At 37.1% G+C, this 288358-nt stretch overlaps 1 pseudogene; it reads left to right on the top strand.

Moving 5' to 3' along the window:
• The first annotated feature begins 49271 nt into the window (after positions 1-49271).
• LOC117035464 (60S ribosomal protein L4-like) lies at positions 49272-50570 on the top strand (annotated as a pseudogene).
• The last annotated feature ends 237788 nt before the right edge of the window (positions 50571-288358 follow it).

The following is a 288358-nucleotide window of genomic DNA, read 5'->3' as shown; positions in this document are numbered from 1 at the left end:
TTAATACTGTCCACATTTGACACATGATATGCTGTCCAGTTTCAGGACTTGCCCCTTTTCACCTCGATGAGCCATTGACATCACCATCTGTTGGTCACTGCCTGGCAGTGAGACAAATCATATCATTTCCAAAACACAATGGGAAGCTTTTTTGTCCCTCTGGCAGTCACCAAATCTCATGGGTGAACCAGCGTGGATCCCTCTTCCTTTCCACACATTCTCTTTTTTCCTTTACTGGTCTGTCTTTGTCTTGCCTATAGCCAGCAACCTCCTTTTTAAAACCTTCTGTTCTGAACAATGACCCTCAAACAAATTTCCAGCTCCACATCTTGGTACAAACCTGGATGAAAAGGGGAGGGCTGACACTCTTTTGAATCTAATGCTTGGAAATTTAGTGTTTGGTTCTTTGTTCTCCCATATGGAAGTTCAGCTTGCGCCCTACATTCCATCCTCTCATCTTACTTTAACACTTCACAACAGCCCTAAAGAGATTTCATTATGCATACGACCACATTTCAGATGTCTAATCTGAAACTCACATAGGAGGTCAAGTATTTTGATGATGATGAATTGGTACTGTCCTATCTAAATCTTTACAGATTTGTTTGTTTTCCATACTGTGTTGACTCTAAGGTAAGCATCATATTTCTTAGCCACAGATGCTCTCCAGATGATAAATGAGGTGGGACTTAAATTTGGAATAATACAAAAAGTACCAAATATCAATCTCGGTTGCCATCTATGCAGATAACCAAACTTCTTGGTAATAAGAGAGAGTACTATTCAGTGGATTTCTTGGTGGAAATGGGACTTGAATTGGACATTAAAGGTGGCTGGGGATTTCAACAAAACCCTAGAAGTATCAGTCATAGGTATGCTTTCCAGCACCATCACAAATACCTTGACGATGAGGAAATTATTTAACCCTCATTGACTCGCATTTCCTCCTCTGTATTCCCGCCTTTGGGGATAGCCCGTCATGCCTAGCGCAATGCCTGACACATTGTAGTCTTCCGATAGACATGTGTTGAACAAACATGAGCTGCTATAAATTTATAATGCAGCTGTCCTCATTATTGTAGTCTAACTCTTATATCTGGCTTTCTATTTACCATATTGCGTAAGACTGTATCACAGATGTCAATACTAGAAGATTTGTTTTAGGTACCCATAGCCTTATCTTTAATGGAGTGGAAACTCAAGCTCAGATCGTGGGTGTCGATGACTTAACAGTTTCTAGGTCAGTGCTAAAAGAGACATGTAAGAACACTGAGGTCAGAAGGTACGCAGAAGTCAGTTTACCAATTTGTTAAGTCTCAAATCAGAGGATTTCCCTGGAAGACATTGAAAAATACCAAAATAAATAAATAAATAAAGTACAAGTGTGAAAGGGAGCAGGAGAAAGAATGTGGAAGAAAATGAACAACCAAATGAGCACGTAAATCAAACAGTGATTTATCTCCATTTTTACTTATTTTAGATTTCCCCCATTCAAACAAGCTTTCTATTTAAGAGAGGCTTACAAACCATAACTCTGTGTATCCTCATTGGATTAATAGTATGATGCCATTAGTAATGACTAGAGGGCAAGGGTCCTCTATAATATATGGTTCTTATTAAACACGAAATTAAAACAGAGCTTAAAATGATACCAACTCGTACCAATGTAAGGGGAGCTGAGAAGACAGATCATCTTCTACTGAAAACTCTGCTTCCTTTATTCATGCACATAGGACAGCCTTTCAAATCTTACTGCACGCCTAGTCTTCTTCTTAGCTCTGGGAATGCAGTGGGGACAACAATTAGATAGAATACCTCTCACCTGGAAGAATCTAATGAGGGAGAGAGACATGAGTGAATTAATCATATGAATAAGGGTATAAAGACAAACTGAGATGAGCATGAGAAATTATAGGAGAGAGACTCTATAAATGCCCAAGGAAAAAAATTCCTTACATTTGCATTTTAGTGGTAGTAGCCAGGAAGTCTTCTTGAAAAGTGATATGAGCTGAAACCTACATTATGAGTAGGACTAATTTGGTGAAAATTATATGTAGTTAATGTATGTGGGCGGGTTTAGCTTAGTTTAGAATAACATATGGAACATAAAATTTTGTTTGGTTTTGCATTTAGAGCAAGAAAGATGGTCTTTTTTTTTTAATAAGAAAGTATAGTGCTTGTTCACCAGGAGGCATTCAGTTTCGTGATTAACTTGCATACTGATTTAATGGAATTGCTTTGAGATCCACACCCTTTCAACTCCAGGTATGTGTGTTTAGCAAAAGGCACCCAAGGTTGCTAGTATCTTCTCCAAGATAGAGCAGTAGCTAAATCTGCTGAAGCAGAGGGGAAGCATTTTTTAAAACACAAGAGAGAAACAATGAGAAGTATTAGTATATAACCTCTCAAAATATCATTTTGCTTTCCACAATGATAAGAGTCAGAAAGCAATATACTCCTTAATAAAAAGGAATTTCTAAACAATGGAAGCATCCCAAATTCTTGTATTTACATATATGAATAGCCTCACATTTTAAAATCAGTTTGGAATTCCTTAATAAGAAGATTAAAATCACTAGTTGCAGAGTTCAGAGGAAAATGTACTTATAAGCACCCTTGTAATCATTCCTGGTGAAAGTCTTTCTGGAACTCAATGCATAAATTACTTACTGGACTGAAAACAGAGGGCATTGTTAAAAAGGGGATATTTGGGACCTCAGCCAAATATTTTTAATGTACAGAAAGATGGGTGTCAAAGGATCTTGGAAAGCCCCGTGAGACCAACAGTGTTAATCAAAAACATGTTCATTCATACATATTTAAGATGCACATTCTTATGAAGACAGTTTTTTCCTTAAAATCCCTGAATATTAAATCCTAAGAAAAATCCATAGTCTCAGTAAAAGACAAACGGATCGATTCCAAGTTGAAGTTATTGCTGTGTATTTGTGTTTGAAGGGGAAATTCATATCTTAAATGTTTGTCCCCAAAATAGAGCCAATCACATAAATTGCATCTGAATAAGACACTTAGAGTTGGTAAGCATAAATTCACAGTGAAATACCATTTCCCTAGGAACCACTTTATTTGTTGCTCTTGCTTGCCCTAGAAATACTAATGCAATGATAATAAGAAAGCATACTTGTATTTCCCACTAAATTTAGAATTTTAGTAATTGAAGCACAGATGTAGTGGCTTTGACAGGAAATTAATTTGGTGTTAAGTACCCTGCTAGTGTTAGATATGCACAGTTACTCAGCATGGGCATATTGTTTATACCACTGGTGATATGCACGTAATACCACACACTCACTCACACACACACACACACACACTCTCACACACTCTCACACACTCACTCACACACACACACACAGGAGTAAAACTGAAAACCCAAGATAAATGTTGTTGATAAACGTGGAAGTATTTTGAATTATATAAAATATTAACTCATTACTTATTATCCATTGTAATATTCTTCAAACTGTTCTGTGTATTTTTTTCAGTGATTCTGCAGCATGTACCTTGGTAGCTAACATCAACTAAACATGCTATATTTTTGAACCAGTATTCTTTTGCTACTTAAATTTTTTCTCTTTCATATACATGAAAGAAGAAGAAAATATGGGTTGAAATCTCAGTTTTTCTTTACCTTACAGAACCTTCAATGTGTTTGTTCCCTTAACTTCCTTCCTTCCGTCTTTCCAAAAAAAAAAAAAAAAAAAAAATACTTATTTGGAGTCTATTGTAATCTGGTCACCACACCATGTATTGAAAAGTCAGTGAAATGTCTAATGAGATGGCTTTGTACCCTCATTATGTTTATGGTGTAGTAATACAGATGTGAAAAAATAATCTCACTGCATAATTAATCTCAAAGGAAATTTTACAGTGGTCCAATATTTAGAGAGGTCATGGCACAGTCTGAAGGGTTGAGAATTTCAGAGATCTTCCTGAAGAAGTACCTTTGGGCTGAGGCTTGAGGAATGTAAAGTGTGTTGGGGTGAGGGTATTCCAGACAGTGTAAATAACCTGCACAAGGACCTAAAGTGACAAAATACACGGCAAGTTTTGATATGTTCGCTATCTAGAGAAAAATAAGATGAGAAAATAGAACTACAGAGGATAAGCCCTGCACAGATAATAGGTCATGTTAAAGAGTTTGGCCTTTAGCCTGAGAAAAATTGAAAAAAAAAATCTTTAAAGGGTTATATTCATGGGAATGGTGTAAATAGATTTGCATTTTTAAAGGATCATTCTATCTTCTCTGTAGAAAACAGATTACATGATACAGGAATGCACTCTAGGAGTTACAGTGCTGTTCTACAGATCCAGCCCAGATATAATGTACCTAGTTTTAGAGTAATAGCAGGACATACAGAGAGAAGAGTGGGAGTTTGAGATATTTATGAAATAAAATCGATGGGAATTATTGCTACATGAGGCAAAGAGAGATGACTAGAATGTCTCCTAGTTTTCCAAATTTCTTAAATCACATAAGAAAAATTGGATAACAGGTGGTTCTAGATGGAAGATAGATAAAGTTAAATATGTTAGAAAAGAAATGGGACATAAAATATAAAATGCCAATCATCATAGAATGCTGGAAGCCATAGACATACGTGTTTGCCTGGGTAAAGCACATACAGAATATTAATCAGGATAGCCTCTCCAGCAGTAACACACAACTCCTAAATCTCATTCGTGTAACATAAAGGTTATTATTATTATTTCTTTTTAAAATGGATGTGTGTGTGTGTGTGTGTGTGTGTTATTTCATGGGTGTTGCGCACTATAGATGATGGAGGTGCTCAGATCCATTTAGTTTCTCTAAGAACTAGGCTGATGGGAGGTACAGTATCTTGTAGTTCAGTGGGTCTCCAATGGGTCAGTACCCGCCCCCGCCACCTCCACCCCGAGCATGTTGGTCAATGTCAGAATGTATTGTTCATTGTCATAACTGGAAACAATAATACTAGAAGCTAAAGTGTAGAGGCCAGAGATGCTATTAAACATCCTACAATGCAGAAGACATACCCTGTGCCTGCCCCACCCCCACCCTAGAATTACCTAGTTCAAAATGTCCAGTGTCAAGATTGCAGTTACACCAGCAGCAGCACATTCTTGGATCCCACAGCAGGGAAGAAGACTGGCGGCTCTTCAGTGTTTTACTCTGAGAATCACCTGCATCACCTCTGTCCACAGCCCACTTACCATAAGAAGTCACATGCTCCTGCTTAAGGAGGAGGAATGAGACATGTGATGCAGTAGATGGCTTAGTTCACAAGCACCCCTGGAACTGCTGTGGTACCCAGCTGGCAATGCACTGTGCCCTGAGAGTCACATCTTTAGGTTATTGTATCGGACTGGTGGGTGGTGGGGATGGGTATGAGTGACATCTGATCCACGTGCTGGGAAGATGAATGTGAGTCTGCCAATGATTTCAGACTGAATTCTGCTTTCACATCGCAGTGTTCACTGAAACCCAGCAAAAGGCAATATATTAACTTTCCAATGTAATTTTCTCAGATATGTGTGAAAATGGAGTTCATTATACTTGCGAATTGAATATTAAGGGTAATTAATGAATTTGGCAGCTCTTTTATTCTCAGCATTAGCTGGGAAAATTCCAAGTACTCACCAAACGAAGCAAGTTTTCTAGTTTCCAAGTCATTTCTTCAAGTGGAACAAGTGACTGAGAAACTATAGACATTTCTTTGGAATTCCAGAAGATTCTTTATCTTCTGCAATAAGAATAAAATAATTTCAGAACACATTATAATGAAATAAAATTCATCATTTGATGGTCTTCTTTTTCTAGCAGATATTGCTTCAAAATTAATATCTTTACACTTATAGTGAAAGACACCTTTAAAAAAAAATACAGTTGTGAAGAGAACAGGCTTTAGAGTCACTTGTCTAATGTTCTGACTGCTTCTTTGTAGCTAGCTGTATGGCCCTTGGCCCTCAGCCCTTTAAAAGATAAGGGTGTTTCTTTATCTTTGAAATGACTACTCACTTCAAAGGAGAAATTTGAGCATGTTTTATCTCATACAAAAGATCTAGCCCTGTCCCTTATTTATAATAAACACTTACTGCAGGTTTTTACTGGCATTATTATAATTATTGTTATTTTAATTCCAGGTTAAACTGTCCTTTGGAGGGTTCTGCAGAGTATCAAGAACCCTTGGTGCAGGCCTTGGGTGTGCTACTGGGGCCTTTTTGATGAAAGGTAAGAGATTGGCATCCTTCTCTTTATTCCTTTGTTTATTATATTAAGTCCGTGCATGAGTCAGTGATCAGAAAGGAAATAGAAACCACACTAGTCATTCAAACAGTGTGACGGTGTGATGAATTTAGTACATCCACTAAATTTATTACTAAAAGAGGTTAAAAAAAGGCTCTAACAGGTCCAAAAATAATGAATATATCTAGGCTGAGGGAAAGTGAACAAGGGAAGAACTAAGAATTTAGAAGATAGCTCCCCCACCACCATCCAAGACTGAGATGTATTTCTTGTTGAAGAGAGTATGGCTGCCACACACAGACTGCCAGTGACAATGCAAGGCCCCAAAGGGGAGGGGCCGGTGGTGTGTAGAAACCACTTGTCACGTGGCAGAGAAACTTTCCATTCTGACTGCTTACCTTTCTCTTACCAATCTGTTTGCTGAAAGAAAGCATGTTGGAATCAGAGGAAAACCTGGTTCTCCCATTTGGGTCGTCTCTGCATCTCCAGTGCCCTGTATCCACAAAGCCTAACATCGAGCTAGGTGGTGAAAAAGAAATGTTGACAGGGTCCAGTTCTAGTGTAATTAAGTGGGAGCTGAGAGCTAATAATTGATAACGTGCACAACCTCTGGTGTGCTGGGGCTGGCTGTACCAGCTTATGCGAGCCGATGGTCTGCATCTCCCCACATTTCATAACACCATGTAGAGAGCTTATAATTGGTGGAAGTATGTACGAAACAGAAATCAGCAAACATCCCAGTTCCGTGCTTGTTGTCATTGTTGGGGAGCCAGTTTACGAACAGGGTACCACTGGATGCAGCCCATTTTACAGAGAACAGACATGCTACAAAAGACAGAATCCAATTTTTAAAATGTACTGGAATGTATAAATAAACAGAATAGCTCAGTTTTAAAATGTTATCAGCTCTGGAGTGTGGCAGCATAGATTCTATTCCCTACCGTTTGTTATCTGTTTGGCAAGAAATATCATCTCTTTTAACTAAAGTTTCCTCATCTGCAAAATAGAGAAAATAATAAGATCTCATTTAGGATTCTTCTGAAAATTGAGGTACATCAGGTAAAGAGACAGGCACAGAGTAAGCACATAAGAAGCCCTCTCTAAGGATGCGGGATGATGGGATTTAACACCATATAACATTCTAAGGAAATTTATTCAGTGTTTTAATATTAAAACTGAGCTAAATGTATCATGCATAGACTGACAGAGATACTAATTACAGTCTTCAAAAAGTTTGCATTACAATTTGTTAAAATCTGTTTAAAATAGTCTAAAGGGGTTATTAGTCATTTGAAAGTTACTATTCATAGATTAAAAATCTGTTAAAATATTTATATTACTTAAGCCAAGAGCTCAATTTCTGGAAAACTATCATAAGGGGCTGGCCACAACATGAAGGAAAACATTTTATACTCAAATATTTTCATCATGTTATTTATAATGGTGAAAAAATCATAAAATAGGAGATAGGTTCAGTAAGTTTTAGAATAGTAGACAATATTTGGTATATTGTGCAATGCTTCAAATAATGTTTATTGAGTACTGGCATAAACATAGAAAATGCAAATAACACAAAAAAAGATGGGGAAAATGACTACATGTTATGACTACAACTGCGAAAATATGATTTTTAAATGCTTAAAGAAATTGCTTTTGGAAACGGTGATAAATGGATCTTGCATAATGAAATAAGAGAAATTGTTTTCATTGTATGCTAATATTTTTCTGCTACCTCGTGACTAAATAGTGGTTACTAAATAGACCCAGAAGCAAAGGGAAGGGAAAAGAAGTCTATAATTCATTGATGTATCTCCTTATGCATCTATCTGTCTCAGAGTCAACAAATGTCTATATTTCTGTCTATGAATTTCTTTCTGTTTGCAGAAATGTTATAGGGAAAATGGGGGTAAAATCATCTTGAGATTCTTTCCTATGTATAAGACATTGAGTTTTCACCAAATATGAGACGTCTGTTGAAGGTTAAGAATTCAGTAATCTATGGCCCTTGAACTATAGCCCTTCCTAGTTTCTCTTCATGTAACCATCACTCCTTACCGTTAATATATCCAGTGATTTTGAATCCATTACCCATGGAAAGCGCATCCCAATCTGGATTGTGGGGGTTTTCTGTTTGTTTTTGTTTGTTTGTTTTTCATGGACACTCTTCTGTGTGGAAGTGTTATTCTCCAGTCTTCTCTAGAAGACTGGACTAAACAGCCTCAAGTTTATACAGAATCTCTCATTCAGCATGAGGTTTCAAATCTATTCCGTGTCGCGGTTGTTCCTTTTCCTTACACTTTAGGTTGCCAGCGTTCATTTCACAATTTGTTAGTGCGGATTGAACTCAGAACCCTGGCAGTGAAGTGTAGACAGGGTTACTGTGGGGACAGAGCCCCAAAAAGCAGTTTCCAGGCTCTCGGCCTCACATAGAAAAGTGCTGGCTCAGGTAGTAAATGGCCATCGACTGCGATCAAATGGCCATCAGCTGTTGCTAGTTGGCCGTCAGCTGTAACCAGTGAGCCATTGGGCAATAATATAACTTCCGTGGCTAGGCTAGCAAAAAAGAAAAAGGGGGGAGCTAGCAAGAAGATGGTGGCTGAGTCTGCAAGCGGCGCAGTGAGGGTTGAGAATTGTGTTGCTCCTGGTTCCTGTGTCTCCAACCCAGCCGCCAGTGAGAGTATAATGGTATGACTCCCCTACCTATGGCTCCGTGGGTGTTCCTTTTTGGCCTCACCATGTCCTGCGTTCTTGTGCGGGGAGTGGGACCAGAGACCCTGGAGACCCCGCCGGATGCCCTGCACGACACATGGCACAGCAAGCAGAGTCCCCTGCACTGCAGTTACCTATCCAGTGTTGGCGAGAAACACATTCTACGTAGGTCATTATTCTAGTCACATGGATGTTCACATCCAACTCCACTCGTGTTTCTCCCTAAGACTTTAAACTTTCAAGACATAAGACAAGGTAAGTAAAATGGATACAGGTATCCATTTTCTATATCATAGAAAATGTCTCTGTGGTGGTGTACGTTGTATGCTTCCCCTGGTATTAAGAAACATGAGAATTGATAATTAAATGGAATACAATTCGATTCCATTTAGATGTCCAATTAGACGTGACCCTCCGTAAACCTTTATTTTAATTCATTGCTTTTAAGTATTGTCCACTGCCATTGTAGAGTCTCTAGGAAATGAAGTTAATGGAGTAAAGGGTTTGGGTCTGTGTTTATTTCAGTATTTAGTAGTCATACCTATTTGGAGAGGACCTTCTTGTGATTTCAGGATTCTTTTTTAGCCCATTACCAAATACAAGGAACATGTGTGCACTAAGAAAGCATTGATTACATGCAAGATGAATTAACACTGGCTATTTATATACTGATAAACGGTCACAGAAATAAGGATGCATACTTGAATAACATAGCCTAGTCTCTTCCTCAACATTTAGTGACTCTTTATCATGACCTCTGCAGGATGTAGCCCCTGGTTACACTTAGAAAATATTTTTCTATAATTTCTCTCTTTGTTCATTGTGATCCAGCCATGCTGGCTTTCCTATTTTTTATTTTTTTTGATCACACCATGCACACCCCTACCTGATTCTCAATGTCACCTACTCAGTGAGCACTCTGATAGAGTATGCAAATTGCATGAACCGTCACTTGTGGTTTTCTTTCTCTCTTTTTTTTAAATACTCTTTCTATCTAATATTTTAGTACGTCCCCATGAGTCATTCAACCTCACTGTATTAAAACTTCATGTAGACTTTTTTCATATACTCTTTTTTTTTTTAATTACTGTACCCACATTGCCTGGAGCACAATAGGTACTAAGTAAATAATGAATGAATGGATGAATGAATAAACAAATAAATGAATGAATGAGTGAACAATGCTAACAATTACAGACCTGAGGCCTAACGTGCTTAAATACTACATTAACTTGACAGGACTAGAAAGTGGCAGATCTAAATGATGGGGATTATTAGCTGTTCCAGATACACCCTTGTGACCTGTGCTCAGTGCCCATTAGAAACAGTTGGTGTTTAGGGTAAAATCACAGTTTTTCAAATTAGGAGAATGTTTAAAAATCTCTGGGGTGAAAAGCGAAGTCCAAAGTCCTCTTCCTACTGGGAACTGAAAAATCTCTCTGTGGTTTCTAAATTAGTCCCCATCAATTCAGGTAGAAATCTTAATCTCATCAGTGCTAAGTGCCTGTACAATAGACATCCTGGAACACTTAGAATTGAATGTGGTGGCCCCAGGAAGAATGGGCTTGGTTTTGCCTGGGTTTCTCTCCTATTTTACTGATTAGTTGTGTCTCATTTACAATCAGATTCCGTAGGAGTTGCATCAAGATTGGACACTTTTTTTTTTCAGGATTCTTATTAATGGTTCAGGATTATTAATAGTTTCTGATAAGTGTACATCTGTTATATGTTTATTTCTAGGCCTATATTTAAATTGGGGGGGGCAAAGGATTTTTATAAAATATTTTCCTCTCACATGTTCTGAATAATGGTGCTTCTCTTATAAAACTGTCGAATCTTCCAAATTGGGCATTTTCTACACTATAAGAATTCTTTACTCTGATGTGCTAATGGGAGAATTCTTCTTCCCTCTCTCCCTCCCTTTCTGTTCCCCTTCCTCCCTCTTTCCTTCTTTCTTCCTTCCTTTCTCTCCCTTATTTCTTCCTTCCTTTCTCTCCCTTATTTAAGATGAGTTGTTTCTTAGATTCTGATTGAAAAAAAAAAAAAAAGATACACTTGATTGTTATTAAAATGAGGTAATTTATTTTTAAAAAGCATCTCATATACTTGGGTATTTTAAGTAGAAATGTTGTATTAGAATTTTCAAGATGATGTTATTAATGCCCAACTCCTACAATGGGTCAAAACATGATATAATAGAAAGAATATTTGCCTTGCAAAGCCCGAGCCAAGACTTGATTCCCATCCTAAGGACAAAATGCTTAAAATTTCTCATCCTCAGGCTCTGTATTCTAAAATAGAATAGATACACTGATCTGAAAAATTCTTCTATGGCTTTTATGAGACAAAGTAAAAACAGTGGCTGGCAGGAATATTTTATGAACATTACCTGAGTTTCGCTTTAATGTGTCCTCATCGAGAATCCCAGCTTACTTGTTCTGCTTTCAATCTATTGTTTTGTTTTTCTTCTACTTTATCACACCAGAATTGATCAGATTAAAACATTCTAAGGCCTGTTTCTTCCATGCTTTGGAGGGAAAAGATACTACAGATAATTGTCAAATAATGGATAAATACCTCCTTTCAAGTGTAACTGCTAGTGTATAATAATGCCACAGTCTTTTGCCTACAAGTATCAAAATTATTTCAGCAAAGCCAAGATGGCTAAAGCCATGTTATCAATGACATAGTCCAAGTTGAAAGAGCAGCAAGTAACAAAGAGTGAATCCACAAGTAAAACGTCAGTGTGTCTATGTTTTATTAACATCTCTTGTGAAGACTGCGTTTCTACTTATATATTTGAAATTACCCTGATGGAACCAGTTTTTAGAGAATAGCTTTGCATCAAACAACAAAAATAAAATGAATGTTGGAGAAATTTATTGTACCTATATATATTAAATATTTCCAGCTGTGATAATTGTTAGACCAAAATTTCACTTCCCTTCTTCTCTAAACCTCCAATTGACATTTTCTTCTAATGTAAGCCTTTAGAAGTCAGAGGTCCTACCTTGTTTGTTATTTTATCAAATGCACCTAACACAAATACTGATATATTTTAAGTGATCAAAAATGTGGTTCAGTGATTCTTGGTAGTCCTCTGGATCATTTCAAATACCACTGCTTTAAAATCCTAAATCAGATCTACCTTTTTTGTTATTTATTCATCATCTTTGAAATAAATTGCAAATATACGGTTATGCAGCATTTACAACATTTTATCCTATATTGTGTAAGAGTGTGAGGCATGTGATGTACATTAAATACGATAATTAAGTACATCTGACATTTCTTCTAAGGGTTCCGACATACTTTTAAAATATTAATTAACTAAAAAGAAGGAAGCTATTTTATAAGGTGATCAGGAAAGAGACAATAAATGAATTTCGTGGAAATGGATTCACTTTCTAGTGACAGAATTTATTAGGAGAATGAAAAAGGCCAGGGGAAAATCTACTGAAATTATTCAGTTACTGCATTATTGGCTGACTATTACAATAAAAATAATATCTGCATCACCTTTTGAAAATCACAAATCTGTTTTGCATCAATTGCCACATTTGGTCCTGATCACAATCCAGAGTTGTTTGGAAAACAGATGTATTTTACTGATTTTAAACTTGCTCAGAGTGGATATTAAATGCTTCAGTATCTTTATTTAATATCTTTATTTAAAGGAAGAACTGTCTCTCCTCACTTAGGCTGGGACCGCCTGTGCACTAAGCTCTTATTGGTGGAAACATCTGATATGATAATGGCACCCATGGCTTTGGCAGTGGATGATTAAGAAACATTTCTCAAGTAAATTCTGTAATAGTTGTCCTGTTCTCAGTCTGTAGCAAATTCGACCATATTTAATGATTTCTGGTTTTATCGTGAAACTCTAGTCAGTACAATTGGAAAATGGTAACAGGAGGAACAAGCTAAGTGTACGGGGAAAATTGGAATAAGGTACATGCACGTGACTGTGGATCCAACTAATCAACTATGTCTGTCAGATTCTGAGAATTCACCAAACGTGTGTTTCATTTTATGCTATACATTCAAAGGAACTTTGAATCATTTGGAGAAAAAGAAAATGCTTATTTATTCTCAAAGTATATACTTTAAATTGAAAGAAGTTTGTCAAATTGTCTCACTTGGAGAGCATAGGGTGCAACTTTCTAGTTCTGCTAAAAACCATCATATGTATTGCACAAACCCAATGACGACTCTGATAAAAATAATAATGAAGGAGCCATTCCCATAATAAGCTCATTACTTTAACAAATATAAGTGTTCTACATTTACACACCTCTTACCAGACCCTCTGGATACATATGCTTTGAACATTGGTATGCCCCCTGTGTGGATGACATTTTGTATTCTCAGGTTTTTTTTTCTTTTTGCTTAATATGATATAAGACATGTTTTTCAATACTACATAGCCTTAGAAAGTGTGATTTTAATATCCAAAGTGCTGTGTTTTCCTTTTAAATGCATTGATAGCAAAACAAGCCTGAAGACCTAGAATTAAACTCTAGGCTTCAGGGCCAAATATTTGAAATGGTTATCAGAATCTGTGATCTGATTTCAAATTTATTCTCCTACCCTCTCAGTCCCATTTGCAGTTTTAATTATTTTGACCTTGAAACTCCAGTCTCTTTCCTTTTTTTTTTTTTTTTCAATTTTCCAAGTTGAGTGGTAAAACTAAACTGTACTTTGGGAACATATTTTTAGGGGATGGAGGAATGCGGAATAAGTTCAGCCAAAGAAGTCTGTAGAGGTAAAAAGAAGTCTCTACAGTGGTCCCCTGCCAATCCCTCTTCACTATGCCAGAGTAAGGAGCTTCTTTCTTTTTACGTAGTTCTGTGCGTCTTCCTGACAAATAGCAACTGTCTTCTGTTATCCTGACTCACTCAGAATCAAATATTTGCTATTCTCCTCTGAAATGATTCTTGACAGATTATTCCTGATTGTTCTTGATTTGCAAACTGTTTTGCTTCCTTGTAGCTTGGAGTTTTCAAATAAAATAACTTCTTACTTTAGAGTAGCTACTTATATTCCATTTTATTTTATTTTTTAAAAATAATCCTTTCCTCCATGCTTTAGGCTTCATTACATTAAAGCAATCAATTCAATTAGATCACAAAGTGGCTCTTTCAGTGATTGGGTTAAAAAGTAAATGTGATGGAAACTTCAGATACAATCAGAGTTCTGTAAGTAACCAGCTGTGTGGTCTTACTATCTTGATATACCGCCATGGAGCTTAGCTTCTCTGTAAAATTCCTTCTTAATCAGTGTTGATGGGAATAAATATCTGAAGTATTTAGCACAGTTCTGACACTTATTGAGCATTCGAAAAATGTCATTCTTGTTCCATTTAGTCTACATTTATTGAACATCAATGTGTGTCAGCTCAGCATTCCCCAAATAGTCAAATATGAATAAAATGGCTACCACATGGTGCCTATCCTAGAGAAGCTTCCATTTTAGGATTAATGTCCAATCCTGGTTGGGGATTGGACATTAAATTAATGTGATTTTTGTTTGCTTGAATAAGGCCAAGTATTAAAAGGGAGTAAGTGCAGGAAATGTATTACAGATGCAGACAGCACAAAAGTAATGTTTGACAGACTTTGTGGGATATTGTGTTTTGTTTTGTTTTTTCATCTAAAGTGGCTGGATAATCCTGACAAATGTTCAGTCCTGAAATGCATACAGACTCAACCATTTAATTGCTAAGAGAGTTTATGGTGATTGCCAACCCGTCATTCTCTGACTCACTCTCCCTGACCTTCAATAACAGATAGAACCCGTATCCTGCAACACCTTGGCAGAAAACAGGTCCCAGTGCCATCATCAAGTAGCTTGGCGTGAATATGTAGGAGATTAAAATCTGTACCAAAGAATTGATGCCATTTTTCTTGTACCGAGTTTTGGAACACATTTTCTACCAACTGTATAGCATATTTGACATAAAAATTGCCCATCACTATTTACTCCTTTGAGCTACTCCTACCCATTCACATACATTATACCCTAGAAAGATAAGCCATAACAAAATTCACCTCCATTCTGACAATAGCTTAAGACTTTAAGCTCCCACCAACTACATTTTCCAAATTTTTGCCTCTGGGATTTGTGTCCAGTTTTGAATCCTACGTGTCTCCTTAGACATGTCGCTTGATTGTGATTTCCCTGATTGTGATCTCTCACCTCTTCTCGAAGGACTCTGTTCGTCTCACCTGTGTGGATCCTGTTCTTTGTCAATGCCTAAGATCGAGTCTATTCAACCGGTTCAAATCGATCCCAACCGTGCAAGTGTTATCTCATTTATTTCCATGCTTAGGTTGCATGTGACTGAATCAGTTCCTGCGGAGGAGCTATAACTCTCCCCAGAAGTGAAATGTTAGATGGATTTAAGTGGTATTTACACAAATCTAAATATATGATACAATTTCATACACACACACAGACGTGCATGAAAAATGGGTGAAATCTGAGTACATTTTGTTAACAGTATGGTGCCAGTGTTAATCTCTTGGTTTTGATAACTGACTGTGTTTACCTGAGACAGTAGCCTTGGGGGAAGTTGGTAAAGCTTAGGAAAAACTCAGCAGAGTCACTAAGAAAAGGGACTATGAGTTCAGATTACCAGCAAGATTCAAATCCAGCTCCACAACTTAATAGCTATATGAGCTTGAACAAGCTCTTTTATGTTTCCAAATCTGAGCTCCTCACTTCTAAAACTGGAGTAAAAATATCTGTCTACTTCACAGGAATTTTATGAGAATTGAGTTAAAAAATTAATGCAAAGAATGTGGCATAGCCCTTGGCATATAGCCAAAGCCCAACTAATCTTTCTTTAGGTTGTTTAGTATAAGGATGATGTTAGAAATCTGAGTCAAGAAATGCACTGTCTGCGGAACATTTCTTTACAAAATCCAGCCAATCAAACTCTGTCAATTGAAATCTCCAGATTAGTTTAAGGAAAAGTCTACACAGACTCAGTGCACTTTGAAACGACTTATGTGTAGTTGGTGTTGTGATGCAACACTGGAAACGTAATGAAATAACTGCAGAAAAGTCAACTGCCTGATTTACAAAGAAAAATGGTTAGTGCTACAGAGTCTACAAGTAGTTCTTATTGTACTATCCCCATTTTTCTGCTATACATTTGAGCTCTGATTTCATACTAACATCCAGAGGTGATTTTAATCTGATCTCCTGAGAATGACAAATTAGGTGTACAATCTGAATTTTAAAACAAAGGGATCAACTTCTCAAAAACTTGGACTTTGATTGGTATTCCAGTCCTTAGAACAAAAAGTGACTCTGTTCTGTAATGGCCAGCATGTGAAATGTTACAAAAGCTATATGATAAAGCTGTAGTGCATATAATATATTTCACAGTGAATAGGCAGTTGTCCTACTATTTCTATTTATAAAACTGCCCCTGTCTCCTGACATCCTTGGAGGAAAACAAATTCAGGTCTCCAAAAAAAAAAAGACAAAATAGTTGCTAAAGCAATTTCCTGGATGGTTCTGTTAAAAGTGGGTTTGAGTCTCCCATGAACCTATGGAGACCCGGTTTAGAAATGCCACTTAGAGTAACACAGACAGCAGAGTCATTTTAAAAACAATCAAATAATGTTATTAATATCTAGTGAAAAGATTACTCGCTACTTTATTAATACTGCATTCAACATATAGGGGAAAAAATGTACCTTTGTTCTGTGAGAAAGTCCCATTTTCAGTATTCTTTGTTGTTTCCCTGAGTCTCAGATGCTTCTAAAGGCAAGCTTAATAACTAGGTTAAAAAATAAATAACAACAAAAGAATAATGAAACATAATGAATGAGAAAGTCAAAAAATTTTATGTCCATATGGTTGGATTATCATCGACTCATTTATATATAATGTTATTAAATAATTATGGTATACAACCAAAGAAAAATAACTGAAAAGGTGTGTGTGTGTGTGTGTGTGTGTGTGTGGCAGGGGTTCCCTAACTTTTTAGGGAACCATGAATAGAAAGTAGACATGACAAATATATTAACAATGTTAATATCAACTCCTAAGTGTTAAAGTTTGGGGAATTTGCAGACTTTTTATATGTTTTTCAATTCTTAATTTTATAGAAAGAGCACATATACACATCCGTACACACACACAAACACATTGCATATGATATATTTAAATCAAAAAGGAAATATTTAAATCAAAAAGCATAGCCATGCTACTTGTCGACATAAGAAACATCCAAACCTGTAGAGAATTTTTATGAGTTTATTTGAGCCAAACTGACAATTGCTGGGAAGCAAAATCTCAACAGATAGAAAAAAATGTCCCTAAGAATGGCAGTTTTGCAGCATATTTTATACATTAGAATCAAAGGAGGAGATGTAAAGAGGGTTATATGAAATCCATTGCTTGTAGATTAAGGGGGAAGGAGAAAGCAAAGCAGGGACATTTCTGGGATTGGATAAAAAGTGAAACAGAGAGACACATACTTATTTTTTATCGGTGGGTACAGGATAGTTATTAATTAACATTTCCAGTAATATAGAGATGGTATGGAGAGAACGAGAGAATAATGAGGGGGTTCTATAGTCTCGCGCTCTGGTACAGTGAGTTGTGCCCAGCGGAGTCTGGAAGAGGAGATTACTCTGACATTGCAGAGGTGTGTTATCTTAGGTGCAAAAAGACAATCGACAGGCTCACTTAAGGTAAAGATTGACCTTCGTCAAGGAAGCTACAGGTCTAGGATGTGAGACCTGCCATGACCCACTTTTAGTTAGGAGATTTATGCTCATACCGTCCTATGTGGTTACTTTCAATCTCTGAGTTTTGAAGCCCACCATGCTGGTCTCCCTGAGTTCATAGGTTGAGTATGCGGCCCCCTTTTTTCATCCACACGCTGAAGAATAGGTCAACATAAAGAAAAGTGGAATCAATTGTTCCATAGCCTACAAAACGTTTCTACATAACTTATTAGAGCCCAATGAAAAATGAAAGTGTGCGGCTTTCTGTTCAAAATGTATCAAGAATTTCAAAGCAGTGACGTGACAGCAAAGCACTAAAATGAGCATGAATCTCTGTGTGGCTGTACAGGTGCAGCCCGTGAACATGGCCCTGCTTCCTGCTTAGCATATTCATGCTTACTTCCTGCAGAGATGTGCAGACTGCTTCCAATCACTTAGGAATGAATGCTTTTCTTGATGGTAAACTTCCCAGGCAATAGGAATAATTGAATTCTACATAACAGGAGAGTGTAATTACACACCAATATTTTGAATGGAGTCAGTGGAAAAAGACTGCCCACCTTCCAATGAGTGAGATGTTAGCGGAACCCAAATGTACAGTGAGGCAGACCAAAGAGAATACCTTCAGTCTTTTCTTGTTAGTAAATATCGGGTCTCAATACGTGACTTTGTTCAAGATGTGCTAACGGGTGACAGTAAGCCATCCTCCACATATGATTATTAGGTCAATTGATGCTTCCTTTGGCCTAGGTAAATATTTTGCTACCACAAATTTTCTGACTCAAAAATCTGATGTTATGGGGTCATGCACAAATCAAGAGCGAAGCTCCCCTTCCCTTCTCTCTTGTTGGCTAGGTAGGTAGGTAAACAGACAAATAGGTGGATATATATATAATAGAAAAATATAGTTTTGGGTTGAAAATTGCTTTTCTGTTCCCTGATTTTCTAGATACAGGACCGTGAGCGGCAATAAATCCTAGAGAAAATATCTAGTAGCTATAGGGACACTTTGTAAGGAGGTGTTTTTTTTTGGTTTGTTTTTTTAATAGTGGATTAGAATATCAAATAAGATTGTTTTACATTGAAAAACACAAACAATCTTGGATCTTTGAACAGGTGTTTGTGTGTACATATACACAAACAACGTTTCATTTCCTACAATCCACATGTATTTTCCAGCTACGACTTTGTACTTCAAAACATAGCCTCCTTGTTTTAGAACAACCAATCTTAGTGTTGCCTATACGTTTGAGTAGGCTGGGAAGTTTTACAAACTACTGATGCTTGAATCCCACCTCAAAAGGGTTTTATTTAATTGTTTTGGGTTGTGACTTTGATATTAGAATCTCCCTAGGTGGTATCATTGTTTAGCTAAGGTTGAGAACCACAGTTTTAAGGTTTTGCTTTCTGAAATACTTGAACATAAAGTGTGTAACTTTCTTGTAGCTGTTCCCATTGGCCTGCATTTCCTTATCCATTATTCATGAAGAATAGAAGTGATGACTAAGATACTCCAGACCCAAAGTCAACTCCAGTATGTTGCATAAAGCATATAAAGGTGCTGCCTGCCGTACTCTCAACAGACTCTTTACTTACCTGGCACGCTCAGATTTTCAGTGGAACTAATAGAGATTGCATTGGGGGGGGGGGGGAAGGAAAACCCTCTGCTATCCTCGGTCATCTGGGGGGAACAGCTAAGGCAACTGATATAAAACACCCAACAAAATAAATGCACCATAAATGTCCGTTTTTATCTAATCTTCAAAAGCAGTGTATTCATCAAATTATATACATTAAATGTGTGCCTTTTATATACGTAATAAATGTGCAGTGCATCTCTCCTAGGCAATGTCCTTTTGGATCTCACAAAAGGATTTCCCTCAAACAGCAGTCAGCTACTTGCAGCCCAGGGGCCAAATCCAACACACTATTTGTTTCTGTATTGTTTGTGAGCCAATAGTTTTATGTTTTTTAAATTGTTGTAAAAAGAAAAAAAGGGTTAATTATATAAAATTCACATTCCAGTGTTCATGAACTTTTATTGGAACAAAGCCATGTACATTATCTCCACATTGTCTGTGGCTACTTAAATGCTAAAGTGGCAGGGTTGGGTACACAGTTGTAACAAAGACCATATGGCCCTGAAAGCCTAAAATGTTTATGATGTGGTCCTTTACAGGATAACTGTGGCAACCCCTAATCTAAAGGCAGTTGTCAATCCTTGGCTCATACCCTAGAAATTAGGATCCAAAACATTTAACCCATTCTGGCCTCATCGTGCCCAGGAGAAATCTAGCAATTTGAGGGTAGCAAGTGCCACTTTAAATTTGTGCAAAATAAAGTTGATGAGCTAATAAGGAAATTTCAGATGGGGGTGGTGGGGGGGGAATCTGATGCCACGCAGCAGCCTACCCGTCTATCCCCTCGTATCTGCCCCTAAAGAGAGTCTGTGAGATGGATTCTTTCAGGGACTTTTCTTCACCTTTGTGCTTACACCTTATGTCTCCCTGTTTGGCCCCAAAGGATGGCTAATTAGTCAATGACAGGTAAGATTCCCCACAGGGGGAATGATGTAAGACAGACACAGTCGTGTGGGGACCATCTGGAGAACTTGCAGGGTCCATAGAGGTAGGCATAGCTCCCCACCTTCCCCCATCCAAGGAGAGCCTCTGTCTCTGTGGCTGCATTCCTTCCCACAACCTGCAGGGGAAGTGACTCAATGATGTGCTCTCCGTCTATTCATATGCATAAAGGTTTTGTCCCTTGGGGAGATACATACATCCTGAGACTTACAGTTCTGGCTGCCTGCAGGCAAGGGTGATTGGTTTGAATCAGTTTCCTAGTATAATGTGTAAGATTCACAGATCTTGAGATTAACAAACTTTACTTCTCACTTAACTAATAAAAGCTATGTATTGGCCCGATTCAGGGCTTAATCCCTTGAGGCTGAAGTCGCTTGGCCCCACTTGCACTCTATTCTTGGATACTGTCTTTCTTAACTCTGCGCTGCCCTTCTCGCTTCCCACAACTCTTGTTGCACGGGACCCCCCGGCAGGAATCAGCATAGCTTGTCTTTCAAAACAAAGCAAATGAAGAAATATAAAAAACCTTGGTGTGATTTACATCCCTATTCAGATGCAAGCAACAGAGTTTGGGTGTTAAGAGTTTCTTTCTGCTAGGAAACAAATTGCTGTTTGGCAGTAGATAGAGACTATCTGGAAAAACAAACTGGAGTCTGAAATAGCTGAGGTAGCAGCTAAAGAAAATCATACTGTTGCTTAAGAAGGGGTTCCGGTGTCATCAGAGAAAAGAATGCAAGCGTGCACCAAATAATTCAAGCAAAGCCAAGCAAGCAGTAGATTTATTGAAAACAAGGGAATAGTACACTCTCAGGATGGCGTGAGTGCAGGCAGGCCCAGAAGATGAGCAACTGCCCCAAAGAACAAAGAAAGAGGCATAGGATTTTATTAGAATGAGGGCACTAAATAGTCATGATTTAGGGGTGGTGTTATAAGCGTTTCCCAGGCAGCTCCTCATTGACCACTCCTTCTGGTCAGGAGGTGGGATTCTCTTGTCTTTATTTGGCAACACAGGGGGTGGAGATTTTTCCCTGCCTGTAATACAAGTAATATTATGATAATTGACTAAAGTTCACCTGGAGGGGCAAGATGGCGTCCTGGATCTGCTGTCAGCCACCAAATGTAGTTCTGGCTGCTCTGGTAGCTGCACCCTTTCTTAAGAATGATCTAATTTCCTCCCTCCTTTGTCTCCCCTTACTTCCACCTTCCTTCTTTCCCTCACTTCTCTCCCCGTGGCCCTATTCTTCCTGCCTACAGTAACAATACTAACAAAGAAAACACCTTTCTTTAAAAAAAAAAAAAAAATCTTTATTTGGTATCCCAGAATACATGTGCACACCACTTTTATAGAGAACAATGATGGATTGTCTAAATTAAATCTAGATGTCAAAAGCTATTTCAAATTTTCCGCTTCGAGAAATGCATGCAAAAGAGACATTAATGAAATACAGAATTAAAACTCACTGGTTCAAAGTCTGTGCCTGATGCTTCTAAAGGCCCAAACTCAAAACAAAATTTCAGTTTCAAGGAAAGGTTGACTGATGAGGAGGCATCAGCCAGGAAGATGGGAGACCTAATCCTCAAATCCATCTTAAGAAAGTACAGAGTTCCGGCTTCTTTTATGTCAAGGGCAGTGGGAAACGAGAAGGGCTGTTTTTGTAAAACTCAAACTCCAAGCAGAATTCCTCTAGGGAGTAGCGTGTCTAAAGCAGGAGCTTTTCACCTGAAGGCATTGGGAACAACACAATTTGAGCAAGATGGAGTCAGAGAGAGACAGAGCATTTCACTGTGTTACACAACTGATTTTGAGGCCACGCCCCAATCAAGCAGATTGCAGATGTCCTTGGGTAGTGCTAAACCGTCTATTTTTCCACTACCCTAGATTCATGTGCACAACAGAATTTGAAGAATTGTGATGGAGTGCATGTCACATGGCAAATTAATGCTGGAAGACACAGGATCAGATCTTAAATCTACCAGTCACTAGCTTTTTTAGCTCTAGAAACATACCGAACTTCCTCATTTAATGTAGAGCTTTGCAAAATACAGCTATTAATAGTACTACTTGGAAAAATTAAGTGAAAGCATGTAAAAATTAAAAATTATGAGAAAAAGTTTTGTAGCATTCTAAATGTCAGGTATCGTTTCAGAAATATTGCCTACCTCTGTACTTGTGGGTGTCAGTGGTGCCTAGGAGGAAAAGGATATCTAGAGAGCCTGTCCTTTCCAGACGATGTCAAGAGGTTCCCTGAACCTGGGGCTCATGGTTGAATTTCACTACGAGGAAGCCAAGGCGAAAGACCAAAGGGAGTATTTGTGACGGTTAAATTTTGTGTCAACTTGGCTAGACTATGGTGCCTGGTTGGTTTGGTCTAACATTAATCTAGATGATGGTGTGAAGGTATTTTGTAGATATGATTAACATCTACCATCAGTTGACTGAAGTAAAGAAGAACCTCCCTAATGTGGGTGGACCTCATCCAATCAGCTGCAGACCTGAAGAGCAAAAAGTGAGGTTTTTTAGAGAAGAAGGAATTCGGCCTCATGACTGTAATATAGAAATTGGGCCTGAGATTCCTGCTTGCCCGCGTGCCCTACACATTTTGGATTTGCCTGCTCTCCCAACCCCTCATCACATTAGCCAATTTCTTGGATAACTCCCTTACTATGTATACTCTATTGGTTCTCTGGGGAACCCTGGGTGATGCAGTATTAGTTCCACTGGATCCAGCTGTCTTGTAGGGTTAATGCAGGCATCTGCATGGCTCCACTCTGGTCTCAGCTTCCAGGACGGGGCCCACTCTCCCTCCCCTCTCTATATGCTGTATCAGTCATGATTTCCATTCCTGCCCTTTCAGCACTAGGGGCAGCAGCAAAGCTCACTTTTTTCTAGTCTAGTGGTACTGCACTGCATCTTCTGGTTTCCTAGAGCTTAGGCACACCTTTGTAAAGAGGGCCTCGGTTCATCTCTTGTCAAATTTCTCTTAATTGAGTGTCCTATGCATGTCCTACTTAGACCTTGACTGAGAGAGCACTTTACGGAATTGTCAGAATAAAATAAGAAAGTCTCTGTAAAGTGCTGAAAACTCTGTTCTGTATTAAAGTCCTGAGTAAAATGTTAGCCATCGTTGGCCAGATTGCTCAGATTTAATCTTCATTGCAGTGGCTTCTAAACACTCAATTTCTGTACTGATAAATATTTCTGAACATATTAAAAGTCCCTCCTCATCTTTCCTAGGTCCTGCTAAGTGTCTCTCTAGGGGACTCCAGCAGTATCTTGGCAGTCATTCAAAGTCTATAGCAGCTCCAGGTCAAAGATCCTGTCTCTCCAGAGGCCAGGGTCACTTCACCTTTTCAAACACGGCCAGTTCCCTCCAGACCATGTGGGAAAAAACATCTTTCCAGAAGCAGAAATAGGGAGGGGAGGGGGGGACAACTTCTGATTTAACTGGGGTGGGAATGGAGATGGTGTGCAGCGATCGACTCCACGCTGTTGAACAAACAAAGCAAGTCGCACCATTTGGGGAAGGAACGCAAATATTACTTTCAATTTGGGCCCACCAAAAATTTATTTTGTACTTCAATGTGACACTTCATTAAAAAAATAAACACTTTTTTTTTAAAAGTATCTTTTGGGGGAACATATGTTCATTCTTCCTCATCCATGACTCCAGCACAACCACCAACACTTTCCCATCTATAGTAACCATTGCCACAGTGAGGCTCGGGTCAAATTACTCCACTGCATTATCTAATGAGGTTTCTCCCCAGCTTAATATTAGATGCATGGTTCCCCCTGTTTGCAGGATAAAGTAGAAGTTGCTCAGCATGACATACAAATACATTTCTAGCCTCATGTTACATTCAACTCAAACCCTTGGAGTTCCCTGGGCCTCTGGATGTGCTTTATACTGTTATATTGTGGAATGTTCATTTATTTATGTTTCTTTCTTTCTTGTCTTAGTTACCCTCCGTACTTCCATCCCCTGTTCATCTAGCCAACACCTACTGTTCTTTCAAGTTTCAGCTCAATCAGGAGGAAGTCGTGTCTGTCCCTCAAATCTATGTAGTAGATACCTGTTTGGTGTCACCATAGCTCCCTGAATATTTATATCACTACCCCTGCCACAACAATGGGGTCCTCAGTTTACCTCCCTGCACTGTACCTCTATTTATCCCTGAATATCACAATTGTTTTAGCAGAGAGTCAGGCTGAATCAAGACTTAGCAAATAGATGGAAGGTAAATAGATGAGAACACAGGTGAGCCAAGAAATGCAAACCCACATTGGCTTTTGTAATTCTTATCAGTATTGTTAAATTTAGATTTTTTTCTATCAAAAGCTGTTCATGAATGGCACTTTCTGAAAGTCTTTGTCTCAGCCTAGTAATTTTCCCAAACCAACCCAAATTCCTCAACTCACGTCTTACTCTCTGGTCAGAGTCCTCTGGATTCAACTGGTAGTCCCTAAAACCTCTTATTTTTGTCTTTTTTCATGTTCTTCTTTAATTTAAATTTCTTTAACCTTGATCTACATATTTCAAAGTCTAAATCAGATCAATCGATCATAGCCTTTACTACATTTTCATCACTATTAATCTCTCTAAACTTTCTTACCCTATTATACGAAGTTACTATTCAAGAAAGGCTATATAATCTAATGATGACTAGATTTGACTGATGTCTCAACCAACTGTGTACCTTTAACCTTGGAAAGTATTTTAATCCTTTCTGAAACTCTATTTTTTCATCTGAAATGTGATTGGTTACAGTCCACTTAGTTTGCCTCTGGGTTATTAGGACCACATGCAAATAGGTGTGTGAAAGCAACTAGTACAACTTTGGCATATAGGGAGGGAGGGAACATTTATTACATATATACACCCTGAAATCAAATCATTCTGGAAATTAATTTGTCAATCTATTGTAACTTAAATTTTTAAATAAGTCTCCTTTTCATTTAAAATGATTAGCTATTTAAAATGCCTAATATTTTAAATGAAGTTTACATTAATACTTCTTCATAAACATCTTTTCTATAAAAAGCAACAATATAGTAATTGTGTTGGCAGCCCTACATTTGGGAAGTACCAGTCTCTTTGACACGCAATCACCATCTGCTTGCTGTTCACACTCAGTTCCCCTCTGCTGCTTGACCTCTGTTAACTTGACACATCCATTTTCATCTTCCGGCTTTATTCATCGTATGAGGTCACTGACTGCATTAGCAATGTGTCTGACCAGTGAGAACTGCTCATGCCCAAGACAGGCTAAACTAGGAAACAGTGGTTCCGCATCTTCAGGCCCTAATGCAGGAAAGAGGAAACAGAAGGATAAAAAAAAGAAGAGTCAGAGGAAACAGGCCCTCAGCCAAGTCCACGAAGAAGAGATTGGACCAGTTTGTCTGGAAGCTGATCAAGTTCTTAAACCTTTAACCCTGAGCACATTTAGGGCAAAATGACAAATTATTTTGCAAGCAAAAGCAATAGCTGATGACAGATTTTTTTGTTGTCGTTATTTTCCAGCCATTTTAATTAATGCAACACAAAATGACTAACGTGTCAACTATATTTCTTTTCCTGAAACTCAATGTCTTCTTTATTTGGAATCGAGGGGTTGAAAATATTAGAAATTATCTTTTCTTTCAAGCTTTCTAATTACTACCCTAGAATACTTTCATATGCCAAAAAAATAAAATCTTGCTTTTGCAATTTTGATAACAGGATGAAGGAAGGGATGCCTTTCCTGGGGAAAAAAGCAAAGGAAATCTGTCTAAAGATAAATATACCGTACATTCTGTCTGCAGCGAGCTAAAAACAATGATTTCGTAATTAATTTGGTAAATATAATTTGTAAAGAAAGTTTATTGGTAATTCTCCAGTAGGTTTTAGTTTGGTCTGGAAAATGATGAAAGACTCAGGTAATTTCTAAAACCTAGATATTTCTTTTGGAAACATATATATTCCTGAAGTTGTCAAAGTTGTTTTGTTTTTGAATTTCAGATTATCATTGGCATATTATGGTTAGCAGCAGGAATCTTCTTTGAAAAAAATCTCATGTAGAACCCATATGTTAAAATAGAAAAAGAAAAGAAAGAAAGGCTCTATTGCAATCAAAGCTATTTTAAATGAAATTGGGTGGGGACCTTGGGATGCATTTATTTTTAAAACATTTGAAATTCCATTTTATTTCTCTCTCAGAACCCTAAGTAAGAAACTGTACATGCGTCTGCAAAGTTGTTCGGCTACAGAGCAAATTTAGAACTTTTAACTTGTAGTTTAATACTCTCCCCAAATGTGTTGCGAAGGAAGTTGCTAGATCAGATTCATCAGATTCACCTAGAACGATTGTTAAACATATGCTAAAGTATCCAGAGGCCCATCTGAGATTTACTGAGTCAAAATCATGTAGAGCAGGGCCCAGGATTTTGTATTTTATTAACATGTCATAATATTTTCAGTGTACATGACAAATTAGGAAGTCTTGCACTTTTTACTGTAGCAGAGAGTCAGTTTCCTTTAACTCGTTGTTTCCTAGGCACTGCCTGAAACTTGCTTTCATTCATTTACTCATTTCACAATTTTTTTTTTTTTTAATCCTCGAGTATGTTGGGTATATCAGATGCTGGCTCTACAATGTCAAGGAAAAGATTCAAAGTCTCTTCCCTCGTGGAGCATGAAGTGAACATTAATGGGACTATTCAAGCAATTTGACAGACAACCAGTAGGGTTCTTCGCTATATTTCTCTGATAAAGGGACAATTAGGAGCCCTGTACTGAAATGAAGGATTTCTTTGATAGCCGTCTTCCTTTCCTAGATAAGTTGCAGCTTTTTTCATGGTGGTACATAAGAACGGCTTTACATTTATAGTAATCTCTATTGTTTTTTTTTTTTCTTTGTTTCTTCCTTTTTTTTTTTTTTTTTATTATAGCCACCAAGAACTTCTATCTCTTTGTAGCATTGGCACTACATGAGTTACCATGGTAACAATGCATTTTGGGCGATACAAAAGTAAATATGCATTTCCTATGTCAGCACATCAGTTGCTAATTCCTGGTAGAGGTCTGAAATTATGTACAGCAGGCTTTGCTTTGAAAATGGTCCAAGTTTTTGTTTTTAAATATATTTTGTTAATTGAATTGTTGTAGTTTATTATTGACACTCAAGAAAGATACTTTTTAACAGCCAATTAAGAAGGGCCGGAGAGAGTAAAAATATATATCCTTTAAAGATAAAAATGGTTTAATGAATCTAACAGAAGGGGTTAAATTAGGCATGGTAAAGGCTCAAAATGACATGCAACTTTAAATCTTGTACTCAAAAGAGGCTTTTGCATTCATCATTTAAACGAGGGAGCAAAGAAAACACAGAATAAATATTTATTAAATATTAACATGTTAAAATAGCTTGCGCTCTTTCCTCTCACTCTAAGTCCATTTTTCCGCCATGAAACTTGGAATGGATATTACCTTCTTGCAAACAGAGCAGAGTAATCAGGGCTCTCGTCTCCTTTCAGTTCCTCATCCTGCTTTCATGGCTACCACCTCCTCACCTATTCTCTATACTATTTCAACAAGCTCCAAATTCTTTCTTGACCCCCTCGACCTATCTCCACACTTTCAGAGGAAAATGTCAGGTTCTCAAAGCATGTGGCACAATCCAAGCGGTTTGTTTGGCCTTTGAAGGCCTTTCCTGGGGTGGACCCAGCCTTGCTCTGTAGGATAATCTCCCACTATGTGTCCCTACAGCCTCTTTGCTTCTTTTACCAAGTTACCTGCTGCTCATCAACACTCCAGTTCTTTCTCCCATTTCTGTAGTTGTACTTAATCCATTGTTCAATGCATGCCACTTTTATCATGCTAGGAAACCTATGCATTATTTAGTGTACTGTACTGAGAACTCCTTCTCTTTCGTGTCTCTCCTGAATTCATCCCAGGTGCCAGCATGAGTAGCTGTTTTTGTTTTTTTCAGATTACATCGCACTTTGTACATACCTCTCTTAACTTTTCACCGTGTTGCAATTATGGGTTTACAATTCCGTCTCTCCCTCCAGACGATACTCAGGAGAAAATCCCATGTCTGACTCACCTTTATGTACCCAGGGATAAGCCTGGGACACAGAACACATGATGGTGAAAGACTGAATGAATAGCCAAACCTTCTGAGGTGTAGAATGATTGTTCTTGACACCTACCAGGCAAGAAATTGTACATAAAAAAACAAACAAAAATTCTTTTATTCTCTCCCTTGCTGTAGACCTCAAGAGAGTATGCTGATGGGGAGAAAACAAATACTGCTTCACCTCTTTCCTCATTGACTGGTTTTTGTAATGGACCCATTCTCCCAGGGTCAAAGTTACTGTAGACCTGTGTGAAATGCACAAAGGAAAGACTGACTTTGCTCCTTGGGTAATTGCATTACTAGACAACTGCTTTAGTAAAGCTATCTTTCTACACAGAACTGATATTCTACTCTGTCCCTCTAGCTTCACATTCTGACATCTGGAATCACAGAGTTGAAATCTTGTCTCTCTTCCACATGAGGACTTTTAAGTGCTTGTTCATATTAATTGTCCAGACTCCACTCTTAGCCCCATCAGCTCTTTCTCCCTAAGCATGACATGTAGTTGCTTCACCACCCTGATTGTACTACCTATACGCATTACCCTTTAGTAGTGTCTCTAGTGATCAATTTTAGCTACAATGATAAATCTTAGAAATATTACCGTGTTTCCCTGAAAATAAGACCTAGCCGGACTATCAGCTCTAATGCGTCTTTTAGAGTAAAAATTAATATAAGACCCCATCTTATTTTGCTATAAGACGGGGTCTTATATAATATAATGTAATATAAGACGAGGTCTTATATTAATTTTTGCTCTAAGAGATGCATTAGAGCTGATTGTCCAGCTAGGTCTTATTTTGGGGGAAACACGGTATGTCTTTTTAATAAAGAGAAGTAGAAAACTATTAGTATCATTTCTGATGACAGCATGAAGTAATAATAGCCAGTTATTGATTTTTTTCTATCTACCAGTGCCTGTACTAATCTCTGTTCATATATTGTCTCATTCAAACCTCCAAACAATCAGTCTGAAGGAGATACGATTTCCCTAATTTAACGTATGAGAAAACTGAGCCTCGTGTTAAAATATCATGCCCAAGTCCCTAACATCTTGAGCTTTCTGACTCTAAACTATGTGTTGTCACAAAAACTCAAAATCAACTCCTAGACCTTCTTTCTTTATTCTACTTTTATTTTTAATTTACCAAAGCAAAGCCAAATACTGTATTAAAATAATGAAATCACTACACTAGCTCCATTGCAGAAATTCAGATGCCTCATCAGATGCCAACAAGGACCTGGATACATAGGAATATAAGGAAAACAAATACTATAAATACCGGAAGAATGAATTCTGTTCATTCTCGACTGAGATCTGGCACAATAGTTTGTGTATGCTCTCGTTTTCTGTGACAAAGGCTGCCTCAAAAGGCATGTTGGAAAAAAAATATCATTTTGATTGTGCTGCAAAATACATTTTTCATCTGCAGTATACTATGTTTCAGTGAAGACTAACCTAAGAAACCTAGTCCTGGAATTCTGATTATTGTTTCAGATGAAACAGTGGAAAGATAGTGTTTGTAAGTGCCATGGAATTTTAAAAGTTCTGATTCAACTTTGCCTTCCTGAGGTATTTCACACCCAGAGGCAAGAAAATGATACCTTTTACACGTTTATCCTTCACTCAGACCCAACGACTGGCTTCATTTCGTAAAAATAAAGCAACGATTACATGTTTTTCTGCATATTTACCATTTCATTTTCAAACTCCAGCCTTTAATCGTTGCTTTCTATTGGCAAAACATGTGACGGAAGGCATAAATAAATAAATAGAATTTATATAATATAATATTATTATCTTATGCTCAAGGTTATCTAATCAACAAAGTTAGATTTAAATTTCAGATTATCTGATGTAACTGCATGCCCCTCATATATATTATTTAGAGTTTGAATTCTTTAGATGTATGTATTTTTGCTGTGTGTGTATGTGTTTGTGCATGTATGAAGTGAGAAAAATAATTAGTGTACAAGTATGATTGGTAATGTTTTTTATGTTTTATGCTTTTTAAAGAGCAACACAAATGAAAGATCATGTTAACACCAAAATGTGGAAAGGCATGAATTTTAAAATGACAGTTGTTTTTTAAGCTGAATAAACGTGTGTATATATTATCGGATTGCAGGGAACGCCTGTTGTGTACCACTTTATGTCTCCTTGGCCTCACCTGTCACTCCAGCCACCGCCCTGGGAACCACTCTGCTGGAGAAGCCAGTACCACCTCCCGGAGTCTTTGTTTCTGCCTCCTGCGTCCTGCCTCAGGGCTTCCCCAACCCCAAAGCACAGGAAGCCAGAACAAACTCACTCAGCAATAAGGGAATAAGGAGTCTGAGTCACCCGGCCATAGACAGGCATCCTAGAGCAGCAGTGGAGCTGGCCAAAGGTGAGGGAGATAGAAAAGGAGTGCTGGCGTAGACCGATGACACATTTCAGGATTCGGTCCTCTGAATCAACCATAGCACTGGACATAGAAAATGGCTCTATTAAACGCCCATAATGAGTCTTGGCAGAGACTGGCTACTCTGAAGGGGACTCTCTGAGAGACTGGACTTAATGAACAAGTCAGCCAGTCTGGGAGCTGCAAAATGTACTGTTTTTTTGACACGTCTTATTCCGGCCAGTATTGAGGCAACTGATTCCACGCAAGCTCCATCAGCGTTTCAAAGTGAAACTCCAGTGCCTAGGAAGTCTATCTTTCTACGTAAGAACTTTTTTTGATATCACCATATAAGATGCTCAAGGGAACTCTAGTGACTTTCATGCAAGTGCACCCCAAAAATATATGGGAGTTAAAGCATGGAGCTCCATTGACCAATGTGGGATTCACACTCATGGATAAATAAATGCCTTTCCCTTTGGTGTCAGGTAGTCACTTTTATGAGTGATTGTACCAGGCTCCGCCTAAGTCCAGACCAAGAATTAGCAGCACAGAGCAATGACCAATGATGCATGTCATTGGTTTTTCTTTTTTCTTAGTTGTATTCTAGGTTACTCAATCCTGTACTCTGCAATGAATTCACAAATAAACCACCAGCCTGCAAGCCTTTTGTCTCAGGCACTGATTTGAGGGAACTTTGATTAAAATAGTTAAATTTAAGTCTGTCTTTTTAAAAAAATATGCATATGTACTTTTATATTATCTTCAGTTTGCTGTTGTTAGTGGGAATTCCATCCTGGACTCCCCTGTACTGTGCACCTAGTCCAGACCAGTGTATTTCATTGAAGAATTTGCATTCGATTTGGTCTCTGCATGTGCTGGCTTTCAGCAGAGTTTTGGAATGCTGTCCTCCTATGGGTTAATCATATTAATTTCTGGAAAGCTGCCTTTCTCTGTCTTGCCTTAGATGGTGCATACAAACGTGTGGCTAATGGATATTAGGCTTTGGGAAAAAGCTGCTGTTGTGCGTTCAAGGAGGATTGTGTGTGAGCCCAGTCGCTGAAAGAATTTCATCAGAATCCATTTTAATTAATACTTGTCATGGTCCTACGAAGTACTTGATGGGAAGGTATATATATATATATATATATATATATATGTTCTGTCTCTTTTCAGCTTTACAATACTTTAAGTTAGTCATTATAATTAACATATCCAAAGCCAGGCATTCAACTGAAGAATTGAGATTTGAACCCAGCCCTCTGGGCTCTAATGACGAAATTTGCTTTAATAGCATACACCCTTTCCCTAGACCACTTTCTTTTACCAGGGCCTATTCCAGCCATGAAGCACACTTAGGGATGTAGAGAAGGTTGCAGTCATGCCTGAAGGGTAGAAAAAAAGGCTTGTGCATCAGGAAAATTACATCACATTTCATTTAAATACCTTGCCGGTCGATATTTTATAGAGTATATAAAATGGCAGTAAAAGATAATGGAGAAAATAAAGATAATTCATTTTCTCAGAGGCATTGATCATCAGGAGAGGCCTATTTTCTTTCTCTCTTTTGTACCAAATGGGGGGATTTGTTCAATATCCTTAATTTACATAAAATATACAATGTAGTTCGACACTTTAAGTGCTCCTTGCATTTAGTTCATGACTATAAAATCGTTTCCAGAAAGGAGAAATGTCTCTGTGTGCTTTATTTACATTTTCCCAAGTCCAACTTTGAAGGCACTAAATGAATAATTCACCAGACTTGATGTGTAATGACTTTGTACACGGCTTTTTATTTCGGCTTCTCACTTAGTGCACACACTTGCCATGGACTCATCAATAGTCACTTGAGGATTCAGCTCCTTCGTCCCATAACATAAGGGTTGAAGCTCAGAAGAGTTTCCCCCCATTACACACAGACATTAACCATTTTATGTCATAGTGAATAGGAAACTAGTCCTATCCTCCACCTTCCTTTAATGTTTGCCGTAGAAGTCAATTAAGTTTCAGGCACAATGACGCAGTGCCTGTAATCCACACAGAAGCAGCTCACTGAAGTGGAACAGCACGTGCAGAAAAGTAAGAATACGGAAATAATGGATTTAATAGAGAAATGACTAAGAACGTACAAGGATGTTTTAGAAAGCGATGGCTTAGTGCTGGGTACAGAAATTAAGTGACTGTGTGAAATGTATGACACTTCTACGGAATGCTTCCGGTATTTGGGGCACCCAGGAAGTGCTCCAAAAGAATAGCTGTAAATCTAAAACCGTGATCCTCTTATCAATAAGGTTTAAGGGAGGGAACAAGGAATTAGGAAAGAATTTGGGAAACATTGAATTTGGAAGGAATTTGGGAAAAACTGAGTAAGACTTCCTTTACATTATTTCTAGCAACTATAGAAAAGAGGCCCACTTGTTGGCCACACACTCTTGTAGAGCCGTCTGTGGAATGGAGGTCTAAGAGAAGGTCATTGTTACACTCTGGTGGGATTCCAATTCTACATAGAAATTGTCTAGGGTTCTCTTTAAAACAGAAATATCCAAACTCCTTCTGCAGATACCGCGATGAAGTGGATGCTAGAAAGACACACAGGCATCTGGATTTTTACAGAAGCCCTACAGTAATTTTGACTTGTACCCGAGTTGAAAATAACAGATATGCTACTAATAATTATTATAGTAGTAACTAATATTTTGAATATAAAGTTCTAAAGCCTATGCGAAATATGTTACACATATTATCTCATAGAATCTTTAAATATTATTGGTCAGCTTATAATCATCACTTTATAAGTCAGGAAACTGAGGTTCAGAAACATTAAATAACTTGCTCAAGGACTCAGTGTGTGACACAGATGATGTTCAAACCCAAGTCAGCTGAGTCCTTAGAAGGTGCCACTCCCAGCAAACGTATCCTGTGTTTGTGCCGTGAAAGGATTTTCCCTGATATAGAGTTTAGTTTCAAGCTCTCCAGCTTTGAACAGTCAGAATTAACGCTAATCTTGTACTTGAGCTCTGGCAGTTTCAAATACACTTTTTTCACACCTAATATGTGTCCTTCTCATTCAAGTGCATGGCCCTTAAAAACAAAAAAAAAGAAAGAAAGAAAATGAAAGAAAGAAAAAAAAAAGAAAAGAAAAGGAAAAAGCAAGTTAGAGCAAATCTGCAGAGCATCTTATCCATTTTTGTCCTAGTCCTTGAATCTGGAGCTCCTGAGTGACATTGATTTTTAAATGACATTTTTTAAAAAGCCTTCAAACCTATTAGTCTTTCTTCTTGAAACACAAAACTCTTAACACCATTTTATTAACTTCTGCCTTATTATATCCTATATCTCAAGACTCCATTCACTAATTACTTTCTCCAAGTAGTGTTTCCTGAGCTTCCAAAACAGCAGAAGTCTCCCGTGTTCTTACTGTACCCTGCACACACCTCTAATAACATAATTGTTTCTCATGAGACTGTTGAGCAGTTGACTCTTAGATACTTGTACATAAAAGTTTTTAGGAGGAAGGAAGCAAGATGAAAAAAAAAAAAGGTTCAGAAAGAAGGAACAGAAGTGTGGGTTCATGGAGAATCTACTCTCTGAGGGAAAAATCTACAAGTTATAAAGATGGTGATTTCTAGACAATTTTGGGGATCAGGCAGGGGTTAGAAAAATGCCAGAAATGTAACTTAAACATGGACAATATTAGACTTGTTTGTATCTTTCTAATTTTATTTGTATGTGATTCCTTAGAAAGATGTGTGTTTCCTCATTCTACAGTGTTGTGATAAAGTACTGGATGCTACTAGAGCGAGATATGAGTATATAAGTGAATCAGACAAAGTCCCCCTCCAAAAGCCAACAGTCTTTGCAGAGGAGAGAGTCACAGAAGCAACTAAGCATGACCTCTGATGGGATTAAATGACATCATTTCATGAATCATGTCATCAGATTGAGCAGAATCACAGATGTTCAGGTATGGGAGAGAACTGAAAGGAAAACTGCAAGCTTCCTCTGGGGTCAAGAAGTAAGGGAGGACTCTATTGTAGAAAGGACAGATTTTGGAATAAGACCAATTCAAAGTTAAATCTCAGCTCTCTGCTTTCTTGTAAGCTGTGACTCTTAGTAAGTCCTTTAATTTCTTTTAGCCACAGTTTGCAGTGCTGAAAAATAAGGGCAATAAAACAAACCAGAAAAGCTTTTGTGAGGACATGAGATAGTATTTGTGAAGTATCTGGTACACAGTAGACAATTAGTAAATGATGTCATGTTCTGTTAGCTGATACATTAAATAATATTATCAGTCAGTATTGGATGGTATCATTGAATATCTGCTGTCCCCACCCCAATTAACTATGTGTGTGTATGTGGAAAGGGGAAGAGGGAGGGAGGGAGGGAGGGAGAGAGAGAGAGAGAGAGAGAGAGAGAGAGAGAGAGAGAGAGAGAGAGAGAGAGAGAGAGAATGAATATGAGAATCAGACTGAGTTGGTCTAGTGTGTTTCTAACCTAGCTTGCATTTATATTTAATGATAATTCCACTTCATTTTCTCTAACTGCTACACATTTAGAGAGTGAGTGTGTGTGTGCATGCATGCGTGTGTGTTAATGTGTGTTATGTATAAGCTAAATGAGATTGATGGAGAAGATGGATTCCTGAATAGTTGCTAATGGTCTAGACATTTCACTGTTTTGTCAACAAAGCCCTATTGTTGAAAGCAATGTTTTCTCACTATGTCAATATCTCTGCCATGTGGTGTTGATATTAATGGAACTGCCAGGAAAGAGATTTAATTAATCAGTTCCCAGAATTGGTACTGTCAGCATTTGTTTCCCAGCTGAAGGTGTTCAGGCCAGCAGGGAGGGTCTCTTAGCACATGTTCAGGCACCATACTTTTGTGGTGAGAACGTGTTTGTGCAAGTGGTGCTGAGATGCTGAGATGGATGTTTGGTGTCCTCAATCAATGAACCAGTGATAGGTTGTTTCAATAACAGTTATTTGCAGTAATATATTGTACTGCTACTTTGCAAGGAAAGTACTTTGTAGCACCAGTTCTTACCTATAATGTACCAGAGAATAATTATTTCAATCCAGTGCAAGTACAGTGTTTCATAGTATCCTAGTTCTTTGCCTAAAACAAAACAAAACAAGCAAACAAGCAACAGAAACAATCAAATCAAAAAAGAAGACAAAAAAAATGGTGCTTGGGTCTTCAGTATATTTTACATTTTGAAGATTCAAAGAACGGGGCTGAATGAGGAGTGCGGCATTAACATGTGGGCTCCCTCCCCGTTGATTTTCATATGCTTCCTTCCAAAGGAAACTGAATCCTTTCCAGGGTCCTGTCTGAGCCAAATGTATGACCAGGTCTCGCTCCGCCATCAGTGTGGTTTAGAGGATGACTAAAACAAAAGCCTGCCCTGTGTGTATCGGGGCCCTTTGGACTCCATGCCTTGGCATTCTCACACCTTTGTTCTTTTGTTCCTCATGCAAACTAGGCGCTGCTAATATCTAGAGTTTCAAATTGGGGCTTGGAGAGAATAGGTGATATTTAGGGCTTATCCCTATGCAACAAGCTATATCCTCCAGCTCAGTCTCCCAGAGCTCTGCATGAAGCTTTTGGGCAGTAACCCAACTAATAATAAAGTAGTATTTAGATGTGATACTTCCTTTCTGTGTCTCTTCCTTAAGGATCTCAGGAGGAAGAGGGTAGCAGGGCTAAGATAAAGCTAGATATTCCAAAATGAAGTGAAGTCCATTGACTATCATCCCTAAACTTATGTTAACACACACACACACACACAAACACACACAATGCCAAAAGAACTAACTCTTTAAATGAAATGACACCCCTCTCTCTCTTTCAGCGCCTATCTCTTACTTACTAAAAGTTATTTTGTCCTAGTGTGAATTTATTTATAATTTATAACCATCACCCAAACCCAAACATATTTCCCAGAAAGAGACAATCTGTTACATACAAAGATATTTATTAATTTTTGAAGGAACACTGAGAACACGACCTTTACTATTTTTCACTCAAATCATTAAATACGGGCATACTTGAGTCATCCAGTGATTAGCACCAGAATGTATTGGAGAAATTGTCCTATGCCAACTGGGAAAGTAAATGCAAACCCAGATCCCACAGTAAATACAAGTATTTTTTTAATATAACTAAAATATACCCTATAAAAATTGATAAATGAGCGCAGCAATCAGTTCTGTTGTGACCAAGGCTGTGTTCATTTTTCTGTCTGCTTTCAAATATTCTGAAATAATAAAGTGATTCTCGGAGGCCTCCAAATTCATATGTTCCTGCTATAGCTGAACTCTGACGGAGATTATATGAATGCATGTTGTTATATGTTGGAATTCACTTGACAGGAGGAGGAAAGTAAAGAAGGGGGAGTCAGTTCAGTGTCGCTAATTATCTGTGAAACTTGGATGTTGAAACGTGTAGGAAAAAATAGATATCAGCAACTAGAACCAAGGCACTTGAGGAGAGAAATTTGAAGTAAACAATTTATTGGCAGCAAGTCTGGCGGCTTCTCTCTAGGAGGTAGATTGCCTTTGATCTCCTTTTAGGACAGTCATTAACTAAGTTCCTGGAAGAAAATAACCTACCTGAAAACTTGTGATTCTACAAATGTAAGAACCCTTAGGTGACAACATAGGACATCACTGGCTCATCATGCTGGCGGTATTTCCCACCTCATATTTGGTAAGTATTCTTATAGCTACACCACAAAACGAGGAAAATCAGGACAGTCATTTGAGCACACCATTCAAATATTTATCCTCCTTGTGTTTGTAAGTAGTAAAGAATGCATTATTATTATTATTATTATTATATTATTATTTTACTTGTAGCATCTCATCATGCAATACTGTTTCAAAATCAAAAGTTATACTCAGAATACTTTACTTGAGGTTAGGTTTACGAACTTGAACAACTAAACTTCTGCAGCCACTTTATAACTGTTTTTGTTGAATCCAAATCCAGTAATAAGAATTGGCATTAGATATTATCCCATTACTTTAGCAGGTAATATACCAAATGTTGATCATGCATTGATGAAGGAAGGAATGTCTTCAGCCTCTCAGAGTTGTCGATCTAATGAAAGAAGTAAACAATGAACAAATGGCCCCCAAAATACACATAAGATTATAGTTTCGGTTATATACTCAAAAGGAAACATGTAGGATGCAGTGAAAGATAAAAATGGTGATTGGCAAAAGGGGAATATGGTTAGAATGACAGAAAGAGAATGATTCCCTAAAGAGGCATTCTTTAGATGGAAGGTATGTGGATAAAAAATCAATGGGTCAGTAGGTTCCCAGCCTAGGGAAGAACTGAAAGAAAGCCCAGGTAAGGAAGAATGAAATGAGCGAAATTTGACATCAGGGTCCCCATCTTAGAGGACAGGAGGGATCCTCATCGAGAGCCTCTATTTTAGTGCAAATGCAACGAGAAGTAAGAGAATGACATAATTGAAGAGATGCCTTAGGAACAAAGGAAGGAAGAAAAGAGGAGAGGTAGGGCAGAAAGGAAGCATGAAGGAAAAAACACTCCAATTGCTTTGTAGAAAATAGTTTCAATGGTGTTAAAATAGAAGCAGGACACAGAAGACACTGAAGACTTTGAGGTAAGTAATGGTGCTGAGTTAGGCAAGGGTTGGCTTAGTGGATGGAGAGTGGAATAGCTGCCTTTGAGATATATTTTGGAGATGAAAATGGGTGGACTTGTGATTAGGTTGGCCATGGATATAAATGGAGTGTTGCAAGGAAGAATTATTTTCTCAAAAGCCACTGATTGAGGCACTCGAGTATTTCTGATTCAATTAGCATTTATCATGTCTCTTAATATGCTAACCATTGCCAAAGCAAGTTCACTTACTGGTACAACAAAAAATCACCCCATGATGGCACTTCATCAGTATATTTGATTTACAAGTTAGAAGGTCAATGCACTCATCTAAGACTTCACAGGCAACTTCATTGATTTTGCTCCTGCTAAATTTATTCTAGAACCCAATCCTTATTCCTAAACTTCTCTCTGACCTATATCACTCATTTACTCTTATATTTACTCTAATTTTATGCCAGGGAATATTATTTGTATTGTTTGCTCAGTATGAGACGGTGACACATGTGTTATATCTCTGCCATGTCTCTGATTATAGGTTGGTCAACTTGTTAAGCCAACAGCAGGTATAAGAAAAAAACAAACATTGTGTGAGTAACTTCTAAGGGCTGGTGGGCATCAAACCTGCCCTTTGATTTATAATATTTTTAATTTGGGTAGTTGGGTAAAACGCTCATCTTTGGAATTACGAATCCTTATTAGCAAAATGGGTAGGTTGAATTTAGGTATTTTCCATCTAACTCTAAACTTTAGGATTATATATAAATATATTTTCAACGTCAAAGTCTGCTAGGGATAACTTAAAAAGTGGGTTTCTGGTGTATAAAAAATGTACACTGGTCTTTGAATCATAGAAATGGTTGGAATGAATGTAACTAAAAGATGGGTCATTCCCATCCTAGAAAATGCTCCTTGTATAGGTAGAATTAAAATACTTTTCTGAACATGGAATTAAAATATATGCTTAAGGTACAATTCTAAAAATGTGCTTCATGTAATTATTTTTCATATTGGTGTGATTTACCACTTAGAAAGCAATTGATCTCATTTCATATTTATTACAATCCGAGGAGGTGATTATTAGTTCCCCTACGCTATAGATGCAGGTCATAGCATTTAAGTCGCAGAGCTAAACTCCTTTGTTGTAAATGTATGGATTTGTTGTTTCAAACATAATGCTCTGCACCTGGAAGAATCTTGTGACATCCAATTCTACTCTCTAAGGTGCTCTTAAAATCAGTCTGATACACATACAAAGGTTAGGTCTCTCTCATTCTACATGAGTAATTTTATGAAAGAAAATATGAAATCTTGGTGCAAAACAGGTGTATCCTACACACTATGGCTAACCCTGTTTTCCTATAATATATTCTCATCAGGAAATGCAACACCTGCCATGTTATCTTTGCATACATAATTTTATTCTTGTTCACTATGTATCAAATCCATATACAGAGCTCATCAATATGCCAATTTAAATTATAGACTACTCTAGTATTTTTGTATAGAGTCATTTCCCTACACATAACTATAAGTCAAAAGTAAATTTAGGGCCCAGATTCTGTTTTAAAAGGCACAGCCAGCATATGATTCTACTAAAAATCTTTCTATGATGAGTTGGAATATACCATGTATGAATGATTTATAAATAAAAATGAGAGTGAATTACACAGATACACGTTAATGTGTGAACCAAATTGCAATGAGCGTACATATTTTTATTATTGGTTCTTGAATAGGTTTTCATTTTTCATTTTATTTTAATGTAATTTATTGTTCTCAAAGCTAGAGGCCAAAAATCACTGGTGTTTTATAAGGAAGATGAACTTAATTCATTGGTTTACAGAAATTTTATACAATAAGGCAGTTTCTAAGCCACAGTTTGTAATTATTAATATTGAAATCATGAGAAATGTTATCCCAGAGTCCTAAAAATACTTGGTGAGTTAAAATTTAGTCTTTACTCATACTATTTATGTTCACAGAACCGTGTATACACACATTCACACACTTACGTGTATTCTCTTTTTTACGAGGTATGATAAAAGAATATAGTGAATGTTTAAATAAAAAAATGTATTACAATAAAAGACACATTGCCATTAATCCCCCTCAAAATACTCCCCTCTCTTTAAACACACTTATCCCATCATTCTTGCCACTTTCTGAAGCAGTTCTGGAAGTCCTCTTTCTCATGTTTTTACTTCATCCTCCATCATGACAACACTCTATCATATCACTTCTGGTATGACAATTTGTGTCAAATAAAAATTGTCTCCTCATTCACCTTATTCACCGGATCTGGCACTGTGCAACTTCTGGCTTTTCCCCAAAGGCAAAATGACCGTGGAAGGTAAACGTTTTGAATCAACTCATGACATCGAGGCAGCCACAACAGCACAACTAGACACTCACAAATGAGGACTTCCAGAACTGCTTCAGAAAGTATTTTTGATCATACCTTGTATAGTTTGATATTTCATATGACTGCTAGTCTTGTGATTAAAAAAAAATGCTAAGAAAAGCCTTTCAAGTATAACATCTTGTCCTCACTTGATTGTATCTACACTATAGTGTAATTGCCTATTTACCCTATAAAGGTAAGGACAACACCTTCAGGAAGACTGTACACTTCTTGAGGATCAAGACCAAACCTAGATCATCCATTTATCATTGACAGTGTCAGATTGCCTGACATGTAAAGTTCAATCAAAATATTTTTATTGAGGGGAAAAGAACTTAAAAGAAACCCATGCATAAATGAAACAAAATGGTATGAGGGCAGTTTATGGCATGGATAAAAATATATTACCTTTAGAGTCAGATAGACCTGGATTCTGTATGAAACCTTTATTTAACATGTATAAGGAAATAAGTGACCTCTCTGTTACTTGTAAAAAATGGTTAATCAAAAATGTATAAGTAGGTAGTTTAATGGTTAGAGTTAGCAGCTCCAGGCACATCCCTCCACAGAAATATTAAAAACCAAGCAGTAATTGTTGGAAGCAACTTTGTCCAAATTCAGAAAAACAGTCAAAGTGTTCTAATAACCAAGATAATTCTGAATTTAAAAAAATGCAACTTAAAAATAATAGAAAAGGCTTCATGGCATTTTTACTTTCTCTTGCTCCTCCCCCTTCTCAGCAACAGTCCTAAAGACTACAGCCCGTGTTCCCAGCATGGGACCTTGGTCCATGTTTTCAGAGAAAACAAAGCACACTTACATGCAAATTATTGTGTGTATCTGCTCTGATCCAGGAGAGGGCTACCTGATGGATGAATACAAGGTACTCGTCTCTGTTTGCCTTGCTCAGAACTATCTCAGGGCAGAAAAATAACGACATTGCTCAAAAACATTGTGAGGGAGATAAAAATCCTGCAGCTACCTGCCGCAAAAGATTATTGTTGAACACACAGTAGACTTCCTACAACCTGGAGAAAAAGTTAGAGAGAGAGTGTCTTTGGGAAATCAAAAGTATCTGTGCATAATGGGGAATTTAGAAAGCCTCACACATGCCCAAGATAAGACACATACTCAGGAAAGATCTGAGAAAATGATAAGCATTCACTTATGGTCCATTTGTAGCCTCAGTGCAAGCAGGAAGTGAAGACTACACTTATTTTCACAAAGAAATTGTATATATGTATATATGCTTATGCATACAATTTATATATAGTATATATGTACCATGTTTCCCCGAAAATAAGACTTAGCCGGACAATCAGCTCTAATGCGTCTTTTGGAGCAAAAATTAATATAAGACCTGGTATATTACATTATATTATATTATATTATATTATATTATATTATATTATATTATATTATATTAGTAGTAGTAAAATAAGACCGGGTCTTATATTAATTTTTGCTCCAAAAGACGCATTAGAGCTGATTGTCTGTCTAAGTCTCATTTTCGTGGAAACATGGTATATTATATATATTATAATGTGTAAAATATATCCCTTCTTCCCTAAAAGCAGTTAATATCAAGAATATCAAGAAATTACTGTGTAGAATTCCATTCATGTCTTAATATGTTTAATACCTATGCATCATTTTTATAAATGCGTGTTTTCATAAACTATATTTTAGAGTATGTTTTTACAATTTATATAAATGGTATCTTCTAGAGATTATCTTATTAGTACTTTTATGTTTCACTCAATGTTATGTTTTAAAGACTCAGCCACATTTATGAGTATTTGAAGGTAATTCATGCATCTTCATTGCCATATTACATTGTATTGTACAAATATGCTTCAATTTATTTATTCTCCCTATTTACGACTTATATGTTCCTTATTGTGAGCTACCAGTGATGCTTTGGAAGGAGACAGGTTTTACACTAACAACCACTTGATGACTTATTGATTCAATATCTTGGGAAAGGAATCTGTCTCCATTGTACAGAAGCAAGAGTATAATCTCATTTCTCTAGTTGAAATTCAGATTAATGCCTTCTGTATTTTGTAAGTTATAGAAAATAATAAGCTCAATACTACTGTTTTGTTTTTTTAGCAAACTAACTATATTGTACTCTAAGATGGAAACTCAATCAGCATTTTCTGCATGTATTTATGGTCTCAGCAGTCTAATAGGAACCAGGGACATGGGTGAAGAGGAAGAAAAAAAACAGTTTCATCTCCATTTTTCCAGAAATTCATGGTCTGCTTGAGATGGCTCATATAAAGAAGAAGAATAAAGTGTACCTGCAGAAGAATGTTGACCTGATAGGGGTTTGCGTGTGATAGAATAGTTTCAAGAGGGCTTTGTCTCTCACATATTTTGTAGGAATCAGGAAGTTGGTAGCACTTTGTGATAAGCACTGAAAATAAAACTAAAGGATATTGGGATTCTGAAGTGGGATATCCCATATACAGAATAGATCAGTATTTGAATTTTCTTGAGAATAATCTCACGACACATATTCTCTCCTATATGGTGCATATTAAACTCTAACAATCTTGAGTATGACAGCTGAATCACTTTTCCAACTTTTTGTGCAGCCACATTTAGAGGACCTGAAAAGTTGTAGGTATTCTATAAATAGCTGGTGAATAAATAAATAAAGAATGAAACATCATCCTCACATCACAAAAGTAAAATAGAGTTAAAAAAAAGAAAAAGGAGGCTAATAAAAAAAAGTCTTGAGGGCATTACTTTTTCAGAAGCCATTTCCTATCTTCTCCTGTTTAGTTCATATAACAGGAGACAAAACTGTGTTGTCAAAAGGTCAATTAATCCTGATGAACCAAGAACAGTGTTTTCTCATGGATGATGTTTAAGGTGATTCAACAAGAAAAATAAAAGGCAGAGGACAAAACACATTAGAAACATTAAAGATGCATTTAAAAAAGTGTATCAAAAACAAAGAAAACCCTTAAAATAATATCTAAAATGTAAAGCCTTTTCAAAATTGTCATCAGTGCTCTATTTCAAAGCAAGATTGAAAGGAATTAGGGAAAAAATGCAATTTATAAACCTTGTAGCATGAATGTAAAATCAATTGATACATACAGTTGTCTCAAAAGAAAAATAAAATCTGACAATAATTGCATTTTGGCATATTTAAAAAGCATAGAATTTGTGACTTTTAGCAAGTAAAACCAGCATTCATGAATATATTGCTTATTACTATAATTGCAGAGTGTTTTCTACCACACAAATAATCTCAAATGACTGCCTTTACCTCTACTTGAAGTCCCAACCTGTTTTCTAGGTATTTGACATTGTTCATGATTTGCTTACAAGCCTTTTTTACTTAATTTTGTGCTTTTCTATGCACTTTATTTCACAGGAAGACCTGACTTCTCACTGTTTGGACCATCAGATCTTGTTGTTATGCCAATGTTATTTTCAACTTCCCCTGCTTCTTTAATCGGTCACAACCTAGCTCCTTCCACTCCTGCATGGCACCTTCTTTAACCCCATTCTCACATGCTCACTGCCCTTCACTTTTACCTCCCTCATTCTTCTGTGCCTCTGTAGCATTTGACATGTATCACCAATGATTTTGTGCATTATTCTCGTTTCCAATAGACACAGTACTTCCTTGAAGATTTTATATTTTATTATTATTAGTATTACTATTATTTTAGCAATTGGAATTTTTCAGTGAGGATTTTCCTTCTCCTCCATTTATTTAGTTGCTAGTTATATCAGTGTAGGCTCCTCGGTATTTATTTTAGTCCCTGGGTAATAATCCAATACTTGCACTACTTATTTCCTTGGTCGCTTTTTTTAAATATCAACTTGGCCACTGGGAACTCGTTCATGTTAGTTCCTATGCTCTTTAGACATACCCTGCCCACTCCATTATATATATAAAATATTTAGCATTTCTTTGCAATCTGGCACCACAAAATGCTCTAGCCAGCACAGTACTTTGAATAATGGCAAGAGCACAATTTGGAAACAGGTAAATTTAAGTTCAAATCTGGATCCTTCTAACTTACTGTTCTAATATATATTATCTTATTTCTTTAAGTTTCAGTTTCTTTACTTGTAAAATGAGCCTAACCATATTAATAAATTTGACAGTGGTCAATAAATTGCTTTCAGTATGTATTTGATAATTTCTATATTATTAAATGTTCAATATTGAAAAGCATATCTTTGAATTGACAGCAGGAACAACTCCACAGACTCTCCCCAATGAAACAAACATAAGTAGTGAAAATTATTAAAAATACAGTAACTGGAAATTCTTTGAAGGGCATACAACAAATAAATAAAACTTTATTTAATTAAGGAAGTCTAATAAAATCTGGTAAGAACAGTGAGAACCTGTGGCATTTGAGCCACTGTCCACTTGCTCCCTGTACCCCGCTAATCTTGACTGTGTCTCCAATTAGGCTGGATACATCCAAGACAGAGTTTCCTCTTTCTTCAGCCCTTAATCAAGGCTTACTGTGTCTTACTTGGGAGGGCAAACCATGAGTATTTCTTATCCTATTCACTTCTAAGCCGAAGAAGCTAAGTTCTTGGTAAGTGCAGCCAATAGGTCAGGAACTCCCTTCCTCTAGCCAGTCCTTACTCATAAGTACAGCAGCCTGAGAATATTGGGGCCCTAATCACCCCATCTTGTTCTTAGGACAGAGGTGCCACAATGGCAGTAGCAAGACAAGAAGTCTAGAAGCTACCAGTGCCTATAGTAATGGCTCAGAGAGTTTCATCAGAGGGAGAGATAGTTCATAAGAAAAAGAATGCCTCAGCTCTCCCCCAAAATATTGATTTGAAACAAATTATGGGAAATTCAATCCTAAGGATGTCTCAGAAACAATAACTCCTCTTAATTAAGAGAAGCAAGTTAAACCATAGAGCAGCTAGTTTAATAGAGCGAACAAGAAAATAGAGAGCCAAGGAGAACACTACAGGGGTCAGTACTGACCTCAAAGACTGGCTTAAGAAACACCCCTGCCTGAATTTAACTGGATCAGGCAGCTCACCAATTTATGTCCCAGGGCATAAATTGTTAAAAACAGTAGAGCAATTGGCCTGTAATTAGTGGAGTCTAACTGGCTGAGTTAAGTGGAAGAAATCAAGGCAAGGATGCAAAAGAGAGATTATCATCCTAACATGACTGTGCACATTTCTAAGATGTCACCCTCTGAAAAATGAGACCAAAGACTTCAGGCTATAGGCTACAGGGGAAATACACATCACTGAAATAATCTACCTAAGCTTCTCTCTCTCTCTCTCTCTCTGGAAAAACAGTTTAAATGCATATTTTTTCTTTTTTCTTAACTGGTACAAAATGCAATTATATGAAAATACATATGCAGTTGTATTGCTGGACCTATAACATGTAGAAACATACTGTATTTGACAATGATAACACAGTGGAAGTGAGAAGGAGCAGAGTTGTGTTGGAGTAAGGAAGTGACTCCAGAGAGTAACCTGCACCCCAAGGAACAAATGGAGAGAATCAGAAATAGTAAGTACAAATATAAATAGAATAAATTCCATAAATACATTCCTGTTCGTGTTCCTTTTCTCAGCTTATTTAATGGAAAATTTATGAACAATGCTTAAAGCAAGGTCGTTGGGTTTGTAACATATACAGACATAATATGTATAACAATAATAGCACAAAAAGGGGTAAGAAAAAATGGACTTATGCAGGAGTAATATTTCCAATTTCACTGTAATTTAGTTATAAATTTGATGTAAATTCCAATAAGTTAATATGTATATAGTAAGCCCTAGAACTACAACTAAGAAAATAACACTACCACCACCACCACCAACAACAACAACAACAACAAAATAGTGAAAGAAAATCATTAAAGGACTTTAAATGTTAAACTAGAAAAATTTACTCAATGCAAAGAAAGACAGTAAAAGAGAAATTGAAAAAAAAAAAAGAACATTAGACAAATAAAAAAACAAAGATTAAAATTGCAAAGTAAATTCAACTATACCAATAATAAAATTAAATGTGGATGGATTAAAAATCAAGTGAAAAACGGTGGGACTGTAAAATGATGTTGACACCAATTTTATTGCTATAAATATACCCAAGAGAAATCACATGTCCACAGAAAAATTTGTTCTCGGATGTTCAGAGCAGTATAATTCATAATAGCCAAAATTGGAAGCAACTCAAATATCCATCAACTGATGAAAGGACAAATAAAAATTATATCCATACGAAGCAATATTATTCTGCAATAAAAAAAAAGAAGTAGTGATACGTGTCGCAGCCTAAATGAACACTAAAAACATGCTAAGTGAAAAAAGTCAGTAACAAAGAACCACATATTGTATGATCCCTTTACGTAAAATACTCAGAATAAGCAAATCTGTACAGACAGAAAGAAAGTGGACTAATGGTTGCTCTAGTCTGGGGAAGGTGGGGTAAAGGGACTTGGGAAATAACTATTAAATGGTTTAGGGTAACTCAATGTTCTAAAATTGATTGTGTTAATAGATGCAAACTCTGTGAATATACTACTCTATACATTAGTGCATTAATTGTATGTTATGTGAATTATCTCTTATTAAAATTAAAAATATGTTTAAACAAATTTAAAATACATAAATACATATTTTTTTAATATTATGATTTTATAAAAATGATTTGTTCTGACATGTACAAAGAACCTAAATAAGGATTCAAGGATACAAAGCACTGAAAGAGTCCTATATTTAACTATTAATACAGCTATCTGAAGAAAGGATTGGCTGCTAAGAGAATTGCTAAGAGAATCAATGTTAATTCCCTGATGAAGTTAAAAAAATACAAAACTACATAACACTGGGAAAGTAGTAAGAAGGAGAAGGCGAAGGAGATGAAGAAGGAGACGATTCAATGTTTTTTTAGAAGGATTTGAAAGTTCCAAGGAAATTTGAGGTCCTCAAATTTTATGTTTTTCTTTTGGCAAGTCTTTAATTATTTGTGATATTTTTAAGGAAAAACAATGTTTGTACCATTTCAATAAAAGGTACTGTGCAATATGGAGAAAAAAGATATTCTTAATAACATATACTTTAAAAGTTGAATGATACCATATGACAGGAAATTGGACAGAATAGAACTTAACACTGATGTTTTACACTGGGTCCCTGAATGGTCTTATAGAATTTTAAAAGTCTCTCCTTGACCTTGGTACTTATATAATTTTATAGGAACAAAGTATAGAAAGAAAAACTAGAGCTGATTCAACTTAAAGGAAATCTAAAAATAATTATCAAAGTTTTTGAAAACTTATGCATGTTTAGACATTGAGATGCCTGTAGAGGATAAGAACATGGGTTCTTGAATTACAGTACTGAGATTTGAATCCTATTCTACACCTCATTACTGGCAATACTTAACTAATCAGAGCTTCTATTTCCTTGCCCTTATAGTAAGAAAATAATGAAGAAAATATCCTTCCTCACTGGAATACTGTGAGGTTAAATGAGATAATGCATATGAAACATTCAATAATGTTAATAGTAGCTATCATTATCCATTTGATAGATACTATTTGAAGTGTGGACTAATTTCATAGACTCTTTAATGTATTTTGATCCAATTCATTCAGGAGTGATCTCTTGATTAATCTTATCTATTCCCTGAAACAAGCTTATTACTTAATTGAAATAACCTTTAAAAAAATTAGTGTGTGAGAGTGTGTGTGTGTGTGTGTGTGTATCTGTGTAAGTAAATATTAGCTAACCATGAGTCATTCACAAAGTCACAAACCTCTGAAAAAAATCATGGAACCAATGTTGTCATGGTGGTTTTCTCTCCATCACAAAAGCTGAATCATATTGATCTTTCAGAGAGGAAAGAATAACAGAGGACTCTGTAATACATTGTATAGGGGAAAGTTATAGAAAAATGTCTGGATCTTATAAAAAAGATATTCATAGCCATTTGAGACCGATATTTGAATTCCTACTGTGCTACCTATGAGTTGAATTATATCAGGAAAACAAATCATTTAATCAGTCAATACAAGCCTCCTCACTTTATATGTTAGGCCAATAGTTTATATAATTGTTTACTACAAAAACAATATAAGTATGGTACTTTGCCTGATATATAAATAATATTAAACAAAGGTCCCATTTCTCATTCCCCATTCCTTCTCTTTCTATGACAAAATACTGTCTTACTAGTTATAAAAGGGAATGGATCTAGTCTGACATAATCCATTTCTTGGTTGAGCTAGTATTGTTTCCTGGGAACCATTGATTCCTTTTCTAAGAAATTATATATTATCTTGTGAATCATATTTTCTCTGGATGATTTCAAGTATATGGATCTCAAAATTTGCCTTCTGTTCAACTCAAAACAACCTGATAAGGTATGTCTGTGATCCTCAAAAGTGGTTGATAAGCTTTTCCTCTGGGAGCCACTGGGTTGGGAGGAGCGTAGCCGTCTCCTCTCCCTGCCATGACATGTGGTCGTCCACTGATATCAGTGTACTCCGAAAAGGAGGAATCACCTTGCAGAAATGTCACTGCCTGCTGTGTTCAAGGCTCCCATTTGACCACATATTGTGAACTTTGTTCACACCAAGTTGCAGAAAAACAATAGATAGCTCTGTTTTGTCAGTGGTAGCAGGTCATCAAACCAGTGTTGAGTCGAGGGTCCTGGCAGAGTTGTGGCTGGAATTCCCAGAATTTGAGGCAGTAGGACTTATCGTTCTGGCCAGGGTGCCTTTGGCAGTACATGTCGCGGAGGCCGCATGTTTGCACCAACCAAAACCTGGCTCCGTTGGCACCTCAGAATAAACACAACATGGACACGATATGCCATCTGCTCTGTCCTGGCTGCCTCGGCCTTCCCAGTACTAGTCATGTCTAAAGGTCATTGTATTGAGGAGGTTCCTGAATGTCCCGTGGTGGTTGAAGGTAAAGTTGAAGGCTACAGGAAGATCAAGGAGGCTCTTTAGCTTCTTAAGAAGCTTAAGGCCTGGAATGATATCAGAAAGGTCTGTGCCTCTCAGTGAATGAGAGCTGGCAAGGGCAAAATGAGAAACTGTCATCGTATCCAGTGCAGGGGACCTTGCATCATCTCTAATGAGGACAATGGCGTCATTAAAGCCTTCAGAAACATCCCTGGAATGACTCTGCTTAATGTAAGCAAACTGAACACTTTGAAACTTCCTCCTGGTGGGCATATCGGCCAATTCTGCTTTTGGACTGAAGGTGCTTCCCACAACTTAGATAATCTGTGTGGCACTTGGCGCAAAGCTGCCTCCCTCAAGAGTAACTACAACCTTCCCATGCACAGGACGCTCAATACAGACCTTCGCAGAATCTTGAAAAGCCCAGAGATTCAAAGAGCCCTTCGAGCACCATGCAAGACGATTTATCACAGAGTCCTGAAGAAGAATCCACTGAAAAACCTGAGAATCATTTTGAAGCTAAACCCACCTACAAAGACCATGTGCCGGAACACCATTCATCATCAGGCCAAGAACCACCAGCTCCAGGGGATAAAGCAGCAGCAGCGCTAGAAGACGTATCAGACGAGAAGGGGGTTCCAGGCAAGAAGCCAGTGGTAGGGAAGAAAGGAAAGAAGGCTGTCGGCGTTATAAAGCAGGAGAAGACTTTGGGGCGACAACAGGCTACAGCTACCAAGAAAGCAGCAGGTGAGAAGAAGCCCGCAGGAAAGCATCCCACCATGGAAGAAAAGAAGCCTGCGGCATAACCTTAAAATTTCTTTATTCCATAAAGGTCAAATCACATTGGACAGCTAATTTTGAGTAAAAGCCTGATCAAAGAGGCAGAGAGAAAACATGGAAAAAAGAAAAAAAAAAAAGGTTGATAAATAGATTGTTGCGGTAGCTTGAGTTGTGATTTCCAAAAATCAAGAAAGCTAACTTATAGCTTGATGCCACTTCACCCAGGTACAGTTCATTCTGAGAGAACAAGCCAATCCTTTAGCCTTCTGGGGACCACGTAGGGCAGGGGAAATGCAAATCCAATGATGTTAAGTAGGTGTGGCTATGTCTTTTTTGGTCCTAGCATTTGAATTTCTGAATTCATTCCTCAGCAGTCTCAGCTTCCATTGTGTATAATGATGTGATATATATCAATAGCTAACCTCATAGAGCTCACATGTATATTTGGAAGAAGCAGGCATAAGCAATTAAAATAGTACATGGTCAGAACAGTAAGGCTAATGAGCCCTTGCTCCACCTGAGGAAGAAAGGTCATGAGGTTGGGAGACCTCAGGACATAAGGCCTTTGAAATAGGTATTGAAGAAATCATAGAAAATCTCAAATGGACATAGAAAGGAGATTACTTCTGGCAGAGCAATGGGCCTGTGCAAGAGAAGGCATTTGGGAGCATGGCGTATCTAAAGAACCACAGAAAGTTTAGTATGAATTTGACAAGTTAGGTACCAATTCCTGAGGGACCTATAAATCTTAACAGCCATCCATGTATGTGGACCAGAAATATATGTTTAGTTTGGACAACACAACACAGAATTACTTTGAAACACAGAAAGGGGAGGAAATCACAGAATAGAGAGAGGCATTGACAGTACATTTTCCCTTCAACAATTATGGTTTTCCAGGGAATAGTCAATCAGTGTTGTCAAGAGATGGTTGTTGTAGTCAATACAGTATGCACAATATGTGCTTGATGCCAAAATGCTGTAATTTCTGGTTCTTGTAAATTGAATGGCCAATTCTAAATATCTGTGATCTGTCACTTAAAAGGTGCTCCATATCCAAAGGTTTCACTAATTTTTCTCTCAGATTCAGTGACATCTTTAGCAACCAGCTTAGGATCCGCTTAAGAAGCTTCCTCTATAGTTTAGCCCATGATTAAGCAAATCTTTTTTTCAATCTGTATAAAAATAATTTCCATGGTTATAAAGTTTGTGGGTCAGGTATATTTGAACAATGGAGTTAGAATGCGTTGGCTATTAAGAACTACACAACTCTCTCTCAACACAAATGGTTTCATCCAACCTCCTGCGCTAAGGGACTTGACCACTCTAGCATGGCTTCTACCAGACAAAGACCCAAAACTATGTCCCTAGGATGATGCCGTGCCCTCTTAAAATGCCTGCTTAAGAAAGCTCAACACTGCCAAAATAATTCACTGTGTTCCAGCCAAAACCTGACTACTCTATAGGACCTTGACCTTTTTCAAAGATCATTTACTTTAGAAAGTTTGCAATTATTAATCCTTCCTCTTCCCCTTTATGAAGTCAATCCTCTACTACCCTGAAAGGTCTCCTCAAGGGTGGGGGCCATCTCTTTGAAATGCAAACCTCCAGGAAGGAATCTCTCCTAAGTCCCAGCTCTTGTGGGCACCAGACAAGTGCAGTTAACAAACCCAGATGGCTTCATCACACAGGCCAACTCGCCTTGATCAATTTCAGTACTTTCCCCAGCATTTTAAATGCTTATGTGGAGTGGAACTCATTTCTGTGCTGAAGTCTCTCTCCCCTACTGCAATAGTCTGAATAAAATCTCACCCCTTTTACCAAGCATCTGGCTTCGATTCTCTTTGACACTTTCAGGGGTAAAAAACGAGAGAGAGAGAGAGAGAGAGAGAGAGAGAGAGAGAAGAGAGAAACATACTAAGTCTCTTTTCTGTTTGTTTTATTCTTTTTAAGTTGCTGATTTTGTGCAATTGTCTACTAGGGTTTACAGGAAGCATATCTCTAAATAGAAGTTAGGGTTTGTGAGTGCCTCAGCAGTTTGCTGTCAATTTTAGTGCAGGATATTGCCAATTTCTAGTCAGTTGATGGAGATTATAACATTCATGCCTCTCCAGGTTCTGGGACCTCCCTATGCATCATTGTGTTCTGCTTATGTCTTTCTGTTACCTATAGAGAGAAGCAAGGAAGAGAACTTGGGTTTAGTATAAGACTGAAATTGAAACTTGGTTGTGTGACCTGACTAAGCCATCATTTGCTTTTGTGTTAAATAGGAACAATATACTTTCTTCATTTAGTGCCTACAAAGATGATGATACTCTTTGTAGATGATACCTTCCAGATGCCACGAAGTTTATTTTTGTTGTGAAAAGAAGCTTGTAGGAAACTTAGAAAACTTGTAGGTCCTGATGCTGCTGCAAAGTGGTGGTGTCCAAGTTTGAGTGCTCCTTGGCTATAAAATGCAAGAATAAATGAAATGCCCCACAAGCATTAAGGAAAAGCTTCCCCCGCCCCCCAAGATCTAGAGCATGGGGAGGGTATTGGATCTGGTCTGGGCCAGTGACTAAGAAGCCCAATCACATTTCATCTTGTATAGCACTAGGTTGGCATTGCCACAGATGAGAAAGTCAGGGTATACTCATAAGTAGCAGAGCTTTTCTATGTCCATGGTGAAATGAAAGCCTTCAAGTTTATGTTTGAGCCATTAAGAGGTGGCCTATGATCTGTCTCCCAGGCAAGTAAAGAACTATGTTGTCAGTTGTGAGAATACTTATAAAACGATGGGGGATGCAGTATCCCCTGGTCCCTCATGCCCTTCTAACATGCTTTCCTGCTGAAGGAAAGGCTGTAGGAAGCTGAGGGGAACATCCCCAAGCTCTGTCCTCTGTTCACTACAGCTGCATGACTCAGCCTTGACAAGAACTCCAGAAGGAGTTAATACGCTCAGAAGCTGGGCACAGTGGAAATCACAGTAAAGAGCTAATGAAACAATAGCTACTGGTCCCAAATAATCTGTTTATCCCTAGAATGGGATAATCATTCCTGTGTTTTTTTGAGCATAAGATGTGCTGTTACAGCTCTGTAAGGTACAATAAGATTCATAAAACAGAAGTCCATAATATTAAATCAAGTAACATGCTCAGTAAAAAGTAATTCTCTTTGCGCAAGAAGGGGAATGTGCTCATCTGGGCACAATCAGAGAGGACAGAATAGCCCCATTGGGAGCATCGTTTCTTGTGATGGCTGCTATTTGGAAAAGGTGAACAAAGCAGATGATTGCTTTAAATATATCGTTTGTGTGTTTCAAAGGAATGCTAATCTGAGTTCTGAAGCCTCCTGGAAATTTTTTTAAATGAAAACCGGCTACTGTTAGCATAATTCTCATCCTTTACGAACAGATAATAACGGTACATCGTTGTTAGTCTGTGTAAGAGAAGATTTATGGTTATTCAGAGCAATAGATTACATTTCCAATATTTTTCTACAGAAAACTAATCCCCAGAGATGCACTAGAAGAAAAATATCAATAGCTTTATGATCAAATGTATCATAATGTATTGCTTGACAGGAGGGAGAATATCTGATAGCATAGGAAAAGCTCTAGAAGTCCGAAAATAAAGTACCTCTATAATCATGTTTAATCCAGATTGTTCCTAACACATCAATCTAGAATGTTTTAATAACAGTAAGAAATATTAATAATAATGAAATAGACCCTTAAAAATAATAATAATAAAAGAAACCCTCAAAAATGTTCTTCAGATCATTTTTCTGGAAATCCTGCCTCATTCTACTTATTGTTAAATTCTACTGATAAGTTTATAACCACTGCAAGTTTAATTACTAAATGGTAATGGTCTCATTTTATTCTCTAGTGCACTAAAATACGTTATGAAGGTACAATGTCCAAACTGGTAATGATACAAGGACATACAAATGCGTAGGTCATTACCTGTATCCTTGGCAATTGATTTTTAAGTAAATCGATAGTCAAAGTTGTGCATAATAAAGGAAACAAAACAAAGGCTAGAAAAAATGTTTTCTGTATCATTACAGCATAATTAACTAGTTACTTGTTAAAATAATTAGTTTTATTATTTTTTTTTATGTTTATTTCACACCAGTATACCAAATACATGTTCAGGTAACTTGATAATTAAATTCAATCATAGAAAAAAAAGACATATTTGTTATTCCTTTTTTGTGGAACTTGATGATTCTGCAACTATTTATACATATTTCTTATCTTCCCTGGAAGTTTCCTAGTAGTGAAATTATTAATGTACAGGTCACAACAGGCTTTTAGGTTTTAAATATGGTTTATCGTGTTTATGACAAACCATAGATGAGAATATTTGTTTTATCTCCTACGTTGTCCTCCTTTTTGTAACCAAGAAAAGGTTCCAAATGTTTACTGTCTTATGAACTGATCCATCATGCATTCATTCCTGCATGCACTGACTCACACACGCATTCATCCATTTAGCTCCTTGATGGTCCTGACGCTGCTGCTTCATAACAGTTATGTGCATGGAAATCAGAAACAAATTGTTTGGACTCAAGCTCATTCTATAGAACACAAACTGTCTGAGGGCAGGTCACTGATGTTCTCTAAGCCTCATATATAAATGGGGGAATGAAGGTAGTGCCTGCATGGAATTTTGAACAATGTACTCTGTCAATCCATTAAAGGGCTAAGGACAAAACCTGCCATACAGTAAGCACTCAATTAATCCTATGTTTAATAAGTGCTGATGTCCACTGAGCCCTTAGTATATGTCAAACTCTATGCTAAGAAGTTTTCATGACTCATGAATGTGCACACACACAAACACACCACTTTGGGTTTTGCAATAATTTTATAGATGATAAAATAGAGAATTTAAGGAAATTATATAAGGCCAAGCATTCAGAAGATGATCAGACCAAAATTAAAACCAGGCAATCTAACTCTGAAGCATGTGCTTTCTATGATTACATTCTACTTCTCGATGTTGATTTGCTGATGAGATTCACCTAGTTCAAAAATATTTGTAGGTATGAATATGTCACCTCCAAGTGCATCTAGCAGAAGAAGAAATTCTCCTTGATAGAGGCATTTCGATTCCTTTTACATATTCTTCCCATAAGCAGTTCAAAACAAACACTGAAGTAAAGTGCAAGCATTTAATCAATCCTAACATCCATTTATTGCTGCTTAAACTACAAAGCAATAGAGACTAGCCCTTTAATATTTAATACATTCATAAATCTGCGCCAGAAAATCTGTCCCTTTCTGTGTCTGTACTTCTTCCCCTATGGTTTATTGCTTTTTAGAAGTTTGCTGTATGAAAGTTCTATAAGACTAAATCACTTCTGAGCAGAAGAGACAGTAGCCATGCTATAATTAGAAATAAAGCAGATTATAACATGTATCAACCGTTATTATTAACATGTATCTATTATATGTCTATATTTCTCTGATGCTGGAAAAGCCTTTGCCATTACTGAGCATGTAGGTTTCTGTGGAAGACACAAATACTTTACAACTCATCTGTATGATTTCTAAACCATGTGAGACAGTGCTGTAACAAAAGGGTGTACGTAAGACTATAAAATCCACAAAGGCAAGAATTGTGTTGTGGTTTTCTGTAATGTATCTCAGCACTTAGAACAGATGCTTGGCATACATTGGTGCATATATTGGTGATCGATAGGTAGTTGTGTAATGAATTCATAAGTGAATGGATGAATGAACAAAAGCTGTGGAAGCATGCAGAAGGAGTAACTTAGGTGTAGGATGGGTTTCACAAAGAAAGTTTGAGGTAGGTTTTGCTCTTCCAAATGGAAAAGGAAAAAGAAAATGGTGGCACTACATTATTAGTGGAAACAGTATAATTTTATTATTGGAATCCCTCTACCCAGTGTCTGATGATATTTTGCAGGAAGAGACTTGGTTTGAGTGCCCTTGTAATACCTGAGAAGTCATAGTTTGTCCGTGCCTCTTCCCAGGAGGTACAAGGAAGATGCTCAAACACAAGTGTCAGTCAAAGATGGAACCTCATACCCTTATTTATTTTCTGGTTCTTTTATCACATTTTTGGCCCAGACCCCACTTATATGTCAAACTTCTCATATCTGTCCTCTACTAAAAGGAACAAGTTGTGTGTGTGTGTGTGTGTGTGTAAGTGTAATAAAATGCACTCTTCTTCACCCTGCCAAATATAATTTGATTATTTCCCATTGCCCACAAAAGGAAAGTTAAAGAGATTACCATAGCTGTGAATAATTTGGCATCAGTCTATCTTTCCAATCTGATCTTGGCCCTTCTCTTCTCCCCACACTGCAGCCACATTCACTTTCTTGGTTTTTAGGCTGTCTTCAGTATTTCCCTACAAACATGACTTAAGATGGGTGTTCTACATTTATTGGTGGTGTGCTTGCAGAATATCTGAGGAGAGTAGAAAGATCTAGGGGAAAATGCTAAACAATAATGTGGTCTCAGATGGAGACTAGCTTCTGAATAATCTCACAAGAAAGTTCTGGATTGCCAAATAATAGGGTCAGACGTTTACACTTAGTCAGATTATGTCTTTGCCTATAGGTGAGAGAGGGAGACACTTTCCAGGTGAGTCTGAGGGCTATTTCCTTTGTTTGAAGACTATTCTCCAGAGAAAGGAGCAACTGTGAAGTGTTAGCAGCCAACACTCACCACACGTAGTGATGGGTGAAGCACTCCAGTAAAGGGAATTGGGGTGGTATCACAAGTGTGGATTCTACGGGACATTTCTTGTTCTGTTCATATCCACTTGTTTCTTATAGTAAGTTTATTCCACATCGTCACAGCTTCTCTGGTAGTGTAGTTAGTCTAAATCTGGGACAATTTCTAAGTGGAGGCTTAGTGGGGCAAACTGCAGCCCTATGCTGCAATTCTCCCGAAGTTATTATTGAAATCTGTCGTCTCCCTTCACCACATATCCAATATCCCCATCCTCCTCGGCTACAATTTTTCAGATCTTCGTCCTGGAGGATGTGCTGGTTAGCAGATTCTGAATCAGGAATGGTTGTTGTACTTGGCTGTTTTCTATTAAAACCATCCTGGGAGTACCAAGTAATGCTATAAGGGGGTCAATTAAGTGCCTGCTGGGTCTTCTGTTTGGCTAAGGATGCTTATCCAGAGAAGGGAGCAGCTCTGAATTGTTAGCAAATATCACAAAAGCTAGGGAATGAGTACACCAGCCAGACAAGGAGATCTGGGAGGGACTTACAAAATGCACCATGCAATCTAAGGTCTTTACTGCCTTGGTGCCTTTGCACTTCTCATCCTTTGACTTAGAACCTATGTCCTGGTTAAGGGGCTTCTTATTCAGAGATGCCATCACCAGTCCTCCCCCTTAGAACTTATTATTTTCCATAGCAAGCCGGTGTTTTCCTCTTTCCAATACTTGGGTAGATTTATCATAACTGGCTTGATTTGACAATTTTATTTGATTTTCCCCACTATTTTTACCATTAAAATGTATGCTCGGTGAAGATAAAAGTAAACAAATGTTTCTTGTTCACTTCTGTATCACTACTCCCTAGGATACAGATGGAAACAGAAACAGAGCAGATATTAGACAAATATTTGTTGAGCGCATATTTGAATGCATTGATTGTGTATAAAGGCCTTAATGGGCCACTACATCCATCTTTTTTTTTTTTTTAATGTTCCATTGTTTGTTAAGTAAAATAAAGTTTGTTTGGAAACTTCAAATTCTGTTTTCCATTTCTGATATAGGTTTTAATAACTGTCATCTGTAAAAAGCCAAGTGATTAGATTGTAGTGATCATCACTTTCAACATAATAGACACCTTTAAATGGGTAATATAAATTATCTACTACATAGAGATAAGTCATTCTGATTTTACATCCATCTTTTATATTGACCTCGTACCTCTCTCCACTATGTTAGGACCCAAAGATCACATTATATTTATCTACCTGCTTTACCTTCCCAAAATACAATGTTGTTCCCATTGTAATGCCTTCCATACCCACTGTCAGGAACATCTCAGGCCTTTACTCACCTCCCCAATGTTGTTTTCTTTTTTGTTTGCGCTCTCACAAAAGACACATTTAATTGCAGTCAGTCGACCTAGCCCTATCCCCCACCTTTTTTTACTGAAAAAAAAATCTAATCACTCCTGATCACGATAGTGGGACCCAATACATTAAGTCTAACCCAAAGCCAAAAGATGTGTCTTGACCATTCATTGTCCAACAGATGTATCTTTATATATATATATATAGTTACTATTGTATCTGACTTCAATAGCTTGAGTATGTCTATCCATCTTTAGAAACGCATTCAAAAAGTTTTATCTTGATTCTTAGTGATTAGTTTTGGAAGCTAAATGTAGGACAATATAAATCCCTTGATTTTATAGAGTAGTAAAATATAAGAAAGGTTAGAACAGTCCCAGAGACAGGACTTTATGTAGTGTGGTCTATTAATTCTATACAACAGAAAACCTATGTAATTTATTTGGAAAGAAAAGTCAAGTTGTTGTGTTATTTTTTATACACACACATGTTTGTATGCATCCATGTATGCATGTATATATGTATATGCATATGTGTACATATTTATACATGCACACACATATGTATGCATATGTGTGTACATATATGTAATATAAAGTCATACATAATGTGACCTTTAATATTGGATACATTTGGATGCGACTAAAAATGGTGGTGTTAATATCTTATTCCCATCAGTGCTACTCTTTAATTAAGTTTTCGCTTCTCTTATAAAAATACAAAAGTCATCTAACACTGTTTGCTTTCATATCCTTAGTCTTATCGATTTTGAACACTGCATATGTTGTCTTTTGTATCTCTGAAGATAAGATGTAATTATTGAAAAAACTGGATCAATAAAATAAGAAATTTAGGTGCTTCTTAGTTTATCTCATTCTGTCTCAAGCTGGATTTTTCAAAGAAAGCAAGCCATTTGCATGTACTTTCTTGGAAAGGAAAATTAAATGGAGTCAGTATTCTGGGAAAACTCTTGAAATTTTACTTTAAGCATTGTATAATATCTGATGACCAAAGTATCTTTAAAAATTAACATGACTGTGAACTCTGAAGGAAATTTTGAATAGTTTGCCATTCTGTAACATCTCAGATATGAATGGCATTTCAAAGGACTTAGCATAGAATCTGTTCTAGACATTCCAAAAATAGGATATACAACTGCACTTTGATAATTATTTAAATCGGGCTGTGGCCGTGCTTATTCTGTGTGGATATAATTCAGTTACTCAACTGTAATGCAAACCAATCAAGCCTTTAGAGTGACCAAGATATCATCCTCCTTGTAAGACAATATAGTCACATCTTATCAGCTCAGCGCTTACTGAAATAACAAAAGCCAGGCCTCTTCTCAGAACCAGGCTTTGAGGCTTAAAAGGTATTCATTTCCAACACGCATAGTCATGAGTTTCCTTTCTTTTAATTTATCTGCTCCTTCTTTTACTTTCCTAAATCTGATTTTAGCTTGTGTATAATACTCCAGTATTTTGAGTGTACCCCTGGAAAAGACTAATGCATGAAGAAACATAAATAATCCTTTTAGACTTAGTTGTGTCCCAAACCATCTATCTGAAATCTGGTCTTCTATTTGATTGGTGCGACAAATTCCGTAATTTTGGAGACTTCTAGACCTGACCCAGTGAAAACAAATAACTTTTAAGGTAGAAAGATAGATAAGTAGATAGATAAGGTAGAAAGTAGGAAGGTATTCCCTGGAATTTTCTAAACTTAGCATCACAGACTCTTTGAATAGATAGAAAAACATCTCACCTGAAGGTTTTATGACATTAGCATAGTACTTATTTGTTCCTTCAACTCTTTGCATCTTCACTTGCATCTTCACTTTGTAGTCTCTTCTTTCCCTTGCATTTCTCTCAGTGACTTGCACCTCTGCAGAAGGGAAGTTAGACGGTTTACCTATCACTAGCATAAATGAGACCAGGGACACCAATCTCGGCCAATCAAGTGCCTGATGCTTGAAATCTCTTGTAAATATTTCCAACAAATACCTATTATCCACTATTTGTTGTATCATTTCTAGTAGCAAAACATAATTAGGGATAAAAATAACTATAATTGCTTAAAAGTATATTGTTATTTATACCCTTATTGAGTGCTTTGATGTCCCACTTTTATATACATTACCTCTGCTCCTTATATTTAGCATTCAAAGATGCTGTTGCTGTTTTTCAGAGAAAGTCACTGAGATTTAAAGAAACAAAGTGACTTTCACAAAGTCATACAGGTGGTATTCCAAATTAGGTCTGTAGGTCTGTCTACATCCACTGAAGTACATTTCTTGAACAACTCCAGTGACGTGAGAATTCTCATATTTTTAGTATCTATATATATAATAGAGATGATTATTCAGGAGCATAATGGTATTTCTGAGAATATTTCTCATACATAGAGTGAAATAATCAAATTTAGATGTTAACCTAATACCTCGTAATAAATATACAAGTATTTCTCATTTATTCATTTATTAATTTAGTTTGGTGAGGATTTAGATTCACATAAAAATTAATACTTGCTCTAACAGATTACATATACACATATATGTACGTATATATGTATATATACGTACATATATGTGTATATATACACATATGTGTGTGTGTATATATATACATATGTATATATACATACATACATATGTGTGTGTGTGTGTGTGTGTGTGTGTGTGTATATATGTATATATATATATATATATATATATATATATATATATATATATATATAATGCAGCCCAATTAGCTCAGCAGAATGCCATGCCCCAACAACCAAAGTGGTTTGAGTTCTTCCTTTGTTGCTGTGAAGACACAGATCACTACATTTAGTTTTGGCAAGTTTTGGAAAGTTCTGACACAAAAGAAAGTAGCGCCCACACAGGCCAGTTGTACAGAAATCATTAGGGTATGGAAATTTAGGAATCATATCAAAAATGCATGGGATAAAAGACAATTATTTCATTTCATTTTTTTAAACTTATTTATTGAGTATATATTATTGACACCTATGCTTGGCACACATGGTACCAGGACCTGGCAGTGCCTAAGGAAATACTGTCTGGTCCTTAGAAGGAGTTTGTGCTCTCATGGAAAGATAGATGATTTTGTCATAATGTAGCATTTGCCGCTGGGGTAAAGAGGATATCAGAAGAAGCTGGGTCTGATTTTGCAGAGGAAGTGATGTTTGCACTAAGGTTTGGATCCAGATTAGTAGGCAAGTCTGGGAAGAGAAACAGGCACAGAGAGCAAGAGGCAGGCAAAGACAACATCATACGTTTGTTTGAAGCCTTGCAAATGTGGGAATTTTGTTTTCTAAAAGAATAAGGATTTTTGAAGAAGTATAAGCAAAATGGCACTAATAACCATAATAATATCATCAGGTTTTAACTGTCTTGGAGATGATATAGTAAATAGATGGGAACTGGGTAAACTGGAAGGTAGATTAAAACATTCTACATAAGAATTGAAGTGGGCTTACTAAAGGAGTAGCAGTTAAAATAGAGACAGGAGATACAATGGCTGTTTTCTTCTCTGCAAACCATCTTTGCCACATTCTCAAACAACCATGCACAGGTATGATCATTAAATGCCTCATCCTGGCCTGTGCAGTATACCTCTCCATTTCTATCTAGGGTTCTTTTGACTAGGGTTTCCAGGCCGGAATTCCCATCCAGTTCTCAGGAATTTTTTTCACTTTCTTTTTCCCAAATCCTGAGATATAAACTGTTTTCTGTTCTCCACGATGAATTGTTTCCACAAAGTAACAGCTGATACTACCAACCACCTGGGTTCAAGGAGCAGATTTTCCCGATTTCCTGACCAACTTTTCTCAGGATCTGGGAACGGAAAAGGGAAAAACATTCCTGAGAATGGGCGGGAATGCCCGCTTGGAAACCCTAGTGATAAATAGGAACGATGTCTAAGAGATACATTGTGCGTAGTCTGTTTATTTCCCATTGTGGGTATTACTGGATTCAAGGAGCCCATTTTCCCGATTTCCCTGATTTCCTGACCAACTTTTCTTGGGATTTGGGAATGGGAAAGCGAATAAAAAATTTCTAAGAATGGGCAGGAATTCCCTCCTAGAAACTCTACTTCTGACCTTGTGGCAAGGGACACCTGCAGAACCTGATCTGCACTCACATACAAGTATGTACAACTCAAAAGTGGGAAGTTGATGCCCACAGAGCCAACCATGACAAGAGGGAGATGATAGATAAATGCTTCTTCCCTTCATCCCTAAAGCAGGCACTACTGAGACACATTTCATTAAGCAACTGAGAAGGTCTCAGGTGAGGGAGCATCTTCTCACCCATAGCAATGACCGACACCATAATACTATTTGCACTAGCTTTTATGTCTTCTCTATGTCACTCCCCTTGTCCTGCACACCCATCCCCTGCAGGTCATTCCCCAAACAAACAATCTGCATGCAAGTCTTTGTATTAGGTTCTGCTTTGATGGGCAGCTAGGACAAGGTACTGGTTGATATGGAATATCTGAGGAGGTATACCATGTTTATAAGTTTTCCATCCGTATTCCTAATCCAGGGGAAACTCTATGAAGACCATATGACTATATTCCTACAGACTCAGCAGATAACATGAGTTGATGTTTCAGAGAGTAGATGAAAAGAGCCACTTAATAAACTGATTCCCCTAAGATGTGTCCCAGCATGACAGAATTAGGTAGGCCAATCAGATTCTCAGTGAGAACTTACATGAGAAAAAATTAGAAGAAAAAGACAAAATAAATAAATAAATAAATAAATAAATAAATAAATAAATAAATAAAGTAAAATCAAACAAACAAAAAAACATTGGAAGCCTCTAGAGAAATGGTAGGGATAGATAGAGAATAGCCATTAATTAGAATTCTGCACGTGTGAGTCTAAAAGCCACAGTCATGAGGAAGTACAAACCATGAGTAAATAGAGGACATGAAATAATAAAAAGATCCCCAAACTATAAAGGAAATATCAGCTGGCAGTGAGAAAAAAAAAAGAGCAGATGGCACAACAAGACCGCATAAGAAAGAGAGAGAACAGAAGTTCCTGTTTGTAACATCTCTATTTCTTGTTTCAGTGCTTTACCATGAGTATTCTTGCAGTAAACTCCAGTTTTTAAAAGCGTTCTATGTAATCCTCTGACTCTTGTAACTAACCAGAAGAGCAATACTAAAACTTTGCCTGTGCTGCTTTCTCTGGTAAGATACAACAAAATCTTCACACAGTCCAGAACTAAAAGAAGTTCCACCCAGACCTCCCACATACTTCTTTGAAAATCTTCCCCTTTAATTTCAGCACATTTTCATTGATTCCCCTATCAAGTGTACAACCAGACTAATTTATCTAAGATTCATGACATTATGCAGTAACTTGGAAAATACCAAGCACTTTAATGTAATTATCTTGTCTGAAACAGTTTAGCAAACAGAAAGTCAAGCTTCTGATGGTTTATGCTAATAGGTCTCAGAAGCAATTACACTGGTTATTTTATTATTTTTCTTTTCCATGTATCTCTCTGTTAGTACATTTTACTTGAGTCAGACAGACAGAATTTTTCTTTGTGTCTAAAAAGTTGATATTAAATCCATAGTATTATGCAAAAGCAATTAATAATAGAAGTAATCTCAGTGGTTATGGACTTGGAAGTGGGAGGGGCTGATGTAGTCTTGTTATTCAAATACATAATCAGTAAACATAAAAATTCATAGTAGAATGAAATGAAAAGAGAATGCTGCACTGAAACCTTCCATCTGTGGGAATATTTGTACACTGTAGAAGGGACATCATCTAAATCAAATCAGGGATTGGAAAATTTTCACTGTAAAGGACCAAAGAATAAATACTTCTGGCTTGGGAGCCATGCAGCCCGTCTGTCATAACTAATGAAATCAGCAGAGTATTCAAAGTTGATAGAGTTGAAAGACATCGAGTCATTCAGAACATGGCCAGTTGGAAGAGAGGGACAGGATGAGTAATTCTGTGTGATGGAGAAGGGATGTTGCAGATTGAGTGAGCTAGGACGCAGAATCCGAAATAGAAATTGGTGTCCCGGAGATTTCTAGAAGAGTGCTCTTTGGAGTGACCACCTGTGGAAGGGAATGGAAGAAAGCCAGACTGGACAGAGGAAGATGTTAGGCTATAATGCAGTCTCCACAAAAGGTCTCAGACCATCATATGAGGAGCTCTGAAGCTGGAATGACCCATTCAGGGTCATCCCAAGTTGAGTCATAGGAATAAAGCATTAATCCTTCCACGTTAGGCAAGGGATGACTGTGGATTGGAAGTTATCTTTAAAGGAGAGGACTATATTCAGCCAAAGTGATCCCCAAAGAGGTATGAGAACTGAGGGCTGTCTGATAGCATTCCCAGCTGTTCCTTCATTCCAGAAAGAGGATCTGTTGACATATCTCAGTATACAGTACAGTCTACCCATCACCCTGACCTTATGTACAATTGACTATATGTACGCAAATGCCCCAGTTTTCCAAGAAAAGGGTGCAAGGAAGGTCAGTGAGATGCATTAAAAGAGCTGGTGCCAGGGATACATCTGACATTCTGGGTCTCCCTCCTTTATATCCATCCTAGATTCCTCCTGTCTTCAGCTAGTACCTCCAGCTGGCTTACCTGGTGGCATAACCGGATCTGTATTCTTGAGACATCTGAGCTCATGTTCACCATAACTGTCATAGGCAGGAGTTATTGAACTTGCCCAGCTACTATCAAAACTGAGCAAAAGAGTTCAAAGAGGCACCCAAGTGAATCGTATGTGTCTTCCAAATCCATTCATTCTGCCCCTTTTGACAATTGCACTGATAACAGCAGCCCTGCCTTCTTCTGATGACTAGTGTTAATGTTAATCACTCCTGTCAAGATAATTGTTTTGCTTCTTGAGTACTGGTCATTTTTCATGAAACCTGAAGTACCAACATGGAAGCTGTAGTGTGTATCTCAGTAGGACTCTGGTGTTCTGTAGTGGAAGCATTTTCCCTTTGGAAATGAGGATCTTTAAATTTAGAGCCCAAAGTTTCAAAGCTAATAAGGCTAAGTCAGAAATCTTTTTTTTTTTCTTTCTTTCTTAATTTCTTTCTTTTTTTTTCTTTCTTTCTTTTCTTTCTTTTCTTTTCTTTCTTTCCTTTTCTTTCCTTTATTTCTTTCCTTCTTTCTTTCCTTCTTTCTTTCCTTCTTTCTTTCCTTCCTTCTTTCCTTCCTTCCTTCCTTCTTTCCTTCCTTCCTTCCTTCCTTCCTTCCTTCCTTCCTTCCTTCCTTCCTTCTTTCCTTCTCTCTCTCTCTCTCTCTCTCTCTCTCTCTTTCTTTCCTTCCTTATAAGTGTGAGTAATGGGAACTGGGACCATTCCTGGGTTCCTGGATCTACAGTTTAAAATGTATACCACATCCTGGAGGATGGCTCTCCATCGTCTCAAGATATTATCCCCAGGCTAGTAACTTTAAGTGACTATTTCATCACTCTGTTTGTCTGGCAGCTTCTGGGCAGTGTGGTGTATCATATGACTTGTGGGACCCATAGTCAAGGGCCCACTCCTATACCACCTTTGCTATAAAGTGGGTCCCTTGAATTGAGGTGATGTGATGTGGGATTCCATACTGATGTGTTAAATACTCTGTAAGACAGCGGTGATGGCCGAAGCCCTACTGACAGATAACGCAAACACAGAAATGTAGGTGGATTCTTTCTACTTACTTTGTGCCATTTCAGTGGTGGATGCGCTTTAGTGGGTGTTAAAGTATAATTTGAAGATCTTCACACTTTATGTCTACTTCCTTTTGTTTTCCGTGTGTTCCTACTTCAAGTTTCGTCGCCTCTCACCTTCTAAACTTTATTCATATTCACGTAAATTCTAAACCCAGGCTACTAATCTTTCCAAACAGTAGAATACACTCAGCCTTTCATCACTGACAATCACCGTCCCCTACGTGTTGTCTTTTTCCAAACCAATCAAGATTAGCAATGGTCACCCAACGGGCTGTTCTTACACTTACTAGTTCTCACCTTCCTGATACATGGAAGCAACAAATATATTTTCTTAAACCAGTGCAATATCTCAGTTCATTTCTGGTGAAAATTTTGACAATTGCTTTGATATGTTGTTCCAGGAACAATCTGTGCTCCACCTACAGTCAGTAGTGGGTCTCTTATTGCCAGCTGGGTGGCAAGTGACCCAGATCCAAAATCCCATCCCAGAATCTGCTCTGTGAGAATATTCCTGGCACCAACAAAAATAGGTTGAGTTCCCCAAGAAAGCAAACACTAATATGAAAATGAGTTTGCCAGAGATTTATTGGGAAACACTCTTGGACTCACCACCTGTAAAATGGAAGGAAAAAAAGTAGTAGTAGGATTGGCCATAGGGAGAAAATGAACTGCCAATCAGACGCAAAAGAGACTTCAAGCCTTTCCATGAAGTAGTCTGAAACTCGGGTGGGCCTTCAGAATTGTTCCAAAAACTGGCAAAGGTGCCAGATCTTTGAATTGGTATCGTGATCAGTCATTGGATGAGGACTGCCCTGGGAAACTTGTTATAGGAATATGATCGGTAACGAATTTAAAAGGATAAACAATATAGTATTAATACATGTAGTTAATTTTTTAAATGTACTCCCATACCTCTGATCTGCATGACCTTAAGTATATTAAAAAAGCTATTCACTTCATCACTTATTTAAAGAACAGATATTTAATGGCTATATGTGTACCAGGTAACATGCTAGACTGGAGAAATAATAGTGTACAAAATTTATGGGTATTACCCTCAGATTTGATTACAAATATTAGACAATTTGACATGTAACATTTTTTTTTTTCCTCTAGAGAGAATTTGGAAACTTCTTTAGGTCTTACTGAATTCACTCAATGAAGATAGAGTTTCTCTGTTTTTCAGGGCTTATTGATGGCTGTAGTGGAGGGCAAGTGGAAGATAAACACAAATTTAAAATTATGTTAATGAATGATAAAAAATGAGTTAATATTTACATAGTAATTACAAAACTGTGCGGCCTAGAGTAAGTGCTGCAAATAAACCAAGTAAATTATGATAAATACTAAACAAAGCTGATATTTAGACAGAGTTGAAAGTGGCTTCTATTAAATAGTAGATGGCCAAAGATGTGATTTAGGGGAAAGATCTTGGCATTTAGAGAAACTATAAGGAGGCCAAATGTTGTGTATTTAAGGAATAACTGAATCTAAAATTCCTGGTTTCCTCCTAAATACGTCTACATATTTTGAGAGCATTTGGTGCAATTTCATGTGTTGTTATACTTTGAAGTCAAGCCCACATGCAACTTTTATAACCCCCAACCCTCCTTGGCACTCATCAGGGGGCTAGTCATATTATTGGAATTAGATGGGCTTTTGATTACATAACAATAAAATTCATTAATTTCAAATGCAAGAGAATGGTTCTTTTTTGGGACTATTCTATAATCAAACTATCATTCTTCTCTGATTTAAATTTAGAATAAAGTACAGTGGGTACATTTCATTGTTTTTAAACAGTATGAACCCTGGCCAAAAGTACTCTAAGGAACTAATCTGAGTGAGTCACCTGCACTTTCTAGTGAAATTTCAGCAGGAAGAAAAAATAAATACATGAAACCTCAAGGTATTAATTAACTTGCTGAAGGTACCACATAGGTAAATGACAGAGCCTACAATCTCTTAGATTTTCTTCGTTTCTCTAATTAACCATAAAACACCATCATGAGAGGAACAATGGTTTTGGTCCTTTTCTTTCTTTCTTTCTTTTTTTTTTTTTTTTTGAATCTTGCCAGATCATTGTTGGCGGGTGTTAAGTTTTTATTGATAATCATCAGATCATTCATGGGAAGCATTAGCTTTTTTATTATTTTTTTAAATTTCTTTCTTGGTATCTTCTTTTGTAAAGGGCTCACTATCACTTTTAGTAGAACAGATTGTCAATAAATCCTGAATACTTTGGGTAATCTCTTAATCTATTAGATCAATCTTTCTTTGGGGGAAAAAATGGAATTTACTGGGAGGCTTTTGTTGTTACTAATCATAAGTTATTTCTATCCAAAGCTATAAAGTAGAACAAATTGGAGTCAGAAATATGGGGTTCTAAATTTGGTTCTTCTATGAGTAGTGAATGTTTTCCCCATCAGGGAACTCACTTTTCCAACCTGAAGAGAGAGAAATAGATTAAAGTTTGCGTTCTTTTCCACTCTGTCTTATCTATCCAATATAAATCAGTTGCATCTTCTTAAGTCTCATTTCTATTTTAAGCTATCATTTAAAGTCCAATAGGACATATCAAATCTACAAAATCAAAGGCAGCAAAGCTTTGGGGGACTATCAGTGCATTCAGTTGCATCTGGCAGAAAATGCGCCCATCTTCAGAGGCTGAATGCCTGACGAGTACTGGACACATGATAGATGACAGAAATGGTGACTTTATACTTATTTTATTACTTTGTTTGAATAGAAGGTGACATTGAGTATGTCAGAATGTGACGTTGAATATACAAGTGAGCCAGTCAAGTTCATATTCGTATTTGGACTTGTGCCTAAATAAGTCCCCTGTCATTACAGTGAAGGGGCGGGGGGTGGGAGGGGTCAAACAAAAAGATGACCCTCTGTTTTCTTCCAAAGCCAAACAAAGTCCCATGGGTTCTCCCAGAAGATTTTCTCCTGGATCTCTTTTTCTTAGTTCTCTCACCAAACCAAAATAGGTGCTATGGTAGATAGAAAAGTGGTTCTCAAAGATGTCTATGCCCTGATCCCCAGAACCTGTGTATATGTTACTTTGCATGACAAAAGTCACTTTACAGCTATGGTTAAATTAAGGATCTTGAGGTGGGAAGATTATGCTGGATTACTCAGGGGGCCTAATGCAATCACAGGAGACTTTATAAGAAGGCCACAGGAGGGTCAGAATCACAGTGGAGATGTGATGATAGAAATAGAGATCGGAGAACAAAAGAGAGATTTAAAGGTGTGCTGCTGCTGGCTTTGAAGATGTAGGAACAGACTAAGAGCCAAAGAAAGCAGGTAGCTTCTAGGAGCTGGAATATCCAAGGGAACAAATTCATCATCATTCACTCTAGAAGGAACGTAGCCCTGCTAACCCATTTTAGACTTCTGGTGTGAACAGTAATGAATTTGTGTAATAAATTTGTGTTGTGTTAAGCCACCAAGTTTGTGGTAATTTGTTACAGTAATAGTAGAAAATTGATACAAGTCCCAATCTCCACTTATAAAGAAAGAATATCCTATCTTAAATTAGTCTAAGAATGAATAAAAGGATTCAAACTATCAACTCTCTATAGGTTGCAAAGATTAAATGTTATTAAGATAATACAGCAAGATTTATATTTTGGTTGCCATAGCAATTATTAGATCTGTATCTACATAATGTATTATTTTGAGCAACATGAACCATTTTGAATAAAACAAGATAATGCAATGTATTCCTATGGTTAATTACAAATATATAACCCTCTGAAATAGGCATTTCAGGTTCAGTTTCAATAACTTAAAAAATATATATATATGTATATTTACTGTGTCCTATGTGTGTGTGTGTGTGTGTGTGTGTGTTTCGATTCTATGTGAAAAGCATTATCCCCTAATTTCTTTCTTGTGGCAGTAATTTCTAATTATGTATTAATTAATTTGTCATTTGCAAATATTTATAGCATAATTTAAATAGATTCATAACTACAGTATATTTGGAAATGTTACTTGCTTTTGACTAATAGGCGAGATAAGGCATGAGTTTCCAAACATTTTGAATCTTTACTTCCCCTTCACCTTTATTTCATAAAACATCACTTTTGTTATTCTTTATCTGCCTCTTCTCCCTTTCAAATGAGCTCCTTCCTTAACACCGAGATGCCAGGAGTTGATGGAATTAAAACTGGTGCATTTCTCTAAGAAATTACATTATCAAAGTTTTCAGAAAATTACATTCTAAACATAAAGCTCCATTGGTAGAATTACTAATGTCCATAATCTTTGGCATTTTAAACTTTCATTTATAATAAAATTTTAAGTTTACAAAGCACTATCCTTTGGGAAGAACACACGGTTCAGGGTTATCAGGTTCTGAAACCACCTGTGCCACTGACAAGCACTGGCAACTTGCATAATGTTTCTGAGGCTCAGTTTTCTTATCTAAAACAAAATAATAGTGGAAATGATAACGTTTATTTCATATGGTTATTTTGAAGATAAGGTAACATGTAAACATAATGTTAAACTATAAAACACTGCAAAAAACGGTAACAATTCTTAATACTACTATTACTATATTGGCTACCTATTGATGAATGAAAAGTTAGCTTAAAACACAGTGGCTTGCAACAATAGACATATATGACCTCATAGCTTCTGTGACTCAGGAATCATGATGTGTCTTAGCTGAGTTTTCTGGCTCCAGGCGTCTTAGGGACTGTAATCACAGTACAGTCATCTCAACACCTCCAAGCTCGCCCACATGACTGTTGGCATAATCAATTAGTTGAGGGCAGTTGGAATGAGGCCTCAGTTCCTGGGTAGCTGTTGCACCCCAGGACTGCCTTCAATTCCTTGTTTTGTGGTTAGCTCCATAGGGCAGCTTACAACACGGCAGTGGATTTCCCTCAGAGCAAGCAAGCAAAAGTGGAAGACACGGTATCCACCATAGAAGCCACTGTCTCTTAGCAACTTAATCTGGCAAGTGACATCCCATGGTTTTTAATGTATGCTATTCATTAGAAGCAATTCATAAATCCACCTCACACTCAGCTGAAGGACATTGTTCTAGGGTGTGAATTCCAAGAAGTGGAGGTTATTGGGGGCCATCTTGGAGGCTACTCTCCATCATCATTTTTAAGCAGTACTTAAAATTGTCCTTCCTTAAAATTCTGGGCATGGGTCAAGGCATTTTCCTTTAAAAAGAGTCTCAAATAGTTAACAAAAGGCAAAATAGACACTCAAATCCAGTTTTAAAGCTCTATTTCATTATCTATTTGAATGTTTATTTTCCTGATTACATTGGAATATAAGGAATATTTTATAACTTCTCTTACAGGAAGCTCTTATCTAAGGCTGGGCCTGGGTAATAGAATATGCCGAGTTACAAAGTTCTGCAAAACACTTGGTTGTAGAGGAAAAACAGATTAACGCTCTCTTAACTATGACTGCACTAGTGGGTACAGCATGCAATCACAATTTCCAAAACAATTATTTTGAATTTAATAGCTCTCCAACTCCTTCACTGGTGCTGCGACAAGACTACTGATTTCACGGTGCACCAAGCTGCTAGAAAGCAGAGGTTAAAACCCGTGGTTAAATGATTTGGGTGAAAGGTATTGAAAACTGTCACCATGTGGACAGTTCTCAGGCTCCAGGAAGGGGGAAGGGAAGGATGGTATGGGGAAGGGGATAAAGAGGAAAATAGAACAAAACAGGAAAAACCAACAGGCAGCTGGGGCTTTCAGTAGCACTCAGATACTGCCAATTGTTCCTTTTTGTTTCCTTTCTTGCTTTCTTTTTTTTCTCTCTCTTTTTTTTTTTTTTTTTTTGCGCTCCAAATGTTAAACTAAGGTGATTATAAATGTCGTGTTTGTTTTGTTTTGCTTTCAGTTAAAAAGTGAAAATTAAAAGACAGTGGAAATAAAGTGTGGGGAAAGCTTTTGACAGCTGAAGGATGGAAAGCCCATTACCCATAATCATAATAATAGAAACCCAGCTGGACAATGCTGAGGGAGGGAACCTCTCACAGGAGAGGTGCTGGAAATGACCCAGGCCTGCCTGGCAGGCCCTGGGGCCATCACAGAAATGAGATTGCAAAATCCCAGGGGGAAGCATTTGAAGGCTGCCAACATGGCGGGCTCTGAAAGCAGCACTCTGCAGTGACAATGGGAGGCAGGAGAATTGACAGTGCCCTGACTGGCAGTGGGTGGGACAATGCAGGAATAGCCTGCCTGCCCAGAGGGCCAGAGACCTGGTAGGAGGGGGGTGTGAGGGGCAGACAGAGCTACAATAGAACCTGAATGCCAGAGAAAAATATATCTAATCAGAAATCAGTTGAAGGAATGGATTGGGGCTTTATATCCAGAACATGAAATAGAAAACTGGGGAAAAGCAGAAAAAGGTTAAGAAACAAACTTCTCCGTGTAATAAAAATAAACTTAATTTTGTCTAAACGTGGAGGAGCTGTTTTCATTTTTACAAATTTACTGACATACAGGAAAGGACGCAAATCATAATTTAATAGCTCAATGAATTTTCAAAGTAAAGACACCTTTTAGTCAACAACCCAATATAAATAAAAGACAATTACCTGCCCTCAGAAAGTCCCTCTTACCTTCTTTCATTTATTACGCACCTCCCATCGCCAAGGGTAATCGCCATGCTACCACCTAACAGCATAGATTGGTGTTTATGTTATACTTTATATAAATGAAACCTTACAGTAGGCTCCTTTGTGTGGCCTGTTTGGCTCAGCATTGTTCCTGAGACTCATCCATGTCAAAGATTTTTCATATTCATTGTTATATAGAATCCAGTGTGTGAATATATCACAAACTAATTATGTGTGTCTACTTTTGAAGGGTCTGTGAGTTGTTTCTATTTGGGGGCTCCTACTGATAGCATTGTGACCCTTCTAGTACTGGTCTTGCACTGCCATAGCTCTTGTTTTAACCCTGCAGGTGCAATTGAGAGTAATAGGGGATGTAAACATTGGGTAGATATTGCTAACCGCTTTCCTAAAGTGATTATTGTAACAGTTTACACACCTGCCAGCTGTGTATAAGAGTTTCTCTTGCTGCACATACTTGCTTACACACAGCATTGTTTGTATTTACCATCATAGCTATTATAGTAGGTATGCATGGATACCACTTAAAAGTACTAGCTAATGAGTGTCTCTTCCTCGCCTACCTCTTGAACCCCAAGCCGTGTACCTTTACCCAGGTTCCTAGTCATCTCCCATGACAACTACATGCATAGTAACCTGAATGTATAAGATGGTGGAGATGAGTGAAACGAAAGAGCTCACCTGTCCCCGGAAGGACCACAGGAGATAGGTTGAGCTGAGACAATGGCAAGAGGGCTCTTCCCGATTAAAATGTTAATTCCAATGGCAGCACTCCCTACTTCCCCTCCCCCATCCATACAGACGGTGTCTCTCACTTAAATACTAGGAATGGATAAATAGCAGTGTAGTGACAAGGTGGAGATGAATTAAAATACCCTAGGCATGGAGAAGGAAACAGAAGTGAACCCCAGCTATGGTCTAAAAGATAGAATGGCATTTGGCCAGTCACTGGAGTTCTCTGAGCCCCAAGTTTCTAATCTGTAAATGCCAGAGACAGTTCTTTATGATGTGCAATATATTCAAGTAGCTCCTTAAAAGATTCCTTTAGTACCGTTATTTTTTCATTTTGTGAAGTAGCATATCAAAAACTGTTCTCTATCTGTGTGTGCGTCTTTCTGCTCATCTGTTGTTCCTTAGCTTTTAACTTCAGTTAACCATTGGAATTGGAATTAGATTATCAATGATATCACAAATCAGGAAGAGTTAGAATTCCATATTTACATTTCTCTAATAAAGCAAATTCTAAAAAGTCTAAATGTTTTATGTTTTTACAAAGAACATTTCAAGTTTTATATGCACAATATTAAGGAGTAAATCTAAAGAGACAAAGTCCTATAATATTTCATGATTATTTAAAAAAATATGCCTCAAAATGTTGATATGACATAACAATTGAGATGAAATATTAGATCAATGTATGTTAATCTTCAGTATGAATGAAAAAAAATTGGTTAGGATTTCCTCTCAGAATTTTCCTGTTTGCTTTCTAGATTCATTCTAGATACACATATAGCTAGCTAGCTGAATTTAGAACATAACTATAGAGTGCAGACATTATATTCATATTTACTTAATTGTGAAAAATAAATGAATAGGTTTTCCTCAAAGAAAACCAGTTTGGTCTCCAAGCCATTGGTCTTATCTTGATTCCTCAGAAAAATCTGAGGTAACCAAGAGACTCTCTAAGGAGGATAGGGAAATTATCTTTAGCCAAAGTTAGAGAAGGACTAGGAAAGGCAAAGCTTGGAAATATCAATAGGAAGAAAACCATCTCTCCAGAGAGTCTATGCACATAGTACCTGCCCAAGTTCCTTGTCAAGAAGTCAGAAAACCCATGAGGATTTTTCCATCATTAGGTTTTGAAAGTAGACATTCATTTAAATGGAAGTCTGAGAAAACTCACAAGTAAAAATTAAGTTTTAGCCTTAATTGAAGTAATTAATATTTCAAGTGCCTGAATAACTCATATACAAATTGAAAAGATGAGTGTGATTCTTGAAAAAGTCAACATCAGAGTGACTCATACTATGTTTCCCCGAAAATAAGACCTCGCCAGACAATCAGCTCTACTGCATCTTTTTGAGCAAAAATTAATATAAGACCCGGTCTTATTTTACTATATATTACATAAGACCGGGTCTTATGTAATATGATACGATATGATATGATATAATTATAATATAATATAACATAATATAATACCGGGTCTTATATTAATTTTTGCTCCAAAAGATACATTAGAGCTGATTGCCTAGCTAGGTCTTATCTTCAGGGAGACAGGGTATCTCTCTAACAAGCACCTAAATCAAGAATAACCCTAAAGGGACAAAAGATGCTTAGAGGGGTCCTGACCAAAGTTTATTACAAGTTTTTCTTTCACTATGTGGTCTGAAAATAAAATGCTAGAAAGTTAACAACTATTTTTTTTTTTTTCCAACATAGTGCTGCCCATTTGTTTCCGGTCAGAATTGCTATATTTCTTTGTTGTATTTCTTTAAAAGTAAGTATTTATTATAGAGAAATATGTAAAGATGAGAAAGATGTCTATGATATGTATATATGCTTTATTTCAACCTAAACTTCACATTGATTCTGAGGTATGAAATAAGTCTATCTTTTTTAAAGTGCCAACTGGACATGTAGGCCTTTCTAAATAAGAAAACAATAAACAATAAATAGTCCCAGATTATGTGATATAAATAAATATTTAATTTCATTTGAAAGTTGACTTGCTTTCCTCCATTAGCTAGAATTCACTCAATGTAAGTCAGTCCACTGGTTTTTACTTTTTAAGTGCTCAACGACTATCATGAATGAGAAACTCAGTAACCTGTGGGAAAGCTGTTAGATTTCACAGGAGTATTAATATTAATGCAACCATAATGAGCGCTACATAACAACATACATTGGGTGTGGACTGCATGCGAAACATACTAAGTGCTTCACATATGACGGTGCATTTAACTTACACAACAGTCCTATTAGGTTGGCACAATTATTTTCTTCCATTGTATAGATGAGAAAGCTAAGGCCAAAGGAGATTCAGAATCTTGTCCAAGGTCTTACAATACTGATGAAACCCAGAACAATCTGATGCAAATATGCTCTTTAAAATGATGCCATGCTTCCTTAGAAAAGGAAAACAAAGATCTGTTTCTGTAACCCAAATAACAAGCCAATGAGGACCACAGATGGCATCCCAGCTGTGTTTAATATACACCTGGGACAGCAGTGTCACCTGAAACCATTTCACATCACACATGCAGAAACAATGTTTTGCCAATTATCTGGTTAATCCTGTTAATTTCAGTGAAGCAATGAGGTTTCAAAGTAAATTTTATCTGGCCTGAAATTTAGATTTGGCTGTCTGAATTTACTGAAGGAACTGGATAATCAGGAAATCATCACTAAACCCTGCTTAGCCACATCCGACTGTACATCATTAAATTATCTCTTTTTCAATGCAGTGCAAAATTTGCATAGCCTGTCTTAAATATTGTATGTACTTGTTATCATACATTATTTTGGATCATATGTAGAGTGCTACTTAACCAGTTTCAAAGATTATGTGGCATATACTTGAGCAGATGGTAGGATTAGAACTGGAGGTATCAGAGTAGCAGGTTAGATGATGAGCGAGGTGGGAGGAGGAAGGTCAGAAGGCTGGAAAGTGAGTTGCTTCCTTTGTAATTGAACACCTCTTTTTCTCAATCTGGAGAGACCTTAAGTGATGAGTGTATTTTATTTTAAACATCACTTGGGAAGATGCTGTTAACTGTCATCAAATACATTTCATCTGATCATTTTTACATCCATTTATTTCCGGTGCATTCTGAAATAGAAAAGACAGCTTCATGTTGTCATTCTCTATACCAAATATTAATTCCTAGATGAGTTTTTTTTTTCTTTTGCAGTTGAATGGTGATAAAATGAAGCTATTTTGAAGCACATTAAATCTGCAAATTTGAACACTTTGATGCCAATGTTCATTTTATTGCAAGGTATCCTATTTTCACCTTCATAAAATTGAATGCTTCCATGTACCATATAATTAAATTTAGCCATACCAAAAGCTCAAGTCTATGCATTTATTAACTCTTGACTGCATCACTGCCTACGAACTTTGATAAAGTTTACTACAATTTTCTTAGTCTCTGATGTAACTTATGTAGTAGGTATGTAGTTCAATTCTGGAGTCTTGGGAATTGTAAAACATCGCTTTCCTATTTTCATTGTTTCTGTCACACTAACGTTGTATTGTTCTGGCAGAGACACCCATGATGGGGAAGGAATTATTTTCTTCCAGAATACAGAACGCTCCTCAACGTTGGCTCTAACATCTGCCCCAAGGAACAGCATTACTCTTCTGAGGGAAGTAGGAATTGTTGTTGCTCTTCAAGATTGAGACTTATAAAATACATCGTGGCTAGTCACCAGAAAAAGAAAATTTTGCAAATCTTAGAAAGTTTGAAGCTACATTTTAAAGGTGGCCTTTGCAGTCTGTTCCTTCAGCAAGATCAGTTCTACAGGAAAGCTAGAAGGTATAATAAGCAAAGGACAAGGAGGAACAGATTCACTGGCATTGAAACTCAAGGATCCCAACACAGAACTTTTAAAAGATAGATGTGCTTTTCAAGTCAAAGAGCCACAGCCCATCTAATCTGTTAAACTAATTGCTGATAGATATATGTTTGCTGTCTCTAGCATTTCCAAAATAAACTCCCAATGTTGTCTGCCTTATCTCCACTCCCCACCATGTCTACTCTCTGATCAAAATAGGTGACAAACACTTTCCCAAAGATACGTCTGGTTTACACCTCTGCTTCCTTACTTACCCTATGTTCTCTGTTTAGATTACCCATTATATGCTCACTGGTTAATTACAATCCAGAAGTTAAATCTTAGATGTCATTACTTTTGTGAATACCCTCTGCTATCTGTCATAGTCTTCTCAAGTCCTGTCTATCTACATATGATTATCTCCATTTATTTACACCCCTTTCACTCTTCAACACATTCTGATATAGTCTTATTAGTTTATTCTGCTGAAACTGTTTTTATAAAGTCACTAAAGCCTTCCATGCAGCCAAATGAATGGTTCTCTCTGTCCTCATCACACTAGATTTTTCATTAGCTTTCAAAAGAGTAAACCATTGGTTTCTTTTTGAAACGCTCTTCTATCTTTATTTTTGGAATTCCCTTCTGTACTGATTTTCCCATTAATTTCTTGGCTTTTCTTTCTCATGTGCTCTGCTCTGTCTACTCTAACCTGAATCTATATGTTGAGTTTCTCTGGGGCTTAGTTTTAGTCACTTTTTCAGACTGAACTTCCCCCACAATAATGTCATTCATTCCAGAGGATTCAAACACCATTGGTATACTAATCAGGTCTAGATTTATAAATTCAGACCACACCTCTCTGTGATTTTCATGTTTGCATATCTAAACTTCCTACTTCATATCTTTCCTGTAATAATCTCCCATTTATCTCAAACATAACTCTTCAGAATTTATCTTTTGATTTGCACCACCACACCTGTCTTCCACCTAATTCTCCAAGGAGACATCCTATTTACTCCCTTACCCCCCACCCCATACACTCCATATAACTATAGGTCATGAGCAAGTTCCAGAAATCTTGATGCAAAAGAGATCTCAAATCTGTCAAGTTCTCTCTATCTCCGTTACTACCACCTTAATTTAGCACATGTATAGGTACACACACAGATTTATACACATACTACACATGTACATAATATTATATAACATTTTACCAACTATATAGTTTTATATTCAGAATAGTATACCCATTGTATTTAATGAAATTACATGTGCAAAACATCAAGTGTGATATTTTTAGCTTTTTAAATTATATCATGCTACATATTGTATTCCACTTATTGAAATCCAAATACAAACAAAACTAATTGTAATAAACAAAATCAGAATCATGGTAGCTATGAGAGAGATGGTGGTTAGTTAGTGTATGAATGGTGAGAAAGAAATTTATTGGAATGGGTTCTTAGGGAACTTCCTGTGATGGTCGTAATTTTCTATATCTTTTTTTAGATAGTGGTTACATGGGTATTGGTAAGTATCAAAATTCACCTATCTGAATGCTTAAAATCTGATCACTTTATATTAATTGTATGACAAGTAAATTAAAGCAAGCTGTAAATTAAAGGTTTTAGTAGCTTCACAGTGAACATGGAGCTAAATCTTACCCCCCACCCCCAAAAGCTCTGAGGGTCTTGCCTCTGTTTACCTCTTCGACTGCATTGCGTGCTACTATCCTTTGCTCATATTACTCAACACTTACTCATCTTCTTTTACTTTCTTGAATATATGAGACTCTTCTCTGTATGTGGATCATCTCTATCACCACCATCAACTATGCACCAACACTTTGGAAGTTGAGAGTACCTGACACTCAATTAATGATGATCAAAAATAGATCATCCTTCTTTTTATCTATATAATTTTTTAATTTACTTTTTAATATTTACACAATCTATCATTGTTTTATTTATTTATTCTGTGGGGTTTTTTTGTTTGTTTCTTTGTTTGTTTTTTACTCTGTCTCTTCCATTACAAAATAAGGTCTTTGGAGCAAAGCCTGAATCTCTCTCAATTATTGTTGTATCCTTAGCCAACCTAACATATTGCTTGGAACAAAGAAAACATTTATATTTACTTATCTATTTTTTTTAATTTATATGTATCTTTTGCTGTTCCACAAATAAAATGAGGTAACATTATTACACAGAGTTCTAAAAGTTGAGTATATTTCATTTGGTTGACAGTGTAGGAATAGTATTTTAGGCAGTGGATATGGGTGGAGGACAAAAACAGAAACAAAATAATTGCATGTGTAGTATAACTGGCCTGGATGGAAATGAAGCTGCCAGAAGGCAGGGAAGTGAGATAAAGGAAATAAAAGAGAAAATCTTATCAACAATAGCTTTTTCTTATTAAAATTGATTTTAATAGGTGTTCACTCCTACAACTTTTTTAGAGTTGATAGAGTCTCTATCTATTAATGTCTCTATAGTGAGAGAGCTGGCCAATTTATCCACGTTTTGTCTTCTCTGTAAATAACAACAGTTTTCTATGTTACTCTCTAAGGACAGAACTTTGTGGGGCAGTCTCCCCACAAATGTCTACAGACTGATTAGCTGGCATCCTTTTTATATTGGTCATCTGTATTAGTCAGGGTTCTCCAGAAAAAAATAAAACACACAAACAAACAAAAACATGATAGATAGATCGATAGATGATAGATAGATAGATAGATAGATAGATAGATAGATAGATAGATAGATAAACAAGATTTAGTTTGGGGAATTGGCTCACATGATTATGAAGGTCCAAAAGCCCCACAGTCTTCCATCTGCAGGCTGGAGACCCAGGAATACAGAAGGCATAGTGAGAAGGCCTGAGAGCTGGAGAGCTTGATGGTGTAAAATGCAATCTGGGTCTGAAGGCCTGAGAACCAGGAGTCTCTGGGACAGCTACTGGATGCCTCAGCTCCACAGAGAGGTAGGGAGAGAATGTGGCTCCTCCCTGATTCCACCTGTTTGTTCTATTCAGGCCTTCAGTGCATCCGATGAGGCCCAACTCCCTGGGGGATGGCAACCCACTGTACTCAGTCTTCTAATTCAAATGCCAGTCTCATCCAGGAACACGTTCACAGACACAGCCAGAAACTATGTTTAACCAGATCTCTGGACAGCTCCTGATCCAGTCAGATGGTCACATTAACTATCGCATCATCCAAAGGAATAAGAACCAAGCCAATGTTCATCTCACCTTATCCCTAAGATATCAGGGAACATGATGATACCGTGTGCTAATATCTTGGTAGATGAGTCAGCAGCACTACCCAGCCATAGCACAATAAGAAACATGTATGGGCTGCGATTTAAATCAGCAGTAAGGATAACTGACCAGAGAAAAATTCTCTGACGCTAACTCAGGAAACAGTGTTTCACAAGAGCACAGGGAAGCAAACAGCCAGATGGTTTTGATGTACCGGGCTAGGAAGGGGATATGCACTGTTTCAAAATGATCATCATTCTGAAGCCTGGCATCCCTACCTTATGGGATTTTGTCATCTGAATCTCCAAAGGGTGAAGAGCCATCTTTGGAGCTTGAGATAAAAAGCTGCTTTAGGACTTTAGAGCCGCTCAGGCACACAGTCTTCTCGGTTGTCAGATAAGCAGCTGTTCCCCGTGGAAAAGCAGCAGCTGATGTTTTCTGACATGGTCTTCTGTTTATATCATGGAGTAATGTGTTTGTTCCATGTTGAAAATGAAGCCATGTCAACGGGCACAAAAGTGGTGCTATTGGTCTTGTCATGGGATCACAGAATCTCGTAACTGCAAAGGTTCTTGGACTGTATGAAGCCCAAGCATTCATCAGATCCTGGCATCAAATTAAATGTGCAGTTGCCATTTTTATTGTGTTCAGAGCTTCCTACTTTAAGGAGAAAACTAAAATATTACAATATGTCCGTATCTGAAAAATTTGCCTCATGAGAGGTTTGGGGGAAACATGAACAATGGAATAGCTGAAGTCAGTAGGGATGTTTAAGCAGTAAAAAGAGTGACATGGTGAGAGTGTAGAGGACATGAAAAGTAGATTCAACTATTATAGTTTTAAAAACGATCACTATTGTCATTGGATATATGAGTTGTGACAATTAAGTTCGTGAACTCATCCTAGAAAAGCTGCTACCTACCTCATTGCGGAATGTCACTACGGTCACCTTCGAAGTGCTCCCCTTGGGAAGCTATGCACTGATGCCAGTGCCTAGTCCACCCTTCAAAGCAATTTTGGAACTCTTTTTCTGGAATGGCATCAGAGCTGTCGTCATATTACCCCTAACGTCCTGAATGTCATCAAAATGCCTTCCTTTCAATATTGTCTTTACTTTTGGGTAAAGAAAGAAGTTCATTGGGGGCCAGATCAAGTGAATAGGGAGGGTGTTCCAATACTGGCTAAACACTCCCTCACAGACAGTACCGTGTGAGCTGGTACATTGTCACGATGCAAAAGCCATGAATTGTTGGCGAAAAGTTCAGGTCGTCTAACTTTTTCACGCAGGCTTTTCAGCACTTCCAAAATAAACTTGGTTAACTGTTTGTCCAGTTGGTACAAATTCATAATGAACAATTGATATCAAGAAAAGGTTAGCAACATTATTGCAAGAAGTTTCCGAACTTAATTGTCAGACCTTATGTGTGTGTGTGTGTGTGTGTGTGTGTGTGTGTGATTTTAATATAATTAATACAGACAGATACATAATATTCAAGAAAAATAATTTTTCCAGTATTTTGCAGGAATACTGATTTAGGTCCAATAGCAAAAAGAATGTTCTGAGCCAGAATTGTCCAGAGACAGAGTGAGCTTCTTGGGGATGCAATAACTTGCATGTCTCTGCTCAGACATATAACAAAGCTGTTTCAGAGGGGCTTACCATGCAGTTGGATGTGTATCAATGAATCTAGGGTCTTGACATTTATAACGTGGGAATTGCCTAGACATTTATAACGTGGGAGTTGCCCAGAGATAAACACATTTGAAAGACCATTATGTTTAAAAATATTCTAAAATTGTGACTTAGAAAAAAAATAAGCTTTGTGTAGACACGCTAGGGACAAATGTGGCTTTCTAAGAGCTATTTCTTCATGGTTGTAACTTGTTATGAAACCTACTTTCCCATTCACTATATTTTTGCCAAGGAAATAAGACAGTTCACACTCAAGGAGAAATAACCAAGGTTTATACCCAGAAACTTCATATTCAATACAGCTATTCAAATATCAGCTTAATTATTCACTTTCTTTGTATCTAAACTTTTAGATTAAAATACTTCGTATTACTATTTTACTTTCTGTCTTGTAGGTGTTCAAAACCTGAATGAGTCAGATCAAAGTGTTGTTATTAGATACTTCAGGCCAATGGATTCCAGTCATTAGCACCAGGCTAAACTAGAAGATTGAAAAATGTTCTGCTGAAATATATACTGGGCGCCCCCCCCCCCCCCCGGCCTCCAGTATCTAGCATCTCTATCCAGTTTCCAAGTTCTTGGACATTCCATATCACTAGTTGGACTCTTTTAAGTATTATCTTTTATCTACAATGGGGGAGGGTGGATAAAACCAAAATGTCTAATAATTTTTGTCTCTGCGCCCTTTTCCAACTGCATTTACTGTCACTTTCTCACCTGTCCTTCTGAATATCTTCTCAAAGAATTGCCATCTCAGCGTGCATTAACTAGGTAGGGGACCGTGTTTCCCTGTCTGAGCCCCTATAGTCTTGTGACCTAGCGAGGAGCCTGTGACCCAAACCAAGCACATCTGATTTTCAGAAATTTGGAATTGATAGTCAGGAATGCTTTTTTTTTTTTTTTTTCCTGTTTGTTTGTCTTGAGAGAAACTCTAAGACTGATGGAATGGTTTTCTGCAAAGAAAAGCAAGGAAGCAATCAAGGAAGGGAAAAGAATAAAAAAACAGATAAAGACCAGAAAATAGAGACAGCTCATGGTGAGACCGGGGTTGTTATAGGACCGAGAAGGGGAAGGGAAAGGTAAGAGAGAAAGGGGAAAGGGGGGCCTTCATCTCTGCTTGAGTCTCTGCTTCCAGACGCTAGGAGACCTGCCTTTATGTACTAACCAAGGCTCTATTGAACCATTTGTCTTTCCTCTCAGTAAATTATAACTTTTTGCTGTAGCTTGTTTGAATGAGTTTGAGTTTTTGAAGCCCCAGAATTCCTGAATAAGACAATCTTCTTTAAATCATTCCCTCTCCTAGAATATCCTTTTCCTGTTGTCCATTTGGTGTTTTCCTTCATCCTTCAAAATCCCCTTTTCATGTGGCCCTCCCCAACTTTTTTTGCTCATACTTGTCTCTCTTTCATGTACACATCCTTTTATGGTGTTCCCCTGCTCTTTGAAATTTATTTCTTATTAGTGGTAATATAGGTGATCAATTGTTTGGGTAGTGCTGCTTCATGTGTATTTGAAAATATTGAGTATTTTTAGTTTGGGAAGAAATGACATGATTACATACAGTTTGCATGCAGTTATATGTACAAATATACACACATATGTGTGGACACATGCATGTATGTGTATAGACATAAATATTACTAAATCTTGTTGAATTATTTAAATCTTCCACATCTTATCTTCTCATGTAATTGTCAGTCTACCTGAATTATTGAATTTTAGAGAGATACGTTAAGAATAAGTATACATTTTTAAAATTGTTTGTGATTTATTGAAGCTACTGAATATAAATGAAGTCAGTCATATTATGTCTTCTTCATGTATTCAATTTTTATATATTTAAAATACTCTATGCCATCCCACTTAATGCCTTTTACATTACTTTCTTGTGTCTGATACTAATATTGTTTATAACAGTTTATTTTTTTAGACATTTCTGTATTCTTTTTCTAATCTTTCCCCCGTTCGCATCTTTTATAGATTATTCACTGTGCTTTGGTATGTGGGTGGCATCTGTCTGGTGACTGCAGATTGACTGTGGCAACGGATCTTCCAGTGGCTCTTTCTTCTGTGTGAAGATTTACCACGCGTTGCAATCATTACTTCTCTGGGGCATGGCCCCACCTTCTGGGACCTACCCTCACTACATTAGTCATGGAAAAAGGCAATGGCGCCTGCATCTTTGCTGTTCTGAGGACAGCCCCTCTTTTAATAATGCCGTGGATGCCCCATTACTTCAGTTAAAAAACTAAAATTCAAGTAAGTAATTTTAAAGATGGTATTGGCTTTATTTAGTAATTTGTGAGTCAGGCAACATCTAGTCTAGGACGCAGAAAGGAACTCTGAGGAGCTAGAGAAGGCAAAAGGTTTTATAGGCAGGAGGGAACAGGAACAGGAAGTTGTACTACACCCCCCCCCCAAAAAAAAAAAGTTACTTCAAAGTGACTTTCCTCAGAGGGGGTGGCAGTGATTCATGAGGTGGATTGACTAACTAGTGCTGATCAGATGATTCCTGATTGGCTGCTTTGATTCCATTTCTGGGAAAGCCGAAACTGTAACTAAGTCTCAGTTGGGTGGTGTGAAACTCAGCATAAGATTCCATTTGGGGCCTGTTGTCTTGTCTTTAACACCTCCCACCTTGCAATGTCTTAACTGTAGGCTTAGAGTTCTCCCACACAACTACTCATTCTGTACCATGCTTCTCTGGAAAATATCTGAGACAATTTCTCCACTTCTATCTGTTCCAATTTACTTTTTATAATTGAGGGGTTTCCCACAAATTTCTGGTCATTGATGATGTTTCTTCCCTGCCTATATCCTACTGTCTCCATCTACATACCTCTGTATCAGTATGTACCCCACCAAGTTGTAATGATGTCTCCCCCTATCTTCCTGTGAACATATGGAAAGGGGGAATGGTTTCACATTCTCCCATTTTAATGCCTATTACTGTGCTGTCACTGCAACGCTTTAATGAATATCCTTTGAATGAATAAATGAATGAATGTTTTATTAAAAAATAATGCAAGACCTCTGCTTTCATTCTCATTTGTCAATTAACATTTTCCCTAAAGATGTTTTTCCTCAACTCTCCTAAAAGAAAAAGAAAAAGAAAAAGAAAAAATATAGGTTTGTCATGAGACAATCCCCATTAGAATGTAGCCTTAGAAAATTTCACTTGATGAAAAACATGAAACATAAAAAGCATAGTTTTTATATTGGAACGCCTTTCATGACCTTGGCAATAGCTTTGTGATTGTGGAATTATAATGTGTATAAACAGGTAGCAAAATATCGTTGTGCTGTAAGAAACTGTCCTTTTCCCAAAGGCCTCGGCTGTTCACCCAGCATCCCAGAGCTGGCTGCAAATAGTTCCTCCAACCGTATCAAACCAACAGAAGACTAAATAGAAGATGGATAGATTCTGTGAGATCAACATGTGATGAAAGTACGTTTCAATTAGTGGGGAATGAGGAGAAGAAGTGACAAGGGAGAAAATGTGTGCAGAGCCTCAGCCTCTCTAATCTTGGAAAACAGAGCTTCTCCTCGGAGCTGAGCTGATGTTGACTAATCACAGAAATCACAGAAACTCCTGAGGAAGCAGGGATCTAACAAACTCCCCCGAAAACCTGACTGCCTGGACACAAGAACGGGTCTGGACTTGGAGAGTGAAAGGAAACCTGCCTGGGAAACAAGCTGAAACTACAGACAGTTTAATTAAAGGTGGGCTATGAAAAGTGGGGAATAATTAAGGCCACAAGAAAAGAGAAAAAAAGAAACAAGAAGATGATGAAAGGCAGGCTCTGGAGGCATGGAGTTACCTGGAGAGCATTCTGTTGACAACTGTTAAACATGAATTTGATGTTTTCTGCCTAGTGCCAGTTTACATGTTTGATTTGCAGTGTGTATGTGTATGTATGTATGTATTTGTTTATGTATGTGTGTGTTACCCCCTATTATCTGTATTTTTCCTTGGCTACCAGCTTGGTGGGAATGAAAAGGTACCAGGATCCAAACTGGATTTTAATGAGGACGGCTCACTGCCTGCCAAGTCCTCAGGCATGAAGTTGGCGGACTGGACCCACTGGTCCTGGAGGGTCCCTGCTCTGGAGCTCTAAGCCCCTCTGTTAAAAACTTGGCAGCCCATCCACCGTCTCTCTTCCCCTCTGCCAAGCAGATGAAGGCAGCGTCTGGCTCTGAACACGCAACACTGCAAGTTGCCGCGACTGTCAAGGCCCAAGGAAGGAGCACTTCCTTTCTCTGACATTAGGCAGCTTCAAATCCAACCCAGGGACCCTCTGCTGTTGTCACCTTTCCTGAGAGATAGCGACATTTTTATTCTTCATAAACACCAACGATGACAGTTTCTACATTTAGTTTGGTAAAGACCCAAGAACAAAATTTCACTTTAAAAAGCTGTCCTTATGAAGGGCACTGTTACTTGCTGGTATGTCTATAGACAAGAGTTTCTGTGGGAGAGTATCAGGCTGTGAAGCTACAGTTTTAAGCAAGAGTGGATTCTACGCTGTCCATCTGACACCCTTTGGGTGTGTCACTTGTAGGTCAAACCAGGTAGTGCTCTGGTTTGGTCAGAAGCTGGCCTCTAGGTGCGTTGATTCTCATGACGCCTGAAACAAATAAAAATAAAAATGTAAACACACGAGCAACAACAAAAGAGTAGATTCTAAACCTGCTGTATATGAGCTAAAGAAAGGATTTAAATATTTTTTATATGGAATGTTATGGGGGAGCAACTAAGCTCTCTAACCAGGAGAGTAACATGAATACTACTACTACTAATTATTATTATTATCAACAATGATTAATTTACATTAGAAAAATTATTCTTGCAGGCTGTGAGAGATGGATGTGAGATACATGTATCAGGGACAGAGATAGGTAATATAGATGCTATTTCAGTTGTATACAGGATAAAAATAAAGCCTTGGAAGTGGGAATTAAAAAAAAAAGTATACATATTCGAGAGTTATTAAGGAGATAGGATCAATAAGACTCAGTGGTTGGGAGATTGGTTGGGCATGGTTTCTGGTAGGGGGAGAAAGAAGGCATGATGATGACACCACTTTTCAGGGGTGAACATCTAAATGGGTGTTAGTATCAATCTCAAGGGCTGAAAATTTAGGACAAGAAAGTTAGCTGGCTCCTTTGGGAATGATCAGAAATTTGGGATTATTTATAAACATGCTTTTCAAAAATATGAGTATATCTACAAAGATTTCTAGTAGTTTTCCCAAAGAACAAACAATATTCTTTGCCACGAATCTGCGGAAAGTCCTCAAGATTTGGTCTTTCATCTTTATATTTTAACAATAGTGAAAGAAAATAGAATTATAAATACCCATCATTCCAACTATCATGCAGTACGACTCAAAGCATTTTCAGTTTTGAATACTGCTTTCCAGTTTTGTTCTATGGTTATTGTCCAAAATTCGTTAAACTAGTACCGTATCAATTTTATTTAGTTTCTTTTTGTATACACATACACACAATTTATATGTATTTAAGTCTGTTTTTAAAATAGTCATGATTGTAATTTTTTGTTCCTCTTAAGTGTTTTCCTTATATTAAATCCCCAATAGGAGGATGACTATGTTAAGGAATATTAGTACATTTGATGTTTATAGATAAGTAGGCATAAAGATAAATAGATGGGTCGATCTGTGTATACACAAATAGAGGATAATAAATGCTTCTTATGAAAGAGTTTTAATAATTTCCAGTTCCTTTCAATTTCTAAAATTGCTTCAGGAAAATTAAAGAAAAAAAAATGTGTGTGTGAGTGTGTGTGTGTGTGTTTCCATATTTTGTTTGCTGACCAACAGATTACCTTGTATCTCTTGGTTAACTTCACTAATCAAGGTATAATTCAATGAAGTTTTAAGTTGGATTTTTTATTAATAGTCAACATTATAAATTCTCAATAAAATTTTGGGAAATGGATGTTTTAGGTTTGTTTACATACTGTTTATATTTCATCTTAAGTAATTCCCTTGTACTCGAATCTTTTAATTTAAAAGTCCATGCTTTATGTGATACCTGGTTAATGTTGAAAGGTCAGGTGGGGGACATGCAATTTAGGATAAAAATAATCTTTTTTTCTCTCAGTTTTTTACTCTTCATTAAATTTGGACCCATTAACTTAGTTATCTTACCATAGGAATTAACAGCCAATAGGTAGCTTTTTCTCTGTCAATGTTTAAAAAGGTTGAGAAAAACTAAATGACATCTTGACATACATGATTTTTTCCATAGTAGATACCTAAGAAGTGATTCACCATTAGTTAGTGTTTTGTGACGCCCAAACATCTTTTTAAACTTTTTAACTCCAATTTAGCTTCCTAAAATGGAAATTTCTGATGCTTCATTGCCCTTAGAATAAATCAAGATGTATCTAAATCACTACCAAGCCAAAGCCATGATTATTATTATTTTTTTTTTTTTGAAAAGCAGATGGACTTAACAAGTTGTTTATTCAAACGAAGTTACTCTTGATTTTTCAGTTGTTATAGTCCTGCTTTGGCTATTCATCTGAAATCACTTTGCCTTTGAGACAGAGTCATTTATAAAGTGATTTGAAAATACTTCTTACCATGAAAATATTCTAATAAGTAGCCCTGATGAAAGGGTAGTTTGCTTAATTGAAGGGCCATTGAACAGAGTTAAAATGTGGATTTCAATCTTAGTACTGTATAATATGTTCTGTGTGGCCAGAGCCAAGTCTTTTTGCTTCTCTGCAACGTACTTTACTTATATGTAAAATGAATGAGTTGGTCTAAAACAATGGTGGAGACATGGGCTATAATTCATACAAAGAATAATGATTAGAGGTTGTATTATTTTTTTCTTCAAAATTAAATATATATTTATGTAGGATAGTGGAGGAAATGTGTATTCATTGATAATAGATCGCCTGCTATATTTAATACAAAGATGCTACAATTAAAATGAGACACTGTATTAGCCAATGTGTTAAATGTGTTTTCCAAAGAGAGTTGTAACAACATTTTCCCTCCATATACTCCTCTATAATGTTAGCTTGACATGCTTCCCATTGAGAGATCGGGTATATGAGGTCTGACAGGTTCATGAACTCATCCTAGAAAAAGTGCTACCTACCTCATTGCTGAATATCACTACGGTCACCTTCAAAGTGCTGCCCCTGGGAAACTATGCAGGGATGCCAGCGCCTAGTCCACCCTTCAAAGCGATTTTGGAACTCTTTTTCGGGAATGGCCATCAGAGCTATCGTTGCATTGCCCTTGATTTCCTGAGTGTCATCAAAATGCCTACCTTTCAATATTTTCTTTATCTGCAAGTAAAGAAAGAAGTCATTGGAGGCCAGATCAGATGAGTAGAGAGGGTGTTCCAATACAGTTATGTGTTTACTGGTTAAAAACTCCCTCACAGACAGTGCCGTGTGAGTTGCTGTATTGTCGTGATGCAAGAGCCATGAATTGTTGGCGAAAAGTTCAGGTCATCTAACTTTTTAATGCAGCCTTTTCAACGCTTCTAAATAGTAAATTTGGTTAACCATTTGTCCAGTTGGTACAAATTCATAATGAGTAGTCCCTCTGATATCAAAAAAGGTTAGCAATAGCGTTGCAACAAGTTTGCAAACCTAATTGTCTGACCTCGCATCATTCTTTTTTAGTCTGGTTGGACACATGTCTGCTTTGGACAATAGAGGACAATAGTGGAAATGACACTATGTAACGTCAGTTTGGGGGTTATAAAAATCAGCGTAGCTTCTAGAACACTTGCTTTTAGAGACGATAACTCCAGCTTTCCTGGGTTCTTCATACCACGTGCAGGGTCCATTTGCAGGTATTTGGGTTTATAGGCCCAGCTCAGATCCCAGTGAATAGCCAAACATGTGAGTCAAGGCACCTCCGATGTGTTTGCCCCCACACTTCAAGTCTTACCATCTGAGACTGCATCTATCGTGAAGCAAAAATAAGCTCCATCACTCTCTTGAGTCCAAATTCCTGACCCACAAAATCCCTGGTGACGGTAAAGTGGTTGTCCTTTGTCACTAAGTACTGGGTAGGTTGCTAAACAACAGTAATAAACAAAGATAAATTTTGAATTTGGAAGTCCTCTAAAACATCGTATATTATATACAGTACTTTACTATAGCAAACTCACTATCCATAATAAAAACATAAAGCCTGTGGCATTGGCGTTGGCACCAAGTCGAAGTAGGAAAAGCCTTGAGGAAACCTATGGTGAAAGCTAGAAGGACCTTCAGTGGTCAAGGCTTAGAAGACTGGGGAAAAAATATTATAAAAAGCTGTAGGAATAGAAACACTGTATGAAGTTGCAGAAAAGTTAGTAACACTGTCACCTCGAATCATGCAGAAATGTGAAATGGACTCAAGTTGACAAGAGGTAGTGATGGGAATTTCCAGACGGAATATAGAAGGTGTATCTGCCTTCTTCTGTAATAAAATAAGACAGAGGTGAACTGAAGAATAAACCGTTCCGTTCTCAAGTATAATTGGAAGGATATATAAAGTGATCAGAAAAGTCTTTCAGACAGCAGCGGGTTCACGAATGAAGAAAGGGCCTGTGGACCAAGATCAATACCAGATTGGAAATGTATGATCCATCATGAAGACCTTAGAAAGATCTTAGGTGATATCTCATAGAACATTTCAGGGAGACAAAACTTAAGAGTAAACATTAAAGATTCATTTCATTAAGAAACAGGGTTTTTTGTTTTTAATTTATTTTTCTATTTTTTAAAAATTTTATTTATGTGTTTTTTTCTGAAGCAGAAGCTGAAGAAACAGGGTTTTTAACAGACTACGAGCATGGCAATACTCACCCTAAGCTTATACATTACATTTATAGCCACAAAGGATTTGCTCAACTTGCCCTATTTCTTAATTCCAAATAGCAAAAAAAAAAAAAAAAAAAAAAAAAAAAAAAGTTGTAAACTAATGGTTAAAATGAGTATGAACTAAATGGCTGTTTTTTGTCCAACTGTATCAAATAGTAGTAACACATTCATCCAATACACTCCAGAGAATTATGCCAGGGGGTGAACACACCCAGTGCAAACAATCTCTCCAGGAAACTATTCCTATTGAGGAAGCTGAAGGGATTAGTACCTAGAGGAAAAAGTGATCTTAGCTTTTGGACTAGTCAGACACCACGGAAAGTGTGCTTACGCAACCATATACAAAAGACAAACAAAACAAAAAACACACATACGAGAAAAAAAAGAAAGGACAATTAAGAGAATGTTACATTTTGGAATGAGTTCTGTTTGTACCATCAAAAAAATAATAATAATGATAGTAAAAATAATAATGTCTTCTATAGCATATAATACTAGTCCCGTGTCCCATTTTCAGTCAGAAGCCTTCCTCTGATAGCTCTGCGTAACATTGCTCATAGATGATGGCCTACCTGATTAGGCAGTGTTCCAGCTAAATTACAGTAGTATTAATCCTACAAATAAGTGCTCTTGTGTTGTAGGGGCCACACACTGGGAGACTTCAGCAGGCCTCAGCTGTGAGGAGATCACTAGAAAATGAATGAGTTTGTTTCCATACACACAATAGTGCTGCTTATTAAATATCAGGGAGAGATTATTACAAAGTATAATAAAGTAACCACAAGCTGGTAGAAATTAATAAAGTGCGATTCAGAGAAGATGCTGCTTAAAGTTAAAAGATACCCAACCTGACGCTGGTTATCCCAAAGGATAGAGCACAACCTTGTCTTCGAGCCAAGTGTTTGGATCCTGTCTCTTTTTAGAAAAATAATACGATTTACTTGGGAGAGTTGCCACTGAATTATAATGCATTTCAAAGAGAAAGTGAGCCTTTCACTTTCAAATGTGAAGGTGAAATTATAAGCTTCGATACAGTTTGTACCACTGACAGAGAATCACAGTTGCCTCTTATTGCAAATTTCCAAGGAAATCTAGTCTCTGCCCCTTTACAAAGAAGCATTGTAAAACTGTCAGACAGGAAGCCGTCCCTTGAGCAGAGAGACATTTACAGTATGACCCAACTGTTGTTGCAGGAATCTCCCAGCAGTAATATTGACCAGGTATTGTTGGTGCCAGTCATGCTGCAAATTCAGTGCCAAACACCGTTATCAAAGCGAATGGTTAACTGGATATGAATTAAATTGCTGTTTTCGCAGTAATTGGATCGAATCACATAATATACTCATGTACTCAGGAAGCCGGAAGCCTCCTCCTCCTTAGAGCAACAGTGCTGACAGGCTTCTGTCTGCTAGGATGGTGTGTTATGCATTTTTCTGGCCACACTCAGAGAAGTTGCTTTCCCATGCGAGGTGGGACACAGTGGCACATCGCCCTGGGAAACACAGTGTGTCACCCTAGGGATGAGAAGACCAAATGCCACGGCTGGTAAGCCTTTAAAATGCAGGCACTTTTCAACTTGCATTATAGGTTGTTAGAGTGCCCAAGTATGAAAAAACTCACACGTGCAAGCAAAAGTTAAAGAAATTCACACACACACACACACACACACATGCAGAGCCTTTGACTCATTGAGTTGTGCTTCTAATCTAGGCAAAATATATGTATTTGGAGGTTAAAATTAGCAACATACAAGCTAAGTGAATCCTACTATACCAATCTGCAACCACAAAGCTAGCTAGCTCTTAGAAGATTTATGCTGTCATTCTGGCCTGTTGAAAATCTTGATGCCGTCATGCTATGTCCAGTATTTGACATATTTCCTTGTCCTTCCTCTGCCTTTCATAATTTCATGATCACATTACTTTCTCTCAACATCTTTCTTTCTATGCTATTCTCTTTTTTCCTCCCTCTTTTTCTCCCCTCCCCCAGTCTTCCCCCCTGAATGAAACATAAAGAATACATATTACCAATTAATTTTATTTGTTTCTTTTTGTTTGTCTGTTTGGTCTGCATTCATTGCCCTTTCAAAATTCTAAAAATCACTATTATTTCCAAGGCTGACTCTCAAAACTAATTTCACCATTTTTCCAACTGTCTAAGGGAGTCATGTCATCCTCTCAATGCATTGTATCAAGAAAGAAGTTATAATAAATATTAAAGGAAAAAGAGAATTTGGGATTCCAAATAATAACTTATAACATTATTAGGAAAAAAAAAAAAAAAAGAGGGGAGAGTGTGCAAACTAGCATAGGTTGGCCAGATAGAGTGAATACTGAGGAGAAGAAAAAAATCTATCATCTACTATCTCTACCCACATCTTTTTTCTAAAAGAAAATACTCTTGATTTCACGGAAATAATAGGTATATAATCTTAGATATAAATAGACTTTTCAAAAAGTAATCTGAACAACTTTCAAAAAAATAATTAGGTATATATGTGTGTGTGTGTGTATGTGTGTGTATATGTGTGTATACATATATATACACACACACATATACACACACATACGCACACACACATATATACCTAAATATATATATATATATATATATATATATATATATATGACTGTTTATTATCTACCTGTCATCAATTTAATGATCATTCAAGCCATGCCTAAAGGCCATTTCTTTTACATCCGTGAAGCATTGCTTAAATCTCTCTAGACAGGATAAATAGAGGAAGTATGCTGAAGTATCAAAAGCATGGATTTTACTGCTAAAAACATTGGGCTAGAATCCCAGCTGTGTGACCTCAGGAAATCAATCTCTTAGAGTTTCAGTTTGTTCCCCTCCAAGAGGACAACAGTACCAACTTCCTAAGAGGCAGTGCATGTGATATCAAAGAGTGTGAGGTACAGTGTCTAGCACACGTGAAGGGTTCTGAAAATGTATTTTTTCCGTCGGTCTTCTAGGCTACACTCTGAGCAGAGCATATGTAACTGGCATATCACCCATCCTGTTGTGATTTAGTATAGATTCCTTTTGGAATCCAATCTCTCTGCCCGCTTCACAGGGTCTACAATATGCCCATAATAGCAATAACATTTACTGGATGCATTGTGTATATGCACTAATGTGTGTGTATGTGTGTGTCAGACATGATACTAAACATTGTTGTGTGTGTCATTTAATCTTTTCAATATCTTTCAAAGGAGATGTTATTAAAATTCCCTGATGAGGAAACTGGGCCCAGGGGTTACATCATGTTGCTCACGTCACATATGAGGGAAGTAGCCAAAATGTGAATCTTGCAATACATTCCAAATATCCATCTCTTCATCATATCACTACACTGCCTTTTACCCTGGACAGGCATAGTTCATCTCTGACAACTGAAGTTACAAAGAGGCATAATAAAACCAGAGGTCCTGCATGGTCCCAGGAAACAGAAGTAATGCTACAGGAGTATTCCTGCTAACTTACTTTCAGAGTAATTCTGGTAGAGTTGGCACATGTAGAGTTACTTTTTGCATCTTGCTGAACTCTGAGTGCAACTAACCTAAGAATACCTGATTGATGGTGGAGACACAGCTTTATGTGCAGTGAGAGAGAATATGGAAGCTTGCAGCATCTCATCAACTCTCTAATTTCCTACATTAAAGCATCACAAAGTGATTAGATTGAAAAGGCACATTACCATTTGACACAGGAAAAGCTGCTTGATTTTATTTCCAGAGAAATCAGCCCCTTCTTATTCCCTTTTTGTCTTTGGAAAATAGAAGGGGAGGCAAGCACTACATTGACAGGCTTTGTAAGAAGTCTATGGCATAGGAGAAAATAAGAACTAAGTTTAAATCTCATGTAAGACGACAGTTCTTGTACCAGTTTTAACAGAAGCAACAACAACATTCAACAAGTATTTGTGCAGAGACAGGCTTGGGATAAACACCTGCACCATTTCCTCCCTCCTCACCATCATCTACTGGGATGCTTGTGGTTATCTTTATTTTCATATGAGGCGATGGAGGCGCCCATAATTAACAAGTACACAAAGTCAGGGATTAGTGTTGAAGATGAGATCTGTATCCAGACAATTTAATCCCAGCCTCTGTACTATTAACTCTTATATTCCACCAACAGAAAAGTGTAGCCAGAAGGGGTGTGGACGTAGAGAGGAGTTTGGAAACTTTGGAGAGTGGTGTTTGGATTAAGTGTCATCCAGTGGTTTGCAGACCCTCCATGTAGCTTAGGGGGATTTTGACTGATTTTGGTTTCACATAAGGAAGCTTTTCATAACACACAGTATTTGTTAAATCAAATCGCATCAATATGATCATTGTAGAACAATTCAAAATGGCATAGTTGTAAGGTAGTAAATTCCTTTCCTCCGATATTTTCTCAAGTGGATGACTCTAAATGGTCTCTTCCAAATATCAATCAATACATGGACAGTCTTGTTATTACTCCTTAATACTCTTTCAATAATTTTAGTCCATTAAGGCTGTGATAACAAATATCATAGACTGTGTGGCTTATTAAACAGCAAAAATTTATTTCTCAGGGTTCTAGAGGCTGGAAAGTCCAAGATTGAATAACTGGCAGACTCAGTGTCTGGTAAAAGCCCCCTTCCCGGTTCATAGACCATCATCTTCTAGCTGAGTCCTCACATAGCAGAAGGGGCAAGTTAGCTCTCTGGAGTCTCTTTCATAAGGACACTAACCCCATTCATAAGGGCTGTGCCCTCATGACCTAATCACCTCCTGAAAGCCTACTTCCTAATATTACAGCATTGGGGATTAGGTTTCAATATATAACTTTTGATGGGGACACAGCCATCCGTCTGTAGTATTCTGCATAAACAAATATTGCTAATTCCTACTTCTAGTCTCTCATTTCCAAAGAAGACTCTTTCCTAATGAAACTTACAGTAAACTCTTTTTGGTAAGAACATACGAGTTCCTGGAATCAGAAAGCATTTCCCTTATCAGCTGTGATATTATGATTTTTAATAAGAAATATATACAGAGGTTGCCCCCCAAAAAAATGTACACACACTTTAAGAAAGGAAATAACTGTATTAAAATTGTACTACTCAATATATCGATAACAAAAGATGAATGTAAGTCATGTGTATACACTGTTTTGGAACCCCCAGTCTTTTGTCTCCAGTCCCATTTCTGGCACAAAGCTCCTAAAACCCTTGGAATGTCCTGTGATGAGAGTGATAAAGGTGTCTTTTGTTCTGTTAATGAGATGATTTTTAGAAATCAACTAAGGATGAGGACTGGTTGCCAGTGGAGAGATGGAATTTTCAGCAGTAGCCCCCAACCTCTGGGGAAGGGAGAGGCTGGAGGTTGAGTTCAAGCACCAGTGGTCAGTGATTTAATCAGTCATGCCTCTGTAATGTGGCCGCCATAAAAACCCAAGAGGACAGGGTTGGGAGAGCTTCCAGGTTGGTGAACACGGGGAGACTGCTGTACTTGGGAGGGCATGGAAGCTCAATATATCTGCTCATATCCCTTGCCCTCTGAATATTTTCCATCAGGTTGTTTCTGAGTTGTCTGCTATAAGAAACTGCTAATCTACTACGTAAGTGTTTTCTGAATTCTGTGAGCTGCTCTAGAAAATTAATGGAACCTGAGGAAGGGGTGATGGGAGCTTCTGATCTATAACTGGTGGGTCAGAGCTTAGATGCCAACCTGGACTTGCGATTGGCATCTGAATTGGGGAGAGTCGGCAAATCTTGTAAGACTGAACCCTTAACTTGTGGGATTCGATGCTGTCTTCAAGTAAATAGTGTCAGAATTTAGTTGAATTGTAGAACTGGTGTTGGAGAATTGCTTGGTGTGGGGGGAAATCCCACACATTAGAACTGGCATCAGAATGGTATCAGCTAATCCTTTCCCTCTCCCCACCTTTCTCTGACCCATGTTTCAGGACCTGGGTCAAGTATCACCTCCTTCAGTGTTTCCTCATCAAGCTTCCTCACCAACATCTTTGAGCTGCACAACGGTCCTCATTGGACCACTTATTACAGTTTTTAGCATTCTGGGTGGTTCGATTTTTGCCATACTGATGAGATAGCAAACTCACCGAGAACAAGAGGTGTGGACAAATTAGTGCAGCAGTTCCCAAACTTCTTTTAAAACACAAAAGTGTGCAGAATTTTGATACAGAAAATAGATGGAAGCAGGAAACCTCTGGTTGAAGTGGAAGTACTGGTGGCCACACCTGCTTATGTAGTTTCCCTGCCCTCTCCCATTCGTTTTTCAAGAAATAAGCAGGGAACTCATAATCAGAAGGGCTGGATTCAAACTCAGACCTGCTGGGTGGCTTCAGATGAGTCCCCATTTGTCTGGGCCTCTGTCCTTTATCTTTGAAATGAGAATACGACAAGCCCAAGGGTTGTATTAAGGCTTCAAGGAGAAAAACAGCCAGACATGGTTCCCTTTCTTCATTTAGTTCTTTACAATCCTTTCTCCAGACTCTGTTTTTTTCTTTTTTTTTTTTCTTTTCTTTCATTCTCCCTACCCGTCCCTTTCTACAATATCTTTCTTTCTTTCTCTTTTTTTAAATTAAAGTTTATTGGGGTGACAATTGTTAGTAAAGTTACATAGATTTCAGGTGTACAATTCTGTATTACATCATCCATATCTCACATTATGTGTTCACCTCTCAGAGTCAGTTCTCCTTCCATCACCATATATTTGATCCCCCTTACCCTCATCTCCCACCCCCGTCCCCCCTTACCCTCTGGTAACCACTAAACTATTGTCTGTGTCTATGAGTTTCTGTTTTTCTTGTTCTTTTGTTGTTTTTAGTTTATATACCACATACCAGTGAAATCGTACGGTTCTCTGCTTTTTCTGTCTGACTTATTTCACTTAGCATTATAATCTCAAGACCCATCCATGTAGTCGCAAATGGTCCTATTTCATCTTTTCTTACCGCCAAATAGTATTCCACTGTGTATATATACCATAACTTCTTTATCCATTCATCTATCGAAGGACATTTTGGTTGTTTCCCATGTCTTGGCCACCATAAACAAAGCTGCAATGAACATCGGAGCACACGTGTCTTTATCTATATATGTTTTCAGATTTTTTGGGTAGATACCCAGGAGAGGGATTGCTGGGTCATACGGTAATTCTATTCGTAATTTTTGAGGAACCTCCACACTGCCTTCCATAGCGGCTGCACCAGTCTGCATTCCCACCGACAGTGTATGAGGGTTCCTTTTTCTCCACAGCCTCTCTAACAGTTGTTACTATTTTTCTTGTTGATGATAGCCATTCTAACTGGGGTGAGGTGATATCTCATTGTGGTTTTTATTTGCATTTCTCTGATGATTAGTGATGTTGAGCATTTTTTCATATGTCTATTTGCAATTTATATGTCCTCTTTGGAGAAATGTCTCTTCAGGTCCTCTGCCCATTTTTCAATTGGGTTGTTTGTTTTCTGTTGTTGAGTTGCGTGAGTTCCTTGTATATTTTGGATATTAGCCCCTTATCAGAGGCACTGTTTGCAAAAATCTTCTCCCATTCAGTTGGTTGCCTCTTTATTTTGTCGATGGTTTCTTTTGCTGTGCAGAAGCTTTTAAGTTTGATATAGAAAGATACACAATATCTTTTGAAAGATACACAATATCTTTCTTAATACAGTATCTATGCTATGTCCCCAGTGTACATTTCTTCATTTCTGAATAGCAAAGATTCAATTTGAATATATTATAATTATAAGTATATGCAACATGAGGTATGCGCAGAAAATAATATAACAGCTACCATGTTGGTGTTGCTGGACATATATTTATAGAGCTCTTTTTTATGTATGGATATAGTTTGCATATTCATGGAGTATGTTTTCCATTTCACAATACCACGTTAGGCAATATATTACATCGCCTGGCCTGCTTGATATTCATTGCTAATAAAGTCTTATAGAAATAAAGCTATGTGGTAATAGAATGACAGCTTTTTATTACAGAGATGTTTCTATTATGCTAATTTATGATTTAGATGATTTATACTAATAAGTGTAATTTCTTAATATAAACAAAGCTATAGTCAAATTTCAAAATGCTTCTACCTCTGGCTGGCAAATTTACATACCTCATGGTTTTATTAAACATTCTGTGGAGATAAAAACATTTTTTACATAACAATCACCTCCAGCTTTTCCATGGAGTATTTGATGGCATAAAACAGCTGCACATCTATAATTGTTTTGCCACCTGTTCTATGGAAGTGAAGGTTCGTTCCCTACAGTGGTGATTGGATGATGTTTTGCTTGCATTTCAAGGTCATGAATTCCTCTACCTTCGTCCTTTGATACTTTTCGAAGTGTGGGGTGGGGGTTGATTTTTGATGGCTTTGATTTTCCAAGGTTTGATTAGAAATTTTCCAGAAGAAATGAATTAAATAGGGATTTGTTCAAAATCAGCCAGATGACCAAATAAGAAGAGACACCCACCATCTGTGATGAGCTTTAATTTCTAATTTCCAAAGGACAGCTGTTTTAGTCTTATTTCAATTCAGAAAAATAAACAAAGTGATTGAGTTCAAAAGAAACAGAGGCCTTTTGTTTAGGTGAAAAAATATGAGGATGTGACAATGTTATATAAATAATGATTGGCTTCTCTCTGTCTCTCTCAAACATACACTAACACACACACACACACACACAAATACACACACACAGACACACACATACCAACTATATTAATCCATGAATTTGAATTGTATAATATTAAAGCACATTGACCAATCTATGTCAAAGAAAATAATAAAGGTAATGTCTTTTGAACTCATTCTGCGCAAATGCCATTAACTTTATCAAATCACCAAAGCACTTAAATCTGCCTGTCATAAGATTAATGTAGCTGATCCATGTGTTTTTACCAACAAAATGACTTTGGGGTGTCTTAAAGGGATATTCACAGTCACTCACTGTGATGAAGTGGTATTGGATTCTGGTGCAAATCCCAATGGAGGGACAGTCCACAAAATACTTGCAATACTTCTCAAAAGTGTCAAGCTCATTGTCACCCCAATAAATTAAAAAAAAAAAAATTAAAAAAAAAAAGAAGGAAGAAAAAAAAGTCAAGATCATTAAAAATTAGGAAAGTCTAAGAAATTGTCACACTCAGAAGAGTGCAATGAGACATAATGACAAAATGCAATTGGTATGGGGTTCTGGAACAGAAAAGGGGTATCAGGTGAAAACTAGGGAAATCTGAATAAATTAGGAAATTTAGTTAATAATAAAGTATCAATATTGGTTTATTATTTGTAATAATCATAACATACCTAAATATATCATAAAGTAAAATGCTAATAGGGAAATTGGCAGAGAGTATATAGGAAATCTGTACTATCTTTGCAAATTCCTGTAAATTCCATACTGTTCTTAAATTAGGAAGTTTATATTTTAAAAAGGAAGCCCATAAACAACTAAAAAAAAATACTTATTGGAGTACCCTATTATCTTCTGACTCAAAGATCCATTTCAATTTCTAATACATTGGGTTCTGCAAATTCGTTGTTTTTCTTTTTTCTTTTTTTTTTAAATTAAAGTTTATTGGGGTGACAGTAGTTAGTAAAGTTACATAGGTTTCAGGTGTATAATTCTGTAATACATCATCTATATATCATATAGTGTGTTCACCACCCAGAGTAAGTTCTCCTTCCATCACCATACATTTGATCCCCTTTATCCTCATCTAACACCCCCTTTCCCATCTAACACCTCCTATGCCCCTTACCGTCTTGACTTGGACTCATATCCAATTGTTTGTCTCCTGTGGTTTTCTTCCTTAATTCTGGATGTCTGGCCATTGAACGCGCTCTACTTTCCACAGATGGTCTGATATTTGTGGCCTGATGCATCTTTCCCTGATCTCTCTTGCACTTACTGGTTTCAGCCTATCCACTCTTCCATCACCACTGGTATGTAGTTGATCCTCCTGCCACACATTCCACCTGATGAAATTATTGATAAGTAGCTGAAGTTTAACTATAACTTTAATTGGGGGCACAGTGAAAAATATTAGTCTAATCCTTTCGTTTCTTATTGTATGTTATCGTAAGAACTGATCAAGAACATAATATTCATTGCACACCTGAAATCTATGTAATTTTACTAACAATTGTCACCCCAATAAATTAAAATAAATAAATAAATAAATAAATAAAAGTCACCATTGATTGTAAAAAAAAAAAAAAGAACATAATATTCAAGGCACTAACTTCCACAATTCTCATACCTAACACTTTTTTATAAAAGCTGTTTTCTCAAAGATACATTCTTTAGCCTAGTTATTTCATTATATTGACATAAGAAAAAAAAGAAAACCTCAAAACGCTATACTTATGACATTACTAACTTTGTAATAGTTAAAACAGGACCTCTTTGAAAAGGTTTGCAGCTACTATATGCATATTTATATTTCTTTTAGCAGACTCTCTTCTCTCACTCCATATTGATTATTTTTCTTACGAGAATCTTTCCACTTAATTTTTTCTTCATTAGTTCTCATGAATTGGAGGAAATAAGCTTATTAGACAAAATGATAAATGTGTGAATACAGTGATGATCAGGAGGAATAGAAAACCAACTCAAAGTGTGTAAGGAAGGGAGTTTATTGTCTAATGAGCCAAACATAAAAAATGGCTGCAGGTCTATCGAGAAACTCACATGATGCTATCTAGACACTTTCTGTCAGACTATCTCTTTTTTTCTATTGGTTTCTGTTCTAAGCACAGTTTTACTTGGCATCTGTAAAAGTAATGATCAACTATGCCAAACATAGTAACCCAATCGCTATCCATCAGTTCAAAGCGAAAGCACACTTTTTTTTTTTTTTTTTTTTTTGATGAGACTAATAGAAGTTCCAGAGAAGACTGCAATTGGCTCAGTCTGGATTGTTTTCCCATTTCAGGATCAATTATGGTATAAGAGAATGGATAGAAGGACCAGTCATCCCAATTTTCTGTGACTGTCCAGTTGTACTACGGAAAGTCTGGGTCCTGGGCCCTAGTCACATATCTGCCTCAGAATGAAGAGTGGATGATAGGACAGCACCATCTAAAACATATGAAAGACAGGTGTTCCCCCAAAAGAATTCACTCCACAAAGAAGTTAATATACGTAAAGCACTTTGAATAGTGCCTAGAATGACATATTAAACAATAAATATTAGTATACCCACTTGTTCCCCAAAATTCATCAAATATGAAGTGAATATCTATTGCAAAATCAATGACTGTTTTGCTTACCTCTGAGAAAGAAGAATATGCTGTAAATTTAACTTTGATATGCCATCAATTTTAACACATCTGAATTTCAGTGATATTAAAATGTGAATAATTTGTGCAGATCACATTCAAAAAATGTTAAATGTGCATCCCTATATACGTCCCCACCACAAAGTACTAACGTATATGTAGTTCTTCCTCTATAATATGTATTTTTTTATTTCTAAGTAATCATTTATATTTTTCTTACATATCCAAGATTTAAATATATTTCCAGAAAGTATGAGACATATATCTGAAACCGAGTAAAATATTTTAAAAACATATATTATGGCCATCAACATCCTAAAGGCCTCTCAGCGATTTCTACTGCTCAGAGGACTAGGTAGGCCGCTTAAAACATCTCATTAGCACCTGCATGGTTTGACCCATGCTTATTTGACTTCCTCTTTCCAACACAAGACATCGATTTCTTTGTTAGTGTCTTTGCACTTGTGTTTTCTCTGCCTAGGATGCTTATGGCTGCTTCCTTCTGCCTCCTAGGAGACAATCACTTTTAATAAGGCATTTCTTAGCCACCCAGACCTCCGGGGACCCCCACCCCTGGCCTTTATACCAGTGCCCCTTTATTGTTACTGTTCTCACAGTACATCCTTGTCAACAAATGGAAGTATGTGTTTACCTCTGTCTGTTTCCTCCCCCACTCTAGAAAAGACTCCCTGTGAAAATAGGGATAACAATGCCTAGCACATAAAGTTGCCTAAAATTCATGGTGACTAAATGAATTAATCAATTTAGTCACCATTTTCAATTTAGTCACCTATTTTCTTAAATATGTGACTACAGAATCAGATGCCCAGACTGAGAAGAGTGGGTAACAGCATGTCTTTTTAGAAGGATGACTTAACTAGGCTTGTTGCTTAAAAGTTTGCTACAGACTACAGTCATGCTTGCTGAGTGTAAAAACGATATGTGTCTTAGAAAGAATGAAATTTTGTAAAAAGGTTAAGAAGAGCAGGAGAGGTATAATATTGTTTCCAACTTCCCTGGTTGATGAAAGAAAGACCCTGGAAAGCCGTTTAATGTTATTTATTCCATTTGTAATGTTTTACTATTGTATTTGGCCAGAGTGTTGAAAACAAAACAGATAATAATAACACACAAGTGCCCTTGGCTGTAAGAATGTGATAAATTCACGTACATCTGGAAAGTCTATCAGACTTTCAAAGTTTCCTAAGCAAAATTCAGGAAGCTTTCCAAATTTGTAATAATTTGGACTTTCTGTTTTGCTATAAGCATTTGGATACATTTGCATGGGGATTTAGAATTACTCCTGAAGAGTTAGTTTCTATGCTGATAAAACTAGGATAAGTGAAGAAATATAAAATTACTGGGCAAAATGCACACATACATGAAAGGATAGCATAGTGACTTTAATATCTATCTAAAACAAAGGCAGGCAGGCAAAAAGGAGTAGAAGAAAGGGAAAAGGAAGAGAAAAAGAGAAAGAAGGAAAAAGGAAAAGAAAATTTTAAAGTAGCATGATTAAATTGGTAGCAACTAGAGAGGGAAGCCTCTGCCTGTCAGAGTATGGGCCGTCCCTGCTCAACAACCAGAAAGGGATTTATAGAGAGATACAACCCTTATCTAAAATTGAAGTTCTGTACTCTTCAAAGAAGATGAGGCCCTTTTAATCTCTAACATGTGCCCTTCCTAAAAATCTGAGTACCCCTCTCTCTAACTCAAGAACATTCTTCCTGATATAAGGGAAGTGATTTATTTATTTATTTATTTTACAGAAAGCATAATCTAAAAATGGAATTTCTGTTATTAAATCTTGAATTGTTTTCATCATCACTGTACAAATGGACTTAGAGATCATTATATTCTGCCCTCTCCTTAACCTGGGTCGTATCCAGTGTCCTGTCCCATTTCTGTACCTCACTCTAGCTTCAAGCTCTTGGCTCTGCCAAATCAATTTTGTTTCTCATCTTACTCTCCTGAGTTTGGTATGTATATCAGACATCCACGTGGCATGCTCTTATTTTATCCCCCAACCAGCAAGGTCGTGGGTTGATTGATTCATTACAATATGATCTTTATGTTTCAGGTCTTATGTTCTTCATAAGAATGCAAGTGCTTTGCTCTCTAGTTATTTTCACATACCTTGTTCTTTCCATCCTCCTACAAAGTCATCCCTTAACAGGTGTGGACTGTTACATTATCTGTAAAAGTGGATTAGGTGAAATCAGTATTACTTAGGTGCATTCCAGGAAACACTCGTCACATAAAATATTGCATGAAAGTGAAAATGGGTGGAAGAAAGGAGAGAAAGAAGAAGGTAAATTTACTCATACATATCACTGAATACTATGTACTCAAATCTTCACTTCAAATCTTATCATTGTGTAAGAACTTAAGCACTGAGAGAGCACAATAAAGAAACAGGTTTACCTTTAGTTAAATATTCCTGATTTATTTGGTCACATACTGTCCTATGTTTCTTTACGGTCCCATCTATTAATAGGCTAAGAAAATAGCATTTGTGGCAAACACTTAGGTATAATCCTGCCTAGATGTATTTATGGTCCCTTTTAACCCCGACAAAATTCGAGTTATAGAATTTCAGTCCGTTGAGTTCTATTTACAATTTGACCAATGTAATTCAGCATTTATCAATGCCATTCCAACAAAGTCCACATACCAATAAAGACCTTGCTACTTCAAGTGTAGCAGAGTATAGCAACTTGATCACCAGGGGAAATTAAATCGCTCCAGGTCACAAAAGGTGCCATTCCTTTAAACAAACAAACAAAGGAACTGCTTAGATTTTATTAATGTCTTACATATGACATATATAGATTGTCATCATTGATATTAATCTTTGTAATATAAACCATGTAATTTTTCATTTTACTTCATTAACTTGCCAGCAAAGAGTACTTAAGTTCATATTTACATAGCATCAATTTTGCTACACATTTATTTTAGGGGATTTCTATAGTAAAGCTGTTCAGGAAACAAAATAATATTGAAACTTTAAAGAATAAAGTCACACTTTTGCTAGCAGTAGTGTATCAGAATTATAAATCCAGTTAAAGACATTGAACAAAAGCGATCAGCTCTTTAAGTCTATTAAAAAGACAATTTATGAATAAAATAAATATTTAACTCTTAGCAAATATGAAAAATCATTAAAACAAAAATAAAGAGGTCATCTTATGGGAGGACCACATAACATCTCATATCTGAAACCATGGCATTAGACAGAAAAAGGAAATGCACATAGGAAGACATCGAATTCAGTGATGTTATTATAGAAGACCCAAAGTGTGTTAACATCAAAATGATTAGTGCCTTGTGATTGGATCATATTGGCTACTGAGACACTCCTGGTCCTAAAACTTACCTAACTGAACGACTGCCAGTGTGTAACCTCTCCCTGGCAAAGCTTAAGTTTAGTCCATTACGACATGGTAGCTTCCCTAGAGCCATGCATTTATGCTTCCTCATTTCCCCCAGTGATCCATGTAATTCAGACTCAAGCTGCTCAAACTTATAACAGTCATCAGTGGAGACTTTCAGTCTCAGTTTCATAACTCATTCAGATCTCTCAATGTATGAAAGTCACATTATGTTTAAACTGAGAAATCTGACCATGCATCACTTTTCACTTATCAATCCTACTTTGACCCTCTCCTATCTAGTGCACACTATTTAAAAGATTCCCATTTGATAAATAAGGGAAATCTCAGGTTTATGCATAGCTGGTATTTTTCCTTAGAGCATAACTTCACAAAGAAGGCTATCTTCCAGGAAGATAGCCTCTTAGGAAAGACTGCCTACCAGGAGAGCAACTGTTGTGAAAACAAACAAATAATTTTAATTAAAAAAGAAAAAAAGTCCAAACACCTTAAAATGTTTTCCCTAATGACCTCAACTTTTGGGAGGCTTTTATTTGCATCTATTCTTTCTATATTGCTTTGACATAATTAGAGCAAAGTATCACAAATGTCGGGCAGAATTTTTCTGTTTTTAATTCTGGGCTGAGGTTTACCAGATGTCTAAATCACCCACTATGAATTATTAACATTTTTCAAAAAATTGTTCTGGGAACATCGATCTACCTCAGGAGTCCCAGGCACTAATCAAACCCCTCCCAGCTCTTTGAGTGTGTATGAATTCAAATATGATTGAATTTTGATTTATAAATAAGTACCTCTGGTAAACCCTGTATTATTTTATGAAATCTTAAAAATATGTACACCATAAACATTATACTATTGGCCTAAGATCCAAAGTGTGTGACTTATTGGAAATAATAAATGCCAAAGTAATTTCAAACTACAAGCACGTAAACTTTCATAAAACTGGCATTCATCTCTGATGATACCTTATTGGCTAATTAGTTATGTTTGAGGAATTAATGGTTTTTATGAGGAAAAGCAAAAATGTTTTACTTTTAAATATCCAGATTTTAAAAGAGATTAAACAGACTGTTTTGCATAAAACAATGTAGATTAAAAGCTCAATTAATTTAATCAGTTATCTGAATGTCAAATTAATTTGCCAATGAAATTTTATGTAGGCGTAAACTTGTCCCGAATATGCCATTTTCCAATAGGAGATAAAAAGCTGTGTGTACCATCTGGGATTCTGGACAGGGACCGGGCTTCGGTGATCACATCAGCTATGCAATGCCAGTTTCAGAGAGAAGTGTTTTGGGGCGAAGGGAGGAAGAAGCGAATGTGTAAGATTTATGCATATCACCTCCTGCTCATGGTAGTAAGAGCTGAAAATTTGTTTAACACTATGAAATAACATGGGTGAGAACAAGGCCAAGATAAATTAGCATCAGCATCCTCTTACATCCCTGGCAAGGATTTATAGAGGAGATGATTTGAGGATGGGAGTGGTAGAGGGAGGAGAGATGAAAATCCAAGAGAAATGAATTAAGTCTGACAGAGAAACACATTACTCTGAAAGACTCCTAGGATTACAAAATGCGTTCACCAAAAATCCCATTTGTAATGCTAATCAGAGAGACTGCACACTCAAACCCTGTTCCTTCCTGGTCTGGGCTCTCTCAACAGTCTCTTACCTATCCTCTGCACCTGCATTTTCTCTCAAAATGTTTTAAGAATTGTTATTTTCAATGTAAATCCAACTACATCTCCCTAACTTTTCTGGTTTCCATGGGCACAGAAAATAAAGTCTGAACTCCTGAGCTCCTCTAGAACGTCCCGTGTGTGCTTCTCCCATGCAGCACCTGTCTCGCTGAAGCCTCATTCTCCAAATAACATGCACTCTGCTTCTTAATCTATTTTCAGTCTCTCTAACCCCAATTCATCCTGCAAGACTCAACACAATGTTCCCAATCGACTGAAAGACTCCCAGACTCAACCAGGAAGAGATGTACTCCTTGTTCTATTTTTCCAATGGGTTTCTGACAAAGTTTTCTTTGAGTTCTTACTAGCCTTGCATTAAACTCCCGGGGAATTAAATACCACATACATATTGACATCCTTATCCCTTAAAGAGATGTGAACCCCAAAAGATTAAAAAAAAAAACGGAGGAAGAAAAAACAGCAGACAAAAGAGGATACCTTGTGGGAAAATGAAAATCAGATGGGAGACGAGTAACTTCTCAAAACAGAGAAAGCTGAATCCAAATTGTGTGGAGGAAGAGACAGATGTGAAGAAGAAGTATTTGTTTATATATTGATCTATCTCTCTAGAAATTGAGTTTCCCATGCCTAGAACAAAGCTTGACCTAATACGTGCTTGCACAATACTTTTTTACATGAATGAATGATTTAATAATTATCATTATGATTACTATTGATTTGAACATCTACAAATTATTCTATAAATCACTTTTTAAAAATGTTTCCTTTAATTCTTATAACAACTTCCTGAAGTAGGTATTACTTACTCTCGCTTAGCAGACAGGGGGACTGTTACTTAGAGAGGTTAAATAGCTCAGACAAGGTCATAACCTGACTTGGAGCAGAGGTACAATTGGAACTCAGATTAGTCTGAACTCAAAGTCAGTGGTTTTCACCCATGTGTTCTATTGCCTTCCTGTTAAACTACATTAGTCTGTTTGTTTTGATATGTTTCCCCCTTACCCACCCACCCAGGAATTATGTATTTGTAAACACAAGCAATCTGAGAAGGTGGGGGAAGGGTGGGTTTCAAAAATACTTTCTAGGAAATAATACAAGTGTCCAAAGTAAGTGAAAATGTAGCGTGAGAACAAGCTTAGAGCCTACACTAGAGAAAAAATCACCAGCCCTCTTTCTATGATACTGTGACGACAAAAACAAGAATTCATATGGTTCCTCTTTGGCAGTAATATTCTGACTTTGATATTATCCAACCTGTAAGTCTTATCAAGCTTGTTTATTCACCTAATAGAATCCCAACAAATTAATTGGAAGGAGTATGAAGGGTTTTATAGAAGTGAGAAGTGTCAGGTAACAGTGAAAAAAAGAAAGGATGCAATGAAAGATTAATAAGTAACTTTCTATTTGTCTTAACACAGAATAAAAATTGTGTTTATATATGCCAGCAGTAGTTGTGCCTATTTTGAAAATGAAGTGCTTCTAAATGAAATGTTATATTATACAACTGAAGTCCTGTAGTTACTCTAGATGGTTACTCTAGATAGCAGTGACTGAAGACATCTGTTTTGGGGGAGCGGGCAAGGGTCTATTTTTCACATGTTCAAATTTTTGTCCTTCTACCTGCAAACTGTCAAGCACACACAAGACGAGGCTAAGCCTTGACTGATTTGACCAATATATTTACAGTAAGCCTCTTTTAGATTTAGCATTATTTACATAAACAGTGGGAGTGAGGAAAACCCAACATGCTAACTCCCCATGGTCCACGTGCCACATACCAAAATGAATGTTGAGAAAAATGGGGGGGCTGGGTAACTGCAAGATAATTTGAGGGATACCCATTTATTGAGGAGCTATTTCTAGTCTGCATCTCGCAGTTTTATATTCTGCAGATGATTAGGGGGCGGGGAGCGTGTAAGACAGAAAGCACCATGCTTCGCCAGTCCACAGGAAGCTGTGGGAAACTATCTCCTGGGAGTCTTGCATAGATGAGAGGAGGCAGACCTCCCGTCCCCCAGTGTTTCAGTGGACCCACAGAGTGTCCCGCCAAGGCTCGTATCAGTTGTGATTCAAGCCTTTGTCTCCATGGCCTACGTGGCCTATGTGCGAAGTTACCAGGGCGCCACAGCAGATCCATTTCCTTATACAACAATTGAGAAATGAGCTAGAATGTTGAGCAGAGACTTTTTCTGATAGCATTTTACAGGTACTTCTTCTGTTGAGAATAGATAATCAAAAAGTAAATAAATGACTTACTGGTCATATCCTTCATTTGTCCAAAAGTTTTAATACATAACAGATTACATACAATATCTTGTTTAGTCAAGTAAAATAAAATGATCTTCAATGATTCTGTTTAAGAATAAAGAGAATTAACCTGTGTTGAGAATCTACTGTATAACAGGTTCTCTTGCTAAGCAATTTGAATAGACTATTTCATGTACTTTTTACCACAACTCCACGAAGCAAGTCGATGTATTTATGTGTATATGATAAATCTTAGGCTCAGAGTGATTAAGATTTTTAACCAAGTTTGCACAGGATGCCAGCATTAAGGGAGAACACAATATAAACCCAAGCCTTTCTTATTGATCTAGTTGTGTCTTAAGAAAACAAACAGCACTAATTTACTTTAGAAAAAACTCATAATGGTTAAAATAAGCAATGTTACTGTGTTTAGAAGAAACTAACCTCAATATTGGAGAAAACAAGTTCTATTTTATCTCTGTATGTCCAAAAGAATTAGGTTATTATTAGAGCAAAGGAAGGTAGAAGCTGAGGTGATTAGCTTCCATATTGATCTGACAGGTTATCAAGGTCTTCATATTTCAGTTGCCTGGAAATGCTTATATACAGCCTAGAGGAACCAATTTCCCCCCTTAATATTTTCCAAAATAATTTGTTTCTACAATAATAAGAAGGAATGTTCTAAACTGGATTACATCCAAGAAAGAATGACCATAATGGTGGAACGTCTCCAACCTTGTTAAGTGTTGGCAGATGGAATTGGGGTCATTTAGTCTGTGAGAGAAGACAAAAAGAAACTGGGAAATATTTTCAATGATCTGAAGGACAATTCTGAGAAAGCTGGATAATATATATATTCAGATGTTTTAGTTGCTGGGATGGAAGCAAGTGGCTAGAAATTAGAGGGGGGCATATTTCTGTTGATACTAAGGAAGAGAAGAATAGTTACATGAACTGTTGGACAACAGAATCAGCCGCCTTTTGACATACTGAGTGCCCGCTCACTAGAAGTGTTTAAACAAAAATCTTTCACTGATGTTGTAGATGTAATTTAAATAGTAAAAGAAAAAAAAAATGCAGCTAAATGAAATTGAAATAGGTCTACATATTCCTAATTGACATCACAGTTCATTTATTCTTACTCCTTAGCAGCCTTCCAAACTAATTCCGTCTGATGAAACCCTACTAATTTTTCAGTGTCCCTCTAAAAGCTACCTGATTGGTCAAGCACTTCCTGATAATCCAAAAGTGACTTTTTGTTCTTCCCTGCTATTATTTTCCTGGTAGGAATTATTATATCTACTTTGCATTAGAGGTTTTATATGATCACAGATCTACTGTGAAACTCTTTATCCCAAATGCCAGTATTATCTTAATGCTGGTGAGGTCTGTAAACCTAACGGAAGCTTGGCAAACATTTACTAGATCAACAGGCAAAATAACTCTGTGAACCAGAAGGTATTCTTTCTTCCTATACAAAAGAACACTTGCAAGGAGTGAAAGAGTCTTATTTTAACTCATTTGTAGAAATTTCAAGAGATTTTTATTCGAAGAGTGGGATGCTCTTACAAATCCCCGGTTTGTCTGTGAAGGACTGTATTCATTATCTATTGTGTTTTCTCTTACCATAAACCTAGTGACTTAAATAACACACACACACACACACACACACATGTTAATTATATATATATATATATATATATATATATATATATATATATAATCTATGTATATATGTATAATATATATGTATATATATATATGTGTGTGTGTGTGTATATATATATAAAATTTTGTGTTTCTGTAGATCAGAAGCTTCTTATGGGTCTCACTGGACTAAAATCAAGGTATCAGCAGGCTGCACTTTTTCTGGAGGCTCTGGGGAGAATCCATTTCCTAGTCATTCAGATTGTTAGCAGAATTCAGACCCTTCTTGTGGTACAGCTGAGGTCCCATTTTTCTTGCTGGCTGTAAACTGAGATCTGTTTCCAGCTTCTAGAGGATTCCACATTTCTTGACTAGTGGTCTTCTTCCTTTATTTTCAAAACCAGCAATGGTAGGTCTGGTCAGTTGGGACTTTATCAAGTCAGCTCTTTATGATACAATTTTCTAGCTCCCTCTTCTTCTTTGAAGAATTTATGTGATTAGATGGGGCCCATGAGCTATTCTGTGACAATCTCCTTCTCTTAAAGTCATCTGATGAGCAACCCTGATTTCACCTGTAACCTTAACTCCTATTTGTCATACAAAGTAACATGAACACAGGTTCCAGGGATTAGGACATAGAGAACTTTGGGAGGCTATAATATGCATGCCTCCCCCCACCCCCAGTAGCCTTTTCTTTCCTCATTTTCATAAATTCAAAAGATTGTTATTCCATGAGTGAAACAATTGTAGAAGTATGTAGAGTTTGTCCTTTAAGTATCAAACCTATATACCATTGACTGAAAAAGGAAGTTATTACCTGTCTTCATTATCTCCTAAAAAATGCCTTTGGAGTTACTGTAATATTCTAAGTGATTAAAATGATTTGGAATTATGGTAATTTTCTCAGTAATACAAGCAAATGTATACTGAGGTTTACTAGAAAATCTCAGTATACGTTAGCTATCGCTTCTAACGCAGTTCAGTATTACTTAAAAAAAAAAAAAGAGTAATCTTTTAAAAAATCAACAACTCTTATTTTCATTCACTTTTAAGCCAGCAGGCTTTAAACTGTGTTCATGAGAGTGATTTTAATACTTTGCCTTAGAATAAAGCACGTGGGCTTTGTGTCGACTGTTTTTGCTTGATGTTTGGATGGTATACGTGTTTATTTGGACTCTACGAGTAGGTTAACTAGATGACTGAGTTTGCTGTTTTACTTGTCATTATAATATATTCCACTTACCTGAATATCATGTTTAAAAAGTAAAATGAACCTAGATGATATAGATTGTGTGGGGTGTTCAGAAACTAATCAGTTTAAGCAAAGGGGACTTCAATGGAGGAACAGAGAGAAATAAACAGAGTATAATAAATGGGTAGTTTCTTTGTAAGTCTTCAGGTTACATGAAACCCTGACTCGAAGATCAACTTTTAAAAAATATCTTCAGATTTATTTATTTATATTTATTTCTGTACTTATTAAGTACACCTTATTGCAAAATGTTTTCCCAACTTCCGGGATTAGAAAGTTGCAAACACATTGCTTGATGTTTTCAAAGGAGAATTGATGGCCATCTATTAGCCAGGCATTTTATAAGGCATTTTTATTATATCTTTCAAAATCTGGACATTTTTAAACATTTACTAAATTCTTATGTTCCAGATATATTTTTAGGCATGCTATATGTATTAATTACTGAATCCTCACCACAATTGAAGGAAATAGGTTTTAGTGTGATTCCAATTTACAGATGGAAAACAAGCCAGGGAGAGTTTCAGATACCCATCAAAAGTCACACAGCCTTTATATGGCAGATTGACGATTTCTACAATGATGTAGGATTTCAGAGTTCTCTTAGCAGCTATGCACCAAGGTCTCTGAAGCACTAGCTAGCTACCAGTTGTTTTCTAGATTTTACAAATAATGTAAATAGTTCATGAAGTTAAAAAAACAAACAGAAACAAAAAAACAAACAAACAAAAACAGTGACCAAGAGCTCATGATTAGTAATAGGTGGTAGAGCTTAGAATTAAACTTCAGCCTGTTTGCCTCCAAAGAAAATGTTATCTTCATTAAGTCACCATATATCTAGTAGGTAAAGATACACAGATACTTTAGAAACAAAACAACAAAAGAGATGCACAACATAAAGAGGTCCAAACCACGTAGAATTAGAAAGGAGTCATTGAAAAATTTCTTCAACCAAAAACGTGGTTGATATTGGGCATCGAGGTATCTAGGTGATTCCCTTTGTCATATTGGCTTGCATCCATACACCGTGTAGACAGATGGTATGGGTGTGTCTGACTGAGTCTCTGCTGATGGATTCTGAAATGTTTGCTCAGTGTTTTCCCATCACAACTATACTCACAGCCAATCACTTGAGATTTGGTTTCTCAAGATATCATTTCTCTCCTGATTGAATATTCAAATTAGAAATGATAATGTTTCCAATACAGATTTGAACTGTATGTCTATTTTTTTCTGTTTCAGTGACCAAATTTGATTAATTTACTAAAGAAAAGTTGGATCTTAAAAGCAATTCTCTATCATAGGAGGAAAAAAAATAAAATTAAATTAAATAAAACCAGGAATATCTTTCTCTGAAAAGCAGAATTAGAACTAGTATAAAATGATCTGTGGTTTCATATGCTTTGAAAGACTGACAAAGAAATAAACAAGAATGTCTATAATCTAAAATTCTACATAATAGAAAAGCCATACAAAATGAGATTTGGGGGAATAAAGATAATATTAAAACAGAGTCCCTCATGTGACATTCCATATCCACTAATTTTATTATCATCTCAGTGTGAAACCTCCTTATGTTCAAAGTATAAAGACACAATTCAGAAGCTTGGACATTAAAGATATTAAAATATAATTGTTTTCTTTGTATACTTAGGTTAACCACACGGTTTTTACTTTTATTAATTAACATATTATGAACACCAAACATTTAAAAACCATCTAACTCACTTCCCTAATCTGCATCATAAAAGAATTAGTATGAATAAGAATTCTAAAGTCATTTGTGAAGTCATTTATAACCTTTATGTATTTCCTAGTCTCCTGATTAAATTACATGTCTGAGTGATCCTTAATTATATTTTGCCAAATGATTTGAAAGCTTTCTATCATAAGGTCTGTTAGTAAACAAATGAATGTGAAAAACTAGAATATGTCCAATATAATTCATATAATGTAAGAGCTTTGTCATTGTCACAGGCATCCTAGTGCAAATGGTTACTGCTAATAAAGTCAACTCCAGCAGGAGTACCTTGGCAAACGGGAGGCTGGCGAAAGATATATTGTAGACATCTCCTTGAAATTTATGCTCCATACAGATTATCTTCTATTAACTGGTGAGCTTGAACCTTGAAAGGAATTTCAAGTTTCAGATAAGTTAACACACATCGCTGAACATTACGTCTGCCACCTGGTAATGGATAATATAAATACAGCACATTTATTCAGCAGGGAAGAGAAGCTGCTTCTATGGCCAATTCTCAATTATTTGGGGTAATGGGGGAAAACCTCCAAGTGGTTACCATAAATACAGATAATTGGCAGACTATGTAAATGAGGTCCCATTTCACAATGTTTATGAACATTTTGGCTGAATGGTGATAAAAGCAGAAATTAAAAATTATTAAAGCCCCATAATTATTATGAAGTGTTTGACAGAGTCACTCTTGCCTAATACCCCTCCCATTTCTCTGACTTTCCCTCCTCCATCTCCTCCTCTGTCCAATCTCAAAGGCATACTTTCCTCTGGGGTCTGCATTCAGCTTTCTTCTCTGTTTCACATCCAGATTCCATCTGGTTCATCTCACCCACTCTCACCATGGCTACAGATAATAGCAAGAGAGCAGATGCTTAATCCGTGCTGGTTGAATGAACAAACTGCTACGATACCTTCCCTCTTGCCGATTCAATTGACTCAAATGCTTTCTGTATAGTAGGTGAGGCTGGCACACCTCCACGCGTGTCACAGTTACCTGGGGAGTTTTGTTTTAATGCAGAAACCTAAGGCATTCCCACATCTCTGAAATCAGAATCTTGAGGGCATTTGGGGACAGAGAAGAAGAAAATTCTCACTAGGTAGAAATAACCAGCTTACCAAACACAGAAACACAGATTAAGCCATGAGAAAAGTTTAAGAAACAATGCAGAATAGTATGGCTTCCGTGCAAGTAGACTGTTCTGTGTTTTGAAGTGTCTGTAGTGAGTACTTTTAGTCTGTGTCATTGAAAATTCTTACTCAAAATGGGAGCTCTAACTCTGAGAGAACCAAGCCCCAGGCTTGTCCTCACGTGTGACCAGCTCTAACCACGCACATAGCGATGGTAGGGATCTCAAGATGGGTGAATGTACTGAACCATAAGGAGTTGGCAGCACCAATTTGGTCATCATCAGATCTGTATCAGTCAGTGTGAACCTCACACATATCATTTTTTCAGCGGAACTCACTCTGTGTTTGGCATGATGATGTCAGATGGATAGTTGGATACTCCTTACTGCTTGGGGGATAGCATTTTCCAAAAGGACCTTGACGTATGAAAATGACTGAGACAGGTTTTCAAAGAACAGCAATCTCATCACCTGCCCACAGAATTAGTTGTTTGTTTTTATCTTTGTTCCTTCCCCCAGTGACCTTTCAAAACTCTGACTTAAATCTTTTAATAGTGCTTAGAATTATGACCTGTATCCTTAGACTCTTGTCACCGGCCCCTCCAGAATCTGGCAGGCCCTTTTCATTCGTAACACTCTTTCTCCTTTGTGTGCAAGTCTCCAGGAATAATGGATTATCTTTGCATTTCTCAAAATGATCACACCCTCCTGTTCAGCCTGGTTACTTCTGCCTAGACTGCTTCTACTGCTCTTCCCCCAACTTCCCCATTTTCCTTTCAAGCCTAGTGTCACGCCCATCAACCTTCACGTTGATTGCCACAGCTCAGGGATGGGTCTTCTCCTCTGTTCTTGCTGAAGCAGTCACTGAACGGTGATCTGTTTCCAAAAGCAGATCCAGTCATGCACCCTGGACCTCAAAGCCTCCAAGCATCTGCCATCACTTTCAGAATAAAAGCACAAGCTGCACCTGGCCTCCAAGGCCCTTCCTTGGTGGTGTGCTCTCTGCGAACCTTCATGCAGCATGCTCATGCTTTGCCTTCCTGCTCCATGGGCCTTTGGAGATTTAGGGCCTGTCTCATTTCCTTCTTCCAGAAGGTATTTACACACATGCTTCCCTCTGCTCGAACTACTCTTCCTCTGACTTTTCCTGTGAAGTTCTTTCCCCCTCACCACCCAGCTCCATCATGATTTCTGCAGAGATGTTATTTTTCCTAATCTATCTCTAGACCTGCCTTCTCATAGTGTAATTTATTACAGCTGGAATTGAATCATTTTTGTTTTTCTCATCATCAATGTATTTCATTGCCCAGCTTAGTGTCTGGCTAGGTGCTGAATACATATTTAAGGAAAGAATTACTAACCAAGATACATGCCTATTCCCCTAGGTTTGATTGAATGTCTTTGTTCTATGACTCAGAAATTTGTCCTACTACTCTTACTCTTATAATTACTGGTTCATCGTGTGTCTTGAATTACTAGAATGTAAGTGTTCTGAAGGCAGAGGATTTGTCTGGTATATCCTTAGTGCCCTATGTAATACCTAGTGCATGAGATACAATTAAAAAATAAGCGACGTTGAAATAACTACATAAAACTATGATTAATGTGAGTTCCCCATATACATTTTTTGAATCAATACAGCCTTAAACAATCCTAGTGGTTATTAAGTCAATCATTCTCGCTTCCAAAAATGTTCCCACTATACCCTCATCCTGTCTGCCCCAAATAGCAGAATACACAGGTTCTTAGTTCCAAAGTATTCTTGTAAACCATCCAGTGTGCCTGCATATGTCCAGGCAACCTCAGATATCAAACAATGTCCCTAATTAGAGATGTCTATCTTGTGTCTAAGTTTGGACTTGCCAGGGTTTCATAATCACACTGATAATAGCTAATATCACTGAGGACATACTCAGGACCAGCCACTCTGTTAATTATTTTCTGTAATTTAATTTAATATCCTCTGCAAAATCTGTATGACCAGTGATAACTTCCCCAAGGTTACAGAAATTAAATCTTAGACTGGTATTCAAACCCAAAAGGTTAATGCCTGAACCTGAGTGCTGAATCACCTTCTGAATTCCCTGTAGATCCTTAGGTTTATGTTTGCTGCTCTCCCACAACCATTCTCCATGCATCCATTTAACTGATCCCACGTATATTTGAACTACTCCATATCCTCGAGTGCACAAGGCACTCAAGAGAAAGCTCCATCCATCGTACTTCTTTTCATCATTTTCTTCACCCACGCCCCCAACCACACTTATTTGTATGGGCCTGTTTCTTGATCACACCAAACTCTTGGAAAAATCCAATTTTTTAATTTTGAATTTCCTCATTGTAAAGAACTTGTTGATACACTGCATATGTTTCCTTGGCACATTTGACTGGGATTTGGAGGATAAATAGCCCCGCTTCTTTAGCTCCCAATTGGATCAACTCTGAGTTACGTTCTAGACTGTCCCCTAGAGTTCTCCAGTGGGACTAAACCTCAGTTCTTCACAGCCATTAACCAACTAACTCAATCATACACCCTGTACAGATGACCTCCTGTCTCTCCCTGTCTCACTTTCCCATTCCCTTCCTGATGTTTCCTAGGATGGCCTTCCAAATTCACTGTTTGCATTCAAATCCTTTTTTCAGAGTCTGCTTTGTGGCAACTCTCCTTAAGATCTGCTTGCATTCAAGGAGGTCTGCTTTTCCACATTCCTTCAACTACAGCAGCCTGACTTGGACGTGGCTTGCATGGAATGTAGGATTTCTGTTTAGTAAGTTCCCATAACAGGCTCCAGCTTTACCTGCATTATTAAAAATATAATCTCGCATAACTACTTCTAATTGCCTCTCCCCTAACTTCTATATGTTTTATACCCACTGTGCCATACAGTCAGGATGGCTGAGAGGTTTGTACCAGCCTTCTTGTGAAACTGGCTTTGGGGCCACTGACTTTAAAGTTGAATATTCTATTATCCAGCATCACTGACCAGGTAACTGTTAGTCATGGTTTGAGTCCTCTGTGATTTTCAGAAAATTGGCCCAAGGGAAATAGTCTCTGTAAGTAAAGATTATATCCATGTGCTCCCACCAGCTCATCTGAGGATAAGATTTAATACTATTTCAGACTCACATTGTAAATTCATTTTTCCAGCCTGTCATATAAGGCATTCTTTAAAAAATCTGTGGCTCTTGGGAGCTGATCTCAACTCAAAGAAATGTTTCTAGCATAGTTTCCAAATTTCTGATTTCCACTTTAAAAGATATATATATTAACAAGGCCTCAAACTCAGTCCAATTCATTTACTTTAGTATCTAGGTAAGATGCTTGAATGCCTGAAAATTTATATACATACATATATATATATATATATATATATATACATACACATATATATACACATATATATATGTATACGTGTGTGTATACACACACACACACACACACATATATATGTGTGTGTGTGTGTGTGTGTGTGTGTGTGTATATATATATATATATATATATATATACCTGGTGCCAAAACAATGTATACAAGTGGATACTTTGGTCAGCGTTGCTCAGGAAGTAGTTCGCCATAATCAGAAGTGTCCGGACACTGATGGTAACCACTTTGAGAATCTCTTGTAATTGCGGAAGTCAAATGTGACTTGTATTCATCTTTTGTTGTTGGTATACATTAAGTATTACAATTTTAATACAGTTTTTTCCTTTCTTAAAATGTGTATTCATTTTTGCGGTCACTCTCCGTGTGTGTGTGTGTGTGTGTGTGTGTGTGTGTATAATGATTCAATATTGATTCTTCAATCTTTCATGCTGAATATTTTTCCTTTTACAAACTAGACTTCTTACTTTCTTTTCACAGGATTCCTGTTGGGCAAGTATAATTTTTTCAATAGCAGATAAATATTTCACAATTTTTTGTCATAACTGTGTAATAATACCTCTCTCATTTCCACATTCTCCAAGCCACTTAAACAGTATCAGTTTATTAACCAAGCTATTTATCAATATTTATTCATGATGCCAATGGCAGACATCTTGTCATAAATAATTATTGAGGTAATACATAGTTTTATTATTAAAAACTGATGACAAGAGCAGAGTGATTACCCTGATAAAGACTGATGACAGTTCTTAGTTTCTGATGCGGCACTCAGAACACGGTGCAGATTGAATCTAAGGCCTCCTGCATGGATAATAAATTGTTATTTCAGAGACTAAAATGATTGATACATTTGCTTGCTGTGGAAAAAGCATTGGGGAGAAGATTCTACTCCCTAACTTATTTAAACGGGCCATGGTGAAATTTTCTTTCTCTGTGACAAATTTAACTTCCCAAGAAAGTGACAGCTCTTTGGCAGCTAGATGAGCAGAGAAGCATTCCTTTTTAGAAGCTCCTAAAAGCCAAATTCATTTTGGGATTTCTCTAGATGTTCTCTGGCCTCCGCGGTGCCCTCACCAGGTAGCAGCTGGAGCAGAGGTGGGAGGAGCAAGGCAGGAGCATGGTGGGAAGTCACGACATGTGATACCATGACTAGCTCAACAAGGAGACAAATGAAGTCTGTCAGATACTTTTGGAGAAACTGCCACTGACTCTTGCACTGCCTGGCTCAATGCACAAGCTCATTGTATTTTTTTCTATTGGTTTGATCTTACCTTTTATGACAAACTAGCCCTGGAGACCATCCATCTTTTGACACCCTGGAAAATGGCTGTATTGGGAGGAGGGAAGTGGGAGGAAAAGAGAGAGAGAAAGAGAGATTGAGTCAGACTGAAAATGTATGCCAATGCATTTGTAAAAGTTTTATTCATAACTATTACTACACATTAAAATGCAATGACAAATATTATGAAAATTCCCTCAAAGGGAGTAGCTAAAATTTAAAATGTATTCTCTTTTCTCAATCCACTTATGCTACAAAAGACAAGGGAAAGAATGACAAAGATGTAATTTGAAATGTCACCCAGTAACAGCAGTGGGGAACTAAAGTCAGAGAATCATTATATTTTCCAATTTGTATTTTAAGAGAACAGTTGAAACATCAAATATGATGTATATTCAGTGATTTTGGATCAATTCTAAATGAACTGCTTGTTTGTGAAACCCAAGTATCCACCTTTGAGTCTGAATGTATTAGATGTCTTCATTCTTTATTCTGCACATGCTTAACAATGTCAGCTAAAGCAAATTTTTAAAATGATTGTTGTGCAAATGAGTGTTTTTCAGCTTTCCTTTGTTGAAACTTTCTTAGCATATATAAAAATATAAATTGTATTATGTCCATATTATTGGAAACATGTTTTTTGTTTGTTTGTTTTTTTCAACTAGTAGCTGTTTTCTGGAATGTGGACTTGATAAGAAAAATCACAAAACTTCACAACCCAATTACTTTAAATGTCTGGTTAAAATCTTGTTGAATATATTTGTAAAAAGCTGTAGGTATCTATTCCTCTTTTTTTTTCTTACCATACAATTGTGTTTTCTTGCAGATGTTCATTTCAAAGTTACTTTTTAGCGTCTCAGTAGTGATAAAGACATTTGCATCAGTTAAAAAAAAAGTGACAATGTGATACCTTATAATTGCCAATCTTACATTTACAACACAAAGCAGGAACTATAGGATAACAGTGGAGAGGTTTTAATTTTTTCTGTGATACAGGTTTAATTCCCTAAGACAGAATATACATAATGTTCCGATTTTGACAGTTATCAGGTTAGATTCAATAAACATTTATAGCAACCCCACAGGACGTGTTATGCGTTTCAGGTGGAGCCATGGCTTAAAATACATTCTCTGTTTTCATGAAATATATGAGGTTATGAAGACATGATAGGTAAACAAATAGTATAGCGAACTAGATAAAGGACTGGTTTGCAAACATCTATGAATGTTCCATGCAAAAAGGTGAGGATGGCATCAGCTCAGCTAAGTAGAGCTTCTTCCCATTCTATGCATGGGGCATCATTGAGATTCCTTAGGTGCAAAACACCACACTGGGCCCCGGTGACATAGACTTCCACAGCCTTGCATTGATTCAGCAAGCATATACTGACACCAAATTTGCCCAAACCTAAGCTAGGTGCTGAGGATATTAAAATAGGTCAGTAGAAGTTTCTGCCTCGAAGAACTCGGAGAGGGAACACACATGTACATAAATAGAATACCAAGAAGTGTGGAAGTTACTGTGACAGGGGTTTGCATAAGACACAAAGCTAAGAAATGCACAATCTTGATAATTGTATCTGAAAGAGTAGGGCTTTCGTGGAAAGACATGATGAAGCCATCTTCAAAGATGGTTTGGTTTTCAATAAGAAATGAGAAGGAGGGTGGTATGTCTGGCCTGGGTAGCTCGATTGCTAATAAACAAAAACAGAAGCCAAATAAAAACAGAAGGAACTTGTTGGAAAAACATTTCATAAACCACAGAATTGAAAAATCAACTAGTGAATAACGGTAAAAATATCCCTAGCTTGTTCAATTAAGTTTCAGGTATGATATGGTGACTCTATACTTACTGAATCATTTACAACAGTAGAGTATCAGGAGCACCATTGAAACTGACAAACAATGATTCAATGAGATGGAGAGACTTTCTCAAATTCCTGTGTTGTTTTAGTAATCAGTGTGCATGTTCTTTACCATGCTCTGTGTGGCCTACCAATGAAGCAGTGCCTACTTCAGGGAGTGTCACTTTAGGTGCCGTATTGCAGGAACTTTCACTCCCGTGGAAGTGAGTGCAGCATGGAAACAGACAGTAGGGGCTGCGGACAACGGGAAAGGCTTTGGGCAATGCAGTTTCTTCCCTCGTGTGGACATTTGCACTCTCCACTTTGCGCTTTTGGTCCGTATTTGCACATCTTTTTTATTTCTTTCTTTTTTTAATTTCTTCCTTCCTTCCTTTTTTCCTTCCTTCCTTCCTTCTTTCCTTCCTTCCTTCCTTCCTTCCTTCCTTCCTTCATTCCTTCCTTCCTTCCTTCTCTCTGTCTCTCTTTCCACAACTACTTGCTACTATGAAAGACAAAATAAATAAATTAATTAATTAATCAATTAATTAATTTTAAACAACATAGTCTGCCCACTTAGAACCCTGACTCTTGGCACTGAGAACATGAGATCTAAATTCAACAGACTAAACATTTTTTGACCAGGACTTTGAATCTAAAGGGGGTGATTCAGAGGATCAGATGATTGTTTATAAATAATCCTTCATGGGGTAGAAGTAATTTTCCTGTCTAGTGGCAGCAGGGTCAATAACAACCTCCTGGTTTGGGATGATGGCAGCTGGTCTCATCCTGAAATGCACTTCTGGACGTGATCTGCTTGTCAGCCCCGCTCCGGTTCCGGCCCATTGCCTTAGCCTTGCCCTCTGGCCTCCTCAATTCTGTGGGCTCTATCCTGTGTCCACCATCAAATTCCATTACCTCTTAATCTGAATCAACTATTCCCAACCAAAACTCTGACTAGCAAAGTCAATGTTCTAATATGAATATCTCCTTAATTTTTCTACTCTGTAGACAGTTCATTTTTCCTCTGTAGTGAAAATAGTTGCAAGAAACCTTTATACGCAATGAACATGCTGCACAGATCCGATGTTAATGAGGCTGTTGACCAAGGACTCAAAATCTGGTTTTCCTTGCCAAAGTTTATGCCAAGCCTGTCACTATGCATTTGGTACCTCCTGCCTTTCGAAAGCGTAACTCCAAGCTCATCTGTGGATTCTGTGACACAGAACATGGCACTCCATTCAAATACTGTAGGATCTTTGACAACTTGTTTTGAAAGGATTATTGGTCCACCTTTCATGGCTCTTACGACACCATGATCTGAGCAAGAATAGAAAAAAAGGAGGCACTTACATGTTCTTGACTGTGTCAACCAACTTAATAAAACCTCTGCCAGAGACATCAACTTTCTTCTTATACGCTGACCCATCACGTCGTTTCTTTGGCATTCATGTCTGGGGAAAATGCCTCATTCTTGATGGCTTTGTCACTTTTACTTATCTTTCTTTAATAAGACAAATGTGATGGTTTCACCCTGGTTGTTAGGAAGATGGGAATAAAGTGACTTTTATCATATGTTCTCTTACTTAGAGTTATTTACAATAAGGTAACACATGGAGCAATGGCAGAAACTTATCTACTTCATTAAGTCCAGTTTCTAAAAACCTATTTATATAGAGCAAATCTATTTCCTTTAAAATGTACTGTTGTTATGCCCTTAAGAAATGTAATGTTTCTTGACGCATTCAGAAAGTGTTTCATTGTTATTTAACTGCTTCAAAATCAATAACCACATGCAGGTGTTTTATGGTGGTATGGTTCTGTGTTTTCTACTTATGGCCATCAAAACTTTGTAGTCAGAAAGGGTGACACATATCTCCAATTTTTATTCTCAGTGTGCCAGGGTCTTGGGCTCAGTAAATATTTGTTGATTGAATAAAGAAAAATAGACACAGTGCACATGGTCAAAATAGGGGACAATTATAACACTTATGGTGCCACCATACCACAAAAAGCTTTGTAGCTATTGAAAAAATATGATTTAGGATAATAGTGATAGGGAAAAAAGGCATACTATATTCTTATCTTTTTCCACCAAATTATGGAACAGTGTGCATATTGCAATGTTATTAACATGGATTATATATTACATATAATTATCATATATGTAAATTATATATACTATAATTATATATAATAGAGATTCCTTTACTAGTGTTTGAAAAGTACGGGGTATAACTTATATGTCTCCAGCAGATACAGAGTGCGGAGCTCAGGATCCATCTTCTAATTATAGTTGAAATTCAATATAGCCCTACCCAGGTCTCCAAATCCTCCTTGTGAGTTCACAGGAATTTTTGTGCAGATACTCTTGTCTGTGTGAGGAAGAAGAGTACATTCTTGCTCACATTCATCTTCGTGTGCAGGGGATGGACGTAAGCATCCTGAATGCTAGAATATGTTATAAAGAATCAAAGATTCTCTCTATCCCTCCCCTCTGACCACCACCCCTTTCATCTAATTCCATGGAGGCCAAGGACACTGTTATGCTTATTTAAGCTTTACAACATTATGGATATACAGGAAAGGAGAGACGGTCCCTAGACTTAAGAGCAGGTTTATGAGTGGAAATTCATAAGAAAAAGCAGAGGAAAGTCTGCAAAGAGGCATGAACTATCTAGTCATATTTAGCGTGGAGGAGACTCACTGGGCCAAGTGTCCCAGTTTCCAAGACAAAGACATAGCATCTTCTATCACCTTACTTTTTCAGGAAAAGGCAATAACCGAATGTGTTAACCTCAGTCAAGTTGTTACCGTGATAAAGGTCTGGCTGCTCTCCACACAAAAGCCAAAACTCTTGAGGTGAAGTTGGTAGAAAGAAAAGCAGGTTTATTCCAAAATGCCAGCATTGAGGGAAGACCGTGGATTCCTTGTCTTACGAAGACTGCCTTCCTGTTCCTCTAAAACTGCCAAAAGGTTTTAGAGGCATGCAAGGAGGGGCAGAACAAAGGAAGGTGCAGTTGGTCAGGCAACTCCTGAAAAAGGGGTGTCCCAGAAACTGGTTTGTTTCAGGGATAGGAGTGGATCTGCAGATGTAAAAACTTCTTTCAGGTCCTTGGGTCAGGTATGCATAAGGTCTGAAGTAAACAGAACCACGGAAACAGGTATGCAAAGTAAATGTTTAATAAACAGAATCATTAAAGTTTGGTAGGAGGGAAGGAAGCAAAGAAAAGAAAAATTTTCAAAAAATCCCAAACTAAACTGATGGAGAAACTGACATAAAATGGTTCCCTGCCACGTGGAACTGACCTAATATGGTGGCCCGAGCGGACAGAGAAGTCCCCAACCTAAGCCCCAGCCCACTTCTGCACAGCCCCCTCCAAGCCACACCCCGAGCCAATCACCAGATGTCACCTACCCCTCAAGGAAGTCCCCAACCCATAAAAACCTGCTCAAAACCTTGCTGGGGCTTCGTCTTTTGGGAAAGATCCCGCTGAGCCCGCCGGGGTAATAAAGCTGACTCTCCTAACTCTCTGGGTTCTTTCCGGTCCTGGTATGCGTAACAAAACTACACTGTTACATCAAATTGCACTATAGGTTTAAATCTCAAAATAGAAGTTATAGGGTCACTGTTACAAAGGCGGTACCATGGCTTGGTAGGTACCTCCTTTGTATATAAGCATTACTTATATACAATATATACTTATATACTGTCCAATTCTTTCATTACACACACACACAGACACACACACACACCTCCAAGAAGTCAAGTTGTCAGCATAAAGAGTACTTTTCCTATCGCCTATTCATGGTTTCAGAATAACATACACGCTTTATCTCTCATGGTTAACACCAATTCCCCATGTTTCTCTAATAGGACCGCTAAGTCATTTGCAAGACCCACTGTAAAATAAAAAGGCAGAGACCCTAGTTTGCAATTTAGAAACTTTAAGAGCACAACAGCGGGGCATTAAAACAGCGGGGCATTAAAACAGTAGGTTCCTTATGAGAGAGGGCACTGTGTGACTGCATAGGTCACATACCCCTGAACCCTGCTCTCTACACTTACGGTGACTTCCAGGGCCTGTTGGCTTTTACCTGCTATCGGATCTTGTTTTGTTTCAAACTTGTCCTACTTGATTGCTGCCTTTTCCTGAGAGAAGGGTGAGATTTACCAAATACCTCCCTAAAAAAAAAATAAATAAAATAAATAAAATAAAATCTCTTCACTTCTTATGCAAATTGTTTTCTCTTCACATTTAGATGTGCTACAAACAGGGAGAACTGGACTTTGATAAGCCAAAGGTTTCTTTTATGCATTTCCTTAAGGCAGAGGTTTGCCTGGCATAAATCTGCATAACTGAGTAGTGCCCTCAAGATATGCTCCAGGTTGAATTTCTAAGTCTACCTCTTCAGAGAGGAGCTGGTGGTCTCTTTTGCTGAAAGGTCAAAGCAATTGCGTCTTCTTTATCTCTTGTAGAACAAGTTTAAATTTATTTTTATTTCTGTATTTATTTGCATCAGAAATATCAGAAATGATTAACTAAGTTATCTCTGGGTGAGTGAAGTTTTGGAATTATTATTGTTAGCTTTTTACTTTTCTACGAAATCCATGCTTCTCATTTTTTTATTAGAGAAATTATATATATATATATATATAAAGATGAACATAATTATCCTTTCAAAAAGGAATTTTATGGGAGATGAGAAACTTCTTGTTAAGCTTAGAATATGTATTAAAAAAAAAAAACGATTTTATGATACTGACAATTTTGCCCAATGTTGGGATGAAAATCATTAAGTTGTAAGAAAAATGGCTACTATATTTATACCTGCCCAGGTACCCTAATATGCAAGACAGTGGCTATTAGCCCAGTGGAAATTGGTTCAGATGTCTTGACAAATGGGAACCATTATTCTGAGGCCTATGAGTGGTCTAGGTTCTGTTTAGTCATCATCCCAAGATTATGTAAAGTTGTTTATTCAAGACTATATCTTTCCAAAACTTCTCTACGTTAATCATCATTCTTGGTCATAAAAGATATTGAACTCCTTACATAAAAACAAATCTAGACAAAGGTGATGAATGGTTACAAATATCACAAAACAGAGATAAGTACGCATGATGACCTTTGTGATGGAAGTATGTACATCACTACTGAGAATGTAGTCTCTTCTTTCTTTTTATATGTATATATCTATCATCTATCTATCTATCTATCTATCTATCTATCTATCTATCTATCTATCTATCTAGCTATCTATCTAGCTATCTATCTAGCTATCTATCTAGCTATCTATCATCAAGCCTTTTTTTCTAACTGCCAATGTGTTGAACATCAACACAAAAAGAAAATTAACAAATATTTTGATGGCAAAACGAAGTCTGTGTGTGTATATGTGTGTGTACCAGGGGTGTCAGAAAAGTGTAGACACATGACTTATATTCATCTTTTGTTATCAGTATATATTGAGTATTACAGTTTTAATAGTTTTTTTTCTTTCCTTTCTTAAAATGTGTACACGGTTTTTGGCACCCTTTGTATATCTATCTCTGCATCTCTCTCCTCTCTCTTGTTAAGGTAATTTAAAAAGAAGGCCAATAAACTGAGGTGGCTCTAATGCCTTGGCAACCTATTGTGTTTCTTTGAAAATAAGATCTAACCAGACAATCAGCTCTAATGCATCTTTTGGAGCAAATATTAATATAAGACCCGGTCTTATTTTACTATAAGACCAGGTATAATATAATGTAATATAATATAATATAATATAATATAAAACAAGGTCTTATATTATTTTTTGCTCCAAAAGATGCATTAGACCTGATGGTCCGGCTAGGTCTCATTTTCGGGGAAACATGGAATGTAAGCAACCCAAAACTTAAGCGAGTCAATTTCTGTAAATGCCTCAAGGTTAAGAAATCAAAACTTAAGAACAACCAATCATAGACATCCAGCAAGCCATTTCCAAATAAGGCAACCACTTGAGCTGTAGCTAATCCCACAATTCCTTTGCTTTGCTTCTGATCTGCTCTGTAAAAGCCTTTCACTTAGCTCCTGCCAATGGAGTGCCCCAAGCGCTTTTGATTTGGGGCTGCCTGATTCAAATCAATGTTTGATCAAATAAGCTCAAAACTTTGATATGCCTCAGTGTATCTTTTAACACTTTCTGTCAATATATGTGCGTGTATATATATATATATATATACACACACATATATATGTATGTATGTATGTATGTATGTATGTATATATGTATGTATATATCTTTCCTCACCTCTGTGATCATAAATATTGATCACAATTAAGCATTTCCTCTATGATGGGCCATATAGGAAGTGTTTTACTGGCATCATTTTATTTAGTCCAATCAATACTCCTACAAGGTGGATGTTGTATCTCTCTGTATTGTAGATGAGATTTACACAGATAAAGTAACTTCTGGTTGCATAGCTAGTAAAGGATAGACCTGCCTCTACCCAGGAATTTAGTAATAAAACACTTGATTTTTCATAAGGTTTTCTGAAGTAAAAACCTGAAGTAGAGAGCTCCTGTCTTTCTACCCTGGGATTGAATATCAGCTCTTCCACTTTACTTTTAAGTGTATTTTATTTTTTACTCCCTGACCTTGTGTAACACTACAAACTCTCTGGATGCTCTATTTTATTTTTATAGGTATAATGATGCATACCTCATATGTTTGTTGCCATTGCTGTGTTTATAATAAAATAAACTAATCCCTGTAACTTATTTGCTTCGAATCAAGCCCAAGAGAGAAGGGCAATATTCCTTTCTCTTTTTCTTTTCTTCTGTCTTTTTTTTTTTTAATTGATGTGGTGTGTGTGTGTGTGTGTGTGTGTGTGTGTGTGTGTGTGTGTGTGTGTGTTTGTTGTCAAAAAAATGAACGCTTTGGAGGGACTACTTCCCCAAAGTTATTTTAAACACAAGAAGTTGGAACTACAATCCAGACAAGACAGCCAGACAAAATCTTGTTGGCAGACACAATTTCTGCTGACCCCTTCTTGCCCCGGCCCCAGGGGCGAGACAGCACTTGAGCACAGCAGTCAGTAGTCCTGTTTCCTCACTTCTCAGTGGACTGGAGAGGCTAATTGCCTGATAGTCCCTCCCATTCCACCCGAGAGCCTCTTTCTAAAAGCTCTTTTCATTATACCTGTTGTTTGTGACCAAACCAATGTGTCGTATTTAGAAATGTAAGAAGATCTTCCCCACCCGCCACCTCCACCCTGATACTTTGAAGTTTGTTAAGTAGTTCAACAATGAATAAGAGAAATCGGTTCAGTTAAAAATGGGGGGGGGGGGGTTTGCAGGGGCCGGGGGAATCAGTGGCCTGTAATCTCAAGCTGGCTTTTTCACTGGAAACCATGAATAATGTAGTTATGGTAATGGAGCCACTCCTTGTGGTTATGAGCACTTCATCCTTCCACATGCTCTCATGTCACACAGAGCAGCTGGTGAGATGTTGTCTGCCTCTGATTGTCCTTGCTGTGTTTTGCATTATACATTATATTCTACTCCACTGTAGCTCCCCCAACGGTAGGACAGTCATTGGTGACATTGTACTCAACGACAGCCAGTCTCTTCACCTACCCTGTAGGGCGGAATGCGTCTCTTAAGTTGGAGCTTGGAGTTTTGCCTTAATCAAGAGTTAGATCTGGAGCACAATGAATCCCTTCATCACTATTTGAGAAAGAAAAAGAGATATTCCTGTGAAATTATGTGTGATAGACTTTTCCTTGCCTGCGCCCTTCTGAAGCCCTGCGAGAAATCCTAGCTATTTACTAGTCACGGTGTTTGTTGAATTTTTATAACGTAATAGGAAAGATTGTGGATGTTGACATCAGTCACATTAGGCTATAAATCTGCCACGTAGTGGACCTGCCATTAGTAGACCGTTATATAATACTGTCGATACTTTATATTTTTGTGAGAATGAAATGTTCACACCTCTTTAATGCTCTTAGCACATATCTAGCACTAAATATTCAAAAGGTGTTTGTAAAAAGAAACTTTTAAAATAATGATTAAAATCAATAGCCATCTCACAACTCTGTGAGTTTTGATTTTATTTGCTCAAATCTGAAACTCAGAAAACTTCACGTTTTAATGTCTCTATAATTACTTTTTTGTTTTAAGGTCCTTATGTACATTTAACATATAGTTTCCTTTTGCTCCTGAAAATTGGCTAAACTGATAGCATATCTCAAAAAATAATGCTGTATTTGAATCTCTAGGCTCTCTTGAGAATATTGTTTTTACTGATGAGAGTGATGTGTGTCTTTGATTTTGAGTAGTTATCTGACATGCATAAATTCATACAACCAGTTAATCACAAGATTGGGCAGTGGTTGGATTGGTTGTTCAACTGAATCAGTACTGGTTCCAAGAACTTTCATAGTTCTTGAACAAATAGAAATTTGAAAATTAAATAACTAAAAGGGACACTGACATGGGATTTTCCGGGGAAAAACCTTAAATAGCAAGAGGAGGGAGGGGAAAGGAAGAAGGAAGGATGGAAGGAAAGAAGAAAGAAAGGATAACAGTGAGGGAGGGCGGGAAGACAGGAATAAAAAGCATTAAGAAATGCACATTTAACCCATAACAACACAAGCTAATACTAAAATTTAGAAACACTATTCATCACATTTGAAAATATGTATACAAGGGCATTTTTTCTTTATATGAACTGAGACTGTTATATTTTATTCTTTGGTCCTGTTATTTTCATGGTACATAGTACTTAAATAAATAGTAAACTTCATCATAAATCTTGTGCAGTTACTACCTGGTCATTTCAGTGAAATAGCCAATAGGAGGATTATTTAGAATTTGACTTTAAATGTTCTGACTATATGCCTAGGCATAGACAATATTAGGCTAAAATTTCCTGATTTCCATCATTCTTCTATCTCCTTTGCCTTTCTTCCTTCTAGATGCCCTCCCTCCTTCTGCAAAGTAAGTCTTTCTTCCTCAAGCACGTAAACCATTAAAACAGAAGCCCTGGTTCTCTCTGAGGTAAAAGATGAACGAGGAAGTAGGGTTCTATTCAACCACATTCAGAAACATTACTACAACGATGGCTATTGATTGCCTATTGAGTAAAAGACACTTTGCTTGGCTTTCTAAGTAAATTAATATTTAAAGAGTTTGAGATACAATGTAGTAAGCCAAGGATAGAGAATATGTAAACAGTACCAGCCCTGTATGCAAAATTATACTTTGGCTAAATTTTCAATGGAAAACAGAACCTTGGATCTCAACTTGCTACATGGTTACCAGCTGTGTTACTTGGAGCAAGTTCTTAACCTCTTTGAGCTTCAGTTTTCTTAAATGTAAAACGGATGCTAATGATGCTTATCTCTTTGCTTTACTGTGAGAATTAAATGAGAAAAAAACGACAAAAAAAGTAAAGTGCTTAGGTACTAAATAAATGCTAATTTACTTACCCCTGCTAAATACCCTGACCCCTGGCCTTATCTTTCCTTTCTCAAGTTTCTTGCCTTCAGACATAAATGTAAACTTTCTTTCACTTTTTCTAAACTTACAAGCAGATTCCTTGATGAAAACCAAATTTTAGGTGATTGATGTAAACTTGAAGTGTTACCCTGGGGATCATGATTACATTTCAAACACACGCAAATTTATTTAATTAGTGAATAATTAGTAATGCACTTTTTCCTAAATCTTTAGTGCTAATATTTCTTAAAAAAAAAAAAAAAGAAAGAAAGAGAAAGAAAAAGAAAAAGGTTTACACTGACCATGCAAGTGTTACAGGGGAGCTTGCTTTATAAATAACAACAACACTTGAAATTATACCTGCCAACTATTGAATCAACAAAATCCCAAGAATAGAGATTTGCATCTTCTGGAGATCAGGAACCAGAAAAAAAAAGATTTAAGTGACATATTTCCTAAGGGATACCAACTCCATGCCTTATTCTCCTTGAAGAGGCCTTATTTCCAGGTATTACCACTGAAGAAGTCACCACTGGCAAATTAAGAGTTTTCAAAATTCCAAGATGGTACTCATCATATCTTCCTGTGGACACAATGCTAGAAATCAGGGCATTTGTGTTCGAAAGGGAATCCGTGTTTTATGTCTTTGGTGTGTTTGGACGCAATCGGCTTTTGAGGAACAATCTAGTTAATAAGCTTCGTTTCTCAGGGGCCACAGCTCTGGGGTACTTCTCATCTCAGCCTGGAGACATGTGGTCGTACTCCTTTTCATCTGTGGCCAGGTTCTCTCCTTTACTGTATAAAGACAAGGGGGAAACTACCTCCCTGACTGGGTGAGTCTTTTACATGAAGGAAGGCTATCGCAGGGTCATGTGTAAACCAAACAAACCTGCCTGGCTGAGTTCCCTATTTCAGATAATGCGATGGCTATCCATGTCAGTCATTTACGGTTTGCCTGTTTTACAGAGAAATTGAGTGAAAAGTAGCTTATGGGTGAGGTTTGGGAAAAGAACCAGCATTTATGAATTGCTGGCCAGATTTTGAGCTGGAAACTTTTTTTTTTCTTTTTTCTTATTTCATGTAATCCTCACAACTTTACTGCAAGGTAGATGTTTTCAATTCTATTTCACAAATAAAGAAGCTGATCATCAGAGGTGATATTCAGAGAAATGAAGTAACTTATTTGAGGTCACTCAGCTGGGGGGGAGGGCGGTGATGAAGTCTTTGCAATCCAGGTCATAATTCCAAACAGAATAGGACCAGATTAGGATCACAGACCTGAGTTTGCATCTATTTTCACATTTAGCCGAGTGACTCTCTTTCTCAAGGTCCACACTGTAAAATCAAGGTAAGAATCACATCCACCTTCATAATAGCATGAGGTGATGCAGAGCTAAAGCCGTCGGCACACTTTCTGGTGCATACTCAATAAATAGCATCTACATTTATTATAATTATTATTATTGCTATGCTTATTTTCCATTTAAGCAGAAGATCCATAGGGATAGGAAATTTGTTTTTCCTATTGACTACTCTATTCCCAGTGTCTAGCATAGTGGCACATAATAGGTGCTAACTAAATATTTGTCAAATAACAGAACTAAAGAATCACCTCTGCTCTTGTGGTATTCTTACTGTAGTGACCTCCCCTATAATGCGCTGAAATGAGAAAGCCAGTGAAGCCAACAATTAAGTTATGTTAAATATTCCAACTCTACCTTCTGTCAGTTCAGCAAGAAGAGCAGATTCAAGAAATGTCCTCAGATACTTGAGCAAACAGAACCTCAACAGGGTGTGAATAGCCAGTGCAAGCCCTAGCAGGAAAGGAATCATAGCAGAATGAAGAAAAAAGTGCTGAGAATTGTGCTGTATGTGTCACCAGGAGAGCCATCACCCTTCTTTCGTTCCTCGTCACATCATGCTTTTTTTCTTTTTGTGGACTGTTATGTTATTGCTGTGGCACACACACCTGAGCCCTGAAATTATCTCACCATGGTTAAAAGATAAACTGAGGCATGTTAAAAAATTTTTTTTAAGTTTACCTGAACAAGTATTGGTTAAAACTGGGAAGTGTTAAACTGGCAATGGTTAGCAATGTTTCACCAACATGAACGAGGGGAAAGACTTTTATACAGAAAAGGTGGAAGCAAAGCACAAGAATTATATGATTGGCTACAGCTTAAGCACTGGCCTTGTTTGGAAAAAACTAGTTGGCTATTTGTGGTTGATTGCTCTTAGGTTTTGATTTCTTAACCTTGAAGCATTTACAGGCTTAAGTTGGTGTTTATTTAATGTAGGCTGCTGAGGTATTAGAAATACCTCATTCTAACGGCCTCCTTGTTAATTAACTTAATACCACTATAAAACACTTTCAGATTCGTAGAACGACAATGATTTGGATGAGGAAAAGAATCCTAAAACTAGAAGGAATCTCAGATAGAATCTATTCTGACACACCAGCTATAGTAGAATCACCTGGAGATTCTGTAAAATCAATGAATTCCTGCCTACCAACATTTATACACACGTATCCTAAAAGCACATCATCATTTCAGTTATTCTGGAAAGTGGGATCAGGGGACAATATTTAACAAGCCTCTCTGGTGATTCTGGTGCTCCAGCAGATTTTGGAACCACTAGTATAATAAAAAAAAATATTAATTTTACATATGGAAGTCCAGGAAAAAAATAAGATTCTAATTATTGGTAGAGCCTGCCTTTGGTATAGTTGTATTTGTATGACACAAGGCAATATCGGTATAATTGTGCCACCCTTCTTTCACTTTCGATGGCATGGTAGTTTCGAGAACCCAGAATGCCCTGTCTCCCCATCAATCTCAGACTTCCAACAATTTGTGGTATTTACATTTCTATACAATTATAATTTTATAAAGATATGCATGCTTTAGCTGAAATATATTTCAAACAAGATCAAAGGATAGTGTAGAAACAGGATTTAGAAGAACTTGGAAAAATGGAATGAATATATATTGTTCTTAGTAGTGTGAACTGTGACAATAAAATTTTTCCTTGAATTGATGCTGTTAATAAAAGATGAATTACTACATAGTAGTACTCTATGGTTCATACAGTATTGAAATTAACAAGAAAGTCCCATTGCACACATAGTTCATTATTACTTAAAATGTTATGAAAGTACCCTGTGGATTTAAACAAAAAAAAAAAAAAAGGAATTCATATAATACTTTCATTATGAGATGCTCATGGTACATTTTGACAAGAAGCAGGTACCCACAGGGGGTAGCAAGGACTGTTGAATGCTCTAGAATATTTGTTTTGTGCATTAGGACAAGACCTTGAGAGAGATGCCCAATGGTATAGAGCTGACATAGAAGTCAGAGGATTTGTTAGATATGGAAATTGGAATTCAGTTGTCCCTTCATTTGTAATCCTAGGTTCCTATTTACTAGCTTCAGTGGCCTTCAGACAGGTACTGAACACCTATGGCCGTCTATTTTTATCTATACTACTTCATAGTGGTGTTGCAAAGGTTAAAGGAGGCACTACATACACATGTTTTAGAATGGTGTTTACCATTTGGTAAATGTTTATTGATGTCATTACTATTTTATTAGTATTATTAGATTGACTAAAATGGAAAGAAAAAGATATGTGCTTTGTTGAAGAATTGAGCCTTTTCCTTCAGTGGTTGATACAGTTATGAAACCTTCCTGCCATTTCTGCCATTGTGCTTCAATGTTATTTCTCAGCTTTAAGGTATGTGGATGGGTGTCCATTTGATGGATAAGCCCTTTGGATGCTGTCAAGTAGCCATTTGTTTTTATGTATGTATATATGTATGTATTTTTGTATTTGAGACCAGCGCTGCGTATTACACTAACAGGTTCAGATTCAAATTACACATTATTTTTAGCCCCCCAAAACACCATTTTGAATCCTCAGTAAAACTAAATTTCCACCACATGAAAAAAAAAAAAAATCTAGATACAGACCTTACACTCTTCACAAAAATTAACTCAAAAGGGACCTAAATGTAAAACAGAAAACTATAAAGCTTCTAGAAATTGGTATAGAAGAAAGTCTATGATGCCTTCTTTAAATATCAGAAGAGATCACATTTAGATATGCTACAATGGTGAAAGCTACAAAATGCCAAATGTAGGCCTTTCAAGAAAAATAGAACAGGATGTTTAGAATCGGAATTCTCCATTTCTATGCGATTTCAAAAGGCCTAATGTTAAAATAGTTACTTCTGGATAATGGAAAATAAGGGCAGCTCATCCCTCCCTCCTTCCCTCCCTCCCTCCCTTCCTTCCTTCCTGTTCTTTTCTCTCTGCCTTCCACTCTTACTTGTTCCCTCTCTACTTCCTTTTTTCTTTTCTATTTATTTCAACTTTTTAATGCATATATACAGAGGGTGCCAAAAAAATGTATACACATTTTAAGAAAGGAAAAAACTGCATTAAAATTGTAATACTCAATATATACTGACAACAAAAGATGAATACAAGTCATGTGCATGTTTTTTGTTTTTTGTTTTTTGGTTTTTTTTGGGGGGACACCCCCAATGTTTTTAAGTGCTTAACATCATTTTTTTAAAAATCTAAAATGTAAATAACTTATTGGTGGGAATGATGCTGAGGACAATGCCCATATCGCGAGCTTTTGGAGAAGGTGACTCCTATGTCCCTGCCACTCCTGGGATTTAAAGACCCCTCTACTCACAACATATATTCTCTCCTCTGTATCGAACTGCTTCTTTGAGTGGAATGGGGAAATTAAAATCTGTTCTTGGTCATGTTTGGGCCCTTCAATAAAGCAAGTTGGACTAGGAAAAGAGAATACTACAGTTATCCAAAAAGTGCGATGTCAGACTCCTTAAGTATAATGGAAACAGGCATACTGGTCAGATAGAAATGATCAAATATAATATAACCAAAAAACATTTCTTTTTAGTTTCAAGTTTTGTAGCTGCAAGTCAAGCTGTGTCTCTAAAATGAAATGGCTTCCAATGTAGTGTACAACACTATTAACCTAACTTCCTAAAATAAAAATCAGGGTCCTCTGATCAAAGGCATTATTCTTTTATTCAGAGAACCACCATGGGAACAATCAGGAAGTAAAATATAATGCTATCAGAAGTTTAGAACCATGATTTGAGAAGCAATAAAATCCTGCCAGTGATATGCTGATTAGGGAGACAAGAGAGAAAAAGTCTTCTAAGCGAACTTAAATGACGAAAGATAAGACAAGATCTGTCCTGCATATAGAAGTAATAAATAGACTGGTTAGTGGCATTTGAGGCTGTCACTTGATAACAGTTTTGTTTTCTGTAACAGTTAAACATGATTCATGTGTGCTCAATTATTCAAATCCTCTTGGCTAAGGAACATACGATTTGTAATATACTGGACAAGTTTGAAATCTGACTTTCGTAGATTATTTTCTAATGTTTGGATATGGATTTAGGCCAAGAGTTCATGATAGATGACCTTACTTGGAGGTCACATGTCTGGCCTTTCATCTTGTAGCTAGAAATCCAGTCTTCTCATTGCTCTATAGTTCACTGGATCTGACGTCATTTCACCCTAACAAACATCACTAGAGATTGATCTTGTTCACCTAAAAATGAAAGGCCATAGTGAGAGACAATGATTTTTCTTTTTTCAGATCAACAGAATAGTTATTCAGGAAGTACTGATTCAGGCAGCAACCCAAATAGGGTTCCAACTAGGGTGTGATGGCAAGGGCGGGGTGGGGTTGTAAAAAATGGATGAGAAATAATTACATGAATAGAAAGAAGATATTTCTACAGGTGCAAATAAGCTAAGTTATTTTTCAGTTATAGATGGTGGTACTAATTCTAAAGAATGTCTTTAATTTTCAGTTCCATAGCCAGGATGTCTATTTTCCTGTTAGCTTTGCATGAAGATGTTTGAATTACAATGTTGATTTGGCCTAGTCCAAAGTTTATTTTATCCTTTTCAAATATTCCAAAGGTTTGAAGAGTAGGATGTGCAAGGCTGTTCCTCAGGAATGGCTGCCCTAGCTCTCTTTTAAAATGGCTCCTCTTAGAACTTACTCTGGGTGGTGAACACACAATGTGATATATGGATGATGTATTACATACAGAATTGTACACTTGAAACCTATTTAACTGTACTAACCATTGTCACCCCAATAAACTTTAATTTAAAAAAATAAGTAAAATAACATGGCTCCTCTTATGTCAGGTATTCACAACCGATACAAACTAGAATGCATATGTAGCCATTCATTTTTTTCCTCAGATGATAATTATTGAGCACCCACTGTACCCCTTATAATGAACCACAAAATACTCTCTTCATATACCATGTATTTTCCAATCATGTAAGTCTACCCTCAGAGGAAAAACATGTGGGAAGCAAAATTATCAAAGACCCTTGGTGAGTAGGAAAAAAAAACTGTATGTGAAAAACAGTTACATGATTTTAATGTCTCAAGAAAACAGGCTATGATCACCTGAAGTTTTCATTCTCTAAAACAGTCCTAGTTTTCTTGGGCAAACCAGCGATGATTATCATTTTGATTGCATTTCTTCTGTCTTGTTCAATGTTCATTCGCCACCGCCCTGTGACAATCCCTTGTGTATCTTTCAGTGTAATCCTGGTGTGAATCAAAGAAATGTAACTAATACCTTCAATTTGATCATTTAGCCAGAACATCTAATGATTAGGTCGTTTTATTTCTTTTTGCTGAATTTTTCCAGATGAAAGATTAACCAAAAAATGAGGGTAGTCTTGAAAAATTCATTTAGCTTCCTTTCTGACAGCCTGTGAGTCTGGACACGTGACTGGGTTTTTACCTCAAACATGGAGAGTATAGATGCATTTGTATAACAGTGTGGGTCTTTGAAATGCCTATTCCAGCTGCATTTCAGAGAAAGCTTGCCCCAGCTGTAGAATGAATGCCTCAATCAAAGCTACAGCTGGGGTCCTTTCAGGAAGAATGGAGTCTTTCTGGAAAGAGGAAGGCCAGAAGGAGGTGCTCCATGGGACCAACAGATACTTTTTGCATTTTGTTAAAAGCCCAGACAAATGGCCAGGAATCGACCAAAACACACCGAGGAGAACATGCAGTAAGGTACTGTTCATTTTCACATGACTTGTAGCTGCATTCTGTTAATACCCAAGGAAATAACAATTTTTTTCCTGGCAGTTTGCTTTGAAACAAAGGGGAATTCTCATTTTTCATAAAGTCGTCTGTTTACACACAAAAATCAGTGGGTTGGATCATTTTGGTGAAATCACGGGCTCTTCAGTAGATTTATTCCCACGTATGTATATCTATTTGTGTTTATGAGAAAATAGAAGCTAGATTCAACACATCATAGAACAAGAATACAATTTAGCCACATAGGAAGGAAAAAAAGTAATTAATGAAGAAAAGATACAACGAGATACGGATTCAGAAGTGTTCATTTTCATTAAATCAGAGAGTGATAGGACTTAGACACCTTCACCTGAAAACTTGAATTTATAATAACAACTGAATTTATTCCCAGTTGATACCAGTACGGAGAGTGAATTCCTGTTAACCTACAAATATTTAGGCATTATTTTTTCTGAATTGGGATTCTGAGGGAAAGGTCAGATTCATTCTACCAAAGATGAAGTAACAAAAACCCTGAATAATAAAGTAATTGTCTTTCTATTTTAATCAACAAGAAAAGTATTTCTCAAACTTGAATATGCATAGGATTATGTGAGAATCTTGTTAACACACCTTCTGATTCCTTGGGCCTGGGGTAGGACCTGAGTGACTATACTTTTAACAAACACCTAAGTGAGGTTGGTGGGACCGATCCACAAACCACAATTTAAATAGCAAGGAACTACAAGACTATTCTCTTCTTTAAATTATAATAAAAACATAAAATAGTTCAACTTTTCAGAAATGTATCTACAAAACATTACAAAAAGACACGGAAACCTGTCAGCTTTGAAGCATCTACTTATTGGAAGTAAAGTTATCTTTGAAGACATCAACTGAGATGTATTGACACTAAATAAAGTCAAATTTGAAGTTTATTTTAAATTTTCACTTACATTAGAATTTTTAACAACTAAGATTTTCCCCACGTCCGCATGAAAAAGTTTGTCAGCATGGTTGTCCGTATGCAATCAGGGTTCTTGAAATATCAAACTAATTAAAGTAGTGTCACTGGGGATTAGTATTTATTATTTACATACCTGAGGCTTTATACATACTCTGCCTCTGCTCCTCCTCATTCCTGCCAGAAACATGTAAATTTTTCAACACTCAAATCAACTAAAACTTCTCCTTACATTCCTTGGGTGTCAGGGTCAACATCATCTCTACTCCACTTCTCTAGTTCCCTAGATATGGCTTCAGTATTCCTCTAGTTATGTGGTTATCTCTAGTTCAGTAAGTATTCTATCTCTCTGAATTGTATATACATATTTCTTTTGAATGTTGCACCAACACTTTCATGGCTGAAAGCTTCTCTGGAAGAAAGGGTTTATTGAGTCAAATGCTAGTTAGAACAGGGCCAGGTCCTGGGGCGTGCAATCTAAACCACCACTAGCCAGGGTAAGTAGAAAAGAAACATTTCTCTTGTTCTGGAGTTCACATACTCATATATACCTTATGTTTGGGGAAGGAAGATGTAATTTGTTTTGAAAGATTTTCACTGGCTACAGCAAAGGGGGGCAGGGTAAGGTGAGGCTGGGGCAGTTCTAGGATAGGTGCACAGTCCTTAGGAAGAAACGTTTACTACTTTTGATTGGTTGCAGGTGACAGTCTTGGGTGTTCCTGCATAAGCAGGATGAGGTGGCATCTGGTGGTTGCTACAGAAGGTGAAAGTAAATATAAGAATATAAAAATTAGTTAATACATGAAACAGTAGAATTTAACTTTCGTTTTTACTGTGATAACTTAGAGGTGCATTTTGCAATCGCTAGAGCAAGCACTAAAAACAACAAATAAAGCAAACAAATTAGAAAAAAATAGAAACATAGCTAAAAAGTCAAAGTAAGAGAAAAATAGAAAAAAATGTCAAATGTTGGCAATTTTATCAAGAACAGGGACTCTTACATATTTCTGCTGGGAATATAAAATAGTACTAAGCCTTGGAAAGCTCTTTGGCATTTTCTTATATAGTTAAACGAACTGCTATACTGTGGCCTAGCATCCTGACTCCCAGAATTGAACATATTTGTCCAAAAGATTTATACATGAGTCTTTATAGAAGCCTTAGCGCAAAACTAGAACAATCCCAAATTCTCATCTATAGGTTACTTAGTATTAAAAAAAAAAAAAAAAGTGGTGATATTTTTATTTAACAGACTACTTTTCAACAATAAAAATAAATAAAATACATGGGTAAATCTTGAAATATCACTTTGAACAAGAGAAGCCACATGCAAAAATTATAGAAATGATAGGAGTCCTCTGCATTTGAACAACAGGCAACATTAATCTCAGCTAATTTATGTCCATAGAAAACCGGAGAGTGGTTATGGCTCTAGGGTGACAGTAAGGGAATGAGTGCCAACGGAAAAGCAATGCAAATAAAGGTATTTTATGAGATGATGGAAATGTTCTATATCTTTACATCCTAATTTAGGGTTTGATAGCATGGGTGTATACACTTGCAAAACTTATCTAACTATACACTTCAGATTTATGCATTTTTACTAGTCAATATACGTGTATATTTAAAGTGTGTATATACATATGTATATATATTTAAAGTTAATATATATATATATTTAATATATGTGTATTTAAATATATATATAGTAAATATACATGTGTGTGAATGTATATAGAGTATATATTTGAATATATACAGAGAGTGCCAAAAAAATGTATACACATTTTAAGCAAGGAAAAAAAACGGTATTAAAATCATAGTACTCAATATATACTGATAACAAAAGATGAATACCAGTCACATGTATAAGGTTTTTGAAAGTAAGTAGTAAAAGAATTAAAAGGATATTAAGAAAAAAACCTCCCCCTGCCTCTCAGCTCATCTCTGTCCACCCCTCCTTCAGTTACACTCCAACCTCTGATATTTCAGGACTTCTGTTCATGTTGTTCTCTCTTTTTGATGATCTTAGTGCAGCTCTTCATATCACTGGCTCTTCCTCATTCTTCAACCTTGAGATTAATTTTCACTATGCCAGAGAGTTCTTCAGACAAAAGTAGAATTATAGAGCTCTGTGTGAATTCTTCTGTGATTTCTTCACATTTTGAAATCACACACACACCCACACACACACACAGAGCTCGATTTGTAATTTAGTTCTCTAGTGACTGTGTCTGTTTCCTTCACCATCATAGAGAACCTTCCTTGTATAGTGCCGGTCACCTCAGAAAGAGTCAAATAAACCTGAAGAGCTAAGGGGACTGAGGCTCATGGACGCTCACTCTAAGTCACAAAGGGACCGTCCTCCATAACAGTTTAGATCTCCTGATGATATTGTTGAGTATAGACTCTTCCTACATGGGGGGGGAAGTCAAACTGAGCTTTGGCTAACCCCGATTTTATTCCTTGTCTCCTTTTGCACAGAGGTAGGTGCCAAGAGAAAGAAAACCATATGTCCACATGAAGACATATACAGAAATGTTCACAATGCCTGTATTCACAATCTCCAAAAACCTGAAGAAGAAGACCATCGATAGGTAAATGAATAAACAAACTGGAGGATCTATATCTATATGGATGTGATGAAAAGGTAATAAGGTTTAAATAGAGTAAAAAACATGAATGAATCTCAAAAACAAGCCAAACAAAATAAGTTGAACACACAAGAAAATATGTTGCAAGTTACCATTTATATGAAATTTCAGAAAAGGTCAAATTAATCTGAAGTAGAAAATGACAAAATAAACTAGTGGTTGCTTGGGCCAGGGGTGGGTGGGATTGATGGAGAAGGGGCACAAGCAAAACTCATGCAGTGATGAAAATGCACTATAGAATGGTAATGTGGTGTCTACCTTTGTTAAAACTCAGAGAACTCTTACCTACTTAAATTGGATACATTTTGTAATATGCAAATTATACCGCAATAGATGTGATTCTTTTTTTCCCTTAAGCAGCAGATTTATTTTCTCATGCTTATGGAGGCTAAGTCCGAAATTAAGTTATCAGCAGGGTTGCGTTTCATGAGGGCTGTGAAGGAGAATCTGTTTCAGGTCTTACTTCTAACTCATGGTAGCCTCAGCCATTCCTTGGCTTGTAGGTGATATCCTTCTGTGTCTCAAGTTGTCTTCCCTCTGTGTGTTCCTCACTGTGTCCAATTTCCCCGTTTTATAAAGACACGAGTCACATTGGATTAGGGCCCACCCTAGTGACTTCCTCTTACCTTGATTACCTCTTCGAAGACTAATTCCAAACGAGGCCACATTCTGAGGTACTGGCGATTAGGGCATCAACATATCTTCTCTGGAGAGAGGGAAGGGCAAGACACAACTTAACCCACAACAAATGGCTATATTTTAAATAGTTATATAAGTACCAACATAATATCCTCAATTTTGTCTCTTGGTCCACAAAGCCTACAATATTTGCTCTCCAGCTCTTTAGTAAAAAGTTTCTCACCTCCTATCTACATCACCTCCGATCTAGCTCTCAGGTTTTAGGATGCATCTGTCACTTTGATAACCTCACTCCCAGAGTTTCGAGAATTTGCTAATGATGGTGATGTTCCTAGTCAAGACAGTGGTCCTTGGCTGAGCCACATCATCCGGGGGACTTGACAATACAGGTTCCTGGCGCGCCAGGCTTAGTCAGAATTTCCATGGGTGAGGCCAGACATGATTCTGGTATACAGCCAGGTGTGGAAACGGTTGGTCCAGTTCAATTATGTTGGTCAGGAAGAGTGACTGGATTATTCCTTTCTGACGGAATTGGTTGGTTGGGCTTCATCTGTCTATGAGCGATCAGGGCAATCGGGGAATCTTGTTCTTCTTGTCAAGACTTGTGCTAAAGGAAAACTTCATCAAGAAATGTCGAGCCTGGATTCTTCCAAGGCCAGAGATCTTTGTTTAGGCTGTTTCCTAAATAGCATTGTCATTAAGTGGCTTGTCAGGAGCTCATGGGAAAAAAAAAAAAAAAAAAAAAAAAAATGTTGTATTGACTGCAAACTCAGTTGGAGCCAACAAGAATGTGAGCCTTCCCCTGAGAGAACTCAGTCCTCTGGGCTGCTTGGAGAGAGTTGATTTTTATTTATTTATTTGTTTATTTACTCATTCATTCATTCATTTTTTCATAAAAAGGTTGGACTCTATGATCTCTAGATAGCTTTCAACTCCATCATTTTGGTTCTATTATGGATAGCAATATTGTGTGAGAAAGCACTTAACTGGTTTAAAAAATGCTGAATACATATTAAGGATAATTATTAGCAATCACGGTGGCATTCATTCAGTACTTTCTGAAATGAACGTACTTATTAAAGGGGACAAAACACACTTTCCCAATGTTCCAACATCTGTCTGATTTTGGGCAGAGTAAGAGGAAAGATAAGTTTGTGTGATTATGTTAGTGTATGAGAGTTTGTATATGTTCTTGTTTGTTTTGGCAGACTCTGGGAATCTGGGATATTGATCAGATCAGCACATCGGTGACTTCACGTAACTATAAATGCATCAGCACCATCTTTTGCAATTTCTCTTAACATTCACATTGTTTTCCCAATTAGAGAGGAAACGTGTTTGACAAACTGCATTTGGGGTTTCATCAAATTTGCAGTGTTTGAAGAACAGATCAAGATGTTTGATGAAAATAAACAGCAGCTGGATTTGCCCTTCCCTGCCACACACACACACAGAGTTTGTTGGGAATAGCTCATAAATCCTTGCAGCTCACTGACTCTGGGAACAGATGGCTCTTGGAGGCCATATTACTATCATGAAAAGCATCTTCCACTCTTCATTTAGATGAATGGTGCACTGGTATTTCTATCCCAAAGAGGTGCAAACTGAAGTGGAAAGAACTTTTTTTTTTTTTTTATTGACTCTTGATGTGAATCGAGCATCACCCAAAGATTTCCAAGCCCCCACTTTGTGACACTTGATTTTAATCTGCAACTTTAAATTTCTAACTAAAACTAGACATGTTGTTCCCCATCTGTCATGCGACCTTCCAAACATCTATCATCAACCATATCACAGATGCTAGAGGAAAAATGGGAGAGGAACTAGCTGTATTGAGTGCAAGATAATTTATATGCATTATTACACCCTTTTTACATAAAGATGGAAATGCTTTGGCAATCGATGAGCGTATGAAAGCTTTAAGACAAGTTTCAAACAAATTTAAAACTAGTTCTGAAAATTCGCTTTGCTTTAAAAATAGCCACGGCAGTTTGGTTTAATACAACGTAAATGGACTTTGGAATCTCACTGACCTGGGTTCAATTCATCGTTCTACTCTTGCTACTTGTTTAACCATGGGGAAATCTCTTACCTTCCTAAACATTAAGCTTTTCATCTTTGAGAAATAATATATCTATATATTTTAGTGTTACAAAAATTTAATGAGCAAGCATGCATGTGAATGCATAAAAATGAAGGTGGTGCAAAATTAGCATTTATTAATACTGCATGCTCTTTTGTTGAAGAGCTTGGTGCTAATCAAATCAACCAGCAAAGTAGCAAATTGTGATATTAATAGGCTGATTTTAAGTCCTAGCTAAGTTGACTAATTTCAGCAACTTCTTAGAGGCTTGAAACAGGGGAAAAGATGATGACTTGAAAAGTTAACAGTAACAAAAGTCTTGGGTTCAAGAGGCAGGTTGGTGGGTAATTATGCTGACATGATAAAATTGTGGTAAGACTGGGATGAGCTCTGTGTGTCACATTGAGATTTAGACTTTATATATAATAAGATCAGTATTATTAATCTTCACAATGGCCTTATGAATTAGACAGGGAGGATATTATCCTATTGGTAAGATAGACCAATACACATAGAGTAATTTCTATTTTCTCTGTACATTGTGGGTAATAAAGGGAAAGCCTTTTACCATTATTTTCAGGTTTGGTGTGATTTGTCTATGGCTCAGCGGTTAATAATAGTAACTTTGAAGTTGGGATATACATGTTCAGAATTTGCAACTTAAGTAGTTTATAAACATGAACAAGTGACTTATCCCCATTAAGCTTTTTAAAAAATCATTATCCTTATATCTACCTCCTGCGGTTGATGTGAGTTTTCGATGCTCAGTAAGGTATGGCGAACCAAGCCAACCCTTAACAAGTTTTTAGCTACATTACAATCATTACCTTGCAAAGTGGTTTTCCAAAGTAGCCTTTTGAATCAGATAGTTTGACTTCCAATTTTATAATTTTTAGAACTTGGTCAACTTAACTCTTGAAAGCCATATCCTCCCATTTTAAAACAAGGAAAAATAATACAACATTTTTCACTAGCTAGATGAATTAATTAAATGAGAGATTTTATTTAAAATGCTCATCACTGTGCCTGGAAACTAATAAGTATTGTTTTCTCATGATGCTGAGAATCATTTTACTTATTCTACCACACAACCTTTGCTTGAAGATATCACTAGTTTGTCAACACCTATTGTTCTTTTGTCTTGAACCCTCTTAATTCCACTCATCGCCTCACTTCCCTTCCTAATTCTTTAAACTTCAGCTTTAAAATAACTAGATTCCTAAGAAATGTTATCTAAAAACTTGAAGAAATGTTGGAATACTCTATTTCCTTGTCTCAGGTCTGGTTACTTGTTCATAACTGCCAGTGGGGCAATTATGCCACACCATCCTTAGTGCCTAGGTTAGTTCCTGGCTCTTACAGACACAGTGTAGTTTTATTGTGTGGCTACATGAATATAAAGAAATAAAAAGCCCAGATCATCATGTTATACATTTTATCTTAGAATTTTGTCAATTATATCTCCATGAAGTTGAATAAAAATAAAGTGAACAAGACATATCTATTGATAAAACAACTAAGAATTAAAAGTAGGCAAGAATGAATGCACTGAGAAATACAGATATGAGGCTTTGGAAGATTCAGTGACTCTTTCTTAGGTAAACCATCAGTTTCTTGAATACGTAATTGAGTTTTTTTGTGTGTGATAAACATATTAAAATTGAAGGCATTCTTATTTCTACCTCTCCCAGCAGGTATTAGTTTGTTGCTCCATCCACCCATCTATCCACCTAACAAATCTTTAACTCTTACAAGGGTGCCTGGCATTGGGAAGAGCATTTGAGCTACAGAGAAAAATGAGATGAACGATCACAGAATATCAGGACGCCCCAGACTCTTCCCCTAAAATGCTAAGAGTGGTAGAGGTAAATGGAAGAGTGCTTTGAGGCTTACCTGCTTTATTATTATTATTATTATTATTATTATTATTATTATTATTATTATTATTTATTTTGAATTTTATCTTAAAACCATGATAATTTGGTGCCATTCTCTTAGGTAAAATATCAAAATGTGCTTTTTGATAATTAAAAACATACAAAATGTTTTTAATTAACTTATCAACAAAGTTTTCTCACATACTGAAATACTTTTCCCTATCCCTTCATATTCTCTGAGCAGACATGACAAGCAACAGCCACATATTGAAAAGAGAGGTTCTTGCTGTACCTCAACCGTCATGCTCTTAGGTCATGATTTTGTGCACTTCTATATACAGCTGTTTGCATCAAAAGACGTTAAATTTAATTCAGGTCAGTTTGCCAAACAGTTATTGTGCCATGCTTCTGAACCAGGTGCCAATCCTTGGGAAATACTAAAATGAAAGGGACACAGTTCCTTGCCCTGAAGGGATTTATATCCCAATGCTGGAGATAAATATAGACACAAATAAGTAAGTTATCTGAGCGGATCTGTGCTGTCTGATAAATATGTCAAATATGTCAAACAGAAGACCACTAGCACATGTTCTTATTTTTTTTCCTCATGAGTTGTAAACTAACACAGATATTTAAAGGACATAAAAAAAGATAATAGCAACTATGGAAATTAACAAAGCAAAACTATTCGTATATGAGGAAATCTTAAAGTCCAGAAATTAATGCCTTCCCGAATTACCACTTTTACATGTTTCCTGTCTTTCTTTTTATTTTAACCATGCTTACTTTACAACTTCCCTGGTATCTTAGATCATTTGAGAAATTCAATGGGAAGGGTCATTTGTTCCTAATTGGTTTTCAAATGTAGGTACTTTTGAAAATATAGGTCTTGGGGAAACTGTGTTTAATTTACATCAACATAATAAAACATCAAAAACCAAAATACAGATATTACAGAATGATTTCATGGAGTCAGACGCTGACTGCTTCTTAACTGACATGGTTTTACACTGCATTAAAAAGCAGAATATCATTCCTCTTTGCAATGTGCATTTCCTGTACTATCCATCAGAAACCGCTGTGTAACAAGCCTCTCCAAATCTTCAGTGGCGTGTACCACAAAGGATTTAGTTCTTGTTAGCTTCGAGGTTCAGTTGAAATAGCTGAGGGGCAACTGCCATTTCCTAGTCTCACTGAAATTTCTGCATGTCTGTTGGGCTGCACATGAGTCTGTGGGCTGGCTGGTTATTATGCTTCCAATGTCTCTCATTTTCTTTCTCAGGCCAGCCAGGTAACCCTTGGTATGCCCTTCTTATGGTGGTAGCAGTGTCCTAAGAGTAAGAACGAGACCCAAAGTAGGTGCCCTTACAAGCCTTTGCTTATGTCACATCTACTAATATCTCATTGGCCAAAGCATGTCACGTGGTCAAGCCCAGAGCTAGACTGGGCTGCAATGTGCTGTATCAAAGTGAAGGCACATGTGGAATAGTGAAGAATTGGGACAGTGTTACAAACTTTCATACTTTTTCTCACAGTGAATTCACTGACAGATGGTTTTAGATGGCCACAGTCCTAAATTAAAAATACAGTATAACTTATAAAGTATTAAATAAAATAAATTTTAAAATGGAGAATGAAATAGAATAGTAAAGTATTTTAGATTTAGGAAAATGTCTCAGGTCATTAACACATTTGTCTTCTCATTTGCTAAGTTACCCACTGAGGTAGTTCATTGCCCTACATCATAGAATGATTGGCAGTCTAAAACTGGAAGTGTGTCTCCAGATTAAAGTATGATGAGCCATACATCCACTCATTCATTTCTCATTCAACTGCAATTATCTAATTTGTCTAAGCACCAGTGTTAGAATTTTCTAATTGCATTTTTATAAAAAAGCAGAAACAAAGAACAAACAAAAAACACCTTCAAATGTACATTATTAAAGATTTATGAATTCTAAGATACATTCAGAAATAATTTCATGTCTGCTCTATAGTGATGTATCTGCCTAATTGCTTTTGGTACTTAGAATAAACTTGAAATCTGTCCCTTCTCTCTGCTAACAAGATTGTTCCCCTCTACCCCTTCCCCCGTTCTTCCATACAAAAGTTTATTGTTTCCCAGGGTCAGCTAAGGTGCTGCGAAATAAAGAGTGAATAAAAAGGACACAGGCCCTGCTCTTTGGTGTTTGTATTGTAGTGTGTAGGAAAGAAAACAACAGTATAAATAAGTGTAAATTGTGACTAATCCACACAAGAAAAAGAGAAAAAAACAGACCTACTCTGAAAGGGTGCTTTAGAAAGTTATAATTAGTCTGAGTAATAGAAAAAAAGAAAAGGTCAGAAATGTGGAGTGGAACAGAGGGAATATTCGAGGCAAAGAGAGCACCAAGAACAAAGACCCTATGTAAGGAAGGATGTGATCAGTTTGTGTAACTGGAATGAGACCCACATGGCTAGACTGTAATGAGTAAGCAGGTTTATGACTCAAAGTGTATACTTATTACAAGATGACTTTTGAGACAAGAGTAGAAATCTATGAGAAACTTATTCATTTCTTTTTTTCCTAATTCCTTCTGGGTTTTTTCGTTTTGTTTTGTTTTTCTGTCTAGAAATCCAAGCTTTCCAGGAGAAAAACCCTCCCTGTCTCTTTTGCAATTATTGCCGAGACTTACTTTACAACTCCTCTTTCCCCCTGAAAGTAGACTCTTAGCCCCACCCTTACACTGGCAGTCACTCTTCATGCTAAAGGGAAAACCTATTAGTTGTCTATTGCCATGTAACAGATTATTCTAAAACTTAGTCACTTAACCGTATTTATTTTCTCAATTTCTGTAGTTTAGTAATTCTAGTGTGGCATAGCTTTCAGGACCTCACAGGTTGCAGTCAAGGTGACGGCTGGGGCTGCAGTCACCTCAAGGCTTGACTGGGGAAGGATCTCCTTCTATGATCATTCGTGGAAGGTTGTTGAAAGGATCAGTTCCTCAGGAGCTAATAAACTGAGGGTGTTGGTTCCTTGCAGGCTATTGGCTGAATGTTACTGTTATCTACAGTTGCTTGTTACATGGGCCTCTCCATGCGGCAGCTCACAGCATGGCCACTTGCTTCCTCAGAGCCCGCAAGTAAGAAGAGCCAGCGAGACAGTATGTGAGCCAAGATGGAAGAAAAAAACCTTTTATAACTTAATCTTGGAAGTGTCATCTCGTTACTTTTGCCATATTCTATGTATTAGATCAAGTCACTAAATTTGTCCCACATGCAAAAGGAAGAGATTATATAAAAACACGAATACCAGAAGGTGAAATCACTTGGGAGTCATCTTAGAAACTGTCTATCATAGCAAATTTCTCAAATACTTCCAATATTAGACATCTGTCACAGTTCCTTTTCAAATAACTTTAAAAAAGTTAGAAGGACTCTGTAATTGTTGAAACCAGTAAGAATTACATGAACCAATATTTTATTTATGTTGACTACAATTACAGCTACCCTAAAAGGCTAATGGAAAATGTCTTTGTCATCTCTATCCAAGAGACTTACATAGATAATAATCTCTAGTACATGACATGGTAAATTTGTTTCTGTAGAATACTGTTTGTCATACAACCATACACTGACAGAACTGAACAAGAAGCGAGAGATAGTTTAAGTAGCCCACTCACATTCTATACATGAGAAAAATACATGGATATCCACAGAAAGGAATCATATCTCCCATTGTCTAAAATTTTAAAACTTGAGGCAGAACCAATACTAGGTCTCTTTAAGTTCCAGTGGCTTTCTCTTTTTACCATATTACAACATTTTGTTGTGCTTTAAAGACCAACATAGACAATGAAATCCCACAGTACTTATTTTCACAGGTACAGACTAATGAAAGGACAGGCAAATATGTGACTTAAAATTCTATGAATAAACAGACTGTTTCATTTGCTAATGTTATTCTGATATTCTTGATAGAAATCACTTTCAGTCAGAATACATTCACATTACTTATTCTAAGAAATGCATTAAAGAAAAATGAAAATTTGTGGACCCTTAAGCTGGAATAATGAACTAATTTGGTCTATGCATAAGGAAAGAATGGCACAAATTCTCAAAGTTACTCTCAAACAGACTTTAATATTTTATTGCTTAGACCAGAAGATGTATGCATGGAGGACTACTGAAAAATCTGTAGCAAAACACACGCATACACACAGACACATATGTATGCCCATATGCATACATGTGCATACACTTTCAGGGTCACTGAAATCACTGCCTTTCTAAATTGTTTTGTGTTAATAGAGATGTCATACCCAAATGGGTAACTTTCATCACCTGAAAGTGATACTTGACATTTCTCAAATCTTTAAACTGGTGTTTTCATAGGGTGAAGACAAGAGAAGCAAAATTATGTGAAAAGTGCGAAGGAAAGGGTGCAAATGTGGACGTGTGTCAGCACATCCATTCTAGTAATCACTTTCTAAAGCAACTTAACCTGACTTTTGGCGAATGATGGTCATATTAGACTTTAAAGCAAATACAGATCTCCTTATCATCATTGAGTGAGGAATTTGGAGTGACAGGTCAATATATGGTGCTATATTTTATTTATAATTCACAAATGGCTTTGAAATTTTGACTTTACCCTTTCTACCAGTTCCTGTCAGTTTCCATTACAGCTGGTGTCTAAAGGACAGATCGGGTACCTCAGTGAAAAATAACATTTTTGCTACAAATAGTTTTGATGATGTCATGAGCTTATCAGACAAATATGTACCTTTTTACTTCTAAAGGTCAAATCAAACAGATCTATGTCTTGCTGCTAGATATTAATGATGCCTTTATTTTTAAAGCCTTTAATTAGCTCTTAATCCATATGTAGTTTTTAGCTTTTTTTTTTTTTTTTTTTGGTCTTATTCCCAAATCTGTAAAATTTGGACACATCCAACACTGGCAAAATTTCATAAATACTGTACTGAATTTCAGGAAGAGCAGGGCAGCAGTTTAACATGATGGGGGTCCTGACAGGAAAGAGAAGGCACACTCAAGAGAAATAAACACAAGAGTGGAATGAAAAGAGAATATGCAAAGATGTAAGTACAGTTTATGGAAACCAGCAAGATGGTGAAACACATGTGGGCAAAAGGAGGTGTCACTTACCACTTTGAGGCATAAATAAACAAGGGCAGGAGTTGGGTTATGGACTGAATTATGTCCCTCCAAAAAACGTAAGTCGAAGTCCTCAGCTCCAGTACTTTACAATGTGATCTAATAATAATTTCTTTGTAAATGGGATTAGTTAAGATGAGGTCATACTCGCGTAGCATGAGCCCCCTACACTAATGTGACAAATGTAAAAAAAATATGACCATGTGACACAGAGAGACACGAGGAGGCAGAGTCATAGGGGGAACATGTGATGGTTGAGGCAGAGACTGGAAGAGATGAATCTACAAGCCAAGCGACAGCATGAAATAAATGACTGGGGCTACCGGAAGCTGGAAGAGGCAAGGAAGGACTCTTTCCTTCAGATTTCAGAAGTAACATGGCCCTGCTGATACTTTGATTTTAGACATCTAGCCTCCAGAACCATACATTTGCAGACAATAAATTTCTGTTTTAAGCAGCCCAAATTATGGTAGTTTGTTATGACAGCCCTAGGAAGTTCTCCCATGTTGGTTACTGTGCCTCAGTTGCCATGTATCTGTGTAGGGAAAGGAAGCTTGTGACAGGAGCAGTGGTGTTTAATAAAAGAACACATGGCCTATTGGTACAGGAATGGGGTAATACATACTCTGACCTACCCCTACCTCTCCATCACTTTCTCATCTCCTGTCAATGAATTAGATTCATTGGCTGAATCTAACAGGAAGCTAGGACAGCTCTGCCGAGTGGATGTAGACTAACAGGTCAGCCTCCTAGGGACCAAATAAGGGTGGAGGATAGAAAAGGATCTGGAGAAAGAAATATTAAGGGTATAAAAAGTGGGTGCCTCCTAAATGAAGCAATGTAATCCATGCTACCAAAAACAAACAAAAAAACTATCGCATATTTTAGCATTTTTTCATACGCACATTGGTTTCCTTAAACAATGTGTGTTAAGATCAACTATATGTCAGCCACGTCTTTGGGTACTGGAATGCAGAGATAAACAAGATGATTGAGGCCCTGGCATCATGACACTTAGACTGTAGTGAGAGATAGACATTGTACAAATAATTATACAGATAATTAATTAAATTATTATCAGTGTCCCAAAATAGTTCAGAGAATTGTGAAGGTTTGTGGATAGGTCTGTAGATTTAAGAGTCTGTAGCATTATCTGCAACAGGCTTCTTCAGCATGACTTTATTGGAGAGATAAATGAAAATAGAGTAACTAAGAACATAAACTTTAGGTCAGAAGAGTGTAGAATGTAAATCAGACAAGAATTTGAATTCAGGCTTTGCCATTTATTTGCTTTATGATTTTTCCCAGCCATTTAACCTCATTCATTTTTCTTCTGTAGAAGTGGGAAAAATTCCCTATACCAGAATTTGATTGAAAAGTATGTGAGAAAATAACTGTTAAAAGTTCAGCACAATTGTTGTTTCATAGTAAGTGCTTAATACATGGCGTAAAGGAAGTAACTGTTTCATGTATTTTCCAGAAAAGCTGGTTGCATTAGAGTCTAGAGTTGATGGCCCTGGCCCAGAACTATAGGCAACACCCAGGGGAAGGAAGGAAATGGAGTGTGGAGAATAAAATAGGAGAAAAGAAACATCTTTCAGAGGTTAAGGATCATGAGGCATTCAATCAAGAGTTCTCAAATCATGATCACTTTTCTGATCCATTGTGTATACTCGTAGAATAGAAAACAGATTTGGAGTGAGGAACTTAATTTTACATGTGCATTTACAACTTCTGCCTAAGTGAACTTGGCCTGTTATGAACTTCTGTGAGCCCAGTGTCCTCAAGTGTAGGGTGAATTATCACCCCGGGACAGTAAAGCCTGGAACTGTGGAAGGTACGGAACAAATGCAACCACTTCATGTTAAACAGTAAAAGTAACTCACGGTACTATCAGATAGGGACCTGCTTTCCCCTCACGTCCAATCAAGGGCATTAATCTTGGGCAACGGAAATGGAATTAAGCACTCTGGTCAGGAATGTCCCATCAACCCCAGTGGCTCAGCCAGCATCTACGTTCTCTTTTTCTTCCTTGCAGCCCAGAATCTTCCCCTAGTTCTCTCAGCACAGAAACTCTGCACATCATCATTTCAAGTTTCCTCTTGCCCCAGCTTTGCCCCATGTGTCTGTCCACGTGTCTGTGCATTGGACATGTTCTTACCAGTCTCCTCTTTCTTTTTGGTCCCAAAGGAAAACCTGTGAGTTATTTTACTGCTATTTACCTCCTTTCTTCTATTGAGAAAACCAAGAATGAAAATACCTGCTTGGGAGAATTCACTATAAAATCAGAAATGTGACGTGTCACAAGTTCATCAAGTCCTGGTTCCTAGTCTATTGTTTCTAAGTCTATTCTCAGGATCCTCTGTTGTGATACGGCTCTCTGCTTTTAATTTCGAACATGGTACTTATCCAACCCTTCTACGTTTACCTTACCCAAATAAAGCATATGGATCCTACTGCCATGTGCGCTACTTCTGTCCAGACCAAGAGGCAGAGGATGATAATCCAGGTCACAAAGGAAAAACATGCACCTGTGAGGCTCTCAAGATTTTCTTAGTCTTTGATGGCGAGAGGGATCGTGTTTGGCATGTCATGTGGAAGAGGGAGTCAGTCCCTAGCTTTTAGAATTCCTAAGGAAAAAAAAATATACTTCTTCATTTTATTGGTGAAGTTTTGTTTTGTTTTGTTTTTTTCTTTGCAATTTGGATCTGTGGCAGTTAGCTTGTATTCTTTTATTTTATTTTATTGAGATAATAGTTAACATATAACATTATGTTAATTTCAAGTGTATAATATGATGGTTCAATATTTGCATATTTAAAGTGTTTTTTAAATTAACTTAAGGAATAAAGTAATGAGCAGACTATGGCATTTCTACCAATAATGACAAACGTACATACACACTCACACACACGGACTCTAACGAAAGACAGTGAAATTAATGAGAGTCAGGGAAATTAAGTATCAGCAGGACCTAAATACTGCAAGAAGAAAATACACATGTCATACATAGTCCTTTTTTTTTTTTTTTTTACCCAAGTGTGACTGATAATATTCATTAGTTCTGTGGAGAAGACACTAAGTTCATGTCACAACCACATTCGGTAATACTTTGTAGATTGGAGTACATTATTATGTTGAGGTGTGGAACAAAGGGAAAATTTTATAGTTCTCAAGTTCTCACCCTGGTGAGTGAATGCTGTCCTCTCGCTTTCCTTTCATTGGTTCATAAATCTGGCCTATATTTACTGCCCCCATCTCTGTTTCCTCAAAACCTGTTGATTTCAAGCTTCTTGTTACTGGGCAACTTTTAGCGGCTCCTTTGAAAACAGTGATTTTAAAAGAGCTCTTTTGTCTGAGCATGCCCCTGTGACAAAATCACAGAGTAGGCACTCAGCTAATGTTAGGTGATTCTGGATCTGACAAAGAAATATACAAGAAGCTACATGGAAAATAAGAAAAATACGTTTTTTTGCTCTTGCCAACAGCTGTTCTAAAAGGAAGCCAACGATCAGGAAAAAGTTCACAACAAGAATGTGGTATAATAAAAAGAAAGCCAACTGCATAACTACAAAAAAGGCCATAAATATGCCAATTTGAACAGTAACCAGTGTAAGTAATATATAGCTTCAATAACCTAATACAAATAAGACAAAATCGATATTGCTGTAATCAACATATATTTTAAAAATAATCAGATTTTATTACTAACCCTAATAACTACTATATATTTATTTGGATTTTTATTGCACCATGTTTCATAAACTATCAGAGATTTCATGAATTTTATGAAGCATTCCATCCTGTTAATATATTTATTTCATAGAATTTGAAATAATTACCAAGTATATTTGAACTACATTTATGTGAATAAATCCATCAGTTATGTGTGGCTGAAAGCTTGGCCACATTTTCTACCACTTTTGAAATGTTAAACTTTCTGATTTAATTTGTTAATTCATTGGAAAAATACCTTAGAATGTGAAAAGTGAGAGTTTTTCTTGTCCTTTTGATGACTGCAGTCTGTCCAGTCCTTTTACCTGCAAAGCGTTCCACTCCTTCGTTTTTCTTTTCTTTGGCCACTAATCCCCTTTAGGGCAGAGTGTTTCTTCCAGTGATCTAAATTACTTCAGTAATTTCCTAACTTCATTTCCTGTGTTCAGGAACTAGCCACTAAAGCCAGGCTTCATATGGTCACCAGATTTATCTTTGACGATATCACTCTGTTTTCAAACAGCATAAAACACATTTCACTATCTGGAGAATCACATCTAATCCTGTTAGAATGCAGTCAAGAATATAATTTGATAGTGATCTCTATTGCCATTAAAATACTTTGTCTCCTTAGCGAACCCTCAGTTAACTCCAAACACTTGTGGGAAGGCTCTTCAGTATTGTGTTAAAACCCTGTACCTGCCACTTAGTTGCTCTTCAGACTTGTCAAATACCCTGTTTCATTCATAAAATGTAGAGAACCATTCCTGTTGTTGTTGTGAAGATTAAAGGAGACAAACATGGTAAGTGTCCAGTAATTGTTAGTTTCTGTTATTCAAACCATTTTACCTCAGGCTTCTATTCATGGTGTCTTGTCTAGTTTCAATACCCTCTTATATCTCTTCCCACCTTAATCTTATTATTTTAAACTCAGATCTGTTTTTTCCTTCTCGAAGAAGAAAAATCTCAATATTTACACTCTGAGTTCCTTCTTTGAATTTTTTTATAATTTGGTTCATGCTTTTGATTCCCAAATATGCAGTTCTTAAGGAGGTGATTTATTTTTCTTTAACAGACCTTTGTGTTTTTTGTGTGTCATAAAGAGATAGTACTTGCATTACTTGGGGATTTAAAAAGTATATGTAAATAAAATACTTATAATATTTGGTCAAATTAAGTAATTTCTCTGAGTTTCAGTTTCCTTGTCTGTGAGTAGATGAGACTATGTTCTATGCTCAAGGAAGAAAAAAGAGAGTAAGCCCTGTCCAGTGTCAGTCTCCATACCCAGTTTATAGTAACTATTCAGCAAACATTGGTTCTCTATTGTTGCCTCTGTTCATAGCACAACTCTCAAAAAAACAAAGAAACAAAAAAGAAAACCAGAAAAACTTTAAATCTTTATTGATTTTCAGCTACCTATTGTGTGGCAAATGTGTCTCAAAGCAAAAGGTCTATAAATGATACCACAGTGACACTTAACGTCCATTGCTCACTGGACTGCCTGTCAGTGTTGTAGCTGGCACTTTCTTTTGCATTTCTCTGTCAGGGAATTTCTGTCAATATGGGCACATAAGAAATGGGTAGGTTTTATACTCTCCCTCTCAGGAACCTGGATCATGTGCTATGCATCCATTATTGACAAGCTATTAGTGCTCAGCGTCTTTAATGGTGGAATAAAGTACTTAGGATCTGCTATTATTTCTGATGATATGAAAAGCAAAGTGGGGAAAGGAAGAAAGTTTAGAGCCTATGAAATGGTCTCTCAAAATAAAGGAATGTATTATCTCATGACAACTTTGTAAAGTATGACTTCGTATAATGTGCCTATTTGCATCATGTTAATTTTAGCTTACAGAAGAATGGCCTAAAAGATATCCAAGGATACCATCAAAGTTCATAAAGTTTAAGAAACTATTTTTGAAGTAGTGATCCTATGGAAACAATGAGTAATAATTATGCATTTTAACAAACTGATAAATGTGAATAGCCTATTTCACCTTGTAAAAACCCTTTGAACCAAAGGTTTTATACTAGGAGTGGAAATTCCTATCAAAATTTGATATTCTTTGGTATCAAGATATTAATGTGTGTGTTTGGGGAGAAAATGGCATGAGTTTACAACATGATGTCATAAAAATTTGAACTCGCTATCATGCTTATCAATAAAATACATTTCCCTTCTCTACCTAAATCCTGCAATTCAAACAAAATCTAACAAAATCTTTGAACAGGTCACCATCCATCTTTGAACTTTGTTTCCTCAACTATATCTCTTATTATAACTAATTTTCTTCTACTTCACTTTCATTCTAGATATTTATATTCCAAATACAGTTTCCAATAAATCCAAATCCAAATTTCATGTGTTGCTTGAGGAAAAGGGGGCATGGCACGATGATTGTACAAATTACAGGACTTATCAGATATGAGTCACATACATTACTTCCTTGAGATTGTAAGAGACTGTTAGCATGAGAACTGCTATCTTCAGGTCAGGGTTAACAGCCCCTAGCCTGAAACAACATAATTATAAAATTCCAGGATGTGGGCAGTTGCAGCATGGCGTATTGGTTCTGCTGGCCTTGAAAGGAAAAGTGTCTCCTTAAATCCACAGCTTGTTGTTTCCATAGTCCAGATCAAGGAACAAATTTGTGATATGGTATCTCCAAAGCATGCCTTCTTTCAATTTTAGAGTTTTTTAGGAGAAAACATATAACCATTATCCCAGTGGAGACGCTGGCTTAGTATAATTCAGACAGTGTCTTCATATTCAATCAAAGATTCTAATCAGGTGCATTATTGAGGCCAAAGAGAATAGGTACATCTGAACAAATAATGGTAACACTAACAAGTCAAAACATATGCCTGTTGAAGTTAGAAATTTTATATAAAGTACGTGGAATGGATAGAAGAGTTACACTTCCTAGAAGATGAGATAGACACACTTTCCCTATTCTTTTCACTAGGTGCCATATCTCTGGACATTATACATATAACCAACATAATGATATTTTGGAATGTAGAAAGAACAAGGTGGACTAGCACAGATCTCAGGATTCAAGCAATGACATGGTGGTGAATTACCTGGATTTCAATTTTCTTCATGTATCCAAGATTATGAGCTGAAATAGCTAGTATAGAAAATGCAAACAAGTGGAGAGGGAAAAAAGTCAAATCCCCACAAAAGCTTATTCACTGTACACAAATAAACAGGAGTATGGGAGCCTACCAAGAAAGAAAACTTTTAGAAAGCTACTGCTCTACTCCAGCCCAACAGCACAGAAAAGTCTCTAGCCCTAATGCCCACCCTCTCCAGAACAGGCCAAGTAGAGAGCTATACCTTCATTCTCACCAGGATGCGCTCACACCTATCAGTGGTGTCAGAATGGCCAACGTATGAGTTATGACTTTCAACACTGCTGGTCAGTGGTAATGAATTTATACAACTGAAAATGTACAAATGGAAAAAAATACTAATTTTCAGCAAAGAAATAGAATATACAAAGAAAAACAAAATAAAAAATATTACACTAAAAAGTACAATGATTAAAAACAATAAGAACACAACGAATGGGCTCAAAATTTGAAAGGAGGGGACAGAGGAAATTATCAGTGAAGTTGAAGATAAAAAACATAGAAATTATCCAATATAAGCAACGAGGAGGCTATGGACCAATAAATAAAGTGACTTGTGACGTTATAGTAAAAGATCTAACATTCTTGTCATTGGAGTCCTAAAAGGAGAAGATAAAGAGGAAGGGGTTTAAAAGTACCCAAAGAAACAATGTGTGAAAACTTCCGAAGTGAGTAAAAGACACAAACTTAAAGAATCAAGAGGGCAAGAAAATCCTATATAGTATGAATACAAAGAAATCCATACAAAGACACACCACAGTAAAATTTATTTTTTAAAAAAGTGAAAGCAGGAAATGCCTAACACCTTACCTACAGGTAAAACAACTCAAATGACAGAGGGTTTTTCATCAGAAACAATGGAGGTTAGCAGGAAGAGGTAAACATTTTTTAAGTGCTGAAAGAAAAGGACTGTCAACCTAGAGGCCTATGTTTGCAAAAGTATCCTCTAGGAATAAGGGGGAAATAATGACATTAGCAGTTGTAGGAAAACTAAGAGCATTTGACACTAGCAGATGGACAATAAAAGAATGGATAAAGGAAGTTTTCTAAACAGAAGGGAAATAATCAAAGAAGAAACCCCAGAATATCAGAAAGAAAGAAATCAATAAGCAAGACTATCAATAAATGAAAATAGTTACTTCTTCTCCTCTTGACTTGTCTAAATTATTTTTGTCACTTGAAGCAAAATTTATAACACTCTCTGATGGTGTTCTAAATACATGTGGAGGAAATATTTAAGAAAATTATATTACGAGCAGGTAGGATAAAGAGACGTAAAAGAAGGTAATGATTGTATACTTCACTCACAATGACACCCGTGGACTAGGATAAAATGTGTGTGTGATGTAATAATTTTAGCAATCACTAAAAAAGGTATACAAAGACAGAAACTCATAAACTCTTAAACAATTCATAGACAAATCATAGTGGATTTCTAAAAATTGTCCAAGTAACCCATAAAAAAGCAGGAAGAAGAAAACAAATGACAAAAAAAAAAAAGAGAACCAATAGTATCCAAAAATGAAACAGCAGACTGAGCCCTTTATATCAATAATTAGATTAAATTATGGACCTTGGGTTTAAAGAGCATTTTATGAATTTGACTCCAGAGGCAAGGGAAGTAAAAGCTAAAATAAATGAAAGAGACTATATCAAACTAAACAGCTTCTGCACAGCAAAAGAAACCATCGAGAAAATAAAGAGGCAACTAACTGAGTGGGAGAAGATTTTTGCAAACAACACCTCCGATAAGGGGCTACTTTCAAAAATATATAAGGAACTCATACAACTCAACAACAAAAACCAAACAACCCAATTAAGAAACGGTCATTGGACCTGAAGAGACATTTCTCCAAAGAGGACATACAAATGGGCAGTAGACATGTGTAAAATGCTCAACATCACTAATCATCAGAGAGATGTAAATAAAAACCACAATGAGATATCACCTCACCCCAGTCAGGATGGCTATCATCAACAAGACAAATAGTAGTAAGTGTTGGAGAGGCTGTGGAGAAAAAGGAACCCTCATTCACTGTTGGTGGGAATGCAGATTGGTGCAGCTGCTATGAAAGGCAGTGTGGAGGTTCCTCAAAAAATTAAGAGTAGAATTGCCATGTGACCCAGCAATCCCTCTCCTGGGTATCTACCCCCAAAATCTGAAAACATTTATACATAAAGACACGTGTGCTTCAATGTTCATTGCAGCTTTATTTACAGTGGCCAAGACATGGAAACAACCAAAATGGCCTTCGATAGATGAATGGATAAAGAAGTGGTATATATACACAATGGAATGCTATTCAGAGGTAAGAAAAGATGAATAATACCATTTCCAACAACATGGATGGATCTTGAGATTATAATGTCAAGCGAAATAAGTCAGAAAATGTAGAGAACCACATGATTTCACTGATATGTGGTATATAAAACTGAAAACAACAAAAGAACAAGACGAACAAATGAAGAAACAAACTCTCATAGACACAGATAATAGTGTAGCTGTAACCAGAGATTAAGTGGGGTGAGGGGTGTTAAATGAGGGTAAAGGGGATCAAATATATGGTGATGGAAAGAGAACTGACTCTGGGTGGTGAACATACAATGTGATATATAAATGATGTATTACAGAATTGTACACTTGAAATCTATATAATTTTACTAACAATTGTTACCGCAATAAGCTTTAATTTAAAAAAAGAAGAAAAATAGTAAAAATAATTAGATTAAATTTAAGTGGTCTAAATACACCAATTAAAAGACAAAGATTAGAAGGTATAAAGGAAATTTAAAAAGCACTTTGGATTGAGTGAAATTAGAAATACAACGTCAAAATGTGTGGGGCACAACTAAAGCATTGCTAGAGAGAATTTATAGTATTTAATTTATACATTAGAAAAAAGGAAACATTTCAAATCAATAATATAGCTCATTCCTTAAGATCTAAGAAAAAGAAGAACAAATAAACCTGAAAGTAAATAAAGGAAAAATATAATAAAATTAAAATCCAAGATCAATAATATTTAAAACAGAAAACAATAGAGAAATCAATGAAACAAAGAGATGATTATTTCAAAAATAATTTCAAATCTCCATTAAGTGTGATAAAAGAGAGAGAGAGAGATAGAGAGAGAAAAAGAGAGAGACAGAGAGAGACAGAGAGAGAGAAGACACAAATTACCGATATCTAGAATAACAAGGAATATACTACTGATTTTACAGACCACAAAAGGATAATAAGGGATACTCTGAGAACACTGTACTTATAAATTGGACAACTTAGATGAAACGGACCAATTTGTAAAAACGCACAAACTGCCGTAACTCAATATGATATAAATAATTTGAATAGCCCTCTATCTATTAAAGCAGTTGAATTTAAAATTAAAATTTTTAAAATAGAAATCTCCACACTCAGTTTCACTGGAGAATTTTAAGACATGTTAAAAAAAAAAAAAGTGACACCAATTCAGAAAGTAGAAGAAACAATTCTCAATTTAATTTATGAAGCTAGTGTTATTCTAATAAAAGATGCAGACAAACACAGTACAAAATAAGAAATTACATACATACTAATGTCTCACAATAATATAAATGGAAACAATAATTAACTATTAGAAAATGAAATTCAGAAATATGTGAAAAGAATTAAATGCAGTGATAAAGTGGGATTTATTCCAATGAAGTAAATCTGGTTCAATACTCAAAAAAAAAAAATCAGTGAAAGAAATCCACCATGTTCACAGGCTGAAAATGCAAAAAATCACATGATTGTATTAAATAACATAGAAAAAACATCAAAATTTAATACCCATTCATAAGAAAAATCTCAGAGGGGGAACTTCTTCAACCTGATAAATAGTGTCTGCCAAAATCCTGCCACTGGCATTATATTTAATGATGTTCAGAAGTAAGGCAAGGATGTCTTCTCTAAGCACTCTTATTTAGGTTAGTGCCAGAGGTTCTAACCACTGTAATACAAAAGAAATGGAAATAGAAGTTATGCTAATTTGAAAGGAAGAAAGAAATTTGACTGTATTTGCAGAAACATGATTGTATGCATAGAAAATCCCAAGGAATTCCTCCCCCCAAATTCTTTAGCAATAACAAATAAGGGAAGTAAAGTAACTGGTTACAAGATAAGCATACAGATATCAATTGTATTTCTACAGCAATGAAGATGATGTGTATACAGGAATTAAGAATATGATATTGTTTATAATAAATAATCAGAAAATGAAATACTTAACTATAAATCTAACAAAATGTGTATAGGACTTTTTGTTGAAAACTATAAACTGTGAAGGAAAGAAATTAAAGATCTAAGTAAAAAAGTACATCATGTTAATTGGTTAGAAGACAATAAAGGTGTCATTTATCCCCAAATTGATACGGTAAGTACAATTTCTATCATATGTTGGAAAAATAAAATTTGTAGATAGAGCTGATATTACTCAGAACAACTAGAACAATTTTGAAAAAGTAAAGTGAGAGGTATCTGATTTCAATACTTATTATATAGCTATAGTAATGAAGACTATGTGGTATTGTTGAAAGAATAGAGAACCAAAAACTAGACCTACACAGATATGCTCATATGGTTTTTGAAGAAGGTGCAACAGAAATTCAGTGGAGGAAAGATAGCCTCTTCAACAAATGATGCTGGAGCAACTGGCCACTGATAGGCCAAATCGTGAACCTGAGGCTAAATCTCACACCTCACACAAACATTAACGCAAAGCGATTATGGATTAACTGTAGAAATGTAAACTTTATTTTGAAAAGTAGAATGAATTCTTCAGTATCTAGGGCTAGGCAAAGATTTCAGTCCATGTCTCTTAATGGCCTTGTATCCAAACTATAAACAGAACTTTTGAATTTGGTTTGCTAGTGCTGAGAATATTGGCATCTGTGTTCATCAGGGATATTGGCCAGAAATTCTCTTTCTTTGTAGCATCTTTGTCTAGTTTCGATATCAGGGTAATGTTGGCCAGTATTAATATCTCATGTACTTGGTTACTGTTCTGGTCCCCAAATGATCTGTTCTTGCAGCTGGAATGAGAACATTACTTTGTGTCTCTTTGTCTCTATGTCTCTTTCTGTGTTTATCTTTAGTAGATGCTCATAAATGTTTGTTATTGACAGCGGAAGGGAAGATATGTTACTGTTTTTAATTTATAGATACACCTTCCCTTAAAGAAAGTAGTTTCTTACACTAAGAGTGCCAGAACATTCTGTTCTTATACCTTCTATATCTGTTCTAGAAAATAATATTCTGAGTATTATCCTGTGCTGAATGTTTGTCCTCAACTCCTCACTTAAAGAGGTTTCTGCCATTTCTTTCTATTAGGTTGGTGTAAAAGTCATTGCGGTTTAAAAGGTTAAAAACAATTGCAAAAGCCGCAATAACTTTTGCACCAGCCTAATATTTCCTCTGTCTTTACTACTGAAAGGACAACCTCTGGAGTCTGCTTGAGATTAACAGGGTGTTTTTGGTCCAACTTTTGATTGTGAAACGCAGCTTTTGTTTTCAGGCTTGGCTTGTCCGATTTCCTCCTGTGTTTGTGTGTGTATGTGTGTGTGTGTTTCCCATTTGGCTTTTTAAATTAAAGTGCTGGTCCCTGGGGTTGTATCTCTTGCCTGGAGCTGTCATCCTGTCCAAAGATAACAACACTGTATTTACCGTCACAAAAAAGGAGAAAATAACATGAGAATGAGAGAATGTTTGACCTATTAGTGATAGTGTCTTTTCATTATAAAATAATAAACTGTTTAACTGATAGATTCTGCCAGAGATTTTACAACTTCTAAACCCATTTCCACATCTCTGCTTTCAGTTCATTTTGCTGAGGTTTCTGGAATAAATGGACATTTTAATCAGTACAAAGAGATTACCTCCTGGTTAAAATGAAGTTCCACAATGACCCCCAAACAGTCTGTGTATGGTCAGAGCTATATTTTTAAGAGAAATAGTAAAACAAGCAAACAAACAAAAAAACAGATGACAAAAATGGATGAGTTTATTTTTGAACTCTGTTTTGTCGAAATTCTAATATGCTAAGTTAAAGGGCGTATTTTATGAACTGTGACATTATATAGTAATTGTAGACTCTGGGTGTGGGAGGGATAGCTGGGGGTATTAAATGAATATCTATTTATAGAAAAATAAAATAAAATTCCACTAATTACATTCCTTTGTTTTAATTGGGTACAGAAGTGTGTTAGGTATATTTGGAAGTATTTTAATTGCAAACAAAATGCCAAGACTTTTTTACATGTAGTCATTTGATATCTGCATGCTTCTTGTGTTTAGTTTCACATTTCAAATATTTCTGAAGGCATAACAGCCCACATGGCCAAATGACAGACTTAGACGATAGAGCTATAATCTGTAGTATACATCAGGATAATGATGTTAAGAATATATATTCCAACAGAGATAACAGAAGCATAGGGAGGTACTACTAACAGGGCTGAGTAGGAAGAAAGAAAAACGCCCTAATAACCTGAAGGATATTGTTTTGTCCTTCATGAACCAGAGAAATATTGAGAAAGAAATACCTTTATTTGTCTCTGAAACCACTCTTATCTCTGTATTATGTCTCAACTCCAGTTGAGGTCAATTTTGGGTTTACTTATGTAAGTGATGCTTCTTTAATCAGCACAAATTGAGGTATGTGTCCTTATAGCGAACATTAAGAAAAAACACCTGGATCATATTATGTTGACTAAAGATTGGGCCTACGAAAAGAATATACACAAAAAGTGACCCAGAACATGAATGGTGAGGTGTGTGTGTGTGTGTGTGTGTGTGTGTGTGTGTGTCCCCTGACACCTGAGTCGAGGAAGAATGTAAGAACATTATATCTCCAACCCTATTTCAATAGTAAGTTAAGAAATATAGAAACACGTAGCCATTTTTCCTATTGCCACCAGAATAGCACCAGACTTGGCGACATTAGACTTTGTAGGGAGACTGGCCAAGAGCACAGCCACCACCGCCGTCTCCACCAGCAACTGTGCCACGATGCGATGTCTTCATACTGTGGTGATGCTTGTGGTGGTTTGCCACAATAGTCAAGACAATCTCTGTTCCACAGAATCTTGTCATTTCATAAGGCACTCATGTTGCAAGTCGCAAGCAAGAGGAGGAGAAAGCAGCAGGAGGCCATGAGGTATTCCATCATTGCTGGTGTCACATACAGTTTGGCTTTGAAGGTAGAGACCTAGTTTTCAGTTCTGACTTTGTGCCATGGTAGTTATGTGAACTTGAGCAATCCATTTAACCTCATTGGGATATGATATAGTAGACCTTGTCAAATGGAGATGGTAACAACCGATCTCACCAAATTGTCTAAAGGACGAGATGAGATATAGTATGCCCCTTATAGTACGTCAGGACTGGTGAATTTCCATACATGTGACACTACTTTATTGGTGAGATTTCTGGCCAGGGTACCCATTGGCCTTTCTCTATTTCCCTGGTGTCTCCCAACTTCGTACACACCCACAGCAGAAATCCAATGCACCATCAGCACTTCAAGGAATAAGTTAGCATGTCAGTGGGGAGGAACGCTGGGCTTGGAATCAGACACTGCAGATTTAAATCTTTGGTGGGTTCCCTGTGGCATATGTGTGCGTGTGTATCCTCATTCTAGCCTTCTCAAACACCCACAGCCAGCATTTAATCAGAACATACTCGAGGCAGTACGGCCGTATTCATGATCCAATTCTTATACATGCTGGGCAACTCAAATGGCATTTGTGTTTGTATCTTGTTCTGTATCCTTGGAACTAACCCCTCCCCCCACTCCCCTCAAAGTGTGTTGGTAATAATTAGCAGCAAATTAAGAACTGATATTCTATATGGAAATAGCCAGACTACAGTACAGGCCACTACAGTCTTTTTGTCATGTGTTTTCAATTAATTTTGGTATACGTAGATTTTCAGATATCCTTCTATCCCTACCTGTCTTCCAAAACTAAGAGTCAAGGTGGAGGTACGAGCAGAAAGATCTACTTTAGGGCACGGTGGCTGAAGTTATTTGCTTTCTTGTTGTGTTCACTGTCTCAGCCCAGTTTCAGCCCATTGTCAGGTAGTCTCTCTCTTTTCCTTCTCCTCACCCTCAGTTCAGTGAAACTGGTATGATATCTTAGGCTTTACGAAAAACTCGTAATTTTATCTTTGTCTTTTAGACTAAATATAGGTGTTGTCTTAGGATAAGTAGCTATTTGGAGATATAGCTAGCCACATAGAACATCTAACACAGTCCAAAAAGCCCGTATGTGATGTCACCTAACTCATTATCAGTTTATTACTTTGAGCAGTTGCCCCATATTATTACTTTGGGCTCAGCTCCCTGAAATGCATCACCTTAGTAGTTACATAGATCTGTGTCTGATTTCTAGTTATGTTACTTTATGCACCAACCATTCGCGGTTGCTTAATATAATTTACTAAGGTAAGTATTGGGTTCGTCATATCTGAGAAAGCGTTATTTCTGACTTCAATGAGTTAATCCCTGCCTTCTATTAAGTTAAATTGAGAAATGACCAAACTGTTACTATCATGTTTTATAAATTCTAAGATGACAATGCAAGGTGGTCTGGAAATACCACTTGGATATCTATGTCATATTGAATGGTGGTGGTTATGGATTGCTATCCAAAGAGGCACTATTTAAATTTGATTTTGAAAGACAAATAAAAAGAACCTCTAAGGAGAAAGAGTGTGGAAATAATTCATTCTAGCTACACAGAAAGGTGCTTCCTATTCAAATGATCTCAAGTATGTTTCCTAACTTCCCTGGGCTTTATTCACATGGGAAATAGAACATATAACTCATAGTATTTTACTTAGATTTGAATGAAATATACAGTTTCTGGTTCTATGCATGAAAAATTGAATAAAAACATGCTATATGTCTTTTCTCCCTTCTTTTTGCAACAGATTGTTTTTACATTATGCTTTAGCATTGATCATTGCTAATCCCTATAATATCTACTTTAGACTCTTAAATCATATGCCAGCACATTTTCCCCAGGACAAGAGAGAATCACTTGAAGCTAGAATTAAGGAACTTTAACTGGGAATTAAGCAAGAGTAATAGATGTAAGACAAATGTCTACTGCAGTTTCATTGCTGAGATTTGGAATTTAATATGCTAGAAAATTTCTCAGAGATGTCAAATAGCCAACAATTTCAGAGACAATCCATTTTTTACTTCTTTCGACATTCAATGAAAGCTATGGCCAAGTACTTTCCTTAGATCATAATTTAGACGCCAATCTTTACTACTCTAAAATAGTGGCCCTGGAGTTTTAGCTCTACTTAAGACCAGCTTCCAAATATAATAAAAAATAGCTATGAAATCAGAAACCTCTTAGTAATTCTACTGGCTCACGGCAGGACCACTTGAAAAGTCACTCAATACAGGAAAGAAATAAAATGTGCAAGGTTCAGAAGGCAATGCCAAAAATGAAAGTTGAAAGGGTTGGAAATATTGTTTTATACCACTGCCTCTTTAACTCCTTTGTGACATGTCAATGAAAAGCTGTATTTGAAGCTCCAAATCGTATTGCATAGAATATTGCAGCTTACAGAATATTTCTCTCATGCGAGTGACTTTCTGTTGACTCGTGGTCATGACCTAGAGCAGAGGTGTGCCCAGACAAGTGTGGTTAATTTAGTGTAACATGGCCCTTCCCATTTTGAATTTTGAACTTTGGGGATGATGTAGTTTCACCTTCCCATTTTAATCACAAAAAGTGGCGACATGGCACATCCATTAAGCCAATATAGAGTCTGGCACTAGCTGGTCATTTTCAGAAGGTGATCACATTGAAAGTGGGGAGAAGATAGAGGCCACGAGTCAGGGCAAGTGGAAACTACCTAGTCGCTCCTGCAGTTAGGGGCAGAGTCCAACTAGGAATGAATCAAAGTGCAGTGCCTTTTTCCTTCTCAATTAGATACTTTTAACATGGTTAAACAAGGAATGTCAGTTGAGGTGACATTAAGAATAAGAATGTGCATAACTTATGACATATTTTATAAGAAATGTGCACAAGTGAATTGGCTGCATTTAAAGGTGACTATTCCTCCTACATAGTTCTTAATTTGTTCTTTAGTGTTAAAGTAATATGGTTTGTTATTTCTCATTAAAAATATCTAAAATTTATATCAGGATTCATGCTTCTTTTATTTACAAGAGCAGAAGAAATAGGATGTATTGGAGCCAGAAAACTTTGTGCAAGTCTCAGCTTCTACTTGACTAGTCTAGTGGGCAAATTGCTAATTTCTGTTAATTTAATCTTTAACAGGCATAGAGCAAAAAGGTCTGTTTTCCAGGAATTTTTGCTGCCATTGATGAAAAATAAAAACTAATAAAGTCGTGTTTTTTTGTTTTTTTTTTTTTTTTTGTTTACATTTCAGTCATAATTATGACAAATAATTACTACATATTCTAGTAAGCTCATAGCCTGAGAAGCAACTAAGGCACGACGGTCACTTTTCCCTACACTGTTTAACTCCAAATAAAGAGGGAGACATTATGTGATTTCTTGTGATTCTTTTGTTCAGCATAGGCTGTTATTAAAGCAGTTATGGAAAGTTACATCGTAGACACGTGAGAGCAATTATTTCAAACATTCATGGCATACAATATGGCAAATAAAACCAAGATCGGAAGACCTTGGTATGAGAAAGAGGAGGCATTAGTGTCAAATGCTTTTAATTTCTTTTAGAACAAACAAAAATAAGGCATTTTTTATTTTCTCTTACATTACTTTTGGTTGCTAAATTATGATAGACACTTTTGAAAGGGGGCTGGAGATAACATTTTAAGCTATGTTGGTGTTGAAATATAATAGAGCTAGGATCCAAAGAGAATGCTGTTTAACTAATGGATTTATTATGTACTGTGGATACACTTTTTAAAGAGAGAAAAATAAAATCTGTAGCTATTAATACCAGCCGGATTGAAATTATTGCAAATGGAAATCAAATTGGTGAACTATAAGTGGTTCAGATCGTTGTTGAAAGGCTGTAAAGAGTTTATTAAATACACAGTTTTATGTACAGTTCGATGAATTATGTGGTGTACTTTCAAATAAAAACGTTAAAATATTGAATACTTTCAATACTATTTCTTTTGGAAGTTACTTTTAGAGGGTATGCACACACACATACACGACAGAGTACCTCTTCTCAAAGAGTCATTCAGAACGTGAGAATGTATGACATGTCAAATAACAATACTGACATAATACAAAGATTTCACAAATTGTTATTAAATAGGTTGCAAAAATAAATGATATATAATGCCACACAGAGGGACATTGTCTGAACCCAGAAGAGAATTTCAAATTGCCTCTGACACACTATATAGATTTGAATATTTATAGGCTTCAACTAACTGCAAACATGTCCTCAGAGATTTCAGAAGGAGGATTATCACATTCTTTGTAATTATCTGTTAATCTATTAACCTTTCCACTGGATTTTGGCTCCTTGAAGGCAAGGATTGTATCTTAATGACTCTTACCGTTCCAAATTCCTAACCCTGTACTTGACATATAAAAGGCTCTAACCAGATAATTTAAAAAATGAATGAATGATTGTGTCTCATGCAGGCAAAGAAAGGGATTACATCATAGCAATCACTAATTACCTTTGTTCAAGACCATATAAAATATGATATCAAACAATGGCAGAGGCCTAGGTAAAACGCTTGCTTTGTAGTCCTGTCTCCAAAAAGAAAGGAGAAGGGCATCCTAGATGAGGATAATAGCATGAAGACTGGTGTTGCAGATTGAAGAAGTAGTAGAGAGCAGAGTTCCGTTCCCCTGACTCTTTATATAAAATGTGGACTATTCTGGAACCCTGGGACATCTCAGATTCTTGTATAGTGCAGACTGTAGAGAATCTTATTATGCTCAGCAGATCAGGGTCTGTGGGTGTTAATGATTCCACTGTGGCATCAGGAAATAAGCAGATTTCAAGGCCTCTGTCACGGAACTACAGTCCTTGAGTCGGGACAAGTCCGAGTTCAAGCATGTATCATTTCCAGGACAGCCAAGGGCAGTCTGGTGTATTATAAAGAGCACAAGATTAAGAGTGAGGATGTTTGATTTCTAGATTTGATTCTGCATTTTCCAAGTGGGATGACTTGGGTTCCTTTCTTATAGAATAGGAGGCAGCGGGTTCCATGATCCCAGTTAGATATGTCACAAATTGCTCTATGAGTCTGTGAATAGGTGACTCTTGCAATCATGCAAAGGAGGGAAGTCAAGTCTATGACTTTAATGTCATCAAATTGTCCACAGAAACCGCTGGCAGGTGAACATGTGGTAAACTGGTTAATAGCACTGGTTTCAGAATAAAAAGAATCTAGGTTCTGGGCTCAAATACCATATCCACTCTTACTAGTTGTCAGATCTTCTGTAAAGTGAAGATAGAAAAGTCTGCCTCTCAGGGCTGCCTGAGTGTTAAATGGGTTCAAACCATGACGTGCCTGTCATAGCGTGGGAAATACAGTCATGGTACTCATGACACTGTGTGACTTCTTCTCCCGAGATGACCCCTCCCTGCATCTCCCTAAACATCTCCTGTCCGTTTCTAGAACAGAAAAGTATCTCATTTCAATTATCTTAAAACATGTAAAAAAAATATTGCAAAGCATGTGGGGTGGGGACAGAAAAGCTATTTTCTTACCAGAAGAAGTTATAGTAGGAACTCAGAAGATGGGTCTGGTGACTTGGAATACAAATTTTGGGGTTCCCTCAAATGCTTTTGTCTGTTAAGGAGCCATTAGAGGCAACAGACAGGGCAGAAAAAGATGACGTTCTGATGATGGAGGGAAAGAAAAAAACAAACAAATAAAAAACCCACAACACAAAACCCAAATCTCAGACAAAAACTCTCAAGATTATAGCGATCCCTTTTTTTTGTTTTTACTGATGGAGAAGTGTGGCTCCACCTCTGATGGTCTCTCTTTCCCACTTCTATTCAAAGTTGTTCTGATAACCTCCCCTACTTAATCAATCCCAAACCATCACCCATTACAAAGGAGAACAAAATTCAAACTCTTCCCTGTACCTGAAAAGGCTATGCCCAATACGCTCCTGGCTTCCTCTTTGTCCCATCTCTACCACTTTCCTCTTTGCTTCCCCACTTTAGCCCTTCTGATCTCCTAAGCTGCTCCTTTGATATTCTGGACCTTATCTCAGGGAGCTGGTACTTGTGCCTTCAGCCTGGAAGATTTCTCTCAGACCTCTGCTGGATAGGCGCCTGCTGATAATTCAAGTTACAGCTCACATGTCATTCTGCTCAGATGCCCTCCTTGGCTCTCCTTTCTATAGCACCTATTCGTTCCAGACATTTTCAATGATCGTGAAAGTGTTGTGTTTAGTTCACAGCATTTCCCATTTTCTGAAGATGATCTGTCCAACTGATTCATCGGTTTGTTCACTACTTTACTTTCTGTCTTTCCCACCAGATGGCACGCTCTCTGATGATAGGAGCCTTCTCTATGTGTTTCACTGCTACATTGGGGGTGTCTGGAACGTGCTTGGCACATGGTATGTCTTCAATTAATATTTTCCAAATAAATGCATGGATGGATGGATGTTCATTTTCATATTGTCCTGTCTTGTCTCAGAGGTGACGAACTAACTCATCCCCCTTCAGCCCAAGCCACTTAGGCGCATCCGGGAAAGAGAGAATGAACTAGTCCCTTAACTTCAAAGTGGTTCTCTCTGCCTGGCTGCAAAACAGCATATTTGTGAAGCTGTGGAAGCAGAGATGCCAGTATTCCATCCACCAATTAAATCAGAATCCTGTGGGTGGGGCTTGAGTCAAGATAAAAACACACAAAATAAGTAAACTCAAACTCCCTGGGTGTTTTTGTTGTTTTGTGTTTTTTTTTTTTTTGTCATGCAAAACGATTTGACAACAACTGGCCTACCTTACTCTTTCCAAAAAGAGCTGTAAAGTAATCTGCTTTTAAGATTTCATGAAATGACATTTGGACATAAAGTTTTACATGGGAATCTACAAAGAATAACAGACTAGAAAACAACACACTATTCTTAACTAAAACAAGAGAGGAAAAGGAGTCTGAAATCCGACCTCTGTGGATTGGATCGTCCACCTCAGATATCCTGTCCTTCACTTTCTTGCACCTGTGGTCCATGTATCTGCCGTTCTACTTCCAACTTTCTCTAAGGGACGCCCGGACTTCCTTTACTAAGTGTTGGTACAATAGTTGGAGCTCCTTGGACAAAGTGGCTTTGGGCTATAACATATTTCAGGCAGAGACATTGATAGGATTTGAGTGGGAGTTGTGTGACATTGTTGAAAGAGCCTAGATGTTTGAAGCAACTATGGCAGAGCCTATTGAGAGAATAAAGTCCAATAGAATTTAACAAACCAACTTATTCCTAATATGAAGATTATTATCTCTGTATCAGGTTCTCCCATAAAGTCCCCAAGCACATGAGTCCTATTCTTCATGCATGTATATATATTACTTTATATTGACTCTTGAAGACAGAAACAGTTACATTTACATATCAGTCAATCCAGATGCAATGAGCCACTGTAATTACCATTTGAAATCCAAATTTTGCTGATAAGAATTCTGAAATGACAATTTATTAGTAGAGCATAACAATTTCAAATGATTTCCTCAAGAGAATCCTCCCATTATTAATGATTAGCCAAAGTTATTTCCTACTAGCTCCCCAAAGGAGGTTGGAAAGGGAAAAAAAAAATCAAAAAAAGTGCATAAAGAGGCAGAGAAGTTGTAATTGTACTTAGTGTGCTATGCATCATGACCAAAAAACATCTTTCATATCTCTCATTAAAAAAGAAAAGCACTAATTTAATTTTAAATATCTATGAGGAAAATAAAAAACATTATAAAGCAGAAAACTGCAAACAGTTATAGGCATTGCCAGACATGAGACCTCGTCTGTTTTGTGACATGAACCTGTTAAGAGTCTGCCTTGCTCCCTGCACCTGCCATGAATTTTCCCCAGTGGTTCTTCAACCATGCCACTTAAAATTAGATAAATATGATCGATTTGTCTCTGCCCTGCTCTGAAAAGACACACTGCAGAGGGGCTTTGATCTGATCACCCAGGGCGGTCTCCGTATGGTCCAGTCCTACTGAGTTGGAATCAGAGCAAAGGCTCATATGATTATATGTCTCATTGTTAATTGAGCACTAATGTCAGTGTTCATTAGGGGCAAAGGAAAATGAGGCATTGTCGCCAGGGCTTAATTTTCTCATTATCTGTATAACATCAAGTGCTACCTGAGATACCAAAATCACAGTGTAACTTCATGGAAAGAGCATATTGTATTTGCATGGGGTTATGTTCTTTCAAAGGGCTGGAAAAGGAAATACTAGAAATCCATCTGGTATTATTAAGTAGCCATTTGAATGTATTAGTTTAGGATCATGCTTATTGCAGAAATGGCTATTTGCCTGCAATAAACACAATTTAAATCACAGTTAGTGATTTGTATGTTTTCCTTGCACTGGTGATCACAGGCTGGTTTTCTTGGCATTTGAGACTTTCATGCACATCAACCTCTCCCACCCCCATTCACACCCCAAAGCTTTTGTGACAGATTACCAAGCCTGTGTCTTCCAACTGTACCTCTCTCTGCCACTTACCTTTATCCTTAATACCAGTGGCAGCGATGAGTTATAAGCTGCTTTGAAGCATTGCCTCGCAAGCCTGTGATTTTGCAAATTTGAAAGAAGTATTCTTTCCGATGACAGCAATGGGTGACACAAGTTCCAATGTATAGGGATATGCCTGGGCTATCAGGTGAAATCCGTCTCCCCTGGGACAACTTAGGACAGGATTGTGATGAGCGCTTGGTAAAATGCCTTTATGCTGAGTGATCTAATTTGGGTTTTAAAAATCCAAATAAACATCACATCCAGTTCTGCACTCAGCTTGAGGTCACATCAATGAAATGGGTAGGTTCTGGGGTGAGAGGTGGGAGGGGGGAATTAGGATTTAAATATCCATTTCCCTGGAGGGAAAAAGATGTCAAGAGAGATTTTGTCTGTGAAGGGACATAAAACCAGATGACTTTGAAGATTGTCTTTGAATCCCCGAGTACTAGAAATGGGAAAAGAAAGACTTTCTTGCAACTTAACTTGAGTTGTGATTAGAAATAGACAACCTTTGTAAAGGGACAAGTTAGTCTGGCAGAAAGGTTGGGGTGAGGTTTGGGGGTGAATGGGGTGAATGATGGTAATTCAGAAAAGCAGGTAGGACTGCTAGATTTCTAAGTCTGTCGAAGGGGTTTTTAGGAGAAACTGCCTGCCCTCATCCTTAAAAGGAAGGGGATGAATGAGGCATAGAAGGTAGGCATAGGTAGTCTACAGCTTCCTAATTCCTGGCTTGTCTGAAGTCATTGAAGAGACTAGATCTCCAGTGCAGTCATTGGAATTAGGGAAGAGAGGGGAAGGAAAGGATGGGAAGGGAAAGGAAAGGAAGGGAAGGGGAGGGAAGAGAAAGGAAGGGAAGAGAAGGGAAAATAAAAAAAAGAAAAACGGGAACGGAAGGGAAGGAAAGGGAAGGGGAGGAGAGAAGAGAGGAGCGAACAGGAGAGGAGAGGAGAGGAAAAAATATAACCAAAGCTGCTCCAGCTTAACCTGAAATAGAGTTGCTCACTATGTGTACTCGCCCAATAAGCCTTTCTTAATATCTTCACCCACATGTTTAGGTGACACCTTTTTGGCCACCCTGCACACATGCACAACATGTTCAAACCACCAGAGTAAAGGGAGGACTAGTCAATACTTGCTCTACAAGTTTACATTTCAAAGGTGAGGTCTAGGTTACAGTCATCAGTGGGTGTATGGATGCTACTTGATGACACCGGTTTGAGTAAGAATTTTAGAGATGAAATTGAAAGGAGCTATCAGCGTGAAAGGGGAATATTGAAAGGATGTGTGTGAGAAACTGATCTAGAAAGGGACCAGAGATGGGAAATGTGGGAATGCAGGAGAAAAACCAGAAACATGTACTATACAAAGGGGCAGAAACAGATAACTGACTACATCTGAGACTGTTGAGAGGTTAACTCCATCGAGGACTGACAATGCTACCATGTTTCCCTGAAAATAAGACCCAGCCTGACAATCAGCTCTAATGCGTCTTTTGGAGAAAAAACTATTATAAGATCCAGTCTTATATATTATGTTATGTTATGTTATACCCAGTCTTATATAATAGTAAAATAAGACTGGGTCTTACATTAATTTTTGCCCAAAAGACTCAGGAGAGCTGATTGTCCGGCTAGGTTTTATTTTCGGGGAACCACAGAAACTTTATAGCATGGTATCATTGTGGATTTCTTGTTTTGGAATCTTTAGTTTTATCTCTGTAAAAAGAAGGATTGACTCTTCAACATGGAGATATTCATAAAAGTGAATAAACATGTAGAACTTTAGTGCAACTAACACAATTTCAACATCACATATAATTTCGTCAGTATTCAAAAGTTTTTTGAAACATGACATGGAACTGGGATATTTAAATATGTCTTTTTGGTATTGTGTTAATAATAGCAATGACGATTATTATAGATATGATGATTATACTATCTGCCGTATTTTACTGGGCATGCAATTGATATTGAGAGGATTTTAACTTCCTGGGCTTTGTATATGATGTTCACCATTCAGTATCTGCGTAGACGCTAAGGGGTAACAGTGAGGGATCTGCAGATGAGCGGCCCTGCTCTGAACCCTGACTCTACAAAACACTGATGTTACCTCGAGGTCTTCTATAAAGAATGGCAATAAGAGAAAGGTCTGATAAAGCAGGCTGAAAGGGAGCAAGAGATAAAGTACCTACTTCATAGAGCTTTTGTGAGGAGTGAAATACATAGAAAATACTTAAAACAGGTCTTGACATATGGTAAGCACTCAATATATGTGGGCTCTCATTATTATGATGATTCCGTTATTGTAACAATTCTGTAAAAAGAATCTCTCCCTATTCATATTCTTTAGAGACGAAAACTGGAGTTTAGAGAGAAAAAGGTACTTATGCAAAGTAAACACAATGTATGTGTGATTCTACTGTGTTTCCCCGAAAAGAAGACCTAGCCGGACCATCAGCTCTAATGCATCTTTTGGAGCAAAAATTAATATAAGGCTGGGTATTATATTATATTATGTTATGTTATATTATACTATATTGTATTATGTCATATTGTATTATATTATATCGGGTCTTATATTAAAATAAGACCGGGACTTATATTAATTTTTGCTCCAAAAGACGCATTAGAACTGATGGTCCAGCTAGGTCTTCTATTCAGGGAAACAGAGTCACAGGACAAGAATTCTAATCACTTTGACTCCAAAATCCAACACATTGGGAGTTTCCAAACTCTGTTGTGTTGACCAGAGAATGAATTTAAGGGGTCCTCTGTATGGGGGATTCAGGAGGAAGTAGGTGGGAGAATTCAAGAAGCCAAGAGAGAAAAGCTCTTGCTTTACTTATTTGAAGCTTCTATTTTCTGTTATGTAAATTACGTTTCAATGTCAGAGTTCCTAGAATAAGCACTCTGCTTCTAGGAAGGATAATAAGAGTAAGATTTTGGAAAAACTCATAAGCTGTACACCCAAATAAGATATAGATATACACCCAAAGCCTTTCCCCATCTCCCACCATAATAATCCAGATTTCAATTTGACCATGTTGACAATTCATCAGTAGGTTGTTACACAGTGCCAAGGTTCTCAGATTTAAAAGGAAATGAGACCTTATACAATTTTATACTCTCTGGGCTACTTTATGACTTTTCTTAAGGAAGAAAGCAACTCTCAGCTTTTAAGGGATTTGTTTCTAGGTATTTGCTGTGCCTTAGTTTAGATCCTGGTGGTCCAAACAAAGCAAATTCTTGTGAAAATTGAGCCAAACAGTGGCTTTCCTGGATCTCTCCCTGATACCAACTGACAAGTCTAGAAGCGATACTGAATTGTTTTTACAAGGTTTCTAAGGAAAAAAAGAAAAGAAAGAAAAAAAAATACATACATATATATATATATAATTAGTCAAGAAATGAGAAATTTATACAGATTAATTTGCTACTCCTTTATTCTTGTGAGCGCAATATTCCTTTCACAGTAAGCCTTTTTTGGTGCTATCTTTTGTGTACAAGATCCCCTGCCACCCAATGATGTAGTTATTTTAATCTATATTTTGCAAGGTCAGAAAGTTTAAGTTACTTACCCCCAAAAGCAAAAGGCTAATATGTGAGGGCCATGACATTCAAAACCAGCTCTTTCATATCTTAAGGTCATTGCTAAGGATTTCTGTACTTCTCAAATCCTCCTTTCCCACACTCCCTCTGTTTTTCCTTGTATGACACGACATATATGGTTCAAGCCCGAGGGAAGCCCAGCATATTTACGCATTCCCTTAATATGAAGCATTACCTGTTGAGAATGTGTATGCAGGCTCATGCAACGTTTCCTGTATTTTAAGCCTCTCTTTCTATAAATCCCAAGGGTTTGTGGTGTCCTGGGCGATGTGAGGGGCAGGGAAAGCTGCATGTGGGTACCCAGGAAGACTTTTCAGAGGAGGTGGCATTTGATACAGGTCTTGAATTGTAAGCAAGTCTTTCCAGAAGAGAAGAAAAGGGAGGGAATTCCAAATGGGAGGAAGCGTATATGCAAAACCAAGGAGGTATGGGTTTGCATATTATACCGGGGAAACACCTGAGCAATTCTGGAAGGAGAGCAATGTGTGCCTGGGGAAGTTTGGCAGGAGCTAAAACTGGAAATATAGCTTCAAATCAGATTTTGAAGAACCTTAAGTGCCAGGCTAAGATGTTTGCACTTCATTCTGTAGGAAGTAGATAACCGTCCTAGGGTTTCGAGCATGAGTCTGCGGTGTTTAGATTGGTTTGAAAAGATAAATGTGGCTCTGTGTGGAGGAAAAACCAGAATCCAGAGTAGAAAGAGACAAGAAGGAGAAGAAAAATGATCATGTTCTCCTCCTGAGAGCAAAGTGCCACATTTAGTGGGTAGAATATTAGAATATTGATTCATCTCATTGAGCCCTATCTCGTAGTTCTTAACATGCCTCATGTTAGTTTAAATGTGAGTGCTGCTTTGGAAATGAAAGGCTTTTAGCTAGCTGGTTATGGGTCTTAATGAAATAAAACCTAATTTATAAGAATACACAATCTTTAAAATACTTCAAAATGCAAGCACTTTGATAAGCCTGATGGATAAATTCATAAGCAATGTACAGAAAAAACAAAAATATCCATAGAGGAGCTTCAAAAGCATGCTACTTCACAAAGGTTTGATCTGGGTAGGAGACCTGATGTGATTTAGCAGCGAGGCAAACCAATCTCGGAGATATTTAGTGGCTAACGGTGGGCAGGAGTATCAAGAACAGACCTCACATTTATAAGTTAGAGGACCCATTATAAATTGTGCAACTTTGGCCCTGGAACAGAAGGAAACTTCATGGAATCCACATACTACTTTGATGAGGTGTGGGTGTATTTTTACTGTGGTCCAGCAAGAAGAGTTTCGTGTGTCACCACCTTTCTGAGGCTGAGTATTTGTCTTAATCCACTGTCTCCTGTCTCTTTAGGTTTTGTGGGTATGCAGCTTTTTTAGCTTATTTCTCTTCTCCAGGTTAGCATCTGTGTGTCTACTGCAGTGGAAGTTTTGCTCTGCTCAACTGACGTGTCAAGGGCTTATATTTGCTCTCACTACAATCATGCTGTGGCACATTGGAAATGTTCTTATGTCCTATTTCATGTATGGCATGAATACTCCTCTTTCTCAGAGTTGACCGTTTGGCTGTCTACTCGATCTGCTCCATCCATATAAAGCTCTTGACAATTACAGCCTCGCATCCATTCTCACCCTTTTTAATGGCTCTTCTTTGCCATAAAGAAAAGTGATGACTTCCAAATGCACATCTGAGGAAAATTAATGGATATCTTCTTATCACGCATGTAACAAAAACAAAACTCCTTACCATGGGCTTTCTTATCCTGCGTCTGTATCTCTCAGGTTCATTTTAGACCACTTTATTCCTTTTTCTCAATGAGGAAGTTACAGGATTATTTATTTATTTATGTATTTATTACCATGCTAACCTCTGTTACAGGACCTTTGCACATACCATTTATGTCTTTTCTTTTCTTCTTTATTTGCCTAGACGAATATTATTCAACCTTTAGCTATCTGAAGAAAATGTTTTTTTTTCACTAAAACCTTTCTATAACCTCCTGCATAAACTATTCAAAATTTCCCTTTATAGATTACCCTGACAAGACGCGCCTCTTCTTAGATGCAACAAGTTGTGACTTCTTGAAATTTTATTATTTGGGAAATATCAGTTTTCCCCACTAGACCATAAGTCTCCCAGAGGCAAGAGGGTGTGGAAGGGTATGTTTCTGCTTTCATGACTTTTCCCCATCCACCTACTCAGGGGCTAGTATAGCATTTGGCATAAATTAAACACTCATTGAATCACCTCTGATATTTTTAAATGAATACGAGTGCATAAATGAGTGCTGGGCTCCTAGAGTTGAAGTCTTCCCCGTATTTTCACTTTACAACTTGCCAATTGTGTGACTTTATGTGATTTTTCTCTGAATTTCACTATCCTTTGATGTAAAATAGGAATATGCATATAATACCAGTATTTATTGTAAAGGACTGCTAGAGAATCAGAGGAAACAAACCAATAGCAAGAGGGAAAACCAACCATCTAGCACCTGCAACATGGTAGTTACTCAGAATCACAGCCCGGGTTCTTCAGGAACAGAAGACAATGCAGCTTGGGGTATAGAGATGTCTTAGGGATCATTACATGTGAAAGGAAGATGAAGGAAGCAGCGTAGGGCAGAAAGAGAAGTCGTACTGCAATGCAAGCCCAGCAAAACCGCCCCCATTCCAGTGCTGTCCCACAACGAACTAAAAAGGCTTGACCTCTACAGTCCGCCTCTCTCTGTCACTGGACACAGGCCACCTAGGAAGGGAGTGAGCTCAGTGCAGCAGCTGCGTGGGCCTGAGGCTGACGTGACAGAACCCACCACATTCCCGGCCACTGGACAGAGAGTCCTTCTTCGAAGGCAGGTCCATGCAGCACATATGCACACCTACACTCCCACTCAGGGCTTTTATCGTGGACAGTCAGTCCATCGGTCCATCTTTCATAAAATACCCCAATGTGCTCCCACAGCACCTGCATTTTACAGGGTTCAAAACGAGCAGTCAAGAGAGCTGCTATTAAACCTTTCCTGATCAATGACACATGCACACTGGAGACACAGAAGGAAATGATGGATGCTGAGAAGAGGGAATTAGGGAGAAAAAGTGTCAATTAATCTGAGATTGGAGATCACACAGCGTAGCGGAAAGTGAATGACTCTGTTTTTGAGGAGACTGGAGAGTAAACTCAACTTTACCACTAGAAGTGATTATTAACATTTGCCACGTACTTGTTTCAAAGGGAGGGACAAAACAAAAACACCCTTCCCCCCCAAAAGAAACATAACCCATGCTGATTTAAATTAATTTTACTATGAGATTATTTATGCAATAAACATAAAACTAGATAGAAAATTCATAGACTTACAGCTGATAAACAAGTATAAAACCACAAATTTGTAATTAACACAAAACACTGCACATTAAAAAAATGCACAATAACGAGGATGAATTTGTCTTGACAGGTGATATTGTTTGGCTTGAAATAAAGTCGCCTTTTGCTCCATGATTGCTACAGCACAGGTTGTTTTGCAATTGAAATGTCGATTCTTGCACATACAGGGGGGAATTAAAGCTGTGATCATTTTTCCCTATTCAAATTATTATAAAACTGTTGTTCCTATAGTGTGGTGTGATGTAATTTGACCTTCATTTGGCATGTGTGTATCACTCCTGTAGAATTGCTTTCATTATGAATGCCTAACAAAACTGTACTATTTACTGACAATTTTATAAGCAAGAATACCAATGAGTCTTAAAATATTAAGAAAATATGTTTAGAAATTGGCCATCCCGATTATCCATAACATATAGCATTACTATTTTCTAAGTTATTTTTAAAATGAAAGTAATTTGCGATGATTTTGGGGGGGATCATTTTCTTTAGATTATGTGGTATCTATTGCTGGTGGTTTTCAATATCCATTCTCCCCTTAATCTTTAGATACAGAATTATACTTTTCAAATGGGTTCATTGCTTCCCACATAATAGGGCATTTTCCCTGGTGTTTCTTGAACTATTAATAGAAGAAGCCATATGCCAACAATAGAGATTATGACTGAAAGGTTTAGGAGGTACAGCCATCAAGGATATTAAAGAAAATGATGCGTTCTTTAGTTTTTTTCTCCACCCTGCCACCTGGAATATGGATCTGATGGCTGGAGAGCTGGAAAGTATCTTGGATTGTGAGAGCAAGAGGCATACAATAGGGATGCTGTAGAAAGCTGAGATTTTCATGAACCCCCGGGACCATGGAGCTGCCACCCAAGTTTTGGCTTTCCTTTACATGAGAGACAAATACAATTTTATTTTTCAAGTTTCTGTAAGACTCCTTATCCTCATACAAAATTATGATACTGACTTCTTTAAGTTTGATTATTTTATCCAGCAAATGCCTCAAAAATGTGTGTTGTCTTCCCCTATCCACATAGAATACAGACAAGAACCTATGCTACAGAGTCAGGATCAAAAGCCAAGCTCAGCCCTCTGTTAGCCGTGTGATCTTGAGGAAGCTGCTTAATTTCTGTAAGCACTAGACTCCTGATCTGTAAAATGGGGATAAAAATCTCATAATGGTGTTCTGAAACTTAAATACAATCATGCACATAACATGGCTATCAGACAAGCTGGCAGAAATAAGTAAAGAATGGCTTGAAACTGATGGTGATATTGATGACAGTGGTGAGGAGCTCTGCATAAACAGGGACTATTCCCTCTCATCACACTTCCATCCACCCCAAACATGGACACAATATCTGAGGAACATTGTTGACAGTCTTTCTGAAGATTTCTAGAGAGTTGCCTGAAGAACTCTGTACTTAGCTTAACAATAAGCACTTTGAGTCTTTATTGAATTTTAATACAGAACTATAACCTTTCCAATTGTACGAGAGAGGATGCACAATTCTCTTTCTGCATATAATCCCCCCCGAGAGCACATGTGCTATGATGCCATCCAATGCATATGTTGCCAATGGCCTGGCATGTCCTTAACAAGCACACAAGCCCCTCTCACTGTACCTTGAGGAATTTAGCATATGGTCCTCAACATCCTGGGATTGTCCAGAATGCAATTCCACATGAATCTCTGTTAAACTGCAACCGATTAGACATTACGTGGCATAATATTGCATCTAATGGAATTAGGATGCCCTTCCTCAAAAAAAAAACAAAAACAAATACAAAACTTTCAGTTGTTTTTGCTGACATAACAGATTTTGGAAGATGTACAGACTTCATTAAGCTTCCACTATATATCTGGAAGAAAAAAGGCATTGTAAAAATCTATTGAATTTCAGCATTTTACTAATCTGGTAGCAAATGAATCTTACAACATAGTACTTACAACTCAAATTATTTACAACTTAACATACAGAGATGAGATGACTCTAGTTATTACCTGCAAACATGCATGTGACAAATTATTTATTTCTACAGTTATAAAATTTTTAAATTGGAGGCAAAGAGAGCTAATAGTTTTCACATGTCTTAATGAGCCGTATGCAGTGCTAAGTGATATACAAATAAAATACTGCCCCTTTTACTATTTAAAATAATTGGAAGAGAGGCATTATTTTGCCAGCTTTGTAAGAAAGCTTCTCAAGGCTCATTTCTAGTAATGGACTGTGATCTCACAACCAGTAAATGATGCAGGCAGAAATTAAATATGTGTTTATTGGAATTCCAAGATTTTATTTCATGTATGCCATGGTATAAGTAGTAACTGAGAGATAAGAAGACAGATTAAACTGAAATTTCATGTTTATTACATCCTAACACAAAATTGTTATTAAAGTTTAGAGAAAGAGATGGGTCAAAGGATCACTCATGTTATACTTGATGGTTTATTAGGCCCTGTCTAAGGCATTTTCACAAGTGATTCCCAAAGCAATCCTCCAGGATGTTTTCATCATCCTCAGTTTATGGATGAAGAAATTGAGATGACATCCTGGTGGTACCCAGCATATCTATTAGAAAATCTTTCAACCTTCAAAAAGTTTCAGGACTAAGTATTATTCCCCATGCTAGGAAATGGATTTCTCCTCAGATATTGTCAGAGAGTCCTTTGCCATATGTTGTCCTCTTATGTCTCTGCCATCACTATGAATGACATATGCCCCAGGTAGCTCATGGTCCCAAAAGGTGAAGCATATACAGCCGAACTTTAGCTTGGAGACTCACCCAGCCAAACTTAGTTGAGATTAGCTAATCCTCAGCTGACCTGCTGACCCCAACTAGATTCTAGCAGGTGGAAAGAAAGAATTATTTTTGTGTTTGTTTGTTTTTATTGAGTTATAATTGACATACAACATTGTATTAGTTTCAGGTGTGCAACATAATGATTCAAAATCTATCTCTATATTGTGAAGTGATCATCACAATAAATCTAGTTAACATCTATCGTTATACATAGTTATGAAATATTTTTTTGTGATCAGATCTTTTAAGATCTACTTTATTAGCGACTTTTAAATATGCAATAGAGTATTATTACCTATAGTCACCATGCTGTACACTATGTCCCCAGGTCTTATTTATTATTTATTTTATAGATGGAAGTCTGTGTTTTTTAAAACACTGTAATGGGTGTGTTTCTTTCTCTCTCTCTCTCTATCTCTCTCTCTCTCTGAAGATTTCTGGCACTGGGCTAGAATCCTACATTCAAAGGCATATTATTGTTTTGTGGGGAGAGGATACAGTATCTAATATTGCCTCTTTCAGGAGGAAATGCCTTTCTGGAAATAGAGATGGATTTATCTTATGAAAACAAATTGCATCCTAAAACTAAGGCACTGAGTTGTCAAAAAGATCCTTTAAGAAATGTCTCATTGCTGCATTTACTAAGGAGAGGGTCAAAGGCTACAGAGTTCAGGTGATGGCATTCAATTCATTTAAAATAATGTCATCAGTTGTCTTTACACAATATATTTAATCCCATGTGAGTCGAGTAAATCAGAAGTTGTTTTGTTATTTTATTGCCTAATTACCTGTCCGCCTTTTGCTTCTTGTGTTTTTAAAATGCACACTTATATACAGACCCAAAATAATCAATAAAAAAAATAAAAATAAGCCTAATCCTTTGTAGTAAGGAAAAAAAACTGGATGAAACCCAGCTGTATTTTAAGAGTCTCCTGTAAGATTTTGTTTTTGTTAAAAGGCTTCAAGGAAAAGGTGTTTTTCATTTTTTGTTTCCTCAGCAAAGGAGTTTAAATGATTCAGACAGTTGTTACTATGTGCTGAGTGCCTTTTGTGGTTTGGCCTCGTGTATGTGTGTGTGTGTGCCAGCAAAAGTGTAGAGACTCTTAGGCATTCTTTGCCCCTTTGTTCTGTGTGCGAGGCTCACCAACAACAGTAATCCAAAACGGGTTTTACTACTTCAAGGAATCAGGTGATGTAGCACTCTGGGAAATGGAGATTTGGCACATGTGCATGCTTGGATCAGTGGGAACACGAGTCCACTCAACACCCTAACACAGAGATTAAGACCTCTGTAAATTCCTCTAGAGGCGCCAGTGCATTGATTGACTGGTGTTTATATTTGCTAGGCCACTGTTTCTCAGACACCACTTATGTATCACCGGAAGCTCTGATTTCTGTAAGTTGGTTTTGTAACTTGCCAATTTACTGAAATTATTGAGTCTAACAGTTTTTTGATTGACTCTTTGGGATTTTCAATATGTAAAATCATATCATCAGCAAATACTAGCAACAATTTTGCTTTTTTCTTCCCAATTTGGATGGCTTTTATTCCTGGGTCTTGCCTAATTGTCCATCTAGGACTTCCAGGACTATATTGCGTAGGAACGGTGAGGGTGGGCACCCTTGTCTTGTTCCTGATCTCAAAGGAAACCCTTTCAATTATTCTCCATGGAATATAATGCTAGATGTGGGGTTGTCGCGTGTGGCCACCATTATGTTGAGCTGTTTTCTTTCTGTATTCCTATCTGTTAAGAGTTTGTTGTTGTTGTTTGTTTGTTTTGGTTTGGTTTTTTTATGGTTTTTTAATCATGAAAGGAAGTTGCATTTTGTTAAATGTTTTTCTACATCTATTGAAATGGTCATGTGATTTTTATCTTTCATTTATTGTTGTGATGAGTTACATTTATTGATTTTCATTATTTTGAACCATTCTTGCATCCCAGTGATAAATTCCACTTCATCAGGGTATATAATCTTTTTAATGCCTTCTTGAATTTGGTTTGCTTATATTTTGTTGAAAATTTTTCCATCTATCTTCATCAGGAGTACGGTAAACTAGATTTGAATAAATATTTTATGTGACAAAATATTTTGTATATTTAAAAATGAATATTTCAATTATAGATACATTTTTAGCTTTGTTTTCTTGTTAAAAAGATGTGTTTACATTTGTGTGTGTGTGTTTTTGAGCTGCTTAGGGCAAGAGTCTAATGATATTTAAAAATATCTATGAGGTCTGACAATTGAGTTCATGAACTTGCTGCAACGTTGTTGCTAACTTGTTTTGATATCAGAGGGATGATTCATTATGAATTTGTACCAACTGGACAGTTTACCAAGTTTACTATTTGGAAGTGCTGAAAAAGCCGTGTGAAAAATTTAGACGACCTTAACTTTCTGCCAACAATTCATGGCTCTTGCATAACAACAATGCACCAGCTCACATGGCACTGTCTGAGAGGGAGTTGTTAGCCAGTAAACAAATAACCGTATTGGAACACCTTCCCTACTCGCCTGATCTGCCCTCCAGTGACTTCTTTCTTTACGTGAAGCTAAAGGAAATATGGAAAGGAAGACATTTTAATGACATTCAGGACATCAGGGGTAATATGACCACAGCTCTGAAGATCATTCCAGAAAAAGAGTTCCAAAATTGCTTTGAGGAGTGGGCTAGGCACTGGCATCAGTGCATAGCTTCCCAAGCGCAGTATTTCAAAAGTGACCTTAGTGATATTCAGCAATGAAATATGTAGCACTTTTTCTAGGCTGACTTCAGGAACATAATTTGGCAGACTTCATATATACCTGTCAACCAAAGTAAACGAATATCAATATTTCCACAATTTGCTTTAGTAAGCCTTATAAAATCTCATTGTGTTCCTTCCCCAGAAAAAGGTGAAACTGAGGAAGCTTTCAGTCATTAATATTATGGCCCAATTTAAACCATCGCAAATCAATTATTTTAAACCAAGCGTCATTAGATTTATACAATAGGGCAGATTCAAGTTATCAATGTAATAACATCAATCACCTGTAAAGTTGCAAATTATGTGTGTGTTTTTTTTAATAGAAGACAAAAGGAGGGGTATTAAAGATAGGATGTGGGAAAATGTATGTAACTTACATGTTTGGCGATTCCACATGCTTAGACACAAACACTGTTATACTGTTAATAGCTGTTGAAATTTCTAATTGTACAGTTTATTTCCTTGAAAAGCTATTGTCAATTTTGTTAACATCCATAAGAATTATTACTCTTATGTGAACTTCATCATGTCTGAAAAGGCAGCAATAATTAGTAAGAATGTCTGGGAAAACACAATTTATCTTCTTTTCCAGAAATCAGTATTTTTATAAGTAGAGTAGCTTTATCAGCTTCATATGCCTTGTTTTGTTACACTGTTGTTTCAACCTTAAACTTCTGTGCAAAAGAACAGAAAAAATATAGAATCAAAGGAAGATTGGCCAGTGACCTTATTTTTCAGCAGTGTAGTTTTGCTCTAGAAGTTTTTCTCCTTTAGAAACTAGGATAACAGATTTTGGAGGTGGTCTAATTTATTTCAAGACCAATATTTCTATTTTGAAAACAGGGGTTAATACGCCTGTAGTCTCAGTCCTTAAATATAGCCACATAGTTATCCATGACAAACCAACTTCCCTTTTCTTTACATTTCTAAACTTCAGCACGTCTTCAACAATTTTGTCTTCTGATTTTCTTTATGAGTTAGGAGACTCTTTCCTTGCAGCCATCCTCGAGGCCAACGATGACAACTTATCCTATTTCTGTTTCTCTACTGCGATACCAATCATGCATGCAATTCCTCTTAATTAATACATTCCCTCCTTCCTCGTGGATTCTTGAAGTTCTCAAACTTAACCTCCATTTGCATAGTCAGCAGCACACACTCTGGCTGCTCACCGTCTTAGTTTTTCATGAGTATTTTAACACTCTGTATCTTACCTCCCCAATTACCTCCCCTCCCAAGCTGATCGTAATTCCTTTCCTTCCTGTGCGTTTCTGGCTTCTCATTGCTCTTAGTTTGGTTTTGTTCTTTGCGCCCGATGTGATGCCCATGATTTGTTTCTCCTTTTCTTGTAGTTTCTTAGAAGGACTCACCCCCAGTCCCTCCTCCACACCCCAGTTCTATGGATGGTATCGCAACTCAATTAATTTGCTTTAGTACCAGATGTGGCTCTCAGTTACTCTCTGTTGACAAGAAAAAAATAAAATACTTATTCATTAATCAAACGTATATTTAGTACATGCTTTTTGTCAAGCACTCATACTTTTGTAACAGAGGGTTTCCTACTTGACTTTAATTGCAAATTTCCTACTCAGCTCTCACACCCTAATGTCACATCAAGTTTAGATAAACTCTAACTTCCTAAAAACATGCATTTCATTTATGTATTTTAGCCAATAATACACGAAATGTGTCAACATGAATGCATGTACCTAGAGCATTTCTGTATTGCCTATTGGTCTAAAATTGACACTAAACGTAGCAATGTCTTGTTTGTGATGTCCCCTGATTTTGACACAAGGCTTATTATATGTTCAGTAACAGTTATGGATGTACAAATTATGGGGGCTTATGAAAAATCAATTTACACAAATTGATTCTACATAGTAGAAAACCCTCTTTTTCACTACATGAATTATTCTGTAATGCATATGCATGTACAAAGACATCTAAAGTTGGTTTTTTCCAACCACACTTTTCAAGGCACTCAACCGTTACACTCTGAGACAGCTAAGCTCCTGGCTTCTTGGGTCTACACAGGTATCATATTTGTAACCATTAATATGCAGACAGGAGATGATTAAATGCAGGCATGATAAAATGTGACACCCCATAATAAATGAGAACGAAAAAATGAATTTGTAACCATAAATCATGTATTAAAATTTATGTCACAGGCTTACATTGATGAAGACAATGTAAAAATAAGGAAATATGAGATAGAGCTATTTAAAAAATTATAATGAAAGACATTTAAATTTTATGATTTTTTTCAACTCTTTATCTTAGGTAGAAAATTTGACTTCTTGGCCCTGAAGGTATAATGCTTGAACTTTGTGGTTTAGAATAGGATATTGGACAGTTACCAGTTTCATTATAATGGAAATCTTTAACTTTAGCATTTTAAATATGAGTGTTCTTATGCATCAAAGAAAATGAGCTTCTACCATTTTCTTGAGGAAAGAAAAAAGAAATAAAAAGTCTATTTTAAAGACACATAATTATTGAAGTTTAGTCTACCACTTAGTGTATCTAAAAAGAATTTCACTATGCTATTGTATGCCCTGTTTTGTAAAGTTTCACAATAATTGTAAAACTTTTAATCATAAAACTTTAAGAGCAGAACCTCACGAATTAAATGATATGAAATCCTGAAAAAAAAAATGAGTACAAAACTTAAGTTTCCAGGAATCCGAAATATAATCAGGAATCCCATTTAAAAAACTGCAATATCCACACCACATCATGATTATAAAATAACAGGACTTATATTTCAAAAAACTAGCCATAATTTGAATTTCAGATGGATGTTGTTCCTTCAAATGTACCTCATTTGGCAGGATAAAAATTTTTCCAGTGCTATTGAAATAATTTTGGAAGTTAATTACATATGCAATACCTGGGTTGTGTTAAAAAACGGATTTCAGAATAAAAATGATTGCCTTGTGATTTGCGAAAAGTAAAGAAACTACTCTTATCATCCATTAATACCTCGCCAAATCTTTACCTTTTTCTCTATCCCCTACATCCAAGAGCTGTCTTGTGCAATGGAGTATATTTGGGGTCCTTCCAAGGAACTTTCATAACACAGAGTGATTTTCTGATGTCATATTTGTTATCTGCTGTGATCAGTTGAATTTTGTCCCCTAAAATAGGTACATTGGAGTCCTAACACCCAGTATCTCAGAATGGGACCTTATTTAGAGATAGGGTATTTGCAGAAGTAACCATAGGTCAGGCATCCCAACCTTTTGTAGACTCTTTTTTGACTCCAGCCAAGGAGATTTTCTTAATTGTCCCCTCTTGTTCGGTTCATAGGTTTTAGGCTCCCGGCATCTCATTTGTTCCCTAATTTCTCTATGATTCTATGGCTTCTTCTTGTTTCTCCCTGTGGTCCCTCTTGCTATGGATGGAATTGTGTCCCCCACAAATTCATTTGTGGAAGCCCTGTCCCTCCATCCCCCACAATATGGTGTTATTTGGAGATGGAGCTTTTGGAAGTGAGTTAGGTTTAGATGAGGATGTGAGGGGTAGGGCCTCGAATTGTGGTGTGATTCGTGTTCTTCTAAGAAGACAAACCAGAGAGGTCGCTTTCTCTTTCTCCTACACACATGTGGGAAAGGCCAAGTGAGGACACAGGGGGATGGCGGGTAACTACAAGCCAGGAAGAGAGCTCTCACCAGACCCCACGGTACCGACACCCTGATATGGATTCTCAGCTTCCGGAAAATAAATGCCTGTTGTTTAAGCCACTCCGTCTGTGCTATTTAGTTATGGCAGGCAGAACGGACTGAGACACCTCTGTTCTGGGTTTACTAGAAATTCAGTCCCCTTTCCTTCATTTTGCTAAGAAACTTAGCTCTTTACCCATCATAGATACATACCTGCCTCTGGAAATCCAGAGAGTCAATAAGAAGCTATACTAAGCAGTGGTCATCTGTTTTTGGTGTTGTCTCTTAGCCATGCAGAAAAACAAACAAAAATGACAAAACTTCTATATTTCTGTATTCACCTCTAATTCTCTGCAGGGAAGTTAATCTGGGAACATTAATCCATGTTAATAGATTTTTTTTTAATGATATAAATGATGCAGCTCTGCTTAGAAGTAAAGAGTGCTAAATTAGTTTGGATTGCGAATAAAAACTATATACGTGTTTAACAAATACACGATGCAAGACCTGAATAAATAACTTAGCAAATAAATAATAGCAGTGATGAAAGAATGTCGATAACTGAATCAAACAGACCTGAATGCAAATTGATATTTAGCTCTTTTGTGACCTTTGGAGTAACTTTCTTCAACCATGTTTCTCATTTGGAAAATTAAGTTAAAAATGTTTGTCTCAAAGCATTGCTGAAAATTAGATAAGATAGTACAGCGGATGTTGTTCTCTGGTTAGTTATAGATGCTCCAACTCAAACAAACAGAAAATGAATGTTATTTACTATTGAAAGTCTAATCCTTCTCATCCTCATTTCGTGGCACTGTTAGTGCTAATGATTTATAATAGCATACATGCACACATTGAAGACAGCACGAAGGCATACATTTATGTGTGTGTGTATATTTATGTATTTTTTTTCTGTCACTATTTGTATTTTTATGTGAGACAAACATACATCAACTTAGGAGAGATAAAGAAATTTTAAAAAACAATTCAGAGCCACGGGATCATGCTTGACGGTGTGGGTGAACCCACATGCACAGGGAGGTTTGTGAAAGGAAAAAAAGAGAAGATGTCCTTGCTCTATATATAGTGTTTACATTTGTACTTTCAAAACCACGATGTTAAAGGTGGTATTAGTTGAGCAAAACAACATTTTCTCAGCTACTCTGGAAGCTAGTTGACAATAAGTAGTCCCCTGAGGCAAGATCCTTCCCAGTGGCATTCTTCGCCGCAATGTTTGTTCAAAACTGAGGAGTGATTTGTAAGATCTGTCTCTTCAGGAAAAAGTGATATTGATGCCATGAAGCTAATGTAGAACCACCCCCCCGACACCCCCACCCCCACCGCCACCCCCCAAAAACAAACAAACAAACAAAAAACAAAAAAAAAAAAACAGCAAAATGATGAACACATTGCCAGTTCCCATTTCTCCTTTGAGGGGAAGTTTCATTTTGTAGCATGGGAAGTAATCCCCAGTGTGGTCTAGCTGAAGTACAATAGGAAAAAAACAGAGAAAGAAAAGAAGAGTAAGTTTTCATTGCAAGAGCTCTGGATTACTTAGTGAGTACTGCTTATTATTTCTTCAGCATTTTGAGTTCTCTTGATTGTAATCAAAGAACTCCATCAACCACCCGTGCCAAGTCTCCTGTCAGACGGTGGAGCAGCTGTGACCAGCAGCGTGTTTTGGTCATCGACTCTACAACACAGACCTCAAGCAGCTCATTGTTGTGATTCCCAAGTTACAGAAGAGAAACCAAAGGTCAGATAATGGAAATGATTTTCAGGGCAAAACTTCTCATAGGCAGCCGAGCTCGGCCCAGAAACACCTGGGTACATTGCAAAGACAGAAGGAAGCCTCTGCAGTTAATTTTAAGAACACAAGGGCCAAATGAGAAGCAAAGAAAATGCTTGTCCTCAGGGTCACTTAAAGACCATGATTTAAGATGCAAGTTTACGTTGTCCAAACTGCTACATGAGAGGTGATGCAGTGGAATGGGTAAGTATAAGACTGCTTGTATTCAAAGCTCAGCTCACTCAGGTGCTTTAATCTGAGGAGAGTATGCAATCTGCGTAGACTCCTAGTTTACTGCATGTAAAATTAGAATTATGAGACAATAGTGCACGCATTATAGTTGTGTGGTAAAGATGAATTCTGTTAATGTGTGTGCGGGAGAGTGCCCGGCTATTACAGGTTTTCTGCAACTCCTAGTGGTCAATGGTGGTGTTATTTGAGTCTTCCCTGCCACAGTTCTCTCAGTTTTGGTTTGTCATTTTATTTTCTTACGGCTGTGGCTTACTTTCTTTACCCCATATATCTGCTGCTTTGGACACACAAATATCACTTTGTATGCCTCTTATTAAAATTCCTCAAGGAAGTGGATATGTTTGGATCGGTTAGTCATTATCCAGTATAGACTGTCTCTTTAGAGCAGACATCTTTACTTCTGTAAACGTGCACCGAAGGATCAGAGACACCAGTCATAAGGGAGTCAGTTCTCGCTAGGATTGTGTTATCCTATAGAATAAGACATGACAAAATATAGGTTAGTAAAGCCAGCAGCGGATTTTCCTTAATATGCACCTTAAGCTTTGATATGTCTCCAGTATATTCTGCCTCCCTGTACCCTTGCCCTGTGGAACACACTGCAATTGATATTCTTTCAATTGTGCATCTTTGATGATGCACATCAAAGAGGAACCCAATGGCCCTCTCCTACTTCAAACCCAAGATCAATTGAAAATAGGTGATATAAAGAGGGGGACATGATAAGGCAGCAGGTGCTACATTTCCAAAGCGAGCAATGAGATAGGTACTTGCAGAATAGTGATTGGCTCTATCCCTTATGGTGTTTTATCTGGAGTAGAGACTACAGTAATGGTGATTTTATGTAGCAGGTATATTGGTACATTCCGCTCATCTATTGCAGTGTCGGCGCTTGTGCTGACGAAATAAAGATGTGTCTAATTTCTTCTTACAAGCTAAGAAGGCATTTCTCAACTCTCCTTGAAAATGTCAGGGTTCTATAGTCTCAATCTGGCCCGTAAATTACGTTCGATTCTTAGGGAAGTCTCAGCTGAGTTGCCTGTCTCCTCGCAGATGCCACGAACTTGCAGTTCTGTTTCATGGTTCTTTACCTGCAGCTTCCTTAGTTACTCTGTAGGTCCCATGGCAAATAACTGTACCTGTTTTCTACCTATCGTGTACGTCTGTGTTTACTCTCTAGCAGCTCTGATATACATTTTTATTGTACTTACAGTTCAAAGAATTGACTGATGAATTGCATAAATTGGAAACAAAATTGATAACAATAACCAGGGATAAAACTATATAATTCAACTAAGAGCATTTTCAAAGTAAATTTTTCTTAAAGTGACTTAAACCACTGATTTTTTTTTTCTGATTTAACAAGAAGTCTGTTGGTGGGTGATTGCTGATAGCTGTTGAGTAGTTTATTGATGTACAAGTTTAATGATGGCAATTCCAATTCTCTTGGACTTATGTTTGTACTTCACAGTCACACTATGACTGCTGTAGTTGATGTTCAAAGCTCAAAACACTGGGGGGATGTTTGATGGAAAGAAGATGGCTTCCCAGAAACCCCAAGTGATTTCTCCTTACATCTCATTGGCCTGGACTGTATCGTATGGCTTCTCACATCTACAAGGAAAACTGGAAATGTTAAAATCTCTGCTAGAGCTCAGCGTATTATTTTTTTTTAACCAAATAGGTTGCTGTTTTCAAGAAAGAAGATAATGTATTAATCATGGGTGGCTAGGCAACTGACAATGACTATTATATTATGATGGAATTTTGAGTAAGAAGAACTAGGATTTGGCAAAAGTTCACTGCATAATAAATGGTCAAATTTGCAGCAATAACTGAAAACATGCTATGACTTCAGAGAGGGAATGCATTTGATATGTCTGAATCATACAGGGAAAACTGTATTTAAAAAGTTAAGCTTGCACGAATCTACACAGGTGATAAAATTGTATAGAAAATGTGTATGAAACTCACAAGTACACACACACACACACACACACACACACACACACACACACACAAAGCCCTCATGTGCCAGGGCTCATCAGATGGTAGAAGTTGCCTGGATAGATGTATTTGTAAGTGCTCTGAAGCTCTTTTTCGACTCAGAGAGGAAGGGTCTTGTGATCCATTATTGCTGGCAACCATTGGAGTGATGAGCCAGAGACATATGAATTATGTATATCAACTTAAGGGGTTTTACCTTGTACACAACTAACTCAACACTTATGGCAATTTAACCATCCAAGTCCTACCATGGAGAATACAATGCAACACCACACAACATAGTACAATATAACACAATTATCTTGCTCTGGATTGAGCTCTTTGATTTTGAAAATAGTGGACATTTTCTTCTCAGACACATATTCACAGAAAGCTACTTTTTTATTTTCCTGATTGTGGACATGACAGAGAAGGAACTACCAACATCAGCAGATAAAATGTGCAGTGTGTAGCCCTATAAATGGTTTTGGAGAATATCCCGTGACACTCTCAGGAGAGGAGAGAAAGACGGAGTTAGTGTAGGAGCTTGAGTAATTACAACTCGTAGATGCTTCTGTTCAAAATTCCACCTTAAAATATGGAAAGATGTTAACCAAGTGCTTCTATCTTTGTTCTGCTCCAAATTCCTCCCTACTCTTGATGTTGTTGTCACTGGATTTGTTCACTGAGGTTGCCACTGGGCCTGCCAGTGTCGTTGCAGTAGGTGCTCCCTTTAAGGAAGGGACACTGCAAACACATCCACTGGGCCTGGACCTTTTATACCGTTGCTATTTTCTTCAAGTGGAGGAAATTAACTTTTGTCTAGCATCCAAGAGGTCTTAGTCCTCTCAAACTGCTATAACATAATCCCATAGACTGGATGGCTTATGAGGAAGAAAAAATTATTTTTTTGTAGTTCTGGAGGCTGGAAAGTCCAAGATCAAGGTGCCAGCAAATTCAGTGTCTGGTGAGAACCTGCTTCCTGGGTCATGGATGACCATGCTCTCACTGTGCCCTCACTAGCAGAAGGGGCAAGGGAGCTCTCTGCAGTCTCTTTTACAAGGATACTAATCCCATTCGTGAGGGCTCCATCCTAAATCACCTCCCAAATACCCCACCTTCTGATGGAATCACATTGGGGTTTAGTTTCAACATATGAATTTTGAGGGGGACACAAACATTCGGTCCATAGTACAAGGTTTACCAGGCTCCATGCTACACATTTTATAAGGGCTCACAGGTCCTGTATCCTCCACAGGGGTTTTAACCCAGATCTCTCCGAATCCAAAGTATGTTCTCTTTCTGTTGGACATGACATTTCAAAACTACACTGTATATGGTACCCACAGACACACACAGACACACAGACACACACAGACACAGACACACACACACACACTCACATTAATTTAACTATTTATATCCAGGTTTTTCCCATCTTAATTTGAAACTCCTGATGACAGGGAGAGCTCTGTTTATGTTTTTATGTATCAAAATGCCTAACAACATGCTCAATAAATGAACAGTCTTAATAAATAAATCAGTTCTGACGTGTTCCAATGTGAAATATGAAAGGTCCACACTCTGGTTACCTAAGTACGTTCTGTTTTGTAAAAATTCATGGAACTATGAACTTATGGGTTGTGTATATAAAGTACATTTATTAAACATCAGTAAATCACTATAAAGGTAATCACTTTCTGGCATTTGCATATTAACAATGAGAATATAACACACTGTACAAAAGACTAATTTCAGGTTAAGAAACAAACTTCATATCTGACATGTGTAGAGAAAATTACATTAACTATGGAATTCTTAAAATAACAGGCTATGAAGCATAACCAAATCTGTAAAATTAGGGGCAATTTACATTCTATAAAGACTGTTGAAGTTGTTTTTGCCATAAATATCTATGAATATCTTCAGTAAGACTGATATAAATGTGTCAATTTGTCTACTGTGGATTTATATGCCACATACTGCCTTGGAGAACTTACAGCACTTGACAATGTTAACAATACATCTCTGAGAATCTTAATTGTATTTAGCTTTTAAATTAAATCAACAGATTTCAATTTCTTGACTACATCCACAGTAAGAAAATATATTGCCTCCAAACCCAAGACACATGCACTCTCAACTAAAATAACTGTTTTACAGAAATAGTAATTATCACTGTTACATTCTTTTTATATCATCACTTCTATTTATTTCACATTTCTCCGTTTTCTTTAACTCTTTTCTCCATTTTCTAGGACTGCTGGTCCAAAACCACAAATTTAATTTCATGGCTCACAGAATCAAGAGTTGGCAAACATTTTTCTCTAAAGGACCAGAGAGTAAATATTATTGGCTTTGCGAGCCATGTGGATCTCCAGCTATGCTGCAGCTATCAACTCTGCCATTGTTGCATGAAAGCAGCCATAAGTAATATGCGAACAATTGGGCATGTTTGTGTTCCAATAAAACTTTATTTGCAAAAGCAAACAGTTGGTCAGCTCTGACCCGCGAACAGTAGTTTTCCCACTGTGGGATCATAGTGATTAAGGGATCGGGATCATAAGGTTTGGTTTGAAAAATATCGCTTAAAAAAGTAGCTATTCTCAAACATTAGATCTCACAAACTGCTTTATACTCTTAAAATTATTGAAGCAAACAAATAGATTTCTATATGGATTATGTCCATCAGTGTGTATCATATTAGAAATTTAAAACGAGAAATTTAAAAATATGTTTAGTCATTAATTCAGTTAAAATAATAAATTTAATATTAATGGAAATGATATATGTTTGTGAAAAGATAACTGTTTCACAAAACAGAAAAAAAATAATAACGGATAAGAGCAGTTACATTTAACAGATCTCTTTAATATCTGGCTTAAAATAATATAATAAGTTCTCATTTCTATTTTTGCATTCAATCTGGTGAAAGCACAACACATTATTTTCATTAAATTATATGAAGAGAATATAACCTGACACTCATATTTATTAGAAAAGGTAGGGGTATTTTCATAGTCTTATCACATAATTATTGAAATTCTTTTTTAATACTTTACCAAAATTCGATAAGTGGTAATTTCTTAAATGTTAGTTATAAATTAGAATCTGAAAATCATATCAATGAGCATTTGTTGATATTTTCACTGATCTCTTCTGAAAAGTCTCTAAATATTAGAAGCTGTCAAACTCATGGTAGGGCATACACATTTTCCAAAGTGTAATGTTTACTTGGAATTTGATTTTTTTTTTTTTTTTTTTTTTTTGGAATTTGATTTTATTTGTTTGTTTTTTGTAACACATATTGTCACTTATTTTCCTTGAAGTGACAAGATTATTCATTTTTGAGGAAATAATCTGCCAAATACCCAAGCTTCAATAACTGTAATTTATTCATGTGTAGTAAAGAATGTAATTTTGTTCCCAAAGAGATCTGACCTGTGTCCTCAGGTTCTTGGAGATAATTTCCAAGCCCTTGAAATGTCATGCCCATATGAGTGTCTTTATCTACTTTGGGGCCTTGGATCATGCCAGATAATAACAATGTGATTTGGCTCGTGGATTTGGGCCACACCAACAATGTGATTTAGGGGTTTCAGGTCATGCTATATTAGCTCGACCTTCAGAAGGCTGGAGATTGCGTTTACCCATGTGGGCCAGCCACCAGGTTTGGGTGACCAAGCCCCAATAAAGAATGGACCCTAAGGCAAGAGTGTCCCTGGGTGGAAATATCCCATGCATTTTGCCACAAGTTGATGCCAGAAAATCATTCTGTCCTCAACTACATGGGGAGAAGACAGTAGAAGAGTGTGTGGAATTTTCCTGAACTCTACTATATGTACCTCTTCTCTTGGATGATTTTTATTTGTATCCTTTAGTGCTAATGAACTATAACCATGAGTAGAACAGGTTTTAGTGAATCCTTTGTGATTTTCTAGAAAATTATTAGACCTAAGAGTGATCTTGGGGAACCCCTAAACTTAAAATTTGTCTCAAACTGGGTGGTCTTGTAGATGAATGGCAATGAAGAATAAATTGGCCACTAGTATAGCTTGACATCAGAATTTATCTGCACCAAGGCCACAGTAGTGGTACCCACTAGTGCTTTTGCACCATCGGCACAGGTGTCAATTCAGTAAAAAGAGAGAATAATGTCTTAATTTCATTATTAATATAATTCTGAACTCACGGAACACCTACAGTGATGTCAGGACTCCCAAGTATCTGTGTACCTTACTTTGAAAATTATTTCTATAAAAATAATGCTACATATAGTATATATATATATATATATATATATATATATATATATATATATATATATATAAAATATCAAGAATTTTCTTCTTAATAGTCAGGAATCCACCTAAGGTACAAGATACAAGAGAGAAGCTCAATAGTAAACTTATTTGGAATCTTTCCCACTAATTTCATGTTTCTGGATTTATTCACTATTGATCTGGATCTTTCATTGTCATTCATTTTAATGTCTTTCATTTCCCGGTATTTTCTCACCTGCCTCAAGACTTGGCACCATTGATTGCAATGTGGATCTCTTACTTCCCATACCATCATGTGTTCATTCATCCATACACGATCTCAAGTTTACACACACTCATTCATGCTCTAACACACTTCATCTGTCTTTGTTCCTCTTAGTCTCCACGTCTCCTCTTCATGCTTTATGTTACAACTTTAAATACCTCCTTCTCAAAGAGGCCTTCTGTGATTATCCCGGTCGTTTTATCTCGGATGTTTTACTATATTTCTTTCCCATTACCTAGCATAATGCCTGGTAGGTATAAAGAACCTGATAAATTCAGTTGTCAACTATCATTTTGCAGCCAGATGAAGTGTTCTAAAATCCAGCATACTGCCCTCTAATTGAAGGTGTATGCCTTCACTTATTGATGCATAGATAGATAGATAGATAGATAGATGACAAATAGAAGGTAGATACCCTGTTTCCCCCAAAATAAGACCTAGCCGGACCATCAGCTCTACTGCATGTTTTGGAGCAAAAATTAATATAAGATCCAGTCTTATTTTACTATAATATAAGACCCGGTCTTATCTAACATAATATAATATAAGACCGGGTCTTATATTAATTTTTGCTCCAAAAGAGAGCTGATGGTCCGGCTAGGTCTTATTTTCGGGGAAACATGGTAGTTGACACATACGTATACTCACTAGCTGGCACAAGGTGAGCATTCGTCACAAACTTGTTAAATGTATGCAGAAAGGAATTTTAGCCATATATTAAAGGCTATTTAGTTTATGATTCAGCAGAGTCATCAAACATGCTTTCAGATCATTCCCAGGTGCTTCTTGACGTTTTGCCTTAGAGAATCACACTATAGTTAATACACTTTTCCCTTTAAAATAATTAAACAATTAGGATTCTACCTTTTGGGGGTATTTTCTGCGACCTTGTCTTTCAAATCCCTGATTCAGTCCTCTGCTTCACTAGATTCCTTCTAATGCCTTCTTCATTTCAGTTACCGTATCCTTCACTTCTGACTGGCTCTTTTCGTACGATTGCTGTGTCCTTTTTTATGCTTGCTATCTCTTTGTTGACGTTCTCACTAAGTTCCTTGAACATCTTTATAACCATGGTTTTGAATTCTGTCTCTGGTGGATTGCTTACCTTCATTTTGTTTAGTTCTTTTTCTGGATTTTTCTCCTGTTCTTTCATTTGGGACACATTTCTTTTTCTTTCTTTCTTTTTTTTCTTTCCCTAATTTTGGCTGCCTCTCTGTGTTTGTTCCTATTTATTAGGTAGATCTGCTATGTCTCCCAGTCTTGGCCAGGTGGTGTTAGGTAGTAGCTGTCCTGTGAGGCCCATTGGCACAGTCTCCGTGGTCACCTGCTCCAGGTTCTCCAGAAGTATTCTTGTGTGGTTTGTCTGTGCTCTCCTTGATTGCTATAGGCACTTCAGTAAGTAGGATTGACCCTCGGACTGACTGGCTCTGGGATTTGGCCATGTCCACAACTGCTATGTGGGGGGCTTATCTCAGTGAGTGGGATTTGCCCCAGCAGGCTCTGGTGCCTGTTGAGACCACTCTTTGTGTGTGCTGCTTGTGGGGTTAATTGGGTGGTTTCTGTGGTTAGAAGCCAACCTTGCATATGTTGCTTCTGGGGCCTCCCAGGAGATGTTCTGGTGCAGGCCCAGGTCACCTACTGCCTGTGACTGTTCGGGGACTACCTGGTAGGAGCAACAAAGTGATCTGCTGTTGTTTGCTGCCTGTGCTAAACCTGGAGGTGCGTGGGAGAGGCCACACTAAGAACCGAGGATGGCTGCCACTAGTACCAGGCCTGGGGTAGCTCCTCAGAAAGCCAGAACACCTTGAGGTCTGCTGCCACCTGCCAGCTCCCTTAAGGTTCAACTGCTGAGAGAGCCTCATGAGGTATGGAAATTGGGTGAGGCAGGTGACTCAGTTGCTAGAGTGGGAAGAGCTGTGGTTACCAGGTTTATATAAATTCAGGTTTGGTGCCAGTGCTGAGCCTGGAGCTACTCAGAAAAAGTCTCAGAGCACTCAGAGGCCAGTCACTGTCCACAAGCCACCAGGGGTCAGCCAGACTCTGAAAGTTTTTCAAGAAAGAATGCAATGTGGGTGGAGCTGGCTGCTCTTGGAGAGAGTGCCTCCAGCGCTGGGGGAATCAGGTGGATGGGGTCCAGGTGAGTCAGCAGAATGTAGCAGCTGTGCTCACCAGGCCAATCGGATTTATATTTGGTGGTGGTGGGGGCGGGCTCAACACAGGAAAGATGGCGCCCGCCTGCCGGCTGCAAAGGAGGAGGAGCTCACACCGGGGAAATGCTGACTTCCTCAGTCCTCCCCACAGCCACACACCTCAGCCTGCCCCCCCCACACACCCCAACTCGTCTCCGACGCTTCCCGAGTCACCATCCCTCCGCTGGAGCCCAAGGTGAGTGCCTGTGAGCCAGTGAGTCTGTTTGTGGGCTGTTTGAAAGGATGTTTGGGTTTTCCGTAGCCTTCCATTCCACCAGATGGTCTGAATCCCCACTGTTGTTCCCAGCCAGATGTTGTGGAGGCTCCTCTTCCCGGCAGCAGGACTCTGGGACTGTGGGTGCTGTGAATGTGGGGCTGGGGTTCCTTGCTCCTCCAGGGGGAGCCTCTGTGGCTGAGATTCCCTCCTGATTCTCAACCACCACACGGAGGTTTGGGGCCTGTTCTGCGTCTCCACCTCTCCTACCAATCTTGATGTCGCTTCTTTTTTATATTGTGTTTTTCATAGGACTTCTGTTCGGCTAGACGTGCGATGGTTGTCCAGGTTGTTCATTCTATAATTTAGTTGTAATTTTAATGTGTTCATGGAAGGACGCAGGCATAGTGTTTACTCTGCCATCTTGGATCTCTCTGGAACCAATTTTCTTGATGCCTAGTTGGAGCTAGTGTTTAGTGTTAATGGTCTGTGCTGCATTCATTATGCTATAATAACTACATTCCTACATTAATTTTATGCATTTGTGTAATAGTTTTTTATTTGTTTGTTTCATTTTGTTTTGTTTCCTGAGGCTCTGAGTCTCAGTCACATTGGGAGGAAGCTGCAATGTAGCAGATAGAGACATTTGCTATTCATCCCTTACACTTCCTCCTAAACTGACTGCCGTGGAGAAATCCATCCCTGCACATGCCTGTCATGACACAAAAGGCTCCCACGGGCCCTGTATTTTTACAGGTGAGGGAAAAGCCAGAGAATCAGATTTGGATAAGACACAAGACACGATATGACTGATACCTGAAATCTGGTTTCCTCTGACAGCTCTCCATTTGCTCTTGGGGATCTCTTGCCATGCAAATAAAGACCTCTTTTTACAAAATAGTAGGAGACAGGGAGAGATAAGAGGAATTTCCAAGTGTCTTGGATAAAGCTAGAAAAACTTTTCTGTACTCTGTTTTCTATTTGCAGATAAGTAACCTAAAGTCCAACATTACACAATCACCCAGATTTTTTCATTCCCAAAAGAGTGCTCCTTTCACATCCCCCAAGACTTCATTATTTCTCTATGTGTGATAAAAGACTTTGACTTTCTTCTGCTAAAGAAGAGTATTCCTTAAATTGTTTCCTACTTTGTAAATCTCTTAATGCTTCTGTTAGACAAAAACAACAGAGCCCTACATTTTGGGTAAGAATATTTTAATTTTAAGTAAAATTTTAATTTCCATATCAATTTGAAAATTAAAATGAGATAAATTAAAATACTTACTGTAATCTACAACCTTCTGATTTAAACATTTTTACCATGGTTGTACATGCTATGGGATTCAGTTATGGATAAATAACTTAATAAAAATAAGGAAATATTCTAACCTGTTCACAACATTTAATTTTTCTTTCTCACATTGTTCCTTGAATTTTTCTCTCTCCCTCCTCCCCACCCAGTTCAATTTTGTATTTTTACTTCCTTGATTCTACCGATTTGTGACACTTCTCACCTTCAGCACACCTTCTCAGTAGCACCTGGATAACCTGACTTTCACCTCCTTGAAAACAAACAAACAGACCAAAAAACAAACAGCATTCAAATCCTGTCTCTTGGCTGCACTGTAAACTCCTGAGGAGTCCAGTGTGAGACAAAGTTAATTTGTGTCCTCTAAGAAAGAATGATGCAGAAGATACTCAGGTCTAAGAAAACCAGGGCTAGAATTAATGATCCATTTCGACATGGCAAGTCTCCCTCTTTTTTGAGTTCTCGCCTTGTAAAATTACCTATTACTATGTGATTTCTCCTTGGACAGTACGCACTCTTTCCATTAACTCTGAGAATTGGGGATTTTCAGAATAACTATCTACAAATAGCTTTATTAGGACTAATGTGTAGAAAGATATGCATTTTATTTATTGCCTTTTTTGTGACTGTTGCGTGGCCCAGCTCAGTTATCAGATGTGAGGACTCACAGCAAACCAAATGGTTTTGATAATACTTAACAGTATTTTATTTTTCTCTTCGTTGGCGCATGTCTATGAATTTTTCTTGCAGATTTGCTATTACAATATAGAACGTATCAAGAATTTGAATAGGGTTGGTATTTCAGCCAAGTATATCTGTAATTCCTTACTACATATATTCTTGAGTTTCTGTTACAAGAATGTTCATATCTGGTTGTTATTGCCAAAAAGTGCAGGAGGCCAATGGGAGTGCTGTCCATGGCACTGCCCTTGAAATTCAGAGGTCCCAAGATTGAAAAGAATAGAGTACACACACACACACACACACACACACACACACACACACACGCACTCCAAGAAAGCCCAAGAAGCAGAAGGAAAGCCTAAGTTATGGGTAAAGAGGGGTAAAGGACATGGGCAGGAAGGCATTCTGAACACCGTGCCTGAAAGGGGGGCTGATATGTCTTACTCCCAATCCAGCTGCATCGTTTGCAGAGAAGCAGGAGAGGGTGAGGTAAGAGGAATCATACAGGGACGGTGGTTCAGAACTAAGTCTGTGAACAGCACCAGAGTGCTGGTGTGTTCCCTTTCTATGGATGGCCTGAAAAGTGGTCCAGAGTACCACCGTGTTTCCCCAAAAATAAGACCTAGCCGGACAATCAGCTCTAATGTGTCTTTTAAAGCAAAAATTAATATTTTACTTATAGTAAAATAAGACCGGGTCTTATAATATAATATAATATAATATAATATAATACCGAGTCTTGTATTAATTTTTGCTCCAAAAGATACATTAGAGCTGATTGTCCGGCTGGGTCTTATTTTCGGGGACACATGGTATGTGCAGCAATTGAAAGCTGCCCAATCTGCCTGGACAAATAATATCTGTGAAGGGGTGTCAGTGACAAATTGTCAAGAAAATGTTAAAAGGATCTCTGGTTTCTAAGTATTTGTGGTTATCAAAACAGAAAGGAATAAAATGATATGGCCTTGCCATCTCTCTTCCTTGCTGAGTGGATTCAGCTTTTTGGCTTTTTTTTTTTTCCTTTTCTAATATTGAGCAGCTATTTATATATATATCATGTGGCTTACGGTTATTTGCTTTACTTTTGGCCCGTGGATAGACTATGTCACCCAACAGCTTTTAAACTAGTCGTCTTAAAATGCTGCTCCCCTCTGGGGGGATATAATTCTAGGTATTGCTATTAAGGTACTTTGTGGCCTCAGATTTGTCTACCAGTCTGAGCTCTGTGCATGGTGGCTTTGGATTGCTGGAAGAGTCAAGCTCCTTCAGCAAGGCAGAAAATTATACAACATACTGAAATGGCGCTTTGGGGTGGAGACATTTCCATAACTGTTGAAGTGATCAGAGAGGGAACAATAAGCTGAGCCATTTTGGCTGGATGGTACGCTGTACTAGATAGATTAGCCTAGTATTCCCGGCTCTCCCACCATGCCTGCCCTGTTAGCTGTGGCCGTGAAAGGATAGGGAGCCCTCAGGAGTGTTACGGTTTTGCATTTACTGCAGCTTGTCTTTATGAATTATACATTGTTTGTTAAAAAGGAAAAGGAGCAAAATGCATCCTAAATGTAAACAAGGTTTATTTACAGTGACTGATTCTGGGTGCTAGTATTATAAATATTTTTATATTTACATATTATCTGCTTTCCAAAACTTCCACAATGAAAATGCATTACTCCGATAATCGGGAGTAGGAAGACTAAAATTTCAAATAAAACTCACACAGAACTTCCTAAAAATCTGTGATTGATGTTTGAGTAAAGTTGTCACTGCTGCCTCATTGCCTGCTCCCCAAACCACTGAAATCCACAGAGAACCCTGGTCTGCTGAACTGACGTTTAGTCATTAACAGAAGCAGTGTCTCAAACTAGTGTGGGGATTTTAAATTGTGCTATGTCAATTACGTGGCTCTTAGAGCAGTGCCTTATTTATTTATTTGGTTATTTATTAGTGTACTTATTTATTTGAGGAGTGACTCCCCTTCGCAATGTTATTTGGAAAAACAGTAAATGAAGGCAGAGGGTGGCTGCCAAAGGATCTCACAAGAGCTGTGCATCTGTGTACTGTCCATTGTCTTAAGCTTCCCTTTGTGGACTCATCACTCTACTTATCAACCGTGTGATTTTTAGGAAGCTTCCTAATATCTTTCTCTCTCAGATTTATCATTTAAAATAGGAAAAAGTTTTATAAAACATAGCAAATGGTTAACACATTATCATATATACACACACACACACACACACACATCCACATATATGCATGCACTATATATATAAAATGGTTCTATATATAATGGTTTCAAAAGACATGGTACTCAGTACCAGCAAAAGATGCAAAAACATTATGAATAAGTTACAGAAATGGAGAGGCAAAGGCAATAAAATGAAATGATTTTAACTTCTCTGGCATCATAGATTTGCCCATATCTTGGGAAGATCACTCATTTGCTGTAACAAATAGGTGATTTTTTTTCTATGATAGGCCTAACATAAGAACCTAACATAAGAGAGTGGTTTGAAAAATGATTTATGCCTTTCAAAAGCTTTTGGGAGGAAGAGATATGTGGTCCAGCTAGTGTTTATGGGCCCCGAGATTGGGGTCTGACTCCTGAGAAGAGGAGACTAAATTGTTGGCAGGGGCAGAGGAGGGAGAATGTACCATATCCTGGTTTTCAGGACAAGGCCCCTGGGGGCTAGTGATACTCTGAAACCAAGGCAGAAGTCCAATTTACACAATGATTTATCAAAGTATAAGTGCATCTTCTAGTACTACGTCAGGACTTGCCCATATTTTGTTCCACTCCTGTACTTCTCTTTTTTACTTCTCCTCCTTCCTCCATCCCTCTCATCATCATCATGTTTTCATTATAATTATCTTTAATTGAGGAGCTTTTTCTTTGACCTGGACTGCATTAGACACCCTATCATCTATCTTTCTATCTATCTATCTATCTATCTATCTATCTATCTATCTATCTATCTGCTAATATTCAGGCAATCTTGCAAGAAACAATGTCATCCTAACTTTGGGTAGATAAGAAATACAGAGTGGTTAATCAGGCCTCTTGAAGTCCCCCAATAAAAATCACGGTATTTTTACTGGGGGTAAAAGCTTAGTATTTCTGATACCAAAGCAAATTATTTTAGGTTGGAGAGAAAAATGTGCTGCACCCCGTTCCTGTAATACGGCAGCGGGACTCATTGCAGACCCACTCATAGGTGAGGATGGACGTTTGATTATGCAATAGGCTTATTTCAGGAATGGGATGAGTCCCTGGGACAGGGGGACAGGGTAACGTGGCCCCTTCTGGCTCATGGACGCCTTCAGCCCTCCACCGGCTGCAGACTTTCTCAACTTCTGGGTGAAGGTGGGATTTTATGAGGTTCTCTTTCAGGAACTTCCCAAATCTTCGTATTCTTCCGTGTGCATATGTAAACTGATTCTTCAAGCGTGCAAACGAGCTGGGTAAATACTGACAGAGTAGCAAGCAGAAAGCAAAGAAAAGGGAAAATGTCAATCCCTTGCCTATGAAAAATAAATTTTAAAACGTCTTTTCAGACGTTTTAAAATGTTGCCACATTAGCAGCTCTCAAAACTGTGCAGTAACGTTAACCTATGCATGCAGAACTTAAAGTTTACTTCCTGTGGAGCCTTCCTGCTGTTCAAGACAGGAGGAACGGGGAGAAAGCATCTCACTCAGAAGTTTGCAGGGGGAATTATTTTTAACTAAAAAAGTATGTTATTGATAAAATGCTAAGTTTTCTTTCATTTTTATGCACGCCCCCCACATACCCTCTGCTCGAGCCATAGACTATTTCTTACCAGTCCCCAAACACTCCAGACTCTTTCACATTCCATGATTCTGCACATGTTGTTTTTCTAACGGAGATATCCTTAAAATGAGTTCTGCCTACTCCAAATTTAAAAGGCAGATAAAATGTCACTTCCCCTGTCAGACCTTCCAAAACGGCTTCAGAGCATTGGACATCGTCACTTCACTTTGTTTCTGCCTCTGCTATAGCACATTTCTTTTGATCTCTACACCAGACATATTTCCATAATGTCACACTCATTAATCTGAGTTTCCTGAGCCTAAGAATTGTATCTCCTACATTATCTGTCTTTTGGGATTGACAATTACTGTGAACTCAATATATGTATACCCAACACACACGCGCACACATACACACACACACATACATACATACAGACAGACACAGACACATACACACACATACAACACACACACACACAAAAGCATGCTGATGAATGAATTTCAACACTTCCCATGCCCCCTCCTGACTTTGTATTCAGGAGACAACCACATGTTATAAGGGTTTTATTGTATGGTAAAAAACTCTATAGAAAGTTACCCCAACATAAAGCAAGGAAAAATAAGTGATTCTAGTATGTTTACCATTTCAGAAAATGGACTCACCATCCATGAAGTGCAATAATTCCATACTTTGTTTTCATTGCTCATAGCTGTGAGTTCCATCCTACCTTGGGTCTTGCAAATTTTAATCGTCTGACTGCTCTGGCATCCAATATCTTCATCTATAACTTGGAAACGATGACACTTCTATCATGGAGGTTTAGTGAGGACTAATGGGTGCTTGATACCTGGCAGGAGCTGAATACATTGTAGCCAACAGTTTTGTGGGCACAGTCAACCCTTGGTTTCATGTGGAAGTCCTAGAACTGGACACTCGCTGATGAATCCACTGACAGGTGCACCTGAAGAAAGCTGTGTCTTGTACTGCCAATCAAATAGGCCAGTGGTGTGGTCTGAGTAGCGCTGGGTTAGGACCAGAGGGAGCTGCCCCTCCTGATGGGCTGCTCCAGCCAGCCATGTGTGGGAAGTGTCTTACACACAGCGTTACCCTGTGAGTATTTAGATTCCGATCCAGCCTTCCCCAAAGGTATACTTGGGGTTTGGGGCAAATGATCTCCTTTTCATGAGTCTATTTTCCCACTTGCTAAATGAGAATCACAATATCTAACTCCCAGCAAGTTTGTGGTCATTAAATCATATTATCATAGAGCTATTTACTGAATGTTTTCTGTATGTCAAGCACTGGGTTAAGCGCTATGCATGAATCATCTCATTTAATATCACAAGAATCCTATGAAGCAGATGCTACTGTTGATTTATCAGTGAGGAAATTAAGGCTTTGTAGGAGGTGAGTAGCATGTCCAAGGAAACATAGCCAATCTAGCTGGATTCAAAGCTCACACTTGCAGTGGTGGAGCTCTATTGTTTCCCGTTAAATTTAGTGTATTTAACAAACATGTGCTCTGGGCTTCCCAAGGGCAAGACCTGGAGGTTAATAGGATAAATGAAGTCTCTGCTTTTATGACAGTTGTATTCTGATAGGGAAGAAATAAACAAACAAACAAATACATATATAATATAAATAAATATATTAATATATATTTATATGTAATGTATTTATATATATATTACATATTGTATATAAATATATATATAATATGTAAAATATACTAAGGGTGCCAAAAAAAAAAATGTATACAAGTGGACACTTTGGTCAACGTTACTCAAGCAGTAGTTCACCATAATCAGAAGTGTCTGGACGCTGATGGAAACCACTTTGAGCACCTCTTGTAATTGCAGAAGTCAAACGTGACTTATATCCATCTTTTGGTATCAGTATCTATTGAGTAGTACAATTTTAATAGTTTTTTTTTTCTTTCTCAAAATGTGTATACATGTTTTGGGCTCTCTCTCTCTCTCTCTCTCTCTCTCTCTCTCTCTCTCTCTCTCTCTCTATATATATATATATATATATATATATATATGTTTTTTTCCAGGTAGTGGTGATAAATTTGAAGGAAAACAAAAGCAGAATGATGTGATGGCCTGATGAGGCAGAAGGGGCCCTTTATACACCATGGTCAGAAAAAGCCTTTCCGAGTTGATAACATTTACTATGAGCCCTCAAACATGAGAGGACTGTCTGTAGCATCTGGGGCATAGCTCAGTAAGAGTGCCGTGAGTGTAAGCAGCAATCCCTCACTGCCTCAATCAATCAGTCTCCAATCAGCCAGCCTTCCATTAGGCTCAGCCCTTCCCCTCATTGGCGGTCTGACCTTAGCAGTGATCCTTAAACCTCACTGCGTGGGAGAACTGGCAAAAGCACCGCCATCTTCATCCTTTCTCATTTAATTGGCCTGGGGTGGGGCCTACATGTCTTAAGGTTTAAAAATTCCTCAGGTGCTTCAAAAAAATCCGTGCTAGTTAAGAATTACTACTCTAAGGAGAAATATTTCCTACCTTTGAGCCTCGTTTTCTTCCTCTGAAAAGGAGGACGAAAACATGAGCAGTCTCTAGCCGAGTAGACCCTTGCCAATCAAAGTGTGGTCCTTGAACCAGCAACGTCAGAATCATTTATTAGATATTCAGAGTCGTGCGTCCCACTAGTTCCTAGTGGACCAGAATTTGGATTTCAACAGGATCCCCAAGTGACTTCTAGGCACAGTGATGTTTCAGATGTGCTGGACTAGATTAATCCATGAAGTAAAGTTGCCAAATAACCAATGAGAGGACCAAACAATCATCCTTAAACCGGGGACAAACCTGGAACAGCTCCTATTATCAACAGGGAAGTCTCCTATGTTAAAGTCAGAATGGTTTCCATGAATTGCTTTGAGAATGAGATAAGCCCTTTTGGGGTTCCAAAATTCAATCTCAAATGTCTCCAAGAAGAGCTCGGTATAGATTTTATTTTCATGCTTCGAGAGACTGTTTTGAACTTCAACCAAAACTTTCCCAACTTAAAGAATAAATTATGAATAAGGTCATAAATCTCATTAAAATCTAATATTCAGCAAAGCTGCCTAGTGTGTATACTATGGAAAATTGGATTTTACTGTAACTGGAGCCCAATGTATAATATTGCAAGTTAATTACAGAGGTTAGGTTTTCAACACGTAATGATAGCTTCTACATGCTCAGTCTCGGTGCTACCATCAGAATTTAAGTGCTCTTAAGAGACCAAATTTAATAAGTGCTCATCTATTCAGGTTCACAAGACTAAACATTTTTAGGTAAACAGTAATTTACATCTTTGGGTACAGATAAAATCAACAGATTAATAGAGTCTTCATACACATGCACACACGCAAGAAACAGTTCTTGCAATATATGTTAAGTTTGTTTTTAAATTCTCTCATATTGTGCTTAGCCATTGATTTAAAGGGTTGCAAAAATTGCTGTTATTTGGTCACTGAGTTGGTCCCTGAGGGTGCCTGTAAACCTTTAACTTGCAGATGGTCAGTCAGTCTCTATTATTTGAGCTGATGACATAATCCCAATAATTTTGTTGTTTATGTATGATATAACCAAAACGTGAAGAGCCTGGTAGAAAGCATAAATGGATTGTACTGCTTTTATTTCAGAAGGAAACTGAACGGCACTTTCCTCTTCCAACAAACACAGCATCTGTAATGCCACAGAGATGCAGAGAAATGCATGCAAATGCACACACACACGTGCACACACACACCTGCCCCCACACACCTATATCCTTTTCTCAGTAGAAAGGGTACCAAAGTGATAGAGTACTGGACCTGTGTTTTGTTTCCTTAGTTAAATAAGTTTTTGGTTTCTGTTAAATCAATATACTAAAGGATAATTTAATGAAAAGAAGACACAAATTAGGTTTTCTTGTTTCTCTGAAATAAATTAATTCACAGGGTGTTTTATCTTGTTTAGAAGTTGTCCTAACCCAGGGGATATCACTGAATAATCTTTAATGTGGAAAAATAAACTCGGCACAGTGCAGATATACATTTAAATAGCATTGATAAATCAAATTTAAACATCAATACTTGTTAACATTCCTTTAAATGGGCTCTCCTTCCAGCTAATGAAAACCAAGGAGAGATTCAGAATGCCTCGCGTTATTGATTACCAAGACTTCTAATTTCCCTCCTGAGATTGCAGTTTGGCCAAAACTTTTACATTCATATTTTCCAACTAAAGAAAGTAATAATTATATATTAATGATATCAATTCTTTTGAAATGCAATTATTACAGTCTCACAGAAGGGAGGGGGAGAAAAACAAAACCCCTCAGCTTTAGCAAAGTTTCAGTCAGCATCTTGATTCCACAAAGCCAGTTGTATTCATGCCAAAAATGGACTGTGAGCTATCGGAATTGTTCACCTGGCTTTTCTGGTTCATCTCACTAGCTTTGCTCACCAGTGGTAGAAATATTAATGGGTTCTTTCTGAAGTCATAATGAGAGATTAGGCAGCTGCTGGTTAATATAATAAATAAAGAGGCTAATTTAATATCCTGTCCTTAGGCAATTGTGCAAAAAGGAGCCAAGTGTGTGTGCGTGTGTTAAAATAGGAGACAGCCAGCTTTGGCACCCAAGGACAAGCATTGCTTAGTAGGCTGTCAGAATCCCGGCTCTGCACATTCTGGCTGTGTCCACTCTGGGCGTCTCTTTCCCAGGAAACGGCATGCAGCCCTCCTGTATTTCTAGATCTTTCACAGGTGCATTCTAAATGGACTTTATGAAAAGTCAGAACTATTATTTTCAAACCCAGAAATTCATCTGCTGTGCTCTTCAGGTGCAATCAAAGTTCCTTCAATCATTTTCAATCTACAGACACCCAGCCTTATTTAGCCTCAAATTCAATTTTTAAGCATCCTCTAAAGTCGATATGCATATGTTAATTTAGTTTTATCATCATAACCACATAAGTGCTTATAAATATCTGCAGGAGCCACGTGTAGGCATACATATTTTAACATTATCGAAAGCCTTATGAAATTGTCGAGTTCTCAGAACTGATTAGTTTCCAAAGAACTCTGAATTATGCACAGATATAAAATACAGACAATCTATTAGAATCCAACATTCTACAAGCTGTATTTATTATGCTATTAGTAGCAGCTTATGTATTGAATGCGAGACTAATCATTCTATTAAAATGACAAAATAGAATAGTATTGCATGTTGCAAGTGTTATATTTGATAGCATTTTTTCCGAGTATCACAAATTCTGTGCATCCATTTTTAAATACTTTAGATTTTTGGATGCATGCACCATTCCAAGTTTATCTTTTAACAACTTTCCTCATTGACATAATCGATGCCTTTGAAAATTAAAAGATGTGTTAAAAATTTTCCCAGAGGAACTTTTTTGCTTTTAAGCAAACCTAATGAAAACTGAGCCAAGAAAGCCCAACTCATGTATTCTACTTACACTTTAAAGCATTGAGGCTTTCATAACATGTATCCCTTTTAAAGTACCACATCGTATCAATTAGCAGACATGCTTATGAAAATGTCCATTTAAAGGAACATTCTCACAATGCAAATAGTCCTGTAAATCCCAAGATGCTGACAACATGATATGCCAGCTGCAGACAGAAAAACTGATGAAAATGCAGTAATTCTGAATTTTAATATAATATAACCATGTCAGCAACATTTTTGAAGAGCAGCTGCCAAGATTTCAATCCAACGGAATGGATAATGTTATTTTTATGTTCTGTTCTCCTCTGGCAAATTAGACTTTTCCCCCTTTTCCTTAACCATAAGCTTCAACTTATCAACAACAACAAAACTTCTGACTGAACCTCATGCAATGAATGATCTCTCTGTTTAAGAGGAAAGACTAATTAAGTGATAAAAAATATAGAGACCACACCATTGCCAAGGAGAGAAACTGCAACAAAATATTATTTGCTATTTGAAATTTGATATATTCCATAGCAATGATAAGTAACGTAAAAAAATAAAAAGTTTTCTGCTCACATTCAAATTGCAATATACAGCATCCTACTTACTAACTCAATTTCTTGTAAACCCAAGTGAAAAATAAATTTGACAATATTTTGTGTTGAGTCAGATTTTCCCAGTGTCAAGCCAGTCTCCCGGGAATGTGTAAAAATACAAAATAAATGGACTGTAGCACCACAGATCTGGCCAAAATGATTTAGCACAGTTATCAGGCTATCAGGACAGGCTGTGACTCAGAGACTTCAGGACGGGATCTGGATTTTAGCCATTCATCACCCCTCCCCCTACCCACAAGCAGAGCCGACAAGCCCTGTTGGGGGTGATTATTTATAATGACTTTGTCAACCCTCCACTATACCCTCCACAGTACTGATGCAATGATCTTCCCAAAACACAGGCAGGTGCAACACACCTGGTGAACGCTACTGTGCAATAACCTTCATGGACTTTGGCAATAAAAAACAAATCGAAGTCCCTGAGTTCATAATCTGGCCCCTGCCTGCCTTTCATCTCATTTCTTGTTACACTCTCCTGGATTACCCACAAGTCACACTTCTTCATTTCTAAAATGTACTCCTCTCTCTGGCACCTCTGTATCCTTGCACAAATCTTCCTACTGGAAAATTCCTCTGTGTTGGAAAATTGAAAAACTTCGTATTTTCCTGATGCCTCAACATCCCCAGAAACAGGCTGTGAGCATCCTGCCCAGGTCACCAGGTGCACTGTGACAAGGCTGGTCCCTGCCACCAGTTTCTTACACTTCCCTGACTGTGACCTAGTGCCAATCCAATGACCAATGAAATGTCCTCCCACCTTTGGCTTGTGTACTCCACCCTGATCTACAATAAAGGCACACGCCCGTGGCTCCCCATCTGCTTGGTTGACCTTGCACTCCTCCCATGGGGTCCCCTGCATGGCCCGCCAGGACTCCCTCTACTATGACCTGCAAGTGTCCTAAGTCCTTTAGTTTCATTTGCCATGTGGGAGTGGTCCTTAAAGTCCTCACAAAAGGGAAGGGGCTTACTCCCCCACTTGACTCCCTAAGCCTCTTCTCCTCCAGTAAGCCTCTAGTAATTCTCAGGCCAGGGCCCTTCTGGGTCCCATAGAATCCCACAGTTTCTATTAGGGCACTTTCCACATTCTTCCTCATATTGATTACGATGTGGGAATTCTGTGGTTGAGACTAGAAGCCAGGGTTTCAAAAGTTCTCACTGCTTACAGCCTGGTAGTCTTGGAAAAGTTATTTCAGCTCTCTACGTCAGTGTGTCCTTATCAGAAAAAGAAAAATGAGGTTAAAACTAACTTTCTGCTTGATAGTTATTGGAGGGCAAAGATTGAAGTAACCCCTGCAAAGCCCATGCCAACTGACAAAGTGAAGAATCCCGTAATTTGGGGTCGAGCTGTGCCCTATTTCAATAAAACCTGCAATTCTATCTAAGGATGCTTTTGTGCTTTTTAAAAAATTAGATTCTTTCAAAAGATTATTTTTCCAGAAATTGGTGTGAGTTGATAAAAGGATTCATAATTATATGTGGTGGACAGACACACACACGCACACACACACACACACACACTTACTCATACATACAAACAAAAACACAAAAACAATAAGTAGTTCCCATAATAACTAATACATGAGTCATGTGACCTCAATCGAATTATTTTACATTTTTGGAATTTAAGTTTTTGTATGTGTACAGTAGGGGCCCTTCTAACGGTAATTTATCTATGTTTCGACTCTGTCATGAGACCAGAATCGTGAATCCATTTTCAGTATAGCTGTCTCATTACTGATCTAAAAAACTATAAATTCCTTCCCAGTTAATTTGCGATCATTTGCAAAGTGTAAAATCACTGCTCTTTTTACTTGCGCCATGGGAAAATCTGATTTAACAAAACATAAGGCATTCTATCCATCCTTACGAAGGGTGTATTTGAGAAGAGTGGAAAATCTGTTCAAGTTTGATCATGTTGAGAATAGCAGTGTGTTGGGTCTGGAAGTGGGCAGTTTCAAGAATACATGAAATTGTGTATGTCAACAGCTTTCACTCTGGCTGTCTGCCCTTCAGAAAACTGACTTGAACGTAATTCAAGACTACTTAGAATAACAGACTCGGGGGTTTTAAAGGACAGTTACTGTGCCTGCAGCACTGAGCAAGGAGACCAATCACAGTGAGCCTTGTATGACGTCCCCCTTCCAAATGCTCTTAAAGAGACCCAGCCTCTTCTCTGAGTCTCCACATTGAGGCTGAAGAAAGAATCATTCCAAATTGCACTTTTAAATGCAGTAAGGGCTTCTTCCGATAGATGCTTTTCCTTTGGAGACCACAGTCTCTCATTTTACTCTCCGGTGTTCATTCATACATCAATCAGTTACAACGAACAATTCCCACAGGGCTGGCCTTGAATCTCCTTCAACCTGTGCGGTTGCCTCTGTGTCTATCCCAAGTTCAAATATAGCCTTGCAATTAGTGAATTTGGTGTTTATATTTTTTTGAGTTGCGATATGTTCACTCAATTAACAGAATTAATGAATTGATTGTTTTGTATCTCTCTCTCTTTGCAGAATTGGAAGGTGATAGTCCTTTTGTGATTCAGTACAATTTAATCTGATCAAATCCTGCCTTATTATAATCAGCTAGTCTGGTATCAACCACAAATAACTGAGGAAATAATACATATTACCCACAAACAAAGCAAAATATAAGCAATTTAATCACAATATCATAATTTAATGTATAGTTTATATAATTAGTGCTACAAGAAAACACAAGGATGCAATATTGATGTGAGATGACAGTCATATATTCAAATGAGGACGTAAAGCATGTAGGGTTTGCTTTAGTAAAGATGTTATAATTTATGTCCTGGGTACCTCTTCATCCTTATCTCTGCTTTCCCTTGTACTATGTGCTCTTCTCACAGTGAACATTTACTGTTCTCTGAAATTTCCGTATTTTTAATGTCATGAAGCATTATACATGTCCCTCACTTCTAGAGTATACGACCATCCATTAAACACACTCCTATGCAAACTCCAAAACCCAGTGTAGATGTTTTCTTAATTGATGTAAAGGCCTGCCTCCCACTGAATTTGAGAATGAGAGTCATACGTCATTATCCTTATGATACCCTACATCTTGCTTGAGAGAAAGGTATGCACGCAGTGATAATTTTTAAATGTATGAATAGATGAGCAAATGAATGGCATTGATGGAAGAGAAGAAGGCAAAGACAGTCAAGGCCAGGCATTTGAGAATTGGGCGATGGCATGGGAGTAGGCTGATTTTTTTATGCAGAAATGTGTGGGGACATGATTGAAAAACATTGTTTGCAAGGTTGAAATGCAGTGGGTGATAAATTGTGTGGGTGCAATGGATGCAATGCAGTTGCATTCAGGATGAATGTGTTAGGTTCCAGACAGTCCAAGAAGATTCTTGAACAGATAAAAGAAATAATAAAGCATTATATTTGGAGAATTCACTTTTCTGCTTGAATAAAGCTCTTGATGCTACAAAGAAAATTGTCCTTGTTTAATACAATCTGAAACGGGACAATAAGAAAATGGTAGGGTTGATATCACATGACACCCACCTCAGTCCTGTTGCCCATAGATGTGACTCCTGCTTTGAAGTGGTAATTTATAAAACCTTAACCTTGAGGCCTGGGTAACTGAAAGTCACTTGCAGGGCACAGAGGTTGCACTCTGAAACTCTGTCTCATTATGGAAAATAACGGAGCAAGACAGGAAGCACAGAAATGTTCTCACTACAGGAAGTCAAATTTCACAAGCAAAATGCCTCCGTGTGTGTCACTGCACATTTGCATTTTATATATCATTTTATTTTCCACTGTGCTTTAATAATCATTTTAGTTATTTACCTTTACACATGCAAAATTCACAATTTGCATCTGCAAATGTCTACTTCTAGCTACATCTGCCCACCTGCAGCATAATTAACTAACTGAAATTCTGTGACATTCTAAGATGTAAACAGTTTCCTAATCTTGATGTTGGTGGGCCTGAGAATATTTAAAGCTGATGCTCCCTTCTTTCCTTCCTTCCTTCCTTCCTCCCTTCTTCCTTTCCTTCCTTCCTTCTTTCCTTCCTTCCTTCTTCTCTGATTAAAGACACAGCATTACCTGCTGTGAAATCCAAGATGAAGGTAGATTTAGCATCAGGTGAGGGTAGGCTTCCTGGTTCACAGACAACCATTTTCTCACTGTGTCCTCAGATGACAGCAAAAGGCTGAAGAGCTCTCTGGAGTCTCTTTTATAAGGGCATTAATCTCATTCACGACTTATTTACCTCCTCATACTATCATATGGTGGGAGAAGGGATATAGGATTTCAACATGTGAACTTTGTGGGGCACGTTCGGTCCATTGTGTTCCGTTTGCCCCAATTCAGGATAATTCTCCAGGAACACCCAGCTCCAGAGCTTCCCATGGTGCAGACTGAGACCTTTCCTGGGTTGGCATTGAAGCACAACTTGCTCTGCCCAATCCTGGTAACTTTACTCCTCAAATTTGTAGGGAAGTGACAAAACACTACCTGAGTGTCCAGTATAATAATTTCCATCTTCAGAGTCTGTCTTGAGGGGAACTTGACCTTCCACAGGAAATAGTAAGAATATGTTACATCCACCTAACATCTGAATTTAGAAAAATCGTGCATGCTAATTTAGCACATTGAAAATCTCACAGAAAAGCTGCCCCATCCCCCCACAGGGTTAATCAAAGTATGCTAAATAGTCATTGTTTTCAGCTTTGAAAGAACTCTGAAAACGCCTTATGGCACAGCCAAAATGGCCTCATTGTTTTGTCCCTAGACCCACTTTTGGGCATTTATTTTCTGAGACACTGAAGAATGTGACAGGTTTTTCTCATGCCAAACTCCTACATGTTACAGAATAATCAAAACTCTTAAAATATAACAACTATCTCAAAGAACACTTGATAGACATTTTGACAGATTAGACAACTGTATTATGTTTTCTTACATCTGTGTGTCACTTTCTATTGTTCAAAGTACCCTCTCCTAATGTAATAATCTCACTTGATTCACAGCTGTGATGTGTAGGCAAAATTGGCACACCTCCGATTTTATAAATGAGCGTAAATACTGACACAGGCAAATTATTCCCCTCAGATTACTGGATGAGTAAACGGTACACCAGTGGTTGAAACATTTAGTGATAAGAGTTGCTATATAAAAATAAATCGATAATAATTAAATGAATGTAATAAGTCTGAAACAAAGGACTTTTGGTTCCTACTCTGGTGGTAACATTTCCCATATTCAAAATCCCTATCTTCCCATATGCATAATAATTGCTTTTGCTTTTCAGGTGGTGCTGTGCCCACCAGAAACTTAGCACAAGAAAAGGGCTTTTTAATCCCACATCCAGGAACTAAAGGGTGTAGCAGAACCCAAGATTCATGTCTTTATAACTACAGTACCTCTTTCAATGTATCAGAGAAGCTGAATGACTTTCAATAAAGTTTGGATATTACCCTTATCTACCGGAAATGCCAAGAAAATGTATATACATGACTTGTATTCATCTTTTGTTATCAGTATATATTGACTATTACAATTTTAATATAGTTTTTCTTTTCCTTTCTTAAAATGTGTATACATATTTTGGCACCCTCTGTATAACTATTTCGGCCTTCAAAGTCTTCAAACCTATTTAGCTGACTCAGTTGCGGGGGAGGATAAAATGATTCTGGATCAAATTTCTCCGTAGCAAGAACTGCCAGAATCTGATCTGGGTAAACCTTCTCATGTCACTCATAAGCAGGGATAAATTTATTCTCTAAATTCAGAGAAATCAGTTAGGCTAATTACCTACCTCCCGTAGTGACCATCTGCATACCTGAAGATATCCAATTTTTCTTTAAAAGCAAGTCATTTCTTTTTTTAAACATTATTGAGGTGACATTGGTTAGTAAAATGGTATAGGTTTCAAGTGTACATTTCTATAATACATCATCTATAAATCCCATTGTGTGTTCACCACCCAGAATCAGTTCTTCCATCACCATATATTTGATCCCTTTCACCCTCATCTACCACTCTCTCCCCCCTTACCCTCTGGTAACCACTAGACTATTGTCTGTGTCTATAAGTTTTTTCTTTATTTGTTTGTCTTGTTCCTTTGTTGCTTTCAGTTTTATATCCCACATAATCATATGAGTGAAGTCATATGGTTCTTGAATTTTTCTATCTGACTTATTCCACTTAACATAATAATCGCCAGATCCATCCATGTTGCAAATGGCAGTATTTCATCTTTCTTTTTATGGCCGAGTAGTATTCCATTGTGTATATATACCATATCTTCTGTATCCAGTCATCTATTAAAGGATACTTTGGTTGTTTCCATGTCTTGACTGTTGTGAATAATGCCACAGTGAACATTGGGGTACTTATATCTTTATGGATAAATGTTTTCAGTTTTTTTAGCGTAGATACCCAGAAGAGGGATTCCTGGGTCATATGGAATTCTATTCTTAATTTTTTGAAGAACATCCTATTGTTTTCCACAGTGGCGGTACCAACTTACATTCCCACCAACAGTGTATGAGGTTTCCTTTATCTCCTCAGCCTCTCCAACACTTATTATTATTTGTCTTGTGACTTGCATTTTCCTAATAGCTAGTGAAGTTGACCATTTTTCGTATATCTGTTGGCTATTTGTATGTCTTCTTGGGAGTAGTGTCTATTCAGGTCCTCTGCCCATTTTTAAATTGGATTCTTTGTTTTTTGTTGTTGAGTTGTATGAGTTCTTTATATATTTTGGATATTAGCCCCTTATCAGAGGTGTTGTTTGCAAATATCTTGTTCTGTTCAGTTGGTTGCCTCTTTGTTTTGTTGATGGTTTCTTTTGCTGTGCAGAAGCTTTTTAGTTTGATATAGTCCCATTCATTTATTTTTGCTTTTACTTCCTTTGCCTTTGAGGTCAAATTCATAAAATCCTCTTTGAACCCAAGGTCTATAAATTTAGTACCTATGCTTTCTTCTGTGCAATTTATTCTTTTGAGTCTTATGTTTAGGTTTTTGATCCATTTTGACTTAATTTTGGTACATGGTGACAGATAGCAGTCTAGTTTCCTTCTTTTTCATGTGGCTTTCCATTTTTTCCTGCACTATTTATTGAAGAGGCCTTCTTTTCTCACTATATATTTTTTGTTCCTTTGTCAAAAATTATCTGCCAATATGTATGTGGGTTTATTTCTGGGTTTTCAATTATATTCCATTGATCTGTGTGTCTGTTTTTCTGCCAATACCATGCTGTTTTGATTATTGTTTCTCTGTAGCACAACCTAAGTCAGGGAGTGTGATACCTCCAACCTTGTTCTTTTTTCTTAAGATTGCTTTGGCTATTTGGGGTCTTTTGTGATTCCATATTCACCCATGTGTTAATGAATGTCACCTTTGAGCAAATCAATTACAGAGTTGTGCAAATCAAATTCACACTTGTGCAAATAAAATTATCACGTTTCACCCCTGAACAAATCAAGTTGAACCTGAAGCGAATCAAATTCATGCATGTGTTTATCCAATTCACCCTTGTGAAAATAAAACACATAAGTGTGCAAATCAACTCCCAATTGTGCAAATCGAATTCTCCCTTTTGCAAATCAAATTCAACATTCTTAATATCAATTAAATATGCAGACATCAATTCACATTTGTTCAAATAAAATTTATACTAACTCATGCCATTGCACATGATTCACACTTGTGCAAATGAAATTCACCTTTGTGAAAATCAAAACAAGAAGTTTGCAAATCAAACTCACACCAATGCAATGTAAAATCACTCAAATATTTTTCAAAATGACCCATCAATTCAAATTTATACATGTGTCAATCAAATTCCCAATATCAAATAAATTTTCCATTTTGGTAATCAAATTCAACATTGTGAATATCAATTTCTTGAAAAAAATGTCATTCGGATTTTGGTGGGGATTGCATTAAATCTGTTTGTTGCTTTGATACGGCCATTTTAACTATGTTGATTCTTCCAGTCCATGAACATGGAATATCTTTCCATTTTTTTGTGTCTTTTTCAATATCTTTTAAGAATATCTTATAATTTTCAATGTATAGGTCTTTCACATCCTTTGTTAAATTTATTCCTAAGTATTATTTTTGTTGCAATAAAAGAAAGTCATTTCTTAACAGAAGTATCAGAGTTCATAAATCATGAAAAAAAATGGAAAGGGAAAAAAGCTGGTTTGGGGTGAGGTGGAGAACTTTATTTTGTCTTATTACCCTGACTTTTCTAAAAACAAGAAGCATCCTAACATCTCTGAAAACTAGTCATCCCCAAATAAGGAAGCATAATGGGCAGCCTCTGTCTTCCCACATACTAGCTTTCCTTTCCATAATTTTAAAGAAGTTTTATATTGATTTTTTTAAATTGTAAGTTACATTGTGAGCTTTTGCTACACAGCAAACAATAAAATCTCAGTGGCGAACATTAATAAACATTGATTTCTCACTCTGCTTTGTGGCTGGGTTGGGGTGTGGGTCTGCTGCACCTGTCCCATCTGGGGCCTACACAGGAGAAGTAGAAGCTACCTCGGAGCACATTATTCTCATGACAGGTGAGCAGCACCCAGCAATGCAAGGAAAACACAGGATGCCTCTTAATGACTAGATGTGGAACTAGCACACTACCACTTCCACCTTCATTCCACTGGCAAAAAACAAATTTACCTGGTTACTCCCAACATCAGTGGGTTGGACATTTTGCTTCTCCAACATAGGGAGTGAGTATTTGCAGAGTGATCTAACCTACTATAAAAGAAACAGGACAAACTCAGATGTTTAAAAAAGGTTGCACGAAGAGAGTAAGAGAAAAATGATAGTAATCACAAAATAAAAGCAATATATTTTAGCGACTGTAATTTTGTTCAGGATATACTCTAGCTGTAGCCAAAGTACTTTCGTGGGCTCCTTAGCAGCGGGCATTCACGTATCTGTGCTTGCGTGTTCTCCCATCATCGTGAGATTGCTAATTATTGTCTCTGTTTATGCAGTCTTGCTGCTACACATTTTTTTTTCCTGGTCTCCATCTCATCATTCTGGTGCATGCATGGCTTCTACATGTTAATGACTTACCCACCTCTTAAATTTTTCTACCACATGGCTTCTATTTACTGTTTTCTATCTATTAGGTCCTTTTACTTCTCTTAATCCGACTTCCTTAGTTTCTCTGTATGTTTTATATTCAAACTCACTGTAAATGAGGATACTATTGGTTCAGTTTATCACTGTTACTACTATTTGGCAAAGTGTAGAGGCTGCTAAATAACTGAGAATAATCTGCCCTTAAATCACGTGCCTATTTCTGGTCCAATCAGCTGTACCCTAGGAGGTAGTCGCATGACATGAATAAGCTTTACAGTTAGTGCATTATCAATCATCACAGAGAACAATTTTTGTGGAGGTTTCAGGTGTGTCCATTTCTTTGAGAAGGGGGTTGTGGGCTGGGTAAGGAATTCTGAGACTTCTCATAAAGGTGTGCTTTAGCTGATAATCAGCTCTTTGTTCTTATGGTGGGGATAGTTAGGGTACCACTGGAAGGAGGAAGGGAAAGAAGGAAGGAAAAATAGATGGAAGGAAAGGAAGGAGGGAGAGAGAGAGTGAGGGAGGAAATTAGAATGGAGGGGCTGAAAATGTCTCCCAAAATTTATCTTCCTTACTTAATTCTATATTACTTCAATCTTGCTCTCTGTCTCTTTCTCTACCTAAATATTTACCGTGTTTCCCTGAAAATTAGACCTACCCCAAAAATAAGCCCCAGTGAAGATCTCACCCAGACGGATGCATTTTGTACATTATGACGATGTTCCAGAAGAAGATGACATGACTGTAATTGAATAAATGTAGATTGTTCTACATGAAAAAAATAAGACATTAACTGAAAATAAGCCCTAATGGAGCAAAAACTAATATAAGACCCAGTCTTATTTTCAGGGAAACATCGTATGCACATAAAATGCATTTACTTATGGGTTTCTTCCTACATTTGAGCAACTTCAAGGCAAGAAAGGTTTGAACCTCAAAGGCTGCAGTGTGTTCAGAAAAAATATCATCAATGAAACATCTAGAATTTCAACCTGGGGTTTCCTCTAACTGATGGCTGCCTTTCAGCTGCCTGGTTTTTCCGAAGTTTTCTTTTGGTTATTAAGTGACAACAAACACTCTTATTGCTTCTCTCAATCACTATTTGACCCTCTAGTTCTGATTTTTGTTCCAACATCAGTCTCTCTTTTCCTCTGCATTTTCACAATTCTGTAGCTGCTTTTCAGGCCTATCCGCTCGCCTCTGAAGCAACTGTTGGCTTCAGCTGCTGTCTTATAGGACATAAGGTGAACACCATCAATGAGAATCAACAAAAACAAGATTATTGCTACTGAGCAATGAACAACATATTTGCGGATACTATATTTCCATTTCTTTGAAAATTCTAGGACTTACCTTATCTGCAATAAATGAATTGGCAAATTTCAGAGTGCTAAAATATAAATACATTTCAGCACATTAAAACAAATCTTGTGTATAAATTAGCATGATGCTTAATTGCAATAGTAAGGACAATACGGGCTGCACATTATTGGGTGAATTACATGTGCCGGGAACTGTATGTACCCTTCAGGCCCCTCATCCTATTTAATCCTCACAGTTATCTTACCGTGTGAGGCAGTGACTGTAATCCTCACTTTATCTGATTTTTTTTTTTTTAATGCTATCCTCATTTTAAAAGTACCATAACTGAGATAAAGGGAAGTTAAATAGCCTGGTCAGTCTGCTAGGTGGCAGAGTCAGAAACATATGGGTATTTAATGACCATTTAGACTTAACAGATGCTTAAATAAGTCAATAGATGAATACTTGAATTTGGCCAGAATATAAGGTTGGAAGGGGCGAGAAGAATAGGCATGTATACCTGAGAAAATTCTGGGGGTCCTGAATGCCAAGCTAAGAGATTGAATCTTTTATAATTGATAGAGGACATATTTAGAAGGGTGTTGAGCAGTAAAGTGGCACTGTCAGTTTTGTTTTTTTTGTTTTTTACTGAATAATCAGAGTATCATGTTTCATGTCCTGAAACTGAGAGTGCCTTGAGGCAGTGAAGTCAGCCAGGAGAGTTTTGCAGAAATGTGCGTGTGAGTCAAGGGTCTGAACTGCTACAGCAGCAGTGAGACTGGAAAGAATAGGATCAATGTGAGAAATTTTGCACAGCACTGTTCATTTCCAGACCTGGAAACTGATTTGACACAGCAACTAAGGGAGACGAAAGAGTTAACAGCACTAAAATTGCCTTCTGTGCAAAAAGCATTCCAAGATATTCAATTGTTTTGGGGCCATGATTTTGAATATTAATTTTGTTAGACTGTAAGGCATTTAAGGCATTTGCTTATCGGGCAAGAAAATATCCAAATGCCTTGATTTGTCCAGGGCTAACTAATTTTTTTTAAATATATTATCTTTGGGGAAAAAATACGTCTTTATATAATTATAGCTCTACATATGTATTAGTTATTAGTTTTACCACTCTATACCCCTGACCTAGTGAATTTCCAGACAGAATATATTTAATAAACAATTGTTGAATGAATGAAGAAATCTCATCAGGTACACAGAATAACTCTCTGAGACAGATAGAAACTTGAGTTTCCTTTTATATATAGGTAAGGAAATAGCTTGAAAAGTCGCTTCTTTCCTCTGCCTAGCATGTGACCTGCTAGGAATTGAACCCACGTAGTTTTTTTCTGAGTGAAAGGCTTGTGTAAGTGCATTATGCTGTTTGGTTAATATAAAAGATACCCCCACCCACCCATAGTAAAGATTAACTATATTCATAAAATCCAGTCAGGTGGAATGGGGGGAAAAGGAAAAAGGGATAGTAGTCTGGTGGCTCAGGATTGCAGGTGTTCACCTCCTGCAGGTGTAAAGTATGCTGCTTCAGATCACGCCATTCCACTGGAATGAGAACAGTGGGAGATGTGCCCCCTTCAGCCCTGACATACCATGGCAGATGTTTACCTGAGTGCGCTCCAGGTATAAACCGTAACCACCTGCAGCCCGAGTAAGAGGCAGAGCACCAGGCTGAGAGTTACAAGTGCTGCTCACGTCTGAGGCGACTGTTGCCTATGTATCAATTCAGAATCATGTAAGCGAAATCAAAGACTGTGTCTAGCAGGTAACTGTCCAAATCAAAGAATCCTTTTCTGGGGAAATAATGAAGTTTCACAATCCACAGTCTGTACTCAAATGCTGTTTTTTCATTACTGTGCCCTTTGAAATAGGTATTCCACAGAAAAAGGTATCTGTGTTTCTAGAACAATGGTGATATTTAGAAAAGGGATAAGAAGCAAGGCCTGTAACGGGATTCAAGAGCCAATTACTTCTGCTTTCTACGGTCCTGTGGTTTTAGTCAGATCTTAGTATTTCTGAGCAGTAACATCTAGAGCTGTAAACTGAGGGGAGCAAATCAAGATTATTTATATTTATTCCATTTCTAAGGTACTCTAATTGTGACAAGTATAATATTAACGAATGATTTATTGTATTGGGGGCTTGGTGCTTCATGAAAGAGGAAAAAGGATGCTGGACACAGAGACAGTGCTACTTATATGTTTATGGAATTAAAATAAATTGAATGAGTATTATACCAGGCTTAATCAAGGATTGAAGAGGTGCCACTATTTTAAATACTTCATTTTCTCCCTTGCTCCTATCCAACACACACACACACACACACACACGTGCGCGCGCACACATGCACACACACACTCACCATGTCTAGATCTGAATCAGACGAAGAATAAAGTTTAAGAGCAACAATATCACTAGAACATCACCAAATTGCCTTCTTATGCAATGGTGTAAATGATTAAGTATTCATTCCACAACTTTGAGGAACACTAATAGAAGCAAGACACAGTAACTACCCACAAGTTGTTTCCAGACGAGAAAGATGTAAAAAGATGTGAGCAATGGAGATAGAAAATATGAGCCATGCAGGTTTAGAAATCATGTCATTTTTAGAATCAATTTCATTTTGTTATAACATCCGAACAAAGGAGTTCCTTTGCTTTGCCAATTATAATTGTCCCTTTCGAGTTAGTTGGTATTCATTGGATTCTAATTTACGTGCAAAGTAGCCCACGTGGTCATATTTTCCAGAAGAAGGAATAGAGAAAAATCAGAGAATTTTAGTTACATGTGTAGCTTATAAGTGACTGAGCCAAACCACACATGCCTGTAACCACTCCATACATGGTCTCAGACCAAGCTCTACCAAGAGTTAGCATACTTCACACAACCTATCTGTCGTTACTACTTTAAAACTGGTCCCCAAATACTCAAACATGCACAGAAATCGTCTAATACATAGAATACTAGCCCTACCGAGACTGTTGTTGGTTTAGAAACTGTGCTACAATCAAGGCAATTAAGCAGGTGGCCCAACCCATGTAGCCCCCTACCCTGGAGAGCTCCTCCCATTGAGCTTGCAATAAAATCAGACTCATTTAACCAAACTCCTACATGCTTGAACATTTTTCAATAGAGAAAAGTGTAATTGGGCCAACCTTCTTAACAGCCTGTTAGAAAAAAGATTTGAGAGTGTAGATCTTCTATATTGTCTTTAGTGCATATTATTTTTTCCCCTAATTTACCAACTGGTGAATGTATGGAAGAGGAAAAATAAAACCTTTAAGGAACCCAACACACATTGATCGTCTGCAACGTCGCACAGGTGAAGTATATCAGTTGGTATAAAGCGGGGCCACTGTCTGGATCATAATCCTTTGAAAATGCATGAGTTTTGCCCAGGAGGAGAAAGGCTTTGTTAGGAACGGTACCTTGAAAATGTGTCTAATTGTGATTTTAATAAACCTAAAATAGGCATAAGCAATGCATTGATGTACAGTGGTGAATCTGTGGTAAGAAGTGAATGGAAGTTCAGACAACCTGAACCAAGGTTACCTGGTGCTAAGTATCGCTGAACGAATCACACACCTGGGAAAGAAAACTGTGATTTCCAGATTAAAACGAAGGCATTGTCTACTCTGCCTGAAATTCTTATAAAGGACATGTGGAATAAAATAGAATAAGACATCCAGGGATAGACATAGTCAGATAGAATATTACAGGGCAAATAGTATATATTTATACATATATAGAACTCTCAAGAGTTCTAGTGAACTGTTTTTAAAACAGTACTGTAAAAATAATAGTATTCTTATCAGTAATAATAGTTCATTCATTTATTAAACATTTACTATGTCTCAAGCAATGTGCTCAGATAGGTGGTCACATACAATCATCAATAACACTACTTCGTGGATATTCCAATTTTATAGCTTGAGAGATGACATTTCCCAGAGCATTACTGCCAGGAATGGTGATGCCAGCATTTGAGATAACTTTTGACCTACTTCAAATCCCATGCTGTGATACACAACACTGCCCATCGCAGCCTTATTATTAGAATACGCTTTGGTTTTTCCTGCTGGCTGAAATTGGTTTGGTGTTGGTCTCCACAATCAGAGGAAGCGCAACGAGGTTTTTCTGACCTAATCAATTATCTTGTACACAGGGGACTGTGTGAGATAAAGAGCCGCCCAAATTCCCCATCATACCTTGCCTTACGGCCACTCCCAAAGTCCTTAGGGCTCTGAAGTGACTACCTGCCATCTACCCTGTTGTTGCACTCACTCTGTCAACACTCAGATTTTCTTTCTTGGGGTCAGGTGAAGGACGAGACTGAAAATGGAAATCTTTCTGTTTGAAATGGGCTCTGGTTTAGAATGCAGGTCATGGGAGTTCTCCTCTCAGAGTAATACATGTGTGATCCTGAACATGTGAATTTTTTCCCAGGTGATCGGTGCTCTGGAGAAGGATCGTACAGCTCTTTAGCTGTGTACTTCTCTTCCCAACTCTGCACTCAGTGATGTCAGGATAGTAGCGTAGGGTCTGCCAGCCTGGGAGTTTTTTACATCACAGAAATTACCACATGATACAAGTCAGAGCCCACCGTCTCCTCCCCAGCCAGTTGGTAAACATTTATAAGCGCACCTCTGATCAATTTGCTTGTTAGAGGGGGTTTGCCCTAAATTAGAGGTGGCAGTCAATTTACAGCTTTAAGTTAAACTCAGTTTGATTGGTAGCGGCCTCTAGATTCAACAAGAAAGAAATACACGCTATTAAGTTAATAAATCTGCCAGGAGAGGAGCTCTCTCTTCCATCTCCCAGAAATGAGCTTTGCTTCAGAAGCTTTCATTGCTCTAATAACCATGTGGCAGTCATCATAAAGCTAATGATAGAACTAAAGTCTATTGCAAAAAACGTTTCCTACAATCAGCGCTGCTACTGCTAAAATAAATAATTGGCATCGTTTTTTGCTGATGTGTATCAAAACCGAGGTTCCTGTCCTGTTTCTTCACCAGGGTGGAAGACGCTTATCTGAACAACTGCTCAAAAATCTATACTTATTCTATGTTCCAGCAAATTTGTCAAACAGTAATTGTCCATTATCCATTCTTCGCAGGTAGTCCACGGCTACCCACAGAACATTCTGGGTTTTTTTTGTTTTTTTTTTTTTGTTTTTTTTTAATGGCACATCAACATCAGAGAAACTTTAGTTCAGATTGTCACTTGTCACTTACTACTAGTTTGACCTTGGACAAATTAATTAACATCTATAAACCTCCATTTTTTCCCTCACCCATAGCATGTAAATGATAATACTGACTTTTCATGCATTTGGGGAATACTAAATAAGGCAGTTCTGAAAGACACTCAGTAATATCTGCTGCAGTAATTTTTCTTAATTATTGTTATTAATTGATTTGTTAGGAAATGCTTCTTTCTAACATCTCCTCAAAATATATTAATAATAAAGGAGGGATTTATAAGGTGGGAATGTCTAGGGCGATTTACAACACACAGGACTAATATCCAATGTCAGCTTTTCACCTAGTTTTACTTTCTTTTGTAATCTCACTTTTATACCAAACCTTTAGTAAAGTTTGGCCACCTACAACAATTTGTGTTAATGCTGACTTAGAAAATAAAGGGAGACTTTTGGGGGAAGGCGGGCAGAAAGTAGATAGCTACCAAGAGGTAAGCCAATGATTTTGGCCATTTATTCTGAAAATATACTCTCCACATTGAGAGATTCTTAGAAATCTTGATTACTAGATAGACTTCCAACAATAAATGGCATGGAGTTATGAGACATTTTAAATGAATATTAAAGCAAATGCTTATTCTAGGAGCTGAAATACTTGGGGTTACCCACGCAAATCAGTTAAAAAACTGCCCATACATAGCACATTAGAATCCTACAGGCAAAGCAGCTGGGAAGCTGCGACTCTATCTCATGTGAATAATAGAATACAAATTCTTTTCAGATCACAGACTTGAATAGTGGGACAGAAAAAAGGGAAGTTGGAGCAATGAAGGACTGACTTCATAATTTTGTCCAGAGTTCATTCACCATGCTCTTTTTCTTAATGATGTTTGACCATTTACTATTCACTTCCTCACCCCCAGTCCTGAAATGGGGCAACAGTTCTTGATTATTTATTTTTCTGAGACATTACAAAGGGACATCATGACCTAGATGACCGCAGGAAACTAGGGGAAGGGGTTGGGTGCTTTTCGATAAGGCAAAGATAATTATAGAAGCTTAATGATTTGTTCAGGTTGTAAATGTAAGGGCACTTGACCGACCTTGCTATTTTATTTTGAATTTGTGAATAATGAATAATTTGTTTTAGGGCATTCAAAGGGTTTAAATGTCACATTTAAGACTTTGACCCTGTCATTTTTAAGTGCCTGGTTAGATAGAATAATCATTACTAAGGTCAATGAGCGCTCTCCTTAAATTAAAAGGTTTTCAGAATATGTTTGAACTTGATATTTCCATAACTATTTTTTGGAAAAAAATTAAATTATTACTTTAATAAATGTTAAAGATGAAATTAAAATGTCTATTCTTATGCAAAATGAATACTGTGGAAAATTTTGTCTTATAAATGTCACTTTCAGTGGAGTCTGCTGTTGAGAAAAATGTAGTCATGATTACATAAATACATAGTTGCAAATGTATTGCATTTATCCATATTTGCTATATGCCATTGGAGTAATGTGTCCTTATTTTTAATTTTTTATTATTCATTTTGTTTATTATTAGAAAGAATTTGAAATGATTCACAATTTTTTTAAAAAAAGTAAAAGCAGGCCTTTGAAATGATAAAAAGAAGAAAGGTATATAGTCGGAGAGGAGGTGAAACTTAAGGCAATAATTGTACCAGAAACCTTTTCTAAAGACGGTTAGAGCTAAGAAATTTGCACAAAAGTCATGGTAGCCAAGGCAAAAAGAGAAATGTGAGAGTGTTGTATTTCCCTCTTGTATTCAAATAGAAAAAAAAATAATATATATATATATATATATATATATATATATATATATATATATATATATATCAAATAAGATGTTTCCGTGTCCAGAGATCTAAGAGCATATATTACATACACTTTTATTTAAGGCATATAGCAGTTAATGCCGACATCCCACCTACATCCCCATTACTCGGCTCATGCATCCATCTCACAGCTTCTAACAGGTGAATCTTTCTCTGCAGGTTTTCCTTTGGATGATAGCAACCGTGTCACCCAGAGAGGCATGGGAGGTGTGATGCTAATTTCTTCCTGGATAGTTCACATGAAAAATAATGGACTGATACAATATATAACAGGCCCGTCCCCTGCCTCGCAGTGGGCTATTTTGTGCAACAAGTCACACTTCACAGTCCCTTGAGAGACCCACCTAAAGCTAACTTTTGGCTGAAACTACATTTGTGACTACCTTTGTTTCCTCGCCCAATGCTATTTCCCATACTTTCTCCAAAGGTTTCTTTTGAGAATATTATCTCAATAACTTATTTGCTCAGTAACCCTCCTAAGAACAGCAAAATAAAGTTAAAAAAATAGAAGTAAATCATTTTCAATAACATGTTGCTTATGAAATGGACATTTTCTTCAGATAGCTATTTTTTGACTCTTCTCTTAATAAAACATAAGGGAATAATACTAATTCATAACTTTTTAAAAGCAAGGTTCCAAATAGCCTTTACTTTGCTTCTAATTCTCTCTTGGATTTTCTATTATTATTAATTATTATTATTATTATTATTATTATTATTAGATTCTCCAATGATATTTTCTGGCTTTGATCGAAGGGAAGATTGATTAGTATTTGTCCAGGAGGATGAGGTAGTCTGAATATAGAGATCTAATCAAAGTAAAAATTAAATAGGACAATTTGTTGGTCAGAAAGTTTGAGGCAGGCAGGGGATTTTGAACAGAAAGTACGTGAAAGGAGATCTCTAGACCTGATTTTAATTTCAGGAATCCCCTCCATATGGCTTATGATTTTCAGCTAATAAAATAATCTCTGCATATCTCATTTTCTCCATCATTAAACCATGTGATAATAAAACTTGCCTGCTTGGATTGTAGTAAAGATTAAAATAAAACATATTTAGAGTCTCTCAGAGTGAGTGATAAAATGTCTGATTAATAGATAGCAGTTCAACTATTTCTTCAAATGTCACCTCTTCAAGTAAATGCATGTAATGTTAAAGAACATAGGGGCAATTGCAAAAACTGTTTCTGAAAGGAAAAAAATAAAAAAGCCTATATGTGAAAAATGAGTCTTGGAAGAAGAAAAAATAAAGTATGTGTGTGTGTGTGTGTGTGTGTGTGTGTGTGTGTGTGTGTGTGTGTGTGTGTTTGAGAGAGAGAGAGAGACTTGGTCTAGAACAAGTTTGTAATGGTCCTTGATTATATTTGCCTAAGGATTCAAAAATAATACAAACAACTAACCACGTAAGTTAGTATTGTTAAATGAAAATACGCCACACAAAGGGTAGAAATATTAGGGGACGAGGAGAGAAGGCCATGTTTTCTCCCAATAAAACATAACACAAGAGACACAGAATGTCAACTCGTATGGCTCCCTAAAATGCATGTTTATTGTCTTAACAACTATCTGTTTCCTAAGTTAACAAATAAAACAATTATGAGCTACTCAGTGAGATATTAGGTATTTTTTTTTTTTTTAAGCAAACAACGCTACTTATATGTAGTTCTAAATGGAAAGGTCAGGATAAAGGAACTTGAGTAGCTTTATATCAATAAGACAGCCATTCATTGCTTGGCTTTGAATTTAAGCCATAGCGGTAGCCCAGACAATTTGTCATAGGTAAAAAAAGCACTTTGTAGCCTCACCAGTGCCTTATCAAGGGCTCAGAAAGAATTATGAATTCAACACTTCCCAAGTATGTCTCATGGGATGCTTCTTAAAAAGGACTCTAGGATGAAATGCTTGGAGCTGCAGAACACTATTCGTCTGGAGATTTTCAATGCATGTTAAAGTGCATATTAGAATGTTTAAGGGTCTGGAAAAAAATCCTGCATGAAAAATGAATTGTTAGTGGAGATTTTTTTGTTCATTGGTTTAATTTATATTTGGGGCAAAACGTTGCAGAATGCTCTCAGTCTCAGAATGATAGTGACAGCAGACTACCCCACTTGTCATTATGTGCTCAAGGTTTTTGAGAGTTTCCAGTTGCCACTAAGAATTCAACCCGGCTTGGAGAGTAGAGCTTGAAGGGAAGGAAATGGGTAAATCCCTGCCTCCTAAGCAGCCACTATAGTATTTGGTAGAAGTAGGCAGCTACTCTTACAAAGGCTCGTAGCTCCCTTCACTAAAGTTTGAAAACTCGTCAACTAACTAGTTAAATTTCTTCAATTCCCTTCCTCACTATTTCTAAAGGTGCATCTGTTGCCGTGGCTTAATGAGAATATATGAGCTCTTATGTCTATTATCCTCAAAATTACTCTACGGGGATGCTTGTTGCGCTGGACCAGTATGGCTGAGGACTTGAAGCCTCACTCTTCAAGGTAGTTGAGGGTCTCCGGTGGAACACATGGGGCTGCTCAGCCAAGTGATGAGGGTTCGAGGCTCCAGTGGAAGTTGTGGTCAGTGAAGAGCTGAGCATACTTATGAGACAACTCCTGTGTAGCAGGCTGGAAATGGTGACAAAAGCTGAGTGCCTCTTTGTCTGCCATGGGGAAGACCTTTCAGTGGTAACTGAAGGGAAATGTCACCATCACTCAAAAGGGCTGCGTGCATAAAAGGCTGAACCTCAATAGTACAGCTCTTTGCACTCAGTACTTTCAGTTCACATATAAAGCTACTTCTTGCCTGCCAGCTGTCCTGAGAGCACCACTGCGTTCCTCATTCCAGAATCAACTATCTCATAGGCCCAAACACTCTGTGCTACTTGCATGCACGTACATACCCACCCACTTACTGTTCCCTGATGATCAAGTTCTGCTTGTTTAGAAATCATCTTTGCATTTGGTTCTTTGTTACCTAACCCCCGCCCCCGCCCCACCACTGTCCCTTAGGTAAATGAAACCAACTAAACTTATGCTTCACTGTCTAAGAAAAGTCATTTAACTTTTTATTCGCAAAAACAGGAAGTCTATTTCAAGGTTATTTTCTGTCCTTGCCCGTCTGTGAAGCCTTGACAACTCCTCTAGCGAGGAGAGATAAAAAAACAATGTAATCTAACATATCTTTTTTTAGGACCCCCTACATTAGAGTTTAATTAGATTTGAACTAGAGTTTTCCAAACTTATTTTGGCCCTTTTTATATTCCCTCAAACTGGAGTTCTGCAGAGCTTAATCTTCTAAGTGCTTGAATGCAAGGTGCATTATTTGGTATTTGCATCTTATAAAATTATGTAAAATAGAAAAATGAGAGCAGATAACTAAGCTTTCCCATGCCTCATTTCCCCCATCTCCTAAACTGAATTAATAGAATCTGTCATATTTCTATCTGTGACCTTGGGGAGTTTCAAATAGAAATGACCTGTAAAGTTTTTATATTTTTGTATTCAGTTACTGTTAGACTAGGCAGCCTAAAGAAATGATGTATTTTCTTTACAACATTTACTTTAATGCTTATTAAGTCCTAAGTTATTGTTTAGATAACATTCCATCACCCTGATATAGTCAGGGAAAGTGAGGCAGAGAGTATTTACAAGTTCAACCCAAACTCATAGTCATTAAAGAATGAATTAATACAATTAAACTGGATCATCTTCTAAGAGAATTGATGAATTCCAGGTGTCAGTGTAATTTGAAGTATGCCCCTAAAATGAAAACAAAAATGAAACCAAACAGATTTATCAAAGAAATCTATTAAAAATGTTGTTGCTTGTCTAATTTTACTCCCTTCAAGTAGCAGAACTGTGACAAATAAATTGCTTTATCCAGATATCTACATACCTTGAAATGGCTCTCATTTTACCTCAGGAACGAAGCCTCACACCACAGATCTCTGTCATGCTCACGAGGAAAAACAAGTGTGTCTGAGTTGCTGGAGACTTGTGAAAGCTTTCCCTCATTCTCTCTCCCTATTGACTTGTGCAGACTCTACCCTGAGCACAGCAGTAACACCTGTTAGAGGGATGGAAGGAGTTGCAGGGGCTGGGCAGGTTATCCTGGTGCCTGCTGGCCTCTGAGCTTCAGGCATATGCGAACAGTCCAAAGTACTCTCTTTAATATGATATTAGACTCCTCTCTTCCCATGTCTCTATCTCTGTGCTTGATCCAGCAGAGTCACTTCTCTTAGTATTTAGCTACTTGGCCACAAATTGCTTCAGAGATTTCTATATGGTTCCAAGAAAGACCATAGTTTTGTTAGCTCGTAAAAATTAAACAATAAATTGAGATCCGAGTAAAGAGGCTTGGGTTCAAGTCAGCCCGGAGAGGAGAGAGGAACAGATTGGTGAGCCTACTCGTAAATTCAGAGGAGTAAATCAAGACAAATAAGATTGCACAGAGAAAGGGTAGATGGTGGAGGATAGGTTGCGGCTTATTTTGCAAACACTCCTTTCAACCAGGAATATTTTATGCCATGACTAAGACAAAGATCCAACCTCCTGATTCTCTAGTCTTGATCAGGAATGATTCAAATACTGGGTAGAGGTGGTATTTGCAGTACCTGAGGTTATTTAGAATTTCGGCAGTCAGACATCCATTCTTAGTCATCATGAGGAGTCATTTTTGTCTCCTCATGGCACTGCAAGCATCGTAATCCATACAATTATTAAAACAGTGTTTGCAAATGAAGGGATTATTTATTTATTTTCATATTAGATTATCGCTACTCATTTATTTATGCTCGGCAAGGCTGTATTGTTGCTAAAGAATAAAGGGCAAGGTATTTAAATCCCTGATTAACTTAAAATCGTATTACCCTAAAAGCTTTTTACATTTTATTTCTTTGGCTATTCTTTTTCTTGGTTCTTTTGTATCGAATAACACCAGTTGGTCTGTGTAATCTAAATGAGGAGCATACATGCTTCTGTGTATTTAGGCAAAATATAGTGAATGTCTTAGCGATAGTTCACAGATCATGGATTCCAGTTAATGAAATTCCTAGGACAGTATAAGTGACTATCATGTCTTTGTATCTCTTACTTAGTTTTTAGTCTGTTTTCCTTTTCCTTGGGATGTAACCTTAAGCTCTTATAACCCTCTGATATTTAAGACACCTATGTTAAAGAGCTTTATTTTGTAACATCTCCAAGGTAAACTTCCCATAACCACCTAAAATTCATCCTTTTCCAATACAGTGTTGACAGGTATGGCTGTGTATCAGCAGGTTTGGCTCTGAAACTAGGTTTGCCATTGTGATGTAGTGTCTGGTGCGATGGGAGAGATCCTTGCCTTGCAATTACTGTTTTCCTCTTTACTCCCCAATACCACATTTATGAAATCTAACATAACATCTCTGGTTTGAACTTGCTTTCTTCTGGTTTATCCTCACCTACTTTGAACCGAAGTCTATCTTTGGACTTATTCCTACAGAATTGACATTAAGGTTTCTGGAGTGAACTCTGCGTGTCTTCTTTTACCATTCTTTGGCTGAGATTTTTGCAAATCTATATAGCTCTTATTCCTCTGATGGGTCTTATTATAAAGGGTCTGAGGCAAGGAAATCGGTAGAGACAAATTTCTGGACAGCTTCATAATATTTGCTAAAGGGTCAACTCATAAGAAAAGGGTCACATGATTTGGAGGTCACAGTAGACCAGTGTGAAAACCGTTGCAATAGACATCTACATTTCTGAATACTCAGCATTCTTCCCCATTCTCTTGGAAATAGTACTCTATTTTTTATAAAATGGTCACTTTCCTCTCCCCACTTTGGAAAATCCAGAAGCTATGGCTTAAAATTGGAATAATATCTAGATTTATTTTTTCAACAAGTGTAATCCTCATTCTGTGAACAAAATAGAGGGTTGCTTGTTTATCGTTCTCTGATTTTATTTTTTTATCTCATAAAAGAAGCATGGCCTATATCCATTGAGTTTTCCAACGACACCTCCAGACACGATTCTAACCTACCACTCTCACCCCAAAGTACACCTCTATTTAATAAGAGTTGAATATACACAATTTTGCAATATGTGTAAATACAAGTTCGTTGGGCATATCTCCCAATGAAATGGTGCAATGTTTGAGGGCAAAGACCCTGGGAGGCACGTCTTTACAGTTTTTACAGCATTTTATAGACACATTAAGTCCACACCACATTATTATCCAAATGAATTTAAGGGCAAACTAATTTTTACCCTCGGTTTTCAAATTAGATTTGCAATTGTCACCTAAATCATACTTCCAACTGGAAAACATTACATTTTCTTTTCTTTTTCAGAAAACAATTAGTCATTAAGAATATCAAAACCCCAATTGCAGGCAAAAATTATTTAAACCTCACCACATGTGGTTTGAAACAGGATTTTGTAACTGGGGAGACTAATCAAGCATGTTGAGTGTTCTAAGTGCATTTTCTATTAACCAGGGAATGCTGTAAGGACAACTACTTCACACGCGTGTCTTCAGACTCATTAACTAGCCGCTGTGTGAAATTCACTCTAAAGAAATAAGTGAACTCATGATAATCCAGAAATGAATTACCTTTTAGGTTTAGAGTCTGGTAGCCTCATAACATGGCCACACTGTGAGCTGGTAGGAGAACGGACAGGGTTGTGTGTGGTGAAATAAAGGTGACGATATATGACTGAAGACATGTGCCTTTTATGATGCTGACTTCACCTACACAGATTTTACCTTCTTGATTCAGTTGAATTCAATTATTGGTTTAATCAAATTTTCCAAGTTGTTTTCTTTGCTTAAGTAGATGATGAAGTCATTTAAAATGTTAGAATGAACTAGGCATGGTGAATCTGAGTAACTCTAACGAAAAATACCAGTTGTGCCTGAGATTGCCTTTATATTTATTCTTTCTCAGTTTTTCACCCTTATCTTTTCTCATCCTAAATCCACAATCCTAAATCCATAGTGAACATACCTTTTGGGAGAGACAGACATATGAAAACCAGTTTTGTGTCAAACTGGATCAGCATAGAATATTCCACAATAGTCTTTCCCTCACCATATGGCAGAACTGGAGACAAAGGTCCCTGTGCCATGTGTGCCTTGATAGAACGGGGAGACATTGCCCCAGGGTGTGTCCTCCTGCTTGGGTAACACCCAAGTCATAGCATCTCTTTTCTTTCTTCCTCTATCTCCTGTATTATCTGTGCTATTTCTAGATACTGGGACCATACCCTAAACCAAAGTTATCTACCACTTTGGTAACTGAGATTTTGGTAGCTCTTTCTTTCTCTTTTAGAGTTCAGTAAACTGCAGTGTGTGTGTGTGTGTGTGTGTGTGTGTGTGTGTGTGTGTGTGTGTGTGTAGAAGTGTGTAGAGGCAATGGGAGATTGAATCTGACTCCTTGTCCAGCCATTCCTGGATTTCTACTGCAAAGGCATCTAAGACCTGTATCTGGGAAGACCTTGTTGGCACGTTCAGATGATACCTTGCCATAGAGCAGCGTGCTCAATTTTCTGTCTGGAAACTGGCACAACTGCCAGTTGCATAGCTGCCTTTACTAGGTTACCACCTTAGGATTTGCATTTTACATACCCATGAGAATAAACATGTCAGCTAGTCTTGAAATCATCCTGTTTCCTCTCCTTGGATCACAATTTCCAATACTGGAGTTTTTGAAAATCCTACTGTTCAAGATAAAGAAAAATGACGTGACAACACAACATATATATATATATGCAATACCAGATGGGATGCACTTTCCAATATGGTGCTTTCTTCCCCTTCTTTGTCCTTATACTGGCAGTTAACTCTACTAGACACAGACGTGTGAATCACCATCCCCATGTGCTATCTGCTGAGAAAAGTGTGAGCTGCTTTTACATACATTAGCTCATTTACAAAGACTGTAGTAGGTGTTTTTTGCATGTATTATCTCATTTATCTGGAAACCACAAAGCACTTTCATATGCACCATTTCCCTAACTGTATAAAATCTTGTTGTCTAGCCTAATCCATTCATTTTCATATATCTGTATCATTCAAAATCCACTCTTAACATCAGGAAATGTTACTTTGTAAGGATGCAGAGCAACAGATGGAAGTCAGAATTACAGAAGGACAAAAAATATCTCAGGAAGAGGAAAGAGATAACTTGAAAATAAATAGAGGCATAGAGGTGAGTGTTTGGGGGCAGTAGGAGCTAATTTTCTCTCACTTAATATTTTTTCGAAATGTTGTTAGCAAACTTGAGACTAATGCACTTATCAGAATAAAATGTTTCATTCATATGAAGAATTCATGACAATTTACTCTTCATATTGCTCATCTAAATCATCTGAGAGTATCAAAATCATTTAAGAAAATAATATATTCCACATGAATATCAGTATAACTCCTGATTTGATAGATAGATGATAGATAGATAGATAGATAGATAGATAGATAGATAGATAGATAGATAGATAGATAGATTTATATCTAATTCAAGGAATTTTTAAAGTTTATTATAGAAAAATTTCAATAGCAGCTTTCCTATATTTAAACATTGATGAGGTTCCCTTTTTGTCCCAAATTCTTCAATGGTTCCCAACAGAAAGTTCAGTTTTAAACCTCAAAATCAGGTCTAAAAAGTCCTTCATGCTCTTCTTTCTAGCTATGTATCCAGCCTCACCTCCTAATTCTGCTCCTTCCAGGTTTCATCTCACATGCTGTATCTGGAAGAACTGAATACATTTCTACATAACTAAGTATACGGAGATCCACTCCCCACCTCCACACTTTTCACTATTATTCCCTGTGCCTACAATCATGTTTCCCCTCTTGTCCAATTAGAAAATTCTTACTTATCCTTCAAAATTCAATTCAAATTCTACTTCCACTTTGATCTGCTTGATAACCTTCCAAAAGATTCTGGTCCTTTCATGCTCCTTTCATGCATTATGTCTATTTTAACCAATTACTTGGTGTGCAGTAGCTTTACTACTTGCAAGTCTATCTTCCCATTAAAGCCTAATCCTGAATCATGGACACTGACTTCTTATTTTTTTTTTTTATCTCCAGTGTCTGATACTGTCCCTGGCACGTCATAATTGTGTCATGGTTTTTTGGTTGTCTAAACAAATGAAGAATGGATGGATGGATTGGTGAATGGATTATAGCTTTAAATATATAAAACAAGTGAGTCTTTCTAAGAAGAGAGTTTTGTAAACTGTGAGATTACTCCATTTATTGTAAAGAATAGATGGACCTAAGGTATAGTTATACATTTTCTAAATTTGATGACATTGCAAAAGTTATAGATTTCAACACGATGAGAAAGAGAAGAAAAGACAGGGATAAGATATATTTTCTCTGTCATAACAATCCCTTGTAATTAAATGTAATGCTAGATAATTCTATCAGCCTAGAAAAGTAAGCTATTGGGCAATTGAATTTTTAATTAGTTTTAACTATTATTATTTTTTCTATAATTGATTTCACAACATGTCTCCTCACTCAAACTATTTTTAAAACAGTACCGTAAGAAGTGTTAAATAACATATGTCTTTTTTCTCAGAATTAGCAATCTATCTTAACATGTAATTAATACTAAAAATTATGATAGGAATGTTCATTTAAAATAATAGCAGTACACACTGCACTCAAGATAATCAAGATTTTATTTTCTGGTGTGTTTTTTTTCTTTTCCTCCCTTGCATTTCTTCTTTCAACAAAAATTTATTTTATTGCCTTTTTGGTAAAAAAAAAAATTCTCATTTTCCCTAGGATTGTTAATTAGTTTGCTTTGAAAAACTTTTTTTTTTTCTTTTCTTAACATTCTAGCTGTTTGCAATAATTACACACAGAAGACTGATGTGAAGGTCACTCTCCAAAATCTGGAGATGGAAACAGAGATCCTTGTTCATTAGGATAAACTATAGATGAAGCAAAATCGATGTTGTAAGCAGGTATTTGATGGTAGTGTAGGATCAGAGGAGGCGCAGAGAGGAGAAACATAGAGCTAGGTATAAAAGCGTGAGAGGAAAGGAGGATCGCTTACAAACCAGGAAATCTTCAGTACCACGGTTGTGGACAAAGAAGGGGAAGCTTAAAAAAAACGCTATCCTTGCAAATGACTTTCCTACCAGAGAGATAAGGTGCATAAAAATGCAAATAGGGATGATATCAGATCGGCTGCAGAATGTCATGCTAATGTGTGGAGTTATCAGTCAATCCTTTCTCAGAAGATACAAGGCAATATTAACACATCCGTCCTCCTTCCGCAGTGGCAGGCGTGACTTTGTTCAGGGCCTGAGAGGAGCCTAGATTTGCAGTCACAACCAGAGGTGTTTGTCACTTCTGGGTCTCACTCTGCTTCTAGCTCTGCAGCTGCTGTTCAGCAGTAGATCAGTGGAGCAAAACATTATGCAGCAATGAAAAACAGATCCTGGACTGCTGTTAACATTCTTACTCCTTTGTTCTACATTTGTGGCATAGCTACTAATACAGCTCTTCTGGGGTTCATGGAGCTGGAATCATTTGTTACTGAGGGGCAACTGTCTTTCGGGCAACGACGATGGAGTCACATCTGAAACAAAAGGAATGAGGAAAAATCATGTTCCGATACGCCCTTTTAATTTTGCTTTTGATAAACTGGTTGGTGCTCTATGGGAGAGGCTGCCTGGAATGTAGATGGTATTCATCAGCAACAAATGAGAAATTTTTTTTTTTTTTTTAAATTTTATTAGTGAAGGGGAACAGGACTTTATTGGGGAACAGTGTGTACTTCCAGGTCTTTTTTCCAAGTCAAGTTGTTGTCCTTTCAATCTTAGTTGTGGAGGGTGCAGCTCAGTGGCAGCTCAGCTCAAGGTGTCCTGTTCAGTCTTAGTTGCAGGGAGCGGAGCCCACCATCCCTTGTGGGACTCCAGGAGTTGAACCGGCACCCTTGTGGTTGAGAGCCCACTGGCCCATGTGGGAATCGAACCGGCAGCCTTCGGAGTTAGGAGCATGGAGCTCTAACCGCCTGAGCCACCGGGCCGGCCCCAAATGAGAAATTTTGATGTCTGTTTTCTTTTTGGTTGTTTTTTTTTTCCTCCAGGAAGTTAATTGATTTGTCTTTTGGAATTGCTAATAAGATTTAATTCAAGAGATAAGGGGTCTGGAATAAGATAAAAAAGGCTTGAGGTTTCAAGGGGTTTCTGTGTAGTGAGATCCTAATACATTTTATCACACCTTATTTTACTTTGCTTTATTTATTTTTTTTGGGGAAAATCCCAGTTAATCTCATGCAGTCTACTGAAAATACAAGTTTGGAGTACAGTCTTCTAATCCCCTAAGGGAAATTGTCTACAAATTTAATAGTAATATCCCCCCTATGCTTATGCAACTTTCTGTAAAGTCAATGACTTTGGAACTATGTTTCTGATCTCAGTATAGGTAATTTCCATCTCAGCTTTGGAATGACAATCAATATTTTGTGATTTCTTCCACATAATTTAATCCATTAGATTTATTGGGAATGCCGATGTCAAATCTTCAATGAAAATGAAGATTCGTATTTGGCCAAGTAACTTCAAATCAACAAATGTCTGAAGCAGTTGTGTTGCTTGCATTGGACATTGATTTCTTTCTGCTGAAAAATAGGCTTGCACAGTGGAGAACACTTACCTGAATCGTGTTCTTTTTCACATGAGAAGGAAGAAAGTGGTTTGAAACAGGCATCAGAGACATGGGTCTCTTTGGATCTCAGCTATGCCTTTCCTAACCATGTAAGCCCAGGTTCAAAAGGCACTTTCAATTTCACATGAATAACCCATTTTTCTCCCCAAACATCTCATAGCTCATAGAACACACATTATTTTATTTTAACTTGCGCCCCACCCCCTGTCTCTTTCTCTCTCTCTCTTTCTCTCTACATATATATATATATATATATATATATATATATATATATATATTACACTTTTAAGTGTACAGTTGGGTGAGTTTTGACAAAAGTATACAGACATGTAACCACCAAAACTATGATATAGAGATCACTTCCATCACCCCACAATGTCTCATCCTGCGCCTTTTACAAAATGTCTCATCTTCCTCACCACCCCCTGGGTCCTTGAATTTACTGATATTCTTTATATCACTATAGTTTTACCTCTTTAGAATTTCATATAAATGGATTCATGAAGTATGTGTTTGTGTCTGGCTTTGTCCACTTAGATCCCACCTTTGAGATTCATCCATGTAATTGCACATCTCAGTAGTTACTTAGTTTTTATTGCTGAGTAGTATTCCTTTGCATGGATATCCTGTAATATTTTTATTAATTTACCAGTTGATGAAAATGTGGGTTGTATCCACATTTTAGCTATTACAGAGACAGCTGCTATGAATATTTGAATACAAGTCTTCATAGGTTTTCATATCTCCTGGGTAAGTACCTAGGTTTGGAATTGCTGGGTCATATGGTAAATGGATGTTTAACTTAATAATGAACAGCCAAAACCAAATTCCCTAGTTGCTGCATTGTTTTGTATTCCCACTAGTAATATATGAGAGGATCATTTGCTCTACACTCTTGCCAAAACTTGACCTTGTAAGACTTTACTTTTAGACCTTCTAATGGGTATATATTACTATCTCATTGTCATCTATATTTGCATTTTAAAGTGATTAATGATACTTTTTCTTTTTTTAATGGGTTTATTTTCCCTTTGATATATTTAGCCTTTGATGAAATGCCTCCTCAAATCTTTGGCCTACTTTCGTTTTTTTATAAAATCAGATGTTATGTTGTTATTGACTTGTAAGAGTTCTTATGAATTCTGGATACAAGTTCGTTATCAGATATGTGTCCTGAACTTATTTTCTCTGAGTTTGTGGTTTACACTTTTATTTTTCCAATAGTTGCCTTTTGAAGAACTAAACTTTTTAATTTTGATAAACTCTACTGTGTCAGTTTTTTATGTCATGCTTTTTTTAAGACATCTTAAAATATTAAAACTTCTAATCATGAATCTTCTGATTTATATAGGTCTACTTTAATTTTTCTTAGGAATGTTTTGTAATTTTCAGTAGACAAGTCTTGTGTGTGTGTGTGTGTCTGTGTGTGTGTGTGTTTTGTAAAATTTCCCCTAATGTTCCATAAATTTTTAGGCCATTCTAAATAGTATTATTTTAATTTTAACTTTTGTTTCTTCACTGGTAGTATAATAAAATAGAATTGATTTGGGTAATTTTTAAATAAATCTTTCTTTTTGAAGCCTTACTAAAAGACAATGAATCATGAACAAATGAATATTAATCAACTTGTCTTTCCTAGGATAAAACTCTTATCTTTTTTTATATGTTGCTGGATTTAACCTTTTCATATCTTGTTAAGGAATTTTCCTTTTGTATTCATGAGGGATATTAGTTTGACGTTTTCTTGAAATCACTTTATCTAATCTTGGCATCTGAGTGATATGGGTATTGTAAAAAGGCTGAGAAAATTATTTTCCCCCCTATATTCTGAAAGAGCAGAATTGGTATTAATATTTCTTATCTATGCAGTAGAATTTGTCAATGAAGCCATCTGTGTCACAAGTTTTATTTGTGGGAAGTTGTGAGTGGGGATTTCATTCATTTAAGAAATTCGGGACTATTTGGGTTATTTCTTCTTGAGTGAGGTTTGGTAGTTTGTGTCTTTTAAGGAATTTTCCATTTCATCTACATTGTTGAATGTTTAGCATGCTTTATTCATAGTATTCCCTTTGTTATCCTTTTCATGTCTGTGGGGTCTGCTGTCATTTGTCACTTTTATTCCTGATACTGGTAAGTTGTGTTTTTCCTCATATTGACCTGTGGTATGATTCAAAATATGGTCTATCGTGGTGAATGTTCTACGTGCAATTGGAATGAATGTGTTGTTTTGGTTTCTTTTTGTGTTGGTATGTTTCTTAAATGTCAATTAGGTTAACTTGACTGGTAGAGTTGATCAGGTCGTTGAAACCTTTACTGATTTTCTATTTATTACTTTTACCAATTATTGAGAGAAGCCTATTGAAATCTCCTCTTAAAATTGAGGATTTGTCTGTCTCTTTTTTTATTTCTCTCATATTTTGCTCCCTGTATTTTGAAGTTCTGTTAATAGCTGCATACATATTTAGGTTTATCCCACTCTCTTGATAAATAAACTTCTCCTTTTATTATGAAATAGCATTCTTTATTTTGGGTAACATTTATTTTTCTGCAATCTACCTTGTCTGATATTAATAAAAAGAATGCATCCATGAATGAATTGATGAGTGAATAAACCACCAACATGAGCTATCACTTCCTAAGAAGTAAGACTGTCACCTGTCATGCACAGGCATATATTGGTAATTACATAACAAATATCTTCCTAAAGCTGTTATTGTAGAATGTGATTATACATTTTTCACGGTAAACTCATGATTTACTTGCAAAATTTTCAAGGTTTCTGCAAATGTGATTTATTTTAAAAAGTGAACATTCTTGAAGAGAATGAAAATGCTTCCCAGCTAACATTTAATTTTCTTTAAACAACATTATAGCCATATATAAAGTGGGTAGCATTCAGAATAAATTTAATCATTCTCACCAAATTTCTAGCACAGTCATACAGCTATTTGTACATTTTGATCTTCATAGATTCTAGGAACCAGGAACGGTGAACCCAAGTATGACATAAATAGTCAATTTGTGCCCAGCATTACTATGTGATGGCGACATGTCCATGACTTCGTGTGGTTTGGAGATCGGATTTTATGGTGGGTTCTAGGACTGATCTCTAGGTCCCACACAGACACTTATTAGACATGTGAACCTATTAATTAACTTTAATATCCATCTACATCATGATAAAAATCCAAGCCTTACGTATCTGAGAGGGTTGTTTCTAAAACAAGCAGAGATTAATGCTTTATCTGGCTTTGAAGAACGAAGCTTGGTATTTCTGTATCCTGATATTTGCTCAATACCTAAAAAAAAATGAAAATAAAACATCAGGAATGCAACATATGTTAAATAGGGATTCTCCTAAATTTTATACAAATATAAGGTGTGATTTTAACCCATTCCAAAGCAGATTGGAAATAACAACAACAAAAACCCCGCATCTCCCTGAATTTCTTCCATCATGGGCAGATATGGGGGCTAGGCTTCAAGAAAACACACACACACACACACACACACACACACCACTGATAGATCCAATGGGTGGATCCCCTAGTGTGGAAATTCATTCACTGATAACCACAGAGGAGAGCAAAAGCCCTACTCTTTGATGAGGAAACAGGAGTGAGGATGTGGGTGGACCAGCTGCAGACACTAAATGAAAAAGGCAGGAGCCCATAGTATAAATGGCATATGGGAGCAAAAGCCAGAAATCAGATGAAAGCTAGCTGAAATGCAAGCAAAATGTCAAAACAATTAAGGATGGACATTGAAGAGTGATACAGAATTTAAAGGTTGGTTATGGCTAATCTGAAAGGGCTGGCAAGTGTGGTTTTTCTGCAGTTCTGCTGGCCTGGACTGAAAAATGTGGTCGGAAAACTGCTTGATATTATAGATTGAGAACAACCATGAAAATCTGCCAAGCCAAATTAGTCTTTGAAAGATTAGAATGATTAGGGTTTTAGAATTGAAATCTGGTATTCCTTTCAAAGCTCAGGTAACCGCAGGATAAAGTGCTTGGCATGGCGATATTATAATAGAAAATAAGAGAAGCATTTTCTCCATCCCAACCCCACAATCTCCTTTACAACTTGAAATAGATAGCCCCTTATAGAGCCATTCTGAGTGGCAGGTTTTATGGTTCTATTGTAGATGTGAAAAAGAAAAAGGAAAAAAAAGACAAAAAACAAAACCAAACACACACACAAAAATCTACTGCCAATTCACATAACGTTTGGTTAGCACATAATGGTCATGCAGGTGAGCAAAGTGAGGGAGATCAATAAGATACCCTGTCATTGTGAGAACTGGGATGCAGGGTAAATTCATTTTCTTCACCACATGGAATTCAAGTTCATTTCTCTGTTGGATGTGTTTAAAAAAAAAAAAAATCCTGGTGCAGTAAGTAACTTTCATTGTATGAATGTCCTGAAGGGGAAAAACTTACCAAGAAAATGAACAGTTTCCAAATTTAACAAATGACTGATTGTGAATGGGCTGTATTTCTAAAGATGAAAATGTCAAAAGTTTTAATTCTCAATTACTGAAACAACAGACCATATTTCATAATTTTTTAAAAAATGAATTCATTCCCAGGAAGCATAAAAACTCATAGAAATATATATGGGAGATATATTTGTGTGCATATATGTGTTTGTGTATATGCATGTATAGATAAACATTTTATTTAGTTTTCCATGGTTAGATGACCTCAGCTATGCTGAAGCTTGTTTATTTTCTCTTATAGTTTATTAAGTGAAGGAGAAAAACATTATCACCATGTTAATTAGTGTATGTGGGAAATGAGTTATTATAACACCTAAGAACGTATATGGGGGTTATTTATATTTGTTTTCACAGAGTTGAAAACCATCAATATTGTGAAAGTCACTTGAGGAACTGCAAAGGTGATCAAGACGTAATCACGAATTTCCCTGGCTTATCATCTTACCATCTGAGTGCAGTTCTCAGGTACGCATGCAAAGGCTTTTGTGTGAAACAAAACATATGCTATGGGATTTCACACTTCCTCCAGGATATGGTCACTTGTAGAATGAGCAAAACAACATGGTTTCCAATACAGAGATCACATAGAATTGAGAGTTGAAAAATTGAATTTTTTTTTCTGACTTGATTCAATAATACCACTTACATAGTGTTTAACAGGAAATAATTAGGAGGAAAAATATAGGCAAATCCAGGATGTGAGACTTTCTGTAAGAAAACTGCCCTGAGGTATTTAAAATTGTCAATTCTATGAGGCAAACAAAAACTGATGAAGATGGGTGTTTCAGCTTAAAGGCAAACAGAAATAATGTGTGATTAAATCTTGGGGGGCATTTTCGGATAATTAAAGAAATTTGAATATTAATTGCATATTAAGCAATACTATTAAATCAATGTTAATTTTGTCTGGGATAGTCTTAGTTTTGATTCTCCTAAGATGAGAACTGAGCCAACAATGTATGTGTGGATAGTTTTAAAAGTGATCCCAGGAAGAGAAATGGAGTGAAGACAGTAAGAGATTAGAAGTAGAGCCCTCCTATAAATGGTGCGTGGAGCTGTTTACTGTAGACATTTGGGTAACTATTCCTCTAGGAATTCTCTGAGGAGCTATGTAGAATGTACTCCAGAAATGTAACTGAAAGACAGGGGCTGGGATATTTATCCACTGATTCAAGACCCCTATTGTTTGAGAGTAGCTTCCTGTGGTGATATGTCACCTGCATTTCCAAGTACATCTGCGAAGGTAAGTCCTGAAGGAGGAAAGTGTTAAGATAGATGGAAAAGCTTTCAGTGTGTAAACAAGAACTTTCTACTGCAGTAGTGACTGAAATAAAGACTGGATTGATAGGTTAATAATATTATTGTGGTAATTTAAGATAATGCCCTCGTTTTTGTGAAATAAATACTGAATTATTCAAGGGTGAAGTGTCAAAATGTCTATAACTTCAAGAAGTGTGCAAAGAACATTAAAGACAATGTAATAAGGTCTTTGCACGATTCTGTCAACTTCAGTGTAAGTTTAGAAATTTTCAAAATCAAAAGTTGAGAAAAAAAAAAGATAGGATAAGATTTTAATCAATGAATTGGAAATAGGAAACGAATGCCTCCTATCTTTGTTCAAGAATGCCTAAGAATGAAAACAACGAAAAGATTAGCTCCTGCAAAATAGAAAAATATAAAACTAGATGGTGGAGTATTTGGAATTATCATTTTGAAATTACAAGAGAATTTCAAATTCATTTTGTAATTGATGGTAACTACTAGGAGTTATAAAGAATGACAGAAGAAATTGTGTGTGTACGATATAAGATTTTCTCTCTCTCTCTCTCTCTCTCTCTCTCTCTGTGCTGGTAAAGGTCAGAGGTTCATTTGTAATACTGAAACAAAGTGGAAGCTACTGGAATATTGAAGAAGTGAGGAATTAAAGCCCTGAATTTGGATAGCGATAGTAGTTTTTAAAAACCTGAGATGAATGTTAATGTGGAAATATCATTTGTCTTCTATATAACTGGATTTGGAAAAAGAAAAGGAATCTATGGGAACTAAGCTTAGCAATATTTTAGATTTTGTGGCCTGTGATCCCACTGCATAATTGATGAACAAATATTGATAAAGAAATAAGGTATATCTCTCACAATAAGGAAGAGATTTACAGCTTCAACACACAAAGGAAAGGAGAGCAAAAGAGGGATTTTGGAGAGAGCAGAAAGTCAATGAGGTGTTCAATTTTATGTTGTTCATTTTATGTTGAAGATGATGCCCATTCCTTCAGATTTAGTTTGGGATTGGGATTTTTATAAAGCTTTCAAAAGGGAAACTATGTGCAAGAAGAGTACACATATAGTCACATATAGTACACAATAGTCCGATGGTATTTAAACAGTATTTTTAATTGGCCAAGGGTTTTGACGGTAATCCACTCAGGGACTTGTTGGATGCCTGGGCTTCTTAACATGGCAGACTCCAGAGAAGGAGCACACATTTATTAATACTCACAGAACAGAGGGTTCTGATTGAAGGAGCTTCCTCCCAAGTAGAGATTGAGACAAAATGGGGAACAAGCCAAGTACAGAAGCTAAAGTGTTCATGTGACTAGGAGGACCGGGCTGGCTGGGGTTGCAGGTTTATGTGAATAGTAATTGTGTATTTAGGTTTGTGGCAGTTCCTGCTTGTCATACACACGTTTATCATGGCAAATCATCGGGGCTTCTTCTCTGCTGGACACACTTAGAGGTCTGGGAGCAGAGATGATCAAGGAGGGCTTGGGGGAGAAGCAAGTGGGGAGAATTTTGGAGGGCTTAAGGCAATTTTGTCAATGTTAATACAAATAAAACAGTTTATTTCAAACTAAAATGGAGTCTCTCAGACATCATAAGTAGATGGCTTCCTCTCATTACAAACAGGAGTCTGTTTTTCTTTACCATGGCAGTAAAATGTCAGTAGAGCAAAAGTAGGAAAGTAAGGAAGGTAAGCATAAAAACACAAGAATCCAGTAGGAAAGAGTGTCTGACACTCCAAATTCCACCTTAGTTCTACTGTGTCACAAGAGCACGTCTACAAAAATCCAGGGTCTCAAGGTGACTTTGGAGAGGGCATTTGCTACTTTCTCTTTTTTATTACACCAATCATGGCAGATGGAAAGGGCTTGAGACACTGTCAATTATTTTGTCATAATTCGGTAATATTCGTATGACATTCGTTGTGTTGTCTCTCTAGGTAAACACCTCTATGACTGGGGCTTGTGTGGGGACCCACACCATTGCCTCCACAGTGCTGTGTCCATAATGGTGCTAACCGATCCAATGAAACGAGCAGCTACTAGTTGAGCTACAATCATGGTGAAAGGACAGGACTTATAGGTTTTGTGATTATTGCACTCATTTTCTCACTTCCCTCTCTTCTTAGTCTCTTTCCTCTTCAGGCGTTGATTTCTCATGAGGCCGTCTCCCTCTACCACTTTCATCATTGAACTTGTCTCCTGGAATCGTGATTTCTTTGGGTTCACCATGTTCTGGATTCTTCTGTCTACACTGATATATTCCAGGTACAAATATAAAAGTAGTATAGAAGAGCAAACTTATTAACCAGTATCAGTCACTTCCTAACTCCTGTGTTACAATTATGAAATTATGAAACATGCATGGGTTCCCAGTTCTTAAAATTTATTTAGAATCACTTTTAGTGAAGTGACTTCTTCCTATATTATTTAAATACTGAATTGTTTTGTCTTAAAATGAAATTCAACTTAAAATTGGAATGGGCTATCCCCTCTCCCGACCCCCCACACACACTACATGCCTGTTTCCAAGTACTATACACTCTGATATGCCCATGAGTGTTTTCAAAAGTTTCTTAAATAGTTGTTGGGACAGGTCACTCCCAGTCATATCAAGCAGTCGGTTCCTTCTTGTGTGACATCACAACTTCTCTTAGGCTGTGCTGGGAATTACCTCCTTGTAATTTTCAATCACTGAGCCTAATGTATGGTCAGGAGAATCAGGGCCATATACCTAATCTTTCTACTAAGAACCTTGCCTTGAGCTATGACTCCTTTGTGTTCAAAGAGTAGGAAAACTTTTCTGTCTTCATTTAACAGTCTTTGAATTCAATGAAACCACAAGTCTTACTAAGTCAAGTGACTGTTAATCTATACATCCTTCATTCTGTCACTCACCTTTTGGCTTTATTCCTCCCTCTCTCACAGGTCTGCTTTCCTTCTTTCTCCTCTCTCTCTCTCTCTCTCTCTCTCTCTCTCTCTCTCTCTCTCTCTCTCTCTCTCCCCCCTTTCTTCTTCTCATCCTTCTATTTCCAACCCAATGTAGGAACATACAACCTCTTAAGATAAATATCAGAGTGTTGCCCTTGGGCCATGACTTCTGCTTGCCATGGTGCTCTAGTTTCTGGTTAAAGATCATTATGTATGCTTATTCTGTCCTTTTATGGTGATAGCCACCTTCTGCAGCTTACTGGCATTGGCTCGCATTCTGTCTTGTCCTAAAGCCTCTGTAAGGAAGGGGTTAATGCTGGGGTGCTAACAGTACAGGTGGATTGGGGACCCAGGACTGGTTAAAGGAGGAAGATTTGTATATACTAATGGTTCTCACCAGTATCTCCTGGAAGTCTTGTTAAAAGCCACATTACTATGACCTCCCACCCCTGCCCCCCACCCAGTATTCCCAGTGCAGTAGGTATGGGGTGGGAACAGAGAGTTTCTATTTTCAACAGGTTGTCAGAGTGTTGATCCACTAATATAGCCGGAAAGATATCAGTTCTGAGTAAATAGTTGCATTCTAGTAGGTGAGTCAAGGGTCTAATATTAACATTCAGGATGAGTTGCCATATTTAATGAAAGAGTAAAAACTGGAAACCAGAAGTGAACGCAAGAGGTCAGAGGTCTGGTAAACCCAGGGGAGCTCGGTGTGCGTGGAGTGAGGAGTGGGCCAGAGAACGAAATCTTTAGGACTTGCATTAGAGCTTACTCTTCCTTTTAGATGATTAATTAGAAATGACCTAATTTATTTTTTTAAATGTATTTAAATAAGTTAACAAATATGTCATATAGCCGAGCAGAAGAAATGAAAATTAACTAAACAGAAATACAATAAAAATAATCACCAGCGGACGCTGAGAGCAGGTGAATGAACTTGCCCTCATAGATGTTGACCACGCTTGCCTGGGAGGGTCACCTGGAGTTACATGCCCAGCGTGGGCGAGGACATATCTCCCATCTTGCTATCACCTATGCGTACAGGGAAGACACACATGGTGTCTCTTCCCTGTGGAGTCTGGCAGCTGTGGCAGTGGCTGGAAAGCAAGTTATTCACGAGCTTCTCTGCATCTCAGTGGCAGAGGCAAGCGAGAGCGCACACAGAGTGTGTTAGCCTCACTTTTATAACTCCTGCAGAAAAGCCATCACAGACTGTTCTGTTCAGTGACAGAAACTATTATCTTTGTGTCTCTTTCTCAGTGTCTATGGCAGTCAGGGTTCTCTGGGCCACCTCTCTTTCTTAAGTTTCTTGGAGGTGCTGCAAAATGAGAGAAAAAAGGCTTGACTGCTGCTTGCAGAGTCGTTTAAAGACGATTGCCTTCCAATTTATTTCCCTGGTCTGACTTCCAAAAAGATTATCAAACCTCTTGCTGCCCATTTTCAGTAGCTTATTCAGTGTGAGGAGTCATAGAGTGCCCTAAATTCTGAGGAAATTGGTGATACCATTCAGAAAGATATCAGAGAATGTGGAGGGGCAGTGATCTTGAAAGCAATACAAAATTCACAGTGTTCAAAGTTTACATAAAACATTTCTCAAGTAACCTCCAAATAGTTCACGATTTCCTTCTCCCCTGGAAATGGAAGGAAAGCTTGGAGAGGAATTCACTATGGCAACAGAGACAAAAAACAAAATTTCCCCAAATCAATACTGTGAGGTGGCATTCCATTATGCCTGCATTAGGAGCAATACTACAAGAATATTTTATAATTGTATGGCTTCTGATGACTTTTAAGGTTCATGATCTGCTATATTGGACTTCTCTCAGCTTAGAAATGGCACTCCCCTATCATTGTCAATCTCTCTTTATATACTAAATGATGGCATTTCTTGGGTGCGAACTAAAGATAAACAGATGTGCCTTGATCCTGCAATGATGCCATTTTACAGGAAGGGTACTGAATACATTTCAGGCCACCAAAGTCATCCTTTGTTTTGCATCTTTGCATGAAATGTGTTTCATAAATCATGAAATTTTCTGGAGTCTTCCTGCAGCTTTTTCACATATAGTTGAGAAGATTGGGGTAACAACTTATTGTTCTCTAATTTTACCTTGAACACTGGAAAACAAAGTCCCCAGTCTAGGCATACTTTAAGAAATCTTTGGAATCAGTATTTCCAAAACACAGTGGTACCTTAGGAAAGAAAAATTGCAAGAAGATAGTAAAATATTTTAAGATGCTTTAAACTGAGTCACATGTTATCTTTAATCTTGAGTTAGCATGATTATTTAAAAAACAAAGTAATTGTTGAGTTCTAGGCTAAAGAGTGTCATGTGAAATTACTAATATCACAAACAACAGTAAAAAAAAAGGTGCATACAACTTAGTAATAGCCTCAGCATCCATATAAAACTTATTTCTGAAGAAGCTGCTCTAAGAGCTTGCTATAAAACCGTCAACCTTCTTCTGTCTTCTTTGTGGCAATGAGTTTGCTTTGTAGAAATTCTTCTGCACACTTCGGACAAGAGTCAGTGAGTTTTGAGGAAATGGTTTTGTTGCTACCTACCAAGATTTTTTTTTTTAATGTAACATTTGCATGCATTCCAACTAAGGTTTGCATTTCTTAGGTATGTACATTGAAAATTAATGAGTTTCTGAAAAAAAGAAGACACTCTTTTGTCATCACAAAGATTTCAGTGCCTGGTGATTTTTTTGTCACCTAATGAAATGTTCTGCATCTCAGCAATTGTACTACTCAGCAAGTGTTGAACATGAACTCTGAAGAAGAGATGTGGCAAACTCTTTCAGTGGCTTCTACTCTTCTAAGACTGCAGTAGAGGGTTGGCAAAGTCTGATGTTCCACAGTGCTGAGAGGATGAATTGGTCACCTGGTAATGTCAGAGTATTTTGGAAACTCTGGAAACCACCAGGACAATAGAAATTCAGGTTTTGCAACTAGACAAAAAAGAAATACAGAAAGAGAGAAAGAGACAGAGGGAGAGGGAGAGGGAGAAGGAGAAGAAAGGAAGGAAGAACGGAAGGAAGGAAGGAAGGAAGGAAGGAAGGAAGGAAGGAAGGAAGGAAGGAGGGAGGGAGGGAGGGAGGGAGGGAGGGAGGGAAGGAAGGAGGAAGGAAGGAAGGAAGGAAGGAAGGAAGGAAGGAAGGAAGGAAGGAAGGTCTATTTGTTAAGAATCTTACATGCACCAGGCACTGGCTGCATTTCCCACGTATCAGGTCACAATTAGCGAAGTTGGCTTCATTAGAATTTAGAGGCCTGTTTCAAACTCCAAACTTAAATGAGTAGAGTCAGTGAGGCTGTGGAGTTCATGTGATAGCCACACACCCCACAGATCACTAACTGGTAATTCTCAGTGTTTTCCAATACTTCACCCTTCCCCTTACTGATGTACAGTAACTATCTCTGGGAATTGGTCTGTTTCTTGACACTGGAACTTGATGAGGTGTCCAAGATCTAAGCTGTAGGTGTTTTCCGTCTCTCCTGTGTTGGGAATGGGCTGAATGGGATCAGAGGGTCAGTTTTATCGCCAGTGCTCTGCTATCGACTGCGTGTCCTACATTTCAATTCAATTCTGACGCTCACGATCCCAGGTGAGCACTGAGCTCACAGGTCAAAGGGCTCAGTTTCCCAAGATGTTCCTCACGGGACACACCACCCTTAAGTCTCAGGTGATCCCCCAGCCACCTGCACTCTTGTTCAGCATGGCTACAAATCAGGAGTTCCTACAACTCCCCTCCAGGTCTGATAATTTGTTAGAATGACTCGCAGAACTCAAGAAACTGTTCTATTTATGATTGCCATTTTATTGTTTAAAATACAAATGAATAGCCAGAGGAAGAGATACACATAGGAGCAAAGTGTGGAATGGTTCTGCGGGCAGGAGCTTCTGTCCTTGAGGAGTCAGGGTGTGCCAGCGTTCCCATCCCCACTCATCAGTACGTTCACCAACGCAGACGCTCTCTGAGCCTCCATGCTCAGAGTTTTAATCAAGGTTTTGCTTAACAGGTGTTAGAATAACTAGCTCCATGCAGAACCCAGTGTGATTTAACCCCCAGACCAAAGCAAAAAGGACATAAATATCAAATAAGAGAAATGTGACATCTTCTCTTAAATTATTTATTTTTATCAATAAAAGTCCAATTAAAACATACCTGACATCATACTCAAATCATGCTGACATCATGCTGTCTTTAAAAAGGCTCTGTAATCATTATACACTGTTACTGTCTACTCTGCTTTTCTATTTAAGTGTTGGTTGAAGGGGAGTAAATACACAATCGGAGTCTTTATGAGGAAATACTGTATTTTTGTAAAGATACGTTCTCTGGAGAAAATTCTTAATGTAGTTTTTCCCTGTTATTTAAATTCAGACTTTTAAAATCCATATTGGCATTCCATTAACCTTCCAATTAATATAATAATTAAGTCATTATCTTAATGGTACTATAATTATCTGTTAGCTATGATTGTATTTTAATTTTTCCAGAGTCAAAGCATAATGGTTTTATCTACACTCCCAGAATATAATTTTATCTCTATGCCCTTTCCCCTGCAGGTTATAAGTAGGCCACAGAGAATCCCTATGATGAGTTATTGAATTCTTACCGCACCTAGGGTAGTCATTTTCCCAGAGCTATGGGATCTCTGATAATAATAATTAAAAAAAAATGTGCAAGAGGATTTGAAAGAAGAAACCCCAAAGGGATTCTCCTTCTGATTATATCTCTTTCCTGACCTGGGATGGAACTCCACACTTTCTCTCAGGAGGTCTTTGCTTCCCGGAAAATGCTGCCATGCAGTGTAACAAGCAGTGTCATGAAGAAGATGTGATGGGTTAATGAGTTTCTTTAAGCTTTCCAGATGCATCTCTTCCCTGCTTTCCTGGTGTGTTAGTCATGTTTATTTGACTGACTGGTTTTGTAATTCAGCACTGGTTTTTGAACAAGAAGGAAAAAAAGAAGAAAAAGAATGTTCCACGTTAGTTCAGCACAGCTTAGCATAAGCAGAAGCTTCACATAGATACGATGTGACAAGACCAAGCAGTCTAGAGAGGGACGGCTCTGCTGTCTCTTAAGAAAGACTGGAGACGTTCGTGGTAACTAACTAGTGAGTGTGATTAAATGGTGGGTGCTCAGTGATTTCTTCTTCTTATCCCTCGGACCTCCCCACAACACTGTCAGTTAGGTATGATTGTTGTAGGTGTGGCTTTGGAACAGTGATGTAATGTCCCCAGACCGTAGAGCTAGTTGATGATAGACATCTAGGTAAGAATTCAGGCTGTTAGGCTTCTGTCTATATATCAATATCTATGTCCTGTCAAGTTCACAACAAAGAGGAGTCAGGTCTGTCTAATTTCAAAGTCTGCATGTAAGAAAAACCTTCCAAAAATCATCTTCCTTTATTGTCCCTCACACACACACACACACACACACACACACAATGCAATACAAAAAAAACTGAACAATCACAAAAGACACGTTTTTCTCTTTAGTCAAGAGGGGGGCACTGACATCAGAGAGATAGATTTATTATTTGACAGTTCAGTTATAAATACATAGCTGGACCGAGGGCCATCAAGCCTATAGCTAAACTAACTCCTTTGCTATATGTTTCATAGTCCTAGAGACAAATTTCTACACTGTTTGATCAGCTGTAAATGCATGGATTCTTTGCTTTGTCCTGATTGAAACCTTAGTTGTAAAAATGAAAGGATATTAGCCACTCCAGTTGGCTGAATACCAGTGAGTGTATCTACTTATATTTGGCCACCACAACTGGTTACCTTGTTAAAAACCTAAGGAGGTTCCTCTTCGGTTGAGAAGATTGTTGAAGCAGGCCATGAGAGACAATATTTACAGGATGAATCAGGAACGCAGGCTTCCTGAATTCCCTCTCCTCCCAGGTCCAGTCTGGTTCCAGACTGATGTCTTGGTGAGAAGTAACGCACGTCACGGCAATGAGCTTGTCTGTCACTATAACTTCTCTTGAGACCTCACTCTTAGTTCCTTACAAATGGAAACTCAAATTCAAACAAACAAATAGAAAGCATATTTTTAACCACTTTGAGAAGCAAGAGCATACAGTATCTCTGTTGGACAGAGCTGGTGACATCTTTCGGGAATTAAATGGCGCCATTCTTACTAACACCAGTGACTATGACCCAGGCATCAGAAGCTGTGACAACATTGATGGGTCTCCGCTCTAGCAGTGCCTTCAAATGGCATTGGAGGCATAGCCTTTGTGTTTGTTGTTGACCGTGACCAAAAAAAATGTCACTGCAAGTCATCAGAACACAAATTAGAAACAGGGTAGTCAAAAGAAACTGTGCACAGAGATCCAAAATGTAAAGCTGAGACCCACACTTAAGTGTATTTGATTTTAACATACATGACAGACTAGCTGGGGACTTTGGAAAAGTTACCAAACTACTCTGTCTCTGTTTTTGCAGCTCTGTATTGCTGAATTGATAGGGTTCGAAATGTCAGCCTGTGTGTTCTGGATTGTATATGCTAATGTTCCAAACATAGTAGCTGGTATTTGCAATATTACAATAATGTATCTTATGGGGTAAACTAGAGAAAGGTTAAAATTCCTCCTAGCATGGAAGGAGCCACAGACTACCGATCTGTGAATATAATTGAATTGCTATCATTTACTCCAGCTTATGTAAGTTAAGACTCACATGTATATAAATGTGTCTCTTCTACTAAAATAGAGGTTTAATCCTTTGGGCTTCCTCTAGATGGCACATCTTACATGCATTTCCTTTCTGCTTAATCAAGTCTCTGTCCTGGGTCCTCTTACGTGAGTGAACGCTTCTGATAACTCAAACAAGATATCTCAGTGTCAGTTAAGAACAGTTATGGTCTAAGCAGGTAAGTGTAGGTCTCTTTAATGAAGTGAAACTGTTTTCCTGCGTTAAGTGCCAAGTGCAATGGCTGTTGGCTAACCTCAAGTTAATGAAGTAGTTCCACATTGTCACTTATATGCTAATAAACTTGGCATGTCAGGGAAAAACAGAAAGGTTGTAGAATAGTATAGGCTGCCATTGATAAGTTAGGTTGAACAAATGCCTCCCTTGAAATTTAATTTTGCATAAAGCAGGAGGTCATAATGTTCACGTGGCCCTGTCTTTGGTAAAGATAAATTTGTGATGAGAATTTATATTAGAAAGTGATTTTGGAAGCTTATCTTCTGCAAACCGCAAATTGATAGGACTTTCAGATCATCTATTAGAGTCATTTGGAAGAAAAAATAAGACATCGAGAAGCAGATAAGTCAACAGCAGAACAAATTTATGCAGTTGACATTGAATAAAAACAGACTGTTGTGCCATCTCTTCTAAAAATGGTTATATTTGGTATTTATCAATGACCTCTGTTTATGCTTATGAGCTAATAGAGATTTTTTTTTTAAAGAAATTCTTTACACTTGCAAAGTCTAAATGAAGTCAGAGAAACAATGCAGATAGGTCATGAAATGTTATCATCCTTGTAGGTGACACTACCTATCCAGGAGAGAAAAAGCACTTGAATATAGCAATCCATCTCTGAGTTCCCTCTCCTTCCATATTAAGCAATATGAGATCAAATATATAAAATGTTTATTTCTTAGAGGGTTGATTCTGCGTGCATGCAGAATCAGATAAAAGTTTCAGATAAAAGTTTAGATAAAAGTTTCAGAATTTTTCAAGTCTAAGTTGACAACCAAAATCAAATATCCCCTCTTCCATGTAGACTCCTTCTCTTATGTTATGCACAATGGAGATTTTTTCCCTGAAATTTAGAATTTTTCTCCCCGCTTCTAGGAGTGTGAAGTGAAGATGTCTCTCAGCTGTCAGCACTCATTGATTGCTTGACTTAGTTTATAAAGAATGTCCTTGCCCAAATCCATGCTTCCTTTCAGAGGCAGCATGAACCAAATGACTAGCCAACATAGGGATATAAAATCTGAAGCAACATTGCAGCTCTAGGGTTCCTTATGCGTTTGGTTTATAAGAGGGATGCTTTGCAGCTCAATGACTTCTTCTTAATCCTACGTCTACTCCATTCCCTTCCACAAGTACAAATTTTCAAAACATTCTTAGTAAATCCCTTGATTACTAATCTCCATTTTGTGGGCTGCCTCTAGGGGAACTCAATCTGAAACACTTTCTTTGTGTTCCTACAGAATTTCTAAGTATGCTTGTGTTCCTATTACAACCTACTGCATTTTTATAATTGTTTATGTTTTCCTTTATGTTAGCACATTTAATTTTTCCAATAGCCCTGTGAGGTACATACATTATTCTCCTCCTATGCCAAGTGAAGCTTAGAACAGGTTAGCAGCTTGTGCACTGGCAGAATTAAAACCTATGTAATATTACTGTATGCACAATGAAATCACTCATTCCCACACAACTTGACCTTCTGCACGTCCATTCTCCCATTAGAAAAAAAAAAAACATACTTATACACTCAACTGTTGAGTCCAGTGCCTAACCTAGATTACATTTCTCTCTATGAGTTTTGAGGACTTGGAAAAGTTAACAACTTTGTTAATCTGTAGTTTCTTTATATTTAAATAGTATAGTCATTAGGCTAAAACAGGATAAGTTAGGTAAAAGGGTAACAGTCAACTGGATTTTGGTTCAGAAGTTTTCAATTAGGCTAGCTAATATTATGGAAAGTCTAAGGTAGGTGTAAAGTTTGAATTAACAACATGAATATATTCTTTTCTAGTTGAAATTCTGAGACTCCATCCCTGATTTTCTATATATTTTTTTAATACCTCTGAAACAAAAATTGGTTATCCATAAAGTAGTTTATAACAATCCATGTAATAATGCAAGATAATCCGTGTAATAATGTTAGCAGGATGCCTGAAACATTATTGGCCCTCAATAAACAGTGGCTATCCTGTGAAGACAGCTTGCACAAGTACACACACAAACTACACGTACAAATACACACGTGTTTGTGTCAAATAAATGTGGAAGGACTATAGAGGGATTGGGGTGTGGAAGAGATTGAAAAAGGCAGCTAATAGATCTCAGGCGCTAGTTGGTTTTGAAAAATTATCAAGTTCAGTGGAAAATCCTACCATTAGAAATAAGAAAACTAAGTTTCAAGAAGATTAAACAAGCCCTTTTAGGTCATACTTAGTAATTGGTAGAGCAGCTGTTCAAATTCAAGTCTGTTGACTATAAAGAATGAGGAGAGGAAGATAGAAAATACAGAAAAATAAAAGAATAAATGAGGGGAGAAACAGTATAGTTATTTATAAAACATATATGTTTGAAAAAATATCAAATGGATCCCTAAATTTCTGTAGAACAGAGAACTTTAAACCTTCAGTTCATCATAAGCTTCACAGAATCACAGCATCTTCGTCACATCAATTTTTGATCTCTCTCCACTGAAAATGTCCATTGGTCTGGAAAATATGTTTCTTCCCGGATCTCAAGATTGTGGTCTCCATTGATGGGCTGAAGACACCAGAATTCAATTTGCAGAGGAGTTTTAACTTCCTTATTATGCACACATCACCATTAAATGCTCACTGTCAAGAATTCTCATCAGGCAGTTAGAGCTTTTCTGTTCTGCCTGTGGGGTACTCACAATATTGGAGATTACCAATAAAGGCACTTTCATATCTACGTGGGTAGTTATGGCCAACACTAGAAATGTACTTTCTGGCATAATTAAGACAATTATCCATGAGATCAATTCTAGCTAATGTGAAGGTCATTCCCGCTGCAAATTGTTTTCAGTGAGATACAATCCTCTATCATCTCCCGTCCTCGAGAAAAAAAAAAAAAAGCTGATGAAAAATTATATATCAGATCTGAAATGTCTTTTATTGATGCAGCCTTGCCAGAGATGGAAAAAGCTGACCATTCAATAAAGAGGTTTAGTTTGTAGATATTGCTAATCTCACGTCAGTATTTCCCTTTCTTATATTCTTGATCTACACACAGCTTTTAACGTATGCCAACCTGCTCAAGATTATAACTAAGATGACAACTGGAATTTGGATTGTATTTGTGTTAACCTGAAAGAGGACTTTTCCCATCAAACTCAAAGAAGTGTAATAATTGCACTTACTGGGAGTTTTCAGCAAACCAAGATTAAGACTTCCTAGAAAGAAATGATACATTTGCTATGTGGATATTCATATTTCACTCATAAATAGCCCACGGTATGGTACTTGAAAACATGAACAGGTATTAAGAGTTACGTAATGCTCCACTACATCAAGAAAGTCAAACCTGTATGATTGTGTTGAATGGATTCCTAGCAAGGAAATTCATTATAGCTACACATAGGAAAGGCTTACTGAGTAAACTGACATACAGGTGCTATATGTCTTCCATATAAAGCTTTACATATAGGACAGGATTCAGAAATTCATTTTTTATTGAGCAAGCATTTATTATGAGTATGTAAAATAACAGATACTGTGCTAAGCCTCAGGAACTCACAATTGGTAAAATAGAAACCAGTGCTCTACAGGTACTCATTCACATACTTGTAATACATTTTAGAAAAATGGAGTGAGTACTATTACTGTATGAGGCCAGCACTATCTTGGTGAGCAAAGCATTGGTGCAAACAAGAGTTTACATTCTAATGAAGATGGGGAGAAAGCAATTAAAAATAAATATATAAAGGCAACTTGCACATCATGAATGACAATAAATACTGTGTTTTAATAATAGCAGATTATTAAGGAAGCTTCAATCACGACTTTTCCAAAGAAATAAACGATTATTGAAGGGAGACAAAGAACAGCGACATTAAAGCTAGCTTGTATGGAAAAGGTGGAGTGTGGTAGACTTCCAAGTAGGGCAATAAGATCTGTTGTTACCTTCACACCTTCGCAAAGACTCACAGCCCCATTGCCCGTCTACCTCTACTTTCCTGATCTGGTCAATATCCCTGCCTAGGATAAACTTCAGGATTGCACTTAGGAGGGAGCTTTGCTGCAGACAAGTACCAAGTTGTGCAAAATAATATTGCTTTAAATATGTGATCACAAACACCAAATGAATATACTATTGTTGAGCAACCCAATTATGCATTTCTATTTTTTGTCTTCCTACTCTCCTCACTTACTTCTTCCCACCTTCCCATCTCTCCTCAAAGCTCCTATGGCAACCAGTCTTCCCCTCCACACTCTCGGGTAATGACCTAAATCATAATCTACCGAGCAAATAGAAACAAAGAGGAATGTCCTCCAGTTGGCATCCCATAAACAACCAGGATGCCTTCATGTGTGCCTGCCCTCGTTCCTCCCCTTCTAGTTTTGAATGGAAGCTATCTATCAAAAGTTTTACCGAAGCCTATCCCTCCACTGTGCTCTGAATCTGATGGTCTCAGGGGCTCAAGGAGAAATTCTCATTGTGCCTGGCTAGGTGAAAAGTAGTGAATATTCACTCAGTATCAGGATCTGAGCACTCAGTCATCCAGATCAAACTTGCAATGGAAAAAATTAGATTTGTTTGACCGTGTGTGTGTGTGTGTGTGTGTGTGTGTGTGTGTGTGTGTGTGTGTAGAGATTTCAACAAAAAATAAAGACACCAATCACTTCCTCTAATACTAATGTTCTTTTCCTCTCATGCCTTTGCACAGGTCCCTATTAGCTCAGCTTTACTTGCAGAGGTATAATTATCATGATGCTAACGAAGCTTAAGCTTCAGGACCTGTCCCTTGCATGGGCCTTACTGCGACACAAGAATGGACCCTAACTTACATACATATTCATAATCAAATATGTATTAATTTTGTGGTCTTCTTTTTAAAGCAGATCCTCAAAGGCCTTAAGCCTTAGATCCCACAAAACCAGTATCCACGTGCGTATGTGACTCAGATGCTTATGTAGCCACACATCGAGGGCTTTTTCTGAAACCAGACTGCAGTCTGCCCAGCACTGATCCAGTAGGTATTCCGTCATGGAGATCTGGACCAGGACACAGTGATTGAATTAGCAAGTCTTGGATGCTGGACTTTTTTAAGAAAAAAATAATAATTGTTAGAACAGTTTTTCATTTACAGAAAAATTGCAAGGATAGTATAAAGCGTTCTCATAGACCCCCACAGTTTTCCCTATTATTGACATTTTATGTTAACATTTTACAACTCATCAACCAATATTGATATATTAGTATTAACTAAAGTCCATACTTTTAAAGTTTCCTTTGTTTGTACTTAATGATCTTTCCCTGTCCCAGGATCCCATCCATACTCTATTCAGTCATCGTATGTCCTTAGACTTCTCTTGGTTGTGATAGTTCCTCAAACTTTCATTGTTTCATGATAACCTTGACAGGTTTGAGGAGTACTAGTCAAGTATTTTGTACAATGTCCCTCTCCTGGAATTGGTCTGATTTCTTCTCACGGTTACACTGGGGTATATATATATTTTTTTTTGGGGGGGGGTGTGTGGAAAACTACAGAAATAAATTGCTGTTTCCATCACGTCACATCTAGGGCACACACTATCAGTGTGAATTATCACTATTGATATTGAACTTGATCATCTAGCTGAGAGTGTGTGTCAGGTTTGTCCACTGAAAATGTCGTCTCCCTTGCCCCATTCCTTACAGTGCTCTTTGCTCTTTGGACGGAGGTCATAGTCTGCAACTTACACGAAAGGAGTGGGGAGGTATGTTCCTCTCCCTTAAGAACAGAGTGATTCCATATATTACTTGCAAATTTTCCGCATGGGAGATTTATCTCTTCTCTCCCATTTATTTATCCAATCATCTGTTTATATCAGTATGGACTCATGCATATTTCTTTTATACTTTGGATTATAACCTACTATTCTCTTTTGTTGTGCAAAATGTTCTAGTTTTTGCCATTGGGAGCTCTTTCAGTTGGCTTCTGTGTTCTTTGATATACCTGCATCATTGTGGTGTTTTGGGATTTTCGTTTTGTTTTCTTTTTGGTTTCAAGCATGTCCTTAATTTTTGGCACCATTGTTACTTCATCTTACATATCTTCTGCTTCAGTCCTAGAACTGACTATTTCTTCAAGGATCTCTTGTTCCTCTATCAAATCATAGGTTAAAGACATATAATTAAAGTTATTTAGCACCTACTAAGTCACAGGTATTGAGAAAATGTGTTACTCACTGATTTTTCATAACAACCCTATAGGATTGTAGTATTATGATCCCAATTTTTATATGAAGATTCTGAGAAAGACAAAGGTGAAGACACTTGCTCAGAATAAGACAGTTATCATAATGAGAAGAGGGAGGTCTCAAACTCAGGCTCAGTCCTGTGATCTTATCCTTTACACTTGATTAAGAGATTTAGAAAAGAGGTAAGATGATCACATAACCAATCAAACTGAAATATGGTAAATGGATAAGAGAAATGTATTTTGAAGATCTATGGAATCATAGATGATTAATTGTGGGTATTTGTACTTTTTAGAAGTTGCTGTGTTTGTGGTCTTTCTGGAAATTGGCATATTTGAAAGCCACTTTCTGGACATATGCAAATTTGAAGGCAACTTGTTATATGCTGGGCACTTTAAGAGAGCCAGACTTTCCATGTCACAAGGAGATAGTTTAGATAATGTAGTGTATGGATGGTAGATCCAAAAATAGGGTTAGAGTCCTTGCATTGCAAATTCAGCACTCTTCCCATTTTATCACTCCTGAATAACGCTTCCAAACATTTGGTAACCCCAATCACCAGGTTGCTAAGGGCAACTGATCTCACACCTCTTTCCAGTCCCACCTCGTACACCAAAGACCATGGAACTAGACTCTGGAATATCAGTTTAGACTTTCATAGATTTCTCCTACCATTATACTATCATCCCATTACCTGTTTTCTACACACACACACTGCTATGAAGAGTAGAAGAGCATTATCAAAATTTATGAACAAAAGAAATATTTTATTATGCTGTTCTTTATATTCTAAAAACTTAGGGAATTACTATTAAAGAACAAGCAATCTTTCCTTATGCATCTAAAGACAGTTAATAATGTTGACTCACCAGTTAATAAGGGAATGCAATTGAGAAACCACATTTAATTGCATTCATGTAAGTCACTTGAAATACATAGCAATAACAAATGGGTTTAGTCACCATTTTTATACCAAACAAATGCCATTGCTTATACTTACCCAAAGATTAGTTATCAGCTGAGAGCTACACGAACCGTATTTGTGTTAGTAATACATCTGTGTTATCAACTTACCAAAGTCTTCTTTGTTCACTGATTTATTTGCATGAACTTCAGATTACTGTCAAAGAAAAAAATATTCAGACTTACAGGCATCTAAAAATATGTATGAATAAAAGGCTTTCCCCCGCTCGGTTTCTTCTCCTGAGTTGAGGTGAAATAAAATTCAAATTTATTGAGCAAAATTAGCTCCTGGAACATTAGAAATGTCTAATTAGAAGTTTGAATGTGATCAATTTATAGACTGAAAGACTTATTATGTACTACTTTTCCAAAATTCTTTTTCAATGGCCATTCATCTTTATTTGACTATTGACCACATTAGTTTTATAATTTAAATACATGTATTATATATAAAGTGAAAACTACAATTTTTCTAAGAGGGTCAATTTTTGCCTAAGGAAAATAGCAGTATTAGGTACTGTTCAAAGATCAGGAAATGTTACTTACAGCTGTCAATCACTAATGTCTTTATATTAACTATAGTTACAGGACTTTTTATTTTATTTCTTGTTCTATCAGTTTTACTTTTTCATATTCTTCTAAGCCAACCCAACCATATCTGGGATTTATAGCACAAACTGAATTTCTTTTCAAATCCAGAGGACCATATATGAATAAATTAAGAATTTGGTTCAAGGAAATATTCCACAAAATGTATAACATGGGAGCACAGCCTGACTTAGTCACATTGCTTTGAAGAGAATATAGCAGGAAAATGTTCTAGAGAATATAGCAGGAAAATGTTCTATTGTTTCAACTAAGCAGTTGGGTGAGTCTTTCTTCTCTTTCTTCCTTTTCAGAGCATATATTTATGGCTGGAAAGTTCTATTTGTTAAGTATTGCACTGAAGAGAAAATACATTTGATGAAGACTATACTATATCCGTAATAGACAGCTGGATGATATAGCCAGTCAACACAGAGCTGAGAGGGACACTTTTCTTAAGCGTGTATATGTTTGAATGAAAGCAAGCAGATCCTGTCTATTATTCAAACTGCGATCTATGTGCATATGTGTGAGATTGACCTCCCATTACTCAGAGATTTGATCTTATCTTTAATTTAATGATTTAAACACACACACACTAATGCACACACACACCACTATATCTTGCTCAATAAGCACCAGTGTAGGGAGTGAAAAATTTACACGCTGAAAGTAAATGCCAGAATTACCCTATGTCATATACAAAGTTCCTCAATTACTTCTCACAGTACAGTTCTTTCTATTAAGGTTGACTAATATACATATAATTAAATATTTAATTCCTAGTGCTATTTGTTATTTATTGCTGCATGTTGAGGCATTTCTCCTGGATAATATATTTATATAATTGACCACAGATTATATAGTGTTTTCTGCATACAGTTCAATATAAAATGATATAATGACATATAAAGCCACCATCCGAGATGATCAGGTCTCAATATTTTTCCTAGCCTAGTTTTTAAGTGTCTTTCTCAGGAGTCATTTTTATAATCCTCTGGGTTTTTCAGGCGTTTTATCAACATTGATTAAATAGGAGTTTATGATGAGATCTTGTCACTAGGCTTTCATGAAAGATGTGTGTATGCTAATATGCGGGGGTAGTCCTGAAACTCATTTAATTTGGCAGGATCCCATAGTTACCGAAGGCAGAGGAGCAGAACATTGCTTCACAAAGATTATACATTTGAGGCAAAGACTGATTTTTCATGAACCCAAATGAAATTTCCTGTAAAAGATGTTAGCAGTTTTAGAATTTTCACATGTATGTTACCAACCACAAATTTTATGAATCAACTTAAATGCTCAAACTTTCCGAATGAAAACAAATTTAGAGATACTTGTGTATATATTAATTTAAAAATCTGACATCAATCAATAGAAAGTTATTCCAAGCATTTTTTTTCTATTTTCATTTACAATGCAAATACCTGCAATCCAAGTCTCTTTCTAAATAATGAGATTATAGAGTAATTTAATAGCCCTGGAAAATAATTTAATTGTCATAATGCCTGGAGTTTCTCTGTGAAATCAAAGATTTCATTTGCTTCTGTTGTTTCTTGATTTTTTTTCTGCTTGATTTTTTAAGGAGCTGGTAGTGAATGGAGAGAAAAGGCAGGCAACATGTTTAAAATGTCATCAAAGCAGCATTCTATTTTAAAACAAAGATATATATTCTAATTCCGATGACAACGATAAAGCACTCCAGAGTGCGCTTTAATGGCCCATTAGTTTTCTTCTCGGGTGGTTGAAATTCTTTGGCCTATAGCCTTCTGCTCCCCTGAGTCCCTGGGCCTCTATTAGACCCATTAAAAACTCCCTGGGATGTGGTTTTTGTCTAATGTGATTATTATAAAAATGTCCAAGCTATGCATTTACTCCCCCATTTACAATGGCACTGGCACTTCACTTGCCTAAATGTTGACATGAGGGTCTTCAGAAAATATAGTGCAGATGATCAATTAGAAGGTAAAACAGATTTTTCAGGCCTGGTCAGTGGAAGCAAAGGGAGGGAAGAGACATGTCTGAAATCTAAGTGAGAGTGATTTTCACAAATGCTAAATGTACAGTGGTTTGAGGCATGTTGGCAGATCGCCACAAATCACAAGGTTGGTACATTATTCCCACTTTAGTTTTTCAAATTGCCTTCCACTGCATCTCCTTGGTGCTGGACAGAGACTTTTTTAGATCTTGACTCCTTTAGGACAAGCATACATTCTGTTTTACAATCTTAGTAAGAAAATGGATCCCTGTAATGAGGGATAACCAACTAGATCCCATCACCGAATGCAGAAGAGGCCAGGAGTGGTATGTGGTATTTATTTTCCAGCCAACTTGCTTGGGAAGAAGCATCCTTCCCCATTAGAAATGGTTCTGGTGGAGATATCAGTGTGGTCCCTTTTCAACAACTGAGTTCAACCCAACACATTTCATGAGCTAATCAAGGCAATTGATCTAAATGTGCACCGTGATCAGACTTATGGTAATCGAAAATAGGACACATACCCTGCCCTGTATTTGATACCTGGGGACTTGGAGAAATAAATGATGTCTCTTCTTCTGCATTACAAGCTAAAATATAGCCCTAGGGTTTTCAGGAACCACTGTCCTTGCCTTTGTTCTGTGTTGGCTTCTTTGGGGACAATGTTCTCACCATTGTTCTGTGTTAAATTAGATGACAGATGATAAATAGGTACCGATGAAGCTGAGGAGTCCGAGGAGTCCCGGAGGAAAGAGAGAAAAAAGGAAAGAGAGGAGGAAAGACAGAGAGAGAGGGAGAAATACCAGATAAGATTGTTTGAACCTCTGGACTCAGCTATACCTGAAATCAGACCTACCTTGGGACACCTCAGTTACAGGGACTGGTAAATAACCTTTTTTGCTTAAATAGGGCAGTTTTCCCCTCTTGCTTGGATTGAATAAACATTGGATATTGTATTAGATCTGGGTCCACATCCTAGAATCCTCTATTTATCAGTCTGGGTACTCCAGAGAAACAAACAAACAAAATATGTATATGTAGCATATATCCAGGAGTGAGATTGCTGGGTCATATGGTAGTTTTATTTCTAATTTTTTAAGGAACCCCCATGCTATTTTCCATACAGGCTGCACTATTTATTCTACATTCCCACCAGCAATACACAAGCTTTTTAATTTCTCTGTGTCCCCGCTAGGATTTGTTATTTTGTGTCCTTTTTATAGTGCTCATGCTACTGAGTGCGAGGTATCTTATCGTAGCTTTGATATGCATTTCTGTTATGATTAGGTCCATTGAGCATCTTTTCATATGCCTGAAGGTAATTTTTATAACTTCTTTGGAGGACTGTGTGTACGACTCTTTTGCCTATTTTTTTTAATTGGGTTACTTGTTTTTTTTTTGTTGTTTATTGATTGTTGTTGCATTGCCAAAGTTCTTTATATATCTGGATATGAACCCCATCTCTTATATTTGACTTGCAAATTTTCTCCCCATTCTGTAGGTTGCCGTTTTATTCTGTTGATTATTTCCTTTGATGTGCAGAAGTTTTAAAATATGATATAGTACCATTTGACTGTTTTTGCCTTTGTCGCCTGTGCTTTTGGTATCACACCCAAGAAAGCATTGCCAAATCCAGTGTTCTAAAGCTTTTCCTCTGTCTTTTCTTCTAGGAGTTTTAAAGCCTCAGGTCTTACATCTATGTCTTTAATTTGTTTTAAGTTGATTTTGTATGTATGGCATATAGTATGGTAAGAATCCAATTTCATTCATTTCCATGTGGATATCCAGTTTTCCCTGCACCATGTATGGAAGAGACTGTCCTTTCCCCACTGTGCAGCTCTGGCACCCTGGTTGAAAATCATTTGTCCACACATGCAATCGTTATTTTCTGAGCTCACTATTTTGTTCCTTTGGACTATATATCTGTCTTTTGACAGTACCACACGGTCTTGATTACTGTTGCTTTGTAGTAAGTTTTGAAATTAGGCAGTGTATGGCTTTCAACTTTGTTCTTCCTTTTCAAGATTCTTTTGGTTCTTCAGGGTCCCTTGAGATTCCATATGAATTTTAGAATTTTTTAAAATATTACCCCTACTATGTCACTGGGGTTCTGCAAGTGATTGCACTGAATCTTTGGGGCAGTATGGACATGGACATTTAAATAATAGTAAGTCTTCCAATCCGTGAATACGGGATGTCTTTCCATTTATTTATGCCTTTGGTGCTACAACTTCTTAACTGGTTTCTGAAATTCTCACAGAGGTAATTTGGTCCATTTTTCTTGTTAAGTGGGCTCTCCATAAGGGGCAGAGGGCCGGGGGGTTCCTATTCTATCAAATTAGTAATATCACTCCTGATCACCAGATTTGGTTCCGCATATCGGATTGGCACCAGCTCCCAAGATAATATTTATGCAGGAGGTATGCAGACCACATATTTGGAAGTACTGTTTTCTACCAATGGTTCTCAAAATGGAGAGCATATTAGAATCCCTGGAGAGGCACTGATGTGTAGGGTCCACTCCTAAAATCCTGATTTCAATGGTCTGTGGTGCAGTTCAATGTCAGGAGTTTAAGACCCTCCCGGGGTGTTTATAACGTGCAGCCAGTGTTGCGAACCACTGTTCATACTACTTATAGATTAATTGATTAGCTCCGGGAGTCCATTAGGGCAGCTCACCTCTCTAAGGAGTTAACCACAACTTAGATATTGTTTAAACATCAATGGAAACTCCATTTAGCGTCAGGGTCTTCTTCAGCTCACATCTCCATCCCTGTTATTAACAGGGTCAAAGCATTTAAAGATAACATTATGTGTTTGAAAATAGCTATAAATCTAATACCACTAGTAAAAAAAAGCTGTGACTCAAATCCATTAAAAGGTGAAGCAATTCAGCCGAAATTGTTGAAAAGAAACAACTGACATTTCTTTCTGGATGAGTCGAGGGAAATGACAAGCGATTTCAACTCTTGGCACACTCACTTAGGTTTATTAGAAAACACAATGAAGACAGAGAATGTAGTAAGAAGTGCTCTTTTTGTGGAAATCAAAAGATTTCCAAGTGGTGTTGGGCTGTAAATCGAGCCCTCATACTCTTACCAAATTCAGAGTTCCTGTGAGGTTTTTATAAAGCCTTCCAACTGAAATTTCCGCTAAACTAGTAAAGAAGGCAGTATAGTATTATGTTGAGCATATCTTTTAACTTAGAAAAAAGTCAACAGTATTGAAAAGAAAGGGAAGATAAGAGATTATTCATACATGAGTGAGTTCTTCAGACAAACAAAGAAATGATCTCTAGTGTTTCCTCTCTTACCATTCTGATGAATAAATTGTTTGTTTCCCAAATTGACAATGGAAGAGTAGAAGCGAGAGCAAGAGATCTCCCAAGGTTTCCAAGTATAAGCTCTTTGTGGAGTTTTATGTTACTTGAAGTATCCAGAGTGTGCTGGAACCTGGCACATATAAGAGATTCAGGAAATAGTTCCCAAAATAATGAACTATATGTCAACATAGATATATATGTAAAGGCATTTGCCAAAATCAACCAGGACACCTCCCCTTAATTTCAATCTGTGTGTCTCTTCCAGTACACTCTGATCTTTAAAATTCCAGGTCTCCTCCTATGCATAACCTCCCAACTACAACAGAACTTCATATCTTTTGACTCTATACCCTGGATCCAGTACCCCCAATTTTCCAGGAAGATTTTTGGGAAACAATGTAGCATAAACTGCAGCTAGTGCATTTTTTAAATTTAATAAAAATAAGCAGTATTTTTCTGTTTAATTTTAAGTTTAAATAAAAGTGTGTGTAAAATTTTGTTGGTGCTGATATCTTAGAAACACTATTATTAAAGCATGTATTTCTGTACCTCCAATATGATGTTTCTTTTCATCCAAGATCACATAACAGCCTTAACCAATTCATCAGTAAATTCTGAAAGACCTAAAATTGTTCTGTGCTTTATTGCTTGGCACCATTACACACACAATTTTCCAGAATCCCTTCAGGTTTATTTGACTGGAAACCTTGTTCTATGACTGGATTAGAAATCCCCTCCCTGCTACCCACCCTCTTCAACATGCCTTTGAAAAAATGGATGAAAGGGTGAGATAGAGACTTTGAGCACACATCTTTTAAATTATTTTCTAACAGTATTTATTTCTTTATTCCTCCATATTTTGACTTGTTCTTCCACTACGACTTCTTTCCTACTAGGCTGCAGTTTCCCTATCAAAAAGCCTACGATCCTTGCTGCCTGAGTAGTCTGGAAATATCTCTATGCAAGCAAACCTTGAGTTCTGCTAAGCAAATGAGCAAACAAACCCAAACCCAATATCAAATCCAAGACAAACCCACTCCCAAACCCAAGACAAACCCACAGCCAAAACCAAAACCAAAATCAAAACAAAAAACAACCACCAATCAAACATAGACTCTATCTCTCTGACACAATCAATTTTCTTGCTTTGACCATCAAGATACTGCAATATAATTTTATGCTTATTGACACTTATTTTTAAAGGATTAAACACAGTGTAAATGTAAATATATTATACAGCTCCCTGACTATTATTGGAACTTCAATTCATATCAAACTGACAGTTGAAAGAAAGCAATCTTTTACATCCACCTACACACAGTCATCTAAAATGACCTTTCTGAATAATTGATGAGGACTTTTTGTCTTTGTTGCAACTTTCTAAGGTGTGCACACTGCACTGTAACCAGGTATTCCAATTGACTCTGCAAAGCTTAATTTGCAGATATTCTTCTCAACTTCTCAGTACATGGTGACGTATGTTAGGAAACTCCACCACAAAGAATATGTGAGATATATAGTATTTGGATATGTTCCCTGTTTCACTTACTTTCAGATCAAGCCCATTGGTTGCACAATGTCCTCTATGCTATACAACTAATGACGAAAGTCAACATATACAGTTCCGTTTTCCTGTTCCCATTGGTTAGAAGAATACTAACTGAGGCAAGTAATGATTAAAGGTCAAGATTTCTATAATCATTCATAGCTGAAGATAGTGGGCATTTACAACCTTTTAGTGATAAAATAGTTTAGTTCTGAAGAATAAATACAGTTGGTAGTATACTCTGTAATCTGTATTTCTCATACGATACATAGCAAAGCAGGGAATAGCAAAAGAAGTCATTTATCATCACACTAATCTGAAAACTGTGCCTGCAAACTCTAGATTGTCGTATGAGCTATCAACTTAATGTGTTAATGGCATTTCTGATTAAAAAAAAATATATATATATATGTATATATATATATACATATATATATACATATATATACATACATATATATATATATATATATATACATATATGTATATATACAAAGGGAACAGAAAGTAATAAGAATCACCCATAATTACATCACCTTGCCTTAATCATAGCCCAAGATTTTTCACTAATTAAGAGACATAAATATAGCAGTAGGTAATAATAATCTATGGCTATGATGTTCCTTCTATAACCATATCCATTATTAAAAAATGTTTTCACAAAATAGAAATCACAGTACATTCATAGTTTTATACTCTTTAGTGAAATATGTCAAATATTCAATTTCTAACATCAATTCTTAACATTATGCTATGTTATGCAGTCCCATTTTTGTAGAAAAAATAAGATATTTGAGACACAGTTGAAGCCCCCTGGAAAAAGCCGTCTGATTCTGTTATCCTTGACCAAGGTTATCACAAACAAGAATTTGATATTTATTGTTCCCATGCATGTTTTAATATTTAATACATATTTACATATCTCTAAACATAATGTAGTCTTGTGTTGGAGGATTTTAAAGTTTAAATAAATTAAATCATACTTCCCATACACTCTGAAACTTGCTATTCTTACCCAACAATATGTGTGGAAATTCTTCTTTGCTGATACATATATCTCTAATTTAGTGGTTCTCGCACTTCAGTGGGTATCAGAATCAGCTGGGGAACTTGAAAACAAAACCAAGCAGCGAGTCCTATCCTACAGCAAGAAAGCCTGAGTCTCTGGGCCCTTTCTTAATAGGTGCTCTATAGGTGATTCTGATCCACAGCAGAGTGTGACACGCACTATTCTAGTTCATTTATTTGCATTATATTGTATTTTGTTGTATAAATATACCACAATTTAGCCATTCTCTTTTTGCTGAACATTTGTTATTATTTTTTGCTTTGACAAGTAATATGCCAAGTGGAATGCTAAGCATTGCAATATTGCCCTACAAAATTGTTGTATCAACTTATTATCCCGGGACGGTGAACAACTAGTTCTGATCGGTTGGAACTTTCCCAGATTTAGCACAGAAAATTCTCTGTTCTATCCAGGAAAATTGGTATACTTGATTGCCCTAGTAAAAGTGGATAGCTTCACATACCTCAAAATATTAGTACTGTCAAACTTTTCAAAAAGATGATTTTTTTTGTCCATACAGAGGGGCGTATAAATGACAACTAATGTGTTTTAATTTGTATTTCATTGACTACAAGTGTGGCTTATTACTCTTTTATATCTATAAGCCTTTCAGTTTTACTCCTCTGTGAATTATCTTTGCCCTTTTTTGTAATAAGACATTTATTTTTCCATAGAGATTTTTATGAAGTTTTTTTTTTAGATCTTCAGCTTTAAATATATATTAATCACATATGTTACAAGTATGTTATGCCAGTTTGTGCTTGTCTTTTACTGTCTTTTTTTTCACATAAATTTTATTTTTGACATAATTAGTATGTTCAGTCTTTAATGTTTTATGTGCTTTTTTTGTGGCAAACCTAAGAATCCATTACATACGCTAAAGTGCCTTTAATTTACACATTATTTTTTAGCAGTTTAAAATTTTACTTTTGACACCAGTTCTTTAGTACACCTAGAATTCTGTTTGAGGTTATGAGCTAATTTCACTCTTTCCCATGTAAATAATTGGTCATTCCAATACGATATATTCAAGAGGTTTTTAATCGTTGATTTATAGTATTATTTATGTCCCAAATCTAGTTTTTATTTATCTTTTGATTTAATTTATGGTTTTTGTGTTTAGTTCATTAGTCTGTGTTTTGACATCTATTCCTTCCCACCCCAACTAATTTCTCTTAATTATTATAGTTTTAAATTAGATATAATATCTGTGAACCGGTGATTTCACACTATTCTTTTTCCATAGTCTTCTTGTTGTTTGTGACCCATTGTCCTTCCATTTAGGTCATAGTACACTTATTCACTTGCACTAAAATGTGATTTTTGACTTAGATCACAATGAATTTATAGAATAATTTAGAAAGTGTTGCTAGCTTAACAATAGAGTGTTCCCATCCATAAACATGTTATTTCTCTCCAATCCCTCAATTGTTCTTTTACTCCTTTAATGTATTTTATTTCTGCTAGAAGCTTTACAGATATAAGTATTCTTATCTGCTGTTCCATTATGAGTGCAAGTTTTTCCCTCTTGTGTTTTCTAATTTCTTAATACTGATGTCTACAAACACTATTTATTCTTGCATGTTATATTTTTATTTTAAAGCAAAATGAACATATATAGACAATTCTATATTCTAAAAATTGAAAGGGAATTTAATCTCTTCTTTGCAATTTACATAGCTATGACTACTTTTACTTAACCTATTATATTGCTCAGTACATTCAATAAATGTAAAAAAGAAATAGTGATGGAAGTCAAACCTGTTGTGCGGTTGACTTATTGAGATGGCTTCTAAAGTTTCCCCATTCAATAGCAAATGGTCTAATATATGCCTTTAATAGTTTAAGAAAGCTTCCTTGTACCTTACGTTTAAAGATTGTAAAAATATTTGTTCTTTGTAAATCATAGTGAATATAGTATTTTGAAGATTTTGAACACATGCATTGAAATGACCATAGTTGCCTTTTAGCTGTTGTGGTGGGAAGCTTCTGAAAGAGCTCCCATGACTCCCACCCCCAGTCTCCATGCATTTGCATAAGCTCTCCTTCTGAGTCTGGACCAGACTCAGTGATTCCCTTCTAGCAACTAGAATTGTAGTAATGCGCTGCCTGGTTCCTCCAGTTCAATCATGAGTAAAAGTTGAGAGTTTTCATTCTTGCCATGTTCTCTATCTTAATAAGAAAACATTTAGTCTTTCACCATTGAGTATAACACTAGGTATGTTTATTGTAGATGCCCTTTATAAATAAGGGAATTTTATTCTAGTCCTAATTTGATGAGAGTTTTCTTGTTTTTCTTTAATCATGAATGGTCATTGAGTTGTGTTAAATGCATTGAGTTTTGCTAAATCCATTTTCTTCATATGTTGAGATGATATGTGTTTTCTCAAGTTAACATTAAGAATGACCCTAGGTTGATTTAAAAAAAAAAAAAGTTAAACTACCGTATTGATTTAAAAACAAAACAAGAAGTAAAATTCACCTGTATTTTTGCAATAAGAATCCATTACATACTTGATCATGATGTGTTAAACTTTTTATGTATTGATGGAGTCACTCTACAGTTTTTAAAGGGATTTGCTTGTGGGGGGGTTGGTTTGTAATTTGCTCTTCTTGTAAGGACTTATCCCGGGTTGTGAGTGTAATGTGGGTATCATAAAATGACCTGACAATATAAAGGAGGTTTATGGCTTCATATCATTTCTTCCTTGAGTACTTGTTATAATTATCCATTAAAGACATCTAGGCTTTTTGTTTGTCATTGTTTTTATCACAAGCAATTAAATATTTAATTGAGTTGATTACATTTCTTTCCTCACTATTTCCAGCTCTCATATAACCTCAACTTGAATTTACTTTTATTTATATTAAAATATATCCTTCATGTTGTTTTTGTTTGTTTTTTCCAAGTTCTGAATTTCTGGGTGTAGACAATCTTCTTTGTGTGTATGTGCCTGAAAATGTCTTTTTTTTTGCACTCTCTTATGGGGTCAGCTCCTGATGCTAAAGTTGTGTTGATAAATTCCATGAACATACTGGTTCCTTTATTTTAGCCTTATCTCTGGAGTCAGGGAACTTCCATCTCAGACCATGACTTGAAGCAAATTGAGCAATTTTCTTTGTTCATTACCCTGTAGGAACTAAACTGTCCAGTACTGCAAGGTTGCAGACGCAGGAAAGAGAAAGATTATAGTTTTTTGTTTGTTTTTATTAAGTGTCTGGGAAATATATATACATATATTTATATATATATAAATATATATATATTATATATAATATAATACATATTATTATATATATAATATAATATATGATATAATATATATAACTGTACTCAAATTCAAGTTAAATATATATATATATATATATGTATATATATATATATATATATTTAACTTGAATTTGAGTGGTTATGTTGCTTTGGTTTCCCTCATTTCAAATGTCTTCCATCGTTGCTAAGTGTTTGGATCAGAGGGTCTGCGTATGTGCTCTGTTTACCATTTTGACCCAGCAGTGGATCATAAAATTTAATATTGCATTGCAAAAACTTTTTATCTGTATGTCACTTCTACTAGTTGTATCCAGCTATCTGGGTAGCACTAGTAAAACGGCATTGCCTTTTATTATAAACCTATCCATAGTTGTTACTGGCATTTGTATATGCCAAGTACAAGACACTTACTGAGTGCTTACTATACACTAACCACTATTCTGTGTATTTTACATATATTGACTCATTTAATTCTAGCAAAGACCATAAGAAATAGCTCCTGTTATTATGCTTGTTTAAAAGGTGAAAAACAGAAGTACACAGAGATTAAGTAATTTTTTCCAAGGCCAAGTAGGAGTAAGATGCGTAGTTCATCTGCAAACCTAAATTATCTGACCATATCATTTAGATGTTTGATGAATGAGGAAACAACAGCTGAATGTTCCTGATGACATCTGTCGGTCCTGGCCTATCTCTCAGTCATGCCTCACCTTGTCCTGGTGCACTAGTGTCCTGGGTTCATAAAAGCAAGAGATGTACTTTATTTGCCTCTTTATCCCAGCATCTAGCACCAAACTTAGAACTCTCCAAGTGCACTGAAAATGGTTGTCTTGGTTAAATCAGACCCAAGCGGGATTCTGTTCTGAGGATTCTCTCTATATTATATTGGTTGAATGGAGACAATGCCTTTCACTATTTCCTCAAGAGGCCTATTCAGACTTATGAAACATTCTGTTAAAATATATATTTTAAGAAGAAGGGCCTCTGGGGATACTGTAAGGAGACAGTTGTTTTCTGTCAGCATTTTATGAAGTATTAGGGAAAGTAGCTTTGGGGGTACAAATAATTGAAAAACTTTCATTGATATCAGTCTCTTTCTCAACAGATGTGCAAGAAAATGAAATGTGTAGCTATTCTCCCAGATTGGCCATTTGGCAGCATGAATTCCATATAATTTTATACCTACCGTGTTTCCCCAAAAGTAATACCTAGCCGGACAATCAGCTCTAATGCGTCTTTTGGAGCAAAAACTAGCACATATAAGACTCGGTCTTATATTACATAAGACCCGGGTTTATATTATAGTAAAATAAGACCGGGTCGTATATTAATTTTTGCTCCAAAAGACGCATTAGAGCTGATTGTCCAGCTCGGTCTTATTTTCAGGGAAACGCAGTAAGACCCTCAGATAGGGGGGGAAAGCAGATTTGATAAAACATTTAACTTAAAATATAGTGTCATTCTGGTTACTTAAAAAAAAAAAGCTAAATAAATAAAAACATTTCATTCTCTCCACCATCACCTAGAGTGTGGAGACAAGCTCAAAATAAGCTTCTCCCAACTGGAAATAAAGTCTTGAAAAGTACTGAGGGACAGCAAGGAAAACCCGTGTCCAGGGGATGTAGGATCCACATCTGTGTGAAGTTCTGTCAACATCTATTTAACTTTGTTGTTTTTGTTGTTAAGGAAGGAAGGGACACTTACTAGAATGGAGCAATTAGTGGCCACTTTTCCAGTTTCCCTGTTGAGAAAGCAGCCTTGTCAACTGCCTTATTCCTATAGAAATAGTCAGTTCCAATGGGCAGCACTTGTCTCCTGGGTTGCTTCTGTCTACAAATTGATATGTTGCTCTGACTTAAATGATCCATCCCTGAGAAGGCCTTGAGTTCTGAACTTGGACACTGGCTTATCAGCATGGGAACATACTAGGGAAGATTCAGTGCTCAGAGAGGACTATTTCCTCCACAAGTAAAATGGCACAAAGGAGGCAAATTGTGTTAAAAAAAGAAAAAAAAAAAGCTGACTATTTGGACAGTGAGTGCAAAGTCACCATGCTGTCGAGGAGGCCGTGGTATGAATGAAAATCATGCTTCCCATTGTGAGTGATTCCAGCCTAGCCCAGGGAATTGGATTGTTCCATTCTCTCAAATGTGTTTCAAAAGAGACTACGGCTCAAATCAGTTGGATGGTTGTCTCTAAGTAGAAGTGTTGATAAGAAGAGCTATGGAAAATCACATAAATTCCTCTGCCCTATAATTCTGGCAGACAATGCAGATACATGCAGAACCCTGGAAACTGAACCCAGTGGGAAATCTCGCTTCCTCTATCATTAGAAACGTATTCTACACAATCAGTTAGTCCCCAGTTAGATCAAGTGGCAACTATGAAGAGGTTTACCCCTAAACTATTTCAATACATGGTCATTCCAAAGCCCCTAGCATAACTTTTGACAAAATTGATAAAAACTGATGAGATATCAAATGTAGAAAAAGTCCCTGATTTATGCACCTTTGCCCATTAGACACAGTAGATGAAAAACTAAGATTCACAGAGCCTTTAAAGACGTTATATATTGACATACATACTAACCCCCAAAACCAAAAGCAACAAAAACTGGTCAATACAAAATATTTATTGATGATATTCGGATAACCTGGGTAATATGAACTTAACAAAAAAATATATACAACTTTTTTTCTCAAACATACCATCCTCCTATAGATATACTCTGTTCCACCTCCTTCATGTTTCTGTCATAAAGCAGATGCTGAAGTGAATTTTGTTTTTGTTTTTGTTTATGCATAATGCATGATGGTTAGCAAATTTAAATGGCCAAATCACCAATCTGGAGTACAGGGAACCAACATTATGATGCATGTAACACTTCAGATATTGATATATGTCCACAGAAACCAATTCTAGTGCCGGCTAGATGTAATCCGGCTGCGCTTCTGTGTTCTCGCCTGGTACGTACTAGGTTAGGTAGGAGAAAAAAGAAGGCAAAAGGAGAGGGGGCAAAAAGAAAGCTCATCATAATTAAAGAGCTAAAAACATGGAAAGAATTGGAAGGATGCACAGGAAATAAATGCAGTGCTTTATTCATGGAAAGGTACTTCAAAGAATCCAAAGAATCAGTAATCATTACATCTTCTCAACAGCCATGTGTGATAGGTCCTGACAGGTGGCACTGTTTACATGTTATGTGTGAGGCTACTAATGTTCCATTAAGAATAACAGGGCCCAAGCCACACGCTATTTCCTCAAGAGGCCTATTCACTAAGTGGTAACCCCAAAATGAAAGCCAGGTTGTCTGAGTCGTGGTTCAATTATGGATAGCCACAGGATGCCTCACAAAACATGAAGTACGCGAGGATCGTGTTATCGTTTAAAGAAACTTTTATAATATCAGATTATTGGAGCAGGTCTCTAATATTGCTTTGTGTCTTGCAATTGGAATAAATACCCCTAGATAGGAGGAAGTTTTGTTTACTTGGCTTAATATACTCGTAGGTGATGATTAGTGTAAAGAAGTCACGTGGTAAATATTTTTGAATGAATGTTTGAATGGAGAATATTAATACTTTCTCATGACTAGAAATGTTGAAGCACTAAAGAGTATTTAGCACGTAACATGGCATAATGGTGAAGCTTCAGAACAAAGCACTTGGTGATCCTTATTCACCTTGACCTTGGGTAAACCACCTAAAATCTCTGGGCCTAAGTTTCTATTACCCTGTTTGCCCAAAAATAAGACGTAGCCAGACAATCAGCTCTAATGCGTCTTTTGGAGCAAAAATTAATATAAGACCCGGTCGTATATTATATTTTATAAGACCCGGTCTTATTTTACTAAATAAGACCGGGTCTTATATTAATTTTTGCTCCAAAAGATGCATTAGAGCTGATTGTCTGGCCAGGTCTTATTTTTGGAGAAACCCGGTATGTAACACGGGACCAACAACAACAAAATACTTCACCTGATGTCTGAAATGTTTTCGAGATCAAATGAAATTGTATTTGTAAAATTATTTTTATTACTATCACTATTAGAAAGTCCTTTAACTAAGGCTACATTTCTTTATTTATATAAAGAATTATTAACGCTATATGTTTCAGCCATGAACGATGATGTGTTCCGATATTTGATCTAAACCAAACCTCAAATTCTGAATCATGGTGTAGCATTTGTTCCCCAAAGTAGTATAAATTGAAAAAGTATTCCCACATAGACCAGACGTGAGCTCTTTAGTCATGCGCTGTGATGTTTTCATCCTTACGTCACTAGGACCTGACCTCCTTAGAGGACGCTCACTAAAGTGTACTGATAATTATAATGGTGGTGATGAAGCTTTATCATCACACACACACACACACACACACACACACACACACACACACACACACACTTACACATGCTCTCACACTTTTAGAAAATTTACCACTCAGTGTTGTCTAATCTTAGACAATTCAGATGCTATTTATATGACAGCATCAAAATATTAATATTAGAATTCCTGAATGTGGAACATGTGTTCTCCATATTTTAATTATTCATGACCTAATACAAACTCAAATCTCTGATAGTTTTTATTTTATCAAGTTTCTCCTATTTATCATGGAGCGCAGCACTGGTTTTAAAGCTACTTATTTTAAAGGTTTTTACTTTACCATTTGAAAGCAATCTTTTATTTTCCTTTTATTTTAGAGGAAAATGTACATTTTTATGAACGAAAATGTGTCTGAAACTTTTCAAATAATTTACTCATGGTTGAGAATAAGCAGGAGTGATTAGAGCTTCACATCAGAAAACTTCAGAGAGCCAGAAGCTATCAAAATGTGCAGCTTTAATAAATGTTTTTTCTCACTCATTGCTGTATAGCAATCACCACTGATACACTCTCTAGTTTTTTCCAAAGCGTATATAATTGGGCAAATCATTTAAACCCCCACACACAGGCAATTATTCAACTACATTGATGCAGAATCACTGGGCCCAACATTTCATTAGAATATTCCGTAATCCTGTGTTCTTGTCTTAACCTTCTCTGTGAAAAATCTAATTCATCCAGAACTGACACAGTGCCCTGTTAGTTATGCAAATAGTGGCCGTGCAGGAGATGGAGTTTCAAGCCACTCGTCTATCTTTAGTCCCATGTGTAGGGCTCTTATCCAAATCTTTAAATAGAGCCTATGAGTTCTAATAATTATTCCACTAACATATATAAGCTCCCTTTGTGTTCCTTTTTGAAAATGTGCTTATCTTTTTCTTATACAGAAGAGAGAGAGACATTGAATGGCTGCTGTCAACACCAGAGAAATAGCTGGAAAAGGGAGCAGGAGGGCACTTCGGTGCAAGGGAGATGATAAGCAAAGTATAAAGCTGCCAAGAGGAGGATATTACCGCCATCCCTCTCCACCTCTCCGTTTCCGTAGCCCAACTGTCCTTTCTCTTGACCGTGTCTTTGCGTTCTATTGGAGACAGTACTATGTTCGTTGGGTCATCCGCACCTGGGCTCAGATGCTAGATCTGCCATTGACTAGAGTATATCCTTGACAGCCCATGAAAGAAGGGGATAATGAGCCCTGGAAGTCTGGGACAACTAGTGCAATGTCAGGCATGTAGATGCAGCACATAGACCATCCAATCTGGTGAAGGATATGCCTCCTGAAAAGCAATGAATATTTTTTTAAACACCATCTGTTTCTAAAAGAATATGATTTGAGAGGCTGATGGAAAAAAGATTTGATAGAGATTTGATTGTTGTGTGGGGCCTGGGATAACATACTTCTAAAAAATCATATTCTTTTGATCCTAAATCATTATTTCAGTTTGCTTTTTCCCAACATGGCAGCTTGTGATTCAAAGTCAATGAAAGGTTTATAACATTAATTAAAAATTGCTGTTTTAGGCCTGTACTCAGTTTTCACGTGACCTCAGAAGAAAGATTAGGGGATCAAGTGATAAATTATTACCCTACTTTCTTAATCCTAACAGTAAGAATAAGGACAATCATACGTTTTAATGAGTGCATACTCTATGATGTATGTTAACTGATATACCTGGGCTGCCGAAAAAATATGTACAAGTGGACACTTTTGTAAGTGTTGCTCAAGCAGTAGTTTGCCGTAATCACAAGCGTCTGGAGGATGTTGATGGTAACCAGTTTGAGCACCTCTTGTAATTGCAGAAGTTAAAAGTGACTTGTAGTATTCATCTTGTTATTGATATATATTATTACAATTTTAATACAGTTTTCCTTCCTTAAAATATGTATACATCTTTTGGCACCCTCTGTATATTAAGTATTTCATTTAATCCTCACAACATACCCAGGACCTCATTGCTATTTTTAACCTTACTTTACCAAAAGGGGGATTGAAGCTCACAGACCTGAAATAACTTGGCCAAGGGTACATGATTGTTAAATGGCTGAGCCAAGAGTCAAACTCAGGCAGTCTAAACTTATTTTAACCAACCTTTTATCCTAAGCGGTCTACTAGCTGCTTCCCTCTCTCAAACGGTCAACTCTGGGTCGGATCTTGCTCTTTGTTCTACTGAGCAAAATGGATGCCGTAAAGCAAATCACTGTCATTCAGAAAGCAGTAAGAGCGCTCTCTGCTTGCTTCCAGCTAGATCTAACAGTTTCACTGGCTGTTTGTAGACCAGTGATTCTCAATCTTGACTGCAGAGTGGAATCACCTAGGGAGCTTTAACACTGGTGTTTGGGACCCACCCCCAGGGCTTGGTTTAATTGGTCCAGCCTGGGCCTGAGAAGTTTTAACATCTCCTCGGGTGATTCGATTGTGAAGCCATTTTGGGAGGTACTGCTCTACAGGTTTGGGCCTCACACTCTCCTTTCTGACTCTTCATCCAAGGGTTGTCCTGCAGGCCTGGTCCCGTATTGGAGGTAGGTGATGTTGGAGGTGAGTAAGAAATCTGGGTTTGGAAACGATGAGACGACGATGATGATGGTGATGACGATGACGATAACCAGTTACCATTTCCTGAATGTCGCTCAATGTTTCTCATTTACATATATTACTAATTAGGTTACATCACTTCTTTTCTTTATTTATAATAAAAGGCACAGGAATTGAAATCATTTAACCCCAATCCAAGCCAGGTATGCCACTTACAGTGGGTGACTTTAAACCCCTGCTTTTTAAATGCATGATTAAGGACATGAAGGAGGAAAGGATGTGTAGGTTTGGAGGTTGATAAGAATTTCTGCATGACTGAGGGACAATTTTATGCAGGGGCTTACTCTATACATGTCGCCTGATGAGTTCGTGGGTGACGGAGCAAAGTGGAATGGGAGGACTGAATTTTAGTTTCAGTCAACTTTACTTTGGAACAAAGTCAGTCACCAACAAAGAAATTTGCTCCTGGGTGCTACAAGCCAAATGTGTAAGAGCTGGCAGGAGAGTTATTCCCAGGAGAAGAGCCAAGATATTAGCCACGGGACAGAGATCAGGATGGAGAGGGACAGGTGATGGGAGAATGCTAAGATAGACCAGCCAGGGAGCCAGCTTTCACAAAACAGAACCTGTAGCTACCTGAGGGCCGATGAGAAGAATTGATTTTTAAAATCGAGAATTTTATTTTAAACCTAAAAAATATTCATTATCAAAACAATGAGCTGTCAAGGCATGAATAAATTAGTATTTATTATATGAACATCCTCTTTTGTTTATGAACTCTCTCTGAATTCACATGTGCACCTATATTAAAATCAAGCAACAACAATAAAACACTAAAATACAAGGTGAGATCGAGAGTGGAAGCTTTCAAATTTAAGGAAGTGAAGTCTAATCATGAATTCCAGAGTATGACAATGATATTTGATGGAAAACATAAATCTCGTGTCAAGCTTTTGGTGTCGAGAATAGTTGGAGAAGACAGTGATTCCTGGAGAAGTAACAGTGGAGTGCCAGCTACGAGAAGTGCATTAGCAGGCCTCCAGAGGTGTGTATTTCTTCTTGGGTCACTAAATGATCATGTCTGCATGATATTTTTAAAGAAAGACAGATATGAAAGGTAGGAATTTTGAAAAATAATAGTTGTAATGATAAAGGTATTTTGTAAATCCACACTTGCCCTTTTCCTAGTATTTTTACATGTATTATTTAATCAAAAACTTTCTGCATATTCTGAAGTAGAGTGAACAGGTGTCCATTTTATAGATGAAAGCAAGTCACTAAAGACAAGTGCCAGCGTACACTAATGATTGACATGAGCATGGTTGGATATTTTTACTGTCACTGGAAGTGTGTTACTTTCCAGCAGATAATTGTCACGGGAGATGGCATCCACAGCAGATGAATCTCTTGTGGGCTGGGCACTCTAGGTGCTTATTCAAAAGACATTTCCAGATCTTTGTCCTTTTCTCCCTGTATTTTAGTGTGAAGCTTCTCAGCGTCAGGATGTAAAATATGAAGTCACAAGCTAAACCTTGGATTTGTTTTTTTTTGATAGATATGTGTCAGTATATAATGCTCACATTTGCAATGCTTAAGACGCCATGTTGATAAGCAAATCTAGCAGAAGAAATTTTAGAGAAAAAGACAGGATGGGGTAACAAATAAATGATCTCAGTGAAACGCAAATATAATATTAGTAGAGATAGAGTAACCTCAATCCAATCCACGTTCCCTCTAAAGGGGTTCAAAAATCCTCTTGTGATTCTTGTTTCTGGCATGGAACCTTCTTCGCTTTAGCTTACAGTGTTGTGCCTTGTCTGTTGGCAGTGTGCCAATTATGCATCCAAAAATACTGTTGCTATAAGTGAAGAAAAACCTGATATTAAGAGTGATGTGATCAACTGCATAGTCTAATTAGGCCATCTCCACTTCTTTCTTTCTCCTCCCCCTTCACCAGACTCAGCAGAACAAATGGTCACCACACTCTGAATGAATTCAGTCCAAATGAGTTTATATTCCTATTCATATTTCCCCATTGTCTTCATTAAATCCTTGATCTTTGCCATCAAGAAATGGGGCTACAAAATGCCAGTAAAGGTCTCTTTCAGATTTTACATTACACATCTTTATAAACACAAAATTGACTACTGAATTTATTTACATGTAAATAGTGAAAATACTGATGCAGTTAGTAGGTATAAAGTGTATGCTAATGATTTTAAGGCTCATCTATTTCAGATTTTGAGTGAAGAGGGTTTCATCATGCTTTTGATTTGCAATAAATTGCTAATATTTTTTAAATCTAAAGAGGATTTTCTAGTGAAGCACCCGACCAAAAGACACTTTTAAAAGTCCAATGAATGCTATTTTTTTTTTTACCTGTTAGAAGATCATAAAATGTCATAGAATTTTATGTGCTGAGAGTGCCCTGGAGAAAACAGTGACTCAAACTCTTTTCTGACTTTACAAAGTATGGGCTACAGAGGTTTAGTAGCTTGTTCATTAACTGGAAACTATAAATAGGATAATAATTGCTTAAGAAAATAAATTAATGAATGAAAAAGAAAAAAAAAACAAAGCTATTCCTATCAAATGTGCCATTGTGTGCTTACAAATACATAGCTGGGGCTACAGTGAGTCGACTATGGGTATTGTAGAAATATTTCTCCTATCAACAGTTAAATGAATACATTTCAGATATATATATATATATATATATATATATATATATATATACACACACACACATACATACATGTCTATTTGTTGTTTATGTTTCTACAAGTAATTGGAAGTGCACTTCCTCATGCACAGTTCTATAGTAAGAATAATACACTGTCAACAGGATTTACATGCAAATAACTTTTTAGTGTGCTTTACTGGGGAGCCGTTAGATAATTAAATCATACTGAGAATACATTTCTAATAGCTTCTCTGTCTCTGGACCATGCTCATTTTAAGAAGTGGTATATCATTGTAATCAAAATGGTAATATCAGAAAGCCTTGTTTTACGAAACCAGTTTTCATTATCTTACTCTAAAATGATGAAATGTTTTCACTTATAAGACTAAGATACGCTGATGGAATGTATTTCGTGAAGGTTAAGTATCACGGGAAGGAAACGAGAGCAAAAAGTAGAGTCGTGACTGTTAGATGGTGGGGTGTTTTAAGAAAGAATACCCAAAGACATTAAGATTCTGACACTGCAGATATTCTCATACAGAGTTCAACCAACTGCACCCACTTTCATTCTCAGTATAGTACATTTTTACGTAGTTGTGGATATCTTAAGTGGGCATTAGCTAATCAGTGTTGTTAAAATATGCAGATATTATTTGAGGGTATCATACATTGTCATTATTTTTCAGAATCCTCTCCTCTTTTCCTTTGTAACACCAATGAGAAGAACAGGTCAGGGATGAGGGAGAAAAAGATTTAAGAACCTGGCATACCTGGTTAGCGGAGGTTAAGATAAAGGGTATCAGTGACAGTTCAAACGTGCAGAGGCACCAAAGGTGCGAAGACCAGCAGGTGAGAAAGGCAGGTGGTAGGGGAAAAAAAAGAAAAACATTGAAAAGATAGAAAATATGTTTTTACTTTTTTCTCTGGCTGTTCTCATTCAAGTCCCATTTTTCAAGACCCTCCTTTCTATTCTTCTTCTGTCCCTTACCTATTCAGTTTTCTCTCCTCTCAGTTCCTGCTATATGTTACCACCTGCTGTCCTCATTCCTCTATGGAACATGTGTCACCATCCAGTTTCTTCATTCTATTCCACCGTCATTGCCTCAAGCCAGTTTCCCAAATTGGATACAGGGGCCCAGTTTCTCATCACCTCACTTGCGAGTATCCAAGCAGGGGCCCAAACTGGAGGCAGCCAAGAGTGAGGGGTATTGGCAGGGCCTCCATACCTGCTTCAGCTCAATGCTTCTTGGATGCAACAGCCCCGGG

Source organism: Rhinolophus ferrumequinum, chromosome 15, assembly GCF_004115265.2.
Source record: "Rhinolophus ferrumequinum isolate MPI-CBG mRhiFer1 chromosome 15, mRhiFer1_v1.p, whole genome shotgun sequence".
NCBI classification, from domain to species: Eukaryota; Metazoa; Chordata; class Mammalia; order Chiroptera; family Rhinolophidae; genus Rhinolophus; species Rhinolophus ferrumequinum.
The sequence above is the reverse complement of the archived record's forward strand: the minus strand, read 5'-3'. Positions and strand labels throughout refer to the sequence as shown.